The 268617-nt window shown below is 44.7% G+C and overlaps 3 protein-coding genes and 4 long non-coding RNA genes across 9 annotated transcripts in view; 5 read left to right on the top strand and 2 right to left on the bottom strand.

The window, feature by feature from the left end:
- Positions 1–42818: 42818 nt before the first annotated feature.
- On the bottom strand, positions 42819–51522 carry LOC143267557 (uncharacterized). Of its 2 annotated transcripts, XR_013042746.1 has the most exons (5): positions 51274–51522; positions 50499–50747; positions 48956–49068; positions 46873–47132; positions 42819–44252 (listed from the first exon to the last, which is right to left on the bottom strand). It is a non-coding gene; the product is annotated as an uncharacterized LOC143267557 (long non-coding RNA). The 2 variants fall into 2 exon arrangements; XR_013042745.1 differs by having other exon boundaries at positions 46873–49068.
- A 9835-nt stretch (positions 51523–61357) lies between these two features.
- On the top strand, positions 61358–231167 carry Znrf3 (zinc and ring finger 3). The gene is made up of 9 exons (XM_076545852.1): positions 61358–61791; positions 155136–155261; positions 217693–217767; positions 218336–218467; positions 219875–219985; positions 221038–221205; positions 223948–224050; positions 224885–226588; positions 227673–231167. The coding sequence occupies exons 1-9, from the start codon at positions 61501–61503 to the stop codon at positions 227708–227710; spliced, it is 2748 nt and encodes a 915-aa protein (XP_076401967.1). The 5' UTR covers positions 61358–61500; the 3' UTR covers positions 227711–231167.
- On the top strand, positions 62048–78501 carry LOC143267554 (uncharacterized). Its single transcript, XR_013042742.1, has 2 exons — positions 62048–66312; positions 66515–78501. It is a non-coding gene; the product is annotated as an uncharacterized LOC143267554 (long non-coding RNA).
- On the top strand, positions 89099–115412 carry LOC143267555 (uncharacterized). Its single transcript, XR_013042743.1, has 2 exons — positions 89099–101697; positions 101739–115412. It is a non-coding gene; the product is annotated as an uncharacterized LOC143267555 (long non-coding RNA).
- Positions 155276–192183, top strand: LOC143267553 (uncharacterized). The gene is made up of 2 exons (XR_013042741.1): positions 155276–163858; positions 191900–192183. It is a non-coding gene; the product is annotated as an uncharacterized LOC143267553 (long non-coding RNA).
- Positions 231168–231824: 657 nt separating the features above from the next.
- On the bottom strand, positions 231825–237040 carry C10H22orf31 (chromosome 10 C22orf31 homolog). The gene is given in 5 exon segments (XM_076546946.1): positions 231825–232287; positions 236564–236618; positions 236621–236704; positions 236707–236797; positions 236978–237040. Coding segments are annotated over 5 exon segments (756 nt in total).
- Positions 237041–248882: 11842 nt separating this feature from the next.
- The window catches only part of Kremen1 (kringle containing transmembrane protein 1), a 74453-nt gene continuing 54718 nt past the window's right edge, over positions 248883–268617 (top strand). The window contains exon 1 of one of the 2 annotated variants that reach the window (XM_076545854.1): positions 248883–249063. In XM_076545854.1, the coding sequence (XP_076401969.1) occupies positions 248973–249063 (91 nt within the window). In that variant the 5' untranslated portion in view covers positions 248883–248972. The remainder of the gene's footprint in view (positions 249064–268617) is intronic. The other variant, XM_076545853.1, reaches the window with a different exon arrangement.

Here is a 268617-nt window from a genome sequence, read left to right as displayed (position 1 = left end):
TGTGAAGTGGAGACACAGGGCGGGAAGTCAGGCCTCCCACATATACTGGTTGAGTAAGCTTGGACAAGTTCCTTACTCTCTCCAAGCTTGGTTTCCTTGTCTCTAAAATGAGATTGCGCAAGCGAATGCATTCCGCCCAGAGTGTGTCAGAGAAAGCATGGAACCATGTAAATTACTGTTATTACCAACAGCAGTTCCCCTGCAGCCGACAGGCATCCCCGCCTCTCCTCAGACTCCCATCAATCCCAGCCTTTCCTCCCTCTTTCGGTATTTGGTTTCCTCTTTCTTTCTAGTCCTTGGGCAGAGGCCAAAGATGGAATCGGGGCCTGGTACTCACAGGGCAGAACACTGCACTCCGGCTGTACCTCCTCCACATCTATCCTGGAGGTAGAAGGTAGCCAAGAAATACAGCGCTTCCCAGTAGGCCGAGGGAACATCCCATAGCCAATTCTTCAAAAATTTACTTATTCATTCATTTACTTTTGTGTGTGGTGATGTTCGCCTCCCTGTATGTCTGTGTACCACATACATGCAATACCCATAGAGGCCAGAAGCACAGACAGTTGTGAGCTGCCATGTAGGTGCTGGGAATGAAACCGGGTCCTCTGGAAGAGCAGCCAGTGCTCTTAACCACTGAACCCTCTCTCCAGGACACCCCCTCCCCTTCTTTTATGAGACAAGGTCTCTCACTGGGACCCGGAGCTTGACAATTAGAGCAGGCTGGCCAGCCAGGGAGCCCAGGGTTCTGCCTGTCTCTGCCTCTCCAGCCCAGGGATACAAGTTTGTGCCAGCATGCCCAGCTTTTCTCATGGGTGCTTGTGAGGCAGAACATTTTACTCCTAAGCTATCTTCTTCCCCTGCATTTTGAGATGGTCTCATGTAACCCAGGCTGGCCTTGAATGTACTGTGTACTGAAGATAACTTTGAGTTTCTGACCCTCCTGCCCCCAGTTCCTGAATACTGAAATTACAAGCTTGCTCTACCACCCATGGGCAGCTTTGTGTATGAAACCCTGGCAGGCATGTACTACAACAGCACCCCCAACTTAAATACATCCCCGCACCCTGCTTCTTTAAGATTTGCTTATTTATTGGGTATGTGTGTGTGCCTGAGTGTTTGCATGTACTCCAAGGGCATGCAGGAGCCTGAGGAGATCAGAAAATGTGTCCGATCTCCTGAAACTGGAGTTAGAGATGTTTGTGAACCACCATGTAGGTGCTGGGAACCCAGGTCCTCTGCGAGAATGGTAGTGCTCATAACCAGTGAGCCAACTCTCCCATCTGAATCTACCTCTTTAAAAAGAGAAACATGACTATAAAATGTTTAAGTTTATTTTATTGTATGTGTATGTGTGTTGCCTGCATACATGCCTGTGTGCCACTTGTGCCCAAGGAGGCCAGAAGAAGAGTCAGATCCCCTGGAACAGGAGTTACAGATGTTTGTGAGTGTGCTGAGAATTGGCCCCGGGTCCTCTAAGAGGAGCAGCCAGTGCTCTTAATCACTGAGCCAGCTCTCCAGCTCCATATCTACAAAACTTGATCATCGGTCATGGCACAGGTGAGGTACGCACCAATGGCTCTTCTCTAATTGCTCCCTCCCACAGTGTGGGGTTCAAATGTCTGCTCACCCTTTGTGGGGGCATTCCTGCTCCCAGGCTGCCATTTATTTGTCCCAGTAGTGTGACCTGAAACAAAATGTCCAACAGAGGACTACAAACACTTGCCGAGCACACAGATCGTAGCCTTCAGGGAAGTCCAGCGCAAGACCTGAGATTGCACCATGGCCGGTCGTGGGTGGCTTCTGACAGCTGTCCCGTGCCAAAAAAACCAGAGGTGGTCAGGTCTGGGAATGATGAAGACAGGAGCTGTAATTTTCAATGTGACCTCCAGGTGGGCAAGGTGGTGCAGCACTATGGTCCCAGCTCTGGAATCCAAGTTAAAGGAGGAAGACTGAGAATTGAAGACCCGCCTGGGCTACACAGCGAGGCCCCCATCTTAAAAAGTTAAAATTAAACTGTGACCTTGTGCCTAGACTGTGGGCTTAACACCTGGCACTCCCAAATAAATAAGACTAAAAACAAACAAACTTGGCATGGTGCTTCACACCCGTGAACCCAGCATTCAAGAGGCTGAGGCGTGAGACTTGTCATGAGTGTCGGGCTAGCCTGGTCTACAGAGTAAGACCCTGGAGATCCCGTCTCAAAAGAAAGGAGAGAAGGAAATGCGCACGCGCGCACACACACACGCACACACACACACACACACACACACACAGACACACACACACACACACACACACACACACACACACACACACACACACACAGAGTGGCACACACAGGCACACCCAGGCACAGTGTCACACCACTTTAATCCCAGCTTGGGTGGTGGAGGCAGAAGGGTCCCACTGCCAAGCCATCCTTGGCTATGGAGGAAGTCTGAAGGGAGCCTAAAACAGAAGAGACCCTATCTCAAAACAAACAAACAAACAAACAAACAATCCAAGAACAAATCAATGAAAGAGGTGATGGAGCAAACACTTTGTGAGACCACCTTCTCACGGGGTCAGGCAGGGTCACGTGGGCGGGGTTTGGTACATGCTAACTCAGAGTCTTAGACCCTGAGCCAAGGGCAGATCCTTCCAGGGAGGGGCCAAGCAGCTAGTGACGGGATGAGTGAAGGAATTCCTCAGTAGCCCGGTCACTCACTCAGTCTTTCCTGTCGCCTCTGCAACGGTCACGTCCATCCGCAGAACCTGCCGATGGCCTTTGATGTGTCTTTACCTCCAGCAGCGAGGGAACAGCTGCAGCCACACCTGGCTGTTTTTCCCCTCTGTACTGAGGATCGATCCCAAGGCCTTGTGCAGACCAGACAAATGCTCTATGACTGAGAGACACACCAGCCCCCACCCCAACACACACACACCACCCCCATACTCCACCACACACACACACACACACACACACACACACCACCTCCACCCCCATACTCCACCACCACACACACACACACACACACACACACACACCACCTCCACCCCCATACTCCACCACCACCACACACACACACACACACACACACACACACACACCACCTCCACCCCCATACTCCACCACACACACACACACACACACACACACACACACACCACCCCCATACTCTACCACCAAGAAGGCTCTTGAGAAAATCCTGCTTCACAGATGAGTCTATCAGACATGACAGGCCTGTAGGCCAAAGATGGACGCCCCAGCGTTGCAAAAGAACCTTGGGTGACTGTCCAGGCAGCCAGCTATTTCTGTCATTTCTCACATTTTTTGGAAGTCACTTGTTTATACTTTCTGTTCACTTAGGTAATATTATTTCCTTCTTGGGTATTTGGGGGAGTTGAAGATTAGATAGTTATAGTTTCCTTGTTAACAAATTCAGAAAAGAAACCCACTAAAGAAATGTAAAGTGTGTAAGTTTGAAAGACATCAAAAGATAGTTTTTTGTTGGTAATACAAGTTAGGATAGAAAGTAAATTAGGTACAACATTTTGGACTCACCAAAATAGGATAACTAATGGAGTATTTTCTCTGAATCTGTCAAATGTTAATGGACTAGACACTGTTAATGTAATTCTTGACTGTATATATTGTATATACTTATTGTCCTTATTGTATATAGTTTTTCTTGTCTTAGTTATAATTTTATTATTTTAGACAAAAAAGGGGAAATGTTGTGATATATAGTGTATCAAATAAAGCTTGTCCGAGGATCAAGGACAGAACAAGCCACTAGATTAAACATAGAGTCCAGGCAGTGGTGGCACACACCTTTAATCCTAGTATTCGGGAGGCAGAGATCCAGTGGGATCTCTGTGAGTTCAAAACCACCCTAGACTACATTAGATTGACTCAGTTTAGAAGAGAAACAGAGCCAGGCAGTAGCGGCACACGCCTTTAATCCCAGCACTTGAAATCTCATGCCTTTGCTACCAGTATTTGGGAGGTATACATGCTTTTAATCCCAGGACTAGGAAGGAAGTGAAATGGCTGGGCAGAGAAAGGTATCTAAGGTGTGAGGAGACAGGAACTAGAGCCCCTTTCGGCTGAGGACTCAGAGGCTTTCAGTCAGAGGATTCGTGGAGTTAGGATCTACCTTCCATTTGGCCTCAGGATTTGGTAGTGGTAAAAAGTTTCTCTAGTGGCTTGTTCCTTTGTCTCTCTGATCTTTCAACACTTACCCCAATATCTGGCTCCAGGTCTTTATTATAAGATGATTTAGGGTTCGTGTTACAGGCCTTGGACTTACTCTGTAGTCCAACCAGGCTCCGAACTTGTGATCCCCCTGCCTCAGCCTTCAGAGTAACTGGGATCACAAGTGTGTGACACTGCCCAGTTCTCTTGCAGCATGATTGTAAAAGGCCCCTCAAGAAGCCTGGGAACAAGGTCCAAATTCCCAGGCTATCAAGGAAGGCTTCGTAAAGAAGGGCATATTCGAATGGGCTTTGAAGGATGGGTAGGGGTTTGCATAGATTTAGCTTTGCTCTTCCTCCTGCTCAGCTTCTCCCTGGTAAGGAAGCTCAATGCCATCTGGAACCCAAGACAACATCTCAAAAAGGAAGTAATAATGCTCATCTGGTCCCAAAAAGTGACTTGAAACTGACAAAAGAGTGACAGATGCAGACCTTCACACCTGCCACTGTCCCCGAGAGAGCACAAGGAGACTCCTTGTCCGTCTATGAACGCCTTCCGCATTTCACCCACAGACCATTCAAGGTTCAACTGTAGATAGATCAGAATAAATGGATAAAGAGAGACCCGAGTAGGCAGGGTCTTGCTCAAGATGGACTTGAACTCACTAAGCAGCCTAGGCTAGGATTCCGAGGAAGGTACAGGCCACCATGGCCCAGCCTTCCTTTTCTCAGCAACTTTTTAAATGGGTAAGTAGCCAGGTGTAGGGCCCATGCCTGGAGTCCCAGCACTTGGGAGGTGGGGTCAGTGGGATCAGAGGTTCAAGGACCACCCCCACGACACAGAGTTGGAGGTTAGCCTGGACTTCATGAGATTCAATAATAAATAGATTCAATAAGTGAATGCATGAATAGAAGAAGTAAGGATGAGAGAGAGAAAGAATCTCCCCACCTCTTCCTTTTGGCCTCCAGTTCCTCACCCTCCCATATCCCTGCAGGGGCTCTGGCCTTTGGGGTTAGGCGAGGCTACTGTGCGCCCCAGGCTCTGAGGGATGGCAGCCCCCACCCTCGGCTTCCTCCCTCCTCTCTTTCACAATGAGCCTGCTGACCTTCAGGCTCGTGTTTTCTTTCCAAGCCTCATTTGGCTTGGCAACAGTGCAGGTGTCTTTTTCAAATGGGCCACACTTGAATTACAAACGCCGCCGCCGCCGCCGCCGAAGAGGAGCGGCCAGGTGGACCTGGAGACGTGCAGCTTGCCTTCTGGACCTGACGGCAGGCTTGACAGGTGTTCTGGTTCCCCTGGGAGAGGGAGCAGCTGACGAAATCCCGAAGGCCTGGAAGCCTGGTTTCCAGTAAGGGGCCTTGTTTACCAGTTCAGAACAGGAAGCTTGGGCTGGACATTGAACAGGGGGGCAGTTTACCAAGCAGTGGGTTTGTTCCCAACTGCCCGAGAAAGAGGGAATCTGTTGTTTTTAACAGATTAATATCTCCCTTGCTTGCTTGCTTCCCATGGCTGACAGTTCTTGGAAGCTTTCTCCAGGGAAAGGAGACCTAGTAGGAAGCAGGAGCGAAGAGCGAGAAGCCCCGTTTCTGCTGGCCTTACTCTAAAGCGTCTTCATTTGCAGAGAAGCATGCAGGAGGCTGTGTGAAACAGGTCGGTGTTAGGAGCAATGTCTAAGACATGTGGACACAAGCCATGCACCGTGAGCCATTGGCATTCTTGTTTCCTGTTATTCCTGCAAGGCCAAGCCATGTCCGCGCTAGGCAAAAGTCCCTCAGGGATGCTGCCAGCCTGGGCTATGCTTTTTAAAGGAGAAAGATGAGGTTCTGAGGGGTTAAACACAAAGTCACCCCAGCTGTCCACAAAGGAACCCGGGTCCCGGCAACTGTAGATTTTGTGCAGAGTCCTGCAGGTTACATGGACATGGAAGGAACTAGGGCCTGTCCCACTGCTTTTTGGTGGCAACACTTCTCGAGTGGCCCCGGCTTTGGGGTCTAGGAACGGAGCCGACCCGGGGTCCCATGCGTGCTCAGCAGGCTGGCAGTCTACCCCTGGGCTCCTTGGCCAGCCCCTGCTTTGCATGCCGCTAGACAGAAACTGAAAACCGAGCGAGGGTGTCTGAAACAAGCAAGAGAAGGCTCCTCTCAGTCTTCGGTCCCATTCTTTGGTTGCAAAGATAGACTGGTGGGGCCCAGGTGACATTTGCAGAGTACACAAACGTTCAGAAGCAGGCAGAGTCCACACCCAGCTGAGCAAACAGCATATGGAGGCCACAGAAGGGCTTACCAGCTCTCAGGCTTGGCCTGGCTTAGAGAGCTGACCAAGAGAATGTGCCCAAAGTCTAAGAGTTCAGGAGGGTCCAGAGTTGTTTTAAGGAAAAAAACAAAAGTTCTTGTGTGTGGCACGGCTGGGCTGGGATAGCAGGACTACACCACCACACCTGCTTGATGCTGTGTTGGGAATCAAATTCAGTGCTTCCTGCATGCTAGACAAGCACCCTGCCAACTGAGCTGCATCTCTAGTTCTGCTATGACTAACCAACACCCCTGTGTGCTGCTCATCTCCAAAGGGGAGGGTACCAGCTGGTTGACAGGTGAGGTCTCGGGCTACAGAGGCCACAATTGGACGTGGAAGCGTGATCATTAGATCCAGGGTAGACTCTAATTGCTGGGTTCAAGCACCTTCAGGCCCACACACTGTGACCCACGACTGTCTTGGCTTTCCAAGACCTCTGTTTTCTCGTCAAGGGCTGACAGAAGGACTTGCCTAGGGTTGGCAAGTAGAGTTCAAAGCACTCGTGGAGCCGGGCGGTGGTGGCACACGCCTTTAATCCCAGCACTCGGGAGGCAGAGGCAGGCGGATCTCTGTGAGTTCGAGGCCAGCCTAGTCTACAGATTCAGTTCCAGGGCAGTACTCATAGAATTCTAGAACATACTGTCCCACAGGTCTTTTCTTTTGATTCCCACCCCTTTTTTCTTTTCTGATGGTGAAGTTGAGAGTCAGTTAAAACAAATGACAAATTAAAAAGGAAAAAAAAGGCAACATTTAAAAGTTAAAGCTTAGAGTCAGGTGCACGGCTTAGGCCTGTAATCACAGCACTTGGGAGGCTCAGGCAGGAGGATCACTATGAGTTCAAGACCATCCTCAACACATAGTGAGTTTCGGGCCAAGGCAGCCTCGATTATATAAGGAGGCTGTCACAAGGCGGGTGGGGAAAGCCAGGTGTTTTGGCACATATCCATAATCCCAACACTTCAGAGGTAGAGGCAGGAGAATTATAAATTCAAAGTCATCGTTGGCTTTGCAGTTGAGTTGAAAACTGTTAGGATCCTGCCACTCCTCCAGCTGCATGACCGCACACGCGCAGTTCAGTAGCCAAGTAAGGGGTCTGTCTTCTTACATCCGTGTGCAGCGAGGTCACACAATCTGCGCACGCATAGCGTTGCTCTTTAAACCCACATGCGCATGTGCAGGGAAATCCTTAAAAAGCCGGTCAGAGACTCCTCCCTCCTGCTCTCTCCTCCTACCCCCTCTGCGCGTGTCTTTCACAGGCCTGGTCACTCTCTTCTGCCTCCCCCCCCATAAAGCTCTGATACTGGGTTTGTTGTGCCTCGTGACCTTTCTCGCACGGTAATAAGTGCCACATTTAAAACCAACGAAAACCAGCCTAGTTTCTTTGAGAACTGTTTCAAAACAGCAGTAAGAAAGTGAAGCTTTATTCAGGAGAAAGACGTTGAGAACTCTCAATCCGTCTTAAGAGTTACCAGTGATTTCAAGGTCTGAGGTATAGTTTAGGAGCAGAGCATCTGCCTCCTGTGGATAAGGCCCCGGGTTCAATCCCTAGCTCTGCCCCTTACTTAAAAGAACTTCTAACTCTTTAAATGTATGCTGAGTGCCTGACATGGGATGCAAGACTTGTGGACTTGTCTTGAAGAGTGCACAGTCAGGGATGGGAAGACAGCAGCAGCAGTTAAGAGCACTGGCTGCCCTTCCAGAGGACCCAGGTTTGATTCCCAGCACGCACACACCACCAACTGTAACTCCAGTCAGTCGCCCTCTGCTGGTCTCCAAGGGCACTGCATGCAATGGCAGGCAGACACACAACACAGTGCAGGAGGATGATCATCACAGGATGACGACCACACAGAGTGAGTCACCCATCAGGAACCTGCACTGAGACTACGTGCCTGCCCCAGAGACCCACTCACAGCAAGACACATGGAGTAGGTTGAGACCCCTGTGTAGTGTGAACTTCAGAACAATGTCAGGCAGTTCACACAACCCCTCCAAGTACTTTCCCTCCTGTTTGGGAACCAACCTGGCGTGTGCAAGGCTGTCCACTGAACATGAACCTGGTATTGCTGTGAACCGTCCTGGGGATGTAGCTCCTATCTACCATCAGTCAACTCAGTAAAGCAGGTGACCTAGGCAGGCCTCTGTCAGCCAGGAAAGGCCTGGGGTAAAACTGAGATAAGGAGAGAGAGGAAGAGGAGGAAGAGGAGAGAGGGGGGAAGGAGGAGGCGGCTGCAATGTAGGCATCCACCCAGGGTCTGGCTCTACCATGCTGGTCTGCTGTCCCCTCTTCAGATTCTCTGACCCAAGCTGATTGCCTGGAATTAACCTCAGCCGCTCTAGACATCCACCCCACCGGCTGGGGTTCTGGTCCTAGGGCAGCAGGCAGGAAGACACTCTAGTTCCCCTTCCTCTCCCCCCACCATCCCAGGCCTCCTTTATTTCCCCCACCCCCAGTGAAAGCAGAGTGGGGGGGCACACCCTTGAGACCCCGCGATCGCCCCGCCCAACACACACACAGGTGTTCAGGAGATGACCAGGCATTTTTCTTCCTGGTCCTAAAAACTGTATTGGAGGCATGGTGGTAGCACCTTCTGCCCTGCAGGGGTGAGACTCACAGGGGTGAATTTAAATAACAACAAAAGAACAAACTTCAATAACCCAAAGATAGTATCTTTTCTTAAAAAAAAAAAAAAAAGAAAAGAAAACACTCATGTGTAAGTGCGTGTATGCATGATGTGTGTAAATACAGGCACCCATGTGTGGAGGTGAGAAGACACCTTTGGGCATTGGTCCTCACCTTCCTTGTTGTTGGAAACAGGGTCTGTTATTCACTGAGGCTGAGGCCAGGCTAGCTGATCCTTATCTCTGCCGCCCAGCTCTACACCGAGGCCCTGGGGCCACACTGACCATTGTGTCCTGCTCTATGTAGGTTCTGAGGTTCAAATTCAGGCCTGCAGGCTTGCAGAGCAAGAGCTTTACCTGCTGAGCTATGGCCCCAGCCCGAGAGAAATTACATGTTGAAGAAGCATTTCTAAAATGATAATAAATAAATAAATAAATAAATAAATAAATAAATAAATAAATAAATTTAATGGCAGTGTGGGCTGGTGAGATGCCTCTGCAAGTCAAGGTAACTGCCAGGCATCACAGCCTGAGTTCAATTCCCAAAACCTATGTAGGAAAAGGAGAGACCTGACTCCTACAAGTTGACTTCTGACCTCCACACACAAGCCCCCCAACACAATAGAGATGTAACTTTAAACACTGGCATTTTGGACAGGGGTGACGGCGCAGGCCTTTAATCCCAGCACTTGGGAGGCACAGGCAGGTGGATCTCTATTTGTTTGAGTCCACCCAGGTCCACAAAGGGAGTTCCAGGACAGGTAGGGCTGTTATACTGAGAAGCTCTGTCTTGAAAAAAACAAACAAATAAACAAACAAAAACCCTCCAAAACACATACACACACACACACACACACACACACACACACACACACACACACACACACATTTTGAGGCTAGAGAGATGACTCAGTGGTTAAGAGCTAGTCTTACAGAGGACCTGAGTTCAAGTCCCAGCACCACATGGTAGCTCATAACTAGGTGTAACTCCAGCTCCCTCTGGCCTTTGAGGGTACTGCAGACACATGGTGCATCTACATACATGCAGAAAACACCTATATGCATAAATAAAATAAAAACAAATATTTTTAGATTGTCGTTGTGGACTGGGGAGATGATTGTGTATAAAGTCTTCAGTCTGTTTGGATCCCCAGCACCCACATAAAAGCTGGATGTGGCTGCACGTGTCTGTAACCCCACATGCTGGGAGAGTACAACAGACTGGTGTGGGAGCTCAAAGGCAAGCCAGTCTAGCAGAAGTGCTACCAGGTTCAGTGAGAAACCCTGTGTCAGAATCTAACATGGGGAGTGACAGAGAAAGATACCGGCGATTGACCTCTGCCCTCCACACATGCATGCACATACGAGACCGTAAACACAGATGCACCCAAATATCTCTCTCTCTCTCTCTCTCTCTCTCTCTCTCTCTCTCTCTCTCTCTCTCTCTCTCTCTCTCTCTCACACACACACACACACACACACACACACACACACACACACACACACACACACAGCATCATGATACTCTCAAGAGTAATTGTGAGGATTAACCATTTGTGTATAAGGTGTCCTGTGTGGTCCTCTTGGGAGCTCAGTGGTTATTTTCAGCTCTCAGCACTATGTCTGGAATTTGCACATGCGTCTTGAGGACTGAATTCAAGTTTCATGTTTGTGAGGCAGGCACTTACCCAACTGAGCTATTTCTCCAGACCCAGACATTTTTCTTCCTCCTTTTCTTTCTCTCTTTTTCTTTTCTTTCATTCTTTCTCTCCTTTTTTCCTTTGTTCCTTCTTTTCTTTCTATCATTCTTTCTCTTTTTTCCTTTTAGCTTTGCTGAGGGCTAGGGCCAGAGCTGAGCTGGGACTCAGCTGGTCGAGTGTTTGACTAGCCTGCACAAAGCCCTAGTTCAGTCCCCAGCACTGAGTGAACCCCAGTGTGATGATGAACACCCTCCAGGCACTTGGGAAGTGCAGTCAAGAGATCATGAGTTCAAGGTTATCCCCTGCTACACAGCAAGGTAGAGGCCAGCCTGGGCTATATGAGACCCTAGCTCTAAAAACAACACAAAACAAACAACAGAAAACCCTAAAAATGAAATAGCAGCACATTTTATGAGTGTTTAGATAAATTCCGGGTAGATGCAGTTCAACAGATGGCCCGTGGCCTTTCCTGCATTTGAAACACCTGCCTGCGTTTCCAGGATGTTAACATTTACTTTGGTCTTTATGTCAATGCCAGCTGTGGTGACTTTTCTCTTTCAGCCTGGCCTCTGACTTTTACTTGGTTGATAAGAAAATAAACACGCTGTCATCAATGGCACCAGGGCAGCCTTCAGGTCCGGGGCAAGGAGGGATCTTGCACCCAAGATGAAGAGCAGCTTCCCACAGTTAACTTGAGGGATGTTTTCTTCTGGGCTGAAGCAGCTAACATGTTTTCCTTGACTTCATGTTGTCTTTGTCTGACTCTCCTGCCTGGGAGCCCTGAAGCCCTAAGTGTTTCTTCTCTTCTTGTGTAGTTTTTATCAGGTGGAAAACTGACAGACCATAAAAAGGAAGGGCTAGGCTGAAAGCAGGGTCTGGGTTGCCAGGTGCTGGCCAGGGGTGAGGGGGAAGACCCAGTTAACAGGTGGGGTGTCTCCTCTGGGAGCCAAAGGGAAAATTCAGTAGAATTTATTTGAGCAAAGCACAAAACAAAATGAGTTGAACAGTTCTTGGAATCAGAGCAGGTTCTGAGAATCCCAGCCCACAGCTTTTATAGAATAAAACGGAGGCAACGTGACCTGGGGATGTGGCTCAGTGGTAGAGAGCTCACTAGCATGTGCCAGGAAGGGCGGGGTGGGGGTGGGGGCGTTCCATCCCCAGGACTGCAAAGGATGGAAGGAAGGAGGGAGGGACAGAGAGAGGGGGGACAGGGAGGGAGGAGGAGAAAACCAGAGCTGAGAAGACAATGAGTGAGTTGGCTACCATCTGTCCACTTTGTCCATTCAATTGGTTATTGCTCAACTAGTTAATTGTTTACAGCTTTAGTAGCTTATTCTCTACCCAGCCTCCTGCAACCAAAAAGAGTCAACTACTCTGGCTAAAGTCTGTACTAGTTGGACCTGTTGGGTCCATTGCAAGTGTCCAGTCCCAGCCTGGGGCCACCTATAAAACTCTTTCCTAGCAGGGGTGTGTGGACATTTTTTTCAAGCTAGACAGAGGCACTGGTTATCCAACATTGTGAGCTAAATGCCATTAACCACACACTTTAAGATGGTTTCTTTTTGGTGGCGGTGGTACCAGAGATCAAAGCCAGGGCCTTGTGTGTGCTGGGTCTCCCAGTGAGCTACACCCCCAGCCCTGCGTTTCTTTGAGATAGGCAGAATCTCATTATGTAGTCCAGGCTATGGCCTTGAACTAGAGGTCCTCCAGGCCTCTGCCTCCGGAGCACTGATATTGTAGGTGTGGATCAATCGCCACGCCTGGCTAATGATTACTTTTATGCCATGTGGATTTCAGTTCAAAAGCAAACAGTATCTCACAGGGGACAAGGCAGATGTGAAAGAGCATACATAGCCTGTGAGTCTATGCCCATGTGGTTCAGCAATCAGCTGCACTGCTCTATAGTGAGAACAATCAGAAGGTGGCGAGTCTTTCAAAAGAGGAACAAAGAACAAGGCTTTGGTGACAGCAATGTCTCGCAGCTTGCTTTGGACAGTGATTACAGAGCACTGAATAACTGTGAAGCTCTGAGGGTCATGTTGCTATGTAACTCACTGTGGTGATCCGAATGAGAACAGCCGCCATAGCTCATCTATTTGAAGGCTTGGTCCCCAGTTAGTGGAACTGTTTGAGGAGGTTTGTCTGTGGGAATGGGTGTAGCTGAAAGTTTTCCTGTGTCCCACCCAGTCCATAGCCGCTCAGACACAAGTAAACACACAGAGGCTTGTATTAATTAAAACTGCCCGGCCATTAGCTAACCACTGACTAGCTCTTACACTTAAACTCAGCCCATTTTTATTAATCTATATGTTCTGTGGCTTTACCTGTGTGCCATTACATGCTGCTCCCTGGACGCCTCCTTACTCAGCCTTCCTTTTCCCAGAATTCTCTTTGTCTGCTTATCCTGCCTATACTTCCTGCCTGGCTACTGACCAATCAGCATTTTATTTATCAACCAATCAGAGCAACACATTCACAGCATACAGAGTGATATTACCCATCAGATGGGCTTTGAGGTTTCAAAAGCCCGTGCTGTTCCTGTGTCTCTCTTTCTCTACCTCATGTGTGTGGATCAAGATGTGAGCGCTCAGCTACATCTACAGTGCTGGCCTGCATGCCGGCCTGCCTGCCGCCATGCTCCCCACCATGATGGTTATGGACTCACTCTGAACCCATGAGCCCCAAATTAAATGCTTTTTTCTCTGAGTTGGCTTGGTGGTGGTGTCTCTTCACAGCAATAGAAAGGAACCGAGATGCTAAAACCCTGCCTCTGTTTCCCAAGTGCTGGGATTAGTGGTTTATGTCAACGTGTCAGGCTCTTTTTTTGTTTACCTGGTTTGGTGGGGTTTGTTTTGTTTTGTTTTGTTTTGAGACAGATCTTACTGTGTAGCCCTGGCAAGACTGAAACTCACTATGTTGACCAGGCTGGCCTCAAAGTCACAGAGATCCACCTGTGTCTTACTTCTGAGTAAGAAATTAAAGGCATGTGCTACCCTGCCTGGCCTTAATTCTTTTTTTTTCCCCTTCTTAAAACATTTTTTAAGGAATGAGGAGATGTTCCCAATGGTAAAGCACTTGCCCCATAAGTGTGAGGGTCTGAGTTTGGATTCCCACATGACCACATAAAGCCAGATGCATTAGATTGAGTCTGAAGAATCTTGAGATGCTTATGGGCCAGCTGGCCTGGTGGACACAGTGATGAACAAACAGGATGGAAAATGAGGATGACCTCTAAGGTTGTCTCTCTCTTTCTTTCTTTCTTTCTTCCTTCCTTCCTTCCTTCCTTCCTTCCTTCCTTTCTTTCTTTCTTTCTTTCTTTCTTTCTTTCTTTTCTTTTCTTTTTTTTTCTTTTTGATATTTTATGTATTTTTTTAAATCTATGAGTGTTTTGTCTGAATGTATGTCTTTGCACCATGTACGTGCTGTGCCCAAGGAAGCCAGAGAGGACATCAGATCATGTGGGTGCTGGGAACTGAATCTGGGTCCTCTAGAAGAGTAACCAGTGCTCATAACCTGTGAGCCATCTCTCCAGCCCCTAAATTTGTGTACTGACCTTCACAGTCATGCTGTGGCATGTACACACCTGTACACATGAAAACACATGCATAAATGAAACAAATACAACACTGTTTAAATCAGGCATGGTCACACCTGTAATCCTAGCACCAGAGAGGCAGGAGGATTGCCAGGATTCAAGACCAGCCTGGTTTATACAGTGATTTTCAGGCCAGTTAGGGCTACCAGGGTGGCCTCAAACTCAGAGATCCACCTGCCTCTGCCTCCAGAGTGCTGAGATTAAAGACATATGGCACCACCACTCAGCAACATTTCTTTTTAAGAAATTATTTACGTGTGTGTGCATGTGCGCACGAGTATGCACACCACATATATGCTGGTGTGTGGTGATATTTCATTTGTGCTGAAATGTGATATTTTATTTGTATGTTAATAAATAAAGTTTGCCTGGAGATCAGAGGTCATAGGGAGCCATAAATAGAAGTCAGGCAGTGGTGGCACACATCCTTAATCCAATCACATGGCAGTCAGAGTCTCTGTGTGTTCAAGGACACAGCCAAGCGTGGTGACACACGCCTTTAAGTACCAACCATAGAGACCTGGACGTCTGTATAGACAGGCAGTGACGAGGAAGTGATGTGGCTGGGCTTAGAGCCAATGAGAAGGCAGAGCAGGAAGGCAATAAAGGCGCAGGTCAGACAGGAAGAAGCTCTCTCGGGAAGCTATGGCGAGGTGGTGAGCTAAGGTTAGTTGGTGGCTATTGCTCTGATCTCTCTGGCTTGCACCTCTGTTTTTGGCTCTGTGTTTCTTATTTAATAAGACTGTTTAGAAATTCATCTACATTGGTGCCCCACTGAGGCCAGGAGACACAGTCTCAGGTACTCCGGAGTTGGGATAATAGGCAATTGTGAGCTGCCCAGCATTATCCTCTAGAAGAGCTCTGCATGCTCTTAACCTCCCAGCATGTCTTCAGCTTCCCCTTCCCGCTGCCTTGTGGTATTTCCATACACATAGGTTGTCCGTATTTAAATGGACTCCTCTGGTGAACTGTTTTCTGATGCTTCGTGTGTTGTAGGAAGGTCGGGAGGAAGGGTCCTCGTGACTCCTGTGGGGACATGAGGCTCTTCTACATCAATTTCTTTGTGAGAACATCATGTACTCCGAATGGAAAGGGCCTGCAGATGAGTGCCCCCACCCTGGGAGGGGCTTTGATGAGGCGGTCCCTAGCTGTGGTTTCCCAGGCGATGCCCTGCGTTTTCATCCCACCTCGGGCTTCTGTCGATTCTTGCTTCACCTACCTGCCTCAGCTGCTTGTTACTTGCGCACCTTTGGGAAGGTTGGTCAACTCCTCCACGAAGGGCTTCCGTTAAGACGATATCACAGCCCTCCTTAGCAGGACCTGCGAGAACTGAGTTGATGCCTAGGGCCCAGCATAGGATTCTGACAATGAAAGTGATAAGAAAACCTGACTGGGGTAGAGCATTTGTCTGGCATGCACAAGACCCTGGGTTCCATCCCTGCTCCTGTAAAAGGAAGGAAAGAAGGAAGGGAGAGAGGGAAGGAGGGAGGGAGGGAGACAGGGAGGGAGGCAGGAAGGCAGGGAGGAGGAAAGGAAGAAGGCAGGCAGGCTGTGGAAGATTATCAAATAAAAAGCAGGATATCCAGTTACATTTGAATTTCAAGGAAGTATTTTTAGTGTAAGTGCATAGCCTGTATTGCATTGCACACATCCGATCAAGTTCAGCCGGGAACTGTGGAGCTAGGCTTATTAAATCTGGCTCAAGTATAGAATGTCTTGTCATTGCCAAGGGACGCAACGGGATGAATCATCTGGTGAAAAGTGGGATTTCAACCTGCCATTGTGCCCCTAAAAACTTCACTTGTGAAGCAAAAATTGGACATCTAGAAAAATCAAACCCACCGGGTGGAGGTGGCTCACACCTTTAATTCCAGCACTCAGGAGGCAGAGGCAGGAGGATCTCTGTGAGTTCAAGGCCAAGGGGAGGAAGGGCCCGGGTCCAGTACCCTCTTCTAGGGCACATCCCAATGACCTAAAGACCTCCAATTAGGCCCCACCCCTAAAAGTGACGCCACTTCCCAATAGCACCAAAGCTGGGGACCAAATCTTCAACACAATGGCCTTTGGGGGACACTCCAGACCTGAATCATAGCAGGACCCCAGATCTGGAAGAAGATGAAGATAAAACTTGGAGCTGAGGGCAGACAATGGAGCTGGGGTTGTAGGTCAGTCGGCCAAGTGCTTGTCTGGCACCCTGGATGGGTCCCCTGCACAGCATAATCCAGGCATGCCTGGAATCTGTGGGAGCCCGTTCTGGGGTTCCTAGTGGCTTTACCCAGCAGGTCCGAATAGAGGATGATCAGGACCACGGGCCTGAGTGCAGGTGTCTGAGATGGTCTGCACTTGGCTGTGCTGGGGGAGGAGGTCTTTTGCTCCACCCCTTGGCGTCTCTATAAAAACCCTGGACCAGAGACAGTTGGGGCCCGTTGGAATAGGTTCCAGGCCCTCTCGAGGCTATCCTTTATTTTCTATCTGTTTATCTCCGCAACATTCTCCGCTATAAATTCTTCTATCTAATATTTCCTGCTGATCGCACTCAAGAAAACTCTGGGAAGCTGTGGGGGTGGTGGGTAAACGCCCCACAGGAATCCCAGCTTTGAGGAAATGGAGGCCGGAAGGTCAGGAGTTCAAGACCGTCCTTGGCTACATGGCAGTTTGAGAGTTGCCTGGGAAACATGAAACCCTGGCTCAAAACAAAAACAAATAAACAGGTCACCCGGGAGGATGAGAAAGCCACACAACAATAATGGCAAATATACCAAAATACAGTTCCTCCAAGGGACAGAGGATGTGGCAAAGCAGGGTACCACAAAAGGAGCAGGCCCTACAAAGGAGTCTTATAGGAAGTGTGAGGCCGGGCGGTGGTGGCGCACGCCTTTGATCCCAGCACTCGGGAGGCAGAGCCAGGTGGATCTCTGTGCGTTCGAGGTCAGCCTGGTCTACAGAGTGAGATCCAGGACAGGCACCAAAACTACACAGAGAAACCCTGTCTCGAAAACAAAGAAACAAACAAAAGTATTTTAACGGTCATAATGAAGAAATTTTATGGTATTCATATTTTTAAATTTTGGGCTGGGGATGTAGTCCAGGTGGTAGAGTGCTTGGCCAATGTAGTGAGAAGCTGGTTTGACTCCCAGCAGCCCGTAAGCTGGGCACAGGCCTGTAATCCCCGCAAAGGGGAGATGGTGGCAAGGGGACCAGAAATTCAGGGTCCTCCTTGGCCACACGGGGACTTGGAGGCCAGCCGGAGATACATGAGACTCTGCCTCAAAAAACATTTATTTTAAAACAAGATATGGGGCTGGAGGGATGGCTCAGTGGTTAAGAGCACCGACTGCTCTTCCAGAGGACCTGAGTTCAATTCCCAGCAACCACATTGTGGCTCACAATCACTTATAATGAGATCTGGTGCCCTCTTCTGGCCTGCAGGGACACATGCAGGCAAAATACTGTATACATAATAAATAAATAAATCTTTAAAAAAAAAAAGAAAAACAAAATATAATTTAAAAAAACAAGATATGGCATATGATACTAATATGTGTTATGACATAAATGATCCTGGTTCAATTCCCAGTGGGAGTGAGAAGAATGAAAACTCCACGCAAGGGAAAGAGGCCATCAAAGAGAGTAATTACATTATATGAGTTCACTCTTGTGAGAAATCCAAAAGAAGCCAATTCATAGAAAGAGAAAAGGTTGATTGATGGTTGCTGAGGCTGGGGTGGGCCGGACAGCTTAGAGGGTGACTAAACGTTTTAAAAGAATCAGTTGTGTGGGTAGTTTCAAAACTCTACGAGCTTATGAAAAGCCCTAAAAAAACACTGTAAATGGACTAATTGGATGGTATGTTGATTACATTTAAATAAAGCTGGTTTTAAAATGTATGTTTCAGGATGGAGCGATGGCTCAGCGGTTAAGAGCCCAGGTTACCCTCGCGGAAGACCTGCGTTCAATTCCCAGCACCCACATGGCGGCTCACAACTGTCTGTAACTCCAGTCCCGAGGATCTGATGACCTCTTCTACCTCCTCAGACACCAGGCGCATACATATGTGCAGGCAAAACATTGACCCATACAAAGTAAATCTTTTTAAAAATAAATATTTCATGTGTATGGATGTTTTGCCTGCATGTATGTCTGTGTGCTGTGCATTCCTGGTGCCTTTGGAATCCAGAAGAAGATATCAGGTTCACCGGAACTGGAGTTACAGATGGTTGTGAACCACCCTGTAAGTGCTGGGAATCAAACCCTGGTCCTCTGCAAAAGTAGCCAGTGCTCTTAACCACTGAACCATCTTTCCAGCCCCTAAATAATTTTTTTTTTTTAATTAAAATGATGAGAGGGGCTGGAGAGATGTCTCGGCATTTAAGAGCACTGGCTACTCTTCCAGAGGACCCAGGTTCAATTCCCAGCACAACTGTCTATAACTCCAGTTCCAGGGGATCTGGCATCCTCACACAGACATACATGCACACAAAACATCAAAGCACATTAAAAAAAAAACAAAAAACTTTTAAAAAGTGACAAGAGACAAAGACAAGATCCAGGAAAATCATTCCAGGGAGGTTGTGCAACAGGCCAAGAGAACAGGCAGTGTAGCTTGGAAAATTATATAAACATCAATTAATTATACAAACAGCCATACTTGCTGGGAGTGTGCCTGAGTGGAGAGCATAGGCTTAGCATTCGTGAGAACCTGGGTCCAATCCACCGCAACAACAAAAAAGATCCTCAGAAACATTGAGTAAAAAGAGCAATAGAGTCCACTGTGATGGTGGCGCACACCTTTAATCCCTTTAATTAGAGGCAAAGGCAGGTGGATCTCTATGAGTTTGAGGCCAGTCTGGTCTACATAGTGAGTTCCAAGACAGGCTACCTGGTGAGACCTTATCTCAAAAAGAGAGATAGGGAGAAAGAGAGAAAAGCAGTTATTAATCACATAAAAACAGAAAGTTATAGAATGAAATTTTAATCACATGTCGCACATTGCGGCTATGAACAAAGACTCACAATAAGGCACGTGCAGAGCCAGCTTCCTAAGAGAGCCAGGATATGAGCCAGAGGTGCGCTGCCAAGCCTGACAACCTGAGTTCAATCCCCAAGATTCACGGATGAAAGGAGAGAACCAACTCTCAAAAGTCCTCTGACCAGGCTTTCAGTCTGAGGAAACAAGATCAGCTGAGGAACCGGGGAGGGGAGGTGGCTGTGGCTGTTTCTCTGATCATTCAGCGCTCCCCCCAATACCTGGCTCCGGGTTTGTTTTTATTAATAAGACCTTTTAAGACTCGTGCTACAATTACTAGCTTTTGTTTGCTGTATAAGTTCTTTGAAAATGTCTGTTCATCTATACATTGCCTGTAGTACTTTGCTCATTACTCGTTTTGATTGGCTGTATAAATTCTTTAGGAGAATGTCTATTCATCTACACATTGCCTGTTTTTTAAAAAACCAGTTTTGTTGTTAGAGTTCTGTTTTCTGCATATAAATTCCTTGTCAAATATGTGACCTGGAATCCCGCCTTCCTGTGGTGGTCATTTGACCTTGTGGATAGTGTCCTTTGATTGTTTGGGGGCTTGGGTTGAAACCCGGGGTCTTGAGCATGCCAGACAAACATCTGCCACTGAACTACACCTCTGGTTCCAGGATTGGATTCTCAAGAGCAATTATTCCTTTTTCTTCCAGAAGATTTATGCTTAGGTATTTTAACCCACTTTGAGTGAGTTTTAATAAATTTTTCTACATGGTTATAAAAGAAATAAGTCCTCTGATCACCACAAGTGCTTTGCAGCCCCCCCCACATTAATAAATCAATGCAATAAACAGTTGGACACAAAACCCATTGAGGACATGAAAGGCAGTGTGGGGAAGGCTTAAAACTGATCATCTGGGAGCCGGGCGTGGTGGCGCACGCCTTTAATCCCAGCACTTGGGAGGCAGAGGCAGGCGGATCTTTGTGAGTTCGAGGCCAGCCTGGGCTACCAAGTGAGCTCCAGGAAAGGCGCAAAGCTACACAGAGAAACCCTGTCTCGAAAAACCAAAAAAAAAAAAAAAAAAAAAAAAAAAAACAAAAAAAAACTGATCATCTGGAAGTCAATCAAGTCCAAACTTGATACATTGAGATAAAGCAATACAAGCTGGGTGGGGTATGGTGGTTGACTCTGGTAATACTAACACTCGGGAGGCTGAGACAGGGGGATTGGCACAAATTTTAGTTCAGCTTGGGTTATGGAATGAGATCCTTAATTAATTAACTAGTTAATTGAACATCTTTAGTGAATGGGTAGCAATGTATTATTTTACAGCATATGAACTCATTTAAATACATAAAGGAACAGCGAGAAAGTTGCTTCTGTGGAATGAGACTGAGGAGCGGGGAGGGATGGAGCGCGAGGGGTGGAGCGGGAGGGATGGAGCCGGAGAGACGGCTCCGTGGTTAAGAGTGCAGGCTGCTCTTGTGGAGGACCCAGGTTTGGTTCCCAGCATCCACATGGCAAACCACAACTGTTTGTAACTTCAGAACCAGGGGATCCAATGCCTGTCTTCCGGCCTCCATGGCACCAGGCACACATGTGATGTGCACTCATACATGCAGGCAAAACACTCAGACACATTTTTTTTTTCTTTGTTGGTAATGTACAGCCTGAGGGAAGGGAGGCGTAGGCAAGCTGCCTTTGCTGTGTTGTTCGGTACCGCGGACCGAACCCGGGGCCTTGTCCATGCCATGCTATCACTCTAGCACAACAAGCTGGTTTTGTTGTGAGCTTGGAAAATCTGCCTTGACAAATAAAACAAATTATAGGTATGTGTTTTCCTAAATAAAAACAAAACGCAGTTTTGAAAATGGAAGCCTAAAATTAAAATAATCAAACTGCATGCCTACTGAACCATTTTGCATGCCTAGCTCCTGTTGAGGAAAACGGTTTAATTTTAGGGCTCAAAGTACCCAGAGGGAGGAGACAGGAAATGAGAGCATGGGGGAGTCATCTCTCCCTTTCCCCAAAGTCTCTAATTCCTGGACCTCCTGGCCCAGGCAAGATGCTGGGGCATCTTTCCCTGAGGCTCTTTGGGGTTTGAGATTCTAAGTATCCGGCGGTAGAAACTTCCAAAATGCTCTTAATCCTTGAGCCCCGTTGTCTGCTTGCCTGTCCCTGGCCTCCACTGTGGCTCTCGCTCAAAACCCACACTCCCTGAAGTTCCCCGTACAACCTTTGGACTTCAGTGTCTCTCTCCTCGTCACCCCGCAGCTGCAGGCTGCACGTGCCAGCTGCTCCCCCACCAGCATGGCCAGGTGGCAGAGCCCCATCTCCGAGAGAAGAGCTATTTCTATGCAATGCCCATTTCCTCCTTCTGGTTCACCTGGGAGAAAATACTCATACAAATGGAGAGCTTAAACCTCGCTGACCGCAGACTTTGAGAGGTCATGGTCCATAACGTTTAGAAGCAAACAGAAAATGGGTTGCAGAGAGGAAGTGCGTCTAAGATCAATTAGCCAAGCACGAGCATCCGTGACTACTCAGAAGAAGAGACCAACAGGGTTTCTGAATTGCCTTCGCAATTTGGCTTTTTTTTTTTTTTTCTTTTTAACATCGCTCTGAATTTTCTCACTTTTCGTTTGTGGTTTGGCCCCCGGAAATCATTGCTTACAAGGCGGTTGGCAAAGGTACCGCAAAGAGCTACAGAGCCATCTAGTGGCCACTTATTCTCACTGCATCTGCAAGGGTCTGGATTCATTCACACCCATCCAATAACCTGGGCCATTTTGTGAACATTTTAATTTTAATTATGTGTATGCATATGTGTCTATGTGTAGGTATGTATCTATGGGGATGTAGGTCTGAGTGCCTATGAAGACCAGAAGTATTGGGTCTCTCGCGGCTGGAGTTTTGGGTGGTTGTGAGCCACCCAACATGGCTACTGGGAACAGAACTCAGGTCCTCTGTAAAAACAGTATGGTTCTTTTTTTTTTTTTTTTTTTTGGTTTTTCGAGACAGGGTTTCTCTGTGTAGCTTTGTGCCTTTCCTGGAACTCGCTTATGGAGACCAGGCTGGCCTCGAACTCACAGAGATCCGCCTGCCTCTGCCTCCCGAGTGCTGGGATTAAAGGCGTGCGCCACCACCGGCCGGCAACAGTATGGTTCTTAACCACTGAGCCACCTCTCCAGTCCATGAATCCTTCTAAAAATATTTCTATGTGCGTTTGTGTAGTGGTGGTGTCTGTGTGTAGATATGAATGTAGGTACATGTGTGCCCTGGAATGTGTGTGGAGGTCAGAGAACAACTTTGTTTTTTCTCTTCCTTCCTTCCTTCCTTCCTTCCTTCCTTCCTTCCTTCCTTCCTTCCTTCCTTCCTTCCTTCCTTCCTTCCCTTCCTTCCCTTCCTTCCTTCCTTCCTTCCTTCCTTCCTTCCTCCCTCCCTGCCTCCCTCCTTTCCTTTCTTTTTTTGTTTTGTTTTGTTTTTTTGAGACCTGGTTTCTCTGTGTAGCCCTGGCTGCCCTGCACTTGAACTCGGAGCTCTGCCTCCAGAGTACTGGGACTAAAGTCTGCACCACCCTTCACTTTACAAGTACCCCATGGCTTTGGACATAGGAGGATTTCATTGCTATAATGTAGACTGAGTTTCCTATCCATTGCTGCTACGATTTTGAACACCACGAGCAAATGACCCCAGCTTGATCTTGCCAATGCGTGGTCCCGAGCGGTCCAACTGAAGTGACTGCAGAGTGATACAGAGACTGATAAAGCAGCAAGGTCATTCTGCCACCTTCAGTGACATCAGAACTTGACAAGACCCACAGTGGCTCTTTGGAGGAAGACACTGTAGTGGGTACAAGGAACAGGGTAGTCTTCAACTGCAAAGGCATGAACGATTCTTAGTGAGCTCATGCAGAGGGTCAGTCTGAGAGAAATGATGTGGTTGGTTTAAGCAAGGTGGCAAAGAAAACAAACCTGCCTTCAAGCTTGGGGGCAGAGCCACCACCTGAAAAGAGTGCAGAGCTACCAATATCAACCAACTGAAACCTGTCTCCCTACCAGGAACGTCTAGCATGGAAGGTCTTCAGGATTTACCTTACAAGGCTAGCAGAATGTGGATGGGACAGTGACCCGATGTAGTGGGTGGCTGGCTGTGCCACACCCTGAAGCACCGCCCCTAGTGAGGTAGCAGGTAGCTGTTACACCTGTCTATGACCTTGAGGTACATGCCCCTGGAGTATGGCTGCTGGGGAACCCTTAAGACCTGGGATGCATGTACCCTCTCTCTCTTTGCTACCTTGTGGTTTTGGATGCTGGTACGGACCAGGGCAGAGCTTACCAGAGAACCACGTTGGACCATGCCTCACCCTTCCAGGATGCTGCAACAAATTCCTTTATTCTGTCTTGTGAGTTAACCCCCCATATAAATTCCTTTGATCATTAAGCAGGCTCTGTGAATTGCTAGTGATATAATTCCATTATCTGGCACCCAACATGGGGTGCCAAATGTAGCCAGAAGTCACACCCAGTCACACCCAGCCACAGGGTCCCGCCCTGCCTCATGGTCCTGCAGCTGCTTATAAAATAATCACCCAGAGGCTTATATTCATTACGAACTGGATGGCCTATGGCTCAAGCTTCTTGTTGGCTAGCTATGATAACTTAACCCATTTCTATTAATCTATAAGTTGCCACGTGGCCATGGCATTACCTTGCTGCTCCTTGGGCAGTGACTGGTGTCTCCCCTTCCTCTGCCTGTCTTCTTCTTGTCCTCTTTTGGATTTCCTGCCTGGCTATAACTTGACTCACCATAGGCCAGAGCAGCTTCTTTATTAACTAATCACAGCAACACATATTCATGGCATGTAGAAAGACCATCCCATTAACCTACCACGAAATCTGGGACTCTCTGGATTCCTCCAGGCTGACAGCAGATGCAAGGTACTCCCTCCTGAGATGAGAGTATTGTTAGGTGTCTAGTGGTTTTGGACACATGGAGAAATGGATGAGTATCCTACAGCGCCCCAAATCCACACACCCAACCAAGGTAATCCTTTCACTTGCCCTTCGGCCCCCCAGGAATCCAAACAACCAGCAGACACCTTGGCTCTCTCTACCATGTTTAAGGCAGCTATGGAAGTTATTCTTTTATGGCCAGCCAGATGCCTTAGTAGGTAAGGATGCTTGCCACCAAGACTGATGCCCTGAGTTTGATTCCTGGAATCAAATAAAAGCTCCATGTAGCAGCATGCCTGAAATGTGAGGTGAAAGGTGGAGGTAGGAATTTCATCCAGAAGTTGACAGGCTAGCACACACACACACACACACACACACACACACACACACACACTCACACATACACACACTTATACACTCTCACACATACACATACACACACTCACACATGCATACACACTCTCACACACACATACACACACTTTCTCCCTCTCTCTCTCTCTCTCACACACACACACACACTCTCCCTCTCTCACACACACACACAAACATACACACTCTCCCCCCCACACACACACACACAGGGCATTTTTTTTTTTTAAGAAAACCATTTTTCTGGGTGTTGTAGTAAATGCCTTTAATTCCGGCATTCTGGAGGAGAGGCAGGGGATCTCTGCAAGTTTCGGGCCAGTCAGGGATACACAGTGAGATCCAGTCTCCAAAAGACTAATCACAAATGAAAACCATTTTGCTTCATGAAGTTCAGAAATCTGTGATTTCCTGGAACTAGCAGCATCTTACTTTAAGTTTCCAGGGAAAAAATCCAAACTTTTCTAGAAAAAAAAATTGAAATAATGGTAGAATGCATATAATGTAAAATGTATCGTGTCAACTTTTTAAAAAAAAAAAAAAAAAAAAAAAACAGGATCTCATGTAGTTCAAACTGGTCTCAGACACCAGCTATAGTTGAGGATGACCTTGAATTCCTGATTCCCGCCGGGCGGGGGTGGCGCACACCTTTAATCACAGCACTCGGATGCAGAGCCAGGCGGATCTCTGTGAGTTTGAGGCCAGCCTGGTCTCCGAAGCAAGTTCCAGGAAAGGCGCAAAGCTACACAGAGAAACCCTGTCTCGAAAATAAAAAAAAAAAAAATCCTGATTCTCCTGCTGCCTCTACTTTCCAAGTACTAGAATTACCAGGATGGTTGTTTTTTGTTTTTTGTTTTTTAATTGATGGAATAATCTCTCTCTCTATCTCTCTCTCTCTCTCTCTCTCTCTCTCTCTCTCTCTCTCTCTCTCTCTCTCTCTCTCTTTCTCTTTTAGACACTCTGACTACATGGCCCTGGCTGGCTTTGAACTCTCCTCCTCAGCCTCTGGACTTTTGGGTGTGCTCTACAAAGCTGGTTCTGTTTTTGTTCATCCATTCATCCATCAACTGGCAGTTTGAGGCTTTTCTAACTTTTAACAATTTCTAATTACCCAAGAAATGTATGACTTATTCTGGTTGTAAACAATTTGAGAGCTAAAACCTGGGAACAGAAAACAGCAACGGTCCATTGTGCTCCCGGGCTCCTCCCTGGGCTCCTTTGTGTTGGCGTGATCTCGGTTTTCCCAAGACTCAAGCACTGGAGAACAACCCTCATCATCCTTGTACGGCTGAACTTAACTGTTTCTGAAACCACTTTCCCCTCGACAGCCAAGAAAAATTTTATTTATCTATTTATTTGTTTAGTTCTCACTAAGTAGCCCTGGCTGTCCTAGAACTCATCATTATGGAGACCACAGTGGTCTTGAACTTGCAGAGATCTGCCTTTCTCTGCCTACAGAGTGCTGGGATTAAAAACCTGTGCCACTGCACCTGCTCCAAGGACAACCTTGCTCCCCCCTGATAAATTCAGCCATTGGCCAAGTTTCTCAGTCATTGAAAACGTAAAAGCCTGTTCAAGATTCTCTACTGTTTCTCTAGGCTTAGATGAGGCTGTGGCTGGCTTTCTCACAGAAGCCATGCTGGTCGGCTTTAAAGTCAACTGGCCACACATCAGAATCGTGTGAGTAGGGAGCGGCCCCCGGATGTGGGAAGACCCGCCCAAGTGTGGGTGGCACCTTCTGGAAGCAGCTCAGGCAAGGAAGGCGCATGGCACCTGGCGCCTGGCGGCAGGAAGACCTTCACCTGTGCCCCAGGCTTCCCACTTGCCGCCGTGTGGACTACCCTGTTGTTGCTGCTTCCTCCACTGACATCAGAACCAGCGTTTCCAGGCTCTCTGCCGACTCTCCAGGCTTTGGGGGCCAGATTGGGGCTGTTGAGGTCCCAGTCACGTGGGCTGAGCAACTACCGGGGTCTCAGCCTCTCTGGAGCGCGTTGGCTGTTGTTGCTTTTTTAACATAAGTGGATTTAATAAATTATTTAGTATATATGTATTTGTTCTATGGTTCTGTACCGCTACAGAACCTTCACTAATCATTGACACTTGTAATTGGAAAGGTTTTCGGCTGTTTCCAAAAGGCATCGTTTTAACTTCAGGGAGCCGCCCAGCTCTTAACTCCTCCTGATAGTGCTGAAGAGACTTTAACTATCACTTCATATGGAATGCTAATATAAATAAAGCCCAATTAGTTGCTTCTTCAATTAATATGTTTGGGTTGTGCATGCATGCCCATGTGTATGTTATGAATCCATGAATCATGATCCAGTCACCTTCCAGAGGCTCCACCTCTGAACATCGCTGCACTGAAGACCACACTTTCAACCCGTAAAAATCCAACCCCCAAAGCCGGTGTGTAGTGCATACTTGTAATCTTGGCATTCAGTGGGTGAAGGCAGGAAGATGAGGACCTCAGGTTCATCCTTGGTTACAGAGCAAGCTCAAGGCTACCCTGGGCTACGTGAGACCTGTTTCAGAAACGAAGGTAGGACCCGTGTTAGGATTCTGTACATGCGCAATTCGGGGCCTGGCGTCTTGCATCTTACAACATCAGCGAATGCGGAGAAGTCACACAATCCCCGCCATAAAAAACCAGCTGCGCCGGGCGGTGGTGGCGCACGCCTTTAATCCCAGCACTCGGGAGGCAGAGCCAAGTGGATCTCTGTGAGTTCGAGGCCAGCCTGGACTACCAAGTGAGTCCCAGGAAAGGCGCAAAGCTACACAGAGAAACCCTGTCTCGAAAAACCAAAAAAAAAAAAAAAAAAAAAAAGCCAGCCGCAGACCCCCGCCCCCTTCTTTCTGTTTCCTCTCTGCTCTCTGCTCTGCTCCCCGCTTCCCTCCCCCACCAGGCCTGGCTCCTTCCTCCTATCCCCTCTTCTTTCTAATAAAGCTCTTCATAACTCTGGCAGTCGTGGCCGTGGCCCATGACTTTTCCGTCGGTAACCAGCACCGTATACCCATCAACCTGAGTCTCATTGAACCTGATTAAGCACTTTTTGTTTGTTTGTTTGTTTGTTTGTTTGTTTGTTTGTTTGTTTTTTCGAGACAGGGTTTCTCTGTGTAACTTTGCGCCTTTCCTGGAACTCACTTGGTAGCCCAGGCTGGCCTCGAACTCACAGAGATCCTCCTGCCTCTGCCTCCCGAGTGCTGGGATTAAAGGCGTGGGCCACTACCACCCGGCTTAAGCACTTTTTGATACTAAACACCTTTGAAAAGTTAAGTTGTAAGAATGACCTGCTCAGTCAGTAGTGATGGTGAACATCTTTAATCCCAGCACTGAGAGGCAGAGGTAGCCAGCCTGGTCTACAGAGGGAGTTCCAAGCCAGCCAGAGCTGTTATATAGCAAAACCTTGTCTCAATAAATAAATAAATAAATAAATAAATATTTGAGTGAGTGAGTGAGTGAGTGAGTGAATGAATAAAAATAAATGAATGAATGAATGAATGAATGAATAAAAATGAATGAATGAATGGATGGATGGATGAATGAATAAATAAATAAACAAATAAAGTAAAATAAAAAGAATGACCTGCTCTTCTGAGTGCTCTCTTGGGAAGGTTACCATGTGAGTGGTCCCTCTTGTGTAAGGCTTAGGAAGTCCAAGGAGGGACCTTGAACTCAAGAGAATAAGGAGTAAAGAGATGAACAGCCAGACCCCGGGTTCCAGCCCCACACAGCAGAGCCCTCCTCAGATTCTTAAGTCACAGACCTGTGAGCTTGCAAAACAGTTATTTTAAAACACCGAGTTTGGGTTTGGGAAAGGTCTGTTGTTGTTGTTGTTTTATGAGTAGGGGTGCTTTGCCTCATGTTTGTCTGTCCACCACATGCATATAGTAGTGCCCATGGGGACCAGAAGAGGGCATCAGATCCCCTGGAACTGGAGTTACAGGTGGTTGTGAGCTGTTCGTGGGTGCTGGGAACTGAATCCAGGAGCAAGTGTTCTTAACCACTGAGCCATCCCTCCAGGTGTGCCCCGGGTTTTGGTGCTGGGATGGTACCCAGGGCCTCGAACATACTCAGCAGGGGCTCCAGAGCTCTTCCATGATGCATTCCAGTCCCTGGCTGGCCTTGGACTCGGGCTGTCCTGAGAGCTGGGATCACAGGTGTGTGGCACCACAGCCACCTGTTTGGTTTGGTTGTGGTTTCAGCATAGATAACCAGAATAGATAGATTCTGTAACTCTCCCACCACCTTCCACAGTAAAAAGAGAAATCCTTTACTATTTCTAGTAAACTTTGGTTTGAGTTCAGGGGATGTTTCATGTTTGACTAGGAAAAGTACTTAAAACTATATGTCTATCAAGGGGACATCAGAAAACAGTTCTGTAAGGCAACAACATCCACAGCCAACACAATGTATGGCGTAAATATTTACTGCGAATATGGTTAAACCATGAATGCATCACTGTAAAAGTACAACTTTAAACATGTCAGTGTCTCCCCCCTTTAAATATGAGCTTTATTTATAATTTTTATTCTTATTTCAATTATCAAAATAACATATTCAAAGCTGGGTGGCGGTGGTGGTGCACGCCTTTGATCCCAGCCCGTGGAAGACAGAGGCAAGGTAGATCTCTGAGTTCAAGGCCAGCCTGGTCTACAGAGTGAGTTCCAGGACAGCCAGGTCTATGCAGAGAAACCTTGTCTTAAAAAACAGAAACAAAAGCATCACGTTCATTGGAGAAGTTGAAAAATTAAGAAACCAACCAAAACCAAAATCACTAATATTTCTACCATCAAGAGAATAATTAATACTTTATTTGTGAACTGAGGAAATGACTCAGTGGGTAAAAACACTTGCTGTGCAAGCATGAGGACCTGAGTTCAAATCCCCAGAACTCATGTAAAAGCCAGACTAGTCACATGTGAGCCTGTGATCCCAGTGCCTCTGTGGCTATGGAAATGGAGAAGGAGAATCCCCAGAAGCTCTTTGGCCGGCGATCTGTTGTACACAGCAGATAAACAATGAGCTCCTCAAACAAGGGGCCAGGTGAGGCCTGACACATTACACTGTAGCGTGCATACCCACAATTACATGCACACATGCATGGACACGTGCACACACACAGATACTTCATGTTTGACCCAGATACTTGCTAGCATCTATCCCATTCCTGATAAGAGCATGTGAAGAGAAGGAAGATAGAACACACAGTCCTTGTCTTCAAAAAGTGCAGCCAGATGAGCGACGAGGAAGCCTTTGTGAAGGAGATTCTGGTTTGGACATTAAATGTCTTCCCAAAGGACGAGACTGCAGTTTCATGCATGCTCAAAGGCCTGAGCTTGATCCTCTGCATGGGGGGAAAAATGAAGTGTGATGATAGTTTGAATGTTATTGTCCTCCATAATCTCACAGGGAGTGGCACTTTTAGGAGGTGTGGCTTTGTTGGAGTGAGTATGGCCTTGTTGGAGGAAATGTGTCACTGTGGGGGCAGGTTTTGAGGTTTACTGTGCTCAGGATACTACCCAGTCTCTCAGTCAACTTTCTGTTGCCTACAAGATGTAGGACTCTCAGCTACCTCTCCAGCACCATGTCTGCCTGCATGCTGCCATGCCCCCTGCCAAGATGATGACTGAATGCCATGATGCAAAATGGACTGGACCTCTGAAACTGTAATCAAGCCACTCCAATTAAATGTTTTCTTTATAAGAGCTGCTGTGGTCATGATGTCTTTTCACAGCAATAAAAACCCTAACTAAGACAGAGAAAGAAGGAAAGAAAGAAAGAAAGAAAGAAAGAAAGAAAGAAAGAAAGAAAGAAAGAAAGAAAGGAAGGAAGAAAAGAAAGAAAGGAAGGAAGGAAGGAAGGAAGGAAGGAAGAAAGAAAGAAAGAAAGAAAGAAAGAAAGAAAGAAAGAAAGAAAGAAAGAAAGAAAGAAAGGAGGAAATTTTAAGATTATTTAGGGGCTAGGAATAGAGCTCAGTTGGTAGAGTACTTGTCTAGCATACATTATGACTGGCTTCAATTCCCAGTACCACATGAATCAGTCAGGGTGGCACATGGCATTTGGGAGCAGGAGGATCAAGAGTTCAAGGTCAAGCTCAGCTGCCATAGTGAGTTCAGTATCAGCCTGGGATACAAGAGAGCCTGTCTCAAAACACGGTGCCCACCACCAGTAATAACAACGTCAGGTCTGGGACCAGGCTTGCTGGCCAGAGATCTCCCGATACCTATTTTCTTTTTCTTCTTTCCTACCAAATTAAAACAATATACTTCCACTTCAGTCCATGACTGTCACATGCCTAGAAAGAAGAATTATACTTTTAAGACATTTTTTTTGCAGCTATGGGTGACCATATGGCTAAGATCTCACCAATAAGATTGACACCGACAGCTCTAGAAAGAAAATGGAAAGGATGGCATACCTGTAATTCCAGTGGGAAAATCAATAGTTTGAGGCTACCCTGGGCTACACGTCAAAGCCAACCTGCCCTGCACAGAAGATCTTGTCTTAGAACACTGTGAGACACTACTGTCATGCCCAGATGTCAGGGACCCCCAAAAGACCACCATGGAAACCGAATCCTGTATGTAAAAGCAAAGAGCCTTTATTCAAGCTCGAGCTTGGTCTCTCTGTCTGTCCAAGGCAGCAGTGAGAGCAGAGAGCCCCCAGCCCAGGTCTCAGGTAGGGTTTTTATCATGGCAGAGGTTGAGGAAAAGAGATTTCCAGGGTTCAGGACCTTGATTGGCTGACATTAGCCTAGGGGTATCTCAGCAAAAAGGAGAAATAGGTGTGTGCTAGATTCAGGAACATCTGGCCATTATGTCTAACCTTATATAATGGTTGGAATGTTTGGGATGTCAGTTACTTCCCCATCCCTGGCCCATCCCTGGGTGGATCTCTGGGTGGTGTCATCGTATGGCTTTTCCTGGATCCAGGTATTGCCTATCAGTAAGCCTGACATGGTAGCTGTGTGGTCAAGCTGTTTTCGGCCCCCCCACAACTATCATAAACAAAACAGGTAGCTCAGTTGTTAATGGGTTTTCTTGCAATAATTACAACCTAAATTCAATCCTCAGAATCCACGTAAAAATGCTGGGCCTAAACCAGGCAGTGGTGGCACATGCCTTTAATCCCAGCACTCAGGACCCAGAGGCAGGAAAATCTCTGAGTTCAAGATCAGCCTGGTGTACAGAGTGTGTCCCAGGACAGCCAGGGCCACACAGTAAAACCCTGTCTCAAAACAACAGCAAAATGCTGGGCCTGGTGGTTCCTACTTCTAATCCAGCACTGAGAAGGCAGAGACATTAGCCCTAGGGCATTAGCCAGCCAATCAAGCTTAACTGGGGAGCTCCACGTCGATGATAGACCTGTCTCAAAGGAGGTGGATGGCGCCTGAAGAACAACACCCCAGGTTGTATGTGCACATGGCATCTCAGAACACATACACACATATGCATGCATAAAAAAATGACTCTTTAATTACATTTTATTATTTATTTATTTAATGGGCATGTGTTTGAGTGTGCACAGAGTATGTGTGGAGGTCAGAGGACAACTTATAACTTGAGGGGATCGAACTTAGATCCTCAGGCTTGGCATCCAGTGCCTTTACCTGTTGAGCCTTCTCTCCAGCTTTGGAAAAGGACTTTGGAATTAATTTTCTTTTTTTTTTTTTCATTTATTTATTTTTATTTTATGTCCATTGTTATTTTGCCTATATGTCTGTTTGAGGGTGTCAGACCTTGGAGTTACAGACAGTTGCTAACTGCCATATAGGTGCTGAGAATTGAACTCAGGTCATCTGGAAGAGCAATCAGTGCTCTTAACCACTGAGCCATCTCTCCAGCCCCCTGAATTTTCTTACTAGTAATTCTTTTTAAGATAATTATGGGGCTTGACTTAGGGAACTTTTTTCTTTGTTTTCCAAAATCACTATGGCAGATATTGTTTCAAATAGTTTTCCTAATCTAAAATATGTTTACATTTTGTTTTGTTTTGAGAGAGAGAAAGAGGGAGAGGGAGAGAGAGAGTAGACCAAAGATAACTTGTAGAAGCTGCTGGGCTCCAGGGATCAGACTCAGCTCCTCAGGCTTAGCAGCAATCACCTTTACCCCTAAACCATCTACCTAGCCCCCAGCAAATCATTTGATCTTTAACTTGCCCCTTGCCTGGAATACAGAACAGATCCTAGAGATGGAGCAGCCATCTTGTGACCTTGAAGGAATGTGTCAAGGGTGACCACCAGGGTGAGGAAGAACAGATGAAGAATGGGTTCTGCTGGCAGCACACAACCGTGGTGCACACGTCACAGTGCACACACCACGGTGCACAAGCCCTGGAATGCCCCTGTCTGGGTTTTTAGTGTATGAGAAGAGCCAGGCCATGATTTGGCTGGGCTTTCAGTTACAGAACCAAACCAACCCATAACTGGTAGAAAGCCCGAGCAAGAAAGGCGTTTTAAGCTGGGGTACACATGGCTCAGGGGCCTGGAAAGACGGGAATTAGAAGTGATTGCTGAGTTGCACCAACTGGGATCACAGACACTGCCGGAGCCTTCCAGGGAACCTGGGCCCTGGGCTTTAAGCAGGGACTGCCGCTCTTCAAGCTGAACAATGTGTAAATGGATCTTTTTAAAGGAAAACTTTCCTGGCTTTCTCTCCACACCCCATAGTGTTGTGGGATTTTTGTACACTGTGTGAAAATGTATTGCTGTGATTGGTGTAATATAAAGCTAAACAGCCAATAGCTAGGCAGGAGGGACAGGCAGGACTTCCGGGCAGAGAGAGAACTCTGGGAAGAAGAAGATGGAGTCGCCAGTCAGACACAGAGGAAGCAGCATGGGCAGTGGGGAGAGATGAGGTAACGATCGAAGCAGACAGAATGTAGATTAAAATAAATGGGTTAAATTAAGTTATAAGAGCTAGTGGGACAAGCCTATGCTAAGGCTAAGCTTTCATAATTAATAATAAGTCTCCCTGTCATTATTTGTAAGCTGGCACTTAAAAAAAAAATCTCATTGGGTGGTGGCTCACGGCTTTGATCCCTTTAATTTACTTGGGAGGCAGAGGCAGGTGGATCTCTGTGAGTTCAAGGCCAGCTTGGTCTACAGGGTGAGCTCCAGCACAGCCAGGGCTACACAGGGAAATACTATCTTGAAAAAAACAAAAACAAACAAAATGAAACAAAGCATCTCATTAGCGCTGGCCAGCTTCAAATTTACTATATAATAAAGGATAGGATTGAACTTTCGAGTCTCCTACCTCCACCTCTGGAGTCCCAGGGTTACAGGTGTGTCTTACCACACCCAACTCAAATAGCACTGGAGATTTAGTGTTGAGACTACATCCTTCTCATGCATAAGGCTGTGGGTTCTGTATCTGGCAACACAAGCATGTATTCAAAAGTGTTTGAACACACACACACACACACACACACACACACACACACACACACACACCAAATTCAATTACCCCTGTCTGTAATCCAATCATAGTGAGACTCTGTCTCAAAAACAAAACAAAACAAAACGAATCCAGTTCCTCAGGCCTGTCAGCCACACTTCAGACACTCAATAGTCATATCGGCACGTTTGCCAGTTTTACATTACCTTTTTTGCAAACAGGTTTTTGGTATGTAGCCCAGGTTAGCTTCAAATTCAAGATCCACCTGCTTCTGCCTCCTCCATACTGGGATTGCAGGGAAGCAGTTTCACCCAGCTTTGTGATGCCTTCTTTAGCGTGTTTTCCTTTGAACACCCTGCCTTGGGCACTCAAAAAGACAGCAGGAGGGACCAGACTTACACATGAGTATACTCTGTGCCCTGGAAGTCCACTCCTGGGCATAGACCTGACAGTGAATGTCAGACCACAAGACATGTTCAAGAACCTTCTAAGCTGCCCTTGGTGGCACATACCTTTAATCCCAGCAGAAATAGGAGAGGCAGGCGGCTCTTGGTGCATTTGAGGTTAGCTTGATCTGCATTCTAAGTTCTAGACCAGGCACGGCTACGTAGTGAGACTCACCCACCCCCCAAAAAAGAAAACAAAAATCTTTGCAACTTTGTATAGGATACCCTCAAACTGGGCCCAAATGCCCATCAACATGCCACAGGTCATTATGAAGTTCAGAAACGGCCTAAATTATGTCGTGCTGATGGCAGTCAGGGCGGCAGGGGCATGGGGAGGCTGCTGGGGTGCCCTTTCACATTCCACAGCATGGTTGGGGTGTGTCACACGGTGAGAATCTGTTGGAAAACTTCCTGGAGTTCCACAGTACTCCCCATAACAGACGGGCTTTTTTGAGATCGCAATCCCAGGTCCGTCTCTCCAATGCCCAGCACTACCTTCCACCCCTGCACAGTTACCAGGACTGCCCACGTGACTTCCCATGGTGGCTAACTCCAGCTGCCAAAATGCAAAAGCACTGATGTGGGGCTGAGGAGCTGGACAGCAGGAATAGTGCTCATCACCAAAGGGTCATGACCTGAGGTTGCATCTCCAGAATCCACATAAAGCCAGCCATGTGGACCAGTGAAATCCCAACATACATCTCTGGGAGATGGGAGGTGGGTCAGAAGCCCCCAGGGAGCTCCTGGGGCAGATAACCGGGTGAGCTCAGTGTTAAACTATAAGACACTATATCTCAAACAAGGTGGAAGGTGAAGATCCACCTGAGGTCACATTGGACCGCCATGTGTGCACATTTCATGTAGACACACAGACAGACACAGACACACATACAAACACACACACACAGAGTGAGAGAAAGAGAGACATAGACGGTGACTTAAAGCAAAAGGCATTTATTTTCGTATCGCTCTAAATCAGTGGTTCTCAACCTGTGGGTCTTGACCCTTTGGGGTCTGAAGAACCCTTTCACCTAAGACCACCGGAAAGTACAGATTTACATTACAGTTAATAACAGTAGCAAAATTATAGTTATGAAGTAGCAACAAAAATAATTTTATAGTTGGGGAGGTCACCACAATATGAGGAACTGTATTAAAGGGTTGTAGCATTAGGAGGTTGAGAACCACTGCTCTTAAATGACGTCATCAAGCCCTAGGTCAAGGCTCCACCATGATTTGGGGTCTGGCGAAGGGTCTTCTGTGGCTTCCAGAAGACCGTCTTCCTGTTTAACCACACCGCCTCTTTGCATTCACAGTGAGGGTGGAGGACAAGGAGGTCCATCACCGAGTCCTCAGAGGCCTCTGCTTCTGTTTGTTTTGGCATAAACTAAGCTTAACAATAAATACAACCCAAGCCATGGGGCCCATTTTCTCTTCAGGCTGGTCTTTATCCTCCTGCTTCTGACACCTGGTGCTGGCTTGTAGTTGGACTTTCTTTGGACCACCAGCCCCCAAATAATGACATGGAGACTTATTGTTAATTATGAAAGTCTGACCTTTAGCTTAGTTCCCAACTAGCTCTTCTAACTTAAATAACCTGTTTCTAGTCATCTACGTTTTTCCACACGGCTCATTACCTTTCCTCCGTAATGTATGTCTGCCTTCCTCCATGTCTCGCGTCCCCCACCTCTCTTCTTCCCAGAGTTGCCCTCTCTCCCCAGAAGTCCTGCCTATGCTCTCCTGCCTAGTTATCAGCCATTCAGCTCTTTATCAAACCAATCAGAATGTGCCTTAGGAAGAGACCCATCTTTACACTGTACAAAAAGATTATCCCACAACACTGGGTATGTGCTACCTCTGTGGCTTGGTATCTCTTCTTTAAAGGGAATGAGATCCTTTGCCTTTATGACTTCACGCACCAAACTTACTTCTTCATTAGCCCATCTCTAAATGTTCACTTTTGGGCTTTGAGCCTCCGATAGGAGTTTTCAGAGGACATGGTATTTGGGTCAGAATACTGTGGATGGGTTATTAATGTGTTTGTCACCCATCCATCTCCCTGACTAGAATCTAGTCTCTCTGACTCTGTTTTGGCCACAGTGACAGCCTCGGCACCAAGAAAGTTAACTGGCGTGGAGGATGCTGGGCGTTTGTGGGGTGAATGGATGGAAGGAGGGTGTGGTTGCAGTTGTGGAAAAGGAGCATCACCGGAGCCAGTGTCAGGCAAGTGGGCACACCAGCTGGTGACGACGATCACATTATTGTCACCATCATTTAATCTAAATCCATTTTAACTGGTACATAAAAGACCTCAATGGTACAGAGTGATGGGAGCCTCTTCATGTTTGGGTCCATGAACATTGTGTAACGTTCTGTTTGTTGGCACGGAGGATGGAACCTAGCACCAGGCAGGCCACAGAGCCCACCCTTAGTGATTGTGTAATACTGAAATCAGGCCCCCAACACCGAGCCTACATCCTCAAGCATCGTCCTTTCTTTTAACATTTTCCGTTTTATTTTTTATTTATTCTTAGTGTGTCTGTGATGTGGATGGGAGAGTATGGACGTTCGTGTGCCACAGCAGGTATGAGGAGGTCAGAGGACAGACGACTGGTAGGAGTTGGCTCTCTCCTCCTCCCACGTGAGTACCAGGGATCGAACTCAGGCAGTTAGGCTTGGCAGCAAGGGCATTTCTCCACCGAGCCACCTAGTCTGCTCACACTGCCTTTCATTTTCTTTTCTTCCTTTCTTTGGCTTTTTGAGACAGGGTTTCTCTGTGCATCCCTGGCTGTCCTGGAACTTGCTCTGTAGACCAGGCTGGCCTCAAATTCAGAGTCCACCTGCCGCTGCCTCCTGAATGCTATGGCCCAGCCACATTGTCGTTTCTTTTTTTGTGGAAGACATTCAGATCTCTCAGTCTTATCATGGGTACTTGTCATATCACCTAAAGTTTATGTCTTTAAACACAGTCTTAAAAAATGAAGGATTGGAGTTTGGATTATTCTATTTTATTGCTTTGTTTACCGCAGAGATTGACCCAAGAGCTTCATAGTCAAGCATTCTACAGAGTCACATCTCCCAACCCCCAAATAGACTTTTTTTTTTAAAATTTTATGTACACTGGTGTGTACATTCACGTGAGAGCATCAGATCCCCTGGCACTGGAGTCAAGACAGCTGTGGGCTTCCATGTGGGTGCTGGGAATTGAACCTGGGTCCCCCAGAAGAGCAGCCAGTGCTCCTGATCACGGAGCCATCTCTCCAGCGTCCCCCCAGGAGACTTTTAACGTGCGTTTTACTGTGTGCTTTAGAGCACGTTTAGTGCTGGATTTCCCCTTGCTTCCCTTAGGGAAAATGGGGTTCGGTGACATTTCGGGACTTGGGAGATGGAGGCAGGGGGCCAGGAGTTCAATCACTCTTGGCCACATCAAATTTGAAGCACATAGAATGTTCAAAATGGGCTCACAGACCCTCTCTCAAACGAGGGGTGTTGTATAATTTCTCCGTTTCTATCTCCACAGCAAGCATCCTGGAACTAAGCGTATCGGAGCACTTGCTTCTGGTCTCCCTTTCCTACTGAGGTGCCCATGCCCTGGTGGTCCCCTTTCTCCCTTCACCCCATCTCACTACCATATAAAGGGGTAGATACAGTTAGTGGCTCCAGAAGCCAGTTTGCCCCTGGAAAATGCTATCACAAGCTGTTCTTGATCCTAACTCCCACCAGGGGGCGGTATAACCAACATATTTGGTTAACCTGGTTCCTGCTACCAGATCAAGGGAAAAATACACAAAGACCATAGCACTCTGGGTTCCCAGGCTTCTTCGGAAACTTCAGCTCATAAACTAAGGCTTCCTGCCAGGATAGAGACACAAAGTCCCCTCAAAGAGGACAGTGCTGGCTCACCCATGAAACCTTGGACTGTTGCATTTGAATGCCATGGGTCATGAATATGGCTGGAGAGGTGGCATGCAGTTGATCAACTGTCTGCTACTGACAAACGGACACCCAAAATGAGGAAAACTGAAGCAAAGACAGATTTTGCTCTAAAGGGAAAGACAATGTTGCCGAGATGACCCACTGAACCCAGCAGGTGGTCAGAAGGCCCTGAAAGTCAATTACGCCAGACAACACACTGTACAGGGGACCATTGGGGACAAATTTATTATCCTGAATTCAATCAAAGAACTCAAGATTCCTGATCTACTTTGCTGGTAGAAAGGTAAACTAAAGTATCAGGGCCAACTCTGGGGTCTATTGGAGCATATATACCAAAAGCCTTAAAAATGTAGAGGGAGGGGTTGGAGGTTTAGCTCAGTGGTAGAGTGCTTGCCTAGCAAGCACAAAGCCCTGGGTTCGATCCTCAGCTCAAAAAAAAAAATGTAGAGGGAGCCCGACGATGGTGGCGCATGCCTTTAATCCCAGCACTCGGGGGGCAGAGGCAGGTGGATCTCTGTGAGTTCCTGAGCTACAGAGTGAGTTGTAGGTCATCTTGGGGCTATATGATGAGTCTTGGCTCAGGGAAAAAAAAAAAAGGAAATGTCACCCATACTGCCATCCCAGCCCCATTAGGGTAATAAACATGGGACAGATTGAACCACATGTTGAAGATATAGAACAATCAAATTAGTATGTGTGCTTGTTTGTTTTGAGACAGGGTCTTACCGTTTTGATTATACTGGCCCGAACTCATGATCCTCCTGCCGCTGTCTGCCTAGTAGTTGGGATTATAGGTGTATGTCACTGTGCCTGGATAAACATTACCCCCATTTTTTTAATTGTGTGTGTGCATGTGCGCGCGTGCGTGCGTGCGTGCATGTGTGTGTGTGTGTGTGTGTGCGCGCGCGCGCGCAAGTGCATGTGTGTGTTCAAACTTCACCGTCACCTGCTCTTAGGCGGGTTTCCTGCTATGGTCTCCTGTGCAGGCTAGCTGAGAGCCCCTGGGGATTGTCTACCCCCTCTCACAGGAGTGCTGGGGGTGCAGATGCTTTCCACCACCTTTGGCCTCCACTTGGCCTCTGAGTAGTCAGAGAACCGATGTCCTCACGCTGGTTCAGCGCGAGCTTCACCTACTGAGGCATCCCCGGGGCCCCTTTTCTTCCTTTCTCTGTGCTGTTGACAATAAATTCAGGAGCTTGTCTCTGGTGACCGAGCAAGCCCTCGGTCACTGAGCTCTACCCCTGGCCCCAAACCATCGCCAGTATAATGGAGAGTAAGCTGGGGCGGATCCATGCGGTGGGATTCTAGCTAGCGGTGAGAATTAAAAATGAAAATGAATGGCTACAGTAGGGTGAATCTCATGAGTGCAATGTTAAACTAAAAATGCAAACTCAAAAGCGGGGGAAGAGTCTGGAGAGATGACTCAGCAGTTAAACATCTGGACTGGTGTTACAGATGACACCAAAGGTCCCCAAGGGCCTGTAACTCCAGCTCCAAAGGATCCATTGCCCTCTGCTGGCTTACTTCGGTACTGCACCCACAGGCACAAAAAAAAAAAAACAAAACAAAAAAAAGTGTACAAACATACACAAATCAACCAATCAAGCAAGCAATAAAATACTTTAAAATAAAAAGCAATTACATGGTTAAACACTTAAACACACACACATTTCACCAGGATCGGTGGTACATGCCTTTAAACCCAGCACTTGGGAAGCAGAAACAGTCTCTTTGAGTTTGAGGCCAGCCAAGGCTATATGGCAAGACCTTGTCTCAAAAACAACAAGCTAAAAAATAAATAAACACATAAACTCAAAAGACTGCATGCCATTTAATTACCTTTCTATTAAGTTCAAACTCAAGCCTAATTCATGGGTGCTGATTGAACTGCCCTTACTGGCTCCTCTCCAAAGGCAGGTCTGAGAGAGCGTCAAGAGGTTTCTCAGAGGCGGAAAGATATTCAGATTCATCTGCTAGGTGCTTATTGCACAGACCTGTTCACTTTGTTTAAATTCACAGAGCTGCCGGGCAGTGGTGACGTACACCTATAATGCCAGCACTCTGGAGGTAGAGGCAGGCAGATCTCTGAATTTGAGGCCAGCCTGGTCTACAGAGTGAGTTCTAGGACAGCCAGGGCTATTACACAGAGCTAGGGCTGGAGAGGTGGCTCAGCATTAAGAATGCCTGTTGCTCTTGCAGAAGACCTGGATTTGATTCCTGGAACCCACATGGCAGCTCACAACCATCTCTAATTCCAGCTCCAGGGGATTTGATGCCCTCTCCTGGACTCTCTAGGCTCCCAGGCACAAAAGTGGTAGACAGACAGACAGACAGACACCTACACACATAAAATAAAACCAACTTATAGAGCTACACACAGGACTTTTGGCCTTCCATGGGACACTTGGCTATAGTCCTACCTACTTGGGAACCAGAGGCAGACAGGCTGCTTCCACCTAGCTGGAGATCAGCCTGGGTGACATAGCCCATTTCTAACGAGCAGTGACAAATCCTCCAGACTGAGCCATCTCTGTGTCCTTGCCGATCACAAAGTGCACACGCCGCCCAGCTTGGTGTGTTCCTCCCATGATAAAGACTTTATCATTCGATGATGTCTATTTGCCCATCCTAACAAGAAGTGGTGTTGTTTTGTACGTTTGTACAGCTTATTTAAATGAAATCAGACATCATGTGCTCTTAGGCTTTTTCTGTAGCATTTATGAATCAACTAAGTTGCTTCCTGCAGCTGCAGCTCATTCACCTTCCTGGCTCTTCGCCATTCACAATGAATGTGCCATATCCAGCCATTCGCCTGCTAATGCTCATTCACTCTCCCAGTTTTCCTTCTATTCCAGTGTTCCTCTCGACATTTTTCCACCTGCCTCCATGTGCACATGAGCAAGAATTTCCTCAGGCACACACAGGTAGGAATACAGCTAAGAGCTGTTGGGATTCTGCATCACTGTTGGGGGTGCCAGATGCAGCTTGAGCATCCTTTATACAAAATGCTTGGGATTATAAATGCTTCGGGCTACAAATTTTTTAACTGGAATATTTGCAGGCTGGGGTGACAGCTCAATGGTTAGAGTACTTTCCCAGCATCTGTAAGGCCCTGATTTGATCTCTGACCCACATACTCTATGTGTGGTGATACACACATGAAATCCCAGCACTCAAGGTGGAAGTGTGATGGGTGGTGGTGATGGTGCATGTCTTTAATCCCAGCGCTGGGGAGGCAGCAGCAGGTGGATCTCTGTGAGTTCAAGACCAGTCTGGTCTACAGAGTGACATCCAGGACAGCCCAGGAGGGCTACACAGAGACACCCTGTCTCAAAAAACAAAACAAAACAAAACAAAAAAGAGGTGGAAGCAGAAAGTTCAAGGTCATATTTGGTTACACATTAAGTTCAAAGCCAGCTTAAAATATTTGAGGCCAAGTCCAAAAAAAAAGTAAAGACACTGAAAAGGTTTTGAGATGGCTCTGTGGATAAAGGCCACTGTGTAAATATGAAATGTTGAGTTCAGATCACATCATCCAGAGAAAAGCCAGGCATTCACAGGGCTGGAGAGATAGTTAAAAACACTGTCTGCTCTTCCAGAAGACCCAGGTTCAATTCCCAGCACCTACACAACAGCTCACATTGTAACTCCAGCTCTAGGGGATCCAACACCTTCTTCTGGCCTCCAAGTGCGCTGCACAAACAAGATGCAGACATACATGTGATCAAAACGCCCATACACATAAAATAAAAATGAATGTTTAAAAGCTGTACATGGTGGCACATGTGTGTAACCCCAGTGCTGGGGTGTGGACCCCTAGGGTTAACTGGCCAGTCAGTCTAAACAAAGCCCCAGTCTGAGAGAAAGACCTTGTCTTAAAAATTAAGGTGAAAAAGGAGGCTAGAGAGATGGTGTGATGGTTAAGAGTACACACTGCCCTTCTAGAGGCCCTGGGGTTGATCCCAGAACCAATATGGCAACTCACAACTGTCTGCGACTCCAGTTGCAGAGAATCCATTGCCTCTTCTGGCCTTTGTGGGCACCTGGCATGTTGTACCTATGTATACCACACACACACACACACACACACACACACACACACACACACACACACACACACACAGAGGGAGAGAGAGCCAGAGGATGGGACTGGATTTTAAACATAAAAGTTGATTCATATGAATATTACTTATGTGCATGTTTACAGTTTACTTACACAGCCTGAAGGTAGTTCTATACAAGATGTGTTTGGGTTGCAATCTGTCAAATGAGGCCAAGTATGAATTTTCTGCCCATAGCATCATTTAAAACTTGATTTTGGAGCAGCTCATATTTTTGCTTCATTTCATCCCGGTGGCCACTCGACCCACTGACGCGCACACCAGCACTTGTCAGACGTTATTTCTTTATTTTTTAGATTTCGGAGCTAGGGTCTCACTGTGTAGCCCTGATTAGCCTGGAACTTGCTGTGCAGACAGGCTGACCTTGAATTCAGAGATCTGCCTGCCTCTGCCTCTGCCTCTGCCGGGATTAAAGACACGTGGTACCATGCCTGGCCCCTATTGTCAGACTTCAATTCTTGCTAGTCTCCTGGCTGTTCCACAGCGTGTCCCTAGGGGGATTTTAATTTGCTCTTCACTGTTTGTTAGTGAGTTTCTTTACACATTTGTTCCCAGTTTCCCTGTGCTGTGGCTTGCCTACTGTTCTGTTTGGCTGCCTACTTCCCGGCTGGGATACTTACATTTATTTGTGGATTTTTGTTTTTTGTTTTTCAAGACAGGGTTTCTATGTGTAGCCCTGGCTGTCCTGGAACTTGCTCTGTAGACCAAGCTGGCCTTGAATTTAACAGAGATTCTCCTGCCTCTACCTCCTGAGTGCTGGAATTAAAAGCATTCACTACCACCCACCAGCATATTTGTGGATGATTTTATGGGTTCTCAAACACCAGCTTTCATTGATTACATGTTGCGAAAAATCTTTCTATCTGTGGCTGACAGTTTTCCATTTTAATGATATCATTTGTTTAACAAAAGATTTTTTTCCCTCCCGAGCTGAGGACTGAACCCAGGGCCTTATGCTTGCTAGGCAAGTGCTCTACCACTGAGCTAAATCCCCAACCCCTTAACAAAAGATTTTAAAGATTGATTTTTATTATTTTTTTTTCTTTTTTGGTTTTTCGAGACAGGGTTTCTCTGTGTAGCTTTGCGCCTTTCCTGGAACTCACTTGGTAGCCCAGGCTGGCCTCGAACTCACAGAGATCCGCCTGGCTCTGCCTGCCGAGTGCTGGGATTAAAGGCGTGCGCCACCACCGCCCGGCTGATTTTTATTATTTTTTAAGTTATGTGTAGATGTATGTCTGTGTTGGGATAAGTACAGGTGCCCCTGGGACCTGGAGGTGTCAGGTCCCCTCATCTGGAGTCAGACAGTTGTGAGCCACCTGATGGGGTGCTGGGAAACATACCCAGGTCCTCTGCCAGAACAGCAAGTGCTCTTAACCGCTGAGCCATCTCTCCATCTCCTTAACAAAAGATTTGAAGTGGACTTTGTCTCTGTTTCTTTAATGGTATGACTTATTTAAGAACTCCGCAGGGAGCTGAGTTGGTAGTTCAGCAGTGAAGAGCTGGCCTCGAGGGCATGAGGACCTGAGTTTGATCCCTCAGGGGCCATGTACAAAGCAGGCCATGGCGGCACTCTTGTAATCTTGGCGCTTGGCAGGCAGAACAGTAGATCCCTGGGGCTCGCTGGTGCCAGTCTAGTCCACTTGGCAGCTCCAGATGGATGTGAGGACCTGTAGATGTAACCAACCATAAGAAACACAGAACCAATGTAAAGAAGAAAGCCAAGAGGACAGAGCTCAGAGCTAAAACCTTACCCTTCCTCCTGCAGTGGTTCTAGCTCTCCGAAAAAGAGCTACTTCCTGTGTGTTTATCTTTACATAGTCTTTCTGTTCTGCCTTCTCATTGGTTGTAAACCCAAACACATGACTGCCTCGTTACTGCCTGTCTGTAGAGACTTCCAGGTCTTCTATGGTATTGAGATTAAAGGTGTGTGTCTCCAATGCTGGCTGTATCCTTGAATACACAGAGATCTACCTAGCTCTGCCTACCAAGTGCTGGGATTAAAGGTGTGCGCCACCACCGCCATGCTCTTGCTATGGCTCTAATAGCTCTGACCCCCGGGCAACTTTATTTATTAACATACAATTAAAATCACATTTCAGTATAAATAAAATACCCCCATAAGGACCTATCACCCAAAACAAGGTAAACTATAGCTGAGGAATGACAGCCTAAGTGTCCTTGGTTTCTGCATGCATATGCATACATGAGTATGTTCACACACACAGGTATACCTGCACACGCATGAACATGAATCACACACAAACACACACACATACATACATACAACACAAAATTTTTTTTTAGAGTTACCCTATGCTGGGTTCAGTGCTCAGCAACATGAACACACATACACACATACACACACACACACATACACACATATACACACACATACACACATATACACATATGCATTTTCATACACACACATATACATACATACACACACATACACATACATGCACATATACACACACATACACATATACACACATATACATACACACTCATACACACATTCACACACAGATACACACATATACACATGTACACATCCATACACATACACACACATACACATACATACTCATACACACACATTCACACACATACACACATATACACATACACACATCCATACCCATACACACACGTACACACACACATACATGCACATGTACACACACACATACACACTCACTTTACCAACAAAGTCAAAACAATATTTACTTCCTATTCTTCCCTTGAAGTTTTTTTCAAACATGGGTCTTTAGTTTCCTTTCTTTCTCTTTTTCTTTTTCTTTTTTTCTTGTTCAAGACAAGGTTTCTCTGTGTAGCTATGGCTGTCTTCAAACTCACTCTGTAGACCAGGCTGGCTTTGAACTCACGGAGATCGATTGCCTCTGTGCTGAGGTTGAAGGCGTGCACCACCACACCCGGTTCCTAGTATGTTTTTTATTGTTGGAACAAACACCAGGATCAAGAGCAGGCCGGGAGGAAAGGGTTGTTTGGCTTTTACAAGTCCCTGTCACAGCTCATCACTGGGGAAAGCCAGAGCGGGAACTTCAGCAGGAGCGAAGGCAGGAACCGTGGGGGAAGGCTGACTGGCTTGCTCAGCCTGATTTCTTACACACCCAGGACCACCTGCCAGGGGTGGCACTGCCCAGGGGTGGCACTGGACTCCTCCCTCATCATCATTAACGGGGAAAGTGCCCCACAGACTTGTCACAGTCCAGTCTGATAGAGGAAGTCCCTCTACTGAGTGGCCCTCTTCTCAGGTGACTCTAGTTTAAGTTGAAAAAAATTAGCCAACACATTAACTTTATGTCAACTTGACATACAAACACACCACTACAATCATACCCTGTTTATTCCTTACCTCATGTTAATATTATAAATACAACTTTAAAAGTATCACAGTCTTGGGCTGGAGAGATGGCTCAGAGGTTAAGAAGTTCTGAATTCAATTCCCAGCAACCACATGGTGGCTCACAACCCTCTATAATGAAATCTGGTGCCCTCTTCTGGCAAGTAGGTGTACATGTAAACAGAACACTGTACATAATAAATCAATAAATCTTAAAAAAAAAAAAAAGTACCACAGTCTTAAAAAGTTCATTTTTTTTTTCCTCTCTAGGCATGGTGGTGCACACCTTTACTCCCAGCACTCAGGAGGCAGAGGCAGGTGGATCTCTGTGAGTTTGAGGCCAACCAGGACAGCCAGGGCTACACAAAGAAACCCTGTCTCAAAAAAACAAAAAGAAAAAAAAAAGTTCATTTTTTTTTCTTTAAAATACTCAAAATCTCTTAGCTCTGGGCTCCTGCAAATCGAAAGCAAGCCAAACTCTTTCTTACTCTAACAGGGAAGAACTAGGGCATAGTTAAAATCAGATCAAAGCAAAACCAAAATTCAACAGTATAAACAGCCCAGTGTTCAACATCTGGGACTCATTCATTATCTTCCGGGCTCTGCAGTATCCAGCAGTTTCAGCAGGCCCAAGACAGCTCTGCTCTGCTGCACACCTGCTACTATCCGTGGTGATCTTCTCAGGGTCCTGAAATCTCCGTGCGCTGGGGTCTCTACTGTAACTGAGGTTGTGCCTTCACCAATGGCTTCCTGGTTCTGCTGCAGGAGGGACTCCAACTCTGGCACACGGTACCAAGCCTCAGCTTCTCTCCAAGACCCCTTTAAGCCTTAGGTCTCTACTGCAACTCAGGCTACACTTTCACAGATGGCTTCTCCTGGGCTCTCACAGTGCCAAGCCTCAGCTGCTCTCCACGACTCACCCTTTAGGCCTTCAAAACCATTAACATGTAGACTCCTACATATTGGCTTGACATGTAGCCTTGGCCATCCTGGACCACAGCTTCTGTGTGCTGACCCTGAGGAGATATTCTCAGAGGATTTCACCTCAGTGATGATGCTGGGCTCTTCTTAACCACAGCTGATTTCTCAGATCCTGCTAACCAGATTTGTCCCAGTAAATAAAGGTTTCACTTCAGTGGTGCTGGTCTTTTGTAAATCACAGCTGATTTTGCAGTCCTAGCTGAACAAAAATCGTATGTTATTATTTTGATATATCACACAAAGACCCTAATAGAATATTTGTTTCTGAAACTTTACAAGCCAGGTCTCCACTATCTGCAATTCTTTCCACACTCATACCTTCCAGGCTCCCACAAAACAGCCCATTAAAGCTTTGACCACTCAATGTTTTTTCCAAACCAGGGTTTCAAACACTTCCACAATCTTTTCTAAACCAATATGGCCAGGTCTGTCACAGCAATGGTTCATTTTCTGCTACTAACCAGCCCAGTGTATTTCCAAAAGATGCATCCTATTAGAATAAGTGATCAGGGGGCTGGAGAGATGGCTCAGAGGTTAAGAACACTGGCTGTTCTTCCAGGGGTTCTGAGTTCAATTCCCAGCACCCATATGGTGGCTCACAACCATCTGTAATGAGATCTGGCGCCCTCTTCTGGCCTGTAGAGATACATGCAAACCGAACACTGTATACATAATAAATCAATCTTTAAAAAAAAAAAAAAGAGTAAGTGAACACATCAACTCTCAAAACGGATCTTTGCCCATATAAATAAGATAAGGATCTCCTTATCTAACCTCATCCTGGATTTCCTGGGTGGATCTTGAATGTAATGTTAAAAGTCCTTGTAAGAGATAGAAGAGAAAAAGATGCATAGAGGTGTGGTGGAAAGAAAATGGCCCCCGTAGGGAGAGGCTCTATTAGGAGGTGTGGCCTTGTTGGAGGAAGTGTGTCTCTGTGGAGGTGGGCTTTGAGGTCTCCTATGCCCAAGCCATGCCCAGTGACACAGTTCACTTCCTGTTGCCTATGGGTCAAGATGTAGCACTCTCTCAGCTCCTTCTCCTGCACCATGTCTGTCTGCATGCCACCATGTCCCGCCATGATGATAGTGGACTGAACCTCTGAAAATGTAAGCCACCACAATTCAATGTTCTCTTTATAAGAGTTGCTATGGTCATGGTGCCTCTTCACAGCAATAGAGACCCTAACTAAGACAAGAGGTGTGGGAAACGCATTTGAGGACAGGAAAATATTGGAGTGATCAAGTCACAAGCTAAGGATCCCTGGCAGCCACAACAAACTGGGAGAATGAAAGACGTGTCCTTCTCTTCTCTGGGGGGAACATAGCCCTGGTGACACTTTGATTTAAATCCTCCGTCCTCCAAACTATGAGAGAATAAAATTCTATTGTTAATTTTTATTTATTTATTTATTTTCTGGTTTTTCAAGGCAGGATTTCCCTGTGTAGTTTTAGTGACTGTCCTGGAGCTTGCTCTGTAGACCAGAGTGACGTTGAACTCACAGAGATATGCCTGGCTCTGCCTCCCGAGTTCTGGGATTAAAGCCATGTGCCACAATTCTATTGTTTAAAGCCACCAAATTTGTGATAATGTTCCAACACCGCCCTAAGAAATTATTCTAGGTAGCTGGGTGGAGTGGTACATGTCTGTAACCCTAGAACTTAAGAAGCAGAGGCAGGAGGAGGATCAGGGTTCAAGTCTAATATGGGCTGTATCATGAGACACTGTTAAACAGCAAAAAAGAAAATAGAAAGAAGGAGATGGTAGAAGAGAAGAAGGAAGAGAGAGAGAGAGAGGAAAGAAGAAAGACAGGAGCCCAATCTAGAAGGCTAAAGAAGATAAAGAGAGCAGTGTTCAAATCCTCGGCCAAGAGCGGGACATTCCTCCTGCTGATAAGTATAGTCACTGCTCCAGATGTGGCAGCTCCAGATGTGGGAGCTAAAGAGTTGGATGAGTGGCGGGGCCAAGCTGCAGACAGCCTTGGCTCTCCATGTCCTCAGAGGAATGAACAAATCTACCAGGCACCTCCAGCCTTCTTATCCATGAGGCAAGATGGAAGAGGCAGTCCAGGGAGGCCCTGGGAACACAGGGCAGCGTCAGGCTGGCCTGGGGCGAGCCCTTGGCGGGGCAGGATTCTCCTGCAAAAAAGAAAAAGGGGGTTGGTGAAGACAAAGGCACCAAAGAGCCGGAGGGCGCGCGGTTTCCTGGTGGCCCCACGGGAAGCCTACTAATCTCAAAGAGAAGGGCCAACCAAAGCGTGGCTACAGGCAAGGTCAAGGGGCAGCGGGGCAACCGTGGGTGCCAGCGGGCTAAAGGACGATTCCGGGAGAGGACGGTGGGAGGGCTCCTATGTCTTTGGGTGTCTTTGATCTCTGAGCCACTTTGGCCCAGGACAGAGCCGTGGGTACCAACGGGGTCGTGTCTGTTTAAACAAAATTCAACACCGGCAGTCAATTATTAACTCGTGGGAGAAACAAGCAGGGGTATAAACCACATCTCCCACACCGAGGGCCTACAGCTGTGAGGCTGGGAAGGACTGCTTATCAGCAGTGGCAGCCACTCGTCACCCCCTGAGCCAAGGCAAGTGTCTGCTGTGCACCGTCTACAGTGAAGTCTTGGTGCCAGGTGCTGTGGGAACAGAGCCCACAGTTAGAATCTACCCTCTGCTCAGAGTTCTCTCGTCATGAACACCCAGCTCATCAGTCCCAACCCATCCAGCATCTCCCATAATCCTCAGGAGCACGCTGTGATGTAAGGCAAGGACCAATTGCATTTTCCAGGCAAGAAAACCCAAGTTCAGAGAGGGAGAGCAACTTGCCTTGGTCACACAGCTTCAGTCATGGAGGAACAAAGCACGAGTTCCTTTGGTCTCTAAGGCATTTTTGGCCTGTGACTTTCCCCTTAGCAAAAGGGGGAGAAAACGTTAGAGAAGGTGTACAGGAGCACGAAGCGGGGAACACAGGCGGTTCTCCCCAATAACGGGCAGATCAGCAAAGCTCTGGAAGGCAAGGCAGCAGCTGTCTTTCTTAGTCACTTACTTTCTATTATTCTCAAATCTTATGTGTGTAACCTGAGCTTGTGAGGACAGTACCTAGGGAGGCCAGAAGGAGGGGTCAGAGCCCCTGGAATTAGAAGTACAGGTGCTTGTGACTCGAACTCAGGTCCTCTGGAAGAGCAGCCAGGGCTCTTAAACCACTGAGCCATCTCTCCAGCCCCCACTGTTCTTTTCTGGGGGCCCATAGCCTCCCAACTCCACTTCTCACTGAGCGTTCATTGTATCCTTCCTTCTCCTCGGGGGTTAAGAGCAAGGGTTCTGGCGCCAGAGCTGGGTGCAGCCTTGGCTTCCCCTCTTTGCAGCGCTGGAACTTCGGCGGGGCTCACTTCCCCCACTTCTCTAACTATAAAGTGGGGTACTACACGCCTCAGGGAGAGATCAAAGCGGGGGACCTGTGCCAAGCGTTTGGCCTAGTGCCTGGCACACAATAAATACTCAATAAACACGGGCTGTTATCATCTCCCATGGAGGAAACTGCCTCCTCAGCCTTGCTGGCCCCCTGCACCAACTTACCTGCATCTCCGTTCTGATTTCTTCCGATGGGGAACCAACTTCAGCAAGGCAGAGGCAAGGTCGCGTCCTGCAAACAGCGTCAGGTGCGGTGGACGGACTGAAAGCAGAGCGGAGCCTCTGAACAAACTAGTTAGAGGGTTCGAGGACTGAAATTTCAACTGCACGCGGGGCCTTATGATCAGAAAACTGGTTTGCCAACCTTTCCAGATCTTTCCATCCTGAGTCTTTGGGGCATGCCAGGAGGACAGTCTGCAGAGGAAATGGCAGAATAAAGATGTGGGGAAGTGCCTGCTGCGTTTGAGGGAGCTGCTGTGTGTTTGAGAGAGGTGCAGGGCTCGGAAAAAGGGCCGGAAGGATGGTTTGGGGGTCCAGTCAGGGAAAACTTTGACTGTTGGGCTTTTATTTTGTCATACACTCAAGAGTCGGTCATTCATTTAGCAAATATTTATTGTGTGCCAACTGTATCTGAGGCATTTTGCCAGGGATTAGCTAGTAAAGCAAAAGGCGCAGTCCTTGTCCTTCTAGGAGGAGGAAACACAAACGGCTTGGGTCGCACAGCAGGTCGCAGGTGGGCTCAAGGGGCTAGACCCGGGGCTCGGGCACCTGTCCACCCTGGGGTGGGGAGCCAGGGGCCGTTAGGGGAGTGGCTTCCGGATCCGGATCCGTTGTTGCCTTTGTGGGTTCTCTGGGCTTAGCATTCCTGTCCGACCACGTTACCTAAGCGGGAACAATCGGTCAGGATCAGCCCGTGAACTCCTGGTCAGTCCCCACGTACCAGAAGAAGGCTGTTAAATTCAATCCAGTCAATCGGCAGAAGCCTTCCCGCGGCGACGTCAATCAAGTCTGCCCAATGACGGTCAATCAATACGTTGGGCGGGCCCCAAGAGGAAAGGAGCTCTTTTCCTGGGCACGCAGGGCAAGGTGGGAGACTGGCTCCAAAGGGAGGCGACTCCTGTAGGAAAATGATGTCACAGAGGAAAGCCCCGCGAGCTTGAGAGAAGTAGCACCCGATGGCACCCTTTGAGCCCCTTAGCCTGCTGTTTCTGGAACCAAAATTATCCCTGGACCTTGCACTTGGGTGGGTGGGGGGGGGAGGAGCGATTTCAAGACAGGGTTTCTCTGTGTAGCCTTGACTGCCCTGAAACTCACTTTGTAGACCAGGCTGGCCTTGAATTCAGAGATCCGCCTGCCTCTGCCTCCTGAGTGCTGGGATTAAAGATATGCATGTAACCCACTGGGCCCATTTTTAAATTTCTAGTTGCTTTTTTGTTTGTTTGTTTGTTTGTTTTTGTTGTTGTTGTTGTTTTGTTTTTTCGAGACAGGGTTTCTTTGTAGCTTTGGAGCCTGTCCTGGACTAACTCTGTAAACCAGGCTAGCCTCAAACTCACAGAGATCCGCCTGGCTCTGCCTTTCAAGTGCTGGGATTAAAGGCATGTGCCACCACCACCCGGCTCTAGTTGTTTTTTTTAAAAATTACTTTATGTGTAAGGGTGTTTTTCCTCCTCTGTCTGCGCACTACCCGCATGCAGTACCTTTAGAGGCCAGAAGAAGGCATCAGATATCCTGGAACTGGAGTTACAGACAGTTGTGAGCAGTCTTGTGGGTGCTGGGAATTGAACCTGAGTCCTTATCGAGAGCAGTCAGTGCTCTTTACCTCTGAGCCACCTCCCCAACCCTCTAGTTACTTTGTTAACTTTATAAAAGTATGATAATGAATACAATTGGGGCCTCCTAGTCTCTTCTCGGTGGTATATTGTAAAAAAGAATCTGTCCATATTTTCTTTGTGGTTGAGGGAAATAGCCACACACTTATATTTATGCGATCTTTAAATTTGACATCGCGGAGCAGAAGGCTGTTTTATCTACCAGGTTGTAGATGCTGCCAATTTCAGAGAAGGCCTTGATTGGCTCTGCTTTGGTCACGTGGTCACTGGGGAGCCAACCGATCCGGTTAAAGGAGCGAAGTGCTCTGAGTGGCCATTCTGCTCCCCTATGCCTCTTCCCTTCCCCCCAGCCCCCCAACACACACATCCAGGGGTTCTGGGTGTAGCCCTGGCTGGCCTTGAACTCACTGCCTCCCTCTGCCTCCCAAGCGAGCCACCCCTGCCAAGCTTACAAACGTTCTCAGCCCTGTGTTGGCCGCTTCGTGTAGCTAGCGTAGGCCAGGAAGGGGTGGAGCAGGATGCTGAGGTGATAATTCACGTTCATCCTCCCCCGCAAGCCCATGTTTTCTAGGCAAGGTAAATGGAACACACATTTCCACACTATCCCCCAAGTGCTCGTTGGGCAAAACCAAGTAGACAGCCTTTATTTCCTCTGGTTCCTTTTCCCTTTCTCTCCTAATGGAGGTGAAGCCACATAAAAGCAACCTAGCTTGTCTCTCTTCAAAGGTCTAATGACCCCTCATCTACCGTCAGCCTTTCTCGGCCAAGTGGGCCTGTGATTACACTTCCACTTCGGTTAAATACCTGTGCCTGCTGGATGAGGACGGCTACCCATGCCACAACTGTCCCTCCTACGCCGGTAGGGTGGTGTTCACACTTAGCGCCTGAAATTGCTACTTCCTCTATCCGCACAGCCGTGACAACCCTTGTTCCTTGATACAATCCCTATTTCTGTGTCCTTTGAGCCAAAATTGGCCCGCAAATGTATTTAGCCCCGTAGTAAGACAAATCTCCAAAACCAATTGCAAGAACATTTCTTTTTCCCTCCTTCCCTCCCTCCCTCCCTCCCTCCCTCCCTCCCTCCCTCCCTCCCTCCCTCCCTCCCTCCCTCTCTCTCTCTCTCTCTCTCTCTCTCTCTCTCTCTCACCTTCTTTTGAATAAAACAGAAGAGCTATGTGTCCTCAGCCTACATTCCCCATAGTAACTAGGCGCTGGAGTAACCGTCTTAAAATGGCCAGGCATTCCCCAGGCCACCCCTCCCAAGGGAGTTTCTGTTTGAAGCCCCACCACGGGCTTCAAACCACCACGGCCTTTGCGGGTGATTTTTGCTTACACCTGGCCTACTTCGCTCACTCACATTCCCGGCCTGGCCCCTGGAGCATTGTTTGAGTTTTGTGACTTCTGGTTGGGTGGCCATTGCAAATCAGGGGCAGGTTGAAGCAGGGCTTAAACCACCGATGAGTCGGGGCCTAGATTGGCCTTGTGCCTCAAGGCTCAGAGGAGACAGAGATTGATGGCGCACATCAAAGGCGGAAGAGACACTTCTAAGGGGTTTGAAAGAACTGCCGCTACTTGTCTGCATAACTACTATTGTACCTTTCAAGAGAATTATATGATGTTTAAATACAATAAATGAAGTTTCCAGAAATAGATATAAATGCCGGGGAAGAAATGCTAGCATGGCTTAAACCTGAAATTGCCTAAAAGAAGTAGGATAAGATTCAAAGTCTTAAAACCATTTTGTAAAATAGTTACTGTGTACTTATATTTTATGGAAATCTTTTATTGACTTCTTTGTCTGTCTCCTATAGTAATAAATGTTTGCAGAAGTTGGGAAGTCAAAAGAAAAAAGAAAAAAAAGGCAGGAAGGTAATTGAATACAGGGACTAGTTAGTACAACTGTAGATTTAATCTTTTTTTTTTTTTTTAATAATTGAAAAAAAAATACAGACAGTCCTGTGTGCCCACTGTGAAGTTTCTCCCAATGGTGACATCTTCTTCCCGTTTGTCTTCTGGTGTCATGGCTTCATGTGGAAAACCTTATTGCTATTCAATAAAGTTTATTGAATGAATGTGTTTGTATATAGAAAAGGAATGTTATCATGTGTTGATTTAGTAGATTACGCTCTTCATTTATTTTTACTCTTTTGAGAAGGTAATAAATATATGCACAGGGAACAAAATTCAAACAGGTCTTAGTCATCAGGGAAAACCATTTATTCTTTTTGTTTGTTTGTTTGGTTTGAGACACAGTTTCTCTGTGTAGCCCTGGCTCTCCTGGAACTCACTTTGTAGACCAAGTTGGCCTTGAACTCACAGAGATCCATTTGCCTCTGCCTCCGGAGTGCTGGGATCAAAGGCGTGCGCCACCACACGCGGCTATTTATTTGTTCTTAAGATTTATTGGGTCTGGAAAAATGGTTTCGTGGTTAAGAGAGTGCACTGCATTTGCAGAGGACCAGAGTTCTGATCCCAGTACCCATGTTGTGTGGCCCACAGCTCCTGTACATTCACCTCCAGGGAATCTAACTCCTCTTGCCTCCAAGGGCATGTGACACACACAGACACACACACACAGACACACACAGACACACACAGAGACAGACACACACACACAGAGACAGACACACACACACAGAGACAGACACACACACACAGAGACAGACACACACACACAGAGACAGACACACACACACACAGAGACAGACACACACACACACAGGGACACACACACAGAGAGACAGACACACACACACAGTTGTATACTTAATTTTAAAGTCTTTAAAAATGTTTATTGTTTTAGGTGTACGTGTTTTGCCTACATGTACTTCTGTTCACCAAGAGAATGTCTGATGTCGAAGGTAAGAGGACAGTGTTGGATTCCTGGGAAACAGAGTTAGGGATGGTTATGAGCCACCATGTGGGAACTGAACCTGGATCCTCTTCAAGAGCAACAAGTGCTCTTAACTGCTGAGCCAACTTCGTAACCCCCATTTATTTCTTATGCCTCCTTCCATGAGAACATCCATGTATCTGTTTTCCCCCAGTCACACCCTTTTCTGTTATAGAATCTTCTTTTTTCACTTATAAGTATATTTTGCAATAAAATCATATTCTATACATATATTGTACATACAAGTATGTGTACGTATACATACTTTTTCTCACTTATCAGTATGTTTGAAATCATTCCACACAAGTTCATAGAATTTCTTTAAAATTTTGAGTCAGCACACAAAGTGATGAGCTTATGTCATTTTCATACCTGTGTGTCAGTGTTTGTTTGTTTGTTTGTTTGTTTGGTTTTTCGAGACAGGGTTTCTCTGTGTAGCTTTGCACCTTTCCTGGAACTCACTCTGTAGCTCAGGCTGGCCTCGAACTCACGGAAATCTGCTTGGTTCTGCCTCCTGAGTGCTGGGATTAAAGGCGTGCGCCACCACTGCCCGCCCGGCTCCTGTGTGTCATTGTAATTTGATTTTCATCCTCATCAGAGGCTGCCCTATCCCCAAATTTCTTTCTTTCTTTCTTTCTTTCTTTCTTTCTTTCTTTCTTTCTTTCTTTCTTTCTTTCTTTCTTTCTTTCTTTCTTTCTTCCTTCCTTCCTTCCTTCCTTCCTTCCTTCCTTCCTTCCTTTCTTTCTTTCTTTCTTTTCTTTTCTCTTCTTTTCTTTCTTTTTTTGATAGTTGTTTAATATGTGTCCCATTACGGAATAAGTGGATCCATTGTCTGTGATAGATACTTAAAATGTTTTCAATAGCTAGATTACAGCTCACACCCAGGATGATTTTCCAGATGTACCACGTATGATGGCCATGGGTCACATGGGTTCATGCCTATCCAGCTTCTTGATTCCATCCTTGTCCATAGCTTAGCTCACAAGAGTTCTTGGTTGCTTATTTGAAGTCAACTTTCATTTTTAATGATTTATTGTGTGTGTGTGTGTGTGTGTGTGTGTGTGTGTGTGTGTGCTCACATGCACATGTTCCTATGGAGACCAGAAGAGGTCATTAGATTCCCTGGAACTAGGGTTATAAGTGACTGTGCACCACTCAGTGTGTGGTTCTGAGACTGAATTCTCTTCCTTTGCAAGGGAGCAAGTGCTCTTACCCAGAAGTCATCATCCATCCTTAACTCAATGACTGCAGGGTTGCCCCGCTTCTGGGGACTGAACATAGGGCCGCATGCATGCTGCTCAAGCACTCCGCTGCTAAGCTAGAACTCCCAGTGGTTCGAAGTCTCTCTCTCTCCCTCCCTCCCTCCCCCCCTCCCCTCCTTTCTTTTTTTCCAGATAAGGTTGAGTTTGTCAGGGAAGCATGAGAGCCATAGAGAGCTCAAGTGATACAAAGAAAACTGGAAAGGCCCCTTCAGGCTCACTCGGGGCCTGGCTTTGACCTCCTCGGACAAAAAACTGATGGGTCAGCAACAACATTCTCAGCCAGGACTGTGCCCACCTCCTGTCACAGGCAGGGAAGCAGGACTGTTGACATAAATCAGTGCAGAGGCCATGGGAGCTGTAGGGAAAGTCTGAGAGAAAGGGACTGAAGTGGAGGGGACCTGGACCGACCCCAGCCTTTGCCTCTGAACACCTCAAACGCACAGACAAGTAGTTCTAAAGAACGTTCCTGAAAACAGGAAATACCTAAAGCTGTTTCCAAGAGGTGCCCTGGACTTCTTCGCTATCACATCCCAGAGGCACACGGCAGAACCCAAAGGCCACTTTTTTGGAATACCAAGAAGCCCTGTTGCTCCTTAAGGAGAGGGGCAGGCACAGAAGGCTGCGGGGCCTTTCCCACATGGCCAGTGTTCTGTGCAGCAGCAGCAGCAGCGTGGCAGAGCTCTAGGTGTGAGTCTCACCCCTTGTCACCCTCACTTTGGTGCGCTGTATTCTCCGCTCAAGGGCATGTCTCGTTGGGTGTTGCCCGTCTTGACCGATGAGACATACCGGAAGAGCTGAGAAAGTCCGATCTCAGCATATGTGGGGGTCGCCCAGTCCTGGTAAATCTCCCACAGCACCGGATCCTCTAGTCCTGCCAGGGTGGCTGCCTGAGGAGGAAGAGGGCTGGAAGTTACTCTCTGTCTCTCCCTTTTCTGCCTGCCAGATTTTGGGGAAACTTCATTACTTGGCAAATACCTCAGTTTCTAAGTAACATCAGCTTTTGGAAAGGCAGATTATTTTATTTCTATTTTGCTAGCCTGTGTCTTATTGATCTTATCTTGAGGCAGAGTTTAAACAATCAAAGCCAACAGGTATGGTAGCACACACCCGCAATCCCAGTGCTGGGGCAGGAGGATTACTGTGATATGATAGAGGCCAGCTTGAGTTACACAGAGAGAACCTGTTTGAGAAAACCAAATATAAAGAAAGCCCAGTTGTTTTTGTTTGTTTGTTTTGTTTTTTGACACAGGTTTCTCTGTGTAGACCAGGCTGGCTTGAAACTCAGAGATCCTCCTGCCTCTGCCTCCTGAGTGCTGGGATTAAAGATGTGTACCACTGTTGGGTTTGGTGTTGGGGTTCAGCTCCGACCTGTCAAGGGGTCCCTTGAAGGGGAGAGTGAGGAATTGGGAAGTAATAGGAAGAAATATAGATGTAGATGGAGCGAAAGACAGAGACACAGCATAGCTTCAGGGGGGCCCTGGGTCAATACCCAGTTGCTTTGAGTTTATTTCTAATGGACATTTTATAAACTAGCAGGGGGGAGGCAAAAGACCTCCCCCTTTCAAGACCAAAGCACAATGTACAACCGCGTGTAGACCCTTCAAGATACCTGGTACCCACGCCCCACGGCAAAGCATCTTGTGATTAGGCCTTGAAGTATAAGACACCTGGTAACCATGCCATTGCACCCTATTATGCAGCCTTGGGGAACAACATGAATCCGACTCTCAAATCTGGAAACAAACCACAAGCTGGAATCTTTGTGGGCTCCCACAGGTCACCATCACCTGGCTAAAAACCATTTTTGTGTGTGTGTGTGTGTGTATTTACTTGTATGTGTGGAGGTCAAAGGACAATTTGTAGGAGTTGGCGCTCTCTCTCCACCATATGGGTCCTAGGGCATGAACTCAGCTCATGAGGCATGGCAGCAAGTGTCTCTGCCCCCAGAGCCATCTCACTGGACCTAAACCAGTTTCTTTTCTGACCCTTGTGTTGTCATTGTCGCTGAAGTTTTTGGGAGAAGTATGGTTGTTCTTCCCTGCACTCAGAACTTATTCTGGTCTCACGAAGCCCAGGGCTCCTAGGCAGCTGGCAACAAGCGGCCTTCGAAGTCTGAAGAATGGGAGGGATAGGTATTGATGAACTTCACCTCATCGTTCAGTCATCGGCTCAGTGCTGAGTGCCTACTCTGGGCCAGGCGGCTTCAGCCTAGATAAGACAGAGGTCCTGGCCATTCTAGCTTTCCTTTCTGGGGCATTGTGTGTATGGCGGCACAGAGGACAGACAAAAATAAGTGACCATATTATTCAGTATGTTGGGTGATAAATGCAATGGGGTGAGAAGAGGCAGATCAAGGGAGGTTGGGAATAGGGGAAATGCTGCAGTTTAGGTGAATAGTCGGGGTTTGAACAGAGTCTTCAAAAAGCACAGATATTCAACATGGTATTTTATCTGTGTATACTTGATGAGATGACTGAGAGCTGATTTTTTTTTTTTGAGACAGGGTTTCTCTGTGTAGTTTTGGTGCCTGTCCTGGATCTCGTACTGTACACCAGGCTGGCCTCAAACTCACAGAGATCCACCTGCCTCTGCCTCCTTGAATGATGGGATCAAAGGCTTGTGCCTCCACCCCCCCCCAGCTGAATTTTTTAAAGGAGATTTATTTTAATGTGTATGGGTGTTTAGCCTGCATGTATGTCTGTGCAGTGTCCTTAGACATGCAAGTGTTCTTAGAACCAGAAGAGGGTGTTGGATTTCCCCACAGAGGGTTGTGAGCTCCCACATGGGTGCTGGGAACCAAACTTGGGTCTTCTGCAAGAGCAACAAGTGCTTTTAACTGCTGAGCCATCTCTAACCACTAATGGCTGAATTAAAATATTTTGAAAATTATTTTTATCTATGTGTGTGTGTGTGTGTGAAAATGTATGCCATGTATGTACAGAAGAGCGGGTCAGATTCCCTGAAGCTGGAGTTACAGATGATTGCGAGCTGAACCTGGCTCCTCTCTTAACCATTTCTCCTGCCTCAAGGCTTTGTTTTATTTGTTTGAGAAAGGTTCTCACTGTGTTGCCCTGGCTGGCCTGAAACACACTCTGTGGACCAGGTTGGCCTTGAACTCATAGCTCTACCTGTCTCTGCTTCCCCAGTGCTGGAATTAAAGGAGAGCGCCACCACATCAAGCACGCAAAGGCTTAATTAAATTTTAACAGCTGAATTGAGATGTAATTCATACACTATAAATTTCACTCTGTGTAAAGGTACAATTTGGTGGGTTTCCATTATTTACAAAGAATATAATCATTATCATTATCTAATTCCAGAATATTTTCATTATCCTTAAGAGAAATCCATTAACAGTAGTCACACTACCTAATCCTACTTCCCGCTCAGCATCTGGCAACCACTATCCTTTCCCTCGCTCTAGATTCTTGGCATTTCATACAGATCAAACACTGTATGCTCCACTTAGTATGGTTTTGTGTTTCATTCTTTCAATATTCTGTATTTTGTTTCTTGGTAAGATCCCATTGTATCCCTAATTTTGTCATTTAAAATGCAATTGAAGATTGAAACTTTACCATGTTAAAAAAAAATAAGATTCCATTGTATGGATTTGCTCATTCATTTTCATCAGTTGATGATGACCTCATACTTTTTAAGTGTTACGATGCCATGCATGGGCTGTAGTAATTGTCCTCCTCTTAAATCCTGTGTTGTGTCCTGGTGGGTGAAGTCAGAATCCTTGGAACTGACAATGCTCACGTGCACTGATTAAACTTGGCTTGGGGAAACTAACAACTCTCTTGCTTTGTCGGGTGCCTTCTGTGCCAAAGCTTTGGGTGGTCCAGATATAGTAACACAGTTCTGTGAATTTCTTTTCAATTGCATTTTCTATTCCACATTTTGGCAAAACATTCCTTTTCAGTTTAAACTGTAACCTCGTTGAGTTGATTACTCAAGGAAACTCTCAGTGACTTTTCTTTTTGTCTTAATATTTTGGGTGTGGTAGCAAGTAGAAGCAGATCACCCTAACCAAATATTTGCAGATATTTAAACAAAGCCATTCAGGTCAGGGAGGGAAGATGGACTGAGGAAGCAGAAATTGAATGTGGGTTTTAAAGGAGGGTTTTGATTCTCATGTACTTGCTGAGGAAGGAAAAAGCCTGTTCCAAAAAGGGGAAGAGAATTAAAAGTTTATCTTCTGGGTGACTAGGAACGTCTGGGATCGGAGCACGTGGCTTTGGTATGTTTGGCAGCCAGCAGCCTGTGCATTAAGCGTGTTGGACTCTTCCGCCCTTCTGCACATGGTGAGATTCAAACATTTCAGAACTTCTTTTGAAGGGGGGTTGTTAGGGGTCGTCTCCAGGGCTGCAGAAAGATGAACTCCATTAGAATCCAGATAACTTCTTCAAGTTCTCTGCCACCTGTCCTCACTCCTTTAGTTGAAGGTAACTGTCTAAGCGACACCCACGCAAGAACTGGACAGGTCCCGGCGGGTTGTAAACCGCCCCGACCGCCCGGGCCTTTCGCGTTCCATGGAGGTGATGGAGACGAGCACCGAGTGCGGGTGGCTCGCAGCGCCGGAACTGTGGGTGAAGCATCCTTCCACGCCCCAATGGCTCTAACTCCCGCACCGGAGCAGGACGCGCCGAGCAGGCGAATAGCCCGGGAACAGGTTGAGGTCCTTATTCTCCCGTCATTTCAGCAACCGCCAGGAGAAATGTCCGCCGCGGAGGGCGGAGCACAGACGAGGGGGCGGAGCGAGGAGGAAGGGGCGTGACCGAAAAGGCGGCCTGGGCGGAGCAAGGGCGGAGGGGCGTGGCTCAGACAGCGAGTCGGGGAGGGACTCAGTCGATGGGGCGGGGCGGGCGAGGCCTCGGGGCCCCGCCTCTCGCCGCAGGCGCGCCCGCCCCGCCTACCGGCTCCCCTCAGAGGTGGCCGCGGCCGAGCGCGGGGAGGGAGGGGAGAGCGGGTCACGACGCTGCGGGGGCGGGGATAACCCCTCACGTGGAGCAGATGAAAGGGCCGCGGCGCGACGGCCCGGGGAGCGGAGCAGAGCCTGCGACCCACAAAGCCGCCGCCGCCGCGATGGTGCTGTGAGGCGACCGCCCGCGCTCGGTCCTCCGCCGGCCCGCGACTATGCCCGGCCGCGCCCGCCCTCCGCGCCCTCCCGCCGCAGGACCATGAGGCCACGCTCGGGCGGGCGCCCAGGGGCCCCGGGCCGCCGCCGCCGCCGCCTCCGCCGCGGCCCCCGCGGTCGTCGCTTGCCGCCGCCGCCGCCGCTGCCGCTGCTTCTCGGGCTGCTGCTGGCGGCCGCGGGGCCCGGCGCGGCGCGGGCCAAGGAGACGGCGTTCGTGGAGGTGGTGCTGTTCGAGTCGAGCCCGAGCGGCGACTACACCACCCACACCACCGGCCTCACGGGCCGCTTCTCGCGGGCCGGGGCCATGCTCAGCGCCGAGGGCGAGATCGTGCAGGTAGCCGCCCGGGCCCCGTACTCCGCCGCCACAAGATGGCTCCGGGGGCTGCGCCCGCCGACCCCGCCGCGGGCTAGCGGGCGGGCGGGCGGGGGGGAGGCGCGGAGCCCGGCGGCATCCCTCCCGGGCGGGCGGGCAGGCGAGCGGGCGGGCGGGACGTGGCCTCCGGGGCACGGCGGCTGGGGCGAGCGCACGTGGGGGCTCGGCCTCCGGTGGGTGCCCCACGCCGGGGTGGGTGGGGGTGGGGACTCGGGGCTGGGCATGGGCGCCGGGGCGGCAACGCTGGAGTTGGCGGGACGTTCTTCTCCTTCAGGTGAAAGTCCCGGCAACTACCTGTTGAATGCCAACTTTGCAAAGGCGAGAGTTGAAGGATGGAGCGGCTTCTTAAAAGGTCGCAGGCTGGGCTTTCTATCCAAGCTCGCTCTCTGTCTTCGGAGAGGCCAGGTTGCCGGGGTGCACATCCTCGGTTTTGTTCTGTTTTTTTTTTTGTTTGTTTGTTTGTTTTTTATTTTCGCTGGAATCTACCGCCAGCCTTACCTGGACGCTAACGCTTTTGGCAGGGCTCTGGACGGGCATCAGCAGGAAGGGGAGCAGGCGGAGTTGGCTGACGAATGGGATTTGGGGGAACTGAAGTGGCGGTGGAAGGCAGCCTTCACTGCGTGCCTCAGATTACAGGGGATGAGAGAGACCGCAGGCTCGCTCCTGGGTCAAGGACTAATACCGAGGAGGCCTGCAAACCGGAGCCAGAGTCGCTCGCTCACTGACAGGGCCTCCTCCACCTTGCTCCAAATGCAAGAGGTCTGAGTTCCAAAGAAAGCTGGCTATGGAGAGCTTGAATCGGTCCCCAGTCTTTGAGGAGGGACTCTGAACTGAAGCCTCTGCAGATGGATAGCTGCATAGATTTCCCGCTTCCTGGACCATGATTTTTATCACCTTGTTCCAGGGCCAGCGTCCTTGTGGCTGTTAGCAGGCGCACCTCTGGTGGGGGTGATTTGAAACGGTTGGCTTGTCTTTTAATTTTTTGGTGCTGTTATTACGGCCTATAGTTTGGATCTTTGATGCGTTGCTCTTGGGTGAATTATGAAGAGAAAAGGGACTGTGTGGAATGACTTCATAGCAGCTCTGAGTGTAGACCAGCATCTTCCCGTGCCCCTCCCAGGTGCACCTTCAGAGCTCTGAGTTGATAGGACATAAGCCAGTACAGTGTGGCTCCTTCAAGGTGTGTCCCTCCAAAGCTAGAGGAGGTCCCTATGCCTGTAATTAAAAAGCATTGTTCTACGGTCTCTTATTCCCATCTAAAGAAAGCGAAACACACGTCTGACCAATTTCTGTGACTACGGATGTTGCTAAATGTGCCGGGACTTCTTTTTTCCTTATAATGTTATTGTTACTGTCATTAACATACAAGCTTTATAGAGGATGCTTTGCTGAAGATTCCTCAACATTCTATTGCAGGCTTTAAGAATAGTTTGAATCTTAAATCTTGCTTCTTGCTACTCCTTGTCTTTCTTTGAGGCTTTCACTGTGCCCTGGTGGCTTTAGAAATGTTTGATTTACGGACTGGGGGGAGGTGGCAGCTGAGGGGGGGGTATGTTTTAACGTGGCACTTCACTTTTTGAAGGAGACTTTTGAAGTTTCAGATTTTTATCTGCAGTGTTTAAACTGGAGCCATTCTCCATGGCATTTTGTCTAGCGAGCTATCCATTATACACAGTGCTGTGCTTTGCAGATATTCTTGGGTTCACCATATAATACAAAATTAGTCGTTTAAACACACCATTTGTAACTATTTTATCCTGCCTAGTAGAGAGATAATGTGTGAATTTGGCAGGACTCTGATCTCTTGAAGTTTTTTGAAGTGCTTATCTAGCTCTTTTGTAGTCTGTTAGACTAGCACCTCCCTTCCAAATTAAGTCAGCAGTTGCTAAGGGAAAAAAAATGGCTTAAATAGTATTTAATAAGTTTACCTGTTGAGTAATCACTGGTGGTGTCCTTAATTTTCTTATAACTGCAGTAATATTGGTGGGCTTATCTGAGTTCTCTGAATAGTTAGTACTTGGTGCATTCTATAGCTTTAATAACTTCGTTGTGGTCATCAACGTGTTGAACTCTATGTCCACAGATGAGCACAGTGTGGCTTTCAGAGCTGTGTGTGTGTACACAGACTGGCATGCTTTTATTCTGTGAATACTACCAGACTGAAGGAACTGTTGTGGCTCCTGCCTACCAGCCCTGAAATAAGTTTTGTAAGGAAAGTCAATGCTTTAGGACTGCTGAGAGGGAATGTAACAGGAGTGTGTCTAGTAAGAGCAAAGAAGAAGCGAAGGCAGTGTTTAATTTCAGATTCATCGTGTTTCCTAAGTACTCATTGAACTTTTGAAAACCACCTTTTGTTGTACTACCCAAAACACTTCACGATTTGCCCTTTAACGTTTCATGGTCTTCATTTATTTCAATGCATGGAAGTATTGCTTTTATTATTTCCCATGTGATTCTCTAGCAATATTGTTCTTAATTAGGAAGAGGAGGGAAAAGCTATTTGAAAGTTCCTCTTCTTTAAAAATGCTAAGATAAGAAATGTTTTGCAGTACTGATTTTTTTCCTATTATTTGGCAGTGAAAGTGTGTGAGTGAGTGAGTGTGTGTGTGTGTATATATGTGTATACACAATAGATACCTTATCATAGCCTGGCCATCCCAGGGACTTCTAGTTAGAATTCCTGTTCAGTCTTTTGCATGAGTTAGGGTAGGAGGAAGCCTGGATATGTGTGCTTGTGTAGGAGTGGAGTTAGTAATTCAGATCTTGGGATGAATGTATTAGGCATAAATAACTATCCGAAGGTCATTAGTTTAGTGTGTATGGAGACAGGGTTGTTTATGTGTGTTTGATTTTTTGAACATTGTGAATATATTTATTTGAGTGTGAAATTAATTGCTTTTATTATCTTGCAGCATTATAGCCTGTTTGTGTCTAAGCAGATCAGTCATACAGCTGAGTGCTAGAAAAATTACACTCTAACTGTACTTCTGAAGTGTGGACCTTTAAAGAGTTTTTAGACATACTGGTACATATTTCATCTTTAAACCAATGTGTTGCTGTTAATGAAATTATCTGAAACTTTTAAATATGGTGGCTGTGCAGCCCGCATGGTTGATGTTGTTAAATAAGGGGCATGATCAAACATTGGCTAGTGGTATGTGGATTGGCTAAACAAACATGAAAATTTGCATTGCTAGAAATGAAAGATTGTTTTAAAGTGGAAATGTCTATTTCTCCCATTGAGGTCAAATATTAAAAATATCAAGGAATTCATTTGTAGAAGGAATTAGAATGTTTGGTTCTGTGCAACTTTAAAATCAGTTACTCTGGATCCCAGGTTAAATGTCTGGTGGACTTGACTGGAAGAACATGAAGAACTAAGGCGTTCTTTTAGCTGTTCGGAGTGAAAGGAGAGCTGCGGGGTGATTAGATAGTCTGGGTAACTAAAGGTATCACAGGGAATAATTGTAGGAGGCTAATTCCTCTGCCTTGTTTCCCTGTCAGTGTGTTTTTACAGTGCAGCATTTGATCAAGCACTTTCTTTTCATCTCCATTTGAAGTTAACTTAATAGGCCTGCCTCCAAAAATTGACTTGGCCTAATAGAACAATTGCATGCTGACAGCTGACTTGGATTTACACAGAAAGGGCCTGCCGACCATTTTGTCAGATGGTCCTTTATAGGTTAAAAGCAAGCATTTCATTGTTGGGGGGCGGGTTTAGTAAATTCCTACGATCTCTTCTCTGGTTTTATACCCTGAGATCTCATGGGAATTGCCAGTTATTCTGGCTGGGGATGGAAGTGTGGAGGAAGCAGCCTTAACTCCATTGATGAGCCTTATTTTGTGTGTGCAGAGGACTGTGCCAAGCACATTTTGCTTGTTTATTTTATCTTTCCATTCATACTGAATGAGGAGATACTATTGTTTAGTCGGTTTTATAGAGGAAAAAACTGAGGCCAAGAGAGGTAAATTTGTTTCTCCAACCTGACAGCTAGCAAATGATAACCTGAATTGAAACCATGGCCTGTTCTTGTTCTTGTCAAGTAACTAAAACTGGGTTTATGAGGATTTTGACATTTAATGCAAACCTAATTTCCCATAATTTGCTATTGGAGTTCTTTCAGGCCTGTGTGACCCCCTGAAATTATGCACACATTCTTGTTATTATGTTATGCACACATATTGTTATGGATGTGTTCATTTTCCTGATAGTCCCCAAGAGGAAAAGAGAAGCTCCGGTCTAGTACTTGTCTTTGACTAGTACAACATGAAGAATTTGAGTGGAGGGCCTGAGAGATAGATACCTCAATGAATAAAGGTGCTTGCTGTCAAGCTGAGGACCTAAATTTGATCCTCAAAACCCACATGGTAGAAGAGAACTGACTCCTGAAAGTTGTCTTGTCACCTCTGCCTAGACTGGGTGGCACACATGCCCTTCCTCTAAATTTTTTGTTTTAAAGTTGAGTGAAGTAATAATAATAGGTCCCTCGCCGGGCGGTGGTGGCGCACGCCTTTAATCCCAGCACTCGGGAGGCAGAGCCAGGTGGATCTCTGTGAGTTCGAGGCCAGCCTGGGCTACCAAGTGAGTCCCAGGAAAGGCGCAAAGCTACACAGAGAAACCCTGTCTCGAAAAACCAAAAAAAAAAAAAAAAAAAAAAAAAAAAAAAAAAAAAAAAAATAATAGGTCCCTCAGGCTGGCAGGAGTCGGAGGGAAGCCTGCAGCTTTGTAACCCTCCATTGAGCATATTGATATGTCTATCAAAACCCCGTCCTCTTCAGAACAACACTGCAGTGCTGCAGTCCTCGGAGATCGGCTTGTACACAGATAAGCGGTAGTCCTCCCCAACTGGGTGTGTTCACAGACTTGAACCCTCATGCCCATAGGCATCTATAGCACAACTGAATTTGTGCATCTATCTCCTGCTAGTTCTGTATCATCCTCGGGAGAGATAAAAAAGCACCCAACTGCTCAAGGAATTTTCTACATTTAGATGAAGTGCAAGAAGAGATGGAAATGAAAGATTTGAGATGGCAAAGGGTTAGACATGTTTCCTTCTACCTTTCATTTCACAGTGAAGTGCAAGAGCCGCTGGTGTTGGAAGGCTGTAAGAGCAGCCCCTGCCTTCTGGAGGACCTAGAGCTCAGGGAGCTAGGTCTGTGTGTTGATCCTCCCGTTGTTGTTATACTACTACCAGTTGTCCTTTTCTAGGGTATTTGTATTCCAGAGCATGGTATCCAGGATTATACAAGGTCTGAAGACGTCCTTCCTGGAGAACACTGAGCATTGAGAAATCCCTGACATGGAACAGGTGCTGCAGATGAAATGGTGTCTGAAGCCCTAGTGCAGTGGCAGGAACTATGAAGATCTGTTATTCATAATCTGTGTTGGTTATTAAGAGCCTGGCTTGTGGGCGGCGGTGGCGTACACCTTTAATCCCAGCACTCAGGAGGCAGAGGCAGGCCGATCTCTGAGTTTGAGGCCAGCCTGGTCTCCAAAATGAGTTCCAGGAAAGGCTCAAAGCTACACAGAGAAACCCTGTCTAGAAAAACCAAAAAAAAAAAAAAAAAAAAAAAAAAAAGAGCCTGGCTTGTCGTGGTTTCCCAGTCTGGAGAATGTGGATTTGTAATTCACAGGAAATTTATTTTTAAATTAATCTTCATAGTCAAAAGAACCAAATGTGTGTGCTGAGACATAGCTCGGTGGTATAGAGTACTTGCACAAGGGCCCTGGGTTTCATCCCTAGCAAAGGAAGAAAGCAAACTACCAGATTTAATACTTTAATGCAGCAGACTTAATGCAAGGCTGGAAAGGTAGAGTGCCATGTGGGCCATGTGGTAAGGGTAGGGACAGCTATGATTAACATTTAATTCCTCCACCTCCCAGGCTTGGAGCCTCTCTGTTCACCCTGGTGCAGTTGGGCAGTGTCTCGAGTGGGTGCAGAAGTATGGCTTATGATTCAACTAAGGAAAGCCAGGCATTCTTGAGTTATGTATTGAGTATAAGTGGTTGCTTTTCTTCTAATTAATTTAAATTTTGAGTCTTTCAGTATTCTCTATCAGAGCTTTTAAAAGTAGCTATCAGGGATGACAGCAAGCACCTTTATTCATTAAACACACCTTTAATCCCAGCACTCCGGAGGCAGAGGCAGGCCGATCTCTGAGTTTGAGGCTAGCCTGGTCTACAGAGCGAGTTCCTGGACAGCCAGGGCTACACAGAGAAACCCTGTTTCGGAAGACAGACTAATAAAAGTAGCTATCAGGGACCGGGGCGATGGCTCAGTGGGTAAAGTACTTGCAGTATAAGCTTGAGGACCTGAGTTCAGATCCCCAGCACCCAGGGAAAAGCTAGGCAGGTGGTGCATGCCTGTACTCTCAGTGCTGGAAAAGTAGAGGCAAGTGAATCCTTTTGGGTTGCTGGTCAGCCAGTTTAATTGAATCAACAAGCTTTAGGTTCTAAAAAGAAGGTAGAGAGCAGCTGAAGAAGGTACTTGCATATACACAATAATGTACACACACACACACACACACACACACACACACACACACACACACCCCTACAGAAGCTGCTAATAAAGCTGGGCACTGTGGCTGTGGATGGTGAACATCTTCAATTCCAGATACGTAGGAGGCCGAAGCACGAGGATCAGATGAACCAGGAGTCCCAGGCTAGCCTGTGTAGCATAGTGAGACACTCAAAAGACAACAACAAGAAACCAAGCCAAAACAAAAAAGTCTACTAATGTTCAAATGCTTGTCATGTAGGGCCCTAGGCACAGTGCTTTGTTTTAATTTAACAAACTTGATGGCTGTTTTTAGGTTAGGAAGCCAGGAACAAAGTCGTAAAGTCATCTGTGACAGTCACTTTAGCCCGTCTGTAGCAGATCAGATTCATACTGATCTTACTGATGCTGAGACATTTTTTTGTCTGAGGTTGCCTCACATGGCATTTTTTTGTGATAAGGTTATATGAACTGATGTTGGAATTCAGATTTGGGTTTAAATCCAGAGCCATTGACTGAGAAATGAGTGTGTGATTTCAACTTAGTAAATTCCTTACACTACTAGAAATTTCTTTCTTGTCATTTCTCCCAGCTCCCACAATCACAGACTCATTTCAGCTTGTTTCTTTCTTAGAGCCAGGATGCCAAGTTTACAAAGACAGTGACTGGAACTATCTAGCTGTCACTTGATGGCACTTGTGCTGTTTTGGGCTGTTGGCAAAGCTGGAATGGCTGAAGCAGCCTGGCCTTTAGAGGGATTTCTGGTGTGAGACACACCTCCTTCCTGTGGCTGACTTTTCAGAGACATTCAGGAGTCTGTACCACTTTCTTCAGAGAGATTATGTCCCATGTACATTGCCTTTTTTCTTTGCACAAGCTGCATATTCCTTGTTGATTTAAAGACTGTAAGAACCTGAAGCTGTGGGGCTGGAGAGATGGCTCAGCAGTTAAGAGCACTGGCTGCTCTTCTAGAGGACCTGGGTTCAATTCCCAGCCCCCACATGGTGACTCACAACTGTCTGTAACTTCAGTTCCAGGGGATCCAACTCCCTCACACAGACATATGTGAAGGCAAAAACCAACCAACCAACCAAACAAACAAAAACCCCAAAACACCAATGCACGTGAAAAAAAATAACTATAAAAAAAAACCCAAAAACCGAAACTGTGGACTGTCCCCCTCTTTCCATTGGCACACACTCAGTGGTGCCCTGTGTCCACCAGATCCTGGGTAGGGCATGGCAGGGAACATGAATAAGGCTTTGCTTCTGTCTGCAGGCAGCCTAGTGTGGGGACAAGACAGCAAGCAGACAGCGCTACCTTACCCTGGAACATGTCCTGTCTATAGGATACTGTGGGACCCCTGGGAGAGGGAATTTGGCTCTGGTGCCGAGTTTGGGCTGGGCAAACCATTGTATGTCATAGCACAGTATGTGAATTTGAGCAATCTCGCCTTTTCCAACTAATTTTTTTTTTACCTATCTTTGAGGTTAAAGCTGATAAACCTTTTGTGGAGACATGCCTTTGTACCTGTCAAACAGAAAGGCAGGAGGCAGAGTGGAGGTTCTTTGTTAGGCTTGTAGGCTGAACTAGATGTTTTAAAATCTTACTTTTAGCAGCTCTGTTGACTTATGATAGTGGGAAAAGAATAAGGTCAGCTGGCCCATTGTGGTTCAAAGGAGAGCCTTTTATTTTTATTACTCCTTAAGATGTGTTGTAAGAGTTGATACTAATTCCTTTCTCTGTTCAGCAGCCAGGGTGATAGGGTTATTTAGAAACTGAATGTGAGAGTTGACTTGGTGAAAGTAAACTTTGATGATACTAGAAGTTTGATGAGAAAATGTTGGAATGGGAACTTCTCGCCGCCTAAGGGCTGCTGCATTTTGAAACTGGACGAGTAAAGACTGAATTTTAAGCACATGTAAGATATGCTGTACGATCTGATTAAAACACACACACACACACACACACACACACACACACACACACACACACACACACATATATATAAATGAGGCTGGGGAGATGCCTTAGTTGGTAAAGTGTATGTTATGTAAGCATGAGGACCTGAGTTTGGATCCCTAGCACACACATGATAAGCAAGTGCAGCAGTATTTGTCTATAATTCCAGTGCTGGCAAAGAGAGACAGGCAGATCCCTGGAGCTCACAGGCTAGCCCTAGATATATTGATGAAACCCTGTCTCAGAGAAAATGGAGAGTAACTGAGGAAGACGCTATACCAATGTTGACGTTTGGCCTCCATATGCTTACACAGATATAAGTACATGTCACACACACAGAGAAAATACAATTTTATTATAAAATACTTGGGGAATACAGAAAATTATGAAAAAAGAAAAGCTTATTATATACATATCACTCTGCTAGCCTTTGTGTTTCCCCATGAACTGATAGTGATTTTAAAGAAAACTGGGAAAACCTAGTGGTGGTAATCCTTTGTCTACTTTGAGTGTTTAATTGTTAAATATTCTGAAACATTTACAGAGACCGTGTCACAGGTTATTTTTTTCTGATGTTATAGTTTGAACTATCAGGGACATCTTTTAGAGTGGCTAAGTAGGAACATGTTCAAGGTTCTCGAAGGCATTGTCAGATTGCTCTGCAGAAGGCTTACTTTAGTTTATACTAAAACAGTCATCATGAATGGAGAATGGGTACCTTGTGGTACATATCTGTTTCTTTAGAAAGTAGTATAAATAAAGGTGGAAATCTGTATATTCCTGTCATTTAGTAAATAGCAAATACTGGTTCTTTTCTCTGGTGGAGTTCTGAATGATAGCTTATTCTATGCAGAGATTTGCTGTTGGTAGCATCTGAGTGCCTTCCCTGTAGGTGTCTGTGAGCTTGATTCTGGAGCGGCAGGGACAAGGTGGCTGTCCACTCCAAGTTGGCTGAGCCTGAATGTCCGGAGACTGCCGAGAATGCCACAAGATGCGGCAGCTTGGTGGTGGTGGTGCTGTTGCCTTGGATGTTGTCTATTAGGCCTGTGTATCACTGAGTAGCTCTCTGCTTGTGAACAGCCTGGGTTTAAGGAAGGCCAAACTCATCTGACCTAAGTTCTAAGTGGCACTGTTAGTTATTGTGAGCAGATAGAGCTAAGCATCAGACAGACCCTCGAGTGCATCTGCAAGGCAGATTTGTGGGCTGAAAGCTTCTAGAAAAGTGGTTCTTCTGAAATGTCTACAAATTGTACATGTAGACCAGCTCTTACTGAGAAATGGAAACTTCTGGCAACACCAGGTCACAGTCCCAGAGTAGAGGAGTAGCTAGCTCTTCCTTTGATTGGGGCAGGAACCCTCCAGTTCATAAATCCCTATGGTGTTGCCCAGCCTGCGATGGACTTTGTAACCCTTTCTATTTCTGAAAGTTCTAGACTTGAACTCTAAAGGTATGCTTTCTCAAACATCCTGTATGTTAGATGTCCATCACTGGACCCCAGGAACCTCACACTATGTTCTTGGAGAAGGCCACACTGGCTCTAATGTGACCTAAGTGTTTTTTTTTTTTTTTTTTTTTAATTCAGACCACTTCCTATCACCCCATAGTCAAGGCTGGCCTCTAACTTATGAGCCTCCTATCTAAGCCTCCCTAGTGCTGGTATTACAGATGTTGCCTCACCAGTTACAAAAGCTTCTTTGAATGGGCTTTTTTTCTTTTCTCTCCGCCCTTCTTCTCTTTTGCTCTTTTTTTCCTTTGAGATAGTTTTATGTAACCTAGGCTGGCCTTTAATTGGGATTTGCTGTGTAGCAGAGGAGGACTTTGAATTCCTGATCTTGCCTCTTCCTCCCAAGAACTGGGATTATAGGATGCCCACTATTTGTTTTGGGTTCTTTCTTCCTCTCCCTATCTCCTCTACCTTTTCTTTCCTCCCTCCCCTTTTTTCTTTCCTTCCCATACTGGGGATTGAACCTAGGACTTTAGCGCCAACATTAAGCTAAAGTCAAAGCCCACTTTTGGAGTTCTGTGAGGCCAAAGTCTTGGGGCCATTTGGCCTGTGTGTTTGTAAGGATCTTCTCCCCCACCCCCTGCTAAATTTATGTATTTGTTTGTTTGTTTATTTATTTCCGGAGCTGAGGACTGAACCCAGAGCCTTGTGCTTGATAGGCAGGTGCTCTACCACTGAGCTAAATCCCCAACCCTGTATATATGTGGGTGCCTGGTGTCTTCCGAGGTCAGAAGAGGGTGTTAGGTCCCCCTGGGACTAATGTAGATGACTATCAGCCACTATATGGGTTCTAGGAATTGAACCCAGGTCCTCTGTAAGAGCAAGTGATTCTAACTGCTGAACCAACTCTCCAACCCTTGTTTTTATATTTTTTGAGTTTAGGTCTTATTCTCTAACCCAGGTTGCCTTGGAATTTATAATGTAGCCCAGGCTGGCCTCAAACAAGGCAATCCTCCTGCTTCAGTCTCTCAAGTATTGGAATCACAGGCATGAGTCACCATGAGGTCTTGCTTTCTTTTAGTTACAAGAGATGAGCTGGATGTTGTGTTGTAAATTTCATGACTCATTTCTCCTTTAGCATAAGGGAGCTATGAGCAAGGGTCCAAGAGAGGCTGGGCTTGGTGTTCCCTTACAGTGGTCTTTTAGAACAATATTCTACTTTGGTCCAGTTCCAGGAAATCTCTAATGAGCCTGGAGCTTTAGAGTCCCTAGTACACTTTGACTTGTCTTTATTTTTCTTCTCTTCTGGGAGTGAATTCTGCTCCAGAAGACATTCTACCATTTAGGGGGTCTTGGGTGCCAAAGCTTGTCTATACTTGACACATAATACTTTTTTTGTACCTAATGTGTGTTTTTCTTTAAATGCATTTGGCATTGTGTATTTAACAGCTTTATGGGAACCCCCCCCCCTTTGGACTATCACTGGGTACCCAGAAACTTGGCATCTTTTCACAAAGTACCTCAGTCTTGGAGTAGATGGTGAGCAGGCAGCTGATGGCTTGAAAAGAATGTTGCAAGCTTGATTAGCAAAATTTTCAAAGTGTAAATCAAGTTAGCTAGGGATTAAGTCACTGCAAAAGGTGTCCTCAGGATATTTGGTCCTGACCTTACTTTTCCTTCTTTTAAAGATAATACTTTTACTCCTTCTAATTATGTGTATTTATTTGTGTGTGCATATGAATGCAGATGCCTGTGGAGGTGGATATGAGGCAAATGCCCTGGAGTTAGTGAGCTGCCTCAGATGGGTGCTGGGAACTGAGCAAAGGTCCTCCTAAAGAACAGTGCATCTCTGAACTGAGAAGCCCTCTCTCCAACTCTGACCTTACTTCTTGCTCTATGATGTCTAAGTCTCCTGCTCTTCCTTTCCCTTTCCCACCACATTTCACTTACTGCAGTAACTTCTGATCACATCAGCCCTTGGTCAGAATCTTTGTTCTCTGAAGGATGGGTCCTGGGCTTTCTTTACCTGTGCTTTCCTTTCCATTGCCCTCTTGCTGAGAACATTTCTGTGTGTCAGCAGTTCTGCTCCCTGTCTTGCCTCCTTTGAGTCTTTTTACCCTCTTCCAGCTCCCATCTGAACCAAAACATCTAGTCCTTCCCATCAAGTGCTTTCTAGCTCCACCAGCATGGCCTTTGAGCTAGAACGTTCCATCCCTCTAGTGCTTTGAATGTATAACTTTAAGGTAGTTACTGAACTGAAATGCTTCTAGATCTATTATTTTGGAATAGCATAGAGGGAGTGTTAGTTTAGGAAAAGACAACCTGTGACAGAGAACTGTCTCTGTAGCAACTATTCATAAGCAGTTTTTATACATGGTCATGTCCCAGGTTATTCCAAATAGTTAGGGTAGACCAGGCTCTTAAAATAATTTCACCTTACTGGGCATGGCGGCATACTGTCATCCTTACCATGAAGGAGGTTGAAGGAAAGGATCATTAATTGAGGCTAGCCTGTGTCAAAACCAGCCAACCAACAAACAAAAACCAACCGATTATCATCTAACCAAATCAAACTCCCACCTTGCTGTGCTGGCTTTTGATACCCTCTTCCTCCTCCCAGCCTGGAAGAGGACTGCTTTGGGCATGTTGTGAGCATGTTGAAGAAGCAAGCATCTCAGCCTGACTCTAGACTTTAATGATGTGTTTTCTTTAAATTTGTATGATATTTTAGTGTCACTTACTTACTAAATTTAAAAACAAGACTGGTGCTTTGGGGAAACTGCTCTTGAATACATGTTAGTAGTAGCTATATGTGAGTCTTTAGGTGTATATTAGATGTTCCTTCAAACATTTTTGCCCCTTGGGAAGCTGTCATGGCCCTTGACCAAAGAATGATAGTGGTGTTTCCAAGGAAGTCTGTAGACGATGAGTTTTATGTCTCCGTTTGATTGTTTTTACTCTATGGGCCCTATGTAATATTCAGGAAATTATGAAACTATTGCCTGATTGTGCTTGTTGGCATGCTAAGGTTTTCTTTTGATTTCTCTTGCTCTTTTGTATGGGACAGTATGGATTGTATGGACATCAGTATCTTCAGGAATATTCCAGAAACAATCTATAGTGTGCTGTATTTTAACACGTGTTAGAGGATTTTTATGGCTGCTTTTCTGTGATATGTCTTCTCTTCTCCATCTATGTTCCAGTGCCCATCAGTAAATGCCACCCTTGTTCTAGTTACTAAATGAACAGATAATACAAGATTTTGAAATTTTGGTATTACTAGATTTAAATGTTTAGGATACGTATGGACTGGTTTGTAGTTTTGATTGTGCAGTGTGGGTGATTTCAGGTTGCAGAGGCAGTAGTAGTTTTTGTTTTCTGATTCTTATATTTAAATTTGCAGTCTCAACATTGCATCACCATAGGTTTTTACATTTAATGAATATTTATATTGAGTTGTATTCTATACAAGTGTGAGGGTTTTTTTTTTTTTTTTATTTTTTTTAAACTTGATTATAGCTTGCTATATACTGTGGCCAGGAGTGCCCTACAGACAACAGAGTTGGCACATGTCTCAGCATGCCAAACCCCAGAGGATGTGGTTAGGGACCATGGTGACTGGCCTTGGTTGCCATGCCAACCTTGTTTTTTGGAAAGGGGAGACTCTAAAACAGTTCATGGTGTGGAGACAAAATAGTTTTGGATATTTCAAGTAAAGTGATTCCTTTCAAAGAGATGTAGAAAGCTCTAGAATTCAATTCAATTATTATTAATTTTTTTTTATGTGTCTGAATGTTTTGCCTGTGTGAATGTCTGTGTCTGTTGTCCTTATGGGTCAGAAGAGAATGTCAGATCTCCTGGAACTGGAATTACAGATGGTTGTGATCTATTTTGTAAGTGCTGGGAATTAAACACAGGTCCTCTGGAAGAGCAACCAGTGTTCTGAACTGGTGAGCCATCATTCCAGTCCTGAAAAGCCCTGGAATTCTTTTTGCATACTTGACAGCATTAAATTAATTTTCTTTTGCAAGCTTGTTTTAATTGTCTTTTTGCAAATCTGGAAATGGTCTCTATTGACTTTCTGATTAATGTATGTCTTTACCTGTTGGGGTAAGTGCAGATGATATTATGAATACCCTCTTTTTACCTCCTACAACACTTTGTCCTCTGGGACCACTAGACTAGTGATGACTGACTGGGGAGAGAGGTAACAGAACAGGAGAAAGGGTAGAAAAGCTCCACACTCGCGATTCCTGAGTCTCATTTTTTCCTTTACCTCCTGCCCCAGAAGGCTTTCTTGGTCTCTGTTCTTGTGTATCAGCAACCACCATGGCTTTGGAATGGCAGTTGGAATGCTTTTTTTTGTTTTTTGTTTTTTGTTTTTTGAGTTAAGATCTCAGCCTGGTCTGGCCTGGCCTGGCCTGGAATTCACTATGCAACCTAGGCTGACCTTGCATGTTGATCCTCCTGCCTCAGCCTGCCTATTAGCTGGGATTGCAGACCTCTCCTAACAGGCCTGGCTATACATGGGATCTTATGTTTTCCTCCACTCAGTTGTTGGCAGGGAAAGCTAGGATTGGGGATAAATAAACGGCAATGCAGATGGTGCCCTGCATAGCACTTCATGTCCTATCAGGCCTAGGAAGCTAGATAGAATCCAAGAGTGCAGGTAGATAGGAGGTTTGCTGATGTCAGTCCTGACAGCCACTGGAGGCTGCACTCTGTCAAGGTACCTAGGCAGTTTGGCTTGGAGAGGCCTTGGTCCTAAAGTCTCATCACTGCTTAGATTGGCACACATACTTTTTCACTTGCTGTAACAGAATCTACTCTGACACTCTCTATTAGGATGAAATATCCTTCGTAAAGGGCCTCTGCAGATTACATGAAGCAATTATGGGTTTAGGATGAGGACAGATGTGTGAAACATCTCTTAGAGTTGTGCAGTGCTCAAGTTAGGCACCCTTGAGATGCCCCTCTCCCCGTGGCTGATGTTGTTGTACCTGTCTGTGAGTTGTCACTTCTGCAACACTTCCTCTTTGCAGTCTGGTTTGCTCCTTCTGATTTCTGAAGTTCCTAGGAAACAGACACCAAGGGGGTGTCAGATTTAGTATATGGAGTCTTGACATCTGCTTGCTTTGTCTGCTTTTTGAAACATTTTGTGCCTACTTTTTTAACATGAGTTAACTAGTGTATGGGATCCTCAGAATTTGAGAACATATATTATTTTGGTTCTTTGAGACAGGGTCTCATTGTGTAGCTCTGACTGTCCTGGAACTCACAGATCCACCTGCCTCTGCCTCCTAGGTGCTGGGGTTAAAGGTGTGTGCCACCATGCCCAGCTAAAAATACATATTCTTTTTTTTTTTTTTTGAAAGATTTACTTATTATGTATACAGTATTCTGCCTGCATGCCAGAAGTGGGCGCCAGATCTCATTACAGATGGTTGGGAGCCACCATGTGGTTGCTGGGAATTGAACTCAGGACCTCTGGAAGAACAGCCAGTGCTCTTAACCGCTGATCCATCTCTCCAGCCCTAAAAATACATATTCTTAATAATTCACTTGCAAGTTAACTTTTGGACTATAATTTGTATATAAATTCTCTTTAGTTCTTGGTAACTAGACCAGTTATCCAGCTGTATCTGAGGACTTAGAAGGATACCTACATCATCAGCACTAGTATAGCTATTGGACCAGTGTTTGCCAGGTTCCTCATAACATGTTGTGAGCTTTGTAGAGTGCTTTAGTTCTATGTTTCTTTTGATAAAAGAGAGAGGCTCCTCAATGCCTTGTCTGGGGCCAGACTGCCTGGATCTGCATTCTTACACTACCTGTTACTACTGTGATGTTGCTTGACTTTTTCTGGAGAGTCTGTTTCTATTTACCATCTGCACATAAGGCTACAACAGGCTTAAAGAGACAATCCCCATTCTAGCTTGGTGAGCCAATGTGTTTTAATCAGAGCTATTTAGTGAGCATGAGTAAAGGGTTATTTTCAGGAGCATGAGCAACTTGCAGGCAGCTACACTACCAAGGAAGTGTGTTTGTTTGTTTGTTTGTTTGTTTTGTGTGCGTGCGTGCGTGCGTGCATGTTGGAGGTATTATATTTTGGTAGAGGGATGGGCCCAAAGCCTCCTGTCCCTTATGGGACTTACAAGCCTCATAGCTCTTCCTAATGAGGGATGCTGGTGGGCCCAACCTTGTGAAGAACTCATGTGGTAATCACAGTTGCTTTGATATCAAGATGCCCATAGGAAAAAGTCCCACAGCATGTAGAAGCTGGGCTTTGTATCTCTGGAGCTCAACTTCTTCATACTTCCAAGATTTGTCTCAAAGACCTGAGTTACTGACAGTATGCAGTGGATGTTGGGTCAGGGCAAGTGAGGATGAAAATACCAGATAGAGTTCTGAGACATTCTCCACATGTACCTTACCTTTATGCTGTGGTTCCCAGTGGTTGATCATTTTGACTCTAAAAGCCCAAATAATAGCACTGACTGAGGAGTGACCAGATTTTGGGAATCTTTTTGGTTATTTTGTTTGGTACTAGGGATTGAACCTCTGGCCTTGCACATTCTAGGCAAGTGCTCTATCATTGAACTCTATTATATTCTCCAGCCCTTTTCCTAGTTTTTATTTTGTGAAAGGATCTTGATAAGTTGCTGAGGCTGGTCTTGAACTTAGAATCCTCTTTTTTAGCCTCTTCAGTTACTAAGAGGACAGGTTTATATCACCAGGGTTTTGTTGTTGTTGTTGTTGTTGTTGTTAAACAAAACAAAAACAAAAACAACAACGAAACCCAAGCTCAGAATCGTTCTATTTGCACTTCTGCCCATTGTCCTCTAGTGTAGAGGCTGTGGCTTCCCTAGAGTGGTTTTGGAGTCTGTGAGAGGCTCAGGCTGCTTGTGCTCTAGGACCACTAGGATCTCTTAGCTCTGTGCCCTGGGAGGGGCTTTGCCTCAGCATTGCTAACTCAGCCCTACTCTGTCCAGGCCAGACATTGGCCAGGCATCCAGTTCCATTGCTTGTGAATGTACAACCCCACCCCCCTACACATACACATGAATTCACACTCACTCTCTTGCATTCTCACCCACATGCACCCTCTCATGTGAACACACACTCTTGGCATACGTGCATACATGATAGGAAGTGTGATGCATCCTGTGTGCTTCTAGGTCACCTTGTTGGTTTTTCCTGAGTCTCATGGTCTGCATTTGGTCAAGGCTGCTCTGAAGGAAAGTGGGCAGCAGAGGTGGCGGCGGCGGCGGCGGCGGCGGGCCTGTGTGTGTGTGTGTGTGTGTGTGTGTGTGTGTGTGTGTGTGTGTGTGTGTTGATTCTGTCCTTCATAGCAGGAGAGAGCTGTGGTATATTGAGTCCACACTGTGGGCCTAATTATGTGGCAGGCACAAATGACTTGAGCACTTGGTTTAATCCAGCATGAAATTTGCCAAAGCAAATACTTTATTAATCTTAACCCCTCAAATTAGACATATTGGCTCTTTCTAAAATGGAAATGATTGAAGTGCATTGTTGGCCTTTAAAATCTACCCTCCTCTGTCCCCCTCACTCCCACCCTCAAAGGCTAGGCTGAACATTCCTGTCCTTGAATGGAGAAGGTGATTTTCATCATTGGCTACCTCCTTTCACATTCTTAAAACTAGGTGATGGAAAGATGCCCATTGAAGGGTGTATGTATTTTTAAGACAGGGGTCTCTTGTAGCTCAGTCTGGCCCTGATTGTAGCTGAGAATGACCTCTAACTATTGATCCTCTTGCCCCTACTCCCAAGTGCTGGGATTAGAGGTATGTTTCACAATGAGTACTTTACTCATTCTTTTAAGGTCGAAGGAAGGGTTTGCTGTTAGGATGAAGCTTTATTGACTGGGAACTTGGTTTTTTTTTTTTTTTTTTTTTTTCTTCCCCTTGGGATTCGATTGAGGGTATGTGCAAGGAAAACGGTTGGGTGACTTCTGTTAGTGACCTTGAGTATGTCTGGGAGAATCAGTTATAATTTTGTGTTTAGTTTGTCTGAGTGAATGAGTGATGTCAACAGGGCTTCCTACCTGACTCTGAATCTGTCCACAATCTGTTGGATTAAGGGGAATTCACAGGGTACATACCTGGGATTAAAGAGTGAGTTTGGTCTTATCTATATTAGAAAAAAAAAAAAAAAAACTGGCTCTAAACAAGTATGCAGCCACACCTTACCTCACCCCAGAAAACAGTTCTTGATTACCCCCTCTTGTAGCTTCCCAAATAGCCACTGCCTGCCGTGTCTGAGCTGACCTGTTGGGAGTTATCAGCTTTGAAGTCCTAAGGTGCCATTTTAATACTTTCTTTACGGTGCAGGTTTCGAGAGCAATTTAACTAGATTCTGGAGGGAGCTTACTTTACAGCATTCTTAAGAGCTTCGACAATCTTGAAAGAGTTAAACTCTAATTAGCTCATTCCTAAGGTATTTAATGCCCTTATTAAAACTCAACTGCTTGTTCACTTTTTTCTTTAGTGAATCAGATTTCTTGAGGAGCTGAGCCCTCACTCCTCAGATCACAGGCTCACATGTTGAAGCTGGCAGTGCTAGAGGCTAGTTCCTATCTGTGTGACAGCATTTTTAATTTAACAGGACCGCCTTTGATGTTCCCAAATATTTATAGGCAGCTTTAGATCATTTCAGTATGTGCTTTCTTTTTCTCTTCTTCTGTCTCTCGATCTTTTTTTAAAAACTGGAGCAAAATTCTTCCTCATGCAGCAGCTTTCTTTTTATCCTGCTGGTTTATTTTTGCTTCCTTTGCAGCCTTGATGAGGACGGTGGCTGCATCAACACACAGGCCGCCAACTCTTCTTGCCTCTTCAGTAAAGGCCCTCTCTCTGTATCATACTGTCCACTTGAGATTGCTTGAGGCACTTCTGTTTGTCCCTTGACTTTTTCCTCTTTGTCCCTTGACCTTCTAAATGTAGAGTTCTTTTCAGATTTGGCTTGGGAGTCTGTTTTCTGACAACCTGAAAGCATTCAGACTGGTGTGGAGCCTTGTGCGGTGTATGTGAAAGATGACCAGTGGCCATGTCTTGCTCTGTCTGCCTGGGGTGTCTGGACCTCCAGAAGTTGTGACTTGAAATGGATCCTTGAAGATAATGCTCTCTTGATTGTAGGTTTGCTTCATGTGGCTGTACTAGACTTGTCTAAAATACTAGAGAATCAGACTTCCATCTCAGGAATGGGATAAACAAGGCTATAGTGTAGAGATTTGTTAAGCCACTAAGAAAGAAAGAAACTTTGTACCAATGAAAACATGTGGCAGAGAGAGAGGACAGTGGCCTGTCAGCTTGGGCTCAGGTAAACATTCTGCTTGTGAAACAATCCAAGTTTTTGAACTCTTGGCCCCCTGTTTCTTACCTGGCCGAGACAGACAGAAGCCAGGATACTTCATGACTTCCCTCTAGCCCGGCTGGCTCTGCCTGCTACTACATAGCTTTGTGGGACTGAAGGTCACATAGGTGGTTGATGAAATGTTTGAATGAATGGGTGCTCTGTTAGACACTGTCCTTGGGCTTTACACTGTGTCACCAGATCCTTAGGAGGATGCTGAGTGATGAGGTTTCCTCCCTGTGATTTCGGATGAGGACACCAAAGGGCAGTGAGATTTAATACAGCTGGTGACTAGAAAAGCTAGCTGAAACTCAAGACTGTGTTTGTAGCCTTACTTCATGGTAGTTCTGGGTAGGTGTATACTGTGGTGGTTTGCTAGGCTTATACAGGTTTTAAAGGGGGGCGGGTCTCGAGGCTAAATCTCCTGTGTGTTATGTTCTGAGAGTTCAGAGCTGACAGGTTTTTGCCATGTAAGAGCCACAGTGTCAGCTTTGCCGCTGCCAGTGGCAGTGGTATGACCATTACGACCTTGGCCAGGTCATCTAACCTCTGTGAACTGTTTTCTCATCAGTAGCATGGGTCATTTAGCTTCTACCTCTAAAGAATTAAAAAGGTTAAATAAAAGAATACATTGGTGACTTAATGCTACCAAATTGTCATTGTTTGAAGGAGTTCATAGTCCTGTCATTAGAAAACAGCATGGCAGCTACATCTGGGAGGCCTGTCATTTACAGCTTGGCTCAGGACAGAGCCACTGATGAAGAGCTTTACATTCTCTTTAAGCAGATGCTTCTGAGTGCCTCATTGAAGCCAGATGATGCTAGGAGGGACTATCCTGTCAAGCTGGTTGTGTGTCCCATCCCCCTACCCCCCTCCATTTCCCCTCTTAGGAGAATTGGACCTAAAATTAAAAATGTTAATTGATAGCTGAAAAAAGATTTCCTGAAAAATAAAACCCTAAGGTACCAAATAGCACTGATACACTCTAGTTAATTTCCAGTTTATCTTTCATGGCCCTGTGCTATCCTTCAACTATTTAATCTTATCTAATTTCTCTTAAATTTTCTGGTCTCTTCTCTGTAAGAACCTTACAGTACTTAAGAAGGTACTACCAAGGGAGCAGGTGGTGACGGTTTGGTTCCCCATGGAGCCCAGATGGTATCCGTGCTTTCTCATGGTCTGGCTCCATGGGGATTTGTTGATAAGATTTTGCTTTGATTTGGTTTTCTCTCCAGCACCATGTTCAGATTCAGTTACTGCCTGTAGCTGTTTTCCTCTGCAAGGTTCCACGGTTTCAGTCATTGACAGTGCTGAAACATAGGCTCTGTGCTGTATTCCCTTGATTCTTTTGCACACAGTGAAGGATGGCTACATGATAGAATTGTTTACTTTGCCCATGGTGCTTGGTCCAGAGTAGATGTCAGTGTACAGTCACTGTTCAGTTGAATCATAACATATTTAACATATCTAGACCATAAGACTCATAGGAAGCAATTGCTATTATTTCTGTAAGCTTCTCCCTAAAATAGACTCAAGGTCATTTCTATGACTTTCCTGTCAAGTTGGAAAGCTAGAAAACAACTCTGAAATAGTATTGTCTACTGTGCAAATCTGTTGGAGGGTATATATGGCCATCACTAACTAGCAGCGTTTGAGTAAAAAGAAGACCAAGACTCACTGGAGCTGGTGTAGTGATGTTTGCATTTCTTTCCCCCCTCCCCCTCTTTCCCTCCCTCCCTCCCTCCCTCCCTCCCTCCTTTCCTTTCTGTTTCTGTTTCTGTTTTTGTTTTTGTTTTGTCTTTTTTGAGACAGGGTTTCTCCGTGTATCCTTGGCTGTCCTAGAACTCATTCTGTAGACCAGGCTGGCCTTGAACTCACAGAGATTCTCCTGCCTCTGCATCCCAAGTGCTGGGATTAAAGGTGTGCGCCACCGCCACTCTTTCTCTTTTTTTAAAAGTATTTATTTTTATTACTTTAAATTATGTGTATGTGCACATAACTGCAGATGATCAGAGAGGGAGTCTGCAATTAGAGGCATTTGTAAGCCACCTGACATGGGTGCTGGGAATTGAACTCAGGTCCTAGAAAAGCAGTACACAGGAGGCCAACTCTGAGCTCTCTCTCTAACCTTCACGGTTTGCAATTCCAATGATACAGATCATCCATCAGTTTACCCTATGTCATGAAGTACTCCTGACCCTGTGTGTCCCTTCCCCTACTGTCAAAAAGTAGGAACAGAAGAAAAATCCATTCTGCATTGACCCTTCTTGAGGCTTAGCTGGATTGTTGGCTGTTGGATCGGCTGGGTGCAGTTTGTGTTTGGTGGAGAAAAGGGAAGGGTCTGCATTGATAGTACAGTGGCTTGCTTCCCATTTAGATTTTAGAAATTGATGATAGGCCAGGTGATGGTGGCACACTCCTTTAATCCCAGCACTCGGGAGGCAGAGACAGGCGGATCTCTGTGAGTTCAAGGCTAGCCTGGGCTACAGCGAGAGTTCCAGAATAGGCTCTAAAGTTACACAGAGAAACCCTGTTTTGAAAAACAAAACAGAACAAAACAAAAAGAAATTGGTGATTAGATTTGTCTTGGTGGGAGTAAACATGAAGCCCATGGTGTAGTGCAGATCACGGATCCCCAGTCAAAGGCCTAGTGTTGTAGTTGGTATTTTTTTTTTTTTTTTTTGGTTTTTCGAGACAGGGTTTCTCTGTGTAGCTTTGCGCCTTTCCTGGAACTCACTTGGTAGCCCAGGCTGGCCTCGAACTCACAAAGATCCACCTGCCTCTGCCTCCCGAGTGCTGGGATTAAAGGCGTGCGCCACCACCGCCCGGCTGTAGTTGGTATTTTTGGATGAAGAAGGTTTAATATTTTGAACTGCTATCTAAAGCTCTGCTAAAGGCTGTCCTGCTCTTTTTTTTTTTTTTTTTTTTTGGTTTTTCGAGACAGGGTTTCTCTGTATAGCTTTGCGCCTTTCCTGGAACTCGCTTTGGAGACCAGGCTGGCCTCGAACTCACGGAGATCCGCCTGCCCCTGCCTCCCGAGTGCTGGGATTAAAGGCATGCGCCACCACCGCCCGGCGGCTGTCCTGCTCTTAACTATTGTCTGGGGAAATTTGCTGGTTGGGGACAGCAGCAACTAGAGCCAACAGCTTTGAAGCTAGGACCCTTTCCAAGGCTTTGTGTATCAGTCTCACTCTGCATGTATTTTCCATTTAGATCCTTTAGACCAGGATGGTTTTTATTTTATTTATTTATTTTTGTGAAAATCCTCAAACCAAACTCACCCTAGCAGGAATAGAACAATTATGCAAATCAGATCTGTATGCTTGAATTCTTAGAGATGCAGTTCTCACAGGAAAAGACAGTAAGTACCTTTGCTGGAGTCTCTTAGAGAGAGTTCATGGATGTAGAGTTTGTGGCTTTCTGGATAGTGCTCATGGAATCATGGTTATCTCCTTTTGGGAATCTGCTGGGTTAGGTTTATTGGCCATTGGAAAAGACGGAATATGAACCTCAGATGGCAGCAGTGATGCTTACACAGGCTGAGTGCTACATGCCTAAGGCCAAAGGTATGTCTCGAAATCAGAATGGTCCTGGGCTATGCTCCATTTATTGAAGGCCTGTTCTTGGAATTGCCCCTGATGCTTCACTTCCTTTGCTGAGACTTAAGCTGGGTTGACACTCCGCAGGGCCTTATTTTTGCTGTGTAGATCTGCGTCACCTGGCATGACTATGCTCAGGGCAAAGTCAGGAGAAAGGAAAGACCATGTGAGGTATAGCCTTATCATGACACTGAAATGAGACCAGCTCTCCTTTCCTGATCCTTAGTCCTTACATCTGTAGACTGGCAGGCATGTGGCCTCAAGTCAGAATTCCAGGAGAAGGAGATCTGTAGCTGGATTTCAGCTAGGTGGGAGAGCACCTACCTGGGGAGAGAGGAGGGCACCTAGCTTAGAAGGTAGGGATGGCTTTGAGGTGTTGAACTTCTATCTTAGAGACCAATGGGTCCCTCAGGCAGAAAACATGGCATCTGTGTGCAGTGCTAGAGTTTTGATGGCATGACCTCTCTCTTTCCCCATGGTCTACAGCAGCACAGTTAGCAGGGGCTGGTCCAGCTGTTCCTCCTATGAAGAAAATAGTTTGGAATGTCAGGGAGTGACAATCATGTGACAGTCTTGAATTCACTTTATTAAAGACAAATATACCAGCTTTGGCTTTTAGTGTTATTAGTAACAAATTGCTCTCTACTTGTTCACAACACTTTGGGAGAAAATTGCTGTTATGGCATTTCACCTTGGCTCAACTTTACTTTCTGAAGTTTTGAAAAATAGACCTGGAGTGTGTGAACACTTCTGGAGATCAGTTCACCAGATTAAGTTCTGTCCCACACCCTTCAGTCTGAAGATGTCTGTGGACAGGCCTGGGTTTTAACAGATAGCATGTAAGCACTTCCCATCCCTAGTTTAGGATTAGGCAACAGAATGATAGGCTGGTTTGGACTTTTTTCTGGTTATTGATGGGCCTTATTGTGGCTTCTCCAAACTGAATGAGATTTTTTTTTTCTTTTTTCTTTTTTTAAATCCAGCCAGTGAGCCAAATGAGCCACACTGGGATAAACTCTGTTTGTTTACAAATTATGTAAGAGAAGGGCCCGCCATTAAATTCTTCTGAGCCAGAATTCCTACCCCTCTTCAAAGTTGTAATCAAACTAAACAAACACTTTCCTGCAGGAGAAACGGGAGCAGATGCTCCTGGGAGGCCTTCAGCAACTGTGGAATGTTTAAAGTAGAAACACGTAACCAAGGTGGAGCTGTTCCAGAAACAGTGCTTGTTCTAGCCAGAACCAAAGCACGTGTCAGCTTTTTTATTTAGGGCAAGAGGTGCAGAATGAACCAGGCCAGTGCAGGCAGTTTTCTTCAGAATATTTAACTGGGTTGGTTTCCTTACCCTGCTTCTCACAGTGTCAGCTCCGCTAGATCTTAGTTTCCTTTTGTGCCCCCCCCCTTTCCTTTAAAAAAACAAACTTGATCATTATCTCTTACTTTTTAGCCAGCTAGATTACAGTTGCTCCTTATCTCTTGGCTGTGCTGCATTACAGTTAGGAGTCCACAAGCCCTTCTGTGAGGGTCATCCTGGGGAGACAGGCAGACTTTCCTGACTGTTCTTCTGGGTACAAAGACTTTGAGGCTCAAGGACAGAGTTTTCTAGCTCTCACTAATTTGGGTCTTTACTGAGTGACTTGATTTAAGATGAATTCATTTTTATTCATGTGTATATGCCTGTATTTATTTGCCACATAGTGCAGGTGTGCATACATGAGGGGTGTCAGGTCCCCTCATGCTGGAGTTAAAGGCAGTTGTGAGTCTCAGGACTCGGATTCTAGAAACCAAACTTGGGTCCTCTGAAAGAGTGGTCTGTGCTTTTAACTGCTGAGCCATTCTACCATCGTGGAGTGGCTGATTTAATTTGGTTTAGGAATATTTAAAATTTTTCAGGACACTAGGCACACCTGTATTTAAATAGATGTGTACTTTTTTGTTTGTTTTTTGGAGACAGGGTCTCTATATAGTCTTGGCTGTCCTGGAGCTCACTGTATAGACCAGGTTGGCCTTGAACTCCTCTTGCCTCTGCCTCCCAAGTGCTGGGGTTGAAGGCATCTTCCACTCCCCTCCCTCCTTCTCCTCCCCTCCCCTCCCCCTCCTTCTTCTTCTTCTTTTTTTTTTTTTCTTCTCGAGACAGGGTCTCTCTCTGTAGCTCTGGCTGTCCTGGAACTAGCTCTGCTGACCAGGCTGGCCTCAAACTCAGATCTACCTGCCTCTGCCTCCTGAGTGCTGGGATTAAAGGTGTGCACTGCTAAGTAGGTTTCTGTGAAGCATGCCCAGGATGAGTTTTTCTTAAGGTATCTTCAAAAAAGACACCAATACTGCAGAATGTCCCAGTGTGAAAGAATTCTATGAACTAACTTTGAGAAATGATATTTATTACATTTCCTTCCCTCATAGAAATTTTTTTTTTTTTTTTTTTTTTTTTTTTTTGGTTTTTCGAGACAGGGTTTCTCTGTGTAGCTTTGCGCCTTTCCTGGAGCTCACTTGGTAGCCCAGGCTGGCCTCGAACTCACAGAGATCCGCCTGCCTCTGCCTCCCGAGTGCTGGGATTAAAGGCGTGCGCCACCAACGCCCGGCTAGAAATTTTATACTGTGCTGTGTGTTAGTGAATTAATAGCTCTTAAAAAATCCTACGGGAAGCAGGTGGTGGTGGTGGCGGCGGCGGCGGCGGTGGCGGCGCACGCTTTTAATCCCAGCACTCGGGAGGCAGAGCCAGGATCTCTGTGAGTTCGAGGCCAGCCTGGGCTACAGAATGAGTTCCAGGAAGGGCGCAAAGCTACAGGAGAAAAAATGTATTCTGTTTAATTTGGCATCACCCAAATATACTTGATCATAAAACTTTCTCACAGAACCCAAAGAACTCGGGCAGATTCTGTTCCCTTAGGCTGGTTTAGGATCTGTGCCTGTTGGATTATGAGTAGGCTAGGCCAAGAGCACATCCATTTCTACCTTAAAGGCCCTGGGATATATAGTTACCACGATTACAACCAAGGACACACCTTTCAAAGACGATGGGAATGTTTTTAACATTAGCTCAGCAGATCATGGTCTTTGTGAATGATGGCATGAAAGGAGGGAGAAGCCATGCCATGCAAGAGCATACGGCATAACCCCAAAATGAGCCTAGCTCTGGACCCAGGAAACTTGTTCTGGGGCATTTTGGGGGACAGGGCTAGCAAGAAGCAGTGGTGGCTTTTATTGTGACAATTTAGCAAGCTGTTTTCAGGTTAGATGTGTTTGGAAAACCTGGAAGGATCACTGGCTAGTGTTCAAGCCTCCCTCTATTGGGTTACCATCTTGGGGTTGGTGTGGCTATGTTTCCCAAAATTACTTTCACGCTGTAAGTTATGGTGGTCTGTTTCTGAGGTCCAGCTGCCTTGGAAGTACTGGGCTGAGTTGAACGGATCTACTTTCCAGGTTTGTCTACCTTAATAAATTCGTAAAAGTTGGAAGAGTGTATGGCACAAGCTTGGCTAGGTTAGATATTACTCTCTGAGGTTCAAAAAGGAAAAACTCTGAGGTGAGAAGTTTCAATTCTTCTCCAACTAAGTGCCATATTTAATAGAGCGTTGACTTAGCACCCCTGAACTTTTTTTGAGGCAGAGTTTCACTGTAGCCTTGGCTGTCCTGGAACTCTATGTAGGCAGGGCTGGCATCACATTCACAGAGAGCTGCTTGCCTCTGCCTCTCCAGTGTTGGGAATATTAAAGGTGTACACCACAGTTTTTCTGTCCACCCACTGAGGGATATCAGCAGCAGCTGACTCCCTATTGGGAAGCATCAAGCCTCAGCAGCTTTTGATGTGCTTCTAGGCCCTGGTCTCGCACTTAAAGGAGCTCAGTTTCTCTTTAAGGTGTCTCTTGTTCCCCCTCCCCAATGGAGGTGCCATTTTTTATTTGCAGAGAGCTGATGGTTAGAAAACTCTTCCTTGAGTTGGGGATTTAGCTCAGTGGTAGAGTGCTTGCCTAGCAAACGTAAGGCCCTGGGTTCTGTCCTCAGCTCCGGGGGGGAAAAAAAAGAAAGAAAACTCTTCCTTAAGTAGAATCAGATGCTCCATAGTCCCACTGCTGCCTTCCAGTGTGTATCTTAGGGCAGGCATAACAAGTAGTGTAGACTGGGTAGCCTGCAGACACATTTATTTTCTCACGGCTCTGGAGGCCAGAAGTCCAGGAGCAGAGTGATGGCAGAGTTGTCTTCTTCTGGGCCCTCTGTCCATGGCTTAGAAGATGGGGGCTATTATTACTGGTTATTTTTGTGTCGCATCACTGACTTAGTTCTAAAGAACAATTAGAAAGAGGAGAGATTTCTTTGGGTTTATGGTTTCACAGCCTACGACAGAGTCACAAAGGCATGATGATCCTTCAGGTCCCCCCCCCCCCCCCCCCCCCCTCCAAGACAGGGTTTCTCTGTGTTGTTTTGGTGCCTGTCCTGGATCTCGCTCTGTAGATCAGGCTGGCCTCGAACTCACAGAGATTCACTTGGCTCTGCCTCCCAAGCATTGGGATTAAAGGCGTGCGCCGCCCAGCTTCCTTCAGGTTTTTGAAGGTCCTGAACTCCTGTTATTTCCCTTTTCATCAATAAAACCAGTAAAATTGGTTTCTCATTGCTGAGCACTCCAAGTTCTTTGTTTTTCAGAGGAGATGGTTTTGGGGGTCCCTCCTCATCATGAAACCTGGACTTTGTTCAGTTGAGGAAGGACAGTGAATTCCATGCACTGCTTATGATGCTGCATATAGCAATCACTCTAATGTTCTGCTCCAGCAGAAAGATGTTTTGGTGATAGCTGGGGGAGGGGTCTCAAATAGTCCTGCAGGGTTTGGGTTGCAGCTATCATCTTCACTTCGCTTGAGTATGTGTGACCATTAAACATGATTCCTACCATGGGATGGTCGACTAATCATCGCCTGCAGCTCTGCCCAGCAGCCTTGAGCCCGATGCTGATTGGACATCTTTGACAAGGCGTCTGTGGTTGTTTTTTTTTTTTTTTTTTTTTTTTCCTTTTTAGAAACAGAGTTTTTCTGTGTAGCTTTGCACCTTTTCTAGAACTTACTCTGTAGCCCAGGCTGGCCTCGAACTCACAGAGATCTGCCTCCTGAGTGCTGGGATTAAAGGCATCTGTGTTTAGAATAAAGCCCTCAAAGCCATACCTACTCATCATTTTCCCGCATTCCTCATGGTCTTCAGTTTTAGGAAATCTTGAGGGGATAGTTATTTCAAAGGAACAAACAAGCAGTTTTTTGTTTTTTTAAAAGTCTTGTTGCTGTTTGGAGCACTTAGAAGTCAGTTACTGCGTGTAACTCATTTTAGATACATACTTTTATGCCAACCTGTAGTGTAATTAGATTTAAAATTATAAGGTATCCTCTTCATTTTGGCGAATTGTTTACTTTCATTATCCATCTTCTCCATTAGAAATTGTCAAAAGGGCTGGGCGGTGGTGGTGCATGCCTTTAATCCCAACACTCGGGAGGCAGAAGCAGGCGGATCTCTGTGAGTTCCAGGGCAGCCAGGACTGTTTCACAGAGAAATCCTGTCTTGAAAAACAAACAAACAAACAAAAAAACAAAAAAAAAAAAGAAAGAAAGAAATGTCAAAAGGCTCTTCTTTGTTCTTTGTATTTTCAGTAATTAGAGTGAAATTCAGAAAGTCTGTTGAATGGCTAAATGGATCCTCTTAATTACCTTGTGCTTATTTAACCAGGGACATTGTGTTTTAGAAGCCTAAATGAAGTAACAATAGCAACTTAAGGTTTAGGAATTATTCTACCCCTGCCCCCATTCACCCTAGGTGCTTTACTACTGAGCAACACCCCCATTCCCATTTGCTGTTGAACTGTGGAGTGTCCATGAAAAACCCTTGGTGTTTCACTGCTGTGATCTGTAAATCTCGATTGATAGTTTTGTCAGCCTTTCTCTCCTTCCTATAGTCTCATGACGGGGAATTCGACGCTTTTGGAGTAACAGTCTTTAAGAGGCTTTGACTGCACTGCCCAGAATTTCCAAATTGTAGCCCTTTGAACCCCAGAGCCCTGAGCCCCTCCCCTCCCCCAGCTGTTAGACACCCTTGTTCTAGAGGCCTGACAACATTAAAAACACCAGCTATTTATAGCTTTCTTTTCAGTGTCAGTAAATTATAGACTGCCCTTGCCAGTGGGATGGGGCTAACATTCATCTGCTGTTGCTCTGATTGCCTGGCAGCATCAGCCAGGTGCTGGGAGGTAGACCCTACCTGAGTGCTTCTGAGGCCTCGCCTGGTGCTATACAGGATACTAAGGCTTGCTGGAATGACATGGAGTTTCTAGTTAGAGTCCATAGTTTTTGTGATGGAGTGGTGGCAATTGAAGAGAGAGAGACAAGACAGACAGACAGACACCAAGGTATATGTGCTCTTGAGATAGAAGCCCAGGCTAGTTTCACTGCCAACTTCCGACTTAAATTGGGGCTTGTGTGTAGATCAGTTGGTAGAGTGCTTTCCTAACATGCACAAAGCACTGGACATGGTGGTGAGTTCTGTAATCCTAGAACTCAGGAAATGGCAAGCAGGAGGATCAGAAATTGAAGCGAGAGCCAGTGAGGTAGCTCAGAGGGTAAAGGCTCCTGCTGACAAGCCTGGCAACCTGAGTTTGATTCTTGGGACTCGATGGAAGGAGAAAATCAACTCATTTAGGTTGTCCTCTGACCTCTACATGTATACCAGGAAACACACATATTTGTCCCTTGCTTCCACAGTAAATAAATATAAAGACTTTTTAATAAAGAGGTTGAATTCATCCTTGTTACATAAAGAGTTTGAAGCCAACCTGGGCTACATGAGATACTGAAATCACTAGTGGGGGGGGGGGGGCTCCGATACAGTGTCCATTTTTGGGAGGATCCTCCAAATTCAGCAAGGTAACTAAAGACTGTTCATTCTAAATGTGGGTCAAATAATATGCAGAGTGATGAATATTAAGAGTATGTGAATGTCCCTCAGGCCTAGGGTCTTGTATCAGCCAACTCCTGGCCTACCTGACAGTGAGAGGGGTGGCCCCTCCACCAGGCACTGTTTAGGAAGGGTTTGTTGCTAGAAGGCTGCAGAAGTCATAATGCTCATACTGGGTTAGACTTTTGGGAGCAGGGTTTGTTCTGGTAGCTTTTGACCTGTGCAGTTCTTAGCATGGCTCAAGGAGGGGTAGGGCAGCAAAAGAGGTCTGTGCTATTAGCTGGAGTTTCCACTGAAATGCTAACTGCTGGATTTTTTGACCTTCTAGCCTAAGAGGGTATTTATAACTAGCTGTTTGTGTGCTTACGGAAGTCCAGGCCCTGCGTTTCTGGAGTGCTTTAAGAGCTGTGCTCTTGGTGTGGTCTGAAAGGGCAGGCCTGGTGAGTGTGGGGGCTCATGCTATGCTCCCCATGCGCTTGCCCTCCTACCTTCCATCCTGCCAGGCCGGCAGCCCTTTCAGGGTTAATTTCTCGGCTTTGGAAGCAGCTGGCCAGTTTACACTCCTCCCTGGGCTGTACAAAAATACTTCCTTTGAAGTGTTAGGAGAAGCGGTGAAGGGTAAAACCTGGTGAAGAATAAAATCTGGAGTGGGGTTCAAATGCACTTTTCTCCCAGGGAGTTTGCTGAGCAACAGATTGTTCAGCCTTCATCTGAATCTCTCAGGCAGTGTTTCCCCTCATATAGTTTGCAGCTTTGAGCTTCAGTTTTGACCCCCCCCATCCCCCATGTGTTCTTTTTCCACAAAGGAATTATTTCTCACTAAGAGAGACAGTTAGATGAAGCCATCAAGCCTACTTGGTAGCTGGAATCCCTTTTGAAGGCCCTTGTCTCTGGAGGCTGCCCCATCAGGAGTGATAGCTTGGAGTATAATGTGCAGTTCTAGTGCAGCCAGCCCTGCTCTTGCTTTCTCCTGGGGAAGGAAAGCTGTCATGGATCTTATCTTTTTTCAGGCCCAAGGCTAGCTAGCAGTCCAAATGAGCACTGATCTCAGAGTTAGGAATTCTCACTTCTACCTTGGGACTCTCTGCAGTCTCTCCTGGAACCAGTTGCAAAGGGTATTGCAGGGATCCATGGAAATCCTGGGGTAAGGGGCCTTAAAGTGCAAGGCATTTTCTCTAATGTAGACCTGCTGAGGAGCAGAGATTGGCATTCAGGACAAAGGGGCCAAAGAGAATGCCAGGGCAGAAATGACACGGAGCAAGGCTTGAATGTCTTCTTAATCCCTGAGTATTTGCAGCCGAGGAGAGGGCTTGGGCAAGAGCAGAAGGAAAGGCAGCTGTTATATTCTGGAGAAGAATGCCAACCTGCTGCTTTCCACAAATCAGGGCCTCACAAATTCCTTCTGAACCGGGTTTGCTATCCTCTCTTCCCTAGGAGATGCTCTCATTGGATTTCTTACATCTTACATGACTTCCTATGGCTCTCAGACAAGGGATGAGGCCCACAGATTTAAAAATAATTCCATGTGGCTAGCATTTATTGCTTTCTTTTTGCCAGGCATTGTGTTAAATGACCTCATTTATTCCACTCCATAACAGCCCAGTGCTGTTAACTATTCTTGTCCTCATTTTATAAACAAGGAAGGAAACTGAGGCCAGAAGAAATGATTTGCCCCAAGTTTTAGTTTCTGCTGTACAAGGGTGGTAAAAGAGACCCTCATCACACTGACTTTAGAACTTCTTTGGGGTTTTTGGAGACCCCAAAGGTTTTAGCTCAGGCTGGACTTGAACTAACCAGCCTCCTGAGTGCTAGGATTTCAGGAGTGTGCTACCATGTCTAGCCCTTTATTTGTAATAAAATAGAAGTTATAAAGTGATGGAGGTGAGATTTCATAGTGTACTCCAGACTTAGTCAGAAATTGTTTTTACACAACTGGGAACAAGTGTTCTGTTGGAATGCCTTTTCTCTGTAGCTGAGGCTTTCTTAATTGAAGATCTGGGTGTTGGGGGTAGTCTTTTCCTTTGCTATAGGGTTTGGTCTTTCCTCAGCCTGGAACCAGAGTTTGCCCTTCCTCTAAGGGGTTTTAGAGCCTTCCTTGACCCTTCTTTGCTCCTAGGGGTGGGGAGAGACAGGGGGCCTGGGAAAAGGAGAGGGATTTGCCCCTACTCACACATGGGGCCTGACCCTGGGCCAGGCTGGCAGGCTCTCAGTGTACTGGCCACATGCCTCCTTCCCACCTGGATTTCACACAGGCAAAAGATGAAAGGACAGAGATGACAAGTCAGGAGCAGGAGGGCTCTCATTTGCAACTGTTTCTTTTCATCTTCACGCCTTTGTTTAAACACACACACACACACACACACACACACACACACACACACACACACACACACAGGGGACCCACCCCCCCTAAACTGGTAGCCCAAGCTAATGGCTCCCTCTAATTCACTGAGGGGCAGCTACTTCTCTTTTGAGCAGGAAGACCAATACTCCGAGTGATCTGTTTTCCTTCGGGTCCTGAATCCCCTCTTCCTATCTGCTGCTCAGCTGCCTGATGCCATGCTCCTTCACAAATCTCTCAGAGCCTTTTACTGATTATAAGATGGGGTCTAAATCCTGCCTTGCCTTCATATTCTAAATCTCTTGGCTGCTTGCTTCTGTCAGTCATCTTTGCATGTGTTTAGTGTCCTGCAGAACCTCTTAGCCCAGTCACATGCTTCTTCCAAACATGCTTTGACCACATTCTGCCCTTCTTTGAAGGCTGTCATCTCCAGGACCTCTTGGACCATTGCAGTAGATTTGTTGCTGCCATCTCTGAACTTGAAACAACCTTGTCTGGTTTCTCATTTGAAATTTAATAATATATTATTTTGTGTTGTTTAATTTATAGGTATGTAGGTTAGTTTGTCTCTCAACTAAAACACAAGCTCACTGAGGTCCATAATATACCATGTAATCTTTTGTTTGTTTGTTTGTGAAAGGGTCCCATTGTAGTCCAAGCTGGCCTGGAACTAATGGCAATCCTCTTGCTTCAGCTTCTTGGTTGCTGGGTTACAGGTTCGAGCCACCATATCTGACCCATTATTTGACCTCCCCTTACACCATTATAATTACGTTTTTCTCTTAAAATATTTTAACCACCATTAGCTGTTGTGAGGACATATTTTGTTTTCTTGACTCCTTCTTTAGTTTGTGTGGCATGCCCTGCTTTTTGGCTTGCGTGTATGAGATTCTGGCCTTGAACATACCTGGTAGTACTGTCCCATGTCCCTTCCCCAGTCAGCTTTTCTCTGTCTGATCCTTATGTGACATGTTCTGTTGCACCCAAGGGAAGACCTGTGCTTGCATCCCTCTTCTTTTGGCACATCTTTCTCCTTTGTGCTCCAGTGTCAGGTGTATATCAGAAGTGCCAACATTAACAGCTCTTGATTCAAAAATACAGAAACAAGCTTGGAGAGGTTAGGCCACTTACTCAAGACCACACAGCTAATCATTGAGAGCAAAGTCGATATTGTGGTCCAGCTCAAAAATGTGCCATGCCCCATGCTAGCTCCATATGTTGGTGCTGTGAATTCAGTGGCTTGTCACGTACCTGCAACTCAGAGAGGAAAGGAGTTGTTCAAGGGACCAGCGATTTAAATGGCTTTCTCCAGGGGCCATTTCTAATCTAGTTCCCACAGAACTGGTTGTGGGAATCGCCTCTCTGTTGTATATTCCTGTTGCATGGATGCACTCTCCCCAAAGTGAAGAACTGTGAAAATGTGACACTGATGCTACCATTGCATACAGGAACTGTATAGAAAAAGTGGACTCTGTGGTCTACATGTTCTTTATTCTCTGTTACAGTATCTGCCCTGGGGACACAGTAGGAAAGTCAGATGAATCTACCTTCTAGTCTCATACTACTAAAGATCTGTGAGGAAATTGAGTGTGGTGATTTGTCCGTGTTCTTAGTGCTGCTGGGAGTCACCCAGGCTTTGTAGGAAGACCTTGTCTTAAAAAAGACTGCAAAGGAATAAAACTAGCCGAGTTAGAAGTTAGTGTCTTTTCCTCTGGGTGGTAGTGGTGCACACCTTTAATTCCAGTACAAGCAGGAGGGTCTCTGTGAGTTCGAGGCCAGCCTGGTCTGCTGGTCTATAAGAATGAGTTCCAGGACAGCTAGAGCTGTTACATAGAGAAACCCTGTCTTGGAGGGGCCGCCTTGTCTTGGAGGGGCGCGCGAGACAGACAGACAGACAGACAGACAGACACACACACACACACACACACACACACACACACACACACACACACACACACAAAGTTAGTGTCTTTTTCAAGCTCTTATTTGTAGGACATGGTTGTATGCATGTATACTAAAGGAAACAGAAGGGTGTAAGATGCAATGGGAGTCCATATACACATCACTGGAGTAGTTGTCAAGCCTGGCCTACTTTATCTCATCCAGACCCCATTCCTGTATTATTTTGAAGCAAAATCAGCCATATTTTTCCTGTAATTGTTCCATTAAAGAGAAAATTGAGGCTAGTTACATGAGAGGCCAATGTTAATTTAGTGATTACTCTTTCCTAGAGCCATTCCTCTACCTGCCTCCCTTCCCCCCAGAAAATGTGTGCCCTTGAGTACTTGGGGGTGGGGGGAAGCTGAGAGGCTAGTGTCTGGTGGCCAATGGGCATCAACTTTCCAGGCTCCAACCCTGCACTGGCCCCTGCGATCAGGATCTGGGATCCTGCTTGGGCGCCTCGATGATATCAGCTTTGCTGCAAGCAGGACCACAAGATCAAAGGCACCGCGCTCTGAGGCGCTTCAAAGCCTCCTGAGCAGCTCGGATTGATGTCGAGAATGAGAGCACCCTGCTGATGTAATCATAGCCTGTGAGACAGGTTCTCTCTCTCTCTTTTTTTTTAAATTTTAAACAAAGACTCCCCTTGTTTATTTAGCGAGGTGAAGCGGGTGCTATGCAGGGCACACGTGCAGTGTGGGTGTGGGGGTGACCACTCCAGCTTGGTTGGTTTGTGGAGGGCAGCAGTAGTGTCCAGTTTGCAGGTGGGCTTGCAGATTTTCCATAAAAGACAACCTGTTTGTGTTAGGAACAGTTAATTTCCTTCCACTTTTTTAAAGGATGTTACAGTTTGTTACTGGGTTATATTGCTAAAATCTTGAAAGCATTCCACAATGGAAGAGACCTGGTGAAGCAGGTAGGGAGTGGCAGTCTGTGCTGCTTAGCCAGCCTGCTTTGGCTAGCTAGCTCTTGGAAGAAAGCTCACCTTTCCCTCCCCAGAGGCTTGTGGGCAGGAGCCTTAGCATGTGGCTAAGTACCAAGATTAACCCATCCATACACTTGAATATTCATCCAATCTCCATAATAATTATTGACATTTGACATTAGCTGATCTTGGGGTATTCCTAGTTTACACCTGTCCCCTCTGTCTTTAACAGGGGTTTGCAAATCTCTGATACCCTGTAATCTACTCTATGGAAAATAGCCATATTTTGTTTTCTTGCCTAGTGAATCTTACAAATGTCCACACAGATGAAGCAAGCAGCCTTCCAAGTTGAGCCAGGATGTTGCATGCTAAGTTCCTTTTCAAGATACCCTTCCCCCAATCAAAGTTCAGTGTCTGTGGACTCTGTAGCATTCCTCAGTTTAAATTTAAATCATAGTGACTCACGTCTACCTTTACATCTTGCTTGGGGCCCAAGCAGACCTGCTATGTGTAAACCACATTGTTCTTTTTTCTTCCCATGTCTATTTCTCTTAGGATAACCTGTGTCTGTTACTCAGCTAAGAAGCTGATAGCTTTCTAGATTATATATCCTCAATGAGGTGTCACCTTCTCTTGCCTTATGCATCTTCTGTCTATCCTTGTACATGGAAGCCTTAGAAGGCAAGAATGAGATTCACTTATTCTTTCAAACAGTCCTTCTTTCTCTTCTCTGTCCTCCCTTTTCCAACTACAAATGATTTCCCTTACCTTCTGTACAAGCATGTTCCCCAAATATTTTATTGTGAAAAACTTCCAACAAAGGAGCATAGAAATAATTTTACAGTGAACCCTCATACATGCCTGCCCTTTATAGCCTGCCATTAATGTTTTACTATATTTACTGGCTTATATATTTACCTATCCATATATGACCCCTCCCCAAGGCCTGCCCCCTTCCCCCCCAACAGGGTTTCTCTGTGTAGCCCTGGCTGCTTTGGATCTCGCTCTGTAGACCAGGCTGGCCTCAAACCCAGACATTTGCCTGTCTCTGCCTCCTGAGTGCTGGGATTAAAGCTGTGTGTCACCACTGCCTCTCTCATACATGATTTTAATATTTACAACACAACTACATGCACATCCAACTCAGGTATGCTTATATATTGTAATGATTGCAAGAGGTTTTGAGGACCTCCTTTAAAACAAATGTTAATACCACTTTTATTTGTAGATCTCTCCTATCTTCACACAGGTTGGAAACAGATTTGGAGATCTTACTTCTGTTTTCAGACATTCATGAGAGCCTAGGAGGTTACAAAGATCAAAGCCTGCCTGGTTTGGCTGTGGAGACACCGTTGTGTTAGGTGACTTGGCCACCCAAATATGTGGAATAGAACTGACATATGGTGCATGTGTGAGTGTGTGCATGTGTGTGTGTTTTGGTTTTTCAACACGGTTTCTCTATATAGTTCTGGAGGTCTTAGAACTAGTTCTGTAGACCAGGCTAGCTTTGAACCCTCAGGGATTCATCCACCTGCCTCTGTCTCCTGAGTGCTGTGTTCTGCCCAGAGAGTATGTATGTTTTGAGACAGCATCCTTCCATGGAGTTTTGACTGTCCTGGAGCTTGCTGTTGTAGACCAGGCTAGCCTCAAATTTACAGAGATCCTTCTGCCTCCACCTCCTAAGTGCTGGGATTAAAGGCATGTGTCAGTGTACTACCTGAGCCTCCCAAGTTGGGATTAAAGATGTGTACTACCACACCCAGCTCAAGAAAAAAGAATACTGACCAAAACAGTTTTCTGTTTTATCACAAAAGCAGAAATTCTTGAGATATTTGAGTTTTACTAAGAACACCAAGAAGCCAGTTGTCTTTGAGTAATATTTGATTGTAGAGGGAGAAAAAGGAAATCAACTCTTGGAATAGGAGCTTCAGAAGCGACCTCTTTGTGATGCTGTATAAGTGTCTGGAGATCCTAGGGGTTCCTTTTCTTACACCTGCCAGAGTCTCCATCTCAGTGCTGTAAACTTTTAAGTCAATTCCAATGTGAATATCTAGGAATTTCTAGATGTTGTAAGCCAAAGGATCAGAACTCATGGCAAATGAAAACAGTGCTTTTCATGATTTTTATACTTTAAGAACAGTCTGTTTGTCTGAGACTGTTAGGATTTCTAGGTAGGTGAGTATTTTAAAAAGATCAGTTCAATTGAAGCACAGAATGGCTTAAAATAATAGTTTAAAATTAAGGGTCTGGAACCAGGCTTGGTGGTGCACACTTGTAATCCCAGCACTTAGGAGGCAAATGGATCAGGAGTTCAAGGCCAGCCTCTGCTTCATAGAGTTTGAGGCCAGCCTGGGATATATGAGACTCTGGAAAAAAACAAACTAAATTTAAGGGACTGGTAGTGTGGTTCAGCAATAAGCACAGGCTCTGTGCTTAAGGCCCTCAGTTCAATTCCCAGCACCAAAAAAAAAAAAAAAAAAGTAAGGCTTAGATGAGTTTTCAAGCCTGAGTCTCTAGGAACAAAACCATCACTTGTGCTTCTTAGAGCCTTGTATTAACCTCAACCCTGATACAACACTTAATATACATTTCCTGTTTTTTTCTGATAATAGATCAGAAACTTAAAGATAGTTATAAAGCTACCAGGGACCTTCTAGAATTTCACCAGTTTCCCCCTTTGAGTTTTCAAAAGTTCAGTTTGTTCTCAGCAATTTAAAAAAAATTATCAGGGCTGGTGAGATGGCTCAGTGGTTATAAGCACTGACTGTTCTTCTAGAGGACACAGGTTCAATTCTCAGCACCCACATGGCAGCTCACAACTGTCTGTAACTCCAGTTTCAGGGGATCTGACACCCTCACACAGACATACACACAGGCAAAATACAATGCACAGAAAATAAGAATAAATCATTTTTTTTAAAAAGAGCATTATTTAATCTTTCCAAAGCATTTGACTTAGATTTCATAGGATAACACTTAAAGTTTTGCTTTGTAGTATTTAAGTGCCTAATTATAGGAGGCAAGTTTTCCTAAGCAAATATAGAAGCAGACAGTTCAGCTGGTGGTGGGAGCAGTTGAGCAACTATAGTGTAGTTTCCTGTCTAGGAGTGTGCAGGACGTGGAGGCAGCAAGCAGTAGGTAGTTGGCCTTTTAGTGTGGCCTTAGAGGAAAATTGGGAGTGTACCTCTTGCCTGGTGGTGGCGGTGGTGGCAGCACACCCCTTTAATCCAAGCACTCAGGAGGCAAAGTAGGTATATCTCTGTGAGTTTGAGGCCAGCTTGGTTTTCAAAGTGAGTTCCAGGACAAGCTAGGACTGTTACACAGAGAAACCTTGTCTTGAAAAAAATGGAACGGGGCGGGTTGCGGGGGCGTGTGCCTGCCTTCTTAGGAATTAGAAGAGTGGCTTCAAAGCTGCATTTTTCATCCTTTCTGCATGGGTTGGGAGTGGCTGCTTCCTTTGGGTTCCCATCTGTCAATGGGAATGATAGTAATGCTGGCTCTTGCTGTTGAGCAGATTGTCCTGCAGGCCACAAAACAGGAAATGCCCTCGTAATTGTATTGGACATCACTTTGTTATTAACGAGCCAGCTATTGCTTAGCCTGAAAAAAATGGATATACTCTTCTGAGAATGTGTTGACTGTCTCATACCACCAGAGCACATGAACCTTCTAGTGAGAACACAAGGTCAGCAATAAAAACCGAGGATGCTTTGCCCAGTGCACATTCATGGCTGCTTGAGGAATCACAGTTAGGGCTTTGTCTTAGAACTTGCTAGAATGGAGCTTCCTGGTTTCCCAGTGATGAGCCCTGAGAGCAGGTAACGATGATGGAGCAGGATATGAAAGTATTGGGGTTTGGCTGGATATTAGGCAGAGTTCATACCATGGTTCACATACTTTGATGTGCACACCAAGTGAATGACATTGTGAAGATTGGTCACCCTAGAGAAAAAGAAGTAAACATCTCAGCAAGCTATTTTAATATTCTAGAAAGGAACACTTTTTATTTATTTTGCTAGGATTCTGTTGCCCTTTTTCTACTGATTTCTCCAGCAAGTTAACCAGAGTCAGAGCCAAGAGCTTACACCATTAAACAGTTAGATAAATCTTTCACATCTGTTCATACCTTGAAGGACCTTTTGTTGGGATGTTTCATGAATAGAGAATCAGAGCTTACTTTCAGTGGAACAAGTCTTTTTGTTGTTGTTGTTTTTTTTGTTTGTTTTTTGAGACAGGGTGTTTCTGTGTAGTTTTGGTGCTTGTCCTGGATCTTGCTCTGTAGCCCAGGCTGGCCTCGAACTTTCAGAGATCCGCCTGCCTCTGCCTCCTGAGTGCTGGGATTAAAGGTGTGTACCACCACTGCCCGGCATAAGTCTTATTTACTTTTTATAACTTTTCTCCCTTGGCTCCCAAGGAGAACTAGAATTTCCCAGTCTGAGTCCAATAGGTGAATGTGAGACTTGTGAGTTCTTGAGTAACCCAACAGAGACTTACATAGAAGTTAGCCTGGTGGTTGGTGGTGGTCCTGGGATTAGTGGCCCAGAGCTGTCATGGATACAGCAAAGATTTCGCTGTTATACTATCGTGGCTGTTCTGATGGTGGAATTGAGAAAAGAAGCTAACTACACTATTAGGAAAAACATCTATTCATTATCTATTAATACTTGAGATACTGTAATGGAAAAGGTAAAAAACAATATTGTGCGGAGGAAACTTGGGTCTTGACACATTACAATTCTGGGATCAGAGATTGCTATCCAGTGCTATTGGGCTAGATATGTGAAGATGTGATTGAGGAATAAGTTTTGGTCAAGTGGCAAAATACAGGTGAGGCACCTATGGTCAGCGAAGGCAAAGGGCTGTGATGGGTATGTGCTGAGCTCAGTGTCCTACACTGTATAGCTGACATGACTGCAGGAAGGACAGTGCAGATCACTGGCTAGCTATGTGGGGGAAAGATGGGTATGTTTTGTGGCACATGTAGATAAAGTTTAGATGACATTGTCACTTTACTCAGCCATTCATAGCTCAGCAGTGTGAGTGCTCATTAGTAGCTGAGAATGAAAGCGTAGAATCAGGGAGGCTTTATGGCTCTGGACTATGGAAGAAGTTATACTTCTCTTAGTGGGAGACAGCCCTCTCTCGGCTTTGGCTTCCTCACATGTAAAATATCTCAAAAAGATCTTCCCAAGTTCAGTTTTTCAAAAACAACGCTGGGCATTGTTGAGTAAGAATGTAACTGGTCACCTTTTGTCTTTGATCAGTGATCCACATGAATGGAAGGACCTGACTCTGTTTCCCACCACCTTCTGAAGTGAGTGTGAGACAGTAATTTTTACTGACTTTTTTTGTGAATATCTTCGTAATCTGTCACCAGGCCATTACTCTCATTTTGGTTAGTTGGTTGGTTTGAAATGCGATCTCATTTAGCTCAGGGCTAGTCTTGAATTTTCTGTGTACGGAGGTTGGCCTTGAATTCTAGATCTTCTTGCCTTTACCTTTCTAGTGCTGGGATTATAGATAGGTGTCACTATTTTAGTTACTTGGTGTGTGGGGGGTGTTATTTCACAGGTTACAGTTCTTTGAGGAAAGTCAGGGCAGGAACTCAAAGCAGGAACCTGGAGGCAGAAACTGAATCAGATACCACAGAGGAGTGCTGCTTACTGGGTTGCTTTCTATAGGTTCCTCAGTTTGCTATTTTATATAACCTAGGACTGCCTGTCCAGAAGTGGCACTGCCCAAGAGGCCTGGGTCCTCCCACATCAATTATTAATCAAGAAAATGTCACACAAACTTGGAGAAATATCCCTTCAATTATGGGGTGTCTGCTGCAACTGAGACTATACCTTTTCCAACGGCCCCTTTGGCCTATTTTTTTCCCCCTTCGACTCAGGGTTTCTCTGTGTAGCTTTGGCGCTTTTTCTGGAACTCACTCTGTAGACCAGGCTGGCCTCAAACTCACAGAGATCCGCCTGCCTCTACCTCCTGAGTGCGGGGATTAAAGGTGTGTGCCACCACCGCCCGACTCCTCTCTGGCCTATTACACTGGGTGCTAAACCTCAGCTTCTTTCCATCTTTAATCCCAGCAGTAGGGAGGCAGAGGCAGGTGGATCCTGAGTGTAAGGCCAGCTAACTGTTCTATATAGTGAGTTCCAGGACAATCAGAGCTACATAATAAAGACCATGTCTCAAAAACAAAACAACAAAAAAGTGAGGGAAGAAAGAAAGAAAAATGTCCCATAGTATGTCCACAGACCACTGTGATGAAGGCCATTCCTCAATTCAGGTTACCTCTTATCAGGTGACTCTAGTTTGTGTCCAGTTGACAAAAACTAATCAGAACAATTGATCCCCTGTCAACTGGATACACAAATACATCACTATTAAACCATAACTTATTTTGCGTATCCCAAAGATCCTTGTGTTCATATCATAATATAAAACATAATAAAACTTTAAAAGTCGTAGTCTTTAAAAAAAAATCCAAACACTTTAAAAGTTCAAAGTTTCTTTGAAATATTCAGAGTCTCTTAACTGTGAGTTCCTGAATAATGGGGAGGACAGGACAGACAAAACAAGTTAAATGCTTTCTTACTCTAAAAGGGGAAGAACCAGGGCATAAAAACAACCATACTTAATTAAAACCAAAGTCCAGCAGAGTAGCTCCAGATCTTGTAGCTCAATGCCTGACATCTGGGACTTACTACAATTTTCTGGGCTCCAAAGGGCTCGGGCACATCCATGTTTCCATCTCTGCCTTCAGTAACACAGCAGCTTGTCCTAGCAGTTCAGGCCAGCTCCACTCCTGCTGCTGCCTTTGGTCATTCCACAGTCCTGACATCTCCAATATTCTGGGGTCTCCACTGCAACTGAGGCTGTCCCTTAACCAAGGCCCTTCCTGGCCTCTCACTGCCCCAGACCTCAGCTCTCTCTGTGACTCCTTTAATTCTAGGGTCTCTCCTGCAACTGAGGCTGCCTCTTGGGTACTAAGCCTCAGCTGCTCTCTACGACCCCTTCAGGTCTTCAGAATCAGTGCCACGTGGGAAGGAGACTTTTACACTCGCCTGTGTTCTGCTGCCAGCTTTAGATGCAGCCGTGGCCTTCTCTGGACTGCAGCTTCTGTGTGCTAACCCTGAGGAATTACTTCCCAGGAGATTTCACTCAGTGATGCTGCTCTCTGAATCACAGCTGATTCTTCAGCCCCATCAAACTAGCAGTTCAGTGAAGCACAGGTTTTACTTCCATAGATTCTTATTTCCAGATATTACATAAATAGCCTGATAGTTTTTGCTTCCTTCTGAAACCTTGTATCTAGGCTTCCATCTGTTTTTTTTTTTCTTTTCTTTTCAGTATTATCTTCCAAATTCCCACAACAGCTCAATAAGGTCAACACTCAATGGCTTTCCAGCCCAAAGTCCTCAAATCCTTTCCTCTCAAATGCAGTCTACCTGCCCCCCTGCCCCCTGTGCCCCCGCGCCATACAGAACAGTCCAAAAGGTATAAAAAAACCCACCACATGGTCAGGTCCATCACAGTGACATCTCTCTCTGGTACCAATTTCTGCTGTAGTTTGCTTCTGTTTTGGCACTGATCCAAAGTGACTTAGTGGTTATAAGGTAAGGGTTATTCAACTTACAGGTTAGAGTCGGTCATTGAGGGAAGCCAGGGCAGGAGCTTGAGGGAGGAACTCAAGCAGACCATGCTGCTTACTGGCTCAGTTTCCATGGCTTGCTCATTTTGCGTACACAACTCAGGACCACCTGTCTAGAGGTGGCACCACCCACAGTGGTCTGCCCCCATCCCTCCCCCATTTATCAATCATGAATCAAGAAAATGTTCCACAGATGTGCTCACAGGCGATTCAGTCTGGTGGAGGTAGTTCCTTAATTGAGGTTCACTCCACAGGGGACTCTAGTTTGTATGAAGTTGACAAAAACTAACTTACTCACCACGTCCAGCTCTACTACTACCCAGAGGAATTTCTTTGTTCTACCAAGAGCAGAGATGTGCACCTCTATAACTAGAATTCTGGAGTCTAGGCAGGGGTGACCTGATCCTTCCTTCACCTGCTTATTTCCTGCTGGCTGGCCTGTGGAACTGCCATAGAATAGCTTCACTAGATGCTTGTCTGCTCATCAGCAGTTTCTGTAGCGCTCCTCCGAAGTGGTGACTCTTCTCTGAGAGTTGCTGTTTTCTTCCCTCTGCCCATGTCCCCTTTCTTCCTCTCTCTTTCATTTATTGTGATAGAATGGAACAAAACAGCTAATTATATAAAAACAAAGGGTTGTTAGAGAGCATTAGGATGACGATTTGGGGGGCATGCCAATGTGTTGCACTTATTGTAGTGGCCAAATCTACCAGAGTACACCATTTGATATTCTAGAATATAGACTTCCCTCTTGTAGCAAAGCTATATTTTAATAATAGCTTGTGGGTTTTAAAATATCACCTAAACTCAAAAACAAAGGCATTCTTAATTATACCCCAACTTTACCATAATCTTCCCTTTCTTCTCTTTAATTTCTCTAGACATTATTGGAATCTACTTAGAAAAGCTAGGGATTATATAAAGAGTTGTTTAAACACAAACCAATTGAGGCTTCTTCAGTTTTGAGTGTAATTCAAATTCTTTCTAAAGTGTACCCTGAACTTGAATGAAAGTTACCTGGTGCTCACCGTAACTATTAGGAGTTAACATTACCTCTGCCGTGCTTAAAGATTAACTCAAGGGTTTCCTCTGCTATGTCTGTAATCAACAATGACTTGGAACACTTTCTGGCAGTCAGCTTTGTTCTTCCTTTGAGGAGATGCTAGGACAGGATGAGACTAGACATTAGGCCACAACAAAGGAAGGTTCTTGATTATGTCCAAAGGAACATTGGCCTGTGGTTGCATAGTTTGCTCTTTTAACATTTTGAACCTCCTGTCAAAGGTCTTCCTGCCCCCTGTTTACCTGGATCTGGAGTAGAAAGAGGAAGTGATTATTTTATTGTGAAACAGAAAACAGTACCTCTTTTTCTGTTTGGGGCGGTAACTTGAATTGATTGATGGAGACTGTGACAGTGATGCTGGGGTGCAATTCAAGTTCAGCACAGTCAAGTGCTTTCTTCTTAAGGACTTAGGGTATTGATACTGCCTAGGGCACTCATTTGAGAGGGTGGGGGAAGGGAGTTACTGCTTTACTGCACATGTGGTAATTTGGTTGTTAGCAACAGGCTGTGTGACCCAGAAACCTTTTTGAAACAGGGCATGAAGAACTGAACTTAGGACTCACACATGCTAGGCAAGGGCTGTACCACTGAGCTGCATTCCCCGCCCCGCCCCAAGAAGAACAGAAGTAACATTTAGATTAGAAATGGGAAGATCTCAGAGGCCTGAGTAATGCCTCCCTTGCCACTTGCCAGCTGCTTCAGTGCTATGGTGCCCAATAGCTTGTCAGCCTAACAGGACCAAAATACCTTTAGCCTGTTTCTATACAGAGTGCCTTGGAGTGGCCATTTCTCTGCCTCTTATTTACTCTCAAAAACCCCTTGGAAAAAGAGCTGCTGAAGTGCATTGAGATTTGGCATGAAAAGCCATTCATGAATAGTTTTTTTTTTAATTGTTTGTTTGTTTTTTGTTTTTGTTCAGCCCTCCTGTACTCTTGGTCTTAATTTTTTTTTTTAAATCACTTTTAAGTCGGCAGTGGTGGTGTAGGCCTTTGATCCCAGCACTCTGGAGGCAGAGGCAAGTGGATCTCTGAATTCAAGGCTGGCCTGGTCTAGAGCATGATTTCCAGGGGCAGCTGGGGATACAAAGAGAAACCCTGTCTCAAAAAACAAAAACAAACAAACAAAAATCACTCACAGATTTATTCTTGTAATGCCAGAAGACATGCTCATTAAAATCTAAATAGTGTTCTTCCTGTAAGTGGCCTGAGGTGACCTGTAAAGAAAGATGGTTCGATACTCTCTTGACCCAGTGAACCCTAAGAAATCATGCAAATCAAGAGGTTCAAATCTTCGCGTTCATTTTAAAAACACGCATGAAACCACTCAGGCCATGAAGGGTATGTGTACCCCCAAAGCCATCTAGTGTCTGAAAGATGTTAAAGAAGCAATGTGTGCTGTTCTGGTGGTAGAATGATGGAGGCGGTAGATGTGCCCAGACCAAACGGTGGAGCTGGACACAGGGTCAATGGCCAAAAAGAGTAGCTGGGCATGGTTGCAGATGCCTTTACTCCCAGCACTCAGGAGGCAGAGGCAGGAGGATCTCTGTGAGTTTGAAGCCAGCCTGGTCTACAGAGTGAGTTCCAGGACAGCCAGGGCTACACAGAGAAACCTTATCTTGAAAAACAAAAAAGAGGAAAAAAAAAATGCAGAGAGTAATGCTTAACTGAAGGGTTTAGATGTCGATTCTCTAGTCATCGAACACATCCAGGTGAACACATTACTAAAGATGCACCAGAGAACCTAGAGAGCTCAGGACCAGATGAACTCGTGCATGCACTTCCTCTGCCACCTTGAGATGATCCTCACTGAAAAGGAACAAATTGTTCCAAAGCCAGAAGAGAAGGTTGCACAGAAGAAAAAGATAGCCCCGAAGAAATTGAAGAAACAAAAACTTATGGCACAGGAATCAATTCAGCTTAAAATAAATGCAGATGAAAGTTTAAAAACACATCTAAATAGTGTAGAAGCCCTTCCACCCAACTCTTCTTACAGTAGATAGGTGTCGGGTTTTGATATTCTCTCTCTCTCTCTCTCTCTCTCTCTCTCTCTCTCTCTCTCTCTCTCTCTCTCTCTCTCTCTCTCTCTCTCTCTCTTTGGTTTTTCAAGACAGGGTTTCTCTGTGTAGCTTTGCGTCTTCCCTGGAACTCCCTTTGTAGTCCAGGCTGGCCTGGCTCTGCCTCCCGAGTGCTGAGATTTGGTTGGTTTGGTTTTGATTTTCAATTCATTGAAACGGTTTTGTATCGACAGGATTATCCTGTGTACTCCATGGATATAGGGTGCTTTAAAATGTACTGTAATAAAACCTTATCTTGATTTAGGATCCAGACTATGAGGCAGGACATGCTTTGAAGCACTTGTGGGGAAGTGGTGCTAACTTACTTTTTTTTTGGAGACAGGGTTTTACTTTGGTAGCTCTGGTTGGCCCGGGACTAAGTAGACCGGTGGCTGCCATCTCACAGAGATCCGCCTGCCTCTGCCTCCTGAGTGCTGGGATTAGGGGTGTGTGCCACCATGCACAGCCTGAGCAGCATTTATTTTAGGCCCTCAGTTTCTCTTCTTCCAGAAGTTTTAGATATTGTCCCACTTTCTGGACATGGCTTTCATGATCTTGATTTTTCCTGTTGTTTTTCTAATAGGACTCTTCTGGTATAGAATTTCTGTATGGCTCAGTTCCCTCAAACCTGTCTGTGTCTGGAGGTACCTCTGTGAGTATTCTAGTCACATGATTCCTTCCAGTTCTGTAGGGTCATAAAGCCTGTTGACAGGTTTGCAGTCCTGCTCTTTATCAGTTTTGTTTATTCATTTCTCATTCTAAGTTCTTTACCTGAAGTATACTGACTGGCCTTCACTCCTGCCGGGTCACAGATGCATTCTATCTTTGTATCTGGGAACTGGCCTGTCTGCTGTTGAGTGCTATGTGGATAAAGTATCTAAACTGCCCCTACCAAAACAGATCTGACCAGCCACTTAAGATCAGTCTGCCACCTCCTTCCATGTCCTTCAAGATTTGTTGGGTTTTAACTTCTCATAGCTATCTATGTAAAATGATTTTCCACAGGTCTTCCACTGTGGATTCTGGAGGACTGTTTCTAAATTTAAAATTGTGTTTGCCACCAGCAACAAAGTGCTGCTCTCTTAGCATCTTCATAGAGGCTCCTCACATGAATTCCCAACTGCCAGCTAACCCAAGGGAAGGAGAGGGGAGTGGCTATTTTTGCCTCTAGGAGCTCTGCCTATATTCATTGTCCTTCCTCATTAGTGAGGAACCTGAGCTGGACCCCCACTAGCCATATTTTCTGGTGCCATCTGCAGTGGAAGGGGAGCTCAGAGTACTATTTGGGTATATAGCTGATGTAGTATAGGAAGCTAGTCTCTGTTTTCCTGGGCACAGACTTCTTGTGTCAGTCAGTTACTCCCACATATCTTCCCTTTTATTCACCTTAAAGTATTTCTTCGGAGTCTCCATTGGTGCTTCCAGACTCATGAGAAGGTCTTTTATTCATAGATCCTGATTTCAAGAATAGTCTGTATATGCTTCAGTAGTGTTCTTATGCTGTGGCTAAAGGCCTGATTTCATTCAGTCATCACCCAGACTGGACCCTCACTAGCCTTTCTAGCCTGGGTGACCTCATCCATGGTGGTTGTGACCCCCTTGCCCACCCACCATGCTAGACCAGAATAGTTTCTTACCATTTCAACTTGCTAACCTTTGCTTAGGAGTACGTCAACAGCCCTCCATGGCAGAACCTCTAACACCATACCTGGACTGGTCATGGGTTGGTTGCTCTGTATCACATCTCTTCTCCCACCCCAGCCAATCTTTGCTCCAGCCAGCCACAGGTGGGAATAAACTGGTTATATAAGGTAGAGATTTCTAGAAGTTGGATTTCCATGTATTCCTTTCTCATAGCGTGTACAAAGTTTCATTAATGAACAAAAGCATCCACTTGGTGCTTGGAAAAGTATAGAACATTCTTTGAAAATTGAGATGAGGGGAAGAAAACGAACAACCATAGATAGGGTTTCTACCCTAGGCAGTATTCAGTAGTCTGAGGATGCTCCTGGAGGGCTATAAATACTTCAGCCTATAGAAGGGTTAAAGGAGGATATGAGAGGTCATCTTCAAAGGGGGCCCACTGCCTGACATAAAAGCACCTTGTTCATCCCAGCTGCACACCTACAAGTTTAGGAGTCTCAGGTGTTTTACCCCAGCTAGTGCTTTAAAACTGAGACTAGAGGCCATTCATTTGAAGATCAGAATCTGCCAATGGAGAGAGATGAAGATCAAAATATGCCAGTCTTTTGCATAACTGAATTTTTTTTCCAAAGGAAGAAAACTTCATGCCAAATTTTGAGCCATGTCTTTGTAGGCACCCCAGAGTTTCCCACTAAGCTGACTTGGGGGCCGGAGGTAGATCGAGCAGGTAAATCACTGAGTTTGAGAATTGCTGTGCCTGAGTCCTATAGTATATACCATGTTTGGGCATGTGGTGACTCTTAAATGCTATCCATCCATCAGCACGCTGACCCCTTTTTCCAGCTTCATTGTTCTGTTGTTTTGACTGTGAAGTGGCACTTGTTACAAAACCAGTTTCTGTGATGTAGGACGGTATTCTCTAGCTTTCATGAACATCAGAATCATCTGGCCCCACCTCCTGGGAGACTGATTCAGTAGCTCTGGGGTGGGGCCTGAGAATTTGCATTTCTGACAAGTTCCCAGATGCCGCAGCTTCTGCTGACCTGGCATTCTCCCTGTGAAACCTCAGGTGTAGAAGGTACAAGGAGAGGAAGTTGTTAACATTTTAAGGTGTATGCATTCTAATACAGACATACTTTAAATAGCAGCATTCTGTGCTGCATACAGTATTGCTTTTACCCAACAACTGTTTTATTTTGAAGTAGTTTTAGATTTCTAGGAAACTTGTGAGACAGAACAGGTAACCTATACCTTTTTTCTATTGTTAACATCCCACACTATTGTGGAGCATTTGTCACAACAAAGGACCCAACATTGGTGTGTCACTATTAACTAAACTCCACGCTGTTCTTGCTTATCATGAAAACACACATTTTCCAAAGATTCAAAAAGAACTGGATAGTGATAAAAACATTTTTACTCCTCCACTTCCTATATATTTCAGGATTTTCCCCTACATATTTATATGTAAGTAATTACATATACACAGATCCATCTTATTTTGGGATGTACTTTTTTAACTCTAATTTTTTTTCTTCATCAGCATCTCTGGATATACTCCATTGTTTTTTAATGTTCCATGTTCATTTTTTTATCCTTTAAAAATTTAATACATCTTGCCGGGCGGTGGTGGCACACGCCTTTAATCCCAGCACTCCGGAGGCAGAGCCAGGCGGATCTCTGTGAGTTCGAGGCCAGCCTGGGCTACCAAGTGAGCTCCAGGAAAGGCGCAAAGCTACGCAGAGAAACCCTGTCTCAAAAAACCAAAAAAAAAAAAAAAAAAAAAAAAAAAAAAAAAAAAAAAAAAAAAATTAATACATCTTATCTATTTCCAGATTTTAAATTTAGCAGTTGAAAGGTGAGGACAGACACACCTCCCCTTTTATCTTATTGGAGGTTAGAGATTATTTGTCAGCCTCTGTGGAGTTCTTAGCATGTTCCATACACTGCCAAGCACTTAACATGTTATCTAACTCATTTATCAAAACAGTCTTAAGAAATTGGTTTCATTATTTCCCTCTTAAAAGATGAGGAAACTGTGGGTCAGGGAGGTTAAAGGAGCAAAATCCTCTGACAACTTTCTAGCTGTAGCCACAGTTCTCTGGCACTTTAGGTGCTGTGAACAGAATGCAATAAGACTTAGTATGCACGTTGCTCATTTGTTTAGCCTCCCTGTGCTGTACCTCACGCTGCTATAGGAAGGGGAAGGGTATCCTTGAATTTCAGTGTATTTTAGATATGAAGTACATAGAAAAATAATAATGTATATAAGTACTTTGTGGGGCTGGAGATAAAGCTGAGTTGTAGAGCACTTGACTAGCATGTTATCCCTGGGTCCATTCTCAGTACTGAAAGGGGGGAAAGCATTATGTGAGAGGCTGTGAGTTGTTAAGAAGTTGCAAAGTGGATCTTTTATGTCTTCAAAAGTCCTTTGAAGGTTAAAGTGTGCACATGCACAGCTGCAGTGGTACAGATGAGGTCCATGTGCTGCCGGTGGTTATAGATAAAATAGTGTAAGCTGAAACTGCATAGAACATACATAAGGGTGTCTGCCATTGCAGAGCCTCGTTGGAGAGTATTGTACTAAGTATCAGTAGCTTAGAAAAAGATCCAGATTTAAAATTTGAGGGTTTATAATGAATGTATGTGACTTTAATGCTGTCGTAAAGCCGGGACTCAGCTGTTAGGCTTAGCAATAAGACCCACATTGAAATTCTGTGTGTTGATGTGTGCTTGTTCATGTATATCTGGGTGTATGTGGAAGTCATCCCTGTTGTGAAGGAAACAAACAAACAAACAAACAAACAAATGTGTAGAAGCTGCTGTTGGACAGGTTAATGGATGATACCCAATGTGTTTGTCTTACAGCAAAGTTGTCAGACACATCCCTTGGAGTATTTTCAAATCAATGTTAGGGGTTGCTTTTACAGTCTTGTGTTGATAGCAAGGTACTGATACTTGTGACTCATCATCCTCTGAGGATATAACCTCCTCTCTGGCTGCTGCTTCCCCCCACCCCACCCTTACCCCTTCCTTTCTAGCCCCCTCCCTGGCTGTTTTGGCTGTTTGGGAACTCTGTATGGAGACTAGGCTGGCCTTGAACTCACCCACCTCTGCCTCCTAAGTGCTGAAAAAGCTTGCACCACCACACTTGGCTTGTTTTTCTTTTTCTTTGATACAGAGTCTATTGGCCTGCAACTTGCCGGGTAGGCTAGGCTGGCTGTCAGAGAGCTCCTATGGTCTACCCATCTCTGCCTCCCCAGTGCTGAAATTACAAGTGTGTGCCATCACTCAGGGCTTTTTATGTGGTTTCTGGGGATCAAACTCAGGTCTTCATGCTTGCATCGAAGGCAATCACTTTACCAAGCCATTTCCTCAAGCCTATGTATGAATTTAACCTATGTTTTAACTGAATTCTCTAGGCAAGTTAGTTAGCCTTTATGAAAAATTTCAAACTATTTCCATTCTTTCAGAATTTCATGCAATGACCTTCCTAAATTTTTGTTATGAATATTTTAAAAGGTATCTCAGTTGGTATTGTGGGTTGGGTATATGTTTCTAGCCCAGGCGACCTCAGACTCTCTGATCCTCTTGCCTCTACCTCCCTAGTGCTGGAATTACAGATGTGTGCTACTATGCCCTAGTATATAGTTGTTTTAATGGTTAAATAAGTTTGGTCTGTACAGATGGCTCAGCAAGACCATGTACTACTCTCCAGAGGACACCAGTTCAGTTCCCAGCACTTATGTTGGGTGACTTATAGTTATCTATAACACCAGCTTCAGCAGGATTCAGTGCTTCCTGTGTACCTGTTCTCATAGGTACCTGCACACAAATGCACATACTCCCATACAGACATATACAAATACATATAATTAAAAACGAAATAAATCTTTAAAAATACTAAGTAAATTTAAATTAAGACCTAGCTAATATTCTGCACCATGTATAAAAAATAAATAGTATGTTTAATATAAATGCAGTCTCTGCTACATTGGTTACTAAGTGAAGAGCTTTCTATTTAACCATTTCCAGTTAAGTCTTTGGAACCATATCCAGAAGTGCCCTGAGGCCTTCTGTCTCTATCTTTGGTCCTTAAAGTGTCCTCTTGATGGATGCTTACTCTCTACCCCTATACTTACTGTATTCTGTTCACATTGCCTCTCCTCTGTGCAGCTACAGTTTCTTGGAGTTCAGAATCCATGCCTTTCGATGCTGTGTCTCCTGCAGTGTAATGGGAATACACTAAATGTCAGTTACAGAACCAGATGCTAGAGAGTGGTCTCATCCCGCATGACAGGTCAAGCTTAGACACAATAGTTTGGTGAAGTTTTTCCCACCTTTCCTGACTATCTCCCCCCACCCTCCGAGTTTTAAAAAACATTAGCTTTTGCCATACGACCTTGAGTTTTTAACAGAGAAGGGCCATTGAACATTTTGTTGAACAAGATTTTTAATGAATTATATCTTGATGTATGAGCAATCTTCATTATGAATTGACTTAACCCTCAACTCTTTCTCTGTGAAGAAAGATTTATGTTGCTATTTCTTCCCACCATTTAGAACAGCAGAACAAAACCTCAGCAGGCTGATTCCTTATATAACCAGGGCAATTTCTTAGCAGCCTGCCACAGGTTAGAGAAACACTTCTTGCTACTTTCCCTTCCCGCTCACGGTTGGGTCCAGGTGCCTTTCCACAGGGATGCTGGGACAACTATGCTGGGAAATTTTTACTGAAGATGAGGTAAGATGAAGTGACCATTTCTTGACTGTGTAATAGTTTGGGAAAGTTTTCAAGTTGGTCCTGTGAGGATTGGTATTCAAAGCAGCTTCCTTGTCAACCTCACCTGTTGAAGAATTGGGACAGTGTTGTCCTCCTCTTGGAAGTCAGCTGTAGATAGAGCTTTTGAAAACCTACTCTCCTAGAGTTGAGGATCAGGATTCTGAGTTTTGGAAGGTAGTTAGAGCCACACTAGGGTTTTGTTTGTTTCTTTTTCTTTCTTTCTTTCTTTTTTTTTTTTTTTTTTTAAAGGCAGTTGTTCCCCCTTGAGAGAGCCAACTGTCCAGAAAAGTTAATCACAGGGTCTTCTATTCAGACTTAATCTGGTCATTCAGAGGCCCCTGCCTTCCCCTTCAGAGGCTGCTGGTGTCTGACCTAGGGCCACTCAGATCTTCTTCTTAGGACTTTAGAAGGTTCCCAGGACAGGAGCAAGCACCTCATTCTTTGGATGGGGGATTTGACTGGGTCTTTTAAAATTAATCTCTGGTTGTGCACTGTTACCAGCAGGGATTTACTCTATAAGTTATCATTGTAAAAGCCTTTGGTTTTAGCCAAAAATTTAAATAAAAATAACCAACCCGTAATGGGACTCATTCCACTGAGATTGTTCATTTTATGGACAGTTGTTCCTTTTCAGGCACTTGACTTAGCATTATGGATCCCCCTTCCTCCCTTCTGTCTTCAGTTCTCTCGTGTTTGGCCACAGAAGTGAAAGGCCCTTAGGAGGTCTGTCTTCATGGTAATAAACACTACAGCTCTCTTCTTTTTTCTGTTCTCCTCTGACAGGAAAGCAACAGCAGAGTAGGTTTCTTAGCAGTGGAGGTGGTGAGTAGGCAGTGGTGGCTGCAACTAGGGAAGAAAATCAGAAGTCACCCAATGCTGCATGAGCATGCCTGTTTATTAGCTGCATGGCACCAAGCGGTCTGGAGTAATGCCAGTTATATTGCTATGAATTCAGAGGTGTTTCTTTATTGCTTTTCATTTTAAAATTTTAATTTCAGATCACTTTGTCAGTGTTGAAATTTTATGTAGGTTGTTCTAACCTCATCACACTGATAAAATAAGAATATTTTTTTTCTCTTCTTTTTTGAGATAGAGTCTCATTTTGTAGCTCTGGCTGGCCTGGAGCTCACAGTGGTCTGCCTGCTTATGTCTCCCAATTGTTGGTGATAAAGGAGTATGCCACCATCCTTTAAAAAGGTTCTTTTTAAAATGACGTGTTTAGTCTTTTGTACTTGGCTGAGGACAGTCACTGAGAAAAAGTCTTCAATAGTTGCACAAGTCATTAAAGTTTCCCTTTCTTTCTTTCTTTCTTTCTTTCTTTCTTTCTTTCTTTCTTTCTTTCTTTCTTTCTTTCTTTCTTTCTTTCTTTCTTTCTTTCTTTCTTTCTTTCTTTCTTTCTTTCTTTCTTTCTTTCTTTCTTTCTTTCTTTCTTTCTTTCTTTCTTTCTTTCTTTCTTTCTTTCTTTCTTTCTTTCTTTCTTTCTTTGTTTTTTAAACCCAGAGCATTTTAAATCTGCAGAATATGATGATGACAGGTCTGCTGATACAAAAAGATGGCATAAGTCAATAAGTCTTTAACTTCTAAGTGAAATAAATAACTCAGGCCATTTAGCTTTGCCCCTATACAGAACTGTGGGCCTCTCTGGTATGTTCTCTAATCTAGCCTTTTCAGGCACTACTTCTGACCAGACTTTACCCTCTGAAGGTCTGAGCACTTTTCTGAGCAGGGCTCAACAGCAACTGTCTATATATGATAGATACAAGGAACTGGGGCAAAAGCATGAGCTCTGCCCACCTGCCTATAGCCTGATTCCTATTGTGACAACCTCCTAAAACCTACAGATGGATAGTTTTGTGTGTGTGTGTGTGTGTGTGTGTGTGTGTGTGTGTATGTGTGTGTGTGTGTGTGTGTATGTATATATGTGTGTATGTGTGTATGTGTGTATGTATGTATGTATGTATGTATGTATGTATGTATGTATGTGTATGTTAGGAGACTCAGTACTTTCAAAGAAGCCATTTAGTAGCAACCACAAGGTGAGCAATGAAGACCACCAACTTTTAAGCCCTTTCCATCTGGTCCTCGGAGTCATGTTCCAAGAGTTGGGGGAGACTTGACTTCTCTATAAGTCAGTGATCTGTGCAAATCTCGTACGTTCCAAGTACTTTTTATTCAGAGTGAAGGAATGAGACTTGCTTCTCTATGGCACACCATCCCCATCCCCTATCCCCAGTCCTAGAGGCCAGTCCTAGAGCCACACAGCCCTAGAGGCCAGTGTGCTAGGCTAGATTTGGAGATCTCAAATATGAAAGGGACTATTTGAGGTACTCACTTAGGGGCTGTGGACTCTTGTGTCTTTCACTTGAAACAGTGAGAGCAACTTATACTTAGATTGATTGTTCTCAGATTCTTGTGTTTTGATAAATACATTTCCATGACCCAGCATTGGGAAGGGGTATTTTAGACTAACATTGAAAGCATATTATATTAAGAGATGATCATATTTGTTCTGGTGTGTCCTCAAAGCTTTTCCTTTCCTTTTATCCTTAGTGTTGGCTTTTCCCATAGCTGTGACCTTCTCTAACCATCTCAGACTTGCTGAAAGATTTGACTAGTACTTTCAAAAGCACGTTTGGGATTTTTTTTTTTTAAGTTTATTTTTCTTTCTATTTTCCTCCTTGTTGAACAGTACAAAACTACCAGGTTTTATGTTCCACAGGGCAGCTGCTGAGGGTTTGATGTTTTCCCCTCCTCCTCTTCCTCCTCCATCCCTCCCCCTTTCTGCTCCACTCTGAAGGGAGCTGCACCTTTGTGGTTCTTCTGCAGCTGCTGGACTTTGATGGGGACATGCTTGCTGCCTCTATACTTGCTTCCCTTAGCAACCAGTCCTTTGACGATGACCTCTTGCTGTTTGCCTGTTGTCTCTCATGTTGGATTATAGATGAGAGGTTTACCAGGCTGGGGGTAGGCGCCTGCTGTTTGTGCATTTTATTCTGGGGTTCCCAGTGTCCCTCAGCATGCATTTTCTCTATCTAAAATTCGAGGTTTGGGGAGAGGGGAAAGAAGGAGATGGTAGAAGAGAGAAAGCTACTCTCTGCGCACACACCCACATCCACCCACCCACTCCCACCTCGCCATGCATTCATAAGCTTTATGTTTGCAGGCTGGTCCTAGTTAATTTGGAAACAGATGCTGCAGTGGTTATTAAAACTACTTAATTGACTTCTCGTCTTTCTAATAATGTGATTAACATACATAAGAGGAGAAAGGAATACCACTCTTTGCTCTTATTCTTCCCAAGGTCTGCATGCTGGCAGTAAACTTGCTTTCTAGCATAATTTGAACTGTGGGAATTGCTAAATTACCTAACTCTTTATAGATTGTAACATCTCTATTTTCCCTGAAGCATCATCTTTGCTGTTTGTTTAAAACAAGATGTTGCTTCCCTGTTTGTTCTCATGATGTGCTGGGGGTATGTGTAAGATTTGCATTTGGATTCCGCTCAGTGCTCTCGCCTTGGACAAGGTGGGGATTAGGACTTTGTGAAACAGCTAGGATTCCAAAAGAAGCCAGGATGATGATTTTTCAGAAAAAGCCTTAAAAACAATCTATCCACATAGTAAAGACTATAAGAAAATCACTCAATTTCATTAAGAGGTAGAAGAAAACAGGCTCCCTTTATGCACTGCTGGTAGAAAGGCTGCTTGAGCATATATTAAGACTCAAATACCCATATTCCTGGACCAACCCCTTTTCTTCTAGAAATTTACCCAAGAAAAGAAAAGAAAAAGTCCTAATTTTGTTTAACTAAAAAGATAAAAAAAACCATGTGGGTTAGAAGGGGAAGAAAAGACTACCATGGTCTCTTGTACATAGGCCGTTCCTTTGTAATAGGATTTTTTAATGCTTTCATTTTCTTTATCTTACAGTTGTTATTTTTATAAGCTGAGAAAGATAATTTTAATTGATTCTCCATCTCCCACAAAGCATTTTCAGAGTATTTTTCAAAACCTAAATAGATGAGCCATGCAAATAAATACCTCTATTCTTTGTTTATTGTTGTTGAGGATTGCTAAATTACCTAAATGTGCTTATAAATTTGCTTTAAAAAAAAATGTAACCCAGGCTGGCTTTGAACTCATTGTGGAGGATGACTTTAAATTCCTGTCTTCCTGCTTCTGCTTCCACCTCCCCAGTGCTGGGGTTATAGGTTTATAGGCATGTATCACGGTGCCTGATTTTATGCAGTGCTGAGGATTGAACCCACTGCATGTTAGATAAGCAGTCTGCTAACTGAACTACCAGCTATAGCCCTTGATTTTCTTTTTTACAGGTTAAAGTCACTGTCATTCTTTGTGTGAAAAGTGTTTTGTGGCTTTAAGTTGTGTTTTAATCTGTCTCTTAGCAGTTTTCTGTATCACCTTCCTGTGATCATGCAGTAATGCCTGATTTCAAAATAATTTACTAGTTTATGGTAATTAGTGCTTGAACCAGCTGTTAGGACAAAATCCAGGGAGATTCTCTACAGGTGGGTGAGAATGGTGGTGGACTTGGGAGCTAGTTTGTCTGTCTGTTGTTGAAATACTTCTGGATCCTGGATCTGAATTCTAGAGGCATCAGAGGGATGAGATGGGAACTCTGGAATTTCATTTGTGGTGGTAGCTCTTGAGGGTTAAAGTCTGTGCTATGTGTTGAGGTACACTTGGTTCTGAGGTTGGTTGAGTTGGGAGATGATGTAGCGGTTCTTTGGTCTTCATTGTTGCCATCCTTTTGAGAAATCTGTAAAGCTAGAAAAGACTAAGTATTAGCAGACCTTTGGAAGGTTAGAGTCAAATTCAGAACACTGGGATGTGGATAAATCCACAACACAGTGCTTCTTTTGGGTTCACCATTTTGTGTACATGTATATGTGGTTTATGTGTGTGATAGGTGGTTTATGGGAGTGTGCACAGGTGTGTGCTCATGGAGGCCAGAGGAGAATGTTGGGTGTCTTTCTCGATGGCTCTCTACCTTATTCCCTTGGAAGGGGTCCCTTACCAAACCAGGGGCTCCCCATTTTTTCAGGTAGGTTGACTGGCCAGTAAGTCCCCAGTGTTTCCCCTTACTAGGTGGTTACAGATGCTTGTAGCCATGCCAGTTTATTATGTGGGTACTAGAAAGCTGAACTCAGTGTCTCATGCTTGGGCAGAAAACCCTCTTACCTACCCAATGAGCCATCTCTCCAGCCCTAGGTTCACCATTTTTGAAAGATGAACAAGGTTAGAGTTGGCTTTTTTTGAGAGTTTTTTAAAAAATCATTCTTCAGTTATTTCATACATGAATGAAATGTATTTAGTTCATATCCACCCCCTCCAACTCCTCCTGTACATTCCCACATCCTAACTCACTGAGTTCAGTCAGTGCTGCCCATATGCAGGAGTTCATATTTTTAACACTTCTAATTGGATTCCTGTAAATAAGCACATGAAAATCCATAGGTGTTATTAAAATATTCTTTTACTAGTATCTTTGTTATCAACCATTTATTGCTGATTATTAGACTAAGGATATTCCTAATTTTGTTAATTCAGCCATCAATTGATGGACATTTGGGTTCTTTTTGAATAATGATGCTGTTAACATTCACACACATGTTTGTGTGGACACATTTTCATTCTCTTGGGTAAAAGGTTAGAGAGGAATTGCTGCTTCCTTTAGTCACCCTGTTTCACATTGTGAGCAGTTGGTAGACCTTTCCAGTGTGGCTATAGCATCTTATGTTCCTGTCAGCAAGGTGTGGGGCTTTTAATTTTCCTGTGTCTTCACGAACACTTACTGTGAATTATCTTCTGTTTTAATCACAATTATTATTATTATTTTGGTTTTTTTTGAGACAGGTTTTCTCTGTGTGGCCCTGGCTGTCTCTGTAGACCAGGCTGGCTTTGAACTCAGAGATCTGTCTGCCTTTGCTTCCCAAGTGCTGGTTAATAAGGCATGTGCTACCATTGCCTGGCATGATTTTATTTTTTTTTTTTATGTGTATGAGTGTTTTGCCTCCTGCAAACCTGATGCCATCAGAGGTGCAGTTTCTGGTGCTGGGCCCATGGATGGTTGTGAGGCACCATGCTGAAAACTGAACCTGGGTCTCCTATAAGAGTAACAAGTGGTACCCTTAACTACTGAGCCCTCTGTCTAGCCCTGTGATTTATCTTTTTTTTTTTTCTTTTCTTTTTTTGATACAGGGTTTTGCTATGTAGTTTTGGTGCCTGTCCTGGATCTTGCTCTGTAGACCAGGCTGGCCTTGAACTCAAAGAGATCCGCCTATCTCTGGTTCCCAAGTGCTGGGATTCAAGGCATGTGCCATCGCCCGCCGTAATATCTTTAAAAAGCACATTTTAATGCCGGGCGGTGGTGGCGCACGCCTTTAATCCCAGCACTCGGGAGGCAGAGCCAGGCGGATCTCTGTGAGTTCGAGGCCAGCCTGGGCTACCAAGTGAGCTCCAGGAAAGGCGCAAAGCTACACAGAGAAACCCTGTCTCGAAAAACCAAAAAAAAAAAAAAAAAAAAAAAAAAAAAAAAAAGCACATTTTAATTTTAATTATATGTATGTATGTGTCTGTGTAGGGGTATGTGCATGTGAGTGCAGTTGCTGACAGAGGCAACAGGTGTTGGAGTTACAGGCTGGGAGCTGAATTGGGTTTTCTGCAAGAACATACTGCACTGCTTTTTTAAAAAAAATTAAATTTTATGTGTACTTGTGTTTTGTCTGAATATATGTCTGTTGTGAGGGTATCACATCTCTTGGAAATGGAGTTACAGATAGTTGTGAGCTGCCATGTGGGTGCTGAGAATTGAACCTGGATCCTTTGGAAGAGCAGCCAGTGCTCTTAATCTTTCCAGTCACCAGTATGTGCTCTGAACTGCCTAGCCTTCTCTCCAGTACCATCCTTCTCCCTTTAATGATTTATCTTTCTGATGTTAGCCATGCGGTAGTAGATGTAAAGTGATATCTCATTATGGGGTTTTGTTGTTGTTATTCGTTTGTGCATGGCATGCAAGCATAAGGACCTGAGTTGGGATCCTCAGAAACTACAGGTATATTCATGAGTGTAACCCTAGTACTGAGGATTGAGGGTGAGAAAAGTGAATCTCTGGAACTCTGGCCACCCAGGCTAACCAGTCAGTGAACTCTGGGTTCAGTGACAGACCTGTCTTAAGAGAGTGATAGTGAAATACACTCCACATTGACCTTCTGCCTCTACCTATGTGTGCATGTATGTACATACACATGTATAAGCCACATACAAAAGAAACAGTATGCAGATAAGTATAGTCAGTTGAGATTTAATGAATGAAATTAAATGTTTTTATTTTTCTATTAGTATTGCTTTACCAACATTCTTTTTTTTTTTTTTTTAAAGATTTATTTATTTATTATGTCTACAGTGTTCTGCCTGCATGTATGCCTGCAGGCCAGAAGAGGGCACCAGATCTCACTATAGATGGTTGTGAGCCACCATGTGGTTGCTGGGAATTGAACTCAGGACCTTTGGAAGAGCAGCCAGTGCTCTTAACCGCTGAGCTATCTTTCCAGTGCCTGCTTTACCCACATTCTTTAGGAAACTTTAGTTGTGTGTGTGTGTGTGTGTGTGTGTGTGTGTGTGTGTGTGTGTGTAGTGATTAAAAGTGAAGTGTGGTGCCACTACACTGATTTTATGAAATTTTTCTCTTTGTTGCTTTTGTCCCACTAGAATAAGTGCCACCAAAGTATGAAAGACAAACATTATGTGGCTTGAATGAAAATGGCCCCCATAGGCTCATAGGGACTGGCTCTATTAGGAGGTGTGGCCTTCTTGGAGTAGGTATGGCCTTCTTCGAGGTGGGGCCTTTGAAGTTTCAGATGCTCAAGCCAGGCCCAGTGTCACTCTCTCTTCCTGCTGCCTGCAGATCCAGATGTAGAACTCTTGGCTACCCCTCTAGCACTATGTCTTTGTGCTGCCGTGCATCCTGACCTGACGATAATGGACTAAACCTATGGCTTGTAAGCCAGCCCCAATTAAATGATTTCCTTTATAAAAGTTGCTGTGGTCATGGTGTTTCTTCACAGCAATAAAACCCAAAGACACATTGTCTTTGCATTCTTATTTTTGAGACAGGATTTCTCTGTGTAGCTTTGGAACCTGTCCTGGAACTCACTTTGTAGACCAGGTTGGCCACAAACTCACAGAGGTCTGCCTGCCTCTGCCTCCCCAGTGCTAGGATAAAAGGTGTGTGCCACCACTGCTTGGCTGTCTTTGTATTATTACAAACATATTTGGCCTTCACATTTTACTTAAAGAGTTTGAGGGATACCACAGCTCACCTGACCTCAGAGCTAGCAGAGTGGACTTGGAGAATTGCTGGTCTAGACAGCATTTAATGGAATTGGGGCTAAATTGTCTTGAAAGCCCTTACTTCTGTGAGACTGGTAGTGTAACCTTTTAATTATCCTATTTCCTTATCTAATTAAAATCACAAGGTTATTCCCATTGAAGCTTTTTTGAAAAATAAAATTTTTCCCCAGTTTCTTCCTTATTTTCTAAGACAATGGTCTTCATCTTTGCAAATATGCTATTTCCCTTCACGGTTTGAATTAGCAGTGGCTGTGGCCCACAGAAGACTTCTTCCATGTTTTTTTCTGTCTTAGGACAGTCCTCCCACTGAGAAGCCTTGCCTGGTGTATAGTTCAAGTCCTGGCCAGTGGCTGGCAATGACCCGATTCTTGCTATGTAAATCCTCACTGAATGGCATGAGACTCCAACTTAGCAATTCATGGAATTGTAAGGTAAGCCCAGTTTCCCAGCCAATTATGACTCCATCTGAAGCTGTAGCCGGGCCATTAGTGTATTTTGAGCCTCGACCTCTTTTATATCTTGCCAGACTTTGAGAGTCTACTGTATAGCTACTGGCAACAGGCCACTGCCAAAACAGTCTACGAATGTATTGTTTTACACCTCATTTTTCCTTGTTTCCCTCCGAGGTGGCACCTTGCCTGTGTTTCTCTCTCTCACATATTTTTACCCACTTAAAAAAAATGTATTTCTTCGTCATGATATTACAGACTTCACTTCTGTAGTTACTTATTTTGAAAGACATGTTGAAGAATGAAAATGCTAATGTCTTCCTTTAGGGCCCTTTTTCAACTTTAGTAGATTTCTTCAGGATCCTTTCACTGGCTAAACTCTACCTCCCCCCCCCCCCCAAATTTATGAGTTGAAACCCTAGCACCAAGTATCATAGACTGACTGTATTTGGAGTCAGGGTCTACATAAAAGAGCTCATCAAGGTACTATGAGGTAACTAGAGAGAGTCCTAATCCATTATGGCTAGTGTCCTTAAAAAATAGAATTTGGACAGATGTATAGGCACGGAGAACCCTATGGCCAAGAATCACTAATGGTTGCCAGCAACCCACCAGAAGCTGAGAAAGCATGAAAGTCTCCTTGTAGTGCTCAGAAGGAACCAGCCCTTGCTGATACTTTGACTTTAGACTTTTAAAAAGCTTTCTAAACTTTAAGATGATGAGTTTCAATGGTATAAGCTCCTCAGTTCGTACCTCTGTGCCCTAGCAGCCCTGGGAAATGAGTATTGGCTCGAGACTGACTGCTGTCCACCATAGCTCTGTTACTGTCACCTTTGTTTCATAAGGCCACCTCACTGATGGTTCCCAGGGTGACCTGTGGCCCCACCATGCAAAATTCCTTCCTAAAGCAGTGCTCTGTCTGTATATGGTCACATTAATGAAGAAGGCAACATTGAGGGTGATGTATTCTAGAAGGATGGTGGAGAATGTTAGTGGGCCCAGAGACAAGTGACTATGTATGTCTGCTTCCATCCTTCTGCCTGTTCTTGTCCTGTACTGGTCAGAGGTGTTGAACCTGACTGGCCTTCACCTGCTTCCCATTCCTGGGGACCACAAAGCCTTGACCCTGCATGGGGCTCTCTAACTGTATTTTCTCCAAGTGCTTTCACCATGGTACCCTTCTGTGGGTTCCCAGCTGACCGGGGATTTCAACCACACAGCTGGGAAAGGCAGCCAAGAAAAGCGAGCTGCTGGAATGCTCAGGGCCTCGAAACATTACCCTTCGTGGTAGTTTGGTTCGTGCCAGGATGTCCTTGTAAAACTTTTATGAAGATGTTGTTGTACTTGCATGGGAGGTTGAAGATTGCTGTTAACCTTGGTGAGTCCCTTGTCCCCCAGGAATGTAGGGCACTGAGGAAATGCTTGTGGCCCTCCCTTCTGGATGGGTACTCCACTGCAGCAGCTGCCTAAGCCGAAAGTTGAGCTGGATGGATGGATTAAGGGGCATCAGCTAGGCCTTTGTTTAAAAATATTTAAAATATGTTTGAACCTTTCTTTATCAACAGAGAACAGTTCCTTTCAGTGTAGAGACGTTTTTTTCTTTCCATGTATTTTCATGATTTTGTTTGGTTCTTTTGTATATTAGTGACTTTGGGAAACTATTCCCATTCACGGTTTTGAGCACCAAACACAAAGGCATTGCATAGTTGTTCTGCTTTGCTTGAGGGAAAAGAACGGTCTACTTCTATTACAATTGTGAGCATAGTCTCTGGCTTGATTGAATTTTTCTGGTGTAAACTTTGACAGTTAAAAAAATTAAGAACATGTTTGAGAATGTACATATTTAAATGTCTATATTGCTTTGAATTAGGAATTGATGAAGGTATGTTAGTTATAAGAATGAGCTTTGGAAGTTCAAAGAAATAAAAATAAAAGAGGTTCTTTTGTATGTTTGGGTTTATTGGTAGGGGAGCCATGAGTATTAACCCACTCAGACGGAGTCCTGGCTATCAAATATTTTGAGTTAAATATCAGAATAAGGTAGTAGCAGTCTCCTAAATTAAGGAAGTGTAATGGTCATGAGGTTTCCCCTAGCCTTCCTCCTTGATGATCAAAGTGTATATCAGGTTTCTTCCCAACTTGAGATTGTCTTTGGTCATCTTCCCAATATTATTAGAAACCTGAGCTACTTCTGCATGCGTGCAGGAGAGGCCAGCATGTTGCACAACCCCAGCGGCCTCATTCATCATAGAGTGCTCAGAGTAGTCCTTGGCATCAAGGGCGTCGGGTGGCGTGCAGCCCTGCACGATGACACTAACGGGAAAGGACTGGTGGGTGGAGGACTCTGTTTGTTGGGTCAACTAATATATAATTATTCTTAGAAATGAATCCTAGCCATGTCCCTGCTGTTCTGTCCATAAGCCAGATCATTCATCTTAGGGAGTATTTGGCTACTTCTGGATTAGAGCTCTGCTTGCAGCTACAGGCACAGCCACTAGTCCAGCCACAGCTTACAGGAGCAGGGCTACAGCCTGGGAGAGGTCAGTCTGGAGAATTCAGTGACTCCGAAGGTTGCTATAAAACCACAGGCTAGCCCTGACACTGAGTAAAGTATGAGTTCCTGTTTTTTCTTCTATACCTTCCCCCTCGAAGGATGTAATATGAAGGAGGAAGATCAGAGGGCTTTTAGTTAAGCATTCCAGAATATTTCAAAAGCTTCAGGGCTCTGGGATAAGTTGTAGTGATGTGCACTAATATGCCATTATATACTGAAAGGATCATTTTCTGCAGCCAGTCATCCATCAGACATTAGTGAGACTCTTGACTGATGACACTTAGGTGTGTTAAGTTGAATTTTGTGACTTTTCCATTCTTGGTAGAATATTGGCAGTTTCCTATGGATATACCTAGAAGGGTCTTATACTTTAGAAAACCAGGGACCTGGGACCCGCATGTCTGTGCTGTGCTGGAATTCTTACTTGGCACTTGCATATGACTCTTGACGACAGGTCACTCACCTTCATGGTATTTAGTGTACCACCCTGAAACTGAGAATGTTGGTGGTAAGTATCTCTAGAATCCAACCTAGTACACAGCTCATTAGGACCAGCACTGGGGCAGCTGCAGTTTCTTCCTGATTTGTCACCTAAGTAGTCACAGAGAAGTCCACTTAGCTTCTCTAACAGAGCACTGCAGATTGAGCTGCTTAAGCAGCAACCATTTATTTTTCACAGTTCTGGAAGCTTTAACACCAAGATCACACCACCAGTATGGTTGATTTCTGGTGAGGTCTGGCTGGCTGGCTCACTTTCACTGTCTTCTTGCTGTGTCCTCAGGGGGCAAAGGAAACAAAAAGGACAAAAATTGTCTAGTGCCTCTTCATATAACACTTGTCCCATCCCAAGCAGCCTTACCATGACCCCATCTAACCCTACTTACCTCTTAAAGCCCTCAGCTGCAGGAACACTTTAGGGACTAGGACTTCATCACAAGAATTTTAGGGAGACAGTTCATTTCACAATGGCATAACCTAATACTGTTCTTTTTGCTATAGCAGTAGTGGTACATACTTTTTATATCAGCACTTAGGAGGCCAGCCTGATCTACATAGTGAGTCCTAAACCAGCCACATACTCAGTATGTATTTTAATTTTAAAAATGCATACATACATGGATACATACATACATATTGCTCTTTAAAAAGTGATTGTAATTTGAAAAATTGACAGAATTATTTTGCTGATTCTCATCTTTTATATTTTATCACCTTTGAAACTGGAATATCTCCCCCCTTTCTATTAATTTGTTTGTTTGTTTGCTTACTCATACATTATACCCTGACTGCAGTTTCCCCTCCCCAAACTGGAGTATCTTAAAACTAATTGAGTAACATGGTTTATATACCAAGTTCTAGGCCAGCCAGGGCTATATAGCATATCCTATCTTCAAAGAAAGAAAGGGGGAGGCAGAATGTAATGATCAACAGTATCTTAGATTTGATAGAAGATTATGTTAATTTGGTATTGTCTTTTTGAGTTGTTTGTTTGTTTGGTTTTTGAGCCAGATGTAGACCAGGTTGGCATCAAACTCAGATTTGCCTATTTCTGCCTCTCCAGTGCTGGGGAATTAAAGGCACTCAGTCATACCAGCTGTTTGTTTTGTTAAAAGGATTAGGCTGGGAAGATAGTTCAGTTAGTAAGGTAAACATGAAGACTTGAGTTATGACCACTCACCACCCCAGCATCTATGTAAAAATTGAGGTTCGGGGCACATAATCCCAAGACTGGGGAGACAGAGACAAGTAGATTTCTGGGGCTCACCGGCCAGTTTAGCCTAATTGTTGCATCCCAGGTCTTGGTGAGAGACCCTGTCTCAGAATGCAAGATCGCCCCTGAGGAAGGACATCCAAAGTTGATCTTTGGCCTCTGTACATGCGCGCGCATGCACTAAAAATAAAGATAGGGTCTTACTAGCCCAGACTGGCTTAGAACCTCTGATATCCTTGCTTGTCTTTTGAGTGTACCACCATGCCTGATAAAAGGTTGTTCCCTGGGAAGGGTGAGAGCTTTTTAATATGTAATTATGTTTCTTTGTTTTGAGACAAGGTCTCAGTGTAGCCCAGACTACCTCTGGACTTCTTTTTGGTCCTCTTGCCTCCATCTCCATGGACTGAGATTACAGTATGTACTGCCATACTCAAATTGAAGATTACTACCTACCTACCTACCTACCTACCTACCTACCTACCTACCTACCTACCTACCTACCTACCTATCATCTTTCTTTCTTCCTTCCTTCCTTCCTTCCTTCCTTCCTTCCTTCCTTCCTTCCTTCCTTCCTTCCTTCCTTCCTTCCTTCCTTCCTTCCTTCCTTTCCTCCCTCCCTCCCTCCCTCCCTCCCTCCCTCCCTCCCTCCCTCCCTCCCTTTTTCTATCTATCTGTCTGTCTATCTAATGTTTTAGCTGTGTGTATGTATACCACATGCATGTCAGAAGAGGACTTTAGCTCCCCTGGAACTGAAGTTATGGATCGCTGTGAGCCACCATGTGAGAGCTTGGACTTGAACCTGGGTCCTCTGAAAGAGCAACAAGCACTCTTAACCGCTGAGCCATCTCTTCAGCCCCCAAAGATGATATTTTTAAAAGAAACATTTACCAAGAATTTGTGCTGGTTATCTTTTTTTCTAATTTATGTTGGAGCAAGTGTCTGTTTTCTCAAGCCCACCTATGTACTTCCTTGAATCTCTGGATCAGCAGTGGCTATAGCCTGTGTTTTGAGAATCAATAATTTCAGGTTATATTTTGTGGAATAGCTTGGACCAGGAGAATCCATAAGTTATTACGAGCTGAGGTTGCAGTTTCATCTTTCCTGAAATTTGGGATGCAAATGGTGTATCAGCTATTTGAGTTGCCTACAAGGCAAGTGATAAAGAAATGATTGCTAGATTTGGAGATAAGCCAATACTTTTTACTTTAGATCTTTCTCTTTGAGAGCAAAAATGATGGGGTGATTAAAAGCAAGGACTGGTAGTGCAGATCAGAGTGCCTGGTGCAAATGTGCGTTCAGCAGTGTTGGGTTAGACTGAGTTTGTCATCTAAGTGCAGGATGTCCCACAGGACGCTCATCTCTCTTTTTCTCTCGTTTGCCACCCACAATGGGTGAGACCTGAATTATGAGCTGATTGCCACTCGAAGAGAAAAGGTATTAGAATAGCTTTCATGAGGGCACAGAAGACACCAGGAGTCGGAGGCAGTGATAGGCTTGTATTTGGTCTTCCCTCTATGAGTATCCTCCATAAGACATATTTCCCAGTTTGCCTTCTCTTAGCTCAAGGTAAGCATAAACTTCAAGCCCAGTGAATTGCATTTGATATGTTTAGTTCTTGGATCTTATAGTGAGGACTTAATGTGGTTTTGGACAATAACAATGTGAGGGTTTCTCCGTGTAGTTTTGGAGCCTGTCCTGAATCTCATTCTGTAGCCCAGGCTGGCCTTGAACTCAGAGATTCACCTGGCTCTGCTTCCTGAGTGGTGGGATTAAAGGCATGGGCCACCGCTGCCCGGCTGAGGACTCTTTTTAGAATGCTTTATTCATGGTCTGAATTCAGCAATTTCTTTTAAAACAAACAAACATACACTCGATGTATTTGCACGCAGTAAACTCAAGGCTGTGCATATACATGAGTTGTGACGCTCTGACTGTCACAATCAAGATACAGACCATCACTCCTCAGTATTTTGTCTCTTTGTAGTTTAGCATTCCTTCAACCCATCACTGATCAGCTTTCTATCTATAGATTAGTTTACAATTTCTTGTAAGTGAACAAACGCCTGAACAAATTTGAGAACCTGCCTCAAAATGAAGAATGAAAACAGAACTGAGGATATACCCAAATAGAGCATGTGCTTACCATGCACATAGCCCTATGTTATGTGTTTTTTTTTTGTGTTATGTGGGTTTTTTTTTTTTGTTGTTATTTTAGAAAGAAAAGAAGTGTAAGTTTGTTTGTCCACACCGTGGCATACATCACTGTTTTGTTGCAGAATAACAATTCCTTGTATGGATGTTCCACAGTTGATTTATCCATTTACCTAGGCTTATTTTTTGCTTTTACAAATAGAGGTTTTGTGGATATTTAAATAAAAACTTTGTGTGGACAAATGTTTTCATTTCTCTTTTTATAAGTACTTATTAGAACATGTAGGTCACATGATAGATAGGCTTAACTCTTTTTGGAAGTGCCAAATTCTTTTCTGAAGAGGTTGCTTTTTGGAAATGAATTACCAAAGGCAGTATACAAGCATTCTGTTGCTTCATACTCTTGCCAGCATTTTATATCTTTACATTTTAGCAGCTATGTAACAATATCCTATTGTGGTTTCAGTTTTCATTTCTTTGAAAAATGGTGTGAAGTCACATCTAGTTATACCCCCCCCCTCTGTGTGTGTGTGTGTGTGTGTGTGTGTGTGTGTGTGTGTGTGTGTGTGTGTTTGTGTTTGTGTTTGTGTTTGTGTGAGGGAGGAGGGAAGAATACTGGGGATTAAACCTAGGGCTATGTGCATGGTAAGCACATGCTCTATTTGGGTATATCCTCAGTTCTGTTTTCGTTCTTCATTTTGAGTCAGGTTCTGAAATTTGTTCAGGCTTTGAACCCACTCTACGCCCAGAACAGGCCTCCTCCTGCCTTAGCCTCCCAAATTGCTGGGATTGTAGGCACCACCATACGCTGTGTTTTAATAAATATTTAATATTTTTAGCTAGTTTTGACTGGGTTGTTCATGTTCTTTTCATTGAGTTCTAAGAATTCCTTATAAAGTCAGTTATGGTGGTACACTTTTAATCCTAGTACTGGGGAGGTAGAAGCAGATAGGTTTCTGTGAGTTTGAGGCCAGCCTGGTCTACATAGCAAGTACCCTAGAACAGCCATGGCTAAATAAAGAGACCCTGTCTTAAAAAATAGAAAAACAAACAAACAGGAACTTCCTGTTTATCCTGGTTTATAGCCCTCAGTTCTCATTTGAGTTTTAAAGTAATTACTGTATTTTTGCAGTTGAGTTAGAAGAATTTATATTCATTTTAGTGTTTAAAACTGAACCCCAAACTGGGGTATAGCTTATTGGTAGAGTACCTGCCTAGCATGCTCAAAGTTCTGGTTCTATCTTTAACACTAAAAAGCAAATAAATTAATTATATTCATGTCTTTGGAGGAAGGGCACTGGCCTTCCTCCAAAACAAACATAAACCATCATTTTTCCTCATCTTGGGTTATGATGTATCTGTGTGGAGAGTCGTTTATTGGTCCCTTTTTCTTCTCCACATCAACAAATCCCACTAGTTCTGCCTTCACTTTCAGAGTTTAACCACTTCTCACTGCCTCTGCTGTTTCTCCTCAGGTGATTACAAGAGCCTCCTGACTGGCTTTTCTTCTGCAGTCCCACTTCCCATCCTCCTCCTCCTCCCCAGTCTTCCCAAGTACAGTAGCAGCTTGAGCAATCCAGTTAAAATACACTCCCTCGCTGATTCCCTTCTGAAGGCTCCTGAAACTGTGGTTTGGCCTGCTGTACCCTTTCCCTTTCCTCCTGTACTCTCCCCCTTGCCTGTCCTTCCATCTCTACTGTCCAGACCTACCTCAGATGTTTTGAGCTTGCTCTTGTTTCCTTGGTCTAACTTTGATCCCAAGGCATGGCACTATCCTTTACCACTCTTCCGCTTTCTCAGAGTGTAAGTGTAACTTTAAGTCAGTTCTCTTCCAATTCCATTCTTTTATTTACTTATTTTTTAAAATTTTATGTGCATTGGTGTTTTGCCATGGGTGTCAGATCCCTTGGAACTGGAATTACAGACAGTTGTGAGCTGCCATTTGGGTGCTGGGAATTCCCGGATCCTCTGGAACAGCAGTCAGTGCTCTTCACCACTGAGCAATCTCTCTAGCTCCCTATTCTTTTCTTTTCTCCCCTCCCTCCCCTCCCCTCCCCTCCCCTCCCCTCCCCTCCCCTCCCCTCCCCTCCCCTCCCCTCCCCTCCCCTCCCCTCCCCTCCCCTCCTTCCCTTTCCCCTTTCCCTTCCCCTTTCTCCTTTCCTTTTCTCCCTCCCTCCTTCCCTCCCTCCCTCTCTCCTTTTTTTCCTTCCTTCCTGTCTGTCCCTGTTTTTTCATTTTTTTTGAGACAAGGTTTCTCTGTGTAGCCCTACCTTTGCCTCCAGAGTGCTGGGATTAAAGTTTAAGCTAATACTGCCCAGCACCCCACTTTCATTTCAAACATCAACTATAAAAAGAAAATTAGAAATATAATTATCCTTAAAACTAAGTATAAACAAGTCTGTGGGTAAAAAATAGAAATACAGAGCAAAGGTTGATGCTGAATCCACAGTCCTGTCATGTTGAGTTTGAAAGTAGGCATTGTTTGGGCAGTGGTGGTGCACACCTTTAATTCCAGCACCCAGGGGGTAGAGGCAGGCAGATCTCTTGAGTTGGAGGCCAGCTTGGTCTACAGAGCAAGTTCCAGGAGAGCCAGGGCTACAGAGAGAGAGAGAGGGAGGGAGGGAGGGAGGGAGGGAGGGAGGGAGGGAGGGAGGGAGGGGGGGGGGGGGGAGGGGGGCAGTAATGCTATTGAAGCTAGCTCTACTCTGTTTCTACTGTGTGGAACAATTTGAAGAGTATTGGAATTAGTTCTTTGAAAATCTGGTAGAATTCTGCACTGAAACCACCTGGTTCTGGGCCTTTTTTGGTTGGGAGACTTATAATGACTGTTTCTATTTATTTATTTATTTATTTATTTATTTATTTTTTGGTTTTTCGGGACAGGGGTTCTCTGTGTAGCTTTGCGTCTTTCCTGGAACTCACTTGGTAGCCCAGGCTGGCCTCGAACTCACAGAGATCCGTCTGGCTCTGCCTCCCAAGTGCTGGGACCGCCGCCGCCACCACCACCACCACCACCACCACCACCACCCAGCCTGTTTCTATTTCTCTAGGGGTTATTGGTCTATTTAAATAGTTTTTTTGGTCTTGATTTAACTTTTCTTTGCCCTTTACCTAGATCTGACTGTGAGTTTGCCAACCATAAACATACTTGAGGAAAACGACCCTAAGGAAAGAGAGCTGAGCCTAGGAAGTGTAGCTTAGTGGTAAAACATGAATTTGGCATATATGAAGCTTCAGGTTTGATACCCAACATCTTCGAAAGGGAGGAAGCAAAATAAAGGTAAGCAACAAAACCACATCTTTAAGATTATAAAGAGCCGGGCAGTGTTGGTACACACCCTTAATCCCAGCACTCGGGAGACAGAGGCAGGCAGATCTCTGTGAGTTCGAGGACAGCCAGGACTACACAGAGAAACTCTGTCTCAAAACCACTTCTCCCCCCGCCCCAAAAAAAAATTATAAAGAGATGAAGCCAGAGTAGTACTCCATGCCTGTAATCCCAGTACTCAGGAGACTGAGGCAGGATGATCACCATATTCTAATCTAGTCTAGACTATATAGTAAGACCCTGACTCAAAAACAATTCCTGCAGAAAAAATATTTTTGAAGATGAGAGGAAGAATATCAGTAAGAAAAATATAAGACAGCAGGTAAAAAGTAAATATTGCTAGCAGCTATGAATGAGAGAGTGACAAAGAAACATTAGAAGAAACAGGGCGGCCTGTTTCTTAGCACTTAGCACTTGGGAAGGTTAGTTCAGCAAGAGGTTCACCAGGAGTTGGAGAACAGTTTGGGCATGAATCTGTCTCAAGAGGTGGGGCATTGAATTAGATTTACATTTGAAAACAACAACATTTGAGATGTAGTTTCTAGCTCTGCTGGCCTAGAGTTTGTGGTAATCTTTCTCTCTTAGCCACTGAGTACTGGGATTATAGGCCTCTACCAACACACTTAACTCAAAAATTAAATCTTCATAAATAAAACTCAAAGCAGAACAGGAAGGCAGTTAGGGTTAGTGAAGTGAAAGCTGTGCTGAGGAATTTGCTAGAATGCATAGAGGAGTAGCAGTATAGTTTAACAGAGTAGTTGAGTAACCCAGAGGGCAGCTCCAATCTTCTAACCCAGTTCTGATTTGTATTCCAGGGCACAGAGGGATTAATAGGAAATAAGTATTCTCTCTCTCTCCCTCTCCCTCTCTCTCTCCCTCTCCCTCTCTCTCTCCCTCTCCCTCTCTCCCCTCTCTCTCCCCCTCTCTCCCTCTCTCCATCTCTTCATCCATGTAGCTGTCTGTCTGTCTATGGTTTTTTGAGGCAAGGTTTTTCTGTATAGCCCTGGCTGTCATGGAATTTACTCTACATACCAGGCTGGCCTTGAACTCTGAGATCTGCCTGCCTCTGCCTCCTGAGTGCTGGGATTAAATGCGTGTGCCACCACCGCCCAACTAAAACAAGAATTATTTTTGTTGCTACTTCATAACTGTAATTTTGCTACTGTTACATGTTTTCTGATGGTCCTAGGCAATTCCTGTGAAAAGGTCATTTTGACACTCCCTCCTCAGGAATCATGATCCATAGGTTGAGAACCCCTGATTTAGAGCTGTGAAAACTTTGTAGAAGTAGAATAAGACACAAACTTTTAGAACAAAATACAGTGTTTGGCTTAACAGGACAAATTGGAACACATCTGTAGATCTACTCCTATACACATTGCAGCAGAATAGTTCAATGCAGGATTAAAACAAATCTCTGAAGAGAGAAGACAAATACAAGAACAAGTTTGAAGGTACTTCCTTTCCTTAGTCTGCAAACCTTAACCTTAAATACTGCAGCAGGCAGTAGGGTACTTAATACTTCTACTCCACTGGGAAGGTTTGCTCTTAGATAGCCACAAGATGTTTTATGAGAGAGGACTGTGCTTGCGTGCTTGTGTTCTACAGAGGTTACGCCAAGGTTGTCAGAGGCTGCTCTGTGAAACTTTCTTCGGATGGAATGTACACACCAGCCAAGCAGACAGTCACAGTGCTCAGGAGTTGGTGTTCTAAGCTTGGCTGTGAATTAAAGATCTCTAGCTGGGGCTCTTGTTGTAGCCAGTGATCTTTCAGGTAGAGGCTGTGTGTCATTTCCTGACTTCTGACTGTGTCAGTGCTGTCCTAATGAAGGAACTAGATGGGTTGGTTATCCTGCAGAACCAATGCCTTACTTCGTTCACCTCCTAAGGGGGGGGCACTTGTTTCTTGTATTGATGTTGTTAGGTCATGTTAATGCCATAAATATTTGTCCCTATGTATTGCTTTTTTTTTTTGCTTTTTATTTTTTTATTTTATTTTATTTATTTTTTTTTTTCGAGACAGGGTTTCACTGTGTAGCTTTGCGCCTTTCCTGGAGCTCACTTGGTAGCCCAGGCTGGCCTCGAACTCACGAGACCGCCTGGCTCTGCCTCCCGAGTGCTGGGATTAAAGGCGCCTATGTATTACTTTTTTTTAGGTATTGCTTTTTTCTTTAAGTACCCATTTGCTTCTTTTACATATTACCCTACTAACTTTCAAACATTTAATTTTTGTCATACATCTTTTCTTTCCATTGAGCTAGGCCTGGCACTTTGTCAGAAGTCAGAATTAAGGGATTGAAGTCATCTTTGGGGAAAGTATCAGAAACAGGACATCTGTTAGGAAAATCACTTAGGTGAAGTGGTAGACTGTGCTTACGATGAAGGTGCCATGGGTAGATTTAGTATGTAATACAGTTGTCAAGTTGATGCTTGCTTCTCCCCCTTCCTCCCCTGGAGCTGAGGACTGAACCCAGGGCCTTTAGGCAAGCATTCTACCACTGAGCTAAATCCCTACCCCCCACCTTTTTTTTTAATATTAGGTTTAAACCTAAGGCCTCTTATATGTTAGTTAGGTGTGCTAACATTCAGCTACACCTTTAGCCCAGTTTATGCTTGTTTTTTATTTGTCTGTTTTGGTTTTTTGAGACAAGAATTTCTCTGTATAGCCCTGGCTGTCCTGGAACTCACTCTGTAGACCAGGCTGGCCGCGAACTCACAGAGATCTGCCTGCCTCTGCCTCCTGAGTGCTGGGATTAAAGGTGTGTGCCACCACTGCCTAGCCAGTTTATATCTTTTTAATAAATCAGGTATTGAGGCTAGTAAGATGGCTCAGTGGGTAAAAGTATTTGCTGCCAAGTGTGACAACCCTAGTTTGATTCCTGAAACCCACAAGGTGAAAGAAGTAACCAACTCTGAGGGTTGTTCTCTGGTGTGTGTGTGTGTGTGTGTGTGTGTGTGTGTGTAAATGTGAAACAACTTTTTAGAAATCAGGGATTCTAATATATACTTGTGAGTTCACAAACTAGCTTAAGAAATAGTATTCCTTTTTTCTTTCTACAAAGTAGTATTCTCATTTGGTAATTTAGTATTTCCATTTCTGCGTCTCACCTAATAGGGAAAGCATTTGGCTGAAAATATTATGGGCGCTTGCATGTTCTTGAATTTGGGTCTTTGACCTATGGTGACACAGGGGGTTCTTGGAGTCACTTTGTCCTTACCTATAAACCAGGTACATATGCACCCACTGGGAGCTGGATTACCCATCAATGCTCCAGTCCTTTATCACTTAGATCTTGTCTTTGTTTCATATTGTTGCCTTTTCCTCAAGCTCAACCTAATAACTAAGATGTGGAGTCAGGAACTGTGCTTAGATTAGACTGGATAAAATGTTACTCTTTTCAGCAGCAGTGAATAAATGATAATACTTTAATGTCTACTGTGGCAGTTGGTTAAGAGCCCAGGCTCATAGACTGCCTGAGTTTTAATGCCAGACTTGTAGCATCGTTGTATGTGACCTCCAGCAGATCACTGAACTTGTCTTGTTTTCCTCATTTATAAGACCATAGTGTGTACTCCAGAAGTGATTGTGAGGATCAGAAGAGTCAGTGCCTGGATGGTAGTGGAATGGTGCCTATGACCTGGCAAGTACACAGCAAATGCCAGCAGCTGCTATTATCTCTGGTGTCTTAGTGGTTGTGTCAGGCACTGCACTGGACAAGTTGTAGGGTTTTTTTGTTTTGTTTTCTCTAATCTTAACAACAGCCTTATAGTTCCAGCATTGATCTTTTCATGTGGACGATGAAACAGATAGGAAGCACTCTGGCTGCCGGAGGGGGCTGACCCAGGAATGTCTAAATTTATTCGCTGTCCTGGGTCCTGTCCTGTCTACTCCATTGTGACAGGTCCTGGGAAGCAGTGCTGTTCTCGTCACCTTAAAGATTGATGCAATCAAGGTGAGTGTTGGGTACATCCTCTTGTAAAGACACAGGGGCAGGGCCTTACTGATTCGGCTGATAAAGGCACAACGTGCCACTTTTTGATTCAAACTGCTTATTATTTGCATAGATAGCTGAAGGATGGGTAGCCACTGATGTCATCTCTCTTTGTCCTTCATATTGATAAAGTGTGGCATAGAAATAGAAGGGTCACGTGACTGTAATGGATGGTACAGGGTGCTCCACTGCTGAAGAGTCCATTCAAGATTGCTTCCAAGAGGGTTTCTCCTTCTGCAACTAGGTTTGGAGTGGGTCAAAGCAGACAGAACCCACAGGAGATAAGATCCCTATCTTACTAGGAGAAAGGGGCTGAGTAGGAGGTGACCTTAAGGGTGCACCTCATGGCCTCCAGCCCCTTTTCCATGGGTATGTGTCAAGAAGTTGTGACTGAGCGGTTCCCTGGTCCACAGGCCCACTATCAAACCTCTGCATCTTTTGCACTTGGGTCTCCTAACTTCTCTTCTAATAAATATCAAAACTCTTGAGGATTTTAGGGATAAATGTCAAGTTCACACAATTGGATAGAGAACAGCATCTGTTATTATTGTTGTTTGTTTTTTTTAAACACATTTATACAACATGGTCTTGCTTTTACTTTAGAAACACAATAAATACAGACTTCTGGTGTGTGAATTTAGAAACAGCTCTTTATCTGGTTGCCTTGAAATGAGACACTATCATTGTTCTAATACCTAAGAACTGACTGGTTGAAGACTTTATGAGTTTAGTTGTCTGTCATGTCTGGCAATCCAGCAGCCAGCTCTTTACTGCCTGTGAAGGGTAACACAAAGCAAAGGATCTTACAACAAAAAGTTTAGAGGGCCGTTATTTCTTGAAAAAAACTTTTTTGTTTGTTTGTTGTTTGTTGAGACAAGGTTTCTCTGCATATCCCTGGCTGCCCTTGAACTCTCTCTGTAGCCAGACTGGCCTTGAACTCACAGAGATCTGCCTGCCTCTGCCTCCCAAGTGCTGGGATTAAAGGCATGCACTACCATGCCTGCTTTCTGTTTAAAAAAAATTAATATTGTGTTTGGGGGTACCTGTGCCATGGCATGCATGTGAAAATCAGAGGACAACTCTGTGGTTTGGTTTTCTCCTTCCACCTTTACGTGTATTCTGGGGATCGAACTCAGGTCACCATGCTTGTACAGCAAGTACTTTTACCCCCTGAACCATCTCACTGCCCACAATTTCTTTTTAATCATCTATTACTAGTATTAAATACTAAACACTGTGCTAAACATCTCAGGGTATCCCATTGCTAACAAGTGAAGGTTTAGAAAGTGGATTTAATAAGACCAAGCAGGATAGACCCAGCCTTACCAATTATCTCACCAGTTTACTCTTCATTGGGATTAGACCTTCTATAAGCAGAATCAACCCAGTATTGGTAACATGAGGTGAAGATGGGCAGGAAATCACCTTGTGCTGATAATTCCTGATAGATGATGGCTGTCTCCAGGGATCCCACAGTACACAGCTCAGACATCTCATCAAACCCACACAAGATAAGGAGGTGACAGACATTCCCATTGTTCTCAGGATCAGTGAATAGGTCCTTACTTGACTTGCCCAAGGTCATATAGGGTGGTTAAGCCAGCATATAATTTACTGCTTTCAAAACCTGAGCCTATGGTTTCCTCCCCTCCCTTTAACCCCTGTTAACAGACTACTCAAGAATATTTTAATCAGTGTCCCTTCCTGGAGTACTCTTGGCTTTTTCCTTGGGTTTGGAAACTTACCCGGGCAATTACAGAGACAGTGAGTGAATCTGTAGTCTATGAGTGCAAGGAACCATTCCCTCTATGGGAGCTCTTGCTCACTTTGGAGCTGGTGTCCTGCTTTTCTACATTCTTTCTATTGGGGCTCTTGTTGGGGCTTTGGGGAAGACCACCCTGTCCCACCAAACTCTCCTTTGATTGCCTCCTGCACATGAAATTGTGCCATTTTCATTCTTTATTTTAAAGGTTTATTTATTATGTATACAGTGTTCTGTCTGTCTGTATGTCTGCACACCAGAAAAGGGCACGAGATCTCATTACAGATGGTTGTGAGCCATCATGTGGTTGCTGGGAATTGAACTCAGGACCTTTGGAAGAGCAGTCAGTGCTCTTAACCTCTGAGCCATCTCTTCTCCAGCCCTACCATTTTCATTCTTATCATGATACTTCTGGGCCTCATTCCAGGACCCATTCCCTCTTGTGCAATACACTCTACCACTCTCCATCTGTTGATTTGTGCTGTCCCCCTGCATAATGGGTTAGGACCATTCCTGTTCTTCAGATGAAGAAGCTGAACTGAGGGGAGATAAAGTAATACATTGGACCTCAGCTGTGTTCTTTTCATTGGACCTGCCACTCGTGTGTGGCTTTAGTTTTGATCCTGAGCACTTGTGACTTTTCTTGGAGAGTTATGAACAGATATCTGTTAACCCCAGATAGGGCACCACCCACAAGCCAAAGAAACAATCCCACCTAAGTCTTACCTTGGTAGAACAATGAATTTAATTGGGGCTGCTTTAATTGGGGCATAATCAACCTAGGGGATGCTACATGACTGAATAAGACTCTGTCCTAGAAATTGTTAACTGCTTATCTATCTTCACGGGGGAGCCTGCATCTTAAGAGCTCTCTCCTATCTTCTAGGAGGAAATGTTAATAGGCTAGATCTTGTAGGGTTTTGTACTGGTAGTCACAACTGATCTGATGTACCAAGTTTTCTTGTCGGAGTATCTTTGGACCTTCAACATGCAAATGACCAAGAGACTTACTTTAGTTACGAAAGCTTGGCCTTTAGCTTAGGCTTGTCTCAACTAGCTCTTATAACTTAAATTAACCAGTATTTTTTCATCTGTGTTCTACCACGTGGTATACCTCTCTTCCATCTTGTACCTCCTGTCTCCTGTCTGGCAACTCCACCTTTCTTCTTCCCAGAGCCCTCTCTGTCTCCAGAAGTCCTGCCTAACCTCTTCCTGCCTAGGTATTGACCATTCAGCTCTTTATTAAACTAATCAGAATGCTCCTTGGCAAAGACACATCTTCACAGTATAAACAAATATTCCAAAACAGATCTGATTTCAAGACTACATCGATGCTTTGCCATGCCATGCCATACCTGGAGAACAGAGTTCTATAACAACATGAGCATGCGCGCGCATTGCTCTGATCTCCAAATTCATATGCCACACATTCACGTGCAAAACACACACACACACACACACACACACACACACACACACACACACACACCTTGACACTGATAATAATTAGAAAATTTTAATGATGATGATAATTTGCAACATTTTAATCATCTTAAAAAGAAACCCCAAGCCAGACGTGGTGATGCGGGTCTTTAATCCCAGTACTTGAAAGGCAGAGGGAAAGGAGCTCAGCGTTCAAGGCCAGCCTGGTCTAGATGGTGAGTTCCAGGACAGCCAATGCTACACAGTGAGACCCTGTCTCAAAAAATAAAAAGAAGCCTGGTGGTGATGATGATGCACGCCTTTAATCTCAGCAATTAGGAGGCAGAGGCAGGCCGATCTCTGTAAGTTCAAAGCCAGCCTGGTCTACAGAGTGAGTTCCAGGACAGCCAGGGCTATGCAGAGAAACCTGTCTTTAAAAACAAACAAACAAATAAATAATAAATAAAAAAATCGAGTCCTAAACAAACACCAATTTTATGCCTGTGGAGTTCCTTATTCTGGACTGCTGTGTACAGGTTCTTGTGCCTGGCTTCTTTCACGCAGCATGATATTGAGGTTTATGAGGTTGAAGCATGTCCCTAGTGGTTTTTGTCCCTTTCTAAGACTGAACAGTAATCCCATTGTGTATATATTACATTTTGTTTAATTGTTCATCAGTTAGTAGACTTATGAGATATATATATACCTCAAGGCTTTTATGAATAATCTTCAAACATTCACATATAAGATTTTGTGTGTAGATAGGTGTGGTGTCTCACACTTGAGTCCCAGCACTTGGGAGGCAGAGAACAGCTAGGTCTACATAGTGAGTTCCAGGACAGCCAGGGCTATATAGAGAGACTCTTTCTCAAAAAAAGGTGGGGAGGCATGTATATCTCTTGAGTATATACATAGGAGTTTCTGAGTCACATGGTAATTCTAATTTAATTTGGCAAAATGGTAAAAACTCTTCATACGAAATTTTTAATTGTGTGTATATGAGTGCTTGGCTACATGTTTGTTTGTGCACCATGTATATGCATGGTGCTCCCCAGAGGCCAGAAGAGGGCTGGAACTAGAGTTAGAGATGGTTGTGAGCTGCCATGTGGGAACTGGAACCCAGGTCCTCTGCAAGAGCAGTAAATGCTGTCAACAACTGTGCCATCTCTTTGTTTTTTACCAGCACTGTATAAAGGTTCTAAGTTTGCTGTATTCTAAGCAGTGCTTGGTGGGTTTCTTTTCTTTCTTTCTCTTTTTCTTCCTCCCTCCCTCCTTCCCTCCCTTCCTTCCTTCCTTTTTTAGAGGCATGTTTTCTTTTATTAAGTACATGGGTGTTTAGTCTGTGCCCCATGTGCATGCCTGGTGCTTGAAGAGGTCGTTGGCTCCTCTGGATTTGAGCCTCTATGTGGGGGCTTGATTTTTTTTTTAAATTATACCCACCATAACTGGTATGAAATGGTATTTGATTGTGGTTTTTGACTTGTCTTCTTTCAGGATAATGGTGAGCATCTTTTTATGTGCTTATTGATAAGCATTTATATATCTTTTGTAGGTATATTCAGAGCTTTTTCCTATAATTAATTAGATAATTTGTCTTTTTATTATTGAGCTATAAAAACTCTTTCAGTATTTTAGGTATGGATGTCTTGCTAAATGCACACTATACACAATGCACAGAGGTTGTAGGCAGAGCACAGAGATAGCACACTTAACTAGCATACACAGGACTTGGTTTGGTGTCCCACATTGGGGATAGATTTATACACACAGTTACACACTATGGTTTGTCTTTTCACTTTCTTGATAGTATCTTTTATAACTCAAAAGTTTCTCATTTTAGCCAGGTATGTTTGCACACACCCTTAGTCCTAGCACTTGGGAGACAGAGACCCCTGTGAGTTCAGGGCCAGTCCTGGTGAGCTCCAGAGAACCAGGACCTGCCCCAGGCCATGTGGCCATTGAAAGCAACAGAGCTGGGACCTGCCCCAGGCCATGTGGCCTATGCCTGTCCCATAGCCTGCTCACAGCACAGTGAGGGTTTCTGGGTGGATTCTTGTCCAAATGCTAAGTAAGTACTGGCTCTCATTGCCATTTAGAATGAATACCCTTCTCATACTTAGCTGTTGAGTATTGGATGATTATTCTTATTTTAGTTTCTGGAGTGTTTTTTATTAAAGAGGCTTTACAAAAATTTAAAAAAAAAAAAAAAAAAACTTAAAATTCTGATTTAGACACAGTGGACCTGCCTGCCACCCAAGGGCTTCCTTCTTCTGTATTCAGAAAACAACTCAAGATGACAGAAAACTGGGCATATTACAACTGTACCTGTAAAGAAGCCCCAAATAGCAAGAGTCTCTAATCTTTATACAAAACCTACTATTCTTCTCTCCTCTCCCTCCCCTCCCATCTACTGTTGCGTACCAGGTCTCATAGTCTAGGCTGGTGGGAGCTCTCTGTATTAGCCCAAGGTGACTTAAGATGTGTAGCAATCCTCCTGCCTTAGACTCTCAAGTGCTGAGCTTCATGCCCGCCTTTTAAAAAGAAGCTTGACTTGCATTTTATTGTGATTGCAGGAGGATATACATGTGCTTGTGGTAGAATCCCCCAATTTTTAATTCTGGAAACAAGCAAACAAAAACTCCTAAAACAAGCTTCTGGAAGAACTACTTGTTCTTGTCCATTTTGTATCCTCAAATTTGACCATGGCCTCCCATTTGACCTTGCCTTTGAGAGCTGTCTTTGAAAACATCCTTGTTGGTGAGAGTTTTATCCAAGAGGATATCCACAGAATAGGGCACAGAGTGACTATTATATACATTGTGAAAGACTTGATTTTTGACCTCTTGGTGACTTTTTTGTTAATCTGCAGTGATGTCACTTTGCATGGATAGTAGTCAGTTTCAAGTCTCAAGCATGGCTGAAGAAGTGGTGTGAGGTGTCATTGTTCTTTACAGTGACAGCTTGTATCCACCCAGTACCACATCGCTTTCCTTAGTCCTATAAACGTGTCCATTTTGACAGCAACCAGAAGGCATACAGCAGGAAGAAGTGGAGGCCTTTTTGGTTTTGTTGTTGTTTTGAGTAATTTTGTCTCTGTTTTGTTAGAGAAAGGAAATTAAATGATTACTATGGTCCTGGATGTGAGCTAGGCCTGGGCCACATGCCCTTGGTGCTTCTACAGTTGGAAGATCCTCTTGAACCAGCTAAAGTGTTGGAATAACTGGAACTGAGCACTGTCATCACTGATTAAATTCATATTATTGTTGGTTTCCCTGTGAGCTGTTAGTACCCTGGGGTTTTTCTTGCTGAGTGCCTGCAGGCAGCCTGCACATGCAGAGGTAAGAGTGTGTGTCCAGTGCTGTAAGTGTGTCTGGCTCTCTAGCTTACATGGAGTACTTTCTTGGGTCGCTCAGCCCCTCTGGGTGACCCATGGAAGGCCATTGTATTTGTTGTCAGAGAGGAGTACATCTCTTTGACACCACGTTACCACCTGGTTCTGCCATGCTGCTGTTAAGCTGTATTATGTTTTGGTTTTTGAAGTTGCCTCTTATGTCAGCAGGTGTATGTGCATTTTAGAATCTTTTTCAAACAACTGATCAAACACCATGGTAGTAGAGAGGGCTCAAGACTTAAATGCCTTTTCTCACTTAGTGTTCATCCACTGAGAATGCTTAGCATAATTGGCATAAATGAATATTATTATCTCTTTTTTTAAAGCTATTATCCTTATCCCCTAACCCATTAACTTTCAGAATTTTAGCTTCATTTTTTTTTAACCAGAAACAGATGTGATTTCTACTTCACTCTTCTATTTTCATTGGTAAGGATCAAACCCCAGTGTATTCCATTTCATTTGGTAAGCAGTCTAACACTGAGCTACATCCCCACTTAGACTGTGACTTAGAAGAAGTAGTACGGGTTGTACATATTAACTTTCTTTAATTTTTTTAATGTGAATTTTTTTCCTATGGTGTTATTTTCATTATCTTCTTTTGGTACAGAGGAGCCATATAGAATAAAGACATTATTGGCTTTTCTCTAAAAAGTGACGTTCATTGCCAGAGATTCCAGTTGAGCATTCAGAAAACTTGTGTCTTGAGTAGAGAAGTGTTGGTTTAATCTTCAGACCATTCCCATTTGGAAGTACCCCCACACAGTCAGAACCACCAGCTCCTTTTCTGTGTCTGGGTCAGTTCCCATCCTTATTACAGTAGCCCCAATAACTATGACAACAGGAAGAAAAGAAACTGGATTACTGGATTCAGGTTCTTCTGGATTCTAGATTCCAGAAAAAACGGTTTAGACCATTCAAAGAGCTAGAGAGGCATCTATTTCAGGACAGCTTTCTAACATTCTAGATGGCTCAGTGGGTAAAGCGTTTGGTGAGCAAGCAATGAGGACCTGAGATTGACACCCCAGAAGACATGCCTGTGTGTGTGTGCACACAGCTTTTTAAAAAGTTCAAAAGGGAATTGTGTATTTTTTTATACATAGAAAAGGGGAAACAAGACCTTATGACTCAAGTGAAGAGTGGGTGGGCTGTCATCCTTTCCCTTCACATAAATTATAAGCCTTGATTTTAGCCACCATATTTTTAAGAAAAGGTCTGGACTGTGATGTGAGGCTTTGTACCATAGTGACGCCTTACATCCTGGTCCCTAGGTAGAGGAGATAGGACAAAAGGAGGGAAGTCTCCCTTTTAAATCCCCAGGCCCTTTTGGATGAGGTCACTTTGTAGAGTGAGTTAGCTGTCCTACTAGCATAGCACACGGCTCCTAGAGCAGTAACTCACTTGCAAGCAAGTGGTCTTTTTGAAGTGACTGTAAGCGTTTAGTGCAGTGGGGAGATATTATAACCTTGGGCAAAAGCATGGCTAGCCTGGCTTTAGGTCTCCACCTTGAAACATTGGGAGACTGTGCCAGTGTGTCTCACTCATGTAGTTTGTGTCAAAAGCTTCTGAAAAAGCTGTTCCTAGTTTCAGAGTTTGGCATGTGGAGCATCTCAAGGAAATAGTTCACTCCAGATACTTATGCCTGGCATCACATTGTCTTTGGCTTAGGGGTTCTTGTAGATTCTTTGTCCATTAGCAAAACAGTGAAACTATGAATAATCAGTTTCACTTGGCCGTGAGAAATCTGAAGGTCTGTTTTCATATTCTAACATAAGCCAGTTGTTCCATTTTTCAATATAGTCATATCATAATTGTTGCTTGCATCAGGCTATCATGGTGATACAGTAGTCTCAGCTGGACCTGCAGGCGTAGGTGTAAGTTCTGGCTTTCTCTGGAATAAGGAGCTGTGTTATCATTCTCTCTTCTTGCCCTCAGTTAATCTTACCCTTAGTTACATTACTTTCCACATTTCATTCTCTTTTTCAGAACTGTAGAACTCTTCAGTACCAACAAACCCATTTGGCAGTGGTTCAGGTTTTTTGTATTTTTTTTTTTTTAACTTTCCTACAGCTATCATGCTCTGGGCCTTCATTTTGAGAGTTCCCTTTATTCCTGTTGGAATCCCTGTACCTGTATCTCATTCCTACTTCTCCTTGGGTGTAGTTCCTTACTTTTTGTTGTTGTTGACAGTAACTTTGTGGATTAGACATAAGTAGGAAAATTGTAGACATGTGGAGCTTTCTTTGGGAGGGGTCATCTGTTTTCTTTCCCCATCCACTGACCTTTTAAGATGTATGGTTACCAGCCTATGTGAGTGAAGGGCAGTGGGGTTGTGTTCTCTGGGTAGGAAGTATTGGCTTCCTATGCTAGTACCAGTGCCACTGAGTCTTCTTTGACAAATTGTAATCAACACTTAGTAGAGCTAATCCTTTAAAGGTCATGCAATAGTTTGGTTAAATCCCGATTTTCCTTCGTCCCCCCATTAGCTAAGCAGAAACCCAAGTGGCTTTCTAAAAACAAAGCAAGCAGCCTGATAGAGAGGCCAGCAGCCATTTATTGAGCACCTGTTGAGGTCAAGGCTAACAGTAAGATGATTGAAACCTCTGAGTAAAGTAATACTGTTCTTCTAGAAGCAGATGCTCACATTCAGTGGAGGGTGGAGGGGTGAGGTGTGGGCAATACAAGGAACTGGTAAGCACCATGAAAGTGTTTGGTATCAAAGCAACTTAGCTCTGTGAGTACATTCAAGAAAGCTCGATGGAAAGAGTGACATTGAAGCTGGTCTTGGAGGGCAGAGTGTTCTTGGCAAAGGCATAAAGTAAAAGTGAACGTGGCAAATCTAGAGAAAGTAGAGAGAGCTTAGTCACTGAGCGTCTACTATGCTATTTGTTTGCGTCGCATTTCATTTAACTGTTGTATCCCATTAAGGCCTTTGGGATAGTAACAATCTCCATAAAGGACGAACAAGTGTTTTTCCTTCCTTGACTCATGCCATATTGGACACCCCCAAGTTACTTTTCCTATAGTACAGGATCAGAGTTAAACACAGACCACACTTTGTTTTATCCTTGTGTTTAATTGTAGCTTATTATTTGCCTGGTGTTCTCCCAGGGATCTGTCTCAGAAAACTTGCTTGTCTTTTCATTCTAGGCTGTGGAGCTGTCCTTCCATTTCCTAGTGGAGAAGGAAGTACCTTGTCTTTAGTGGAATCTTTCTCAGGTTACATTCTAGGTTTCTGAACCTATATGATTTTTTTTTTGTGTGTGTGTGATGTCTCTGAATTCTTATGTGTAATTAGGCATTTTAAAACTCTGCTTCTCCAAACATTTTAAGAAAAATTCAGGGCCTGGGCAGATGGCCAGTGGTTTAAGAGTACTTTGCAAGCATGAGGATCTGAGTTTGAATTCCCAGCATGCATTTTAAAAATCCAGCTACAGCTGCCCATGCCTGTAACTCTACCATTAGCGGGAGAATGGCAGAGATAGGAAGATCCCAAGAGATCACTGGCAAACCAGCCTAACTGAAACAGGAGCTTCTGGCTAGTGAGGGACCCTGTCTCAAGACAGCAAGGAAGAGAACCATAGAGGAAGACACTGGGAACCTTGCTCTGATCTCCAAATTCATATGCCACACATTCACGTGCAAAACACACACACACACACACACACACACACACACACACACACACACACACACACGATGGGGGGAGGAGAAGAGGAGGAGGAGAGGGAAGGAGAGAAGAGAGAGAATATGAGTTAGAGGACAGCCTGGTCTAAAGAGTGAGTGAGTTCCAGAGGCAGGTGGATCTCTATGAGTTCCAGGACTGCCAGGGCTACACAGAGTAACCCTGTCTCAAAAAAAATAAAAGTAAAAGTAAAAAAAAAAAGTAAAACCCAGAAGAAGTGCCTGTAATTTTAAATGCTAACATGCCATATTAAGTTCAAAATTATCATGTTTGAAAATCATATACCATAGAAGACTAATATTAATTTTGAATGATAAAGTGTCAGAAGTATGTATTGATCCTGTGTGAAGTAATCTGATGGCACTAACTGAACATGTGTGTTTGGAGCTGTGGCTTTTACATGGTGGCTGTAGAACAGTGCTATAGAAACAATATCTAGCTGGACCTTTGGGAGGATATATGAATTTCTTTTGTAGAAGGTCCTTGTTTTGTATAGATGATTGCTATCTAGAAGGGGTTTTGGCTCTTTTAAAATTAGGGACTAATATTTCTTAGATAATAGAAATGAGTCTGATTGAAACTGTCTTGAAAAATGAGGCTGAAAATAAAGTTTTTGGTTTTTTGTTTGTTTAAGGTCCACTCTGAGGTAGAATCCATACATGACACTGCTAATGTGGCTAATAACCTGAGGCTAGATGAGTCAAGAGTTTGTTTTTAATTTAACAAGTTAGAATATAATTATAGCCCCAGTATCTTATACTTGCGTTGAACAGTGGGTCTTGGATGGGCAGAGTTAGAATATTTTCAGGAGAATTATCTGAGTGGATGTGGTATCCTCTATTTATGTCTGACTTCAGCAGTAATATCAAGGGTCATTTTCCAAGTGAGAGAACTCATTTTTCCCATAGTTACTTTCTGCTTTGATCATTCTCTGTGAAAGCACCCATGCATAGTTCTTTAATCCTTAACTAGATCATTTGCCATTGGCTTTGAGTGGGATCCAGCTGTTCATTGGCTGACACAGCTTCATGGTACCATTAATTTGACTTCATTGCTGACTTGCAGTTCCAGTATACGGTTTCTTTATATAGTCTAATTACTATCACTGAATATTCCAACAGTTTGCTGTAAGGGTGAAATGAAATTGAAATGTAACCTAGTACATACTATCCAATGAAAAGCCCCCCACTTACTTTTCCCCTGACATAACATTCTCATTTGTATGTGATGCCTACCCTTGCCTGGAGGACACCATCATTTGCATCAGGTCAGCTTACTAGTGTACTGTGGTGGTAGTGTGTTCCCCAAAATATTGTGTACTCTAATAAATTTATCTGGGGTCAGAGAACAGACAGCCACTAGATACAAAGGCTAGAAAATGATGGCACTCACACCTTTAATCCTAGCATTCCAGAGATAGAAATCCCTCTGGATCTCTGTGAGTTCAAGGCCACATCGGGAATAGCCAAGCATGGTGACACACGCCTTTAATCCCAGAAAGCCAGCCTTTAATCCCAGGGAGTGGTGGTAGAAAGCAGAAAGATATATAAGGCGTGAGGATCAGAAACCAGAAGATTTTGGCCTGGTTAAGCATTCAGGCTTTTAAGCAGCAGTTCAGGTGAGAGCCATTGGGATGAGGACGCAGAAGCTTCCAGTCTGAGGAAACAGGACCAGCTGAGGAACTGGCAAGGTGAGATAGCTGTGGCTCGTTCTGTCTCTCTGATCTACCAGCATTGACCCCAATAACTGGCCTCGGGTTTGATTTTGTTAATAAGAACTTTGAAGATTCATGCTACAGTGTACATTTTCATCATATGACTATTTCTACTTACTCAAGAAACATTTTCCCGACTTTGTAACTTGGATCCCTTGGGTTAAATAGAACCCTATGATGCAAATGGCTGGAGGTGTGGGGCAGCAGGCATTTCTGGAAGTTAATACTATTGTCAGAGGCAAACTGACTGCAGCCTGAATTCTATAATATATCTTTGAGATATGAGTAAAATGGATGGTTATATTGGTTAACTGTAGTAGCTAAGATTGAATTTTCAGGGTTAACTACTGGGGAAGTGAGTAAAAGTAGGGAACTGAGATGGAGTTGGAAAAGTGGCAAGGATGGTGACGTCATCCCCCAGCCCCTTCTGTTTTTTTAGAAGCAGGGTCTCACTGTAGATCAGGCTGACTTTGAATTCACAGGGAGATATGACTGCCTCTGTTGCTCCACCATGACTGGCTGTGAGGTGGGTTTTCAATCCTGTGATAATTTTTTATGATATCTTCACTCTCCAAAAAAAAGTAAACAGCCGGTGGCAACTGACAGTGCTTCAGAAAAGTTTGTTTTGCTTTTGAAGGTTTTGATACTATTTAATAGTCAACAGCCTTGACAGGGCTGGTGTATTAAGCTGCCAACAGTTGCCCCGGTGTCATCAAGAAACTCCGTCCAATAAGGAGTCTTAGAAGAGTGAAAGGAGGTGAGATCCAGCTTAGAGGAAGTTTTTTCCCGAGTGCTGGCCTGGCAGAACCTTACATAGTTCACATTTCTGCATACCTAGGCACATGCTCTTGACACACCTTGCTTAATGTTAGGTCCCCATTTTCATAGTGGCTTCTGCTGCTCCTGGTTCCCATTCTTATTATCCCCTCCTCTCCCTCCCTCCTATTTGCTGTCCTCGTGTGTGTGTGTGTGTGTGTGTGTGTGTGTGTGTGTGTGTGTGTCCATGTCCGCATGTCCGTGTGTGTCTGTCACCACTCTCTACCTTTTACTCTTGAGTCATGGTTGGTTCTTCAGTATTTGAGGCTATTTAACTTTGTCTTGTATCAGATTTAGTCTCTCAGTGTGTATATGTTCTCCCTTCCAGTGTGTTCTCAAAATGTGTTCCATGGAACAACATGGTTATATTAATTAAACACAAAGCAATTGTAGGAACAAAGTAGGAAATGATGGATTTAGCAATAGTTAAATCCACCTCACCCTCCTTTTTAATAGCTGGATATGATGGCATATTCCTGCAATCTCAGCTATTTAGAAGATGAGACAGGAGGATAACAAGTTCAAGACCAGCTTGGGAAAATTAACAGACTGTTCCAGACTTACAATTAATAAACAAGCAAACTAACTAAGCAAACAAGTGAATGAATAATTAAATAAATAAGTAAGTTTGTTTTGGTGCACTTGGCTAGTATGCTTGAGGCCCTGGATCGATCCCCAGGGTGTTCATGCACATACGCTCACACACACAAAGAGGAAGAGAGAGAGAGAAAAAAACCATAGCCTCTGTGGAGTTTCAGTTTACAAATGTTGATCCTGAGATCCTGTGAAGTGTTTCTCAGTATTATTTACCCCTGTTGTTCATCTTGTGGGGCCAGGACACAATTGCTGAAGGTCCTTTATACTTGGCTTATGTTCTAGAAGGATCCAAACCACATTACCCTACACTAGATACCCACATTTACCAAGGACAGAAGTAGGCCAACAAGTCCTTTTTGAGTAAACAATTGCTTGGTTAAAACCTACCATTTTTGGTCAGATGTAGTAGCACACATCTTTAATCGCACTTAGGAGGCAGAGGCAGGCAAATCTCTGTGAGTTTGAGGCCAGCCTGGTCTACAGAGTGAGTTCCAGGACAGCCAGGGCTACACAGAAACCCTGTCTCGAAAAACCAAAACAAGCAAACAACAATAACAACAAAACCAAAACAAAACAAAAACCCTACCATTTTAAAGCATTTAGTTCCAGGCATGATGGTGCATGACTTTAATCACAGCAGAGGCAGGCAGATCTCTGTGGGTTCCAGGACAGCTAGGGCTACATAGAGAGATGCTGGCTTAAGTGGTGGTGGTGGGGATTAGTATGCTGTATTGTACAACTGTTACCACTGTGAGGCTCCAGAACATTTCTATCACCCTCAAGAAGAAATTATACCCATGAAGCAGCTTCTTCTTATCACTTCCAAGCCCTGGATAACCATTAATCCGCTTTCAGTCTCTTTATTTGCCTTATTATGATTATTATTAACATTTTATATTAATGGACTCATGCGTGTTTTGCCGTATCTGTTGGGTTCTCTTTAGTGAAGTTTTGACAAGACCCAGCTCTTAGGTCTGCATTCCCCTGCTCTTTCAAAGCTGTTCTCTATCACTGACCAAACCCCATAGGTGTTTAAAGTAACAATGTGGTTGTCTGGAAACCTCCAGCCCACATGAGTAGGAGTTCCATGGAATACAGTAAAACAGTGTCACAAATGTACTTGCTATTGCAGTGACTTGACCTGAGACTTTGGGAAGCTGAAGCTGGGCTGGGTTTAGCTAAGTCTCACCTTTTCCTGAAAGTCATAGGTGACTGAATTGTTGGTACAACTTGGTGATCCTTGTTCATCCTCTTCTGCTGTAGGAGGGCTTGGCATTTTAGGCTACTTTGATTTAATACATAGGACATTTCAGGATGGGCTAGGTCCTACAGGGGCCTCCTAAAGACAAGGTTGTACTGTGTGCTTTGCTGCAGAACCCTCACTGGTCCTACAGGAAAAACTGAAATGAGGACTCACAAGGAAATAGGGAATTCCCAGGGGTGGGTACTCACTAGCTACAGAGACAGCTGCTGACAGCCCCTTTAGCACCCTCAGACTCTCACTTGCCCCGTGGACTCCGCAATCCCTTTCACACTATTGCATAGAAGTTGGAGTCCAAGAATCTCGAGGCTGTCTGTCCTCCCATTGCCATCTCTGGAGATCAGGCATATCACTGCATGGAAAGTGTGTCACCCATTTGCTTCAGTGCTGCTTGTCTTCAGGGTGGCATTTACTGCTTGAAACTCTAATACTATCTTGATATCCAAACTCGGTTCTAATTTTTAAGCCCTTTTCTTTGTTTTGTTGTAGACTATGACTTTTTATATGACTGGTCAGTCTGGTCTCATTCTTCCTCTCTGTCTTTTGCACCTCTTTGCCAAGTTTGGAATGATTAGTCCTACTCTTCCTTCAGAGTTTGTTCCGAGGCCCTGCAGCTTCACACACACCTCCTACTCTCAGCAGCTTGGCTCCTCTTGCTGCCCACATTAAATAGCGCATTGCCCTAGACTAGAACCAATTTAAAGCTAGAAACCTTTTTTTTTTCTGAAGATTTTTCTCTTTTAGTGTTTTCTGTCTCAGATGGTTAGCTCTCAGAGGAAGGGGCCCAGAACAAGTGGTAGAGTGGGAAGTCACCGCGGAACCATTGGGCTGAGTGTACTTGCTTGCCTATGTTGTCTTGGAAAACAAGGTCATTTACCTTGAACTTTTGTTTTCACCTGTAAAATAAGTAAGGAATAATATGCATTAGCTTTCTATTTGCTACTACAAGTTATTACAGGTCTGCGGGCTTAGAACAACACTGATGTTGATACACTAGCCTACCTGGAGAGTCCAGGAAATCTTCATCTCATCATGCTTAGTCACATCTGCCAGAGTGTCTTACTGTGTAAGGTAAATTCCTATGTCTGAAGGTTAGGATATGGATGACTTTGGAGCTATTATCCTATCTATAGTGGGTTCTATAGTGGAACCTAGAAGGTTCTTTGTTTTGTTTTTCCACAAACAGGGTCTCACTATATATGCAGCTCTGGCTGTCCTGGAACTCACTCTGTAGACCAGCCTGACCTCAAACTCACAGAGATCCACCTTCCTCTGCTTCCCAAGTGCTGGGATTAAAGGTGTGTCCTAGAAGGTGCTTAATACTAACCTAAATATATTTCTTCAACTGAAGGGTTTAGCACATCAGACTGGAAAGATGGATCAGCAGTTAAGATCATTAGATGCTCTTCTAGAGGACCTGAGTTTAACTCCCAGCACCACATGGTAGCACACAATCATCTGTAACTCCAGTTCCAGGGGATCCGACTCCCTCTTCTGACCTGAGGAGACCAAGCACACACCGAGTGCACAGATGTACATGCTAGCAAACCACTTGTACACATATAAATAAAAAAATAAATATTAAAAGCTAGGCTTATAACTTGTAAAATTATGAGAATTTTCTCTTTCCAGATTGCTCTTGGGTTCTGGAGCCTGTGGTGTGTTACACTATTCCTTAGAGAGTCTTAAACAAATGTCTGCTCACCCCCGGTAGAGAATCAGGGACAGACCAAAAGCACAAATGCCACTTAGGTCCATGTTGGCAAACCAGTGAATTTATTGGTCCCACTTACAGGAGCAGGAATGACTTAAAGACAGCTGCATCACCAAAGCCACCCCAGCATGGATGATGGCTGACAAAAGCTGGAATCCTGGAGCACAGGGCTTGACTTGCAGGCAACTCACCTGGTCAAACTGTCTTTGTCAGGCTGGAGAGATGGCTCAGAGGTTAAGATCACTGCTTGCTCTTCCAAAGGTCCTGAGTTCAATTCCCAGCAACCACATGGTGGCTCACAACCATCTGTAATGAGATCTGGTGTCCTCTTCTGGCCTGCGGGCATTCATGCAGACAGAACACTGTATACATAATAAATAAATCTTTTTTTTAAAAAAAAAAGTGTCTTTGTCAGGCTATTTAGCTAGTCTGGGACTCTTACAGGAAGCTTGGCAGGTCTGCGTCTTCTAGGCAGCGTGGTTGATCTCTTTGTCCTTGGTAGTCTATATGACTTACATAAGCTTAGAGAGGGAGGTGCCTTGTGCATCTGGTCAATTTCATGGACTTCCTGAGACTCTAAAGATTATCCTGAATCTTAATGTTCTTGCCTTTAAAACCTCTGAGTCTTTTTTTTTATTATTTTGAAGACCTATTTTATATTATGTATATCTATGTTTTAAACCATGTGCATATCCACAGAGGCCAGAAGAGGATGTTGATCCCCAGCAACTATGTTAAGGATGATTGTGTACTGCTGTGTGGATGCTGAGAGTTAAACCCTGGTCCTTTGTAGGAGCAACAAGTAACCTAACCACTGAGCCAGATCTCTAGCCCTAGAAGTTCTGAGTTTTAATATGCTTTCTTTTAGAACTTATTGTGTCTTAAGGAACCTGGGAAGAAATTACAACAGAATAGCCTGATACAAGTCAATGCTAGAACTGTGAGAATAGACCTTAGGAATTTCTGTTGTTTCCAGACTTTTATATGAGAAAATAAGCTGATGCTCCTCTACCTAGTTGGTTTTTTTTTTTGGGGGGGGGGGGGCGGCGTTGTGTGTGTGTGTGTGTGCTGTGTAGATTTCGAAAAGACCTCCAAGAATGGCATCTATTTCCCAATAACCATTTGTAGTCTTTAACTAGCCTGCTAATTATATTGATAGTTTGCCACATTCCCAGTTCTCTCATAAAGTCCTGAATGTGTCTCTTGGCACTCATAGGTAAGTTAATGTGACCTTGAGATCTAGAAGCCAAACGGGATACTATCCTGGTTAGTTTCATTTATGATTGCTTAGTGTTAGATTTATGATATTTTATAGCAATTTAGATTGCCATTTATATGAGGTTCTTTCTCTTCTTACCTCTTGTTAGGTAGCTTCCATCTTGGGACAAGCATTACTTCCAAGGCAGAGAGGTAGCACCCATAAAATATATCTATAGGGGCTGAAGACTTGGCTCAGTCCATAAAGTGCTTGCTGTGCAAGCCTGAGGACTGGAATTCAGTCCTCAGTACCGTGTGGAAACCAAGTGTGGTCATCTACACCCATGATCCCAGCACTGGGTAGGCAGAGACAGGAGGAGCCCCAAGACTTACTGGCCAGCCACTCTAGCCGAATTGAAAAGCTCCAGGTTTACTTCAAGACTCTGTCTCAAAAAATAAGGTGGAGAGAGAGAGAGAGATTGAGAAGACATTTGACATCAACCTCTGGCCTTCATATGCATCCACAAATGTGCACACACATGAATGTGTGCATATATGCATATATATCTTTATTTAATTTTTATGGGGCTGAATATTTTGTTTGCATGTATCTGTGTAGCACATGCAGGGCTAGTGCTTATGGAGGCCAGAAGAGGGCATCAGATCCTTTGGAACCAGAGTCACAGACAGTTGTGAACCACCATGTGCATGTTGGGAGTTAAATCTGGGTCCTCTGAAGGAACAGCCAATGCTCTTTACTGTTAAGTTCTTTCTCCAGGCCTTATAATATCTATTTCTAGTAGTTTTGTGTTCTCCCCAGTGCTCAGTTCATGGTAATGAAATGGAATTCCCTGTGGATTGAAAATCCATCCCTGCCTTAAAGTTTAAAGTTTTGAGGTGGCTTTGGCTTAGTATACAATGAGAAATGCACAAAGGGAATCAAGCCAGTCTGTGGTCAGCCTGTTGACATTTTCTTTCCACTTTGTCTCTTAGATGCACCCACTGGGCCTGTGTAATAACAATGATGAAGAGGACTTGTATGAATATGGCTGGGTAGGAGTGGTGAAGCTCGAACAGCCAGAATTGGACCCCAAACCATGTCTCACTGTACTGGGCAAGGTAAGCACCAGACCTTCTGTGTCACTGCCATTATGGTTGGGGTTTTCACTGAAGTGTTTCCCTGAGTGTCAAATAACTGGTTCTGGAGAAGAGTCATGCTGGCATAGCATTTCCAGTCTGCTCTACCCCTGCCTGCGGCATGGCCTTGGGCAAATTGCTTTCTCTAAGAGTCTCACTCAGCTTCTTATCTGTGAAATGGGTTGATACTAGAAACCATAGTACTGTATTTTACATCTTTGGGGCCAGATGTTTCAGACCTAAGATTTGGGAAGTTTGGGGAAGTATTAAGGTGTATTTATTAAGTAACCTTGGGGACCTAGGGCCATACTCAGTAATCACACATATTTTTATGTGTGTAGCAAATCATATGGATATTCACATTAAGTGGGATAACTAAACTCTAAATAGCCTCCTGTTAGCCTGCAGCTGCTTTGCCTCCAAATGAGTTCAGGTTCATTAATTTTTGTTGCCAAGTACGTTATGAAAAAACTCCTAGAATTTAGAGTTTCCTTGGTTTCAGAACAGCGGACAGTAATTATGACCCTGCATTAGAACTTACCTCACAGGTGACTAGGAGATGAGGTGAGATACAATGCCTGGTGCCTCATGTGCCACTATTGGCTGTTGGCACACATTTAGAAGCACTAGCAAACAAAGCAAAAGCTTTTTAGCTGCTAAGGTCAGTATAACTTCTGACTACAGTATAAGATAGAAATAAATTTGCTTTGGAAATCCATCTTTCAGGAACTTTTAATCTGATAGGTCATAATCTGTTTTAAAGTGGATCATTTTGTTAAAAGAAAGGGTTTTATGAAAGTAATTTGAAGTTTTGGTTAGGGAAAGGTAGTCCCCAAGAGTCGTCTTATTGTCTAGACATTTTATGGTCCCCAAAGCTCCAGATCTGTGTACCCTGGGAAGACAACTGAGTCCTGTTCCTGGAAGCTGAGGCTCTCTTGGATATTCAGGCCAGAGAAGAGGTGGCATTGGTGCAGGGAGCCCTCACCAAATGTAAAGAGTTTCTTGCCAACCACTCCTAAAAGGTCTTTGGTCATGGAGACCCTCAGAAGCCTAATTTGCTTTTTGAGAAGCTCCACAACTCTTGTCAAGTTTTCCTGCCCTTTCATTGGAGGAGAAAAACTAAAACTAATTATAGCCTGTTTGGTTTATGGTTCACTAAGTTGAATCAAGGTGTTTGAGGTGGCTCAGCCTTGACACTTCATCATTTCAGTAGTTGACCAGAGCTGTTTAATGATGGTTAGGAGCAGTAACTCTCTTGAGAGTTAGTGTTTTCTTAGGAGAAGTGCCAGCTACATCCAAAGTGTAGGAACAGTGCTCTCCTTGTAGGTGTCTGCTTCAAATATGCCGTTTGCTTCTGCTGTGCTTAAGCTGCTGCTGCACCATGCTCAGCTTACTGGCTTCATTTGTTTTCCCCAGCCCTGTGGGGCTCCATCTCTTGTGTCTATAAATGGGTTGTAACAGGGCCCAAAGTATAACCTTTATTGTCCTCAGACAGTTTAGTGACAGGCATTTGTTGAGGTCACTCAGAATCAAACTGTTTCCTTCACTGCCTGAATCAACTGAACCATGGTTTACTTGGTGAGTTTTATATGGTTTGGCCTGTTGGTCTATGAAGCCAAGGGAATAGAAACCTTAGATATGTATTGAATCGTGGAGCACTTCTGTGTTTACTCTTCATGAAATGGTTATTGAATGTGGGGGACTAGGAGCTTAGCATGTGGCTCTACCTTCCTGAGAGCAGCAACTTCTTTCTGTTGGGCAAGGCTAGGGCTGGGAGGACTGGACAAGGCAGCACATATTTGCTGTTTGTTTGCCTTAAGAGTTGGCATCTGAATACAATCATTAATAAAGATGACTGGGCCAGACAGAGGAAGATGGCTTATGTTTGCTTTAAACATGGGTTGGTAGAGGAGATGTGATGAATCCTCCTCTTCCTCCTCTTTTTCTTTTTTCTTCCTCCTTTTTCACAACATAAATTTCATTAACTTTGCCAACTCTGTTTTCTACTTTTATGGTTTCCCAAGGGTAGAAACAAAAGGACTCCGATGTGAGAGAAAGCACAGCAATCCTTCCAACAGCTCAGCACACCATTCTCCTGTAGACAGAATGATTTTCCTTCTGTTTCTTGGCTTTCAATGACTATGGCAAGGAGTTGAAGGCAAGGAGAAACACAGAGGCATAGGAAGTGGACTGGGAGTGTAGCTTGGTGGTAGAGCTCCCGCCTAGCATGTATGAGGCCCTGGGTTCCATCACCAGCACCACAGTAAAGAAAAAGAAGTTAAAAGGCATAGGAGGAACACAACAGCCAGCCTAGTGTGCAGGTGGGGGTGCAAAAACTGCTGTGAATGGATGTGGAGACTTGTCTCTGTCGTCACAGAAAAGCCTATCGGAAACCAGAAAAGCTAGACACAGACCTCTCCTGCCCACAGAAAATCATGAGCTGAAACCCCGAAGATTTTAAAAAACATAAATGCCTCTCTAGAAGTTCAAATCAAGTTTTATTTTTAAAGCAAAAAAAAAAAATCATTACCTTGTTTTATTACCAAGGGGTTTTAAATTTCAGCACTTTAAACTCATGAGAGAAAAATAATTGATGATCACATTCTTGTAATCTTTTCAGTTCTGTAGAAGGTACAGACAAGTCAGCTCGTTAGGTAGAGCTGGGGTAAGGATAAACTCCACAGGGAAGGAGGAGGCCAGGACACCTAACTAGGCCCCACTTCAGGCCAGGCTCAGGTAAACCTCTGCTGCCGTTGGGTGCTTTCTTTTGCACTTAGTGTAGAGATGCTGTTCTGGGACCTTGTCTCTCTGATATCCTGAGCTTCTGGATCATGGTTAGGATCTTCCCTAATACTCTTATTACAGATCTGAAAGGTTGAACCCTGTGGAAACAGTGGGGTTGACATTTGGGGACAGCTTACTTTTGAGAAGGGTCTTAAATCATTCCCAAAGTGCAAGAGTCTGTATGCCTCAGGCATTTCAGCTCTTCAGCTTTGTAGTGTTTATTAAGCATCTTACAGGACTGCAAAGAATTTAAGAGCTTCATCTTAATTTGACTATTTATGACCCCAAATTCGTGGAGACTATCATGTCAGGACACACATGATGTACTAGAGTTTCCAACAGAATTTGCTTAGCCTGAATTCTGAAATTCCAGGCTGGATAAGCCCCAAGCCCCAGTTCTGTGCTTGCTTTTTGAAATACAGTACATCCAGCAGGCCTGGGCCTGCCTGTGTCCAGTGCTTCAGAAGATGGTATGGGGAAGTTAATAAAAGGATATTTAGAGGATTTTATGTTAGAAATGCCACCTTGGCTGAGTGACCTTAGAAAGGCAACTTCAGTTCTTGGTGCCTTGCTCCTTTGTGAAGCTCTGCTTTTCTGATTGCTATAGACTGTGAGGTGTTAGCAGAGCACTTAGCTCAGAGCCTGGCTCATGACAGCCTTGGGTGAGTGCAGAAGCGGCTATCCTGGGTGGGGGCTCACCGCCTCCTAGGAGCTGTAGATGTCTTTGCTTATCACATTGACACCTTGTCCACATTTCCATGGTCAGAAAACTGAGGTCCCATGAGCTTCTTCACATCTGAGATCACAGAGCTCCCAAGAGCCGGAAGCTGAACTAGAACTATTCTGGACTTCAGCAGTGTTGACTTCTTGACTCCTCTTGTCTCAGCCAGTCTTCTAGATAATAAACACCAGCTGCTTTCAGTATCACCCAGGTGTGGTCCAGACTGGTGTTTCTACATGGTAGAATCACAACTCTCTACAGACAAGGGATTGGCTCTAAAGATTGAGCAATATCACAGAACCTACATCTGGTACTGCCACTCCTCACCGAATCAGCAGCCCCTTCCTCAGATCTCTTTGTAGAGCTGCTTTATCCCGGGCCCCCGTCCCCCCGTCCCCGTCGTCGTCGTCGTCCCCCCCCCCCCCCCGTCCCCGCCTACTCAGTGGGAGATATAACCCTAGCATTCCTGGTTTTAAGTCTAAAAGAGCCCAAGAAAGGGATTCATTGGCCCATCTCAAATCAGGCACTCTTGAGGTTGGTCAGCTGTTCTCTGGGGCTGAAAACACTATGGAATTAAGCCTGTCTTACCTTGTCATGTGTGAAGGTAGGAAGAAAATGTTTTCTTTAGAGGGCTGAGGGCTGGGGTAGTGCTGGGCTGCTATCCCTAAGCAGGCACCTGTAGTTGCTAAGTCAAGAATGTTGTCACAAGCTGGTGGGTGGTGGTCTCAGTACCAGGTCGCCTGAAGTTGGGTCTATTGAGAGAAGACTTGGGTCACATGTTTTGCATAGTATATCTGTATATGGATGTGGTCATGTTTACTGAAAGGATGCCAGCCAAAATGGACTATGAAAGCAATAGATGGGGGAGAACAGAGTAGAGCAAAGGGAGCCAGAGGTTTTCTAGGGGTGTGGAAAGTTGCTGAGGAATAAAGCTTTCATGTTGAGGAATTTGGTCTTCATGAGCTACTAAAGGATTCTAATAGAATGACTATCATAAGATCTGGTCCTTGGGGTGCTGCCTTGGCAGTGACATCTAGGCTGGACAGAGAGGATCAGGTACCCTTTGCTATAGGGTGTCTTAGGGAACTGAGTAGGCTCACACACCCATCAATTTTAGCCAGTGGAGTTGCTGAGGAGTCGTGTTTGCCTCTGCCCTATTCCATTTTCACATGCAGTGCAGACACTGACTAGCCCAGAGTGACAGGGAAGAAACCTGCTGTGCCATGAGGAGATGAACTGTTCTAAAAACGGCCCTCCCGCTGAACTTCAGGGAAACCAAGGGTGAAGGCTGATAGAGAACTGCACCCTGGCCTCAGGCTATTCCCTCAGCCAGACCAGTCTCAGAAATGGTATTGCAAAGAAAAGTAAAAATCTTAGATAACCAGAAGAGCCGAGAGATGGTTTCCTTTAATCAAGGTTTAAACCCCAGTTGTAACTGTTTGTTCTCCATACTGAGGATTGAAACGAGGGTCTCCCACATGCTATACAAGCACTCTACCACAAGTTAGAACCTAATTTCAACCTCATTTCCACCCTCTCAAGCTCTGTGAGCCCTGCAGTCACTCACCCTTTTGCATGATCCAGCCTCTCTAAATAGGAGCAGGGTCTAAAGGAGAGAGCGCAGCTACTGTTGGTCAGTGTTCCTAGCACAAATGAAGATACTAAACAAAGTGGCTTTCTTTACCTCTCTTTTCTTGCTCTCTCTCTCCTTCCCTTAACATCCTTCTGTTTCTTTTAGCATCCAAAGTTATATTGCTTTTATAGTGAAATCCAGAAAGACAGAGTGAAGTAAATGGTCGCCAGATTCTGGGATCCAGGAGCATAAAGGCTTTTTTTAAAAAGTAGGTGGAAATTTTTAGTTTGGAAAGATGAAAAGGTTCTGGAGGTTATTGATAGCAATGATTGACAAAGTGAATGTATTTCATGCTGCTGTCCTGTGCACCTAATTAAATTTTGTATTACATATATTTTATCCAAATAAAATGTGGTATCTCTTAAATAATTTTACAGTATATGAAGTAGATGGCAGTCGGTATAAATAATTATAATAATAAGGTGGGGTATGTTGGTTTGTGCCTGGAATCCCAATAGTTGAGAAACTGAGATAAGAGGATCGTTATGAGTTCGAGGTGAGCATGGACAACCTAATAAATTCCAGGCCAGCCAAGGCTCCAAAGTGAGGCCTTGTCTCAATAAACAAAACAAAGCACAGCAAAGTAGCAACAACAGCAACAGTACTGAGTTTTTGTTCCTGAAGTGTTAAAGTGTAGCCCCATGAAGGAATGACTGATACTTCTGAGTCCTTGTATACAGGAAAAAAAGAGACAGAAATGGAAAAGCCCCATCCTCCTCTGTATATTAGTCTTTCTGGGGAAAGTGTCTTCCCTGTCTTCAGACTGCAGCTCTCAAAATAGACAAGTTTGTTTGTGGTTTTTGTTGTTCTGGTTAACGAAGTGCCTTCCTAAAACAAAACAAAACAATAATTCTCTGAGAATATCATATAGTGAATTTTGATCATATGTATCCCTCCCTAATTTTCTCTTTCTCTCACTCTCTTTTGCTCTCCCCCATTGAGTCCAGTTTGTGTTGATCTAATCCTCCAGAGCATGAGGCCTGCCCTGGTGTGGGATCAGTCAATATACCAGGTACCACACCATTAAAGAAAGCTGATTCTCCCTCTCCCAGCAGCAATCAGATGTCAAAAGTTCCTGGGGCAGAGATGGGACTTCACATCCACCTCCATTCTTCCATGCCAGGGTTTTATCTGGCTTGAATTTTTGCAGGTCTTATGCATGTTATCATAATCATTAAGAGTTTATATGTCCGCCGGGCGTGGTGGCGCACGCCTTTAATCCCAGCACTCGGGAGGCAGAGCCAGGCGGATCTCTGTGAGTTCGAGGCCAGCCTGGGCTACCAAGTGAGCTCCAGGAAAGGCGCAAAGCTACACAGAGAAACCCTGTCTCGAAAAAAACAAAACAACAACAACAACAACAACAACAAAAAAGAGTTTATATGTCCATCTGCCTATTGTACTTGGAAAATAGTTTTCTTGAAGTCATCCACCACAGTGGCTCTTAACAATCTTTCAGCCTCCTCTTCCAAATAGATCCCTGAGCCTTGAGAGAGTGTGTGTAATATAGACATCTCATTTAGGACCGAGAGCTCTGAAGTCTCTTATTCTCTCTATGTCAACCTATTGTGGGTCTCTCTGAGTTAATTGCATCTATCATAAGAAGCAGCTTCTCTTATGAGGGCTGAGACATGCACTGATCTATGGGGTAGCAGTAAGTCATTAGGAAGTATTTTATTGCTATGTCCATTTAGTAGAATAATGTTAGTAGATTTTCCCTTAGGGTCCATAACCCACCGATCTATGGGTTCTTGGCTTTGTTGACAGTGTCAGGTATGGGTTCCATCTCCTGGAGTGGGACCTTAAATCCATTTGTTACTCTCATAACATGAACACCACTATTGCATATTGTTGTAACTCACAGGGTTCACAGTTGGGTGAGATTGATAATTACACTTCTCTTCCTGTAGTACACATAGCATCTTCCAGTGCTCTGAAAACTAGCCAGTAGAGAAGATGCTTCTAGATGATACTGTCCATATTTCTCTATGTTCTAACTCAAGGATGTGGTGGCTTCAGCAATAGGTTCCTGCTGTTATGTTCTGGAGGGTAACCATCAGCATTGACAATAGCCTATGGCTCAAAACAGAAAATTTGGTTAAAAGGTGAATGTGCTTTTATTTCTGCTCTTTTTTCCCCCTACATAGTAGATGGAGGAGAAGAAAATGAATCTAACAGAAATGGAAAAATTTATATCTCCAGATATTAACCCAAGCCTGTATGTGATACAGTAATGGCAACAGTTGATGCTTAAAAGAAAAGGAAAGGGCCTGGGCAGAGGTGAGTGGATCTCTGAGTTCAAAGCCAGTCTGGTCCTCAGAGTTCCAGGACAGACAGGGATACAGAGGGAAACTCTGTCTTGAAAAATCAACCCCCTCCCCCCTCCAAAAAAAAAGAAAAGAAAGAAAAAAGAAAGGAAAACACAACAAAAAAGACAGGCAAGAAAATTTCCCCCAAAGTACCTATGGCCTCATGATGATGAATGGGTTTTGACAAATACCACAGACTTAGGGCTATCCTCTTCTGGGATCTGTCTCACTGGCTTCTCCAGTTCAGGTGTAGTTGTTAATCCAACACTTCAGGTTTAAAGTGTGACCAGGGGACCCTAAAGTTCTTTCCAGGACTCAAAAGATCCAAACTGTTTCCATAATATCCTACAGTGCTATATGTCTTTTTCACTCTGTCCTCTCAGAAGTGGGTGGTGGGTGGAGTTTTCCAAGAGTGTCATTGTGTGTACTGACTTGATCCTTCTCACTAGTAATGGAATATGTGCTTGTGTGCTCTGTGTTCTAACTTTATGTTTCAGTTCCTAAAAAGCTAAATATAAATAGCTGTAACCCATACAAACAAAATTCTTTGGGGTTCTTAATCTTTGAGAATATGGAATGAAATTTAAAATCTGAATTTACTAACCCGTCATTATGTTTCTACTGCAAGATCATCTCACAGAATTCACCTAAGCTCTGTGACTGTTGCAGAGTAACAGTAGGAATGAGTAGGCAATACAGGTCATAGAGGTCAATGTATAACAACAAATGACCAAACAGGAAGAACTTTTTAGTGTCCTAGAACATCTCAGTATCTTTGAGGCTTGAATTAGTATATAATTCTTCAGCCATGACGTTCTAGAAACAGGTTATGAAGATGAGCCTTTACCCAAGGCAGGACATTTTAGGAGTCTAGTAAGCTTGCTTCAGAGTCCTTTTTGAGTCCTGTGTGTATGGGATGGGAAGAGAGGTGCTTAATTTCAGCACACCTCTCTCATTTGGGGTTTTGCTCACAGGTGTTTCTCGGAATACTTGAATGTCTGATCCTTAACCCTAGGTCAGCTCAGCTCATTTCAAGAGGAATGATGGAACTGAAGGAAAAAAGGTAGCTGGCTGCTCCAGCTGCTTTACATTTCAGTCTTTAACCTCAGCATGCTGCCTCTGGTCAGCAAAACAAGTAGGTATTTGTCATATCCTGGCACAGGGCAACATGACTACAGCTCATTGCTTTGGTATCCCTAGAATCATTCTATGCAATGCTTAGGATACTTCCTATATCAATCTTTTTTTTTTTAATTTAAATTTGTTTTTAGTTATAAGTATGTGTCTTATTTGCAGATGCCCACAGAGGCCTGAAGAAGGTTTCTGATTCCTTGGAGCTGGAGTTAGAGGAAGTTGAGCCATCCAACATGGGTTCTGGGAATCAAACTCAGGTTTTCTACAAGAGTAGCATTCTTAGCTGGGTGCATACCTTTAATCCCAGCAGATGTCTGTGAGATCGAGGCCAACCTGGTTTACAAAGCAAATTCCAGGACAGTCAGAACTGTCAGGACAGAAAAATCCTGTCTCAAAAAACAAACAAACAAAAAAAGAGTAGCATTCTTATCTGCTGAGTCATCTTTCTAGCCCATGTCCATATTTTTATAGGCTTTTTTATATATTACATTGTTTTCAACCAGGCAAAATATTTGGAGACATTTTTTAGTTTTCAGAAAAATGTTGCGGTGGGGTGGGAATTGAAGGAGTACAGGCCAGGCTTGTTGCTCAGCATCCTGTTGTGCACAGGACAGTTGCCACCATAGAGAGTTCTCTGCCTCCACAGAATGTAATACACAATTACTTGTCTGTTAAAAATAAGGAAGGGGCCGGAGCAGTCATTCAACAGTTAAGAACATCTGTTGCTCTTCTATAGGACCCAGGTTCAGTTCCCAGCACTCACATGGCAACTCAAATGTCTGTAACTCTGAGTTCCAGGGGATTCAATACCCTCTTCTGGCCTCCTAGGGTCCAGACACACACCTGGTGCACAGACATGCAAGCAAAACACTTACACACACAAAATACAAATCTATTTTTAAAAATAAGGAGGAAAAGAATAATCTGACTTCAAATACCAGTAGCATCAAAGTAGAAAAACCCTCTTTCATTGTGACATGCAAATATTCTCTTCCCAAAAGATGGTAAGTTCTACTTCCTCCACCTCCATTCCCTTTTGCTCCTTTGTTCTTAGTACATGGTCCTTTTAGTCCATGGAGTCAATGAATGATAAGCATTTTGCACAGTGAGAGGTGTGCAGAACACAGGCCTGTGTGTGAATGATAATTCTACTTAGCAGAAGCCAAATGTCTTTAAGCCAGCTAATGTCTCTTTGCCTCTATGTCTGCAAAGTTTGGTTCTCTAAGCCCACAGTGAGAAGAAAGAACTGACTAAAAGTTGTCCTTTCAGCCTCACCCACACACACAAATAACTTTTAAAAGGTTATGATTTTATTTATACACACACACACACACACACACACACACACACACACACACACACACCAAGTTCATAGAAATTCAACAGTTTCCTTCTGTCTTCAAGCATACTTCTCCTGAGCAAATGAGATTCTTTTCCTGAAGTGCGCTGAAGTAAGTTTCTTATTGGGGCAGGAAGTTTGGAAGACTCTACAGATTTATTTTAAGGAACACTTGGGTAAATATCTCCCATATTTGGTTAAAAAGGAAAGCAAGAAAGGAATTTGGTAAAAGAAATCAAACCAGAAGGAAAAGATTGGCTTGATATGAATGGAAAATTTTAGGAATACCATTTTGCTTTTGAGTTCATGTGTCTGGTTTGAAAGTCAGACTTTTTAGGTGATGCTTTTCATCTGTACCTAAATCTTCCATAAACCTCTTGCTTAAAAGGCTATACATCTTTAGCTATAAAAGTCTGAAACCAACTGTGGGAGGCTTAAAGGAGTTTTGAAGACAGTAAATGAACAGAACAAATATTGTGTCTGCTAACCCAAAGGGCACAGGCAGCTTGTCACTCCAGGACTCAGAGAAGCCTGCCTCTCTGTCTTGGCAGTCCTTAGCACCATCTCCATGTATTGAACCACTTTGAGCAGAGTTGCAGTGAAGTTGTTTCAGAACTCAAAGGATGGTAACAAGCAGCCTGCAAAGCTCTCAGAGGTCGCTACTGAATTGTCTACTCTGAGAGGTTGTCATTCTAATGCATTGCATCTTCATACTACATAAAATACAACTACCAGCTCAGTTGTCCACAACCTCACACCCCTGCTCTCCATTTCCAAATAGAGGGCCTTGTGCATGCATTAACCTGCTTAAGTAGGAGGTCTTGGCCATGGTCAAGGGTGATGTGAGAGCTGCCCTGACAGTTCCCAAGGCCATGGATAGTATAGATATTTCTAACCTCCAATCGCTACACACACAATACTTGTATAGCGTAGGAACAAAATACTGCTACACTCCTCGCTTGGGCATAGAATCTCCTGGAGACTAAGTAGGGGGAATGGAGACATGGGTGAGAACCCTTTTGTAGATCTTGGTCACAAGACCTCAGATTCCTGACACAAATACCATATATTTTCATTGTACTTCCTTTCCAAAGACACCAGCTTACACAAACACACACATGCACACACATATGCAGTTCTTGGGATCCATTTTGTTCCATAATACTCTTTTCCAAATCCAATGTTACACTGTATAATCTGACTGATATCTTTGCTTTTTCTAGTTCTAGAAATAGTAAAAGGGCCACTGAAAGGGATTAGCAGGTAAAGGATCTGCAACTAAGCCTGACAGCCCATGACCCCTTGTTACCTACATGGTAGAAAGAGGAAACCAACTCCTACAAGTTGTCCTCTGACCTTCACACACACATATGGCATACTCACGCCCCACCCCATTCTCCCCATGTACCCAAAATAAGTAAATGTAATAATACATTGAATTTTTCATTATTTAAGAAATACTTTTATTAGTTTCTATAATCAATCCCATATAGATGAGACTTTACATATTTAATAGTGTTTTGTTCCTATCAGTATATTCCAGTTACTCTAAGCACTATTAGAGTCATTAAGATTTTAGTCATCCTGAAGGATTTATGCTATTTCTTGTGCTGATTAAGGAACTCGGTCTTCACTCTTCAGCTTGGACCTGTGCTGTAGTTCTTCACAAGTTTATCCGCTCTTAATGACTCTTAGAGAAAAGTGCAATGTGCAAGGAGACGGTCACCTTTCAGCTTCATTCCTAGCCCCACCTCTGATGTTCCCGTGTGGAGAGAGAGAGAGAGCAGGCGCATGGCCCACATGTGGAGGTCAGAGGACATCTTGGAGGAGTCAGTTCTCTTCCTTCTACAATGTTGGTCCTGGGGATCAAACTCAGGTCACAGGCTTTGCATCAAGGACTTTTATCTAGCTGTCCCTATTAATGTTTCTTTTACTAATTTGAAGATTAAAAGTATTATTTTCAGTTGCATATCTTTGATTATCGAACATTATCAGCAGACAAACTCAAAACATTTTTTTTCTATGTGCTTCTTTAATTTCCTTTTTTGTTAAATGTTTTCTGTAAGCAAGGGCACAGTGATCCACTGAACTGAATGAACCACTTCATGGGTAGAAGGAAGGATTTATTGGGATCAAACTGCCAAGGCTATTCTCAAGGGACAGAGAGAAGCAAAATGGTGGAAAACCAAGTGGATTTTATATTACAGTCAGCAGGGAGGGTGATTTTGAACTGATACCAGCTGTTGGTGTAAGGTTTGGCAGTGAAAGGGCAAAGGAATACTGCAAGAAATCACACCACACAAGAGATTTATTGGGGTGGGAGGACCAGAAAGGCCACCTCTGAGAAGGGGATAAGAGGGAGAGAGAGAGAAGGCTGTGATAGCTGAGGTTTTATGGGGTTTGATAAAGAAGCATACATATAGGGAAAATACTCAGCAGTGCTGAGGTAGAAATGTATTGCATTAGCCTTTAGTTTAGTAATGACAACTTATGAAGGCAGGGTCGGGGGTGGGGGACACTTGTTTCTGGAATGTGGGTGGTTCTAACATTCCTCCTTTTTGTTCACTGTAAAAGGTAAGGAAATAGGAAGGTGACTGGTGAGGCAGGAGACTGATTCCTGCCCTCTGGAATTTCAACATCCTAGGGGACCCAAGAAAGCTAAGATGCTAGCCCGGAGCTGGGAAGAGCAGGCTGTTTCACTCACTGTCCAGGCTCTACAGGACCATACTGGGCTAGGAAAGTGCAGGCTGTTTTGAAAGTTTGCAGTCTTTGATTGGAAATCTGCTAGAACAGATATATAATGGGGACAGAAGGTAAAGTTAAGGCTTAGGGGAAAAGTGTTTTTTAGATGTACATCTGAAACTTTTAGGCCCATGGTCCTGGTAGTTTGAGAGGAATTTCCCTCACCCAGGAGTAAGTAGAATAGGCAGGTGGGGAAACACACTGTTAATTGACAGTACTTATCTGGAGTCCATTTGACCTGGGAGAGGTAGATTCAAGTAGATTTCCGGAAGCTTATAAGTTTGTTTGTTGTTGTTTTTTAAATTTAGAAAAAAGTAAGTTTTAGATATGTTAGCATCACCATTGTAATCTATACTGAAATCCACATTGTAGAAAGAGCAGTAGACTCACACTTTTGAGTCATAGAAGCTTTGGGACTCAAAATGATTTGGGTTAAAAGCATTAACACTTTTTTCATAGTGCTGGATATATAGATTGGCTAGAGATGTTTTAGCACAATGAGAAGCACTTTAAGTCTTATACTTAGAAAGCAACCAAAGGAATTTTAAAATCTTGAGCTTGTAACTATGGTAATAGTACTAGTGCTTACCAGAACTACATTTATAGCTTATCAGAACTATTAATTAATGTTAAAACTTTTGAAGTCCTAATATGACAACAGCAGAGGGGGCAAAAATCCGAAACATTTCTCGTTTTTTACATACCTTAAATCACTTTCTTATACCTTTACAGATAGTGCTTACACGCCATAAAACATTTTCTTAGACCTTATAACTTGAATTTACATATCTTAAAACACTTTTTTTGACCCTTGCAACTTACTTAAGCTTTAACATCCTCAGACCTTTACAACTTGTATTTATCTACCTTAGAACACTTTGTTAGACCTCAGAACTTACATAACTTTAAACTTTTTTTTTTTTAGCCAATCATTTACCATTAGACACAGGAGGTTGCCTACTGAGAGCAGTCATTGTAAAGCAAATTCCTTTATTCATTGTAAATAAAAGAATAGTAAAAAGTTACTTTGAAACCTGTTTTGTGTGTTTATCTCCTTTCAGAGTTTGGTAGCAAGGTCTTTCTCTGGAGACCCAATAAGTAGCTTTAGGAAAGGGAAACCTGCAGCCTGTTTTTTACATTAGAGAACTGAGAGGGCAGTTGGAGCCTTAGAGGAGGAGCTGGTATTCTTGCTGCTGTTAAAGCTACCATTTGTCAATATCATCAGAGATCTAAGAGGAATAAATTATAGCTGGAAATATAATCTAAAGGTCTCTATGTATCAATTAAAATGACAGCTACTTCCCCATTACCTAGAGAGATTACCTAGGCTCCTGTGGTCTCCATGGCTTTGACTACCTCCAGTAGTCGGAGGCCTTCAGCTGCCATACATAGCAGCATGGCCTTAAGCTGTCAGACAAGGTCTGAGATTTTTTTCCTGGAGAGGAGCTTGGGGAAACTGACCTTACTTTAATCAGGCAGAGTAGGGCAATCAACCCCAAATGTCCAGTTTGTGCAGATCCCCGGCAGCAGGCAAGGCATGGGGCATTTCAGCCCAGTGATTAGCGTTACCACAATTCAGGTAAAGTCATGCTATATCTATCTTCTTGGGGTACTTTAAGGGTTCTAGCTAGAAGGGGGCAATTTTGTCTATTATGGGAAACTTTTATTAAACATTTTAAATGCCATATTCATCAGATCTCTGAAGTTTGAGGACTATCTAAAGTTAAATAAAGCTTGTCACTAGATGAACAGTTTGTAAGTTAGTATCTTATATAAGGTTAGGATTTTTATACTTTTTTTTCTGTTAAGTTTGAGTCTAAAAAATTTTTAGTTGAAGATTTTTTTGAAGATCCTTTAGCATCAAAATAAACCATAAATGCTGTAAACTTTAGACTATAAATGCAGTTCATATAGAGACTGGGATCTTTCTTGATCTTTTTATAGTGTACCATTACAGAATGTCACAGTTTTTTATATGACTTAGTTTATCCATATAGTGAAAGCTTAACAAAGTGAACAAAGACAAAGAAGCTAAATAAGTATTACTGTGAACCTGAGTAGACCTTAGGAATGTATAAGCCTTGATTATCAAATACACCTTCTTTATCAAACATATGTTGTTACTTACCTATTAGAAGCCTGGTACAGCCGGGCGGTGGTGGCGCACGCCTTTAATCCCAGCACTCGGGAGGCAGAGGCAGGCGGATCTTTGTGAGTTCGAGGCCAGCCTGGGCTACCAAGTGAGTTCCAGGAAAGGCGCAAAGCTACACAGAGAAACCCTGTCTCGAAAAACCAAAAAAAAAAAAAAAAAAAAAAAAAAGAAGCCTGGTACTGAACAATTACCAAAAACATAAGTAGTTAGATGTAAATCTCTTATCAGTTTTTGTTAATCTGAGTAGACCTTTATAACTTTAAATTTTTATCATATACAGTATATTTTAAACCAGAGTTGAATCACATATGTAGTATGTTGTAGCAAATATAACCTTAAATTTTTATCATCAAAAATCCATATCAATCCAAAATATTTGGGAGACTTGTTTCCTTAGTTTAAAAGGAGTTACACTGATAAGCAGAGAGCTCAGTAGGACTAAGAAGTTTTATAATTATTGCTCTATGCCATGTGGTCATCTTAAGATGATGGATAAGTCACATGGCATGTACTCTTTAACCTTAGTAGAGATGGCTGCCAGTCACATGGTTGCTTCCATCTTGATGAGGTCATCAGCCAAGATGGAGGAGAACCACATGGTTGCTGTTTTAAACATCTTTCCCTAGTAGAGGGGTGTGTGTGTGTGTGTGTGTGTGTGTGTGTGTGTGTGTGTTTTAAATGAGAGTTGAATCCAAGTTACATACACAGAGTTGAATTACATATATGTAATAAATTGTAGCAAATGAAGATTACCTATATGTAGATTTTTAATTTATAAGCCTTTTTTTTATAAGTTTAAAGCCAAATTTTGTTACAGATTTTATACATTTTTTTAAAACCATACTCAATGAACTTACAAATCCTGAGATAGAGTTTACAGCAATCTTAAGAGAATTTTTGGGAGTAGAACACAGAGAAATCATAGAGATAAAAGATTTTTTTAAGAATAGAAAGTAGAGCTGGGTGGTGGTGGTGGTGGTGGTGGTGGTGGTGGTGGTGGTGGTGGTGGTGGTGCAGCATGCCTTTAATCCCAGTATTTGGGAGGCAGTGGCAGGCTGATCTCTGTGAGTTCAAGGCCAGCTTGCTCTACAGAGCGAGATCCAGGACAGCCACCAAAACTACACAGAGAAACCCTGTCTCGACAGACAAACAAACAAACAAACAAACAAACAAAAGGAATGGGAAGTAGAACTTAGAGATAAGAACAGAGTAAGTTTAGATATAAGAGATTTAGGGTTTATCTTAGTTAAGGTCTCTATTGCTGTGAAGAGACACTGTGAGCATGGTAACTCTTATAAAGGAAAACATTTAATTGGCTGGCTTGTTTACAGTTCAGTCCATTTTCATCATGGTAGGGAGCATTGGCAGCATGCAAACAGACATGGTACTGGAGGTCACTGAGAGCCCTTTATCTTGCAGGCAGCAGGAAGTTGACAGTGACACTGAGCAGTGTTTTGAGCATAGGAAGCCTCAAAGCCCACCCCCACAGCGACACACTTCCTCTTACAAGGCCATGTCCACTCCAACAAAGCAACACCTCCTAATAGTGCCACTCCCTATGAGATGAAGGAAGCCAGTTACATTCAGACTACCACAGGAATCATTTCTTTGTGCAGTGGCAGTTGTTAAGATCTGTAAGAATTTGGAAGTAAAGTGCACCAATTTTTTTGGCCATTAATCTGTACCAAGGCCAAGCTGTTTGAGTTGAGGAGGAGAGAGGGTCACAAAATGAAATTCCACTGGAGGGAATTTCTATAAGCTCTAAGAGGGAGCTGAGGGAGCAGAAGCTATGGAACTGCGTGGTGTAGTGAGACTGAAAGCTAAGGGGGAGCGGGGGCTGGGGACAGGCTGTACATCCAAGAAACAAGGGTCAATTACAAAATAGGCAGGAGGTATGGCTCAGCATTAGAAAGCCTGCCTGATGTGGAAAGCCCTGGGCTCCATCCTTACCACTGCAAATAACAACATAGCAAATGAGTACTTATATAGTTCTGCTTTATAAAGCCGATGCGAGTACAAAACATTGTCCTCATGGTGGGTGCCCCAAGGGAATAGCAGGCTCCAGGATCCAGAGAGACACAGCTAGAGAAGGAGAGGAGGAATGGTTAAGAGACAAGGAGGAAAAAGCAGGAGCTCTACCTAAGGCAGGGTTCCGATGCTGGAGAAGCCTCGAAGGTGCAGAGGAGGAGGGAGCTGAGAGACATGAAGGACAAGGTCACAGAGGCCCAGGGGTTAGGGCTGACATCCTGAGGAGACTTTCAAGTGAAGCCAAAAGGTAAAAACCAAGCTCAAAAACAAGGGGAAGGGTTGGCAGTAGAGTGGGTACCTCCTTCTTCAAGAGTACTGGAGACTTAGGGAAGCGTTTGCACCAACCCAAGGGGGAACTTAGCAATTGCCACTGGTGGATGGGGGACCTGAGCCATCAGTGAGCCAGAAGGTGAGTCTGTTTTGGGTGGACTGGATAAGGGATAAGGTCTCAGTGCAGCTCAGACCAGACACCAGGAGATCCTATCCAACTAATGCAGAATGCTGCAAAAATCAAACCATGCAACAGACCTCAAAGAAGAGATGGGGGGGGGGGGCAAAAGGCTCCTGAGCATTAAGCGGGGGAGAGAGGGGAGAGAGAGCGCATGAGTTCAGGCTATGATTGTGGGGGCTTTATGGGGATGTGTGGAGCATGCCCATAGGGAAAATATGCAACAGTGGTGTTGTGGAAATGTGTCTGTCACATTGGCCTTTAGTAATGACAGTTGAAGGTGGGTTCTGGAATGTGGGCAGTTGTAACCATTTAGACTGACTGAATTAGATACCCTTGTCCCACGTAGTTGACCTCTGAGGGTCTAATAAGGGAGGTTTGTAGTCAACAGAAACCCACCTAATTTAGGCCTCTGTTTACTACACTGTCACTAGCACTGCCATTCTGGGGGACCGCTGAAGGGACCTTACATTTCCCTTCTGGGCTCTTACTCATTTTGATGTGTGAATTTTAATGTAGGTTTTATAAAGCAGAACTATATAAGTACTCATTTGCTATGTTGTTATTTGCAGTGGTAAGGATGGAGCCCAGGGCTTTCCACATCAGGCAGGCTTTCTAATGCTGAGCCATACCTCCTGCCCCAGGATATTTTGTAATTGACCCTTGTTTGTTGGATGTACAGAATTTTGAAATTTCTGCATAGCTCTTGTTATTTCTTCTGTTGCCTCTAATTTCAATATTCTATCTTTAAGTCACTTGAAACTTATCTTGATATATAAATGTATAATATCAGAATTGGGTATAAAATCTGAAAAAAATCACACTCTTTAAGTCATTTCCATCCTTCTATATACCCCAATCTTTTTAAAAAAGCATGTAGGGCCACTGAGATAGCTTAGCAGCCTGGGACACTTGCCACCAAGACTGATGACCTGAGTTCAATCCCCAAGGCCTGTGTGGTAAGAGAGAACTGACTTCTACAAATTGTTCTTTGACCTCAACACGAGCACCCCTGGCACATGTATACCCCCCACATATACGTAATAAATATTAAAAATAATGTTATAATATGTAATATATATTAAAATTAATGTCTTAGGGTCTTTACTGCTGTGAAAAGACACCAAAACTACAACAACTCTTATAAAGGAAAATATTTAATTAAGGTGGCAGCTTACAGTTTCAGAGGTTTAGTCCACTCCCTGGCCCTTATAAGCTTGTAACAATATCATAATGCAAAACGCATTTAGTCCAACTTCGAAAGTCCCCATAGTCTATAACAGTCCCAAACTTAAAAGTCCAAAGTCTCTTCAGAGACTCATGCAGTCTCTTAACTGTAATCCCCTATAAAATCAAAAAGCAGATCATGTGCTTCCAACACAGGATATACATTACCATTCCAAAACATAAGGAAGGCAGCATACTGAGGAAATACTGTACCAAAAACCAGCTGAGCAAACTCCAAATTCTGCATCTCCATGTCTGATGTCGAAACACTTTCCACATCTCCAACTTTGTTCAGCTTTTTTGACTGTAACACTCCTTTTTTCTCTTGGGCTGGTTCCACTCCCTGTTAGCAGCTATCCCACGACTCTGGATTCTCCAAGGCTTCAACTTCACAGCTTTATGCAATGGCCTCTCTACTAGGCCTCCATTCAGGGACTCCCTTGACACATGCCTAGCCACAGGGCTTTTCTTAGTCTTGGGGGCAAATTCCATAGCCCTTTTATTCTATCCTTAACTCCAGAACCACATGGCCAAAGCTGCTGAGTTCTGTTGCTTACTGAGGCTGGAACATGGTGCCCTTCCTTGTTCAAGTACATCTTTACAAGCTTTCTGTCCTTCACTGCCTAAGCTTGGCTGTCCTCAAACTGGATCTTTAGACCAGGCTGGCTTCAAACTCAGAAATTCACCAGCCTCTCTCTGCCTTCCCAGTGCTGGGATTAAAGGTGTGCATCACCATACCTGGCTCTAAGTTTTTCTTTAGTTTCTTTTCACAAGTCGGACACTTAGCTGGGTGGGGTCTTGCCCTGAGGCCACCACTCCCTTTATTCTATTTCTTAATCTGTTTATCTCCTGGAACATAGCAGTTAGCCCTATTCCACTTCTTGGTGCCCCCTTTCTCAATCTGTGCATTTTATATTTCTGTTTGCTCAGCTTGCTCCTTCATTATAAATCTTCATCAGAGTTAACACTAATAACCACACAACAGAGTCTATACTAAGCTGTCTTGTGATTTCCTCTGCTAACAGAAGCAATACAAAACTCTTAACTTTAGGCTCAGGCAGACTCTTCAGACAAGAGCAAAACACAGCCACTTTCTTCACCAAAATATCACAATGATCTCTAAGCAACATACTAAAATTCTTCTCCTCTGAAACCTCTTGAGTGAGCCCCCACAGTTCAAATAACTCCTAGCACCACTGTCTTCCATGCTCCTGCCAGTATGATCTATTTAGCAATGCTTAAAGCATTCCACTGCTTTCCTAAACCAAAGTACCAAAGGCCAAATTCCTCCAAACGAAAACATGGTCAGGTTTATCACAGTGATACCCCAGTCCCTGGTACCAACTTCTGTCCTAGGTAGCGTCTCTGTTGCTGTGAAGAGACCAAGACCATGACCATGACCGTGGCAACTCTTTTTTTTTGGGGGGGGGGGTGCAGGGGGAGGGGGAGGTTCGAGACAGAATTTTTTTGTGTAGTTTTGGTGCCTGTCCTGAAACTCACTCTGTAGACCAGGCTGGCTGGCATCGAACTCACAGAGATCTACCTGCCTCTGCCTCCCAAGTGCTGGGATTAAAGGTGTGTGCCACCACCGCCTGGCTACAGCAACTCATTAAGGAAAACATTTAATTGAGGTAGTAGCTTACAGTTTCAGAAGTTTAATCCATTACCATTGTTAACATTCAAGCATTACCTGGCCTGCCCCTTGGGGATCTGGCAGGATGTGTATTCTGGCCTGCTCAAGGTCCTGACAGTGTCATCCACTACACATGCACATGCACTACGTCCCCTCATATAGGATGTCACATAGTCCAAACCCCCTATGTAATTGAGTCTGATCTTGGATCTTCCTGTTTTCACCTCCCAAATGCTGATATTACAGGCTCTCAAGCACTATGTCTGTTTTTATGCCCTGGTAGGGAGGGAATTAAGTCCAAGGCTTGCTACATGTAAGATATGTTTTGTCTTAATTTTGGAAAAGAATATTGTGATTAAAACCAACCCCAAAACTTATTTCAGTTAATATTGCTCAAGATGGTTTCATCACCAAAACTTTTCTACCAGTTCCTGTTTGGAAATGTTTTTAGATGGTTGTGTGCTATTTAGAAACAAAAGAGAAAGTCTTGATCAAATTATTCCTATATTAAACTATGCAAAAGCTTACTTTTAAAACATGTGCTGTAGTTTTTAATGTATATACAAAATTGTTCAACCATTACTACAAATGGTTTTAGAATATTTTCTTGTTCTTTTTATAGCTTGGAAACAAGTTCTATATCAGATACACAAACAATTTCATCTCTTCAAAACAAATTTCTTACCTTTTATCCCAGCAGATTCTCCTCTAGCACTGAACAACCACTGATTCACTTTCTGTCTGTGTGTTTACCTACTGTAGACATTGATAGACCCCAAAGTCTAGGGTACTACCTTCTCAGGTGGGCACCCCAAGAACCCAGACTCCAGTCCAGTTGATGCAACAGCAAGAGGTTTATTGTTGCAGCTGTACAGTCAGGCAAACTCAGCTCCAGAGAGCAAGAGTAGCGCCTATTGCAATCACATGGGTGCTTTTAAAGGAAAAACCCACAAAAGCCCTAAGATTACAATTCCCATACAATTTCATTTTGATTGATTTATGTCTAGAGGCTAATTTCATAAGATCATGGCCTGATCACAGAGTGGGTACAATCACGTCCGCATGCACATTCTTCCCGAAACCTCAAGGGGGGTATCAGGGCAGGAGTGGAGTTTACACAAAGGTCACAGTGGTCCTTCCTGAAACACTTGCAATTATCCCAGTCACAGTTGAGCACATCTCTTAACAGAGATCTCTTTACATTGTTACATTGTGGCAGGAGTGGTTGAATAATGGCTGTCGGGTTGCCCTTGGAACTAGATTTTTAGTTTCTCATTTCCTGGGGCTTGGGGGTGTAAGCCTGAAGGGTTAGGGTCTTTTAGACATCTCTTATAAATTGCATCATACAATATGTGATATTTTGTGTGGTTTCTTTCAGTTAGCAGAGTATTTTCACTTCATTCATGTATCAGTACTTTCTTTTTTCCTGTTTAAAAAAATGTTTTTATGTTTATTTTTTATGTGTTTACGTGTTTTGTATGTATGTGTGTAAATGTACCTCTTATGTGCATGATACCCACATAGGGCAAAATAGGGTACAAGATCCCCAGGAACTGGAGTTGTAGATGGTTATATACCAACCACTATTTGGGTGCTGGGAACCAAACCCAGGTCCTTTGCAAGCACAGCAAGTGCTTTTAACTGCTGAGCTGTCCTCCCAACCCTCCCTGTTAGTCATGAATAACATCCCATTGTATGGAATTATCCGTTGCTTCCAGTTTGTTATAACCATTGATACTGTGAACATTTGCGTACAAGTTTTATGCTAAAAACCGGGATTTGTTTTTCATATCTTTTAGGAACTGCCAAACTTTTAAAAATGACAGCTTCTAGGATTTGCTTAGCATGCAAAAAAGTCTTAGGTTCAATCTTCAGTAATGCAAAAAATTCAAGCGATACAAACAATCCCCATCATTGATGGTGTGTGTGTGTGTGTGTGTGTGTGTGTGTGTGTGTGTGTGTGTGTAAATGTAAGTGTAAGAAGTGGCTTCATTCCTCCCAGCAGTTTGAAGGCTCTGAGTTGCCTGCACCCTCACTGACTTACCTGGCTTTGATTACTGCCATCCTGCTGTGGGGTTTAAATCCGCTTTCTCTCTCTCTCTCTCTCTCTCTCTCTCTCTCTCTCTCTCTCTCTCTCTCTCTCTCTCTCTCTCTCTCTCTCTCTTTTTCCTTTGGGAATCTGCTTTTTCTCAATGACTTGCTAGGTTGAGCATCTTTTCCTGTGCTTACTGGTAGTTTGTATACCTTTTTTTCCCCCCTTTTCTGAAACAGAGTCTCACAGTATACTACTGCCTGGCCTTGAACTCAGAGATCTGCCTGCTTCTGCCTCTGGAGTACCAGGAATTAAAGGTGTGTGCCACTGTGTTAGATTCATTAGAAATACTTCCTACTGCATGGGTTGTCTTATCAAACATCACTTTCTTGAAGTCCTTCGCAATACAAAAGTTTTTCATTTTGATAAAGTCTGAGTTACCACTTCTTTGGTTGTTTGTGTTTTGATGTTCTATCTCAGTAATCATTAAATGGATCTTTTCTGAGAGCCGCTAGTTGTCCCTTCTATGGTATTTTATTATGGACATTTATTTGAGGGCCTTCTGGAATTCCTACTGAAGAGTTCCTAGAGAGCCAGCAAGCATGGATCTGTGTGTATCACTAGTTCCTGTCCTAATCTGCCATCTAGGATCCCTTGATTCCACCTGGACCATTGGACCACAATACTTTTCCACATAGAGGATGGCAGATTCCTAGATGTGCAAAGGTTAGGCTTCTTCACAGTCCATCTTAATAGCACAGTGAATGCCTACCATCTTACGAATATGATAAGATGAGAGAAGTACCACCCAGGAGCCATCTTTTTTGTTGTTGTTGTTTTGTTTTGTTTGTTTGTTTTGGTTTTGGTTTTTTGAGACAAGGTTTCTCTGTGTAGCTTTGGTGCCTTTCCTGGAACTCACTCTGTAGCCCAGGCTGTCCTCGAACACACAGAGATCCACCTGCCTCTGCCTCCCGAGTGTTGGGGTTAAAGGCGTGCGCCACCACCGCCCAGCCACCTTTTTAAGCTAATGATAGTTCTGGAAGAAAGTGACCTCCTACTTGCTAGAATCCCAAAAGTATTCATGAGTGTGGGTGCCCCTGCTGGCCAACTTTCCAGACCTTCTTTTTTATGGGCTTAAAATTACATTCCGTCATGTCTAAGTAAGGGAAGACAAGACTATCTACCTAAGTATAGGTAACAAAGGTGCTGCTACAGAAAGGATGTAGGCTGTGACAGCTGTCAGTAAGCCTCCCACCATTCCTGTGCTTTTTAGTGCCTTTGAAAAGAGAACAGCTTGAAAACGTTCCATTTTAGTATGTTCAAGATTAGAATGTTTTCAAAGTAGTTTTTCTCTCAAAGGTTTGCTCCTGAGCACCAGACTGGAAATAATTTCTCTAACTGATGGTTAGGCCCTTATTCTCAGAAAGGGTTGTGGGTGAGGGCTAGGTATCTAAAAGGGTAGGTAAGGTCATTAGCTGAGATTCCAGAGAGCCTAAGATGAGGCCCAACTGACAATGCAGAGACCTTTTCTTTGAGATCTACCTATCTTGATGAAATGGTTTATTGAGAACCAGCCTACACAGAAAACTAAGTGTAGGCCACTCAGCCTTGGCAAACAGACTGCTAACCAGGCACACATGGCAAAGAGAGATGGGCACACGTGGTTTCTCATCTTCTAGAACTGTTTTCCCAAGTTCTTGAGGAAACTTCAGAAGAATACACACCACCCCCCAAGTTTTATTTTAGTTTTCAGCTGATTTAAGGCCTTCCCTATCATCTGAAATTCATATAAAGCATATTTAGCCTTTATGGTTGCAGCACCCCATTCTCTGGTACATGGTCCTCAATCTGATGTTACAAGACAGTTAGCTCTCCTCCCCCCCCCCCACCCCCCAGCTAAGGACCAAACCCAGGGCCATGCACTTGCTTGCTAGGCAAGCGCTCTATCACTAGCTAAATCCCCAACCCGCGCAGTTAGCTTTTATAGAATGGTTTGATAATAATAATAATAGTAATAATAGTAATAAAAATAAATACAGTTGACTACCACACAGACTTCTACTTGGCATAAACACTGACTCTCTCCTAAAAGCCAAAATAAAATTATTTGATTTGCAAAAGTCTCACCTGTAAAATCCATGGATTATTCCTGTAACCCTTGCAACCATCACCCATCCCTAACCCACAACCACACACAGAAAACAAGAGACCCAGTTATCTACCCACCTCTTAAGAAGTGACTGAATTATGCAAAATGGCATCTCTTAACCAACCTTCCTTTCTTTCTGACCCCCTCATGACATTGTTATCTTTGCTTAGACTGGATTCTCTTACATGAGTTAGAAAAAAATAAGAAAATTGCCTGTTTTCTACAATCCAGGTGTGTTTCAGAGATTTAGAGTTAAGAAGTCAAGTAAATATTTTGGCAGCCCAACAAAGATAAGAAAGGGAGACTGCACCTAACAGGCTTCTCAAATTGCAGGCCTGTCCCAACACCGCCTTCCTCAAGAGAAGCTGGTCTACCAAGTCTGCCCGGCTCACCCAGCAACCAGGCCAGTGGCTGAAGTGGGCTTAGGCCTTTCTCTGGTGCCTGCCCTGGTCTGGCACTGAGCCAAGTTTGATTTTGATTCCCTCTAGTACAAGACAGAGAGATACTCATCTGTAAACAGGGATCTTTCCTCCTTAACATTCTAATCACATTGTTTCCTCATCTTGATGTACCAAAAAGAAAAGCCAGCTCAGTTTTTGTTTTTGTTTAATCCCTTTTAAGTTGGAACACTGATAAAATGAAGCCCAAAATGTCCCAAAGACTCTGAGACAACATGGAGACTTTTTTAGCATAGCTTCATCCCAGGAGGAAGCTGACAGCTGTGAAAGGTGACCCAGCAGCACCATGTACAGGGCTGCTAGACTTTAGGGATGCAAGGTCTGGGCATCAGAGCACACCCCAGATAGCAGTCTAGGTGCTTCCCCAGGCCTTCACTTTAAGAAAGCCATCCATCCCAGAAGTTGAGAGCTCTGACCTGCTAGTCCTATCATGCTGTGCTTTGTGTGTCTTCTAACAGAAAGGCAGACATGAAAGCTGTCTCTTTCTCACCCTCCCCCAGTGGCTTTCACTGGATCACCTTGGCAGGCCTCATCCCAAGGGAGTAGGGGGGTGGGGTGCGGCTACAGTGACGGCTCCTTTGATCACCTCCTTTGGGTTCCAGGCATGGCTGCCAGCAGGCCAGCTAAAGGTCTGGCTATACTGACCTGATGAGGTTCTGAATAGGACCCAAGGGGCAGTGACTAGTGAGAAGAAAGCCTTAGGAATGAAAAGGGTCTTCCCCTTTCCAGTCAATCTGCTCAGCTTCATAGGCTGGATTTTCCTAATAGGGAGCCGCTCAGTTCCTGCCAGCTAGGCTGCCCACCCTTTGCCTTGCCCCCCTGCTTTTTAGGATCTTGTGTGCCCTGTGTACATTTTGTATTTGAATCCAGGCTGGCTTTCCCTGGTTCTCAGGCTGGGAACCCACTGTGCCTGTTTCCATGGTCACTGGGAAGCTCTTAGCGCCATGTGCTTCAAAGGGACCCTTTCTCCTCCCAGACTCGCTGCTGCCTGCACTAGGGTGTGTACAATGAGAGGCTCCTCTGCCAGGAGTAAGACCTAGGCTTTGCTGAGCATGTGAAGTGTGCCCCGTCCTTAGCAAGCCCCTTACAGATGTTTATAGTCTGTAGGTTTGATATTTTCCCTACATCTCTTGGTTGTAGAAATTGAAGGAGAGTACAAAGCCTAAGAAGGCCCTTGGAAGAGGTAGCAGTCTTCCGGCGTGTGCGGAGGTGGGAGTGGGTGGGTGGGTGGGGTGGTAGAAAATAATGGGTTGGAGTAGATGTGGGAAACAGGAGACTTAGGTCAGATATCCTCAGCCAAACTCCTGTCTTTGGGGCGGGGGTGGGGGGCAGCAGAAATGGCGTTGAAAGATGACTCTTGTGTCCTGTCCCTGCAGACTGGCTGGGGAAGTAAGTGATGCCTGCTCAACTCTCCCAGGGCCAGGGATCCAGGTTAGACAGTTGCTTTTGCTCCTGTGTTTCAGAATGCAGAGAGGAGGCTCTCCCAGCTGAATGAAGATAGAAACTTTGAGCTTCGAGATATGGAAGGTGCTCTTGGATAAGGCTGGAGTAAGAGTGGAGCTCCTGGTTTAGATACCAAGCCTGACCCCAGCTTAGACCTGGCAGCTTGGTGTCTGCCTGAGCTTACTATGTAGCAGAGGGCATGTGGGGCAACTATTTTCCTGGGTTGGGGGTGGTGGTGAGATTCTTTATTTGGGTCTTCAGCCTATGCTTTCCTGATTCCTTGTGAGTCTTCAGACTACCTATTCCTTGCCCTGCAGGTTTCCCTATAGTGATAGGAATTCTGTTAACAGGGTCACAGGTACCCTTTATATTACTAGGAGAGAATTCACCTTGATGGGCTTAAATGTAGTTTCTATTTATAACATGTGGGGAAGGTTTCCAGAACTAGGATTGTGAGGGTAATGTAGCTTTGTGTCTCCAAAAATCTGTATTCACTAGCCTGTGGAACATCATTTAGAGGGTGGATTTTAAGACTGTCTCCCTCTGTTGGAACCCTAAGTTGATGCCCTGGGCATGCCTGTGTGACATAAAATGGAGAATATAGCATGGTCTCTACTGGACGGAATGGTACTAGATTGTTTTGTGAATACAGGGATGAGGTTCCAGAATGACCTAACAAGTGTGTGTGGCCACATAGCTGGTCTTTGGCAAACAGGGACCACTGGGCCATCCACTCTTCCCACTGTCGTCCTTCCAATTTGCTGTTGCCCTTTCTAGAAAGTCTTTGGTGACAGGGTTGGTCAAAATACCTTTTTAGTAGCCTGGTGTGATGGTACATGCCTTTAATCACAGAATTTGAGAGACAGAGACAGGTGGATCTCTGTGAGTTTGAGGCCAACCTGGTCTCCATAGTGAGATCCAGGATAGCCAAGGCTATGTACAGAAACCCTGTCTCACCTCCCTGCTCCCCCCAAAAAATTAATTATTTCATTAGTGCTTAAATATTTCAGAGCCTAATAAGAGAATGAAACCTCTCAAAGAATTTTTTTTTTAATTCCTAGTTTCTCTCATGGAGATTGTATGTAGTTTGCTAGCAATCTATACCTTTTCCTTTTCTTAACTTTTCTATACCAAATTCAGTAAGGAAGGAGATAAGAGGACTGAACATTCAAAAACATAATCCTAACCATACCCTATTTGGTAGGCAGAGTGTGCTCCAAACTGTATTCTTTTTTTTTTTTTAAAGATTTATTTATTTAAATATTATGTATACAATGTTCTGCCTGCATGTATGTCTACAGGCCAGAAGAGGGCACCAGAATTCATTACAGATGGTTGTGAGCCACCATGTGGTTGCTGGGAATTGAACTTAGGACCTCTGGAAGAGCAGTGCTCTTAACCTCTGAGCCATCTCTCCAGCCCCTCCAAACTGTATTCTTAATCGTGGGAATTGAAGACCTGTCAGTTCAAAGTCTGTCTGACCACAGCTTCAAATTTTGCAGCACTGGGCTAGCTACAGTCAGGGGGTCCTGGTGATGGTTTTGTACATTACACATTCCAAGTCAAGTCTCCCAGATTCTTTGTCTTTGTCTTCCACTTTCTTAGGTATCAGGTCTGGATCCTGAAGGGAGTAGGGCATGCTGGAAATTTAGATTTTTTTTTTTTTTCTTCTTTCCAGCCTAAGTCCTTCTAACTTTTTTGAGTTTTTTGAGACAGGGTTTCTCTATGTAGCTCTGGCTACCCTGGAACTTGCTCTGTAGACGAGGCTGGCTTCAAACTCAGAGAGCCACCTGCTTCTGCCTTCCATGTTCTAAGAGTAAAGGTGTGCTCCACCATGCCAGCAAGCCCGTCTAACTTTAAGGTTGAGTGACTCTTTGCATTTCCTGTGGTAAAAGGCATGCGACGGCCTCAGTCTTTGGTCCCATCCCTGCAGAAAGAGAGTGTACTTTTGATGGCTTTTCCCATAAATTTTGATGCTTCTTGGGATAAACTATTGGTTGTTGTTTTTTTGTTTTGTTTTGTTTTTTGTTTTTTCCTCCATTTCACTAATAATCGTGTCCTTGTTGGTTTAACTGGTTACAAAAGTAACCAGCCAGGCAGTGGTGGTGCATGCCTTTAATCCCAGCACTTGGGAGGTAGAGGCAGGCAGATCTCTGTGAGTTCGAGGCCAGCCTGGTCTGCAGAGTGAGTTCCAGGACAGCCAGAACTACACAGAGAAACCTTGTCTTGAAACACCAAAAATAAAGTAGACCATCACCACTTGCCATGGATTCCTCAGTTTAGTTCTGATATCTGTCCAAACAGTGACTATGATCTAGGTAGCCACTGATCCTTTTTGCTACCCAGGACTGCCCTACAGCTTAAGGGCTAGAGTTTGTGCTTTAAGATATTGATGTGTCCAAGGTACTAAAATTACCTATTACAGCAATCCAAATACTCTGGCCACACTCCCAGATGCACAGAGTTGTCATGGAAGAGGAGTTCCATGAGTTCCTTCAGGTCTTAGCTTAGGCAGCGCTTTTTCCTGAAAGTTTTTTCTGAACCAGTAGTGTGTCATCAGGGATGGCTTCATAGAGTGAATGGATTTCAAGAAGGAACAGGTTTAGAGTAAGGAAAAGAAGGAATTCTGAGAGTGGGTCAGCAAAGTATAAATAACATATGGCGTGTTCCAGAAACCTCAACTGGGCCCGAGGATCTTAAGGGCAGGAGTTAAAAAAACAAAAACAAAAAAACTTGCCTGTGAGTGCAGAAGAGACAGACAGATCTCACTGTGAGTTCAAGGCCAGCCTGGTCTACAGACCAAGTTCCAGAACAGCCAGGGCTACACAGGGAAACCCTGTCTCAAAAAACTTGGCGGGGTTGAGGAGATAGCTTGCCTATTTCTGGATATTTTTAAAGTATTGCTTATAAATGCAGTTCTGTGGCAGCTTAGGTAAAAGAGAAGAATAAAACTAATGGGCTGGAGAGATGTCAGCAGCTCAGAATGCGTAATACTCTTGGAGGACACACACACCACCAAGATGGGGAGGTACAGGTGGGGCTTCAGCAACTGCTGTAACTCCAGTTACAAGGAACCTGGCTCCTCTTCTGACCTCTGGGGGCCTATACACATGTGGTACATACAATACACTCATGCATACATACATACTAAGTAAATATTCTTTAAAACTTTATAATAAATTTAGAAACCTTAAAACTCAAAAAAAAATTTTTCCAGGAACCAAAGTAGTACTTGGTAGGACTTGCCAGTCAACATAAAACAAAATAAGGGAATGCCCCCACAGTAATATTAATTCTCTCAGCCCATTTTTTTTCTTTCTCCTCTCCCTTCTTCTCCATCACTGTTTGTTTGTTTGTTTGTTTGTTTGTTTGTTTGTTTGTTTGTTTGAAACAAGGTCTCTGTATAGCCCTTGTCCTGGAACATGCTATGTAGACCAGGCTGTCCTCCAACTCACAGAGATCCACCTGACTGCCAGTGTGCTGGGACTAAAGGCGTGTACCGCTACACCATGTTCCCGCCATCTCTTTTTTAAATTGAGATTAAAGAGTTGGGTTGTAACTTAGTAGAAAGCATTTGCCTAGTATATACAAGACCATGGTTTCAGTTCCCAGAACTGTGCCCCTAGAGAAAAGTATGTGTGAATGGGTGGATGGGTATGTTGGCTAGATGACTAGGTAAATAAATAGATGATGACTAACTATATATAACACAAGATTTACCATTTTAAGTGTTTTTGAGTGTACAGTCTTGAGGCATGATGTACATTCACATTGTTTAGAACTCAGTGGCAGCAATTTCTAGAACTTTCTTACCTACCTCAATAAAACCCCATACTCATTAAAAATCAACTCTCCATATCTGCCAAATTCTGCTTTGGCAACCAGTAATCTACTTTCTGTCTCTCTGGATTTGCCTGTGCTTGGCATTTCATATAAATAGACTAATACGGTATTGTTATCTTATAACGGGCACCTTGAACCAGCACCTTGTCTTCAAGGCCAGCCATATTGCATGTATCAGAATTTCTTTCCTTTTTATGATGGAATTGAAGTGTTCTATTGTATTTATCACATTTTGTTTGTTCATTCATCTGTTGATTAATCCTTGGGTAACTTTTTTTTTTTTACCTTAGGGTAATTGTAAATAATAGAATCATGAATAAGTGTGTATAAACATCTCTGAGAGGCCCTGCATTCAATTTTCTGGGCATATTCCTGTACCCTGAAGTGAAATTGCTGAACCACATGGTCACTCCTTGTTTAACTTGTTGAGGAATCACTGTACTGTTTTCCAGCAGAAATGTACAAAAGTTTTGCTTTACTCCACATCCTCTTAACTATGTGCATACACATGGACATGGGCAAATAGTGGCCATCTTAATTGGTATGAAGTGGTATTTCACGGTGGTTTGGATTTGCATTTTCCTATTGATCGGTGATGCTGAGAAGCTTTTGCATACTTATTGTTCACTTGTCCATCCTCTTTAGAGGAGAACAATTAAAATCTGCCTGTTTGAAGTCAGATTGGTTGGATTTTGTTACTGAGTTTTATAGGGATTCTTTATATGTTCTTAGTATTAATCTCTTACCTAGTACACAATTTACAGATATTTTCTCCCGTTCTTTGGGATGACTTTTCACTCTCTTGATAGTTTTCTTTGATACAAAATGTTTTTAATCTTGAAGTTCAGTTTGTCTGTTTTGTTTTCTTTCTGTTGCCTGTGCTTTGGTGTCTTTTTTTCTCTTTTTACATTTGCACAGTTTTGTTTGTATTTATTTTAGTACATAGATAGTTAAACAAATATGTTTGTCTAGTTTATAATTTAATGTTATCCTGAGAATTCCAGAAAGGAAAAGAATTCTTGCATCCTGGGCCAGGCTCTTAGCATCTTGATGTGTTAGAAGATGTGTAGTTTCAGACATGAAGAATGAGAAGGAAATGCAGAAGAGGTGTCCTGGGCTGCCCGCAGGGGTCCAGCAAGCTGGCTACACTGTTCTGTGGCCGACCTCGTGCAAATGGGAATTGCTGTCCTGTCTCCATGGCCAGCTGCCATGAGCCCCATGGTGTGAATGGTAAGGAAATGGGGACTGGTGGCTGGCAGAAGCCCAGGATGCAGCCTTTGCTGGCTGAGAACCAAGGTGGAAGGGAAACACTCCATGTACAAGAGAAATAATGCCAGTTCCAAAACCTGTAATTCCCAAGTTTAAAAAAAAAAAAAATTAAAGAGATTTTTCAACCAAACTGTGCTTTTATCTTTAGGTTCTGAATGGAAGATTGTTCACACAGCTAAGCCGGCTGCAGAAGCCAGGCCAGTGAAAACAATATGCAGGCAGCACTCCTCTAAGTAACCAGAAACTGTTGGCTCAGAGGAGCCTGAACTGAGGAACCAACCTGCTGGGAGACGTTTTCCAAGTAACTCCCAGCAGTGGCCTGAATGTAAACCCTCCTGCTGGGGAATGGCACTTTGGCAAATGAAGACCCTAATTAGAAATGGAAGGGTTTCTGTTTTGTTTTTCTTTAATCCTTACCCTGGGGCCTTTGCAGGGCCTGCCATGTCTCTGCTTGTGTGCAAAGAAATTTCCAGCTTCTCTTTGTAACAGGATCCTCTTTTGGGAAACAGTGTGGGCCCACCACAGCCCGAGGACCCTGCAGCCAGCCTAATCCAAAACAAAGAGCTTGGGCTGGGTCACCTGGTTTGGCTGGTCATTGAAGTTATTGCCCAAGTTGGAACGTATGCTGCCTCTGCCCTTCGAGACACTCAAACCCATGCTTAGGCTGCAAGTGAAGTTCCCTCCATTCCAGAGAACAGAGGCATGAGCAGAATGCAGAGCAGTGAGGGAGAGAGAGCTGCGGCGGCGCCTCTGAGGTGCCAGGGCCGGGAGAGCTGAAGCACTGGCAAGGTCCGCTTTGTGTCTGTAGTTCCTTGGCTGTTACATCTAGATGGCGGGTCGATTATCTTTGGATTCTTAAGATCAAATCCATGGAGACTGGCTCTGGATCCATCAGTGCTACCTGCTCTGTTGTTGCTGCATCCTTGCCCTGAAAGGCGCCTGCCTGCCTGGGGGGCTTAAAGCAAAGTTTCCCCTCAACTCCATTATTTTGGGGGACTCTGGAAAGACAGATGGGCAGAGCTTTCTGGATCTAAAGTATCAAATTACTGGTAAGTCATAGCTCTGGTTTTGAGGTAATTTGAGGTAAATTCTAGTGATGTGCCTTTGTAGCCTCAAAGGGCAGTTCTCTTTTTAGGCATCATTCTTCTTATCAGTGAGTGTGGTATGGCAAGGGAGCAGGGGAATTTCATGTGTTCTTCATGTTTAAACACTAATTTACAGCTGCTAACTTTATTATTATTACTACTGTCAAATCCATGACTTAGTACAAAATGCTTGTGCCTAAAGGACTTCAAAAAACTTGCCGGGGGAAATTACACATTTTTGAGCCAAATACAGGGAGGATGCATCTCCCAAGCAGCTGCTCCCTGCGAAGCTCCAGGCTGGACTCTTGTCTTGACAGAATCTTTAAAACTCAAAACCCTGGAAGCTAGTTCAAAGATTAATGATCCTAGACTTGGGAAGAGGAGCTTGGCTGCAGACACCAGCTAAGGCTTGTCCAGGCCCCAGGTTAGCATAAGCCTCCTAGGCTCTTTCTAGACTACTGCAGTTCTTGGCACATCAGTTGGCACGTCTTTTACTCATGTTTGTGGAACCTATGGAGAACTCTCTAGTTCTGCATGTATAACAGGGTGGATTCCTGGTGAGAGGACATACTGCTGTCAACGCACCTATCCCTGGCTGCCCTATGCCAGAAGAATGTTATCTGCAGCATTTATTTTCCCAAAGTCCCCCCCACCCCAACATACACAACACACTGATTGCTCACTCTGCCTAAGTTAGACTTCAGGGAACTCCTGGGCAGTTCTTTTTCAGCTCTACTTGTGGTCCACTCCAGCTTGGAAGAAAGTTGTCCCACTCAGCTTCCTAGGAAAAATGACAGTCATATCCCTTGATGCTGTTTCTAGTGAACCGCTTGTCCAGCTTCTCATTCTTGTTTTAGTTCTCAGGGATTTTGAGAAAAAAATCCAGAACTGAAAAAGAAAATTAAGCTTTTATAGGCTGCATTACTCTTTCTCAAAAGATATGTAAAGCAGTATTATGGTTACTTCCTTGGTTTACTCTCTGGTTCTTTGTGGTGTACAGTATTTAAACGACAACGTGGTAGCAACTTGTCTCTTGTTACCTGGAATCTTTGTCAAGCTATACCTTTACACTCCCAGCTAACTCAAAGCTGTACCAAACCAAAGGAGAAGGAACCTGATAATTTGCATTTAGTCTTATAGTTGTACCTAAGGAAACGTGTTAAACATGAGTTGACATTGGTTTGTTTAAAAAAAAAAAAAAATCCTGGCTGGAGAGGTGTTCAGCAGTAAGGAGGACAGACTACTCTTCCAGAGCATCCACAGAGCTGCTCACAACTCTCTTTAACTCCAGTTCCAAGGGATTGGATGCCCTCCTCTGGCCCCCATGGGCACTAGGCATGCCTGTGGGTACAGGCGTACACCCAGACAAACAACCCCTACACATGTGGTGTGTAGGCATACACCCAGACTATCAACCCACACACATATCCAGTAATAATTTTTTTAAAAACATCTGAAGCTGCTGGGATGACTCTGGGTAGAAGTCCTTGCAGCTTAGGCCATGGTGGGGGAGAGAGCTAACTCCATAAGTTGTCCTCTCACCTCACATACAGGCCTGTGTGTGCACATACTAAAAGTGAAAGAAAAGATCATTGGACTACCTGTGTAAGATTTAAAAGCATGAGTATGTGGAATAAAATGAATAGTCCTGGATTTATGAAGGCTTTGCTACAGTGTCAAGAGGAACCAGCTGGGGCCTGACATCACCTAACATGGCTATCATGGAATAATGAGAATAGCCTTTACCAGGACATGTTAGTAATTGCTGATACTGCTAAACATTTCTTTACTTGGAGAAAACCGTGCAGAGGACCTAATAGTCTTCATATCATTCCCTACAGCATCTTTTGTCCCTTCTAGCCATTTCTGTGTTCTGGTGAAGTCTACCATCCTGAATGCCATTGTAATAGCAGTGAGAATCCTCTTGAAAATCTTGCTGCCCAAAAGAGCTAAAAAATAATGTTCTATACATCTTGGTTTTTGAGTTGTCTATCCCTTCATTCTCTCGAGCAGTGGTATATTTGGTATCAGTTGTCTGAATATCGGTGCTCCTCTAGCCTGCTGGAACAGGCTTGTGACTATGAGATCTGTGAACCAAGTGCATTTCAGCAGCTACTAACTACATAGCAGTTAGACTCACGGCCCATCTTGCAACACATTGTTGTACAGGATGCAGAGATGCCCCAGCCTCCCTACTAAAGTAATTCAGACATGAACTTGCCTAAATTATTCTTTTTGTGCAGTGTAGAACAGATCCTGTCTTTGAAATTTAGACAGCTCCTACAGCTCAGACAGAAACTCTGAAACAGGGGTAGACAAGTTTCCCTGCCGTTGTGAGACCTTCAGTCAATAGAGGGGACACAGAGACAACCAACACAAGACCATACACACACAACAGGGTCAGTGGCAGGCTATGATGTGGTTGCAAGATCACCAAGGTAAAGGAGTAATTAGGGTGTCACTACCCAAGCTGCATTGAACTGTCAGCCCAGAGTCAAGAAGAGAGAGAGAGAGAGAGACTCTGCACACACCTCTCCCCACATAGAGCTTGCCTCCCTCTGCTTTGTCACCTCTTCATCATGTCTGCTGCCTAAGGTGTCCTTTGTTGCTTCCTGTCATTCCTGTCATTTTCAAACCCATCAAACAGCTCTTTGCTACCATATAAGTATTAACAAGGGCTAATAATGGCAGGAAAACACTTAGTCTTACAGAAAGTGAGCTGCTCTATTTTAGGAACCTTGTTAAATATTATCTACTTGTCTATTTCATGATAATACTTTTCAACTCTGAAAGTTGCATAATATGCTGTGATATAAAGGTGTGTGTATGTTCCCTAAAACTTAACCTTTTGCATTGTTTTAAGGATTAATGTAACCTACAAAGTCCATTGCAGTGTTTTGTTCTAGGTACCTATTCTTCCTTGAAAACTTCTTTTTCTCTTCTGGTGACAATAAAGAGGGAGGGAGAATCTGTTGAAAATTAAAACTAACTACCTGTGTCTTACACCCTGAACTAAATATTCTAAGAGCTTAAGTGATCATTAGCAAATGATGTCTCTTGTGCTGGTGAAAGTTACTGCCATAAAAAGCTGCCTGGTGCATCAGCTTTGTGTTCACATGAAAATCCAAAGACCAGCAAAGTGTCCTCTCAGCTGTCATTTCAGAAGATGGGAGGGTGAAGCATCATTTGACAATCTTGAGAAAAGAGGAAAGCATGGAAATAGATTATGATAGACTAGAGAACGTTCTCCTTAGAAAAAAAGTAAATGAGAAAACAAGGCTTTGCAGGGAGATCTCTAGCCAATATAAGATTGTACTAGAACCTACCCCCTTTGTTCTGTTAAAGTCCTGGTAATCCTGAATAATTAATTACAGTAGAGAAAGCCTGAAGTAGGCTTTCACTTGTTTGATGGAGATTGATTTAGGACCCAGTAGAACTTAGGATACAGTTGAATTTAGGGACTTTTCTAAATTATTTGTTAGAGGCCATAGAAACAAGTGTATTTGTTCCCTAGTATGTGGATAACCTCTTAGTATTGTATTTAAGAGTACTTACTGATTAAACAGGGAGCTTCAAATGAGATGTCTCCATATTCGGATTTAAGGAAGCGACCATCATCTGGTCATGGTGGCACATGCCTGTAGCTTCAGTATGTGGAAGGCTGAAGCAAGAGAATAATGAGATCTAGGCAGTAAGACACTTTCCAGAATAAAGTTGTTCCAGTGAGAGAGTTCAGATGAGCTGCAGGCAGAGAGGAGCTGTGCTATCTTAAAGCACTGTGACTTACCTGGGAGGTGCCCACTAGCATCCTAATGGGTATGCCAAGTGGCACGCAACGTGCTTTCATCAAAGACCTGAAGTGGGAGGGAAAAGTAACATTTTCCTAGAAAGAAAAGTCCTGTGTTCCTGGTAGTTTAGATGAAACTGGGATAGCAGCCTGCCCACAGGTAGTCTGTAGCAGAGCTAATGAATAACAGGTCCACCTTGGCCCTGCTATGGAGGCCATTCATGTAGTTCTGTTCCTAAAGGTGGAGTATTTTCCAGGCAGATGCCAGTGGGCTTTATGAAGGCCAAAGATGTAAGATATTGTGTAGGGCATAGTTAAAGTATTCTAAGTGTGAAATTAGTTGTCAGTCCTTCAGTTAGAAGGTTTAATATAAACAACTACATTTCTACCTTCTCTTGAAAACTCAGATTTCTCAGTGTTGGTGTCCCAGCTCTTCCCAGCAAAGGAAGCTTGTGTTGACTAAAGTTGCCCATCAGACGGGTCCACACTGTCATCTCCAGCACTGCCACTACCCGCCTCCTACTACAGCAGCCTGCCAGTTGATGTCAGTCATATGCATGTGTCCTGTTTGATTTTCAACTGCTAGAGGAATACTGTTAAGTCATCTGTGGAAGATTGAATTAATCAGTTACAATAAAGACCAATATTTTCTGACCATCAAACAATAAATAAGAGTCAGGGTCCAGGGCAATTTGGCCTCTAGTTTTGTCCATCACTGTAAGGCAAAAGTAGGATGACCATTCCATTTGTTATCCAAGCTGAGACACTTTGGAGAACGGAAGGGGTTGCTCTTTTTAACTGTGGTTGGAAGACAGGTATAAACTGGGGCTGTCCTTTGCATGCAAGGACAGGACATATGGTGGCACCCTGGACCCCGGCACATGAGAACAGAAGGAGTCCATTTTGTCAGCTGGGACAAGTGTGGTAAAGACTTACATAAGAGGCATTCTCAAGGTGTGGAGGTGGTTCTAGAAATAGGGCAAGAGAAAAGATGAGTTCTTGAACACAAGAAGGGTTTGATAAGTAGGCCAGGGTCCTGGAGAGCAATTGAGGTGAAAAAGAATAACCCATACAAAGCTTGAAGCTTTTTTTCGTTTCTTCATTTTCAAAAGTAGAACTCTATGCTGGAGGATATAGTGCTTGGAGGCATATTGCAGGTAGACGGGCGGCCAGGCAAATTGACTTCAAAGTCAGAGGGCTCTTGAACATTACATGTGGAGTCAGCACTTATATCTGCAAGGGGTGAGAAGATGGATGCTGGGCATTGTGTGTGGGTGAACTGGAAAGCCACTGGAGACGGGGAATTCAGTGCAGGATAGCAGTTGCAATGGGAACAGAGTGTGCTTGCAAGGACTCCTTTTGTAGATAGGATTGGACAGGCTAAATTTAGAATGGAGGGGGGGTGGTCTATGAGAGAAGGGGAAGAGGATGTGATTCTCAATTAACATGGTTCTGTAAATGTGAGTTTAGGAGAAAATTGATGGCTTCTGATTTGCCTGGGAAATGAGAGCTGGAGAGAGTATGGTGCAGAAGTTTAGATACTCAGATCCAAGTGAGCTTGTCCTAGAAGAGAATTTAGAGCACTTTAGTATAGCACTTAATGGGAAAGGAATGAGTGGAACTGAGAAGGAATCAGTGAAGGGACCTAAAGATATGAGAGAGGAGGAGCTGGTACAGCACGGAAGATAGGCAAGGAAGGGAGCAGGACCTTGTGTATTCATTGAACACAGGTGTGTCAGCTTTGCTGCATACCAGCTGCCTCTAAAACAGTACCAAAACCAAGCAAACAGAAACTACTTCTGCTCCGCTTTCTGGGGTTTGGCTAAGCACTTCTAGTCTGGGCCACTCTGACTGATCTCTGTGGTCACCTGGTGGCTCAGCAAAGACTGGATAGTCTAGGAAGGCCCTAGTCCCATTGGGACTATGCCTGAGAGAGCTGTGCCCTGTCATTCAGGAACTTAGGCTCCGTAACATGGGGTTTTGGGGATCGGGGTGGGAGGAGAGACAGAGAGTGCCCAAGTCATGTATCCAGGCATGGCTTCAAGGAGTTGGAGAGACAGACTTAATCTCTTTCTGGGAAAAGCCACAGAATATTGTGGACAGCTTGTTGAATCCACTCAAGACTGTAACACATGGTAGTGGGAGATACTTGATCCTTTGGATCAGCCATGTAACTTCCAGTTGAGCTAGAAAGCATTAAAAAATCACAAGAGAGCAAATGAAAATTTGAAGACTTCATTGTGAAAGTTATTTCTGTTTGGCCTCAGATGAAGGCAAAAAGGTGAAGATAATGCGGCAAAACAGTACCAGTCTGATTTATGACACCAAGCAAACAAGATCAGTAATGCCAGATGTGGTGGCTCACTCAGGCAGGAGTCAAGATGGAAAGATTGCTGCAAGTTCAAGGCCAGCCTACTCTACATAATAAATTCTTGGCCGGTCCAGACTGTAGTGGATTCTGTCTTCAAAAAAAGCAGGGTGGGGAGTAAGAAAGACAAGATGGCTCAGTTTGCCAGGCCTGATCCCCTAAGTTCAGTCCCAGGAATTCATGTGATAGAAGGAAAGAATTAACTTTTGGAAGTTGTCCGCTGAATTCGACACAAGTACACACATATACATACAACACACAATAAATGAGATAAAGTATTTAAAGAAAATAGTGTATAATCGGTTACAAACTCAAACTGAAATGCTCCTGCTCAAATCAGCACTGTCTGACCTACAGGATTCAGCACCTTACTGCTAATACTCATGTAAGACTAGGCCAATAAATAGTGATCATAGCTGCTATTAGTTTGCATCTCCTTTGTCTCCAAACTGTGCCAAGCACCTTACACCCATAAATTATTTGGTGCTCTCAACAACCCTATAACATATAACAATCCTGTAACTATCACTGTCCCAGTTATAAGGTAGGAAAACTGAGGTTCAAACTGTAAGTGACTTGGCCGAGGGCATCTATTTAAGTAAGTGATAGAACCAGAAATGAAAATCTGGCAGGACCCTGGATTCCCCTGTGGACAGCAGCAAGAAGTGTACATTCTACCTCATGCTCATCTCTTCATTCTTCCTCTGGAGACAAGATCTTAATGTGTAGCCTAGGTTGGACTTGAGTTTACTGTGTACCCAGGCTGGCCCCAAACTCAGTGCAGCCCTCTTGCTTCAGCCTTTCTAAGTCCTGGGATTACAAGTATGTACCACCATGCCTGGCTCTGGATCCACCTCTCCTCCCTGCTTGGCTCCTCTCACCCTCCCTTCCTTTCTTCTTTCACAATTTCATACATAAATACATATATAAGGTACTTAGATGATTCCCCTCCCCCATTATCCTCTCTTGTCCCTTTTCCCCTATTGAACCCCCCTCCCAATAAGTTCCCCCACTTTCTCATGTGTGGGGATGTTCGTGTGCAACCACATGCAGTTACTTACATGGACATAGGGATGGGTTATTTACTTGAGCAAAAGCAATTTACCGCTGTCTCTTCTGCTGAGGAATGTGATTCCTCCCCACCCCACACCCAGCAGCCATTAATTGCTAGCCCCTCAGTGTGGTGGTATTGTGTTCCCCAAAATATTGTGCACCCTAATAAACTTATCTGGGGTCAGAGACAGAACAGCCACAATATTAAACATAGAAGTTAGGCAGGGGTATCACACGCCTTTAATCCTAGCATTCCAGAGGCAGAAATCCATCTGTTCAAGGATACAGCCAAGCATGGTGACTCACGCCTTTAGTCCCAGAAAGTGAGCCTTTAATCCCAGGGAGTGGTGGTAGAAGGCAGAAAGGTATATAAGGCGTGAGGACCAGGAACTAGAAGCATTTGGTCTGGTTAAGCTTTCAGGCTTCTAGCAGCAGTTCAGCTGAGAGCCATTGGGATGAGGACACAGAAGCTTTCAGTCTGAGGAAACAAGACCAGCTGAGAAGTTGGCCAGGTGAGGTTAGCTGTGGCTTGTTCTGTATCTCTGATCTCCCAGAATTCACCCCAATACCTGGCCCGGGTTTGATCTTATTAATAAGAACTTTTTAAGATTCATGCTACACCTCAGAGAGAGGTGGAAGTCTTCTACAGTTAGCCACAGCTGTCATGAGTTCATGAGTCCAATGATTGGGTTATGTCCAGAAGACACTGTTTGGCCACACTTCTCCCCACCCTCTGGCTCTTACATTCTTTCTGCCCCTTCCTCCACAGTGTTCCCTGGGCTTTTGAAAGGGTGCTATGGGTATCCTGTTTAGGGGTGAGCACTCAACAGTTACTTGCTCTCAGCATTTGACCAGTTATGGGTTTCTTCCTTAACCATTGCCCACTGTAAAAACACGCTTTTCTCACCAATGTGGAGCACAGCACTAATCCTATGGGTACAAACATGAATATTTAGAAAGCAGTTTTACACAATTGATTATCCGTTTGTTTGTTTCTTTGTTTGTTTGTTTGTTTGTTTTTCAAGACAGGGTTTCTGTGTGTGTCCCTGACTGTCCTGGAACTTGCTCTGTAGATCAGACTGCTTTGAACTCACAGCTCTACCACACCTGGCTATCATCCCTTTCTTGGTGAAATATTCACTCTGTCTCCTGACTTGGGATCTCCCTGCTTCCCAGAGACCAGGTGGATTCTGCACTGCTAGGTAAACTTAGCCTTGATACAGATGTATTGACAGTAGATTTCAAATACTTGCTCAATCTGGGTAATTTTTAAAACTAACTTTTGAATTTTCTTATATTATCTAAAATTAATAGCATTCTCAGCTGGACATGGTAACACACATCTGTAATTCTACCTACCACCTAAGTGTAAAAGCAAGAGGATCAGTAGTTCAAGGTCATCCCCAACAACAACTCAAAGCTAAAGAGATGGCTTAGAAGTTAAGAGCTCTTGCTGCTTTTTGAAAGGCCCAGTTTCCAGCAGCTCAACACCCCCCTGTTGTTGCATATCTTTTTAAGAAGAGCATTTACATGATCAAATGTCACTTGTTTCAGAATAGTTTTTATTTTAAGCAGTAATAGGAAAAGATTATTTGTGGCTTATCCACCCATTTCAGCTGGAACAAATTTTAGGGGCCAGCCAGATGGCTCAGTAGGTAAAGGTACTCACTGTCAAGCCTGAGGCCTCAATTGAATCCCCAGGATACACAAGGTAGAAGGAGAGAAGCAACTCCTGCATATTGCCCTCTAACCTCTATATGCCTGCCTTGGCACACGCACATGCACAGATTCATGTACTTGTGTGCGCACATAAATAAAATATAATTAAAAATTCTAAACTTTATTGAAGTGCAAAACACATGAATAGCATATATTTAAAGTGGACAATTTTATGAAGTCTGACCTGTATACACACCTGTAAAAACCATCACCTGGCATGCCAAAAGTTCCCTCTATTCCCTCTTTGAAATCTCTCCTCCTAAGTGTCCCACTGATTTTCTTTCCCCAACTATAAATTAGTTTGCATCCTACAGAATTCTATATTAATGGAATCATTCTCTCTCTCTCTCTCTCTCTCTCTCTCTCTCTCTCTCTCTCTCTCTCTCTCTCTCTCTCTCTCACACACACACACACACACACACACACATAGATATACATATATACATATGGAAGTCAAGAGTCTGTTTCTTTCTTTCTTTCTTTTCTTTTCTTTTCTTTTCTTTTCTTTCTTTTTTTACTTTGCGGGTCTCTGGAGATTGAACTCAAGATGTCAGACTTGGTGGAAAGTGTCTTTATCCACTGTGCCATTTTGCTACCCTAGTATAAGTTTCATCTTGCCTCTTTCACTCAGTTATCCTTATATAGGATCTATCCATGTAGGTCAAGTGTGTGTCAGTGGTGTGTGTGTGTGTGTGTGTGTGTGTGTGTGTGTGTGTGTGTGAGTGATTTCAAGTTTTAAAATAGAGCATGTGAGCATGCTGCTTTTTTCACTCTGAACTTGGGCCAGAACCAGTAAAGTTACCTGTGAACTGTACATTAACCAACTAATGGCAATGATGAGTTAATTTATAACTCGATCTGTTATCTGTTAACATGACCCCCAAACCTAACCTTCTCTTGACTATCAGACGCTGGTTCTAAACATACCTTCACTTGAGGTGATAACTGAAGACAGCCTGGAAGACTTGGGAGAGTGGATTCTCTGTATACCCTTAATGTGTGCGGCTTTGTGACCAGCAGACTGGCATGGATGGGTATACTCTCTGGCTGGTTCAAGTTATGCAAATGCCCCAGCCTTGGGGCAGACTCGTTATATCTTGGAGATGATTGCTATAAAAGTATTCACTTTACGATTTAATAATGGCCAGGTGTGGTGACGCACACCTTTAATCCCAGCACTAGGGAGAGAAGACAGGTGGATATCTGTGAGTTTGAGGACATCCTGGTATATATATATATATATATATATATATATTTCCAAGACTACATAGAAACTCTCTGAAAACACACACACACATACACACACACGGGGGGGGGGGGGGGGGGGTAGGGGTGGAGGAGGATTTAATAACAGGATGAAGCAGTGGTTTGTTGGTTTAGAATGCTGGCTGCTATTCCAGAGGATTACCAATTACCAGCACCACACAGCAGCTCATCCCATGAACTCCAGTTCCTAGAACTCCAGCTCCAGGGACTCCGATGCCCTCTTTTGACTTCTGCAGACACCAGACATACATGTAGGGAAACCGCCTATATACACAAAATTTAAAAATTAAATATTTTTTTAAATATTTAATAATAGTGAAGTCTGAGGAAAGAATGAGATGCATATGAATGGAGTTCCAGCTCTTCAAAGACATCAGGATACTTCTGATCTTCTACAGTTTAGCTAGTTAAGAGTGTGTGTTATTTTCAGGCTGGAGAGATGGCTCAGCGGTTAAGAGCACTGGCTGCTCTTCCGGAGGTCCTGAGTTCAATTCCCAGCAACCTGCATGGTGGCTCACAACCATCTGTAATGAGATCTGTCACGCAGGGAGAACACTGTATATATAGTATGTAAATAAACCTTAAAAAAAAACCCTGTTTTGCCGGGCGGTGGTGGCGCACGCCTTTAATCCCAGCACTCGGGAGGCAGAGCCAGGTGGATCTCTGTGAGTTCGAGGCCAGCCTGGACTACCAAGTGAGTCCCAGGAAAGGCGCAAAGCTACACAGAGAAACCTTGTCTCGAAAAACCAAAAAAAAAAAAAAAAAAAAAAAAGAGTGTGTGTTATTTTCATTTTCCTAATAAAACTGTTCTTTAACCTTTTAAAAGAGGAGGAGGAGGAGGAGGAGGAGGAGGAGGAGGAGGAGGAGGAGGAGGAGGAGGAGGAGGAGGAGGAGGAGGAGGAGAAGAAGAAGAAGAAGAAGAAGAAGAAGAAGAAGAAGAAGAAGAAGAAGAAGAAAGACACTAACAGCAGAGTTAGGCACAGAGGCTCGTGACTATAATTCCAGCACTTGGGAAGAAAGGCAGGAAGCCTGCTACAAGGTCAAAGCTAGGCTGGTCTTCATGCAAGTTCTAAAAACACCAAAAGCTATGAGATGAGAACAAACTTCAAAAACCAAAACAAGCAAAAAAGATTTGTTAAGTGAACTGAATTGGTACATTTGAAATTATTTTAATTTGCATATCAAGATTTTATTTCCCGCCAAGACAGCCAGGGCTACAAAAAGAAACCTTTTCTGAGTGTGTGTGTGTGTGTGTGTGTGTGTGTGTGTTGCTGGTGGTACCGGTGGTACTGGTGGTACTGGTGGTAGTTGCTTTGGTGGCACTCTATCTCCTGAGCTAACATATGCCTGTCTGCTAGCAAAATCCATAGTAGTCCAACTTTCTTTAACAAATTCATTTTAAATAATTCCTTAAATGCTGTCTAAGTTATTATTCTATTGCTGTAAAGAGACACTATGACCAAGGCAACTCTTATAAAAAAAAGCAATTTATTGGGAGCTTCCTTATACTTTCTGAGGGTTATTATCATGGTGGAAAGCAGATAGGCATGATACTGTAACAATAACTGAGAGCTACATCCTGGTCTGAAGGTGGCAAGCACAGAGTGATACTGGGCCTGGCATTGGCTTGAGAAGCCTTATTAGAGTCTACCCCTGGTGACAGAGTTAATCCAACAAGGCCACACCTACCCCAACAAAGGTTACACATCCGAATTCACCTAATCCTTCTCAAAAAGGTCCACTCCCTATTGACTAGGCATTCAAATATATTAGCATACAGGGGATATTCTCATTCAAACCAACACAAATGCTTACCTTCGATTCCCACACTAGAAAGTGTAGCAGGAATCATTAGAAAATCTTTTTAATAAAGACAAACCAGGAGCCACGTACTGGGTCAAGGCTGGAAGATCAGAGAAACAGAACGATATATTGGTGAACACATTATCACCACAAGAAAGTTCTGCCAAAAGATTGCTTGAAATAATACATACAATACTTAAAACTTTACAGAAGTAACATTTAAATTTTTCTTAAAGATCTAACTTTGAATTCTCCCAATCACAAGCGAAAACTTTTACCCCTAACCTAATCCTAAACTTAACCCTAACTTAATCCTAAACCTAACCCTAACCTAATCCACCTAACCCTACCCTGAACCCTAACCCTAACCTAATCCTAAACCTAACTCTAGCCTAACCCTAACCCTAACCTACCCCTAAACCTGAACCCTAACCCTAAAGGACATTGCAAAACCTAATGGTAGGGTGGGGGCAGGTTTGACAGGAATTGTTGGCTTTGAGTGGGACACACTCTGACCTCAGTAAAGCATGGCCTTCTTTGCAAATCAGAGAAGTGGGACTCTGACTCCCAAATAGGAAAATCGGGCCCCTTGTCTCAGGTGTACTATGCAAGCCTTAGGACAGAAGCAGGCTCAGTATCCTCAGATATGACGCATTTTGGCTCAGGAGCATCTGGCTGGAACTCTTACTTCAAAGAGAGTGGTTTGTAGCCTTCTAGAGTTGGCTCACTTGTGATCTCTAGAGTTGATCTTTCCTTGTGTTCCAGATACCCAAAGGGTGTGCATTTTGATCTCGATAGCCTCAGGCTAGCAAGAGAGTATAAGCTTGATGCTCCAGTGACTGGAGTTGAATCCCCAGATAGACTCCACAGAGTTGTCCTCTACCTCCACATATGCAGTGTGGCATGTGCTCCCACACATAGACACACTACTAAGAAAGAATAAATTTTAATTAAAAAGGGGGCTGGGTATAGTAGCACACACCTTTATTTCCAGCAATCAGGGGCAAAGACAGGCTGTAGATCTGTGAGTTGGAGGCCAGCTTGATCTACATACATAGAGCAGTGGTTTTCAACCTTTTCTTTAATTTTTTTTTTTTTATTTTTACATACCAACCACAGATAGCCCCTCTCATCTCTCCTCCTGCTCCCGGTTCTCAACCTTCTTAATGCTGCCACCCTTTAATAAAGTTCCTCATGTGGCTCCCCCAACCATAAAATTATTTTCATTGCTACTTCATAACTAATTTTGCTACTGTTATGAATTATACTGCAAACATCTGTGTTTTCCGATGGCCTTAGGCCACCTCTGTGAATGGGTTGCTCGATACCACCCCCACAGGTTGAGGACTACTGACATAGGGAGTTCCAGGCTAGCCAAGGGCACGTGGTGAGACCCTTGCTCAATAAACAATTACAGAAGGTGCCAACAATATGACTCAGTGGGCAAAAGCTTTTGGTACAAAAGCCTGATGGCCTGAACTCAATCCCTAGAACCCATGTAAAGGTGGAGCGGAAGAACTGACTCCACAAAAATGTTCTCTGGCTTTTCCCATAGCACCTGTGTGCGCACACATGCACGCACACATTAATAAGAAAATAGCTTCCAGCAGCCACTTTTCCAGGCCTGCCTGATAGCTAGGTACCTCCTGAGCCAGTATTGGCATATCCTTCAATTACCAACTTGTATTTGAGGTTCTACAGATCCTGTGGTGCTAACTCTACTCACCCACAAAAACCACTGGCAAACTCTTGATTATAAAACAGAGTACACATTACGATCCACTCTTTTCCTGTTCCTTTGAAACTTCCATAACAAGAAGGGTTCTGGGTAGCTAGTAGTGATCACCCCTAATACCCTTTAATGTAACCTTTTTACTCTTTCATTTTTTTTGGAATTAAGCTGTCCTTTTGCAAGAAATTCTTTTTGTTTTTTGTGTTTTTTTTTTGGGGTGGGGGTTGGTTTTTCGAGACAGTGTTTTCTCTATAGTTTTGTGCCTTTCCTGGAACTTACTTGGTAGCCCAGGCTGTCCTCAAACTCACAGAGATCCGCCTGGCTCTGCTTCCCGAGTGCTGGGATTAAAGGCGTGTGCCACCACCGCCCAGCAAGAAATTCTTTTTTAATGGCACTTATTCACCTGTTTTCAACCAAAGGAAGTGATAGGCCCAGTCATAGTTCCATAAATTTCTTCATAGGTCCTTAAGTTTCTTTCATTATAATGATTTTTAAAGATCTGTCTTTTATTCAGTTGTCTTTCCTGTTGAAGGCTACCACATTATACTTTAAGATGAATCTGCCTTCTTGCAACAATTGTCTGTTGATTTGTTGATAGGTGTGCATGTTGGTATCAAGCAGATGTATTTATGTTAGCTGATTAAGGAAAGGCTCCTAGGGTGCCACTTAGAGTGGAATCAACCTGCTGAGGGTTGCACTCTCTTTCCTCCCTACCTTTCTTCTTGCTATCCTATGAAGTTCAACTCCTTCAGAACACTTCCTTCTGGTTGTGCTTACAACATCCCTAGAAGAACTGCTGAAGCACCATAAGAAGAGGGACCAGAGCTTTGGGGACGAGGACTTGGAGGCATGCTGTTGTAGTCTCATGGTAGATGTTCAGTAAACATAGATTAAATTTGTGAATCTTGATTGTCTGGAAACACAGAGCCACAGAACTGAGCCACATGTAAGAGTTAGGGGACACCTTCTAGAAAACAAAATTCCAAGTAGTGATCCAAGATCGTAGGGACCACTTGGCAGCCTGCAGACCAGAAGCTAGACTGTGGGCACACTGGCTGCTACTGAGAGTAAGGCAAGGTGGCAATAGGTAGTAAGTTTTTTGTGTTAAGCTTGTGAAAACTAGAGTGCAAAATTACCATATATCCTTCCCCATCCATCAGTACCACAACTGTGATGGCTCTTTATTGAGGGCCAGGACTAGAATGAATTCAGACAAACATATATGCATAAAAAGGCAGCCTTCATCTATTGGCCTATAGGAGTCTGATTATAGCACTTGCTATTTAAATTAGACCTTGAATTACATCCTTTCCAGTTTAACTCATGCTGCATCTTATAATCTATCCCATGACCCAGCTGCTAGAGCCAGCAGCTCTCTCCATACCCACTATCCCCATCACTAGGACAACCCCTAATGACAGAACTTGGGAAGTTGACATGGAAGTGCTTCGAGTTGGTAAGCACAGCTCATGAGTGTGTTTGAGAACTTAATTTGAGAAAGTGGAGACGAGATCAAAATGAGGTTCTCCTTCCTGGTTTGTACCGTCTATTATGCTGCTGCTCTGTTCTACCAGTAGGGAGAGGCTCTTAAGGTCCTGGGCTCCTGTGGAATAGAAGCAAAAGGCCTGAACCCAGGAGCCAGGAATCTGCCCTTCACTACCAAAACTTGCTCTGTTCATGCCCACAGCTATATATCATCTCAGCATTTGTGTGTCTCTTGGATTGCAGGTGCTGTGATGGGGGTAAGGGTAGGGTGGGTCTGCATAGTAGCTCTCTGCAAGGCCTGGACTCTGAAGGACCCAAACATCTGCATTAGAGACACCTTTCCTGAGACATTACAAAAGCCTGTTGTAATGCCTTAGAAGCACATTGTCTCTTTAACAGGTTCTCCTTTAGTCTGAGTTAGAATAGCCTAAGTGGATCTTGAAAACTGGAAACCGAGTTGAGGAAGGAATTGGATCATTCTAGGTGGAAAAAACAAGGGGGTGGTAATGAGTTAGGTTAAGAGGTGTATGCTCGGGGGCAGGAGAGATGGCTCAGAGGTTAAGAGCACTGGCTAATCTTCCAAAGGTCCTGAGTTCAATTCCCAGCAACCACATGGTGCCTCACAACCATCTATAATGAGATCTGGTACCCTCTTCTGGCATGCAGGCATGCATACTGACAGAACACTATATTCATAATAAATAAATAAACCTTTAAAAAAAAAAAAGAGGTGTATGCTCTGCCGTATCTCCACCTCGCCAACCTTCTTAACATCTAAGTCTTAATGCATGTTGCTGCACTTCAGAATTGGCCTGAGCTTTCAGATCTAACAGGTCCCAGTGTTCCTCTAGCAGATCCCCTCAGTTGTCTCCAGGGAGTCTTTCTCTTTTTGAAATTTGTATTTATGTGTATGTGTGTGTCTCTGTGAGTGAATGCCATGTACATGCAGGTGCCTGCAGAGGACAGAGGAGGTGGCGGATCCAGTGGAGCTGGAGCTACAGACAGTTGTGAACTTGAAAGCGTGGGTGCTGGGAACAAAACTGGGATCTTCCAGAGAAGCAAACACTACTCACCACTGAGCCATGATTGTGGCCCCAGGAGGAATCTTTAGCAAGCTCCCTAGGCAATCCCTACTGCCACCCTGTGCCTGATCACGCCATGGCTTTATTTATTGCCAGATGTATGATTTTCCTGTGGTTAGGAGTGCAGCATTCTCATCAACCTTCAGACATTTCCAGGTCAACTCACTGTGGTTCTTGAGGGTTTTCCTACTTTGTGTGTTAGTTATTTAGCTGCGTTGTGTTCTTACCCTGCAAGGAAACATCACGAAACACGACAGAATCCGCTTATAAGAGTTTATTAGAGATAAAGGGATAGGGAGTGCGCAGGCCTGTGGGAGAGACACGTGCGTGGAGAAGAGGAAGAGGAGAGAAGAGAGCCGGCAATATGGCACTCCGCTTTAAAAACCGGCTGGGGGCGTGGCCAGGTCACGTCACTACTCCACCCATGTGTGTAGATCACATGGTCACGTTGCACGCTTACGTAGCCATGTAACGTCACGGACTCTGGTCACGCGAGATGCCTTGGCCGGAACTTGCTAGGCGGAGGTGTCCGACCTGACCGGAATTGGCTAGGCGGAAGTGTCCGCCTGGTAAATGCGACCGTTGGGGGGTGGAGGTGTGTTGTGAACCCTTCATTGTGCAGATCCTGCACCTGCAGGAAGGATCAGATAATGAATTTTCTCTCTCTTCAAGAGAATACATCCTCCATGAAAACATTAAGGGAAGGGTGAAGATCCATAAAAAGATGTAGAGTGTGTGCTGTGTTCACAGGAGAGAGGTGTGTGTGGTAATCATTCCCGGGTACTTAGATCTGAATGCCAGGTGTCTGCTCTGCCGGCCCTTCCGGCTCCTCTAAGTGTCCTATTAGCTCCATACCTGAGGAAGCCGAGCAGAGAGCTTTCTCTCACACACTCATGGTCATGGAGTAGTAAGGTGAGTCAGAATTTCAATTCCAGGAGCTGCAGCTTTCTTCTCTTCCTCCATGGCAGAGCTAAAATAAAAGAGCATGTGTTGCCAGTCTGAGCTTATGTCACCTGACCTTCAGTCCTGAAGGTCACCTTGGTGGGGTGTCATCAAACCAGTTATACACACATAAGACTACCAGGATGGGGGTAGGGAGGTAGGAGGGTTATGATTGCTCTCCTAGAGAAAGAGATTTATTCTGGTGTTTCTATAAATGATCTTGGTGAGGGGGTTAAGATAATGAAACTATCATTTTAAAGCTATACTAACAGTAGGGTTCAGAGTTGAAATAATGTTGAAACAGCATAGTGGATACATCCTTACAAAGTAGAACGGGAGCCTGGTGTGGTGACACAGGCCTTTAACCCCAGCACAGAAGGTAGAAGAAGTAGGTGGATTGCTGTGAGTTCTAGGTCAGCCTGATCTACATAGCAAGTTACAGCCAGGGCTACACAGAGACTCCATCTCTAAAATAAAATATATTAGATAGGTAAAAAATAACTAGGAAAGGTGAGAACTGCCCTGTTTATGAGCTTACATGACCGCAATGCTAATGAGTATTAATACCATTGAATGAAATAGCTTGTATCTGATCAAGCAGACCTTCCTAGCTGCTAGCCTGCTATAAAAGTAGGAAGTTTCTACCTTGATACCTCCCCAAGATGGCCACTTTTGAAGCAGTGTGATAGGCAGCTAAAGGGGATAAGACCCCCCTTTATATTGATAGTTGATTAGCATGACACTTTTAAAAGGAGGTTGCTGTTGTTGTTTTGGGTTTTATGAGACAGAGTTTCTGTGTGTAGCCTTGGCTGTTCTGAAACTCTCTCTATAGACCAGGCTGGCCTTGAATCACAGAGATCCACCTGCCTCTGCCTACCTAGTGCTGGAATTGAAAGCATGTGCCACCACACCCAGCTAACAGGAGTTTTAAAGAGGAAGAAGACCAAATGAGTTAGAATAAAAGCTAAGTGGGGCCTGGGAAGGACACTGGAGAGATGGCTCAGGGGTTAAGAGCATTAGCTTCTCTGGTGGAGGACCCAGGTGTGGTTCCCAGCACCTATATGGCAACTCACAACCACCTATAATTCCAGCTCTAGAGGAGCTGATGCTCTCTTCTGGTCTCCATAGGCACTGCAGTCATGTGCATTTAACATGCATGCAGGCAAACACTCAGACACATAAAAATAAGTAGCTCTTTAAAAAATAAGCTATCTAGAATTTCCTTGTGGGGCTGTGGAGTATGAGACTCATCTGACCTCTCTAGTACAAGGGATTGAACCAAGGGTCTCATACATGCTAGGCAAGAGTTGTACTGCTAAGCTCAGCTCTCTTGTTTTTATGTTGAGGCAGGGCCCATGCTGACCTTCAGCTTGCCAAGTAGTTGGGATTATAGGTCTGCTCTTCTAAACATGGCCAGTATAACACTTGTACAAGCTATCAATGAGGTATTTGGAGGTTTGGCATTCTTGCTTCCAAGTGGGGCAAGATGAGAACTTTTCTAAGATGGAATGGGAGAAAAGGTTTAGGTCAAGTGTCAGCCCTCTACTTTGTGACCATAGGCAAGATATATAGCAAGCACATGAGCTTCCAGCTATACAGTGGGAGGCCAGCTGCCCCTGCCTTGCAGTTGTGCCGATTCAGTACCATTTGGAAGCACTGATGCGTTTATGAATACTTGACTTTCTCTCTTGACATTTCCTGCTTTGAGTCATTGCTGATGACAAGGCATGGGGTGTTGGCAGCTTATCAAGCTGGTGACCCAGCTTATTATGTCCCTAATCCACCCCTAAGATGGTCCTGTGCTAGTTCCCAATCCTTACAGTCCTTCCTAGAGGTATCCTTCTAGGGACAGACTGCAGTGGCAACACATCTCTAAGCAAGGTGAAGGGAACTTGGCCTTGAAGGCTGAGACTCTACCTGCATGTGTGTAAGCCCCTTCCAAGTGGCAGGTGAACTGTGGGCACACTCTAATGACGAACTGAACAATAGAGGATATATGGCAAGGATATATTGTGCTTAGTGATAACGTTGTTAATCAGAATGCTTATGTTTTGGTTTTGGTTTTAAATCTGTTTATGACCTGATTCAAGAGTATTGTAGAATCTTCTTTTACCTCATCCCAAGTATTGCTGGGGTTCTGCTTAATTAGATTCAGACTGCATTAGCCCAAGAGCATCAGTACACATATTCCCAGGATCAAACTCAGATCTCAGTCCTGGGGACAGGTCCCCTTACCCACTGAGCCATCTCACCAGTCTGTGATTCTTATTTTTATTTTGTAATTCCCTAATTTCCTCCTCAGTGGGACAACCTTAAGAACCAAGCTCCTTGCTGCAAGAGCCTGCCCTCATTCTCCAGAGGGCAGCTTAGGTGTTCAGACTTTGCAGGCAAGGTTGTTAAGCCTGATTCTGCCACCTAATTAACACTTTGTTTATATTAATTAGTTGCCACATGTACAGAAAGCAGTGGTCCTTTTTGAAGTTTCCAGTTACAGACCTAATAAGATCTGGCCTGAAATGGGACTTTCAGAATCTCCCAAAGCAAGGTAACAGCTTCCAAGTTCCTCTACAAGTTTCTCTTACAGGCATAGACAGCTCTGCAGCCATTTTTCCATAATATCCTTCCCCCAGAAGGATAGATGGAACAGGAGGGTGTGCACAGGCTCTCCTAAGGTTTTAGTACTCCTTGTCAGGTGTTAAAACAAAGAGGACCATTGTGTTTCTTGGAACTGATCTAAAAGTCTGTGTTTGAGATTAAGATCTAAGGAAATGCATTTCCTTTTAACACCCAGTAGTTTCTGATTGTGAACAGGCTCCCAACCTGTGCACGGCGCCGTGCATGACTACAGACTCAGCCTCTTCTGTTGGTTCCTTTAATTAGTAGGAATTAAGTGGAGGCTGCTGCATATTTTGAGAATAAATAACACTGTTTAAACTTAGGCAGCCTTAACCATTAACTTAACCACTGGATTCTCGCTGCTACATGTCTCCTGAATAGATCAGCATAATCTTAACTAGGACTTAAAAATGCTTCATCCTCTCTCGGGAACTTAGAACTTGAAGCCCATGGGAGCCTTTGGAGGCTTAATGACTTTAATTATGGCAAGAAGAAGGGCAGCTGGTGGGAGAGCCCTTTCTCAGAGAAGCCGGATGAGAGCTGGCAGAAAGGTGGGGGGGTGGGGGTGGCGGGTGGCCGCAGGGCCTCTGAGTTCTGAACTGTGTTTGTGGCTTCAGAGCTTTGATCACTTGCCAGGGAAACCTGGAAGGTCAGGCCAGGCTGCAGCCAAGCCCTGGACTGAGGAGCCAAGTCAGTGGAGCGGGTAGCTCTGTGTCACCACCTCCCACCCTTGAGAAGGAGCCTGTCTAGCCGCCAGTCCTCCAGCCTTTCTTTACCTTTGGCACTCTTTCTGGGTTGGTCTTCTTTTGGACTAGGGGCTCCAAGGCCTGAAATAAGCTAACAAAGTGTCCTCAAAATGTGATTTGGTAAAACCAGATATGCTGTCTGTACTTTAAGGAGAAATTAGGGCTGTTTTTTGTTTGTTTTTGTTTTTAACTCTGTGTGTGTCCAGTACAAATTATCGCCAGAGCACAGGTGATCTCTCCTGGTGGCTTGGGTCAGGTTTCCCCATTTCTTGTAACATTATCACCAGCCCCATTTCTTGGCACCAGGTTTTTCTCACTGGTTCCCCGTGTGCCCTGGTGTGTGACCTCATTTCCTATGGAATGAAAAGTTTCTGTCGGAAAACAGGGCCCTCGATGAGTTGGCTTTGTGAGCCCCTTTGCCTGGTGTGTGTGACTCATGCTTCAGGGCACAGGGCCTGTCCAGAGTATGCAAGAGCCTGGTGCCTGGGTGGTCACTGCCTAGAGGAGAGTGAAGGAGGAAAAAGTGAGGAGTGAAGGTTTGAAATCCATTTAGTGATCTCCGGAGAGAGGGGTGTACAAGGACCCAATGAGTGGCTGTTTGGACTGGGAAGAGCCACCAAGAGAAAGCTGTGGGTGGCAGAGATGATCAACCCCTCGGTCCACTGGTTGGTCTCCATTGGTGTGAACAGTGCACCACCACCACCACCACCACCACCACCACCACCACCACCACCACCTCCCCTTTGTGGCCTCCCTGCAGCAGGAACAGGACCCTGTACAACACCAGAAGCTGTTACTACTGATCTGCAAGTGTGTAGGCTACAGAAGTCTCCCGTGTTGGTGCTTAGGTGTCTGAAGACTCTAGAGCAGGCTGCCTTTGAGCATGAGAGCTGTGAAGCTGTGGAATCTGCAGCCAGTACTCAGAGAGCCATGGGAGAGCCATGTTCCATGTCTCAGTAGGCCCAGTGCCCTGTTCTCTTTTTTTTTTTTCACTTTTTTTGTTCCTTTATTGAAAGAAAAATCTACCTTCAGACTATGAGGGTGGTGATGGGGAGGGACTAGAAAACAAAATTCAAACAATCCCATGCAAATATCACATTTTTCAAATGGAAGAACTCCAAACTGCACTAGAAGTTCCAATCACTAAGACACTTTCCATTGGAATGATTTAAGTACAACTACATGGCACCAAGGTTTAGGCCTAACATAGGCCTGACAACCAAGTCCCTGTTCTCTGGAAGAAAAGCCTCAAAAGTTCCACTCAATTCCACATAACAATACTTCAAAGATCAATTAGGTTTTCCTTTCCTTAATATTTTTGTTTTCGACTTCTAATCTTAAAGACTAGATTAAAACTTAGCTCATTTCCCAGAAGGCATTGCTTCCCTTTGCTCCATGAAAGAGTCCACCAAGACCTCTTCCTCAAAACCATCTAGCCCCCAGCCTCCAGCCTGTGCTTGTGATGCATCTTTCTCAACATCAGCTTGATCTGCACTGACAATGATTGTCAAAGCCTAGAATTCAACATTTACAAATTGTCATTCACACACACACAAAACACACTATTATCACACAACTTGTGTCTTGAGAGAATCTTCTGCTTTTTAAATCTTTGGCCTCCCAGTCAATCCCAAGTTCAACCAACTTTAACTAAAACTTCACTCAGAATTTCACCAAGCTTTTCACCCACACATTAATGCTTGTCATATCTTTCATCAACTGTCAAAATCTGAAGCCTGCTCAGAGATCGCCAGGTATAGGTGAGTTGAGACTATTGATATTGATGGATATTAATGACCAGTGATTGTTAATTCCTGTTATTTTTTGTGGTTGTGTTGTGTTGTCCTTCTGTGGTGTATGTTGGTGTGGGATTATCTATTGCTTGATTTTTCATGGATGTGTTTAGCTTCTTTGGGTTGAATTTTCCCTTCTAGTGCTTTCTGTAGGGCTGGGTTTGTAGACAGGTATTGATTAAATCTGGTTTTATCCTGGAATATTTTGTTTACTCCGCCTATGGTGATTAAGAGTTTTGCTGGGTATAATAGTCTGGGTTGGCATCCGTGGTCTCTTAGTGTCTGCATGAGATTTTTCCATGATCTTCTAGCTTTCATAGTCTCTATTGAGTAGTCTGGTGTTATTCTGATGGGTTTACCTTTATATGTTACTTGGTCTTTTTCCTTTGCGGCTCTTAATATTTTTTCTTTGTTCTGTGTGTTTAGTGTTTTGATTATTATGTGGCGAGGGGACTTTTTTTTTGGATCCAGCCTATTCGGTGTTCTGTAAGCTTCTTGTATCTTCATAGGTATTTCTTTCTTTAGGTTAGGAAAGTTTTCTTCTATGATTTTGTTGAATATATTTTCTGTGCCTTTGAGTTGGTATTCTTCTCCTTCTTCTATCCCTATTATTCTTAGGTTTGGTCTTTTCATGGTGTCCCAAATTTCCTGGACGTTTTGTGTTACGACTTTTTTGTCTTTAGTATTTTCTTTGACTGACGAATCTATTTTCTCTATTGTGTCTTCAGTATCAGAGATTCTCTGTTCCATCTCTTGCAATCGGTTGGTTATGCTTGTTTCTATAGTTCCTGTTCGTTTTGTCAGGATTTCTATTTCCAGCATTCCCTCAGCATGTGTTTTCTTTATTGTCTCAAATTCATTTTTCAGATCTTGGAATGTTTCTTTCATCTGTTTAATTGCTTTTTCTTGGCTTGATTTGATTTCTTCCCATTTTTTGTTCGTTTTTTCTTCCATTTCTTTAAGGGAGTTTTTTATTTCCTCTTTAATGGAGTTTTTCATTTCCTCTTTAAGGAAAGTTTTTATTTCCTCTTTAAGGCAGTTTTTCATTTCCTCTTTAAGGAAAGTTTTTATTTCCTCATTGAGGGAGCCCTGTTCTCTTTTGCAAGTGGCAGGGTAGATTCCATCAGTCCTCTAGGCCAGAAGAAGGCCATGGGCACAAATCTGAAGGTAGTCATCTGTCTAGCTTTTCCTCATTGGAGTTCTAAGGAAAGTTCATTTTCTTCCAGAGAGAGAAGGGCAGAGCATACCCTGTTAGTGTACAGGATGTTTTTTGAGAGCTTTGAAATCCAGAGGTGAATGTGTACAACACCCGGGGCCTAAGAGCTACAGGCAGAGCTGCATTTGAGTTTCCAGCTGGCCAGAGACAAGATGTTTGCCTTAGAAGTCAACAACCTCTTCAGCAGTCCAACAGAAGATGGTATGGTGACTGGGAAATTGGAAGTGGGAAGACTGAAGAGTGCAGAGTTCCAAGACATAGCTAAACAGACCTTTCCCAGTTAAAGAGTTGGAGGATCCACAGGAGACCGGGGTGGGCTGTAGTCAGTGTTGCAGCAGCAGGGCCCAAATGGTGCTTACCACTGAGGGAAACTAATGCTGTGTGAGTGCAGCATGGTCGGCCAGTTTCCCGGTGCTGAGAATCAACTGGGAAGCAGTCTAACCCCCAGGCTGCCCTCTAGTGAGGGAAGCTGTGAAGATTGGAGCACCAGTGTGGAACTAGGAGCAAGACTTAGGGAATCCCTGGAAGGCAAGTTAACTAAGGTAAAACTGAGCCCTGCGGTGCTGCATGCTCCATCCTGCAGTGGGAAGGACACTCGGAGAACCAGTAGGAGAACTGTCTGGTAAGGCTAGGAATGAGAGGGGCGTTGAGTTTGGAAGCTGTGGGCAAAGGAGGTCAGATTTTACCCTAAGAGCAACGCAGATCCCTGACAGAGAACAGTCTTGTTCTGTGCTGTGAGTAGGGCTGGCTGGGTAGGGAGAGCCCCAGGGAAGCAATAGTTCTGACCACAAGGCAGTAGGGTGGCAACAGTAGGGATGGAGAAATAGCGGGAGGTTTGGAAATCGGAATCAGTACAGCTTGGGGTGAGCAGTTAACTGCAGCGGTGACGCAACAGGCTACAGTTTCCATGCACCACCTGGAGGAGGGAGCCCAAGCTGTAGGAAAGTCAGAACTGATTTTATTTGTTCGGATTTTTCAAGACAATGTCTTACCGTCTCGGCCTGGTCTTAAACTCTGTCTGCCTCTGACTGGCCTCAGACTTGCAGTGCCACCTGCCCCAGCCTCCTGAGTGCTGGAGTGACTGATAACGCACCACCACAAACAACTTAAACGACAGGACTGAATGAATCTTAGGCCCATGGCACCCATATCGTCCTGCTCAAAAACGTCCCACAGATATCTTGGATAATGTGCTCTGCCCTGCTCTGGAAATAGCTGCAAAAGTTTGGAGGAATCCAGTCTGAAGCAGAAAGCTGGTGCCAAGTCATGGGAAGCAATTCTTGGGCCTCCAGTACCACTGTGGTAATTTCTGCCCCCTTGGGTTAAGCTATATGTAAGCATATCTGAGAACCTCGTGAGCATGTTCACGTGAGTTCACAGCACACTCACCTTTCTTAAGAAAGAGTGCTTCACTCAGACATTAGCACGTGCAGGTGCTTCCAAAAGGTCCTTGTTTGTGTCTCTTTGGAGTTCCTATCACACAGTTAGTTGGCTATTTTAAATTGTTCATGGATGGAACTGTATGTATAATTGAATGTTTTCATACCAATAACCATTTCTGTTAAGTTGTGGATGTGTACAGGATTTAGTAATTTGGCCACCAGAGCAAACTGTCATCCTCCCACCTGTGAGAGTGAAACATGAGAGGGAGGGGTTGGTAATTGTTTCACCCGAATGTGCTGCCCACCATGGAGCATTGATCCAAAGCCTGCTGCACAGCAGGGGAGATATTATATGCATTTCTGAGGAAGGCTGTCTAATGCTGGGTAGTCAGGAGCAGCCCAAACACAAATATGCTTCACATTTGTCACGGATAGTTCTAGAACATACAATGCTTCCAGAGGATACCAGCTAGGAAAATAGGTCATTTTCATACATGCACTTTTGGGATAATGAGGCTGGAGAGATGGCACTGGCTGCTCTTTCATGGGGATCTGGGTTCAATTCTCAGCACGTACATATGAGCTCACAACTGTCTATAACTCCAGTTCCAGAGGATCCAACACCCCCACAGACATGAATACAGGTAAAATACTAATGCACATAAAATTTTAAATAAATTTTTTAAAAGGTATATTTTAGAAGGTAGAGATATAACTCAGTGCTTGCCTAGTAATATATAGTGCCTTGATCCCAGGTTTGCTCACAGGACTGCCAAAGGCAGAAAGGATTTTTAAGAACTTGTTGGTAGTATATGTTAAGAATTTTTTAAAGGAATAAAATTACATTCAGTAGAGCCACTGGAATTGCTATATGTCAGAACTTCCCACAGGAAGCTGTAGACATTTCTTCTAACTAGCTATTGACAGTCCAACTCCTTGGTTACTTTCACATCAAGGATCCAGAGCAATTTTTTTTTTTTTTGTCATTTTCTGGTTATTTCCTGCTGAGATTATAGTTTGTCTTCATTTTCCTACAATAAAGCTTAGACACTAGGGAAATGACATCCAAGTGCTTAACAAAGGAATAAGTATCTCAGAAGCTCCAAAGGACAGGAATTGATTGATAGGTCTGAGCCCCAAACCAGGTCTGTTTGTAACTACACACATGACTGGCGCGCGCGCGCGCGCACGCGCACACACACACACGCACACACACACACACACACACACACAATAAGGCCATTGTAACAGAACCATTCTTATCAGAATGTTGTCTGCATTGGGAGTTTATAGACTTGGTCTTATGGAAGAACCACCCCAATGGCCAGGAAGCACTTTCTCTACTTGCCATAACCTGAGTATGGTCCCAGACAGACTTCTTTCAGTCTACTGACCATTGATAGAATCATCTTAGAAGTGATAAGTGATTAGCAGGGTCCTGCCTTCTGAGGCTGCAAATCTTGTGCTTTGTAAAATAGAAGTACACAGAGTTTGTCCTTTGTCACCTGTATCACTGCAGACATCTCCTTGCCACTGTGCTTTGTCACCTGTATCACTGCAGACATCTCCTTGCCACCGTGCTTCTGGTTGCCCCCCCCCCTTTGGTTCCACCTATGTTGTCCTAAGTGAGGATAGAAGCAATTTGAAGACTGATGGGAAGGGTTAGCAAGGCTTTGGCTGCCGCTTGGTTTTGCCGAGATATCACACATCTTCTGAGAAAGCCACAGCCTTTTCTTGCTCTTCCATTCCTGTGAACCCAGCTTGCCAGTGACCCTCACCTGCCATGCCCACCATGCTGTGTCTTTCCCATCCTTTCAAGCAGCTTTAGGGGTACAACATTATAAAAATAAACTTTACTCTAGTCACAAGACTGGTAATCTTCTAGCTAGGAGTTAGATTTGTTTGGATTACAGTAATCTGGTAGGAGGTTGACTAGATAAAATTGGCAAACTTGGCTCCTCAAGTTTTTAGAATTGCATTGGGGCAGGAGGAAAAGTGTAACCAAGCAATATTTTATGTTTTCAATGTATAATGAAAGTTCCCCTTTTGTAAATGAAGGTTACTTGTGGCCTTTTCTTGAGGATTAAATAAACTTAGGAGTAAGCACACTTTACCACTGAGTAACATCCCCAGCCATCAGTCTTTTCTAAAGCCACCCACCTCTCAACAAGCAAGATCTCAGTAGGATCTCCTTCCATCCAGTCCTGTTATGTGCTGGAAATGCAAATTATTTCAGTAGCAGCTTATATGTATAATCTAAAAACCAAAAATAGAGAGTCTCACATGGTCCAAACCACCCTTAAACTCTGTGTTACAGGGATGACCTTGAATTTTATGATTTCTCCTGCCTCTACCTCTCAAATGCTGCAATTAACAGACACCATACCAAGTTTTATATCATGCTAAGGACCCCTTTATATTAGGGCTTCATGGGTGGTTGACAAGCACTCTATGAATTGTGCTGCATCTCCAGCTTCAATAACTAAAATTTTTAATGTAATTCACTGAAAATTGAGCATTTGCTCAGCCACAGGACTTCTCCTGAGATTCCACACATTAGTGATTTGTCTGAGGATGGGTTGTAAATGAGACAGAGCTAAGCACTTCATTCTCTACCTGCCTCTTCCTCACCAAAGAAGCAAGGTATGTTTTTGGTTGGTTGGTTTGCTTGTTTTTGGTTTGGTTTTTCGGGGCAGGGTTTCTCTGTATAGCACTAGCCATCCTCAAACTCACTCTGTAGACCAGGCTGGCTTGGAACTCACAGAGATTTGCCTGCCTCTGCCTCTGCCTCTGCCTCCCGAGTGCTGGGATTAAAGATGTGCGCCACCATACCTGACAAAATCATTTATGTCTTAAAGCATCTTTTGTACAACTGATAATGTAGCCCCATGGTAAAGTATATACCTGGCATGGATGAGGCCCAGGGTTCACCCCCCAGCTCTGTGATATCTGTCCTGAATGGGTCATGCCTCTGAAACAAATGAACATTCATGTTCTTGTGAAACAAGAAATACTGGGAAGCCAAGGAGGCCCTCTGGCTGTGTGGTTCCCCAAGGCACATTCCAGGAAGGCATTCCCTACCCAGGCACTGCAGCCTCTGCCAGCCTTTCCAGGTGCACCAGCATCAAAGCTGGAGAGACAAGCACTCCAGTCAGGACATATCTGAACTCACGCTCCCCACAAGTACTGTTTGATATGCTGGATCCCTGGATGAAAGCAGAATAAAAGAAAGAGAGGCCCTCTTCATTTCTTCCTCTGGGAATGGAATTTGTGAGGAAGCCTACTGTACCACTGGGGCAGAAACACAAGCACCTACTCAGGAGTCTAGGAGCTGCGGTCTCAAGTAGAGGCCTGCTGCCCTAAGGAGCTTAATGGAAAAGAACAGTCATGCCACCTTAGCTGTTCTGAGGCTGGACTGAAAGATGCAGTGACTTAAGATGCAGTGCTAGAGCGCTTGCTTAGCATGAACAAAGCCCAGGTTTGACCCCAGCACTACCAAGCAGAAAAAGTGAAAGACTGAAGTTTAGGAGGAACAGCCCCACTGGTCATAAAACGGAAGTGTAACCCTCAGCTGACTTTCTGATTTTTCAGTCTCAATTTGTGTTTAAGGAAGATACCTGTAGGACAGGGACAAATCCTACAGCACTGTACCCAGGATTCCTGGGTTTCTTAAGCTTCCAAGGAACATGCTTTATCCCCAGTGTCACTCATTTTTAACTTGGGTCCCAAGTGCAGTTGAGTGGCTTAATAAGCAACGAGGTGACACTGCCCTCTAGTGGTCCAGTGAAGTCATTAGTTGTTATTGTTGATGGTCTTTGGGTTTTTGCACCTGTCAGTACAGATTATTCTTGTGGAAGGCATTTGGATTTATTCTCTGTTTATTTATTGGGTTTATTGGGTTTATTCACTGTTTGGGCCCATAGTGACATGACCTCTGAGCACTGGATGATATTTGCCCATCTTTTAACATGCTGGTTTTGGAATTTGTTTTGTTTTCCGTGTGTGTGTGTGTGTGTGTGTGTGTGTGTGTGTGTGTGTGTGTGTGTGTAGAGTGGCTGTCGCTGTTACACTAGTTCAAATCCTAAAAGCAAGGGGGGGTCTGTCTCATTTCTTCTTCTGCAGACTCAACTCTGTTGTTCACTCAGCTGGAGATAAAATTAGAAGGTTCACTGAGGTGGAAAGGAATCTTTTCTTCCATCTTTTCCTCTACCCCAACATCAAAAAAAATTTCTATCACTTATTTGTTTCTGAGCCTTCTTGTCTTGTCCCTCTGACCTCTGGTTTTCCAACTGGTGGGATCAGCCGGGACCCGAGAGCTTACGGAACTCAGCTTCCTGAGCCTGTCTCCAGCTCCACTGAAACCGTCTGTGGTTAGAGCCAGGAAATCTGCTTTACAAACTTCCCAAGTGGTTTTTGATGTGAAGCCAGGCTTGGCAGCCAACTGCTCTAAATCCCCACTTATTATTTCTTGTAACCCCCCAACAGTGTCTCCAAAGGTCTTCAGCTTGTGTCACGTGTTAAAAGAGACCATTTTGAGATTCATTCAGAAATAGTCAACATTCTGTTCTAACTGGATGACACGGGAAGGAAAAAAGGACCACAAGAGACAAACCAAAGGCGTTCACTCTGGTTTCCAGGGGCAGTGTGTTCATAGCAGAAAATACTAAAGCCGGTACCTCTGTACTGGCTGGGCAAGCTGCCCACCCATAGACTTGTTTTTAATGTTCCAGCGATGGGGGAGACAGGCTTCTACAGTAATCTGTTACTCGTTTTCACCCATTCTAAGTCACCGGGCTCTTGGGATGATAGGACAAAGTAGGTGGCGGTATCTTCTGTTTTCAGATGAGAATGTCCAGGCTTGGGGAAGTAGAACAACTTGCTCCGAGGCACGGATATTGTGTGCTGTCTGGTTCTGCATTTGAAGCCATGGCTGATTTGTAAGGCCAGTGTTGGCAGGGTCAGAAGACAGTACCAACCTGCTTTTTTCATTCCACCAGGCCAAGAGAGCAGTTCAGCGGGGGGCCACTGCAGTTATCTTTGATGTATCTGAAAACCCAGAAGCCATCGACCAGGTAAAGCTCCACCAAAACCAGTTCTACTGTCTGTCTGAGAGGCATTTGCTTTGCTTATCTTGAGTGGGCACTGTTGTGACACCCCTGTCTCAGATTCTTTGCACCTGTCTGTCTGTCTGCTGAAGTATATTACTATATGCCTGCCTATGTTGAGTATCATACCCTGAGGGAGGCATATAGAAAGTGGTTATGGGTCGGGAGTTAGGAATGAGGGACATTCTCAAATAGTCCTCTGGGCTTTCAGCCAGCTCAGCCAATCTTAAAACAAGTATAGCACCCTATCCTCCCCTTTCTGAGAATCCCAAGACTATAATGCTTGAAGACTTAAAGAATTTCCAAGTGGGGATTTAGTGTTCTTTGTTATGTGTGCATTCATGAGAGCATATGCTTGTACACACATGCGTGTGTGTGTGTGTGTGTGTGTGCGCGTGTGTATGTGCGTGTGTGTGATGAAAGCTAGACCTTGCATGTGCAAGACAAGTGCTCCCCTACTGAGCCGCATCCCAAACCCTATCTTGCTTCTTAAAGTAAGCATGTCTTTTAATTGGTTCCCTGTCTTCTTTGTCAGCTGAACCAAGGCTCAGAAGACCCTCTTAAGAGGCCAGTGGTGTATGTGAAGGGTGCAGATGCCATCAAGCTGATGAACATTGTCAACAAGCAGAAAGTAGCTCGAGCAAGGATCCAGCACCTCCCTCCTCGAGTGAGTGGCGACATGTCTGCTGTCCTCCCAGTGCCTTTGTTTCCTGTGAGCTTCGCCTTTCTGCCTCTTGTCCCTCCATCTGGAATCCTGGTATAGTGTAGGTGCCTATGGTTGAGCTCAACTATGGGGCAGGAAAACAGAAATTTTCACCTCAGTTTCTTTATTTGTAAAAATTTGTAAAAGCTTACAGAATAGGCATTGTATGCTGTGAAGTCTCTGGTCTCTCCACCTGGTGTTGCCCCTTTTCAGCCCATCCTTCTGAGAGACAAGCTGAGAAAGATAAAGGGGTGACATGGGTAGCGCTTGGTTTAGAGATGAGAAAAGGCCTACATTTCCTCCTTTCAGACAGGTAGATTGCTCACTTAAAACTCCCTGACTCACAAATAAGAACATTAAGAATTACTGGGGCCTGGGACCGACATTCGTTGGTTACAGCATCAGTCAGGCTGTGCTAAAGCAATATTACTGCCCACTGATACTTGACTGACATCTTCTCTTTAACCTTGGATAATCTGGGGCTGGTGGCCATATGTGTTTTCTTTCCTCCTCACAATTAACTGAACTGTTCCCATGTAGAATGGTTCTTCTGCCTGTACCAAGTATCTGGGTAGCACAGCATCTCACTAGGGTCCTGTTTTCATTGGCTAAGTGGATGGCCAAGGTGTAGCAGCTTCCGGTGGCAGAAGGCAGTGTTGTGTGCAGAAAGGATAAGAGCTGCCAAGTGTAGCTCAGTTGGTAGAGGACTTGTCCAGCAGCCGCAAAGCACTACCTAAAGCCCCCCCCATAAGGCACACCTGTGATCCCAGCACTTAGATGGTGGTGGTAGTAAGGTTAGAATTCAGAGTCATCTTCAGCTACATAGCAAGGTCAAGACCAGCTGAGGATAAATGCTGCCTCATACCCTCTACCCCACCCCAAGAAAATAAGGGCTGTTTGCAGAACTGAATTGCTGGCTTCATTTTAAAGGAAAAAGGAACTCTTTGGTAAACGTGATTCATTGTAGTGGAAGCTGATATTTGTGGAAGCACCATACAATTTTCTGAGTTGTTGTAAACCATTAATTATATGCTTAGTAATCACTATTCCCTCAAAACACAACACTCACTCCTTTGTCTATAACTGATTATTTGTGTTTATCCAGAGGAGCCTTTCTCTAGGTATACCAAACTTGGCACTGTGTTAATGGGAGGCCCAACTTTACAAATGGCTCTCAGCTCCTAGGAGGCCCAGGACCACTGTAGCTCCCCACCCCATCCTGTGTTCATGTGAGCAGAACCCAGGCACTTCCTACACACAGAGGGATCCTGTCTCACTCATCCATTCCATTTCCTGACCAGGACTGACAGCCCACATGCCCACAATCAGGCCAAAGAGAACATGGCTCATGGCATTTGTCTTCTATTCTAGCAACCCACCGAGTACTTTGACATGGGGATTTTCCTGGCTTTCTTCGTCGTGGTCTCCCTGGTCTGCCTCATTCTCCTTGTCAAAATCAAGTTGAAGCAGCGTCGTAGTCAGGTAACCCCTAAGAACAACCTGTGAACCCCATTGCCCTATTGCTGATGAAAGTTAGGAGTCTAGCCAACCTGCTGTCCATGACACCCGTCCTTTCTCAGGGGCCTGGAGAATGTCAAACCTCAAGTGCTGAGCCCTCATGTTGAAAAGGACAGGCCTGCAAAGGCCTCAGCATTGGGGGTATTGCAAGCTAGTAGTCTGAGGGAAATGTCCAAATAAATGTTGTTTTGGAGCATAAGACCTTTGCTTCTCAGATAGATCTAAGGTTGGTAGAAATACAGACTGTCAGGTCCCCAGGTCTTGTGATGACATTTGCCCTGCCAGGCCCTTCTGGTGACTCTTGATAAACAGGTAGCCATAGCAGAAGACCTGCAGGCAGAGGGTGGTGAGAAGAGGGTAAGCAGGAACCTAGACTTGGAGATGTGTGGCAGTGGGACACCTTGGAGAGAAGGGTTTCAGTTGTCAGCAGGGCTGAGGAGCCATCACCAGCAAGAACAGGGATTATGGGCTGGTATTTATGCACTCACGCTGTATATCAGATGCTGAGCACTTGCGTGAACTCTCATTTCCCTAGCATTTGGCATAGGGCCTTCTGAAAACCAAGCTCCCACAGAGTTGAGAAGTACCAAAGACAGGGAATTAGCTTTTACCTTGAAGGCAAGACTTTGGAGTAGGGTCACTTGGGAAAATCTTGGACCAATGTCATGAGCACTCTTTTGTTTGTTTGTTTTGTTTTGTTTTTCAAGACAGGGTTTCTCTGTGAAGCTTTGGTGCCTGTCCTGGAACTCACTCTGTAGACCAGGCTGGCCTCAAACTCACAGAGATCCGCCTGTCTCTGCCTCCCGAGTGCTGGGATTAAAGGCATGCGCCACCACCGCCTGGCCTATGAGTACTCTTAAGGGTCTAGAAAAATACAGTGACAGGATGAGTTTTGAGCAGTTTCTCAAGAGTCTGTTTGGCCTGAGTGAGTCTGTCCCAGTGTCCTGTGTGACATGGCCCGGGGTGTGACTACCACTGTTAATGTGTACCAACACTGACCATGTTCTACCATGCAGAATTCCATGAACAGGTTGGCCGTGCAGGCTCTGGAGAAGATGGAAACCAGAAAGTTCAACTCCAAGAGCAAGGGGCGCCGGGAAGGAAGCTGCGGGGCCCTGGATACACTTAGCAGCGGGTCCACGTCTGACTGTGCCATCTGTCTGGAGAAGTACATTGATGGAGAGGTAGTGACAGAGACAAGGCCGCTGAGTGGGGAAGGGATGTACGGGTTCCCAGAGGTGCTGGGGACCACCATGACCAGAGTTCCCCACAACCTTGATTCAAATGTCCAGGCTTTTACCAGTATTTCTCCTAGGAGCTGGGAAGACACAGTACTCTATAGATGGTCTAGCTAACTAGATGACTTTAGACGTTGATCAAAAGTACGTAGATTCCAGGCATGGTAGCACATGCCAGTCATTTTAGTTCTAGCACTTGAGATGTTAATCAGGAGAATTGTGAGTTTGAGGTCCTCACTCCAAAAAGAAAACAAACAAAAAAGGACATGGTTAGACAGAAAATACGTAGATGCAAGAACAAGTTGTTTGGTTTGCTTCTAAGAAGTGATTACTTGGAAAAAGGCAAGAGATTTGATGCCTTCCCCCGCCCCCACTGGTAGCTCTTTATTAGAAGTTGCAAGAAAAGTACTAGGAGCAGCATAAACCGCCCACCTAGAACCACCTCTCATCAGTGTTTTGCTATCTTTACGCCTGTCTCTAGTTGGTTAGGTGCACACAAAGTAGGGAGCAAAATGCTTGAGAGTTCAGGCCTCGGACAGCCCCTGGATGAGAGCACCCACTGATGTAGATTGCTGGGCGGAAGTGTATTTGCACGCAGGCTCTTGGAATGATACTCTTGCATAGACTATAAGTACAGACTCCTGGGTTCCAACCTAGCCCAGGCAGGTTTTTGGTTTGTGAACTTGGCAAGTGGCTTCATCCTGTGTCTGCACTTGTGATGCCAACCAGCATACTAGATGCTCACAAACGCTACTTAGGTGAGAAAGTACAGACATTCTGAAGTACCACATTGATTATCAGTGTGAGTATCACTGTGTCAGACTGGTGAGAAAATAAAAGCAGAGTAACAAGAACAGTCAGGAGACTGTTTGGAAAGCCCATTACATTCTGTCATAGGCTGCTTTCCTTAGAAGCCAGGTGGCCCCAGCAAGTATCCCTTTCTACTTGACCTCCTTCAAGGATGCCTAAAAGCAAACATCTGTAGATGGTGCAGCAGTTCTCAGCCTTCCTTATGCTGTGACCCTTTAATACAGTTCCTCATGTATGCTGACCCCAACCATGAAATTATTTTCCTTGCTACTTCATAACTGTAATTTTGTTACTGTTATGAATCCTAATGAAAATACCTGTGCTTTTGGATGGTTGAGGGGGGAACGACCCATAGGCTGAGAACCACTGCTCTACACCAACATAGGTGACCTGGGGTGTTTGTAACCCTCCCTGCAAACCCCATGCTCCCTAGCCCGAGGCTCTGGACTTAGGTGTACCTTCCAGCTCCTGGAAAGGAACCCGCTGCCTTGTATTCTTTGTCCTTTAACCCTAAGGAATGTGATTGGGCCAAGTGGATTGGGCAGTTTCCTTCTCCCTATGGGCCCTACTTTAAGGAACGAAACTGGCCTTTAGTTGGAGTTAGGGGAGAGAGTAGAAAGTGTTTTAACTTTCCATTCCTATAACAAATGTCTGCAGTAATAAGCATATAAAGAGCAAAGGTTTGTTTGAGCACATAGTTCTAGACATTTTAGCCCGTGATCATTTGACTGTAATCCTTTCGGCTAATAGGGAGGCAGCATATCATGACAAGAACATGTGATGGATAGGACTGAAGAGATGCCTCAGTAGTTAGGAGCGCATGTTTCTTTTGGAGAGGATCTGAATTCAGTTTCTAAAACCCAGGTTGGGTGGTTCACAGCTACCTGCAACTCCAGCTCCAGGAATCTAGCGCCCTCTTCACCCTCCTTAGGCAACTACACTCACATGCACATACTCAGTACAAACTTGTAAGCGTGCACACATATAATTAAAAGTAAAAATTAAGGCCGGGCAGATCTCTGTGAGTTCAAGGCCAGCCTGATCTACAGAGCCAGTTCTAGGACAGCCAAAACAACACAGAGAAACCCTGTCTCTAAAAACCAAAAAAAAGTAAAAAATAAGGCAGTCTCTTGCAAAATGCAGCTGTGCTGCTTTGTAAGTCTGCCTGTGTTTCTGAATTACTCAGAAAAATCTGTCTTCTTTTCTTCTTCCTTGATCTTTCTCCATGTATCTGACCTTTGTGCCAGCTAAACTCACATGGCATGGCTCCCTTCTCTCCTCCATTCTCTTCTGAGCAACTGCTGAGATACACTGCTTTCCTGCCCTGAAAGTTTTCTCTTTAGCTCTAATAAAATTTATCATCAGACTTAAAAATAAATAAATAGGTGGTGGTGGTGGTGGTGGTGGTGGTGGTGGTGGTGGTGGTGGTGGTGGTGGTGGTTGTGGTGGTGGTGGTGGTGGTGCAGGCTTTTGATGCCAGTACTTGGGAAGTAGAAGCAGGTGGGTCTCTATGAGTTTGAGGATAGCCTGGTCTACAAAGTGAATTCCAGGACAGCCAGGGCTACACAGAGAAACCCTGTCTCAAGAAACCTAAAAAATAAAAATAAAAAATAAGAATAAATAAATAGATCTTCAAAATTGCTTACCAGAAGGATATAAAAAAGAGGGAGTGAGGAAACCAGGTCCCACTAGGCCCTCCTTCCTGGTACTGCCAAGCTAGGACTCCTTAAGATCCATATTCTAGCAGGAGGGCACCAGCACACCGTATGCACAGGGCTATTCTGTCCCCCGTAGGGTCCTTTGGAGGAGGCATATGTGTGAGACTGAAGGCAGAAGTACCCTTCCTTCATGCTATGTCCCTCTCTCTCCCCTTTCCAGGAGCTTCGGGTCATCCCCTGTACCCATCGGTTCCACAGGAAATGTGTGGATCCGTGGCTGCTGCAGCACCACACCTGCCCCCACTGTCGGCACAACATCATAGGTAATTGTTAGGGCCTCGGAGGACACCGTCCTACACAGTGTGATAAGTCCTTGATGCATGCTCATGAGCAAGCTGAAGCAGCACAGCGTGGGCCTCGGGCCTGCAGCTGTGCAGGACTCAGGTCTGAAACTTGGCTGCACAGTTCTAAGCAGAGCCTGGCATTGAGGATCCCTTTTAGGGGCAGGTGATATGGCTCAGTAGTAGACTGTTGCCTAGAGCATGCAAGGTCCCAGGTTTGACACACCCCTCACCCTGCTGCTCCCCCTCTAAAGAAAATCCGTCTTGCATTCAAGTTTGGGTTTCCAATTAAACAGGACCCTAGCTGGGTATGCTGGTCTACACATGGGATACCCAGCACTTGGGAAGTAGAGGCAGGTGTTCAAGGTCATCTTTAGCTACATAGCAAGTTGGAGGCCAGGCCAGAGTACATGTCTAAGGGAAGTAGAGAACAACAAACCCCGGCTGCCATCCTGACCTGGCCTCCCTAGGCCTAAAGCCTCCTGTCTCTTTAACAGGTGACAGTAGTGTTGACTGCCCAGTTCTAGGCTACAGGATTGTTTCCAGAGACACAGGGGTGATGAATATGCAGTAGCACTGTTTGTTGCAGCTCCCACGTCATCATTACAGAGCAGGGTGGGAGACCCTTTGATTGTTGTGTTTGTTTTGCTCTCAGTAGACTTTGGGGAGATGGAAAGAGACAGGTCAGCCTCTGCCAGCTCAGCTGAACTTGGCTCAGCTTACACTGTGGCAGGGTCAAGCAGAGTCTCCCTGGCACACAGCTTCCCTTGATGCTTCAGCCTCTGCCCATTATTTTGTTTCCTCCACCTTTTCCAGAGCAAAAGGGAAATCCGGGTGCTGTTTGTGTGGAGACCGGCAACCTTACACGTGGTCGACAGCCAAGAGTGACCCTGCCGGTACATTACCCAGGCCGTGTGCATAGGACCAATGCCATCCCAGCCTACCCTACCAGGACAAGTATGGACGCCCATGGCAATCCTGTCACACTGCTGACCATGGATCGGCATGGGGAGCAGAACCTCTATTCTCCACAGACCTCCACCTACATCCGTGGCTACCCACCCCTGCACTTGGACCACACTCTGGCCCCTCACCGCTGCAGCCTGGAACACCGGGCCTACTCACCAGCCCATCCCTTCCGTAGGCCCAAGTTCAGTGGCCGCAGCTTCTCCAAGGCAGCTTGCTTCTCCCAGTATGAGACCATGTACCAACACTACTACTTCCAGGGTCTCAGCTACCCAGAGCAGGAGGGCCAGCCGATACCCAGCCTTGCACCCAGGGGCCCATCCCGTGCCTTTCCACCAAGTGGTGGCAGCAGCCTTCTCTTTCCCACTGTGGTGCACATGGCCCCTCCCACCCACGTGGAGAGCGGCAGCACTTCCAGCTTCAGCTGCTACCACGGGCACCGTTCTGTGTGCAGTGGCTATCTGGCAGACTGTCCTGGCAGTGATAGCAGCAGCAACAGCTCCGGCCAGTGCCGCTGCTCTTCCAGCGACTCGGTGGTGGACTGCACAGAAGTTAGCAACCAAGGTGTGTATGGGAGCTGTTCCACCTTCCGCAGCTCCCTCAGCAGTGACTATGACCCCTTCATCTACCGAAGCCGGGGGCCCACTGTACACCTTGAGGGCTCCCCACCACCAGAGGAGCTCCCAGCAGCACACAGTCAAGGTGCTGGGCGGGGTGAGCCATGGCTAGGCCCTGCCTCTCCCTCAGGGGACCAGCTGTCCACCTGCAGCCTGGAGATGAACTACAGCAGCAACTCCTCACTGGAACCCAGAGGGCCCAACAGCTCTACCTCAGAAGTGGGGCTCGAGGTTTCTCCTGGGGCCGCCCTGGACCTCAGGAGGACATGGAAAGGGGGCCCAGAGGGACCGTCATGTGCTTGCTGCTTCGATCCCCAGCCCTCTTCCCTGAGCCCTGGAGCAGGAGCAGCTGCTGGTGGCAGCGCCTTATTCCTGGGTCCCCGGCTCCTGGAGGACTGCAACCCTACAAGTGGAGACCCACAGCCAGGGGCCTCCCAGGGCCTGTGTGGCCTTCACTCGGACCATTTTCCCAGGACAGATGGGGTGAAATATGAGGGCCTGCCCTGCTGCTTCTATGAAGAGAAGCAGGTGGCCCACAGTGCTGGCAGGGGTAATGGCTGCTACACTGAAGACTATTCAGTGAGTGTGCAGTACACACTCACCGAGGAACCCCCACCCAGCTGCTATGCAGGGGCCCGGGACCTGAGCCAGCGCATCCCCATTATTCCAGAGGATGTAGACTGTGACACGGGCTTGCCTCAAGACTGTCAAGGGATACACAGCCACAGCTCCTGGGGTGGGATGCTGGGCTTGGACGTCCCCCGACTCCACTGGAGTCTGGGGACAACCCGGGAAGAGGAACAGGCTCCATGCTACCAAGCCGAGGTGCCACTGCAGCCTGGCTGCTCTCCAGAGGAGGCAGATGCTTCCAGGGCTAGCCTTTCCAGTCCCCCCCAGGACACTCAGGAGTCCCATGCCCTGGCTGCTGAGGCGTCAGGTGAGAACAGATGATAGTAGGTATTTGTATAGGGGTCTTCTTCTCAGGCCTCTTCTGTTTGGCTTCTTCTGTGACTTGGCTTCTGTACTTGATGGCTTTCCAACACTGCTTCTCAGCCCCGCCTGTCTTCAAACCCTCTACCCATGATGTCCGCATCTCTTCCCTTCAGATGCTTCACACCCCAAAAGCAATCTCAATTTCATCAACTATTGTGCATCTCCATGGTCCCCTTAGTCCATCCCTGTGCCTCTTAGCAAAATCCTCCTGACAGACCTCAATGCACTTGCCTACTGCCCCACTTGGGAGACCTGAATTACGGTCCTTACACTAGAAATGCTGTAATGACTCATTGCCTTTATAAGACGTAAGATGTCTTTTGGGGGAGGGTGGGGAGTGGGTTGGTTGGTTGGTTTTGGTTTGGTTTTGGTTTTTGGTTTTCTCTGTGTAGCTCTGGCTGTCTGGAACTCACTCTGTAGTCCAGGCTGACCTTGAACTCAGAGATCTCCCTGCCTCCCTCCCAAGTGCTGGGATTAAAGGTACACAAATGTCTTCTAAATGGAACTGCTCCCTTGATCCAGCCTTTGTCCCATCCCTGCAGCATGTCAGGTTCCTTTTCCTCTCCAGACCTCTCTAGAGCTCAGTAGTCAGCTAAGTGGCCTTCCTTTCCCGTCTGTATCAGTGACTCCCTCTGCTCTCTGCTAAGTCTCCTCAAGCCAGGCACCCACTTAGGGGAGGGTCTGTGTGATCTGTGAAGGGTGTGCCGAAGGGTCTCCTGCTCTTTCGGTGCCACTAGGAATTAATTCACTTTTCTACGGTATGCTTCCATGACATCCCAGGGCTTCCAGAAGATTCTCTATAGCCAAACAAGGGAGACCTGCCCCCCAGAAACAACTGTGTAAACTTGAGCCCCTCAGGAAAGAAGCCATTGCTGCCCCCCCTCCCCCGTATCACTCACATAGTCCACCCACCATTGTGAACTGTCACTCCCAAACGCCCCGCCTTCCCTGGTCCATCCTGCCCAGAGCCTGCTGTGCCAGCTCTCTCTCTCCGCAACCTTGATGGCTGTTCTCCCTCTCTCTCCCAGGACCAGGATCTGGCCCAGGCATCGGTACGGGAGCTTGAGCTCAGAAGGAACTCTTTTGTAAAAATCAGAAACTGTATGGAGACTTCAAAGTCTGGCTTCCTTCAAAGCTAATATATATTAGTTTTGACAAATACAAAAGTGGTAGTCAAGAGAGCCCGCCTCAACCCAAAATGTGAGCCACCTGTGGCATCCCCTCCCCTTAACAAACCAACAGACAAAAATCTCTTGAGTCCTTTGCCTCTTCTAATAATGTTTTATTCTGTTTTGTAATGTGTGCTTGGGGTTCTGAGGTGTGTGGGATTGAGTTCTCTGCTTTTTTTTTCCTAAGATGTTATATGTAATGTAAAAAGTTATTTAAATATATATTTTAAAGAACCCTAACCACCAACTTTCGTTGAAAAAGAAAAAAAAAAATCACTGCTGCATTAAATGAACCACATCCTGTGTGGATGCTGTCGTCTCCTCGGAGGGACCTCAGGCCTTTGAAAAGCTCAGGGCTGCACCTGCCTTATTGAAATGACCAGAAACTTGAAGTCAAAAGCTAGTAGATAGGGGTACAAACTCCGAGGAACAATGCAAAGCTGCCTCTCCTTTTCCCCTTTTTTGAGGCAAATCTAGACTTCAGGGCTTGGGGGAAGCCACACCTCTCCTGCCCACACTGTAGGCAGCCATGGAAGCCGCAAGGAAGAGGAGGGAAAGGGAGGTGTCACACCGTTGCTGCCTAGGCTCGAGGCTGTGGGGGCAGTTGTGCCCATTCTCTTCTGTTCCTTTGGGCCATCATCACCTTTGTCTCAGCAAAATCCAGGACGGCCAGCCCTGTCCCTGGGCGTTCTCCTGCACTCTGACCACTGTGGCAGGGAAGAGACGCTCTCACCCTTACTGTCCAGCTCTCCAGTCTTCTGTAAAATTGTTTTGGGCTTCGTGCCATCAATTGCAGAGGTGATCTGAATGGGATTTGCAGGGCAGACACCCAGGAGGAATGTTGCTTTGTGGCCTTGGTGTCCTGTGGGACTGGAGGAACAAGCTCTCCTCTCACCCAGCAGCAGTGCACTGCCTCTTGAAGGAAGGCATGCTGGGGCACACCTGTGCCCATGGGTCTGGGGGCAGCCACACCCCTCGGCTTTTGCTCCCTTCCTTAGGTTACCTTTGTAAGGGGCACATGCTTGACCCACAGGGGTGTGCACCAAGCTTCATTTTAACAAGTTTCCCATCCTCAGAACGTGGCTTCGGGGCTCTTTGGGCCACTGCCTGGTGGCTGCAGTGGCTCACCCCACCGGCAGATGTCTGCTAGCCTGTCTGCCTGATGCACTATTATGAACTGATTCTCCACGAGACAGACTATCAGATAGTTCAGACCCAAAGGGTAGGCTTTTGTATATTTTTCCGGCCTCTTCTTTTCTAAGGGGAAGGGAGAGTTTTTTAAGCCCCAACCATTTTTGGTTGTGTTGTTTTGCTGTTATTTTGTTGTTGTTTTGAAGATGTTTGGTTGGTTTTTAAAAGGGAGAGAGAATCTATTTAAACTACTTCAGGGATTGTAATCCTTTTTGTCCAATATAGTCCTTGTTCTTAAAAATGTTTTCTTTTCCTTAGAGGAAACTAATCAGGTTGGCCCTATGTCGCTAACTCTTCTGGTCACTTTTATACATTCATTTAGCAGATATCTTTTGCCACCAGAAAGAGTTTGGCCTAGTGGGTCTGAAAGCTCAGTACGGAACCTTGAAACCTGGGAAAACGGGGGGCCACCCTGGGTTGCCAGAGACAGAAGTGACCCCTCTTCTGGTCAGGCTCCCAGAAAGTCAGCCCAAGGACCAGACTGCATATTTTGAGACTATTGGAATGCTTTGTTCTTTAAAACCCCGTCCTAAGATGAGGACAGTTGACTTATTTCTAGCCAGAATCTGACAGAAAGAAGTCCCCACATCAGATCCAGCCATTTACCTTTAGGAAGTGGCCATGGTGAAATTTGTCCTTCCACCCAACTCTGGGGGGTCTGTCCTTTGAGGGCTCCTCCCCAGGCTGTGCTCCTGTTAGTGAGGGTGTGAGAAGGGCCTAAGCTGTTGACATGTGATCGGGGTTGCCTTTATTTCTGGGGCCAGGAGTTGCAGCTGCTAAGAACAACAGCTTGCCTTACTGTACAGTGGGAATGGGGGCACAGCTTTCAACAAGGACCGCAAAGTGCAGCTTCTCACTGTTGAGATGGCTTGTTGTTGTTGTTGTTTGTTTGTTTTTTCTGCTTTTGTTTATTTGTTTTTAGTGTCTGCCTGTGCATATCTCTCCCTTGGCTGAAACAAACCCCAGAAAGGCTTGTCTTTGCCCTGGCTAGAAAACCACTTCTCAGTAGTCTTACACAATACATTAATGAATAGAGAATTTGAATGCCACTGGAAGGTAAATGAACAAGTCCGGCTCTCCCCTGAAAAAGTGGTGATGGCGGCGGTGGGCAGACACTTGTTTGGGGTAGTGGAAACAAAAGGAAGATTTATAAACAGTCATCTTCGTGCTGCCTCATCAGACCAGAACCAAGTTACCCGTCAGCTATCTCATGTCACCCTTTCAAGAAAAAGAGAGAGAGTCTGTGAAGCTCTAAGGCTCCATTGCTGGTAACAAGTACCCTCTTTGGGGGAGGGGGAGGGGAAATAGAACATCAGTAGTGTGTGGTAATTGCATAATAATGGACAAGGAGCACCCCACTTTCTCCTGGGAACTTCTATACCATCTAAGTGTGTGATAGCAAGTATAAGCTTGATAGCAGTCATATCAACTATAGAATTCTAGAATTCGATAAAAATGGAAGTTTGGGCATTCTGATCCTTGAGGTGTCTCTGTGGTCACAGCACCCATAGCTGACGGTTCCCCTCTCCTCCAGGCCCAGGCCATGTTACTGGGTTCCATCTTCAGTCCTGTGGTTCAGACCCTCCCCAATGTCTTCTGGCCTCAAAGTTCACACAGGACTAATGCTTTTAAAATGTGGTCTATAAAAGAATTGGTTGAAAATATTTTTTAAACTGATCTGCCTTTTTCTATTCCTTACATAAACTTTTTGTATTGTTGGTCTAACAAGACACTTTTTTTTTTTTTTTTTTAATTTCTCCCATAGCACTTAAGATTTTTGTAAAGACTTTGCTGTAAAGGCTTTGTGATAAAATGGTCTAAGGGCTCTTTTCAACATTACCAATTGAAAAACTGTTTTTAAAGCTAGAAAACAACTTATGTATATTCTGTATATGTATAGCAACACATTTCATTTATGGAAATATGTTCTCAGAATATTTATTTACTAATATATTTATCTTAAGCCATGTCTTATGTTGAGAGTGTGACATTGTTGAAATAATCATTGAAAATGACTAACAAGGCCCTGTAAATACATGATAATTGCACACAGATTTTACATATTTGCAGACCAAAAATGATTTAAAGCAAGTTGTAGTCTTCTATGGTTTTGTAACAAATTGTACAAATGACTGTAAAAAAAAAATACAATTTTATCAAGTATGTGTTCCATGTGGTCATTGCTGTGGTTGGCTAAAGTCTAGCGCCTGCTACCTCACACAGACTTGTGCTCTGTTAATAGAGTCCAAGTTGTGGGGTTTCCAGTCATCAGAGTATTGGCTAGAGTCTGGGTTTTATCCTTGCATAGCAGTGTGTGGCAGGAGCCTGAAGCAAGGTGACCACAACTTCCAGGCCAGCCTGGACTACAGAGTGCATTCAAGGCCAGCCTGTGCAATTGAACGAAATCCTGTCTCAAAAAAGTAAAAAAGTGTGCTGGGTATGCAGCCTGGTTGTAGATAGAGCACCTGTCAGCAGTCAAGGCTCTAGGTTCGATCCCCCATAGCTGCCTTGCCCTGCCTCGCCCTGCCTCTTATCCCCACCCACACACCCTCCAGAAAACCCAGCTGGGCATGGTGGCTCACAACTTTAATTCTTGTGCTTGGGAGGCAGGGGCAGGTGGATGTCTGAGTTCAAGGCCAGCCTGGTCTACATAGTGAGTTCTACGACAGCCAGGTCTATAGAGAGAGATCCTGTCTCCAAATACTAATAATAAAGTCTGGGGACTTCGTCTCTTTTCCCTGAAGAAGGGTAGTTACTACTCTGAGACTAGATGAAGAGTACAGCTTATTTTTCAGACATGCTGCAGAGGACACTCCAATCCTATGAGTTCCAGTTACTTTTCATCTTAGCTTGGGCCATTCCTCGGGGACAGCAGTCATGCTGTCCGCACAGCTCCAGGTTCCTCTGCACTCCTGCAGGCAGCTGACTGTGCAAAGCTTCCCAGAGCCTTTGTTTAATGGCTTTGCCTGGCTCCAGTCTGTTCCCCTTGGGGGTCTCAGAAGGATCTCAGAGCATGGGCTCCACCACAGCATGGTACAGAGTCTGGTAACCCTGGATGAGGATGCCATGGATGGTTGGCATGTCTTCTAACTGCTGTTCCTCTTGGGTTTCAGGAAGCAATGTCCGGCCCTTCCAGGCTGTCATCCCACCGTCCCTGGACAACACTTGGGTAGCGGCTGCATGTTTGGCATATCTGTCCTCAAGATCTTGGCTGTTACTTTTTTTTTCCTTTGAACTTTCTTTACTCAATGCCAAGAAGAAAGCAGAGACGTCAAAGTTTAAACTTGGGAGCTCAGAATAATTATCAGGGATTCATGTCTCAGAGTCAGCAACAGTAAATAGCACAGTCTAGTTACTGAATATCTTTGCATATGGCACTGTGTGTGTTCCCTAGAACCCTGTGAAGTCCACAGAGACAGATTTAAAGGCAGGGAAATTAGAACTGGTTTGCCCAAGGCCACAAAGCTTAAGCAGCTCATAACCACAGCTGACATCTATTACATACTAAGCAAGCTCCTAATTATTTATTCTTTGCCAACTGTTCAAAAGGCCTTTGCATGTATTAATTCATGTAATCTCCATGGTACCCTGTGAGAGAAGGGCCAGTTATCAGTTTATATGATAAAATCAGGACACAAAGGTTTGTCAGAGTTAGGATTTGAACATACTCTGAGCTCTGCTGGCCACCATGAAGCAACAGAACTGAACTCATTAGGTCAGGCTTCTAGCTGTCAAGTTCTCTTGAGTGAAATTTCACAGGCTATAGCTACCTCAGGTGTGTATACATGAATACGTACTACCTTTCTCTTCTATTTTCCCTTCATTGTCAACTTCCTTCTGTCTGTGTATGAAGTTGTCCTACAGAACTAAGCACAGAATGAACCCCAAACCCCATAACTCTGGATCTGTAAATGGAGGATGTTCCATCCCTCTATCTCAGGGACCTTTCCACCCCAAACCCTGACTTCAGCTTTAGGATTTTCATCACCTGGATATGTAAATCTATAGTAAAATCTCTGGCCTTAGCTTTGCCCACCCCCAACCATCTCATCACCGCTGGCCATTGGTTACCTCTCTGGTACCTCCTGCAGGCTCTGTGCTCTGAGATGCCCAACAGCGGACCTACTGGCCACTTGCTCTTGGCCTTTCCTGGTCTGTGTCTCTCTGCCTGTAACAAGCTTTTTGTCCTGCCAGCCAACTCCCAAAGAATGACAAGGAGACTTTTTAAATATGAAACCATAGCTTATAGCTTAGGCTTATTCCTAACTAGCTCATTTAACTTAACCCATTTATATTAATCTACATTCTATCAAATGGTATTACCTCTCCCACCTTGCACCTCCTGTTTCCTCGCTGTGTCTCCTTGCATCTTTGCCTTTTTCCTTCCGAGTCCTCTCTGTACCCAGAAGTCCTGCCTAGCCTCTTCCTGCATAGCGATTTTGGTCATTCAGCTCTTTATTAAACCAATCAGAAGGCGCCTTGGCAAAGACACATCTTCACAAACAAATATTGTGCAATATTTCCCTTCTAGTCTAAATAAAAAGGAAAGGGTTTAACTCTAGCCCAGTAAAACTGTATGTAATAAGAACAAGTATCAGGTAAGAATTACATTTACAATGTCTACCCTATCTGGCAAATTTAGAGAAAATATTTTAGACACCCCCCCCCCTGAGCTGAGGCTCGAACCCAGGGCCTTGTGCTTGCTAAGCAAGCACTCTACCACTGAGCTAAATCTCCAACCCTGAGAAAATATTTTATTATCTATTCTATCTTGGTGAGTTAAAAGTTTTCTACTTTGTACCTAATTTACTTTCTATCCTAACGTATTAGCAACCCCAAAGCTATCTTTTTAGACCTTAAAACATTTTTTTAGATAAATAACTTAATCTTTTATATCACTCAACCTTATATATTTTATACCTTTAAATTTATTTTTTGAATTTGGTAAAAAGGAAAAGTATAACTATCTAGTCTTTAATCCCATCAAAGACCCAAGAAGGATATAATATTACTTGATTAAACAGGAAGTACAGAGCAAGCAACTTCCAAAACTAAGAAACAACAGAGACTTCTGGTTGCCTGGATAGTCACCCAAGATTCCTTTGCAACATTGGGGCATTCATCTTTGGCCTATAGGCCTAGAATATCTGATAGACTTTTTTTGTGAAACAGGAATTTTAAAGGACTGTCCTACCTTGTCTTGGCAAAGTTCAGCAGTTACTTTCTTTTGTGTCCTGCTTGTCCAGTTTGGACAGCATACTGTCATCAGTCAAGACAAGGGCAGTTTCTTTGCCCAGTCTCCAACTTGGCCACAAATAAAAGCAAACTCCATATGAAGGTTCTTCAATGTCCATCAGCCTTTTTTTGAAGTAAATTGTTGCTGCCAAGAGGAGACATCTCACTGTCATGAAAAGCTTGTGTTATTAAAACATTTTAAATGCCATATTCTGTAGGTCTTTGAAATATTTGAAGTCCATCTGTTTAAAATATATCTCTGTTTGACCTTGAAAACATACCTAACATGACTATAAGTTTGAATGTTATAGGTGACTACTAACCTGTATTTCTTAATTATCCTGAATAGTTTTTAATAATAGCTTTCAAGGACTAGAAATTTACATTATTAAATGAATTAAATTATATAGGTACAATGCCTTAAACAAGAGTAGAAACATACAATAAACAAAAATAACCTTAAATTTGTTATCAAATTAAAAAATCCACACCAATGTAAAATATTTGAGACTAGTTTTTGTAGTTTGAAAATAAATGCAATAATCTACCCTTTTATCCTGTCATTTTTACATTATATACCCCCTTTTTCCCTTCAGAAAGATATACTTGAATCTAATCTCCTTCATCCAGCTTTTTTCCTGACCATTACTAATAACAGCTTGTAACCACCACCACCCCTAAATGAGCACAAATATCTGTAACCCACCAAATGACCAAAGTCACCCACCCCACCTCTTGGGAATGTGGGCGTTGGGTTCTCTAGACTGCTTCCTGCTATCTGGGGACAAGAGCATCTTTAGGGGACCCTGAGAAAATTCAGATAATGGTCAAGTCCTGGGAGAGCTAACTGTAGTATTATTTTTTGCTTAGTGTTTGTGTGATGGGAGAGTGTAGAGCTTATTTGAAGTCCTGGCTGGATAGTCTGTGAGGCTGGACCATCTCAGCTGGCAGCTTTGAAGTTGTTCTGGATGCAGAATTTTGAGGAAACCGCAAGAGAGGCATTCTGTGAGGCTGGATCACCTGGGCTACTTGTCTTTATTTGTGTCTGGTCCTTTTTTTTTCTGAAAACTTTTAAAGGTAACATACTATCTCTGGGCTTCAGTCCCTTTAAGGATTTTGCTTCTCTAAGCTTGGAAGGCACACTGTGGCATTTACCTGTTGTATTTTGGTTTGGGGCCCTTTTTTGGAGGGGAGGGGCACCACCCAGCTCCCAAGTAAATCACACATGGGGGCTTATTCTTATTTATAAATGCCCAGCCTTCGTAGCCGAAGCTTTCCTGTGTCCCGCCCAGTCCGCAGCCACTCAGACCCAAGTAAACACACAGAGGCTTATATTAATTAAAACTGCTTGGCCATTAGCTCAGGCTAACTACTGACTAGCTCTGACACTTAAACTCAGCCCATTCTTGCTCATCTATATGTCACCATGTGTTCCATGGCTTTACCTGTGTGCCATTATATGCTGCTCCCTGGACAGTGGGCTAGCGTCTCCCAAGTGCTGGGATTAAAGGTATATGCCACCACCACCCGGCTCTTTTTAGAGTAGATTCGATAATCTACCTTTTAATCTATCATTTCTATATCTTTTTTTTTTCAGAGTAGGTTCAATAATCTACCTCTTATCTATATCTGTTTTTTTCTTGTTTTTTTTTTCAAATAAGAACCTTAAATCTAATCTCCTTTGTTTAGCTCTTTTCCTGACCATTAACAACTTGTAACCAATCATCCTAAACAATAAAAATTATCCCAAACCCAAAACCCATTGAAAGACCAAAAAGAGCTAGTCAGTAGTTAGCCTGAGCTAATGGCCAAGCAGTTTTAATTAATATAAGCCTCTGTGTGTTTACTTGGGTCCAAGCGGCTACAGGACTGGCGGGTGAGAGAGATTTGTCCTGACCGCAGGCCAGGTGGGACACAGGAAAACTTCAGCTACAGGCCTTAGCTTGGCTTAGTTTCTTGCCAGCTTTCCTTAACTTAACCTGACTACCTTTTGTCTCTGGGTTTTTCCTTTTCTATTCCTGTATACCTTTCTTTGTTTCTTACTCTGTGGCTTGCTGTGTAGCTGGGTGGCTGGCTCCTGGAGTCCTCCTCCTTCTCTGGCTCCTCTTTTCTATCTCCTTCCAGTTTTATTCTATATATATTCTCTGCCTGCCAGCCCCACCTATCCTTTCTCCTGCCTTGCTATTGGCCCTTCAGTTCTTTATAGACCATCAGGTGTTTTAGACAGGCACATGTAACACAGCTTCACAGAGTTAAACAAATGCAACATAAACAAAAGTAACACAGCTTAAAATAACATTCTACTACATTTACCCTTCAGTTACTATCTGAGCACAACTTTGACCAGAGAGAACAAATAGGTAATATATGGCTCTTTGCCACTTCCCAACAAGAGGTGGCACCTGGTGCTGGGGCCTTGCTGTTCTGCTTTGCACCCATTCTGACTGCACAGATGTTGGTGAGACCACATAGCAGTCCTGAAGCTTGGTGTTCAATAAAATGGATTGTCAGAGTCCACAGATAGGGATACTGGGATCTTGTCTCGCATTGATTGAGTGCTACAGATATGAAGAGGAAGTGATTGTTTTATTGTTGTTACAGAGCAGTTCCCATGCAGAAACCAGAAAGTATATTAGAGACTAGCTGTTAAAGCAGTCACTTCACTTGCTAGTCCTTTACCCCAGGGCTTAGAAATCTTGCTGGGGTTTGTGCCTCCTGCTAGTCTAGACTCTCCATACCAAGTAAGGGAAAGATGTGAATTTTAAAAGGTCACAATATTTTTGGTTCTTAAAGAACAGCATGCTGGGGCAAGAAGCTGGAGTCAGGAAGAGCTCAGTAAGAACATAAGACAGATTGCCTACTGGAAAGATAATGAATCCATGGCAAGGAGGAAAGGAGTGGGAGAACCTTGCAAGATTTCTGTATAAGTTGTGGTCACAACTCATGCACATTCAGACACACGTGACAGCAGGTAAGTCCTGCTGGATCATGAATACACCTTCTAACCTGATAGCAAGAGCCTTGTAAGTCACTCAATAGGGAAATACATTCCAGTCCATAAAAACCAAAACATACGGCCGGGCGTTGGTGGCGCACGCCTTTAATCCCAGCACTCGGGAGGCAGAGCCAGGCGGATCTCTGTGAGTTCGAGGCCAGCCTGGGCTACCAAGTGAGCTCCAGGAAAGGCGCAAAGCTACACAGAGAAACCCTGTCTCGAAAAACCAAAAAAAAAAAAAAAAAAAAAAAAAAAAACCAAAACATACACCTTGGGACTGGCTAAGAACAAGGGAACAACTTGGATAGACTTAATCACACAAAGAGACCTGGCTTTTTAAGAAATGTCACCTATTCAGGGAATGGAGAGCTCAGCAGCTGAGAGCTGGCTGCTCTTGCAGAGGACCAGGTTGCCTAGCACCCACATGGAGGCTCACGGCCTCCAGTTCCAGGGGAACTGGCCTCCTTGAGCTCCTGCACATATGTGGTATACATATTAGGCTCACACATACACATAATAAATCTTTTTTTTTGTTTTGTTTTGTTTTGTTTTTCGAGACAGGGTTTCTCTGCGTAGCTTTGCGCCTTTCCTGGAGCTCACTTGGTAGCCCAGACTGACCTTGAACTCACAGAGATCCACCTGGCTCTGCCTCCCGAGTGCTGGGATTAAAGACGTGCGCCACCACCGCCCGGCCATAATAAATCTTTTTAAAAATAAAATTATCTTGCCATATTTCAGTCGCCTTAAATTTTATTTTAGCCACCTTAAGGGGAAGAAATGTGTATTCCCCCACCTCCGTGCTGTTTTATGCTATTTATGTGTTGTTTGTTTTCATATTTCTAGTCTAGCCACTTGTCTCTTATCTGGGACAAATCACTGGCTGTTTAGATTCTGGCTGGCATTTGGGCAGTTTTGAGCCATTCACTCCAGTTTTTGTGATATCACTTGGGTTTGTGAGGTGAGTGTGGCCAAGTATTACGTCATCAGATTTTACGAATCAAATAATGTTAAAAGAAGCTCAGAAACTTCTGGAGTCTTCATTTTCCCTGAAAGGCTTGGGAGAAAATCCCAATGTTCTTAGGAAGCATGCTTTGCATAAAATAGCACCAGGCATGCAGACCATATTATATGGGTACAGATGTCAGGATCCATCCTTATGTGCGCAAAAGTGCCTTTCTCCGTGCACTTAAAAGAGGGTACTTCAAATTATCAAAATAGCTGCCGAGGTTCGGGGCCAGCAAGGAAAGAACACACTGCGGCAGCCCCCGAGCACCTCTCCCTATGTCTCTCGCCCAAGGAGATGACATGGTTTCTGGAATGTGGTTTTATTTTACATCCCATGGCAGATGCAGTAATTAGAGCCGTTAGCACTATAAAGGCCTGGAAATGGGAACAAAGACCGCCCCTTCCTGGGAACTCTTGGGCAATGCCTCGCTCCTTCTCAGGTGCTGGTCCTGTTGCTGGTTTTGATTTTTTTTTCATACACAAAATGCCCAAGAAGGCTCCTCGCAGAGAGGGAGGAGAGTGAAAGGATGGAAAAACAAAGTATGAGTCTGGCAGGGACTCCTGGAATCGCCATGTGTTGCCTGTTTGAAATTTCAACTGTTGTCCCTGGAGAGAATCAAAGCTGGCAGGCTGACCGCAACACAGGCTGCCCTGTGGTAGAGCCACCCCCAGGCCCATGGCATCTGGACCCACAGACACTTGGGAAGACAATGAGGCCTATTCAGCAGCCAACTCTGGCTTCACCTCCCAAGAGGTGGGTCAGTTTTAGAGCAGGGTATTGGAAAAGGTTTGTCTTTGGGGAGGGTTTGCAAGTATCTAAAACCAGACGAGCAAACATCTTTCCAAACCAGTGAATGAATCCTGCAGGGATGGCACCATGCTTGTAGGTCTCCAGACAGTTACCATCTGCGTTTGACTCTGCTTGGCAGAGACTAGGCAGGAACAGGAAGCCATTGTGAGAATCAGTCTGTTCTCCTTTTCTTCCCCAGTTCCCCTCCCCTGCCCCAAGGCTCCTTACGTAATGCCATCTAGACTGTGATCTGGAACACATGATCCTCCTGCCTCAGCCTCCCGAGTACTGGGATTATAGGCGCGCGCCGCCATGCCCAGCTTCCTTTCCCATCACAGTTGGGTTTCCTTACTTCCTCCTTCCAGTTACTACATTCGTTGTGTCACTGAATGATGGAGAGATGCAACTTGGCTTCTGAGAAGCACTAAGCCTTCTGGCACACCGTCGTTCACATGGATATGTATCTGTCTGTCTGTCTCTCTCTCTCTCTCTCTCTGGCATGCCAGGCATTTAAACCTTGGGCCTCAAACATGCTAGAGTAGCACTCTCTCCCTGCCCTCTCTCCCCAGCCCCACTCTTCATTTTTTTAATAGTATTTTAAAGATGTAGTTGATGATTTGTGTGTGTGTGCATGTGTGCGCAAGTGGCCAAGAAAGCCAGAGGAAGATGCCAGGTCCCTTACAGGCAGCTGTGAGCCACTGTGTGGGTGCCAGGACCAAACTCTGGTTCACTAGAAGAGCAGCTGCTCCCAAGTGTGTGGCCGCGCTCCAGCCCTGTGCTCCTCGGGTGTCATCCACTTCCATCTCTTTGTTCAGCATGGCTCACTTTCAGTTGACTGCACCCCAGAGGTACACCTCGCTCTTCTTAACCCAACCCTTAGTGCCTTCACTTGTGTTTTTCCCCTGCATCAATAAAATTAGTATTTATTGAACCCTTAATGAAGGCCAGCTGCTTAGTCAAGCTCATATCGTGAAATGCTACCTACAGTCACATGGGTGTGGATGTTGCTACTACCCCTGGTTTACAAATGAAGAAACTGAGGCACACGTTGCTCAAAAACAATGGCCCAGGCCCTATGGCTAGTAGACCTAGCCAAGGTCTCCATTAGCCCTTGCTCTGGGCCACTCACAGTTGTCACAGTGACTCTGGCTTTTCTCTGGTCTGTCTACCCACTGTCCCTGGGCTCGGGTCTCGTCCTGTCTTGTCACAAGACTTTGTCAAGACTCGGAAATTGTTCCAACCTAAGTTGCTGTCCCAGATCCACCACTCAGCAGGCAAGTGAATGCATATCTCTGTTCGGAATTTTCTCCTCCGTGAGACAGGGATAGTGGCAGCATCTCCAAAAGGATCGCCGTGAGAATGAAGAGGAGCAGTGCAGAGGGGTTCCCGGCACCACTGCCTTGGTTACTTTTTTCTACTTTTTGGTCTTTGGTATTTGGGGGAGGGGGGGCGCCACCCAGCTCCCAGATTAATCACACACAGAGGCTTATTCTTAATTATAAATGCCCGGCCTTAGCTTGGCTTGCTTCTAGCCAGCTTTTCTTAACCTAAATTAGCCCATCTACCTTTTGCCTCTGGGCTTTTACCTTTCTCTATTTCTGTATTTCTTTCTTTCTTACTCTGTTGCTGGTTCTGTAGCTGGGTGGCTAACCCCTTTCCTCCCCACCCCCCTTGATCTCTTCTCATGCTCCTCCCAGATTTCTCCTCCTATTTATTCTCTCTGCCTGCTGGCCCCGCCTGTCCTTTCTCCTGCCTTGCTATTGGCTGTTTATCTCTTTATTAGACCAATCAGGTGTTTTAGACAAGCACAGTAACACAGCTACAACTACCCACAAAATTGGTGCCAAATATGTAATATTCTTGCACTAGGATTCTGAAGGAAGAAGTATGGCACTTTTGTCTTCAGATGATACATGTTAAACTGAGGGATGTATCGATAGATAGTAGCTAGCAAGAGGGCTCCGCAAGAGCTCAGCAGTTAGGAGCACTTCCTGCTCTTCCATAGGACTTGAGTTCAGTTCTCAGCAGCTCACAAACACCTGTGACTCTATGGAACCTAATGCTTTCCTCTGGCCTCCATGGGCACCACACACATGGCATACATTCACACAAACTTATGTATGCATAAATAAAAATATAAATTCTTTTTTTTTTTTTTTTGAGACAAGGTCTCACCATGTAGATTTGGCTGTCCTGGAACTCACTCTGTAGCCCAGGCTGGCTTCAAACTCACAGAGCTCTGCCTGCCTCTGCCTCCCAAGTGCTGGAATTAAAGGCGTGCGCCACCACCGCCCGGCTTCAAATAAATCCTTTTAAAAAAGAAAATAGATAATGAGGGTCAGCAAGATGGTTCAGCGCATAAAGCTGCTTGCTGTCTGCCTGACGGTGCAAACTTGTTGACCTGAGTGCAGTTGGAGAACCCACAAGGTGGAAGGAGAGAACCAACCCCACAAAGTTGTCCTCTACATGTGTGCCATGGCACACACAGCACACTCATCCCATACACACACACACACACACATATACACACACACACACACACACACACACACACACACACACGACAACAACACTAATACTAAAGTGAACTTTAAAGTAGGCAATAGGGTTACTGAGATGGCTCAGCAGGTAAGAGTGGCTAGTCGCCATACCTGGTGACCTGACCTTGACCTCCAGGCCGCTTTCGTTGTCCTCTGACCTCCATACACATGCTGACACATACACAATAAGCGTTTTTTAAACGTCAAAAAGAAAGTAGAAAATGCTTTTATTAATGTTGCATTGTGACCTATTTGCTTATCAACCCCTCTCTAGTCCCCCTGCCCAAACACTTAAATGGCATGAGCCAACGTTTGGTATGGTCCTCATCTCAGGTTTGCATATGAATCAGTTCGGCTTACAGAGCCAAAGAATGGACCTCGTTAAGGCTAAAAAAAAATTTCTGATGCAGCTTGGGTTATCAAAGCATCCCTCTTCTCCTTGTCCTTCCTCCCTCCCCCGCTCCCTCCCTCCCTCCCTCTCTGTCTCCTACATGCTAGGGTAGTGCCTGACCACTGAGCTCTGTCCCCAGCTCCATAACATCTCCTTTCCGGATTCATTTTCACTGAGTGGTCATTAGATTTTGAGTCACTTGATTGTGGAATTTTCTGGAATACTGCATTTCTGGGAAATTCTTTGTTAGCTGGGAGGGGAACGGGGCAACTGTGGATACATAAAGGAAAGTAGTTAGGCTCTTGCCTCAAAGGTTGTTTAGAATCATTAAGTCAGGCTCCAAATACTATTTGGCCCATGTTCCTGAAGCCGAAGTGAGGGTTTTGGTCTTTGGTGTTATATTTGGTCTGGGCAGTGAGATCCATTTCGTGGCTATACCACCCTGAACACACTTGGTGTGACCTAATGAAACCTAAGTAGAGTTAGGCCTGGGTAGTGCCTGGGTAGGAGAGCTTGGGGTTAAGGCAGGAGGAGGTCCACATTGTCTCGTTCCTGTGTGTCATGCTCCATGGACCTTTTTTATGATATTCTGCTGAGCTCAGTCTAAAGAGCCCTTGTTTCCCACATGTTTGGAGCTGAGCTCCTCAACATATGCAAGCTCGTGCTTCGATCTGGAAACACATCTGTCCTCCTCTGATACTCAGCCAAGCTTTCTTCCTGGTATTTTTAGCTCCTGTAATCTTTCTTCCTTCTCTTTAGTTTTTCTCAGCTCTTGTTTTCTTTCTGGAGGACACACTAATCAGGAGGAACGTGTGCCTGCTTTTATGAATTCTTGTCTTCTCCCTTTATGGCTCCACCCTTCAAGCTGCAGTGGACAGTCCCCCTTGTCTCCTCAGTTGGTTTATCCTGGCACACAAGCAACCAACTCCCACACCCAGATGGGGACACAGCTGAGGTCCATGGTGCAAAAGGACAGAAAAACTTGGGAGAGCAAATGTGGAGAGTCCTGAACTGTGATGCGTGGCATAGAGTACATACACGGACTCTTTACCAGTCACAGGCCTTGGACCTGAGATGGTAACTGACGTTCTGTTTACCCGGGGGCCACTTGCCACCTGACTTTAAATTCAAGATGACTCCATTCCCTTGTTTTCACCCAAATGTCCCCACAGTTCATGCTCTGTACCAGGACAGGATCCTTTCTTTTCCCTACTCCACCAGAACAGTGAATTCCCAGCTCTCTTGGATTTCCTATCACTAGATTCCTGAGCTAGGAACCTGGGGAGGCAGCATCTGTAAACAACACGGTGATGAGCCAGGCCTAAGTCCATAGAAATTGAGAAAATGGGGGCTGGAGAGATGGCTTAGCGGTTAAGAGCACTGGCTGCTCTTCCAGAGGTCCTGAGTTCAATTCCCAGCAACCACATGGTGGCTCACAACCATCTGTAATGAGATCTGGTGCTCTCTTCTCACCTGCAGGCAGAACATTGTGTACAAAATAAACAACAACAACAACAAAAAAAAGAAATTGAGAAAATGATCCAATGTTTGTTTGAAATGCTGAGAATGGGTACATGCAGTTAAAGTGGTGGAAGGCCATGTGCTTGATACAGACAGACAGACACAGAATTATTTTGTTCATTATGGAGTTTTGGTGAGACAGGACTTTGTATCCCAGGCTGGCCTGACACTGCCTGACTTGCTCTACTCCCAAGTGCTGGCTGGGATTACTGTTGTGTGTACCACACCCAGTTTAGTCAGTGCCGAGTAAGGAACGCACAACTTTGTGCGTGCAAGACAAGCACTCCACTAATTGACCTATATTCCCAGTCTCTTTCGTGTGTGTGTGTGTGTGTGTGTGTGTGTGTGTGTGTGTGTGTGTGTATTTAAAATTACATTAGTCATGTAGTGTGTCTTTCTGTCTCAAGCCCACGTGTTCGAAGGCTTGAGTGTTGAGGTCAGAGGACAATTTACAGGAGTCAGTTCTCTTTCTGCTATGTGAGCCGCAGTGATCAAACTCAGGTCACTAGGCTTGGTGGCATGTGCCTTCCTCTGCTGAAGCGTCTCATTGGTACTCAGGGTCCTCCTTCATAACACCTGGGGGAGGGGTTCTGTGGAATATGATCATTTGATTAGAAGCACTGGAAAGCACTCAGGAATTTATTTTAAAGACAAAGTCTCACTATGTTGCCCTTGATAGCATGGAACTTCCTATGTTAAGACACACTGGCTCCAGACTCACAGAGAACTGCCTGCCTTTGCCTCTGGAGTGCTGGGCTTAAGAGTGTGCACCGATATGCCTGGCAAGTAAAATCTCTAGATGTTTGGGACCACACACCCTTGTGTTGCGCCTATCTGCAACATGACAGTCTTCTGAGCAAAAGTGTTCCAGTTGATAGTTTAAATGCTAGACCGAGCCGAACTCGATCAGCTTAGGGAGGTCTCCCAGGAAGAGGAAAAGGACCTGACTGCAAAGTGTAAGCAGGCAAATAGACTCAGATATCAGCATCTTCCTGAAGGCAAGGGGCTACTGTGAATGTCCTCATTCTTTCCATGAAATAAGGCTCCGAACTCCCCAGGCATTCAAAGCATGGAAGCGAGCATTTGGGGCTGCTCCCTGCTGGAGGCCAACACCACATAACTGAGCAAAAGACCTTGAGCCCTTAAGCGCCGTGACCTAGACGCGCTCAGCTGTATTTTTAGCTTCCTGTACGAAGTTTCCATCACCTGTGCTGGACTTTTAGCTTCAGACGGAAGGTGGGGGTAGGGAAGGCCAGAGAGATGCTCCTTTCTCACAGCAGCCCAGTGGGCAGGAGCTCACGGGCTGAATTACACACAGGGTCACTCTCATGGGTGTGCCGCCTGTGTGGTGACAAAGATCCAGAGTGCTTAGGAAAGTCTCAACCTTTTTTGTGGGGAGAGGCGGTTTGAGACGGGGTTTCTCTGCATAGCCCTGGCTGCCCTGGCACTTGCTCTGTTGCCTAGGATGGCCTTGAACTCAGAGAGCTCCCTCCCTTTGCCTCCTGAGTGCTGGGATTAGAGGTGTGCGCCACCACCACCCGGCTTGGAAACCATGTCTTTTTTTTTTTTTTTTTTTTTTTTTGGTTTTTCGAGACAGGGTTTCTCTGTGTAGCTTTGCGCCTTTTCCTGGAACTCACTTGGTAGCCCAGGCTGGCCTCGAACTCACAGAGATCCGCCTGGCTCTGCCTCCCGAGTGCTGGGATTAAAGGCGTGCGCCACCACCGCCCGGCGGAAACCATGTCTTAATGCTCCGCTGTTACCATCTTGAAATTCTTGGTTTGTTTGAGACGGGCTCTTACTCTTTGCCACTGAACATCCAACAGTCTCTCTACCTCAGTAAGTCTGGACATAGGACCAGTATTTAGGGTCTCTCTGTGTAGCCCTGGCTGTCCTGGAACTGAATCTGTAGACCCGGCTGGCCTCCTGATTACTGGGATTAAAGGCATGCACCGCCATGCCCAGCTAGGACCCTGTATTTTCATTTCCTACTCAGCCATACAAACTGTCAAGCTCATTCTTATTGTATGTACCAAAGCCTAATGAAAACTTGTCCTGCAAGGGCAACTGTATATTCAGGGGAGGGGCAGAAGAGTCCAAAGCTATTATCACGAAGCCTGAATGCCGCAGGTTGGCCAAAATAACCTGGCTTTGAATCTCCTGTGTGACCCCTTCCTGTGTTCTCCTCTGACACCCAGAGGAGATGTAGAGTCTAGTAAACGCTGTCCTGCTTAACTCCCCCCCCCACCGCCCCCAGCATCCCCACGGATTACTGCAGTGGTTTGGGTGGAACCCAAGGACTCACTCACATCAGGCAAGTGAGCTCTCTCTAGCTCAGGGTTCCACATTTCCAGCCCCAAGTGGGACAGATGTGAGCCTGCCTTCCTTCAGCAAATATTTAGGGTTAGGATTGGAGATGTGGCTCAGCCAGTGGAGCGCTGGCCCAACACGCACAGAGCACCGTGTGTTGGTTTCTCAAATACCCTCAGACACACACACATCCTAAACCTGGCTATGTCCTCAGCAGGTCTTTGTTTTGAAACAGTGTCATGTAGCCCAGGCTGGCCTTGTACTTACAGAGCTGAGGATGACCTTGAATTCTCTCGGTTCTCCTGCCTCAACCTTCTGAAAGCTGAGATGACAGGCAAGTGTGTGCCGCCCAGCTTGTTTATTTGGTGCTGGGGGTTGAACTCGGGTCTTTGTGCACGCTAGGTGAACACCCCGCTGAGCTGTGCTCCCACCCCATTGCTGAGTATTTGTTGAAGGGAGGGACAGGCTGGCCTCTACCTAGAGTCGGTACCAGTGTTACCTGTTCATTTTCGGTGTCTTTGAAGGTGATTCTGCTTTTGAGGCCTCAGGTCTCACTGCAGGAGCAAAAAGGCTGGTGTGTTGCGTGTCCTGAGGAGGCATCAACCAACACCCATTTGCCCTAAACTTAGCACCAACAGCAGACAACGAAGTCTCCACCCAAGCCCAGTTTGGTGAACCAATGACTTTATTGGGCTTCACTACAGGAGCTAGGGTGACTCAAAAACAGGCGTCCCACCAAAAAGTCCTATCCTACCTTGAGTACCAACCTCCAAGAAGCAGCCCTGTGGAGAGCTGCCTTCAGCTGACCTTCCACCTCCTGTATGTTCTGGCTGCCTCTCCCGAGATCACAAGCCCCTGGGGCAGGAGAGAGCTTGGAATCCCAGGTTAGGATCCGGTGTCACTCCCTTCCTCCAGAGCGGGTGTTAGCAGCCCGTCATGGTCACCACAGACTAAGCGATCATCTTACTGCCCTCTCCTTGTTGAAACTGTGGGCAGAAGCACTCTCCGCTCGGTGATGACCAGTCCTCATGGTTCATGTCAGGCCCTCAGTAAAAAAAAAAAAAAAGCTTGTACAACAGACGCGTGTGTGGAGGAAGATGGAGGCTGTGTTCTCACTAGCAGGTGGAGGGTGTGTCCCACCGGGTGGTGGGGGCGTCCACTCAGGAGCACCGAGGGTTTTTGAATTCAGGAACGACAGGGAAAACAAACAATTGAACAAGATTCTTCTTGCCACAGCTCTGGGTCGTGTGGGTGGAGAGGGACAGAAAGGCAGGCGCCTCGTGGGAGGTAGCTACGCCCTTGGGGCCCAGCTCTAGGAGCTACCCCGTGAGTGTGGGAAGGCAGGGGGAACGCAGGCCCAGCAAGAGGGCGAGGGGCACAGGGGTGGGTGTACCCCATGCCGGCCAGGGAATCCCGCGGGGCCAGGACCGCCCAGCCCTGCTCCGGGGCGCAGCGAGTCGGCACACGAGGGCAGATGTTCCCGCCGCCCAGCAGGGCGCAGGCCCGCACTTGCCAGCCCCGGACCCAGGACTTGAAAGCTCCCGGCGCGCGGCCCGGACCTGTCCCGCCGGGCGTCACCGTGGCGTTTTAGGAGAGAGCAATAGGAAAATCCCCGCTGCCTGGGGGTGTGAGGAGGAGGAAGAAGATTGGAGACACAGGGGGGAGAGGGCCCTGCCTGGGGAGGCGGAGATTTTAAGCCACCAGCTCCCTGGAGCCCCAGTCTCGGTCTGCAAGAGACACAGCGCCTACCCCATCGAGTTGATCACCTTAGTTTCTTCTATCTCTTTGAATCTTGAGGTCTTTTATTGTTCCTGTTTTGCTGATGCTTGAGCAAAATACAATATATGTATAGTGCTACCTATTTTATGCTAATTAAAAGTAATTTAACCGGGAGTGGGGACGCACACCTTTAATCTAGCACTTGGGAGTCGGAGGCAGAAAGGTGAGTTTGAGGCCAGCCTAATCTACATGGTTCCACGCCAGCCAGCACTGCAGAGTGAGACCCTGACTCAAACTAATGATAAAATAATAATAACAACAACAACAATAATAATAATAATAAATATGAAACTAGTACGATGGCTCAGCAGGTAAAGGCAATTGCTACCAAGCCTGACGACCTGAGTTCGATTCCCAAAACCCACATGGTACAAGGAGAACCGACTCCCTCAAGTGGTTCTTTGACCTCACACATACACCCTCACACATACATAGAAAAAAATAATATATATGTATGTATGTATATTTTACCCCTCTGTGTAACAGTGCCGGCTGTCCTGGAACTGGCTTTGTAGACCAGACTGGCTTCTAACTCACAAGAGATCCACTTGCCTCTGCCTCCTGAGTGCTGCGATTAAAGTCATGTGCCACCACCGCCCGGCTATAAATAAAATACTTTTTAAAGAACAATAAGTTGCCCTAGTTGGCACAGGATGTGATAGGATTCTGTACAGGGCTCAGTATGCCGTCGCTTTGATAGCTGCAGGACTTCACAAAGAGAAAGAACCCCACATTTACTGAGCTCCTTCTGTGCGTGCGTGGTTTCCATGCATCATCCCATTTTGTACAACCGCTTTGTGGAACAGATGGTGTCGACATTCCACTTAGCAGAAGGAAGCCCCGTTTCCTTTAAACTGGTACAAGATCTTACCAAGTGGGATACGAACCGGGTCAGGTGGACTCCAAAACAAGCTTTGGCTTACCACGACCACGAGTCTAGCAAGAGAGGCGGTTTGCTCTGGTTACTACCGCAGTGGTGGAGCCCGCGCGTGGGTCACGACCCAGGTGAGGGTGGAGCTGGGGTCACTGGGCGCCCGGCCTGTGCCAACCCCGCCAACCCTCAGCGTGGGGACTCGGAGGCAGGGCCGGGTCCCGCCCTCACCTGGAGACGCCACACCTCCACTGGCCTCGCCTAGCGCCCCTAGGGGTGGGGCCGGGGGCGGGGGGCGGGCTCGGGGGCGTGAGTGGCAGGCGGCGGGTCAGGCCGCGCGTGCGCAGTCGGCCCCGCTCTGGAGCCCGGCCGGCGGCTGGCGGTCGGGGCGGCGCTGAGGAGGGCGGGCCGGGGCGGGCCGGGCGGCCGGGGCGGGGCGACGCTGAGCTCCGTCCTGCTCCCATGGCCGCCCCCGGCTCCCGGAGCTGCCCCCTCTGCCCCGGGCCGCGCCCGGGGGTCCCGCACTGACGGCCCATGGCGCCGCCCGCCGCCCGCCTCGCGCTGCTCTCCGCCGCTGCGCTCACTCTGGCGGCCCGGCCCGCGCCCGGCCCCCGCCCCGGCCCCGGTGAGTGAGACCCCGGCCCTCTCCCCCGCTACGCCCCGCTCTCCTTCCCTCGCGCGTGGACCCCGGAGGAGGAGGCGATGCCTGGGCTTCTGTCCCGGAACGCGGCGTGGACGCGCCTGCCCCGTTACCAGGACTGTGTCCCGCGCGCCGGCTTCGAACTTCCCGGGACTCAGCTCACTTTGAGCTCACGGGAGAGAAGGGGTGCGGGACGGCTAAGGTCGCCCGTCCCGAGTGCGGACGACGCCGACTCCGGCGTCCTGCTCCCCCGGCCGAGTCCACCGCGTGGTCCGCCCCGAGGTGGTGCCCTCAGCCGGGATGGGAGCCGGGACTCTGCTTAGTTTCCACACGCCCTTCCTTGCCGCGGAATCCCGTCCCAGTGGAAGAACAGGCGTGAGGGTGTCGTCCGGCCCAGTTCAGTTTCTTTGCGGGCTGTCGGGGGCTGAGCCTACGCTGTGAACCTGCCGCTGGGGTCTCCACCCTCACTTGCAGAGTATGATGTTGCAAAGACAGGGTTTTGCTGGTGAAAGAAAACTCAGAGTTGCTTTGTTTCCTTGCCAGTTCGGATTAGAGAAAAGGCTGAGACTTATTTTCTGTGTGATTTTTGAGTCAAACTTTGAGCTCCGTGAACCTCGGTTAAAGGGAGTATGATGATAACTCACTGCTGTGCAGTGTTGGTGAACATTGAAGGATACGCAGTAGGCAGCATGCACAGAGTGTACCACCATGTACAAAAGGCCATCAGTAAAAATTTAAATGTTCCTTTTTATAGTGTTTCCCAGTTCACTAAAGACTGGACACCTAGTTCACCCTGGGAATACTGTGAGCTGCTTATATGATGAATCCCGGCAAAAGGAAAAACCGGGCTTTAGAACGGCAGAATGAAGGGTTCCCAACACTCCAAACTCAGTAGAAGTGGTTTCTAGGTGATTGTTGCCTTCTATGGGACTTCTATAATTTGCCCACTTCTACTGTTTGTAGTGTGTGAGCAAGGAGGGAGGGACGTTCCTAGAGCCAGGACGTGTCAACATAACTGTAACCTAGTAACCCCTTAGCTCCACTTTGTCATCTATGTGTTCGGGATTTGATGTACTCTCTGGAGACAGAGGTAGAAATCGGCTAGTTTCCCTCCTGGAAAGGGCACAGCAATATAACTCTGAAAAGCATTGTGAGCCAGTTCTGCCCGTGCTTTTGGGAGGAGGTATCTGCTAGGCACCTTTGCCTTGCTAGGTCAGATGCAGCAGCTCTCGGGTAAAGTCAGTGTGCTTTTATTTAGGAGTCTCGAGTGCGGACAGATATATGACTGTTGTGAAACAGTTTATGCTAAGTAATTCAAACTCATCAGCCCGGTTTCCCAGCATTCTGCTACATCAGTGCTTTTGTGACATTTCCCCTCTGGTTCCAGAAGCAGTTTCAGAGACATACCACATGGTTTTTCAGCATCACATCCTGTCAAGAGCCTAGCCACTAGTTTGTTAAATCCTTTCCAATTAAAAAAAAAAAATGCTGTACACTGAGACTATGCCAAACTTACCATTTCATATTTTGTGATACTGTAATTTTCTCTAAAATTTTGTGGATGGAAAAAATTATTCCAATACTTATATTCTGCACAACTTTGTAATATTTAAATTACTGGTGGTTTGCATTTTTGAATGCTGACTTTATAAAAACAGTTAGCTCATTCCCCTTCTGTGTTACTCTAATTATAGTGTGTCATCAACCCCAAATGATCTCCTGTCTCTCCATTCTTCTTCTGACATGCTTTCTCTTTCACAACTGATAAGAGGGAAGACAGAGGTTAGTGCTGGAGTCTTTTCTAGCCTCTCACCATCCTCCCCTTCCTTCTCATCTGGAATTTGTCCTATTAGCCAATAGTATGTGGTGCTTTATGATCCGAGTTTGGTTACCTGCAGGGTCTTCATACTCTACAGTATAGACGATCTTGGCTCATAGATGAATAACTTAAATGTTTAAGATAGTAGTGAGTCTTTTTTATAAATCTTTTGTTGTTTTGCTTTTTTTGAGACAGGGTTTTTCTGTGTAGTCCTGGCTATCCTAGAGCTCACTCTGTAGACCAGGCTGGCCTCAAACTCAGAGATCTGCCTGCCTCTGCCTCCCGGGTGCTGAGATCAAAAGTGTGCACCACAATGCCCAGCTTTCCTTTTATAAATCTTAGAGCAAGAAAGTATTGCATTTAGGCTTCACTACTAACCCATACAAGTTGGTGTGCTCAATATAGGTATTAATGTGCTCAGAGTTTAGCATAGGTGGACCAAAGCAAAATGATTAAGACAGACTTACAGCTTCATAATATCCAAATTGGGAATTTTGGGTAGTAGGCAATATGCCATCTTTAGTTTAGAATCTAAAAACTTTAAAGTGTTACTTATTGGGGCTATAGACATGGGGACATAATGTCTTGATTATAGAGATGAGAGCACTTTTGGGGGTCCATCCTCTCTGTCTACCCTTTGGGTCCCAGAGATTGAATTCCTATTGCCAGGCTTAAATTCAAACACCTTTACCTCCTGAGCCATCTTGATGGCCCCTAGTTTAGAATTTTTGAGCCTGGAACTTTACCTGAGGCTCTAGATCAAGGAAAAACTGTAAATGATTTAGGCTTTGAGGGCCATAGATGGGCACAGTTGTAATCACTCACCTCCAACGGTGTAGGCAAAAGTAGTCATAGAAAAAATGAACAGGCATTGCTATTTTTGTTTTCCTTTTTTTCCAAGGGTCTCACTATGAAGCTCTGGCTGTTGGTACTCACTGTGGAGACCAGGCTGGCCTTGAACTCACAGATATCTGCCTGCCTCTGCCTCCCAAGGGCTGAGAGCAAAGGTGTGTACCACCACACCTGAATGCATTGCTGTGTTTTAATAAAACTCTTTGGACATTGAAATTTGAATCTTTATATCATTTTTAAATGTCATAATATATTGTCCTTTTGAACGTTTTATAATTGAGAACTTACATGACTAATCGTAACTTAGTTTATGGGTCGTGATTTGGCTGTACTTGTACTGAAGCCTTGTGCTAGGTGCATGTGAACTGACTTTCAAGTGTTTACTGATCTGGAAAAAGCAACGAAGAGGGTTGATTTTGGTGAATGGACGGACCCTTTACCATTTACTGTGAATTAACTGTTACCCACATATGGGCGTCAGGCACAGTGATGATGCAGCTCTACCCCCAGGCATTTGGAAGGTTGAGCTAGGAGAGTGGTTTAAGGCTCGCAGCCTGCCTGTGCAGTGTAGTAAGGCCCCATAAGCAAGGAAGAAATGCTAGCTCAAATGGTAAATTTTACATTTTACTATGCTTTTTGAAAAGATATAACTGGGAAAAGCTTGTTTATATAAATTTCAATCATTAATAAGTGGAAATTCAGTGTGATTCAGTACACTGCTTAAGGAAACAATTCCTACCTCAGAGCTGTTCCCTCAGCTATGAGGGCAGATGTTGCTTGAGACAAACTGTTGAGAGATCTTCTCGTTTGCCAAGAAAAGCCAGGCAGCAGGTGGCACCAGCCCTGAGACCCAGAGAAACACCCGGGAGGGGGCGGGAGGGAAGAGACCAAATTCCTGTCACTTCCTAAGCTACTGGTTTTTACTTCCACACTGCTATTGTTGTGTTAAAACACCAGTGTGCGTTGGGTGGCTGATTCTTTTTTAATTCAAGTAATTTGGAAGAAAGCAAAGTGAAACATTGAAACAAAGCAAGCTGGTTGTGTTTGTACTGCTGGGCAGTGACTGGGAATGTTGAGAGAGGCCAGAAGTGGGTGTCTGTAGCTTTTGTCTGAGGTTTTATCTCCTGAAGAATAAGGACCAATATCAGGAATTGAGCGTCCCACAGCACCCCCTGCACAGGTTCAGAGGGGAGAGCTCTGCTCCTTTTGGCAGCTACATCTCTCTCTAGGTAAGGATGACTGACATTCCTTCCATGTTCAGGTTGACCTTGACTTGCCCAGAACCCAGAAGTATTCTTTTAGGTGCAGCAGGCACTGAGGTCCAACTTTTTTTTTTTTCCCTTTCCTGTCATGAGTCTTCCTCCCAAGATTCGATGTCTTTTCCCTAGATCTCAGCCTCTTGAGAAAGTCTGTATTTAGCCAGAACAGGGAGAGGAGAGAGGCCATTGTAGAAATGTCATTCTACAGACATTTTACTTCTCTCCAAGGAAATCTTTCTCCGGTTCTGAGCTCTTTCTAGGTAAGCACCTCCTTAGTTGTCCTTGTACAGCTTGAAGAGGATGAAGTGGAGGGCACTCTCTAAGATGGCCATCTTGTAGGCAGAGCTGATTGTCCCACTGCCTCCTGCAGTAGGGCCCTCTGGGGGCTTCTCCCCTGCTTCCAGTGTCTCTGGCCACAGTTTAATCCCTGGCACGGAACCAAAGCATTAAACTTTTATTGTTCAATTTACCACAAGGGCGAGGCCCTGTTCCTAGTGGGCTGAGGAGGCTGTGGCCGCTTCCAAAACCCGAGTGTCACACCACATTAGTAACTGCAGACTTTGAAGGCTGGATTTCTTTCAGTTTGGTTAGATTGTTGGTTAGAACCAGAACAGTATACTTACACTCTGCGTTTTAAAGCCAGGAAAGTAAAGACAGCATAGGCAACTTTTAAAGATGATTCATTTTGGTGGTAGCCATCAGCCTGTATGAGGACCCTGCGTGGTTTCTTTTTATCCTCAAAGTAGATACATTATTGTGTTAGTAGCTTTCTTAGTATCCCAAAATCAAATAACAACATGGCAGCCAAGCAGCTCTCTTTGAGAATAGTAGGGATTGCTAGCCAATCCCATCATAGTATGTAAATTACTTGCTGCTGTTCAATCTATAAAAATTCATCTTCAAAGAAAATTACTGGGCTGGTAAAAATATTTTTAATAATGACCACAGAAGTCATATTTATTTTTCTTTGAAGTTCTTCCGAAGAATCTTCTGGTTCTAATCAGTTTGTTCCCACATAAAATACAGTGGAAATCTACAATAATAAAATCCCCATTTCTCTGTCTATGGGGAAATAAACAGGGTGAGGACTGTCTTTTTCGGGGGCTTTCCCCTCGCCTTGCCCCAGACTCAAAGCCTCTATTACTGGTGGGTGTTTTGGCATCAGTTAAGGGCCTTCAATCCTTCCCTCCCTCCATGTTTTGCTCTTTCATTAAAGTGTTTCTGTTGTCTAATTATATCCTTTCAATCAAATTAGAGACTGCAGCATCTGGTGCAGGCCCTAACTGCTGCCATCTGCACCTCGAGTATACAGGCCTTTTCAGCTGAGAATCACTCAACTTCCAAATGGCAGGAAGAGATTTGGAAGAAGTTCAGTTGGAGGAGAGGTTAGCTTAAAAAGAGCCTCTTCAAAGGCTGGGTGCACTGTCCTGCCTGCTGCGATGTATGCATGGTATTACAGGACGTCATTGGCTTGGCTCACCCGAGAGGCTTCCTAAGTGCTTCCGGCAGCTGAAGGGTTCCTAATTGTCTTAGCTGAAGTGACCAGGCTTTCTCCTCCCTGTTAGGGTTTGGAGGGCCCCAGCAGAGCTGAGAATGTCTCCCTCGAGTACAGTCTTTTGTTATATGACCACTGGTGAACGGATGTGACACTTTCTCTTCATTTGGCCAATTTCTTCTAACTCAGTGATTTCAGCAGAAGGAGATTGTTGCTCCCTAGGAATAGTCTGTAATACTTGGAGGCTCTTTTTTTTTTTAATTGTTACATGGGCGATGCTATTCCTATGCAGCAGACTGAAGCCCGGGCGCTGTTCAACACAACAGCGAATTATCTATCTGTAAAGATCGTGTTGAGGGGAAACCCAGGCCTGTCCTATGTCATTGTTTTATCTTCTCACTATGACCTGAGAGCAGGCTACTCAAATCAACATTGCTTTACTTGTCCTGAAGCTGGCTGTGTAGACCAGGCTGGCCTTGAAAGCACAGAGATCCGCCTACCTCTGCCTCCTGACTGCTGGGATTAAAGGCATGTGCCACCACACCTAGCCAAGATGTAGATTCCTGCTAGAAATGACAATACATACCTATAATCTAACACTCAGAAAAGCTGAGGCAGGAGAATCAACAGTTTTAAGCTAGACTAGGCACATAACAAATCGATGCCTAGAAGAGGAGGAGAACAACCACAACATGATGTTAGGTGTGGTCACACACACAGCTGTAATTCTATCATTTTAGATGTAGAAGCAGGGATTCGGGAGTTCAAGGTCAGCCTCTGTTATAAAGCAAGTTTGAGGCTAGCGTGGCTTGCATGACTCTATCTCTAAAAGAAGCACATTTTCCATTGTCCACATCTAAGTTCCTTTAGCATTTCAGTGCATAGCATTCTGTAAACCTGCATAGAGTGAGGACATCTATGATTCCCTGTCTTTCTATTTCCACTTAATATTGTCAGAGCTACACACATCCCTAGTCCCTACTTAGCATTTATCTGAAATTCAGATGAAACTGTTGTGCTTCCCTCTGAGCCTGGGGTCCTACTCCAAGATCCATCAAACACTGCATGAGACTTTCAGCCTTGGACAGTCAGGCTTATTCTGTTGGCCACTCTGTCCTGGTCTCACTGCTCCAGGTGTCTAGGGATGACCGCACTGCCCATCCTGTCCCTGGTGTAGATCATGGCTGGGCTGAGTCCTTCCTTCAGCTCTGACTCTTCTCCCTGGCCATCGTTTCTGAGGTATGACTCTTGAGTTGGATTTTGTGTTGGATCAATGTAACAAGTGCTTATCAAATGTCTGCTGCATGTGGAGATCTCTCCCTAGGACTCGTTTGTCCCCAGGCCAGATCTCAGGAGCCAGTGACTGTTATTGCAGGGTTTGCTTTGGTGATGCGCTCCAGAGATAGCTTGTCCACCTGGCAATTAGGGCCTCCTCGGGAACTCGGCTATTATTTGGCCATCCCCTATCAGCTAAAGGGAGCTGAAAAGCCCAGAGCCTGGCTTCCATGGAACAAGGACCACACCCTCCAGGACTTCATTATTGGAGAACTTTCTGATCATCTGACATTAAAAATAGGTCACAGGCAGTGCTGATAAAACTTGTCTGGAGGCTGGGTTTTATTAGTTTATTTAATCTATTTTTAGTCCAATTGAGAGCTTTAGACAGTGCAAAATAGGATTGCTAGGGGTTGGGAGATAACTCAACGTTCCAGATCACTCGCCTAACATGAGTGAAGTCCTAACCGAGGCCTGCAAAGAAAGAAAGAAATAGGATTGCTCATGATCGTGACGCAGGGTATAGATGTGAACCAGGTGTTTCCTGCTTAAAATAAACTCAGTATAAAAATGGCTCAGTTGGCAAAGGGTTGGCCTAGCACACACAACATTTTGGGTTTATTCCTAGCACCAAGTAAAGCATGTTGCATTGGTACATGCCTGGAATCATCACTTTTGAGGTAGAAGCACGAAGATCAGATGTTCAAGACCATCCTCAGTGAGTTCAAGTTCAGCCTGGGCTACATAAGAGTGTCTTAAAAAAACAAAGGGTACAGGGGGACTTTATCATCTATTTCATTTATTTATTGTTTGTTTGTTTGCTTGCTTGTTCATTCATAGACAGGATCTTGTGTAGCTCAATCTGGTCTTGAACTATAATTTTACCACCTCTGATTTCTGAATGCTGGGATTATAGGTATGTATTACCATGTCTGTTTTATTAATTGATATAGAACCCAGAGCTTCATTTATGCCAGACAGGCACTTTACCAGTTGAGCTACATCCTCAACTTTAATTTGTTTTTTGAGATAATGTGTCACTGTGTATCAGAGGCTTGCTTTGTGTTTACAGTCCTCCTACCTCAGCCTCCCGAGTGCTTGATGACAGTCACTGGACCCCAAAGTCTGGCAGGTTTTTTTTAATTAGCAAGTATTTGACTTTTAAGTACCAAAAATTTGATTTACACAGAACTTCTTGGAACTTCTCAGAGGTGATTGCTAGGTAGCCAGAAGGCTGGTCCACAGACAAAGAAACTAGGGTACTTGATTGTGTAACAGATTCCCCCAGCTGTGCATTTACTGTCTTCCCCCATTTCACAAACATAAACAAAAACAGCTCTTTCTGTGAGCTGTCTTTTCTTTTTCTTTTACTCAAGACAGGGTTTCTCTGTGTAGCCCTGGCTTCCTGGAACTGACTCTGTAGACCAGGCTGGCCTCGAACCCAGAGATTTCACCTGCCTCTGCCTCTGGAGTCCTGGGATCAAAGGTGTGCTCACAACCGCCCGGCCCGTTGTGGAGGATTCAGAGTTAGGCTGTTTGGATTGTTTAGTGCTAGAATGTGTGCTTCGCAGTTCAGGGCTTGGTTTGGTCCCTAGCAGGAAAAATAAAGCATGGGAGTAGCCGGAGCTGAAGCTCAGTGAGGAAGTGGAGTATTGAAAATCATTGTTCAGTTTTTAGTTTGGACGGGGAATGGTGTTGAGATAGGGGCTCATGTGAGGGAAATTTTCAGCTCACTCCGTAGCTGAGGATGATCCGAACCTCCTATTTCTGTCTTTGATGACAGATGGACACCACTTCACCAGGTCATTTTGAGTCACTTTGTAGCTACAGTAGCCTTAAACTCAGGCCTCATCTTCCCAAGTGCTGGAGTTGCAGCTGTGAGCCACAGTGGCAGACTGCTGGCCTAGCATGAGTGTTGTTTTAGATGTCCCTTGGGAAACATGAACAAATGTCTGTCTTCCCAACAGGGTACTAGGAACAGTTTAAGCCCAACTTGGAGAACCAGTGAGTTTATTGGGCTTATATACAGGAGTGTAGATGGCCCTAAACGAGCTGTACTGTATAACAGCCTCATTCCAGCCAAGGTTTGTCACCTGTCAAAGCTGCATGGAGGGGGTCCCCTTCTTCAGTTAACCTCCCACACACTCTTGAATTTCTCCAAACCAAGTGCAGCTGGGCTTGAATTATGGGCAGCTCTTCTGCGAAGGGATGGCAGCAGGCCCAGTCTTATGAGGGTCTCTTGCAGTTAACCGTAACAGTCATGTCATACTTGAAGGACAGTGAGTCACAACAGCAGTGGGATTCCCTGAGCTGGATCACCCAAACAAACCAAAAAGGTAAAATGCTTGAGAAGCTCATGGCAGGACTGGGAGCTTTGAAGCAGGTTAGGTGGGTCAGTGTCTGTGGTGCTGGGAACCCTGTGATCTGTTTAGTGCCCTTCCTACAGGAGTGTGGTGCTGCCTCTCCTGGTCCCAGCCTCGCAGCAGCGCACCATCTGTCTTTTTGAGGGTTTTGTTTTGTTTTCTAAGAGTAAACTGAGATATTGTCTGTCCATCAGAAAGCTAAATTCAGAAAGCTGAAAATATGTCATATTTTCTGTTTCCTTATGTGAAGAACATTTTTGTGTGAAATCTGATTTCAAGATTGGACAGGCTGTGTATAGATAAATACCTCAAGTAGTAGGACATCATGGTGCTCACATGTTACATGGGCAAGTAAATGGTTCATATCATCACCACATGATGGAATATGCTCTCTTGGCCCTGACAGTAAAGTCCCTCAAGGAACTTTGTTGTTGTTACTGTTGTTTTGGTTTTTTGAGACAGGGTTTCTCTATGTAGCTTTGGAGCCTGTCCTGAAACTCATTCTGTAGCCCAGGCTGGCCTCGAACTCACAGAGATCCGCCTGGCTCTGCCTCCCAAGTGCTGGGATTAAAGGCGTGCGCCACCACCGCCCGGTGGCACTTTGTTATTAATGAAACATTTTAGGACTCTGCTAAGCAGGTAACTTCTTAACTGCTCTTCTTAAACTAAGGCCTCTTTAATCTGTGTATAAGTTAGGGACTTCGGTGCTGCTGACTTAGTGCAGAAACTGGGCTAAGGATGTAGCTGACTGACAGTCCATGTGCTTAGTATGTGCGAGGCTCAAGGCTTCCATCTTCAGAACACCAAAAAGAAAAGCACTAAACAAAACCCAACTATCTTTTGTGTATCAGGGAGATGATTATATATGTATTCACAATGCCCTAAACCAGTGGTTCTCAACCTATGGGTTATGACCCCTTTAGGGTCCCATATCAGGTATTTATATTATGATTCACAACAGTAGCAAAATTACAGTTATGAAGTAGCAATGAAATAATTTTATGGTTGGGGATCACCACAACATGAGGAACTGTATTAAAGGGTTGCAGCATTAGGAAGGTTGAGAACCACTGCTCTAAATGGTAAGTAGAAATTCCTCAAGCACTACTGCATATTCATGGTGGCTGTTCCTGGCAAAAACATATGTTCACAGCAACACCCATAGCGTGTTTCCCAGTGGGTGCTGCCCGGGTGGGAGGGAAGCATGCTCCAGATGAGAGCCAGATGGGACAGAACGTCACCAAGGCACCTTCTCTCCTTTGACAATTCATTTTTAAAAAAGTCTTTGTTTGTTCATTCATTTATTTTTGGCTGTGTATCCCTGGCCATCCTAGAATTTATGTGGATCCTCCTGCCTCTGCCTCCTTAGTTAGTGCTTGGGATTATAGGTGTATATCGCTATTCCAGCTTTATTTTAGAAAAAAACTAAATTATATTTTTTTTGTGTGTGTGTGTGTGAGAGAGAGAGAGAGAGAGAGAAAGAGAGAAAGAGAGAAAGAGAGACAGAGACAGAGAGAGACAGGGAGAGACAGAGAGATGAGAGAGACAGAGAGATGAGAGAGACAGAGAGATGAGAGAGACAGAGAGATGACAGAGAGATGACAGAGACAGAGAGATGACAGAGACAGAGAGATGACAGAGACAGAGAGAGACAGAGACAGGGAGAGACAGAGAGATGACAGAGACAGAGAGATGACAGAGACAGAGAGATGACAGAGACAGAGAGATGACAGAGACAGAGAGAGAGACCGAGCTGCTCCGGAGCTTGTGTTGGGGGTGGATGGCACCGTGCTGGAGTTGGCCCTGCCCTTCAATCACGTGGGATCGGAGTGTCAGACTTAAGGTGTTAGACTTGGCTTCAATCACCTTTACCACCTGAGCCGTCTCCAGTCCTCAGCTTCACTTTAAAATTTTTACTTAACAAATAACAAGACCCCATCTATGGCATCTTCTGAATTTAACCCTCGGGCCCTGTGCTTACCATGAGCTGTTTTTCATGGAATGGTCTTTTACATAATTCAATATTTCATCTCTTATAGAAAAGACTAAATTAGAGACTCAGATAAAAGAATTCAAGCTCCCCGTTCAGAAGTATACATTCTTAGGCTAGTGTTGGCATCTCATGTCTATAAGCTCAGCACTCAAGAGGGTGAGGCAGGAGTTTGAGGATAGCCTAGGCTATATAGTAAGTTCCAGGTCAGCCAGAACTACATCATGGGACCCTGTCTCATAAAAAGAAATATCTATAGATAGATAGATAGATAGATAGATAGATAGATAGATAGATAGATAGATAGATAGATAGATAGATAGATATCAGCAAAAATAACTTTGGGAAGCATGGTCTTTTCTTTCTGTTACTGTGATATTGTATGTGTAAGCATGTGTGCTGGAGATTTAACCAGAGTTTCACATATGCTCAGAAGGTACTCTACCACTGAGCCACACCTCCAGGTCTCTGTCACTGTCTTTCATAACATTATCTCCTTAAATGAAAAGGAAGCTCTGAAAGATAATTTAATAGAAAAGCTACTGATTCTTAAAAAATTATAGTGATTATTTATGTGCTTACACTACTTTGGGCAGAAGTACAGCTTGTCCTACGTTCACTTTGCAAAGTTAACATGTTATCCAAGAAATAGTATGTAATGATCATCTGGAGTTTAGATGGCTGCAAACTGGGCTGATTGAGTTTATGGTTCTTGACAGGAAGCTAAGGCGTATTTATTACAAAGCAGTATGCTACTAATGATTTTAGAGTGGCTTCCATTTTTTTATTATGAGAAATTGAGAAATGCACAAAAATAGTTTAGGAAAGCCACAAATACCTATCGTCTAGGGTCACAGTTCCTAACTGTAGCTACTGTTATTTCGTTCGCCACCCTCCCCCTCAACACTTAGGGTATTATGCAACAAATCTCAGAGATCATATCATCTCATCTGTAAATGTTTCAGTCCTGATCTCTAAATGATAAGGATATATATATATATATATATATATATATATATATATATATATATATTACAGTATATAGTGCCATTATGGAAACTAAAAATGTGGCAATTCCTTGATGTCAGAATTTTGTTTTCATTTATTTATTTATTTATTTATTTATTTATTTATTTATTTATTTATTTATTTATTTATTTTAAGCAAAGTTTGAGTTTACTAAAAAAAAAAAAAATGTTTTAGTGGGGCATGGAAGCTCATTCCTATCCCAGTATTCAGGAGACTGAGGCAGGAGGATTGCTACAAATTCAAACCCAGCCTGGGCTGTCCAGCAAGACCCTAGCTCAAAAACAGAGATTTGATTTTAAATATAGATTGAGTACAAGTATTAGAAGGGAAACCTTTAAAAAGGCAACGATGTATCCTAAGGTAGCCAGGCTTCTTTGGAGTGGTCTCTGTGGAAGACTTTCCCACTCTGTTCAGATCTAAACAGATACATTGAGCCTTAGGCCTCTGCTAGCCCTTTCCTTCCCTTCTTCCTTTCTTTTGTTTTTGTTTGGCCATAGACAGAATCATGCTATATGGCCATGCAGGGCCTGGAACTCAGTATGTAGCCCAGGGTGGCCCCAAATTCACAGCCATTCTCCTGCCTCTGCTTCTGAGTGCTGGGATTTCAAGCATGTCTAACCCATCATTTTTATTTTGTTTGTTTGTCCCATCCTTGGATAATTTATATGTTAAAGATGTCATTTCCTTTAAGTAGGAGGAGAACCTAAGTGCAACCTGGAAAAGGCCCAATAGAAGGCAAGTGCCACACTTGTCTGTGTGACCATAGAATTCTTCCCCCCATTAGGGAGGCATGAAGAATTGCAGAATTCTGGACGAGAATTTAAGCCACGAGTCTTTCCTATTCAAGTCACCCCAGACTTTTGAGTCTTAGTTCTAGTTTCTTAAATCTTGGGAATTGTAACTATTTGGAGTTAAAAGTAAGGGGTACAAGAACCTTCTGAGCCCAAGCCCCTGGTTTTACAGGAGAAAAGACCAAAGAAGTGAAGGCCAGTGTCTGGGATGACTTGAGCCATGCTGTGCCAACTGCTTCTCTTAGGGTCGTTTTCCTTTAACTCTAGTGCGCTCACTGTGTGCTGCTTGTGTGGAGGGCCTTCTGTCCCCTTACTGTCCTCTCTCCTGTAGATCTGATTACGTCCCTCCCCGAGAGTGCAGAGATCAATGCTCTGGGAAGCAGCTGGGGAGAGCTAAGGGATGCCCTGTCATAGCCTCAGTGGCGTTTTATGGAGGAAAGTTGGGAACCACTGCCTTCCCAAGGTCACATGCCCTTTAACCACAAGGCCACTCATAACTAAACTGTCCCATGGTGCTTTGGAATATCTAAAGGCAAAGGGCAGCTTGCCTGGGAACACAGGCTTGGAAGATGTTCTCTCAAGTACCCACTTTAGCTGACACTCCTCAGAACAGCAGGTATATGAACGTTATATCATACTGTCATGCTTTCCTCTAAATAATAAGAGTTTTTGTAGTTCTATAAATTATCCATCTTCCAAATTTCATAGATATTTTAAGAACAGAAAGGCTAAAAAGATGGTTCTGTGGGTACTTTCCACTAAGCCTGATGACCTGATTTTAATCCCTGGAACCCACATGGTGAAAGGAGAGAATTGACTGTGACAGGTTGTCTTCCGACCATCACATATACACCACACATATGTACAGTCACACACAGAATAAATAATGAACCTCAATTTAAAAAAGCCCAGAGCTACTCTCAGCAGAAAATGTCCTCTGGTATCTTGTTTTAAACACTTGAGTTGGTAGCCAGACAAATTGACTACACTTAGAATCCTAGCACTTCAGAGGCCAAGGTGAAGAGGCTTCCTTCACTGAGTTTGAGGCCAGCCTGGGCTAAAATGACCTTGACTGAAAACACAAGAGTCAGGTGTGGTGCCAAAGCCTGTAATCTCAGCACTTGGGAGGAGTTTGTGGTTAGCTTGGCTATCTATCAAGTTTGAGGCCAGCCTGTGCTACGTGAGGTCCTGTCTCAAAGAAATGTGTGTATTTTCCCATATAGATTTCTTTTTCTTTTTCTTCTTTTTCTTCTTCTCCTTCTCCTCCTCCTCCTCCTTCTTCTTTCTTCTTCTTCTTCTTCTTCTTCTTCTTTTTTTATACAAGGTCTCTCTGTGACAAAGCTCTAAACCAAGCTGCCCTCAAGCTCAGAGAGATCTTCCTATCTCTACCTCCTGAATGGGATTAAAGGTGTGAGCCCAGCTTCCATGTTGGTTTCAAAGTAGGTGAAAACTAGCCAGTTTGTTCTAACACATGGTCGATGGAGTTGTGAGTCATCCCCTACAGAACACAGATTTAAGTTTTGGTGAATTAAAAGAAACGTGGACTCTCACCTATTTCACATGGAGAGACAACTACTAATTCTAGCCTAAAATCAATAATTCCACAGATTCCCTATGAGAAAAACATTCTTTTTCAGTAATGTGCAGTTTGGACAAATAGTATGTTAGGTGTTTGAGACAGGGGCTTCTGTAGCCCAGGTTAGCCCTGAACTCACTCTGTAGTTGAGGAGAAACTTGAACTCTTGCCTCCACCTCCTAAGCACTGGATTTGTTTCTGTGAGAGGGTCTTGCCATGTTATCTGGGCTGGCCTGGAACTCATGGTGGTTCTCCTGCCTCAGCACCCTGAGTGCTGGGATCACAGGCATGGGCCACCACATCCATCTTGTAGCCAGTTTCCTATTACTGTCTGAGACCACCAGTTTGGGAGGCTTCGGTCCAAGGTCTGTCAGTTGTCCTTGTTACTTTGGAGCCTGGGACAAAGCGCACAGGGCAGAAGAGAAGGCCGAGGTGCCTGAGCCTCGGTGACTGGAGTACTTCCTTCCCCATACTGAGTGATACTGGGGACTTCTGGTTGCCATGGTAGCATTGGTGGGTGTTCCTTTTTTCCATAGTGCCCATTCCCATGCAATGTGGCCTCCAGAATAACCTGTTATTCCTAGAAGGCCTAGAGAATGCATGTGGGCCCCTCTCCTCTTTCCCTTCTGTTCATTCTGATGAACTAAGTACTTTGTGATAGTTTTAGTGTATGTATTTTCTGTGTTTTTATTTGTTTGTTTCTGTGGCTTTCTGAGACTGTCTTTGTCTATAGTTCTAGCCCAGAACTTGCTGAGCTTTGTAGTTTTACACAGGATTTTTCTTTTCTTTCTGTCTCTCTCTCTCTCTCTCTTTCTCTTGCTTTCTTGCTCTTTTATTTTCAGGCAAGGACTCTGTGTAGACCAGGCTGGCCTCAAACTCAGAGATTCACGTGCCTGTGCTTCCTGAGTGCTGAAATTAAATGTGTACACCATTGCGGCTGGCTTGCACATGAAATATAAAATGCAATGCTTGTATTAATTTGTATTTTCTTAAGTGTAATTATTGAATTGTGTAATTTAAGTGGCTTATATATAAATGAAGATGTGTTTTATATTGACAGCTGGTTTTTAATCAGAAAACAACAATTTGCTTCATTTCTTCCTTTCCTCTCTCTCTCTCTTTCTCTGTGTGTGGCCACTCGAGTGTAGGCCTCACTTGTGTAGCCCTGGAGACCCTCTGTCGTGGTGTACTCATCCTGTCCATCAGGGAGGGGCACCAGCTTTCTGGGCGTTGTGTTGCTGGCCAGGGCTTGCCCACCTTGTACCCTGCCCACAGTGTTCCCCCCACTCTTCTCCAGTTCGTCCCTCGCATCTCTCCGGACCCTGCCTTACCCTTCTGTTTCATAGACTGACCACTGCCTGATACTGCCGTGGATTTATGATCTGTGTTCCCTGTTAACGTGGCCAAGACTCCACAGTCTATTCACCACAGCTCTGGGCAATGGTACGGACTGAGTAAATGTCAGGTGAAACCATGAATCGTGGGGTCGACATCAGGTCTCTTGCCTCCATTCATTCTCTTTTACTGAAAATGTGAATATACAAGGTGCCAAGTGATCTTCATTGTTTTAGCCTCTCCTTGCTTATCTAGACAAAGCTTATGTCAAATTCCTAGCAGCAGAGAAGCCATTACCTGGTCCACACCCTGGTGAAGTCAGGATGCACAGATAACTTTCAGTCCATAACACTGTTTTTCTTGTCTTTTCCTCCCCAATGGCATGCACTAGGCAAGTCTGGTTTAAAAAAAAAAAAAAAAAAAAAAAAAAATCTAGTATGCTTATTTAGAGTGGATCCAAGAACTGCCTGAGATGGCTGCCACACCTGTGACCTTATTGCCTGAGAGGTAGGGGCAGCAGGAACAGAGTTCAAGGCCAGAATCAGCTACATAGTTAGCCTAGGCTAGCCTAAGCCACAAGAGACCCTGCCTCAAAAAAACCTTTAAAAAGAGTAGATCTGAGGAAAACAAACTGAACCAGAAAAGGCGTCATCGTCACATTCTTGCTGTTAAATGACATCTCAGCCTCCTTCACGGCACATTCTTTTGTGGTGCTAATAAAACCCTTGGGAACGTGACCCACGGGTTGCTCTGTATTGCCACGGCCATGGCTGTGAAAGCTGTTTTCATGGCTTGTGAGTCATTGGCCTTTTCTGTTTCCTTGCTTGCTCATTTGAGACAGGATCTCATGTAGCCAGGCCAGACTTGAACTGCCTTTGTAGCCAAGGATGACCCAGAACTCTTGTTCCTCCTGCCTCCGTCTCCAGGTGCCGGTGTTACAGGTGTATTCCACCATGCTCTGCTTTCTTGGCACTTTTTTTTTTTTTTTTTTTAAGATTTGGTTTTCTTTCTTTTTTTTTTATGTGTATGTATTTGTGTGTAAGTATATGCTGTGTGTGTGTGCTGGTGCCTGCAGAGGCCAGAAAGGACATTTGATCTTCTGGAGCTGGAATTACAGGCCATTGTAAACTGCCTAATTTGGGTGCTGGAAGCAGACCTCAGGTCTTCTGGAAGAGCAGCAAACACTATCAACAGCTGAGCCATCTCTCCAGCCCCTCACTTTTTAAAAAATGTATTTTTTATTGTCTATATTTAAGGTAGGCAACATAGTGTATTTTTTGTTTGTTTTTGTTTTGAGACAGTCTCACTATGTAGCTCTGGCTAACCTGGAATGCTTTATGTAGACCGAGCTAGCCTTAAACTCTCAGAAACCCATCTGCCTCTGCCTCTGGATACTGGGATTAAAAGTGTGGGCCACCACATCAGCCCCCCCCCCCCCCCCCCCCGCAACATTATGTTTTGATGCATAAGATTGTATAGCACAGATAGCAGTTGACAGAGGCTAGCCTGATAGTCACAGACTCATCTAGGCCTTAAAAAATAAAAAAATAAGAAAATAAGCTGGTGGTGGTGGTGGTGGTGGTGGTGCTGCTGCTGCTGCTGCACACCTTTAATCCCAGCATTCAGGAGGCAGAGGCAGGCGGATCTCTGTGAGTTTGAAGCCAGCCTGGTCTACAGAGTGAGTTCCAGGACAACCAGGGCTACACAGAGAAACCCTGTCTCAAAAAATAAAAACAACAACAACAAAAGGGCAAAAATAAATAAATAAATGCCAATCTGCTTGAAATTAATTAATTAATTAATTAATTAATTAATCATCTAGTCTTGTGACTCCAAAACTGATCAGGCCTCTGAGGACTCCACAGTGTAGATACTCTTATTCTCATTTTGCATGTCATCTGTACATCCCTTCCTGTGCTTTAAGTCATCTTTAGATTATTTAGAATACTCAACGCGATTTAAATGCTGTGGGAGTAGTTGTCAGAGCACACTGCTCAGTGATAACGACTAGGAAGATGTCCGTGCATGTGGAACCTGGGCTTCGGGCTGGATAAGTGTGACCCTAGTGATAGCGAGCGCTGTGGGACAGACGAAGGAAGAGACAAAGAGAGCAGAGATGAGAGGGCCTTCTGGGGCGGCAGTGTTTATCTTGCAACTAGAAATATTAGGGGAAGAACATTTGGGCAGGAAATGGGGAAGTGTGTTCCCAGGATTAAAAGCAGACCAGTGTGGTTTGACCACAGTGAGTGACTAAGGAAGAGCTGGGCTTCCAGCAGAGAAGCCTTGCAAATACCCACAAGACAAACCTTCATTCTCCTGGGACCTTGGAGTTCTGTGTGGAAAGTGGATGTAGATCTGAGGAGGAAGCAGTGAGACCAAAACTGTCCCCTGATGACCAGTGGGACCAGGCAGAAGTGCTAAAGATGAGGAGGGGAGGAAGTTACAGGAAGTAACAGGGACCACAAGAAAGGACGCCACTGGAGGGCTTCTGCTGGAGCTGGGGCATAGTCAAGGACGGCCCAGCTGCCTCCTGTGTGAGAGGAGTGTGAGCGGACAGCACGTACACACTTAAACACGGTGTCAGTACTAGAGCGGTGTGGGGGGGAGACACTGAAACACGATGTCAGTACTAGAGTGGTGTGTAGGGGGAGACACTTAAACATGATGTCAGTACTAGAGCGGTGTGGGGGGGGAGACATTTAAACATGATGTCAGTACTAGAGCAGTGTGGGGGGGGAGACACTGAAACATGATGTCAGTACTAGAGTGGTGTGTAGGGGGAGACACTTAAACACGATGTCAGTACTAGAGTGGTGTGTGTGGGGGGAGACACTGAAACATGATGTCAGTACTAGAGTGGTGTGGGGGGGAGACACTTAAACATGATGTCAGTACTAGAGTGGTGTGGGGGGTAGACACTTAAACACGATGTCAGTACTAGAGTGGTGTGGGGGGGGGAGACACTTAAACACGATGTCAGTACTAGAGTGGTGGGGGGGGGAGACACTTAAACACGATGTCAGTACTAGAGTGGTGTGGGGGGTAGACACTTAAACACGATGTCAGTACTAGAGTGGTGTGGGGGGTAGACACTTAAACACGATGTCAGTACTAGAGTGGTGTGGGGGGTAGACACTTAAACACGATGTCAGTACTAGAGTGGTGTGGATGGGGGCGACTTCTCCGCAGAGCTGGATAACCAGCAACAGTCCAAGACCGTGAGCCAAAGCTGAGCCTTTGGCCGTGTGTATGTCACTTTATGCCGAGTCGCCGTCCTCAGGTACCTGTGAGCTTCTTGTTAATGCGCTCATGGTATCTGAGCACTCACACTTAACATATCAATGTTGCGCCAGGCGTAATAAGTTGCTATGGTTTTCTGTACCTCCTAGAATTCCAGATTATCTGAGCTATCCATAAATGGTGCCATTCCAGACAAAACACAGAGCCTAGCCAGGAGCAGGAAGGTGTGACTGGAAGAAAGATGTTCAGTTTCTAAGTAGTCAGAGCTGTGTTCCTGTTGTCCACATGCCTGAGTCCAGAGCAGGCACATGCACTTCCCAGTGCGAGACAGCATCCCGTCCTTGCTACCGGAAGTGCTGGGCAAAGAACGGAGGAAAGCTAAGAACGCCGGTATCACTCCCCCAGCCTGTCAGGGTTCTAGTGATACATCTTAAAGAAGTGTTTGAAGTGCTTCTATCTGTCAGTTCCAACTAAGCTAATTTTAAAAAATTGCTCTTTGTACTCTGCCTTTCTCA

The sequence above is a fragment of the Peromyscus maniculatus genome, chromosome 10 (assembly GCF_049852395.1).
Source record: "Peromyscus maniculatus bairdii isolate BWxNUB_F1_BW_parent chromosome 10, HU_Pman_BW_mat_3.1, whole genome shotgun sequence".
Lineage (NCBI taxonomy): Eukaryota > Metazoa > Chordata > Mammalia > Rodentia > Cricetidae > Peromyscus > Peromyscus maniculatus.
This window is presented reverse-complemented; position numbering and strand designations above follow the sequence as displayed.

Excerpts from the sequence above, each read along its gene's own strand:
- Znrf3 (XM_076545852.1), top strand. The coding sequence starts at position 61,501 with ATGAGGCCACGCTCGGGCGGGCGCCCAGGGGCCCCGGGCCGCCGCCGC. Across the intron at positions 218,468-219,874 it reads TCCAGCACCTCCCTCCTCGA|CAACCCACCGAGTACTTTGA; the intron begins GTGAGTGGCGAC and ends CTTCTATTCTAG. Across the intron at positions 226,589-227,672 it reads CCTGGCTGCTGAGGCGTCAG|GACCAGGATCTGGCCCAGGC; the intron begins GTGAGAACAGAT and ends TCTCTCTCCCAG.